Below are 271424 nucleotides of genomic sequence, written 5' to 3' on the forward strand. Positions count from 1 at the left end.
CTGCTGCACAGATTCACCCATCCCAACCTACGCTTATTTGGAGTTGCCTGCTATAAAAGAGACAGGATTCGCCCCCCTTCCTCATGTGATGTGGGTCTGGAACAAAAACCAAGAGCACTGAAGCCTCTGGAAGTTGTACACCAAAGGATTCTGTGATGTGCAACCTTTTCAGCATAATGCAAAAACTATTTCATATCTTGAATTCCCAAGGAAGTAAGTGTGTGTTTGTTAGGCGTTGGAGCAGTGGCGTTCAGGTGCAGGTTATTGGTGGAAATTTATCAGCCATTTTCATAGCCAGGACCTGTTGATCCCAACCCTCTGCTTGAGCAAACATTGCATAATGAAAGTGGACATTGGACTTCTCTGTTCTTGACAAGTGTGACTTCAAGTCCGGTCAGATCATGTTGGAGTATTGGTCCCTTAATTCCAGTTTCAATCCCCTCCTTTTAACACTTGGTTTCAATGCCACTTGAATCTTAGAAGTTCTTAGCGCTGCAGTGCACCTGCTCCCTGGTTGTGGCGCATTGAGGGCTACTGGATTGTGTAGGCTCGTTGGAGGGGTGGTTGGTGCCCTGCCTTGTGTCGGGGTGTGTGTGTGTGTGTGTGTGTGTGCGTGTGTGTGCGCGCGCGCTCTGGGTCCTTTCTGGCTCTGTGACTCAAGTTTCCTAATGTCATACAATCATGAGTTGGAATGATCTAACCCAATTACAGTCATACCTCTTGTTACGTTTGCTTCAGGTTGAGCATTTTTCAGGTTGCGTCCCGCGGCGACCCGGAAGTACCAGAAAGGGTTACGTCTGGGTTTCGCAGCTCGCGCATGTGCAGACACGCAAACTGACGTCATGCGCATGCACAGAAGCGGAGAATCGCAACCCGCAGACGCGCAGACATGCGTTGCGTTCCTTTCATGTTGTGAACAGTGCTCTGGAACAGATCCTGTTCGCAACCAGAGGTACCACTGTACCTGCAAGGCAGAAATTATAGCTGAAGAATCCCACCCTCTGCTTAAAAACCTGCAATGAAGGAGAAGCCACACCTTCTGAGGATCATTTAGTCCAGGGGTCAGCAAACTTTTTCAGCAGGGGGCCGGTCCACTGTCCCTCAGACCTTGTGGGGGGCCAGACTATATTTTTGGGGGGAAATATATGAATGAATTCCTCTGCCCCTCAAATAACCCAGAGATGCATTTTAAATAAAAGCACACATTCTACTCATGTAAAAACACACTGATTCCTGGACCATCCATTGGGCGGATTGAGGTGGTGATTGGGACGGATCCAGCCCCCGGGCCTTAGTTTTCCTACCCATGATTTAGTCCAGACCCCCTGCAATGCAGGACTGTCCCTTACAGGGACTAAAGCTGCAACCTTGGCATTCCCATGCTCTAACCAACTGAGCTATCCAGCTGAACAGCTGCTTCACAATTCAGGGCAGTTGCAAGTGAGTTTTGCTGCTGCTTCTGGGATGCCAGATGACATCAAAGCCCATTCACCCACACTCTCAGGGGTGAACCAACCCAATTGCTAAAAGAGAATGGAAGATTTGAGTTGCTCGGTTTCATCCAAGCTGCCGTATGTTCCCCCGCCGCCCCCCGCCCTGCCTTCTCTCACCAGAGAGTGAGCATCACCTGTATTGTTGTATTTTGCAAAGGTTAGTTTGGAGAGAGAGAAAATAACTGCAGTGGAATGAGTTCTCCTGGTGATAAGGAAATTACAGTTTTCATTTTCAGCTCCGCACATCCTCTCCAGTGACTTGGCATTAAATTACATGCTCTGGTAATCAGCATGGCGCATTATCGGTCCCCTTGTTATTCTGCACCAGAGTAGTGCATTGTAAAAAGCAGGGGGGAAAGGAAGAATTGGGTGTGACATCGGCTTGTCTCCCAAGGGATGGCCGAGTCTACTTTGGGGGGGGGGGGCTTCTGTAACATAAAGCTAAGGCATTAGAGACTACATCAGATAGGAGGGAGATCCCTGCTTCTGCATCAGGGGAAATACAAAGCCCAGATGAATCCAACAAATAGAGAATGCAGACAGCCCGTGCCACTTACTGTATTTTTCGCTCTATAGGACGCACTTTCCCCCCTCCAAAAATGAAGGGGGAAAGTGTGTGCGTCCTATGGAGAGAATGCAGGCTTCAGGCAGCTATCCGCAAGCCTGCGGAGCCTGGCGGGAACTCCATCCGCAAGCCTCCATCCACCCAGCAGCTTGCGGATAGCTGCCTGCAGCCCAAAGCCCGGGGAGCGCGGTGTTGTGCACCCCGGGCTTCGGGCAGCTCTCCGGAAGCCTGCGGAGCCTGGCGGGAGTTCCCACCGGGCTCCCAATGCTTTCAGATAGCAGCCTGCTGTCCCCGAAGCCAAAACAGCGAGATGGGGCACTGCACAGCCCTCCGTCTCGCTGTTTCAGGTTCGGGAGGGCTGCGCAAAGCCTCCGCAGCCCTGCGGAGGCTACAAAGGATGTCCCCGAAGCCTCAAGCCTTGGGAGTGCAGCTGCGCTCCAAAGGCTTCAGGGATCTTTGAGGCTGGTGGTGGGGGAAAGTAGCGCTTCCCCCCACCGCCAGCCCCACAAGCTCGGGGGGCAGCGACAAGGCCTGCTCTTGAACGCACCTTGAACGCACCTTGTTTTTGAGGGGGAGAACAAGAAAAAAAATGTTTTTTTTCCTATTCTCCCCCTCCTCCTCCTATGGTCCGGTGTGTCCAATAGAGCAAAAAATACGGTAAATGTGCAATCCAAATTAATGGGAGAATGATTGTCCACTCAGATGTAAATCCCTTTAGTTCACTGAGAGTGTACAGAGGGATGCAGCCTTGGACATTTGTGCAAACGTGGAAGGGTCTTAAACTCACTAGGTTGTCTTCTTGCCCAGCCCCAAAGGCGCATGATGCAGAAACATGAGAGCCAGTGTAGCAGAGAGGCCAAGATCGCAGGCAGGGAGAGCCCTTCTGTTGCCTTCGGGTTGTTCTTTAGGCTTCCGTTTGGGGCATCCGGTAGATACTGTGAGAGCAGGAGGCTGGACTAGATGGGCTGCTTCTGGTCTGATCCAGCAGCTGGCCTCTTTTGCAGGAGGGATAATGCAAGGGTAAAGGTAAAGGGACCCCTGACCATTAGGTCCAGTCGCGGCCGACTCTGGGGTTGCAGTGCTCATCTCGCTTTATCGGCCGAGGGAGCCGGTGTACAGCTTCCAGATCATGTGGCCAGCAGGACTAAGCCGCTTCTGGCGAACCAGAGCAGTGCACGGAAATGCCGTTTACCTTCCTGCCAGAGTGGTACCTATTTATCTACTTGTACTTCGTGCTTTCAAACTGCTAGGTTGGCAGGAGCTGGGACTGAGCAATGGGAGCTCACCCTGTCGCGGGGATTCGAACTGCCAGCCTTCTGATCGGCAAGTCCTAGGCTCTGTGGTTTAACCCACAGCGCCACCCGCGTCCCTTTATGCAAGGGTAGACCAAGCCAAATTTAGGACTTTTCCACACCTCACCGCTTTCCCCCAGGAAAATCCACAGTTCAGCACTAACTTGGAACAAATGGCAATTGGGATTTCTGCAGCTTGCTGTTTGTTCCAATTTGGCTCTAAAGTGCAGGTTGGTGAATACTGTTTAGGGTATAAAAGAACTGTGACAAAGTTGTTTGGCAATGTGTGTGCAACTCTGCACATCTGAACTTGTTCTTAGTGCCGAAGCATGAAGGGGAAGGCAGCCAGACGATATAAGAGAAATGTCAGTCACGTATTAAAATACAAACATTGGCAAAGGTAGTTTAAAACATGGCGCACAGCTGGTTGCGATCAGACTTTTAATTCCCAGAAAGATGTGCTGGTGGCGTTTGGGGAGCGAAATAAAACCAAGACGATTCTCTGAGTTTATTGTCGCATCAGGAGAGGCTAGAGTTCTGGAGAGGAACTGCACAGGCCGTCTGGCAGCCCTCGGAGCAAATTCCCTGAGACGATTGTCTCCAGTTACATCTCTGCATAGAAATGGGCTTTCCGCTCGGCTGCCTGGCATGGCAGAGTGTTTCTGAGCATTTTGCAGCATCCATCCAAAGGGACCATAAGGCATGAGCATCCTTCGAGGATCTTACTGTGCGGACAAAGAGATATGCTTGGAAGTGGCTCAGGAGCTTCTCCTGGGCTTGATGCTCGACGTCAGGTGAATCTGCCATGGTGGGGCAGCCTCCTTTTCCATGCTTGCCTGAGGAAGAACCTAGGCTAGCCTGTGGAGCCTGAGAGCTCCTACTCTCCTAGGCTGGAGGAGCACAACTGAGGAAGGACCGTAGCTCAGGACCAGTCCATCTGCTCTGCATGCAGAAAGTCCCAGGTTCAAACCTGCTTAGCATCTCCAGGTAGAACAGGGAGAGAACCTTCCCTGAAATCCAGGTGTGCTATTGCCAGTCAGTGCAAACAATTCTGAGATAGATTTACCAGTATAGAGGGATGCGGGTGGTGCTGTGGGTTAAACCACAGAGCCTAGGACTTCTTGATCATAAGGTCGGCAGTTCGAATCCCTGCGACAGCATGAGCTTCCGTTGCTCAGTCCCTGCTCCTGCCAACCAGCAGTTCAAAAGCACATCAAAGTGCAAGTAGATAAATAGGGAAGGTAAACGGCGTTTCCGTGCGCTGCTCTGGTTCGCCAGAAGCGGCTTAGTCATGCTGGCCGCATGACCCGGAAGCTGTACGCTGGCTCCCTCGGCCAATAAAGTGAGATGAGCGCTGCAACTCCAGAGTCGGCCACGACTGGACCTAATGGTCAGAGGTCCCTTTACCTTACCTTTATCTCAGTATAAGGTGGCTTCCTAGCTTACTATCTTCCTGAAAAGTTTCTTAAGAAACCAGTGAGAGGTGAGAAGCGAAGTGACTCCCTCTACAGAAAGGCTTGCTGCCATCAGTGGTTTTTGTTTTTCACCTTCAACAAGAACGTAAGAAGAGCCTAGCTTCTGGCTGGCTGAAGGCCGGTCTCATCTAGCACCCTGTTCTCCAAGTGCCCAGCCAGATGCCCAAATGAGAAGCCCACATTCTCCCCTCCTGAGGGCTCAGGCAACTGGTATTCGGGAGGTAAAACACAGCCACCGTGACTAACGGCTAATGAGAGCCTTATCTTCCGTGCATTTGCCCAATCCTTTTATGGGAGCAAATCCCAACTGTGCGCTGCGAGGAGTTCCTTTGGTTGGTCTCGAAGCTTCTAACATTCAGCTTCTAGGATAGCCTTCAGTTTGGGCATTACGAGAGAGGCAAAAGGGAATTTCCTTATCACTTTAAAAGCATTATCTGCCTCCTCCTAGCTCACAGCATGCTCTGTTTTTCATCAGCTCTTTTGAAAATGCAGGTTCTCCGAGAACAACTTGTCCCTTAACCCCAAGGACTGGCCTCGTAGAACGTTCTCGCATTCCTTCCGCAAAGTCATCCGATTCAGGCCACCTCCGGGGGGGGGGGGGGAGTGTCCTAAGGATGGGGAGCTGCCTCTGTGCTCTTCACAGCCCTATTGCAGCAAAGCGATTCCCCTCCAAAGTGCATTCCTGACTGGACGTGGCTGAGACGGATGACTTGACCCGGGCTGAGCAGTGAAATAAAGCTTTACTCACAACCTGTCATAAGAGAACTTTGAATCCGCGCAAAGAGAGAGACTTCTCCGGTTCATCTGCATTCATTCACTCATTGCTCTGCTGCTCCTCCACTAAGGAAACATACGAAGGGAATCAAAGTTGCTATTTATATATATATATTTTTACATGACTAATCTGCTTCTGCACAGCACACTGCTCTAGGCAGAGGAAAGGAGGCTTCTAATTAAAACGCAGAAGCCCCTGAAATTGTGTACAGCATTTGAACGCCGGATGCGTTTGCATTTAAATTAGGACTTGCCTGGAAATGGCATCTCCTGCAGACTGAGACTCTGAAAACAGAAACTAATAGGAAGAGAAGGTGTGTGTGTGTGTAAAATAAAGCACAGCACTTCTACGTAAAACGAACGCCCAAACCGAGAAATCCTTCATTATTTGCATCTCACATGACATGACACAGACCTCACCTTCTCACGGCCACTAGCAATATGGGGATAATGGACTGTCATAGAGGGTTGTCATAAAGAGTTCTGAAAGAATGTATGTGAAATGCTTTGAGAATCTCAGTCTGGAAAATCATCGTGGGAAAGCTGCTGTTCCTCCGCAAATAACTCCACTCAGCCACCTCATGCAAATAAATGCTGGTCATCGTGGAGCGTACCATTTGTCTTTGGCTGTGTACACGTTGCGCCTTTAAATAGCCTTTGAAGCACAGTCTTCCCCTCATATAATTTTGGGCACTGTAGTTTGCTAAGGCTGCTGGGAATTACAGCTCTGTGAGGAGTGGGGCTTTTCAGCTGGTACTCACAGGAACTCAGTTCCAGCACCTCTCAGGTAGGTGCCGTTGCCATTACAAGAGAACAAGGGAGGTGTTCATGGTGAGTTCTGGCACCTTCTTTTCTAGAAAAACAGTATTGGTGAGGAATAAACTACCTGATCATTTTGGTGGCCCTTTGCTGAACCTTTCCCAGATCTACAGTATCCTTTTTGAGCCCTGAAAGGAGACAGAGACTTTGAAGAGAGGGTCAAAGCCAATTTTCTTGTTCTGTATGGGACAATGACAATAAAGATTATCGTATCGTATCGTATCAGGGGCTCTTATGCTGCTAAGAGTGTGGACCTCAGGAGCAGGGGTGCCAACTTGAATAAAATATTGGGGGGCAGGTAAGCCCCACCCCACATAATTGATCACATGATGGGCCTCACCCATACCATTTGAATGGCAACGCCCATCAACCTTGGGGGCCCCAGCCCCCTCAAATATTTTATCGGGGAGGGCAAAGGGACCTCAGCCTCTAGGAGCTGGCGCCAAATTTCAGGCAAACTCCTCTCTTTGTCTGTCTGACTCTCCTCTCTTGGTCCTGCCACTTCCTTTCTTGCACAGTCCGAGCTGTTGTTGTTGTTGTTGAGTCATTTAGTTGTGTCCGACTCTTCGTGACCCCCTGGACCAGAGCACGCCAGGCACTCCTGTCTTCCACTGCCTCCCGCTGTTTGGTCAAACTCATGTTTGTAGCTTCGAGAACACTGTCCAACCATCTCGTCCTCTGACGTCCCCTTCTCCTTGGGCCCTCCATCTTTCCCAACATCAGGGTCTTTTCCTGGGAGTCTTCTCTTCTCATGAGGTGGCCAAAGTCTTGGAGCCTCAGCTTCAGGATCTGCCCTTCCAGTGAGCACTCAGGGCTGGTTTCCTTCAGAATGGAGAGGTTTGATCTTCTTGCAGTCCATGGGACTCTCAAGAGTCTCCTCCAGCACCATAATTCAAAAGCATCCATTCTTTGGCGATCAGCCTTCTTTATGGTCCAGCTCTCACTTCCATACATCACTACTGGGAAAACCATAGCTTTTACTATACAGACGTTAACTATACAATCCGAGCTGAGCAGCTCCCAAAATGCTCACAGAAGTTAAAAGAAACCCATATGAGCAGCATGCATTCATTCAGGACAATGGCTGAAAGAGTAGCCGTCTGAAAAGGGAGGGAGGGAGGGGGGTCTGCAGCAGTAAAATGTTCCCTTTGATAGCAAGACCCCCTCTGCAACTGAGAACTGACCCACTTCCATTTATCAGCCAGGCGCCATTTAAAACAAAGAATGCAGAGAGTTTCAGGGCTCTGGAAGGGACTTCGCCGTGCTGGGTCCACTTGGGCACAGAATCTTTTAGAAAGTCAAGGACCCTGTGGAAATGGCACCCGAGCCTCAGCTCAGATTGCTACCAGAATTGTGGACGGGGAGTAAAGCCAGCTTCTCAGAGCCTCTTCTCCAGCCTCTGTTGCATCGACAGTGTGCAAGTCTGTAGGCTTCTCATTTGCAATTATTCCTCGGATCCCGGTGAAATGGCTCGCTTTGCCACACATCGCAGCCTCGCTTTGCTCCAGGCTTTGGCCCTCATTTGCCCGATTCCAAGGCTGATGTGAACTGAGTCCGCCCCCCGCACCAGCACCAGGGGCCTCTGGACCAGCACTGCAGGATAAGCAAGCGCAGAAACAGCAGGCTGTCCATTTGAGAGATGCAGAGGCAAGCCGGCCCAAGAATTTCCTGCTCACAAGTTGCCATAAACAATGAATGAGGCTGCCTGTCTCATTTTTGCATCTCTCTCTTAAGCGGCCTTTGGGCCTGAATCGAACTCCTTCTCATGTGCAGGGATGCAGCAAAAAAGAAAAATAGAAGCACAGGTCCTGATGGGACAAAGCTTTACAGCTGGATCTGTGCATGCATGCAAAGGAGGACTGATTCCTACCAATGCGTTCAGCGTTCGTTGATTTGTATGTGATGACCAGCTTGTCTGAATGAGCCATTGCTGCCTCACCACAGATGGAGATTTTACATTGCCTAGCATGCTCTTCAACACAACGCTTTTTCAACTGAGACAGTTCCTACATTTAGCTGAGCTCTCCACCATCAAGGAATCCAGAGGTGATGCATCAAGTGGCATTATCTGCACAAGTGGACCATTGCTGAGGACCACAAGGACCTCTCTGTTCAGGGACAAGGCTATCAAGCTGCCTTCCCACACTGGTACCAGCACCAGCAGTTGGTCCCACCAGCCTTGATCAGAAACACTCTGATGGAGGCATCTCACACAAGACCAAAGCCCATCTAGTCCAGCATCCTGTTCTCCTGGTGGCCAACCAGATGTCTCAATGAGAAGCCCTCAAACAGGACCTGGGCACAAGAGCACTCTATCTACTCGCAGTTCCCAGTAACCAGCATCCAGAGGCATTTGACCTCTGAGTCTGGAAACAGGACACAGGTGTGATGGCCTGGGACTTGGGCTCGGACTCAGAACCAGAGGAGTCTCAGTCTGCACCGGATCCTTTGCCTCAGGCATCATCTGAACCAAGTCTGGGGCCTGATCCTGGAGAGTCCCAGTCTGCACAGGTTCCCCTGCAACAAGCACCAGCTGGGCCGAGTCAGAGGCCTGAGCCTGCCCTGGCTCCAGATGGGGGGATGACCTCGTTGCTTCCAGCTGGGCCATCACTTACAGCTGCTCCACTACTGGTTGGGTCAGGGCAGGCTGAGGTGGCCCCTGGGTCTAGTCACCCACCGACGTCTCCCCAGCTGCAGAGACTCAGGTCTGAGAGAAGGAGAGACCTGAGTACTTGCAGGAGGAGTGCTCGCCTTCGGGAGAAACAGGGAGGTGAGTCGCCGGGGGATCAGGACCGGCCGTTACCCCGGCAAAGATAAAAGGCTGTCGGTCCCACCCCAGGTTGCGGGAGCAACATTGCTGTATGCCAGATCCTGCCTGAGATCCTGTACCCGTCCTTGCCTGGTTCCCTGCCTCATGTCCTGCCTTGGCCCCGTCAGACTGACTCCTAGCGGAACCTTCAGATTCTGGACTGGTCCTGGACCACGTTTCACAGGTTACCCCCGGGCCCAGCACAACAGTGATCAATAGCAGTGGCCACTGACAGCATTATGCTCCATCAATTTGTTTGCTTTTTGCCTTTAAAAGTGCACACTTAAAATGTAAATGTAACCAACATGTTTGTAAATCCACACTCTCTAGGGAGCTACACTGTATAGCAATCTCCAGTTCATCTTATACCCAAATTTGCTTCCGTGTAAGTTGTGAAATGCCTCTGTCATTTTTGTCTACAAGAGAAGTCTACCAGCGCCACCTCCCTTGAAGCTTCCTTGCCTCTCCCGTGTGGGCCAGGTGGCCTCTCTTAATCCCCAAGGTCTCTAAACTGAGGTTGCAGACGAGTAATCCAGCACTAATCCTATCAAATGCTATGAGAGCAAATGCTATCTGCCTTATCCGTTTGGGTGGGGTAGACAGGGAGCCACTTCCTCCCCAAAGGTGCTGCCGCCATCCAGACTAACCTTTTAGCACCATTCCTCTCTGCTACCCCATTCACTTTTCTCTCTCTCCGCTCAGAAGTGCTAATGCACAACCATCTGCCCGTTGGTTCAGTTACAGCGCAGGCTCCTGCAGAACTGCCATTGCAGAGAATTGCTTGCAATGGTGTGTAGCCCTCATTTGTTCCGTGAGTCAGCTGGAATCCATGATGCTCGATTGGGGGACGGCAGATTAGCTGCACTCCTGGCCATGTGCCCTAGGCAAGCAAAACAAACCTCTCCTAATTGAATTGCACTCTTCGCCATGCTTTACTGCCAGCTTTGTGCAAACTTGAGTGTCGCCTCGCAAACCTTTGTAAATGCGAAAGCCCACACTGCTGCTGCTTCTGTCCTGTTGCCGTAGACCCTAAGAACATGTAGGGACTGGACCAGTAGATGGAAAAGTTGAGGTTTGGCTGTTTGGAGGCAAGGGGAAGGGGAAGCGTATCCCTGAAATCCTGGCCCCTTCCCCTGATTAGAGTCAGCTTCACATGCACCCTTGCCTGTCCCAGGGACAAGGTGGCCCAACTGCATAAGGTGTCCAGGAGAAATATTTGTAGGGGCCCCACAGATGCAAGGAACAACCTGTCCCCCTCTCCTCCCCACTCAGCGGCTCTTCTCCCGCTTTGCTGTTTCAAAGCAAGCCACGGAGGAGGGAAGGAAGGGGAACCATGGATCCTCTGTTCACGACTGCTGCAGATCCTCACCACCACCCGTAAGCATTCGCTCTATAACACGCACAGACATTTCCCCTTATTTTCTAGGAGGAAAAAAGTGAGTGTTATGGTGCAAAAAATACGGTAGTTACAGAAGTGCTTTTAGCTCAACCCTTTCTGTGGCTGGCTGGCCTCCATCCCGCTGAGACATCCTGGCTGCCCCACACCAGCTGTGCCGGCTGCATTAAACACCCCTCCCTTCCCTGTTGTAGTGGCAGAAAGGCACTCCTTGCTTTCTAGAGCAGTGTTTCCCAACCGGTGTTCCGCGGCACACTAGTGTGCCGCGAGATGTTGCCTGGTGTGCCGTGGGAGTCTAACGGTTCTCAGCACCCTTAACAAAATACAGTTCCTAGGATTCCTTGGGGGGGGTAAGTCGCCGCTCTTTAAAGTGGTAGGAGATACCGCTTGAAATGTGAAGGGCTGTTGTAAGAGAGGGAGAGCCGCAGCTGGCGCGGAAGGTGTTAAGGGGAGTCGGAGGCTCCTCCTCCTCACGGGAGTTCGAGTGTCGCTCTTTCTCCGGCTGTACCATTCGTCCTGGAAGCGGGGGGGAGGAGGAGGGGAGGAACCATTAAGCCTTCGCTGACGGAGAGCCATCCCGAGCTTCCAGCGAGTGGCAGCAGCAGCAGCAAGCGCCCGCCTCGTCTCTAGAGGAGGAGGAGCTGCAGTTGCTGCCGCCTTTTGCACGTAAGAACGGGTGCATAAGCGTGCGGGAAGGAGGCGCGTGCAAAAGGTGGAGGGATGGGGTGCCTGGGTGAAGCGAAGGCCTGGTCGTGGAGGCGGCGGGGCGAAATCCTCCCTCGTAGCCGCCGGAAGGCCGCCCCTCCGACTCGCGTCTTGAGCAGCCTCCCTCCCTCCCTTGAGACTGAAAGCCGGGCAAATCCCAGCAATGGGAAGCGCGGCGGGGGAGGCCTGGCTGGGCGCGCATTCGCACGACTGAGGTGACCCGGGTTACGACATGCGCGTCAAGGTGGTCCAGGGGAGTGCGTGCCTCCGTCTCTCCGGGGCAGGCCTCCAGATGACCGACAACGTCAGCCCCGCCCCACGCCCCTTCTCCAGCCCTGCTCTAAGCATACAGTCAGACAGCAACCAGGTCTGCTCCTCTGCCCTTGCTTTCCATCTTTGGGTAGGCCAGGCATCCAGATACCCAAGGCTGAAACCTCCAATCTGTCCCCTGCTTTCACAACTGTGCCCGCTGACTCCAATTTCCTGAAAAGGCCAATGCACTAGGATAACACAGGACTACGCTGCTGGACTGTAACTCCTTCCTACTCAGCTAAACAGGTATTAGCAAAGCAGAGCTATTTTGCACTGCTGGCAATAAGCGGTGCACCCTCAGCTGCATAGCCCAGTGTTTCCCATCCTTTTTAAAAGTTGCATGTGGGATTGTGGCATTGTGCAAAATGCATGAATAAATCTTTCATGGAAATGGGCAGTGACACAAATCCGTAGTCTCTATATATACTTTATATATAGTCTATATATATATAGTCTATATATATATAGTCTATATATATATAGTCTATATATATATATAGATATATATATATATATATATATATATATATATATATATATATATATATGTGCTTTCGTAGATTTTCACGGGTACAGGAATGTAGGTTTTGGTGTCTTCGGGTGTCTTCCCGTGTAAGAGTTGGGGTGTCTAGGCGACGTTTCGACGAGGTCTCACTCGTCATCTTCAGGCTGGTGCTTTCGGCTTCTTGTTACTAGAACAGAGCAGGATCTCAGTGTTTGAGTTCCTATAAATACTGTTGAGGGGGTGTGGTGTATAGCCTCCAACGTTCTGGGCAGAGAGGAAGTTCCTAGGTTAATGTGCCTTTTCTTCTTTTGTTCATTAATTACTTGAGGGATATCTTGAGTGATTACTTGAGTGATATTCTGAGTACCACTTAGGAGGGTCATTAGGTGTGGATTAGTTGCTAAAGCCTTCGTGTCTTGACCTCTTGACCTTGTAAAGAGTTTTTCTGAGAAGATGGCTGTACTGCACTTAGTTGTGCTCTGGCTTGGCTTCGTGTATAGGGGCGAGCTGTGGTTTTGTGCCCTGTGCCAGCCAGATCTGTGTAGGGATTGCAGGGGGGTGCAGCATCCGGAGGTGCCACTATGGTTTGGCTACTGGATGGTGTCTGTAATTTATCTGTGGAGAGGGTCTGGGTTTGGGTCTGGTGTGGTTGATTGGAGATGGCGTTCTGTGTGCCTCTGGTTCTGGTGTCGGTTTTTGTGGGGAGGGCTAATTTCCAGATGTCTGGCAGGCGGGACGTGTCGTCACGCTTGTTCATGTTGTGAGGGTGTTTCTCTATCTCGATGGCTTCCATGATTATTCTCTTGTGGTGATGTTCCATGTTAAAGAGCAATTTGGAATCTGCAAAATTAATTTCGTGTCCTGTTTCTTTCATGTGTTGGTAAAGAGAGGAAGTTTTTTCTTCTTTTTTGACGGCATTCTTGTGTTCTGCGATACGTGCATTTATTCGTCTGTTTTTTTGTCCAATGTACGTGGCTGGGCAGACTTTGCAGGGTATTTCATAGACCCCTTGGTTTTCTAACTGGATTTTATCTTTGGGGTTTCTGAGGATATTGGCTATTTTTTGGTTGGTGCAAAAGGCTGTTTTGATATTGTGTTTATGGAGGATTTTGCTAATTTTATCTGTAGTGCCCTTGATATAAGGAAGGAGGGCCATGCCATTGTTTTCTTCTGTGTCTTGGTTTTTGGGGGGTGTTTCTTTTTGGATTAGCTTCGTAACCCTGTTTTGCTGGTATCCGTTGGCGATTAACACATTTGAGAGATTCTGTAACTCAGTTGTCAAGTGGTCTTTGTCAGCCAGGCGTTTGGTTCTGGAGATGAGAGTCTTGGCTACGGAGTTTATTTGTGCAGGGTGGTGGTGTAATTGTGCATGTAAGTAGCGGTTGGTGTGTGTTTTTTTCCGGTAGATAGTGTGTCCTAGGGAGCCATCAGGTTTTTTGTAGATTAGGACGTCAAGGAAGGGAAGTTGGTTGTTGGCTTCTATTTCCATAGTGAATTGTATTTTGGGGTGTAGGCTGTTGAGATGTGTGAGGAAGCTATCTAGTTTTTCCTTCCCGTGTGGCCAAATTACAAAGGTGTCGTCAACATATCTGAGCCAAAGTTTGGGTTTGTGTTCTGACTTGTCTAAAGCATTGGTTTCAAAGTGTTCCATGTACAGATTTGCGATGACCGGTGAGAGGGGTGATCCCATAGGTGCTCCTTCTATCTGTTTGTATCTTTGTCCATTGTGGATGAAGTACGTGTTGGTTAGGCAGTGGTTGGTCAGGTCCAGGATGTATTCCTGTACGTTGGAGGCTATACACCACACCCCCTCAACAGTATTTATAGGAACTCAAACACTGAGATCCTGCTCTGTTCTAGTAACAAGAAGCCGAAAGCACCAGCCTGAAGATGACGAGTGAGACCTCGTCGAAACGTCGCCTAGACACCCCAACTCTTACACGGGAAGACACCCGAAGACACCAAAACCTACATATATATATATATATATATATATATACTTTATATATAGTCAATATAGGCACAGAGTTAATTTTTTAAACATTTTCTAATGGTGGTGTGCCTCGAGATTTTTTTCATGAAACAAGTGTGCCTTTGCCCAAAAAAGGTTGGGAAACACTGTTCTAGAGGAATCCTAAGTGTAGCACATGGACAGGAGTCAAGATTCTCAGCAAGGACACAGCTGATGAACCCATTCAGAAAACGTTTGATGAGGCTGGCAGGGGGCTTGTCTAGTGCTTCTTGTGAGCTTGGATGGCAACAGAGCCAAAGTACGTGCATTACAGTCCCTGTGCAGCAGGCAGGCAGGCAGGCAGGCAAACACCCCACATTTTGCACCGACTCGGGGTTTCAAACTGTGCCCCCTGAAGCAAGCAGGAAGGCAGCCTCTCCTCTGACCACTTGTCTCTCCTGTCTCCCTTAGGAGAAGAAAGGCCAGGAGGTCCAGAAAGGCCCAGAAGTGGAGATTGCAAAGCTGGACAAGCTGCTGAATCTGGTGAGGGAACCGGTGGCCAAAACCAGCAAGTGAAGCCTGGCCAGTGTGCCCCCCCTCCCTGCCTCCGCTCTCCCACCCTGCGTGCAACTTGGAAGCTCTGCACTCCAGGAACAAGCACCCCTTTGTAAGGGCCCTGGACCCGCACAGACAGCTGCACCGAAGACCTTTTTGTTCTGGCACAAAAGAAGATTTGGTTTTGGTTTTGCATACAGAAAAATAAAAGCCGAGGCTCGACAGCTGTGCAGTGTGAGCATGCAGGACGACTCTCGTCCTGCCGCACATCAGGAGGGGGGGGGAGAAAGTGTGTGTGTGTGTGTGTGTGTGTGTGTGCATGCAAAGCTGTCTCTCCAGCTGATCACGAGGAAGAGGCCCAGTCCTGCCCTCTGCAGAAGATGCCACTTGCTGGCTTGGAGTAAGAAAATGTCTACCATTAAAAAAGATTATTCTCCAGAGAAACCCTACTGAGAATCCCACAAAGGGCCAAACGGGGATGTGTGATATCTGCCACGCAGTTTGGTGCTGACTAGCTGATCTTTGGGACACGGGTGGTGCTGTGGGTTAAATCACAGAGCCTAGGACTTGCCGATCAGAAGGTCGGCGGTTTGAATCCCCGCGACGGGGTGAGCTCCCGTTGCTCAGTCCCTGCTCCTGCCAACCTAGCAGTTTGAAAGCATGTCAAAGTGCAAGTAGATAAACATGTACCGCTCCGGCGGGAAGGTAAACGGTGTTTCTGTGCGCTGCTCTGGTTCGCCAGAAGCAGCTTAGTCATGCTGGCCACATGACCCGGAAGCTGTACGCCGGCTCCCTCGGCCAGTAAAGCGAGATGAGCGCTGCAACCCCAGAGTCGGCCACGACTAGACCTAATGGTCAGGGGTCCCTTTGCCTTTTAGCTGACCTTTGCAAAACGGCATGTGCCCACCCCCACGCCAAATTGGGACCCATAGCGCTGGGGCAGAGGGAGTTCTTTTTAACCCTTTGCCCCCTGTGTCAACTATAATCTTCCTCTCCCAGGCCTGCTTTCAACCAGGGGAGGAAAGTTGAGATGCTCTCTGAGCACCAGCTTCATCCTGTCCCTTCTGGTACAGACGTGATTTCAATAAAACTGTGTGCTTCCAGTCTAACCCTCGCTCCTCCTGTTGTCGTGCATGCCTCCATGCCCACCCCAGAGCAGAGCAAAGGACCTTTGCTCCCCCGCTGCCATGCGTTGACACAGAACTGTCTGGTGCAGTTAAGCTCCTGCGTGATGAAGGGCTGAGGCAGAAAGCCAAGCGGTGCTGTCCTCACAGCCAGGATGAGGAAGCCGGTTGCCTCGCGGCTGCCTCCATCAAACCCACCCAACTCTGGCCTCTCTCCCTCCAAAAGGGGGCTGAGCACTTTTCAGGGGTACACGGCCCCTTCACCCCCCCCCCCCGGAAGCCCAGCAGGTTCCTTTGGCGACAGGAAACAGAAGCGGAACACAAAAGGTTTTCTGTCTGCTAGAAACTAGGCAAGTTTTTTTTTATTATCATTATTCCAGTAAAATCACAGTCAGGAAAGGACGTGTTAAGCCCAGTGGAGAGTCATTAGCATGAGAAGGGAACAAGCAGCTCTCTGCCTCTTAGCAACACAAGGAAGCGGAGAGACCCCCAGAGACCCCCACCATGCAAACATAACACACTCCCTGGGAATCCTGCTGCGCCAGGCACTGAACCCCCACTTCCCCCTTCTTTATTGCAACAGCTCTGCTTTGGGGTGCCAGACCCACCCCAGTTCTGGCCCGACATGCACTCTGCTTAGTTCGCCTGCCTTGCTCCTGCCTCTTGGGGCAAGACTGCTGGGAAATTGCTTCACTTAGAGAAGGTGGCTGGGGTGGGACGGGGGAGAAAGGCCGAGACACCCAGGAGGAGGAGGAGGAGAAGGGAGGTGCCCTCACAGACCCCAAGACTCGGCCGCAAAGATGGACGAATGCAGGAGGGAGTGCAACAGAACACTGCCTGCCTGACCAGATCCCCAAAGTTTCTGGATCATCCAAGCCCTCATCCTGTGGCCATGGGAGCAGGCAGGTCACTTCCCAAGAGGCACTTCATCATGATCCATCTATATTCTCAACCCAGCCCCCTTCCTCCACTTCTACCAGTACTGCCGTATGTGGTACCAGCCTTTACCCAAACCCTGCACACTTGTCATAAGCCCCAACCTGTCTCTCTTGAGGCCTAGATCCCTACTTCCATCACTGAGATGGTGGTGGTGGGGCAAGCTCTGGAGAATGGGCAGGAAAGCAACTACTTGACCCAGGACCGGACTCTCGCCCAACGGCACCCCAGTTGGCCAAAGCCTGCAAGCACCAAGCTGGTTTGTCTGCCCCCTCAGGTTTCGACACCAGCTGCTGGAAAGAGGGAGCCCAATTCATTCATCGGAGAAGGGGGTGCCCCCCAAACCCTCACGCTTCATCTGTGCCCAGTGGCCCGCTGGAGACGGCTTCCAAAAAGGCACTGATCTGTGAACATGGCTCGGTTGCTCCCCTTCCGCCGCTAGGCTGCCTTGAGGCCCCCGAAGAGACGGAGGCGACGCCCCTCCACAAGAGGAAAACAGGAATCTCCCTCAAGGGGACCCTGAACCACCCGAGGTTTTACTGAAGCCTGGCTGGCGGGGCAGAACGTTCCGGAAGATCCCGGGCAAAGCTGCCTTTGTGCCGCCACGCCGGCCGCCATCTTGACAGGGCCAGCCTCTGAGTTTGGCGCAGGCAAGTCCCCCGCAAGGCAATCCTGAATAATACGGCGGAACCAAGCCCAGCTTGTTCGTCCGTCTGCTGCGCCTCAGCTGCGAACGCCACTCAGCCTCCTCCGGGCTCCTGCAAGGGCGTCCTTCCTCCATGGCCCAGAGACCCCTGCCCTCGCCGTGGCCAGCGTCCCGTGTCCTTACGTCGCCTGGCGATGAGGCCGTGGTTCTCTCAGGTTTTCCAGGACCGTTGGACCGAACTGGGTTCTAGAGGGGGAGGCTGAAATCCCCGTTCCGGGGGCTTTTGCCAGACAGACAGGGTCATGGATGCAGCAGGTACTTTTCCTCGTTCCCCCTGTCGTCCGTCTCAGAAGAAGGGCTCTGGTCAGGGCAAGATGGCGTCCGGCAGGCCTTGCAGAGGATCAGGAAGAGGATGAGGATAAGGAAAGCGATGACGCAGTTGAAGACGATAGCGATGACTGCCCCAGTGGAGAGGCCTGCCCCCATCCTGGGTCCCCGGGGTGTGGAGGTGGCAGTCAGGGCACAGCGAAGAGAGGCAGGTCTTGCTGCTGCCTACGCGGCCGACAGGCTCTCTCCGAAGACGGGCCTGCGCCGTCGCTTCTGCTTCTCTCCTTCTCCCTCCCTTGAACCATGAAACGCTCCTTGCTACCCCAGGGCTGTGCTGCCAAAGGCCCACATGGCTTTGCCCCCGGTGGAAAAACCGCAGCCCCACTTTCTAAGTGAGTGCCATCAACGCGCCACATGCCGCTCCTCTTTGTGCGACAAGGCTGGCTTCAAATCCGCCAAGGTCATCCTGTGAAACTGCGGCAAGTCGCTCTCCCTGTTAGACGGATTCTGCAGACGCTGTCCCGAAATGCAAAGGTCCTGTTTGATGGCGGTGCTTGAGAAGGGGCCCCCGAGGCAGGGAGCAGGGGCCAAAGGAGGTTACGGCTGCTTCTGTGCCCTCACCAGTCTTCTGGGGTGAAAGTGCATCCCTGCAAGAACAGAAAAGGCCGTGACATCATTAGGAGATGATAGAGTTTCTTCCACACCAACACCGATCCCAGGAGCAGGCGCAGGTTCTCCCACACTGTGTCAGAGAAGCTGCATTTGACAAAAATCTCACCTCCCTAGTCTCACATAGAACCCAGAACGGCTTGTGCCCCCATTGCACACTCTCGCCTGCCCCTCTGGGATCTCACACGCCTGCTGCCTCCCTGCCCCAAACACGCACCCTTCAGATGCATGTCTTCCTTGCCTCCTCCCTTGAAAACCCCACCACTCCCTCTAAGCCAGCGGTTCTCAACCTGTGGGTCCCCAGATGTTGTTGGACTACAACTCCCATCATCCCTGACCACTGGCCATGCTGGCTAGGAATGATGGGGGTTGTAGTCCAACAACATCTGGGGACCACAGGTTGAGAAACACTGCTCTAAGCAGTCTCCCTCAACCCTCTTTGTCTCCCGCCACATTTAAGCCACAGTGCGGTCCTCTACTTTCTCCTGTGGCCCCCAGGAGCCACCCACTTGCTCAGAGGCGGCTCCGGGGTCCTGCTGCCCTTTCTCCACAACATCTCCCTTCTCGACGATTCACACAAGGCCAAAATGTGGGCCATTTGGAGTCTGCTGACTTTCTTTCCTTGGGCAAATCCCTGTGGAACGCCCTCCCATCAGATGTCAAGGAGATAAAGAACGACACAACTTTCAGAAGACATCTGAAGGCAGCCCTGTATTGGGAAGTTTTTAATGTCTGATGTTATGAAACATGAAATTTATTACGGTCAGAGACCAGCTTGAGAAACACAAATGGAACTACAATCCCAATAGCAAAACAAACATTTAAAGGTGAGTGCCTGAGGGCCCCGCTCTTGCCACTTACCATCTGGCTTGGGGCGGGGCCTGGGGCCTCACAAGGACTGCTCTGCTGCCCAGGAAGACTCCCCTGTGGTGAGTGCCTGAGGGCCCCGCTCTTGCCACTTACCATCTGGCTTGGGGCGGGGCCTGGGGCCTCACAAGGACTGCTCTGCTGCCCAGGAAGACTCCCCTGTGGTGAGTGCCTGAGGGCCCTGCTCTTGCCACTTACCATCTGGCCTGGGGCGGGGCCTGAAGCCTCACAAGGACTGCGTGCTGCTTGCTGCCTGCTGCCCAGGAAGACTCTCCTGCGTGAGTGCCTGAGGGCCCTGCTCCTTCCTCCCTGCCACTCACCATCTGGCCTGGGGCGGGGCCTGAAGCCTCACAAGGACTGCGTGCTGCTTGCTGCCTGCTGCCCAGGAGGACTCTCCTGCGTGAGTGTCTGGGGGCCCTGCTCCTTCCTCCCTGCCACTCACCATCTGGCCTGGGGCGGGGCCTGAAGGACTCACAGGGACTGCTGCGCTCTGCTGCCCAGGAAGACTCTCCTGCATGAGTGCCTGAGGGCCCTGCTCCTTCTTGCCACTTACCACCTGGCCTAGGGAGGGCCTGACAGGCCTCACAAGGACTGCTCCTGCCACTTACTATCTGGCCCAGGGTGGGGCCTCACAAGGATGGTTGTTGCCATTGATGCTGCTACTGCCCAGGAGGACTCGGAGGAGTGCAGAGCTCTTTTTAACATGTTTTGTTTTGTTTTTGTTTTTTAATATTTCCCTTTCCCTTTCGATTCTATATATGGGGGTGGGATGGATGTTTGGGTGGGTTGGGGAATTTGTTAGATTTTGATGAATTTGTAATTTTTGCAGTTTTTGTTTGTTTTATTGTTTTCTGGGTTGTTTTTGTTTTTTGTTTTTATTGTTTTAAGGTTTTATTGTTCTAGGCTGCGAAAGAATAATATTAATTGCCATCAATGGAGGCCACTATGAGGCCTGGGATTGCTACCGTGGAGGGGCGAGGGAGGTATGGCGGTGGGGGCAGATGTTACAGGCGAAGGGGATCGAGATATGGATACGCTCGTACCCTTTCCAATCTGCGCCCCATCCCGAGGGACGAGGGTAGGGTGAGCAAGGATTACTCACCTCCGTCACTGGTGCTGTGCAATGCCAGGTCTATAGGCAATAAAACCGCCACCCTGCGAGATTTCTTTATCTCGCAGGGGGTCGACCTGGCTTGTGTGACGGAGACCTGGGTGCGCGAAGGGGCAACAGTTACCTTACGAGAGATGGCGCCCCCGGGTTTCTCTGTCCTCCACCAGTCGCGGACTGTGGGCCGGGGGGGAGGGGTGGCATTATTAATCCGGGAAGATTGTCCTTCCAGGGCTCTACCATCGCCATCGATCCCCGGCATCGAATGTGTTGGCCTAGTGTGGGGCTCCGAGGAGAGCTTGGCTGTCTGGCTGGTGTACCGGCCACCTAGCGCACCAGCAGCCACCCTGTCAGGCCTATTGGAGGCGGTGGCCGGCTGGGCCTTGGAGTTCCCTAACCTATTGGTATTGGGGGACTTCAACATCCATGCTGATGCCACTCCCTCCTCACAGGCTCTGGACCTGGTGTCTTCCATGGCGACACTAGGGCTCTCCCAGTTTGTTTCGGGCCCCACACATCAAGCAGGCCACACGCTGGATTTGATCTTTGGTGCCGGTATAGATGTGATCATGTCTCCTTCGATGAAGGTGCCATGGTCTGATCACTACGCTCTGAAAGCCAGGATTGACTTTCCACCCCCACCCTGCTTAGGTGGCGAGCCAATTTGGGCTCGCCCGCAGAGGCTGATGGACCCTGAGAGATTCCGCCAAGCCTTGCGGGACCTTGCTCCCCCTGGCGACTCATTGACTGAGCTTGTTGAGGGCTGGAATGCCCAGCTCCTGGCAGCCATCGATGAGATCGCACCTAAGCGCCCTCTGCGACCCCGCAGAAACCGGGCTCCCTGGTTTACCGAGGAGCTCCGGAAAATGAAGCGGGACCTCAGACGGCTAGAGCGAGTATGGCGGGGTGCCCGTGACGGAGCCTCAAGAACTTCTTATAGGGCTTTTATGAAAACCTACGAGATGGCGGTGAAGGCTGCTAAGAAGTCATACTTCTCGGCCTCCATTGCATCCGCTAGCTCTCGCCCAGCGCAATTATTTAGTATAATCAGGTCTTTAACGTCCCTTGAGGGACAGCCAAATTTAAATAACAAATTGACACACGGCTGTGAGGCATTTGCGAGCTTTTTTGCGGAGAAGGTCTTGTCGCTCCGCCATGACCTTCCTGCCAATTTGGATACAATAAAGGAACTGGAGGCCCCTCGACTGTCCTCGGGTCCAGTATTGGACCACTTCGACCAGATATCCCCAGCCGATGTGGACAGACTCCTCCGAGCTGGAAAGCCCACCACCTGTCCTCTCGACCCGTGCCCGTCTTGGCTGATTAGAGCGTGTCCAGACGAGGTGCGGGCCCTCCTGGGGGATATCATCAATTTGTCCCTTGGCACGGGGACATTCCCAGGGGAACTGAAGGAGGCAGTGGTGCGCCCGCTCTTAAAGAAAACATCATTAGATCCTTTAGATCTATCCAATTACCGCCCGGTTTCGAATCTTCCGTTCCTGGGTAAGGTGATTGAGAGAGCGGTTGCTGAACAGCTTGGTGGGTTTCTGGATGAAACATCGGCTCTGGATCCATTCCAGTCCGGCTTCCGCGCTGGTCATGGGACCGAGACGGCTCTGGTCGCCCTAACAGATGACCTTCGTAGACAGCGGGATCGAGGCGGGTCGGGGCTGCTGATTCTTCTAGATCTATCAGCAGCTTTCGACATGGTCGATCACGAACTTCTGGACCACCGCCTTGCCGACGTGGGGATCCAGGGCACAGTCCTTCAATGGCTGCGCTCGTTTCTCTCTGGTCGGGGACAGAGGGTGGCGCTTGGGGGGGGAATTGTCATCGCGCCACTCCTTGGTGTGTGGAGTACCTCAGGGTGCGATACTCTCCCCGATGCTTTTCAACATCTTTATGCGCCCCCCTCGCCCAGCTTGTTCGGAGTTTTGGGCTGGGTTGTCATCAGTATGCCGATGACACCCAACTCTATCTGTTGATGGATGGCCATCCTGACTCGGCCCCAGACACACTGACCAGATGTTTGGAAGCTGTGGCTGGATGGTTACGTGGGAGCCAGTTGAAGCTAAATCCTTCGAAGACAGAGGTCCTGTGGCTGGGACGGGGCGATATGGGATTGGGGGGGCAACTCCCATCTCTTGCGGGGGCGCAATTAGTGCCAGCACCGTCCGTTAAGAGTTTGGGTGTAATCTTCGACACCTCCCTTTCCATGGAGGCGCAGATTGCAGCTATAACAAAGGCGGCATTTTTCCATCTCCGCCAAGCTAAGCAGTTGGCTCCTTACCTCTCTCGCCCTGACCTAGCCACTGTGATCCACGCGACGGTCACCTCCAGACTGGATTATTGTAACTCGCTCTACGTGGGGCTGCCCTTGAGACTGACCCAGAAACTCCAGCGGGTGCAGAATGCTGCAGCGAGACTCCTTACGAGGTCTTCGCTGCGAGATCACATTCACCCGGTGCTATACCAGCTGCACTGGCTCCCGGTGGAGTACAGGATCAGGTTTAAGGTGCTGGTTTTAACCTTTAAAGCCCTATATGGCCTAGGACCCTCGTACCTACGGGACCGCCTCTCCTGGTATGCCCCACAGAGAAACCTACGGTCTTCAAATAAAAACATCTTGAAGGTCCCAGGCCTCAGAGAGGTTAGGCTGGCCTCAACTAGAGCCAGGGCTTTTTCGGCTGTGGCTCCGATCTGGTGGAACGCTCTGTCACAAGAGACCAGGGCCTTGCGGGACTTGACATCTTTCCGCAGGGCCTGCAAGACAGAGCTGTTCCACCAGGCCTTTGGCCAGGGCACAGCCTGACTCCCTCCCTCGGCAATCTTCGCAGAGCTCTGGCCCAATGATTGCCAGTGGCTTGAATTAATTAATTTTTATAATGAATGATTTTAGAATGTTGTTTATGTTGTACTTTTGTACTGTTTTATTGTTGTTAGCCGCCCTGAGCCCGGCTTCGGCTGGGGAGGGCGGGATATAAATAAAATTTATTATTATTATTATTATTATTATTATTATTAAAGCAATATACAACAATTGATGTTAAGTTTAAAAGTGCGATAGGCATATAAACACATTAAAAAACTTTAAGACAGACTACCTTAGAGAAATGTTATATTTTTATATGTGCTGGAAGCTGCTCAGAGTGGCTGGGGCAATCTGGCCAGATGGTTGGGGTAATAATAATAATAATAGTAATAATAATATCTCAAGGTTGAGGAGGAAATGCTTAGAGCCTCTGGGCAGCATTGGATGAATGCCTGAAACCCCAAGAGAGCCCTGAGTTCGAGTCAGGACGGGCGTAGGAGCTTCAACCCCTGATTGCTTCCACACTCTTCCCTCCCCCCCTGCCCAGTGGCTCCCAGTGGACAGACAAACTGGACCCTCGCCTTTCCTCTTCCCCCAAACACCTGGAATCCATCAAACCTCAAAAATGCCAACTGAATTATGCAATTGAAACACCCATGGGAGTAACTTGGGGGGGGTGTCTCCTTGCTGCTGTTGCGACCTGTTTTCAAGGGGCTGGGTGCTGTGTTGCTGCTCACGTCAAGGCCGCCGGGGCCTCAGCTGGCACAGCAAGGCCAGAACTGCCAGATAGCTGAGAACACAAAGCCATCTCCTAGGAAATATCACCCCCGGCTACTCAGAGGAGGCCATTCATTCACCAGGGACAGCGCAGCCTTTGTTCTCCTTCAGATAGCCAGGGTCAGATTCTGCCAGGCGCTGAACCCCATGCATACTTCCCTTCCCAGCCTCCCGCCAGCTGGAAAACTTGCACCCAGGAAACCCTCCAGCCGGGAGCTCCTAGGATTTAACAGAATCATCACACTGGGAAGGAGAGTCAGAAACACAAGCCTCACTGCCGCCAAACAAAACTCTCCTTTCGGCAAAGGCAAGGCACTGAACAGGAACGTCTCTGTTTCAAAGGAACTTGCAAAACAGCTGAGGAATCGCGAACTTCCAAGAAGTTACAACCATCTCCATGGAGCTGAGCATCGTCGGCTAAGCATCCAACAGTGAATAAAAAACAAAGGGTGGCTTCTGAGCAAGTGCAGGTGCGCCCTGAATCCAGTTAGCAGAGCAGAATGTCCCTGCCAGGAGGGCCTTGTTATCTCCCGCTTGGACTACTGCCATGCGCTCTTCGTGGGGCTACCTTTGAAGGTGACCCAGAAACTACAACTAATCCAGAATGCGGCAGCTAGACTGGTGACTGGGAGCAGCCGCCAAGACCACATAACACCGATCTTGAAAGACCTACATTTGCTCCTAGTACGTTTCCAAGCACAATTCAAAGTGTTGGTGCTGACCTTGAAAGCCCTAAACGGCCTCGGTCCAGTATACCTGAAGGAGCGTCTCCACCTCCATCGTCCAGCCCGGACACTGAGGTCCAGCGCCAAGGGCCTTCTGGCGGTTCCCTCCCTGTGAGAAGCCATTACAGGGAACCAGGCAGAGGGCCTTCTTGGTAGTGGCGCCTGCCCTGTGGAACGCCCTCCCACCAGATGTCAAAGAGAAAAACAACTACCAGATTTTTAGAAGACATCTGAAGGCAGCCCTGTTTAGGGAAGTTTTTAATGTGTGACATTTTAGTGTATTTTTGGTCTTTGTTGGAAGCTGCCCAGAGTGGCTGGGGAAACCCAGCCAGATGGGCGGGGTACAAATAATAAATTGTTGTTGTTGTTGTTGTTGTTGTTGTTGTTGTTGTTATTGCCCTCCAGGGGCTTTGAGACTCCCTGCTCCCACCGGTCAGTGTGGCCAATGCCCTTGGGGATGATGGGAGTTGTAGTCTAACAACATCCTTGCCAAAATAGGGCAGCCCCAGATGGAGGCAGGTTGCTCACAAGGCTCTTGCTAAGCATTGGAAAGGCATATTAAACGTTCCATGGGCACGCTACCCATTTTCCCTTCTGGGGACACTGTGGGGCAATGTCATGGGCTCAGCTCACCCTGGTCCCCACCAGGGACAGAGCACAGAGGGGGGGCCCGACTCTCATCGGAGTGCCCCCGAAGCCTCAGTCCACAAGAACCGCACACCAGCCTCAGTTACATAAGCAGAAGCACGTCTCCAGGCTCGCCGCAAAGAGGAGATCCCCGCTTCGCAAGCACATCTTTGGCGGCCGAATCCCTTCCGAGCGGCTGAGTCTGCTTTTTGGAGCGGCCAACACTTTTGTTCCAGCCCCAGGGCTGCCACTGCAACAGAATCTTCCACCTCATTTTGTGTCTCGAGGGATCATTGCAGCGCCGGTGACCTTAAAGGAACCCAGACACACACACACACACACACACCCCAACCCAAATGGAAATCACAGGGCCTCCCTCTCGCATCCTCCTAACCTAGGAAGACGATGCCTTAAGTGAACAGTTTGCCAGCCTCTCTTGAAAGGGCGCAGCTTAGAAACCTCCAGAAGAGACGGTTTCGGACCAAACAACTCATGCAGTGGCCTTGGAGGGCAGTTTCCAAAGGGAGCAGAAAATCAGAAGCCAGGTGATCAGGGGGCTGGGACAGGGACCCCTAAGGGTCATCCAGCCCAATCCCTGGAGAAACGCAAGAGTCACACAACAACTCTCACAAGGGAACGTGACAAAGCTGCGAGTGTTTTAGCTTAGGAAAGAGGAAACTGAAGGAGAACATGGTGGAGGGGCACAAAATTATGCACAGCACAGTGGGGGAAAGTGGAAAGAGAAACATTTTTCTCCCTCCTAATACATACAAGAAATAATAATTTCCGCCAACTTGGATGGCTGCAAAGGGAGATTAGACAAACTTACGGAAGAGGAGGAAAAGACTTCCAGTGGGTACTAACTGTGATGGCTGAGCAATATGTCCGGCCACAGCGGCTGTGTGCCTCTGAAATAGCAGTTTCTGGGGGATTTAAGCATTAGAGTAGGACCTGTCTCATGTCCGGCTGCTGGGCTAGGCGGGCCTTTGGCCTGATCCAGGGTTTTCCTTACATTTCTACGGCCTTCCTCCTTCCGTCTCCTCCAAGAGGAGGGGGTGGGCCAAGTTTGCAAAGCAGAGCAGGGGAATCTGGGCCTGGAGAAACAAATCCGTCACTCTGGAAAACATTCCTCCCTCTCCATTAAAATAAAACACTCATTCCAGACCCAAACTTAGCCTGACAAACACACCCGCCACCAGCTCGCTGAAGCCAGAGGCCCTGCACCAGTTAGAAAGATTCCAGGGAAGATTTGGGCAGTTTCTGGATTTCATTACCCAAGCCCAGCTGGGTGTTTGCAACAGAGCAGGCAAGCTTGGAGGAGCAGGCTGGCCAAGATCCACAGTCTTCTCACCTCCATCCCATAATCCCCCTGGAGCCAGGGGCAGCAAGTGAGGCTCTGCTGCGCGTGCTTTTGCCGCAAGAGACAATTGTTGCTGCCCAAAGGGTACAAGCAGTTCCTGTGGTCCAAGGGAACAGACCTCAGGACTAGGGAAAGCTTGTTTCCAAAATCCAGCTCTGGAGCAAAACTCACTGTGTGGTCTCGGATGCCAGAACATCTCAACCTCGGTCCAGAAACAAGAATTAGTAGGACCAAGACCCTCCCTGGTCTTTGTCCCAAACCTCCACAAAGACAAACCCAGAAAAAACAGCTGTAGCTTGTTAGGTTTTGAAACCGAAGCGTGAAAAATGTTTTTTGAAGCCTGAGCATGTGGAAGTTGAATGGGAAAATGTTTTCTGAACTAGCAGTTGTTTCAGTCTTACTTGCACGGTTGTGGGTGGAGATGCCTGTTTTGGCGCCCGAAACAATGGAAGGCTGGAAAATCCCCTGGAGCTGTTGGCTGTGCGAAACGATAGTAAGGAAAAGAGTCTGGCCGAAGTCCTTCTGCACAAAAGTGCAGCAACAACACTAGCAGGCAGTGCCTTAGCCAGGCAGGAAACTCCCCAAGTGCCCTGTGTTGAAAAGCAGAGACGCAACACACTCCCCGACATTAGTCTGTTCCTCTGCAGGTGCCGGGACCAGAGACGGGGGTTTCCCAGGAAATTCTGAATTGGATAATTCCCTGGGGGGGAGCCTATGTAAATGAGGGTTATTTGCATCACCCTAGAGATACACACTTACATAATTTTAGCACTTGATTTTACTTATATTTAGAAGGTCTAGCCCATTTTTTGTACACTAGGCTTGGCTTTGGTTACTCATGGCTGAGGAATACGGGGCAAGGAGACCCGGCCAGCAATTTCCGAGAGAGGTTCCTCACTGCTGTTGCAAAACTTTGGAGTACAAAACACCTTGGAAATTTGGGTAATGTTCTGCCCTCACAACAGCTTTGTGCGGTCGATTACAACAACGTCCATTTTTGCAGATATGACTGCCTTATAGAGAATTAAATCTGTTGACCCATCTACATCCCAAACTTCTCCAACTTTCCAGGACTTCCTGCAGGAGATTGAATGGGGGCCTCACACCTGCGTGACACAAACCCAGACTTCCATGATCCTACCTTCTGCAGGTGTGGGGGACCATTTGGCTCCCCGATGCTGAGGTACTACAAATCCCACACCTGCTGATGGGAATTGTAGTCCGAAACAGGCTGGGGAAACTGGGTATCTTCTGATGGACAGCTGCTTCCTAAATACTCAGTCCAATGTAAGGAAGTGCAAAGGGAGCCCATGAGAAGAAAGCAACACCCCCCCCCCCTAATTTCTACAGTTTGGCTGGCCTAATAAAAAGATGACTTGGCCATAGATCAGGCTTCCTCAACCTCGGCCCTCCAGATGTTTTTGGCCTACAACTCCCATGATCCTTAGCTAGCAGGACTAGTGGTCAGGGATGATGGGAATTGTAGTCTCAAAACATCTGGAGGGCTGAGGTTGAGGAAGCCTGCCATAGATTTTGTAGAGGTTTAATGGGACGTGCCAGAAACTGGACTCGGGACCTTTCACACGCTAAGCAAGGACCAGCACATCCCTGTCTGTCAATTTCAAGTGAGATATTGCCGCCACCGTGCAAGACTATTTGACGTACCCTGCTATTTACCCCTCTCATTGGAAGGGGTCGGGCGCCATCATAGCTCACTGGCAGTGCCCCCAGATTTGCTTTGCCCCGCCAAATCCCTAGGATCCTCAGGTTTTGTAGCGCATTTGCTCCCAAAGGATCGGGCCCACGGACAGACCTCTTCCTCCTGGGACCACTGCCAGGTGAGCTGATGGAGCAGGTGGGCACCTGTCCTGACTTGGGATTCCTAGGGGGATTCCTACATTCCTGAAGCCCCCCCCCCCCCAGTCCAGAAGAAGAAGTTCAGAATTCACCTGTGCAGAGCCGGGTGAAAATTGGCAGGTGAGGTTGCCAGCGCCCCTCCCTTTCAGGAGCAAAGTCAAAAGGGCCAGGCGTGGAGGGGCAGAGCTTTGCACGTTAAGGGAGAGCCCCCCCCAAAAAAAAAACTTAGAGTGGCCTCAGCCAAAAACTGCATCACTGATGGAGAGCCGTTTAGTGGGAGAAGCAGGGAAGCTTCGTGGAGACGGGGTCCATAAAGGGCTGCATTCACACGATACCTTGGCAGCACCTTCCCGCCTCGGAGAATTCTGGGCACGCCCGTCGGTCCGGAGCGCCTGGGAAGCGGGGCAATGACGCGCGTCCAAAGTGCCGTGTGAACGCACTTCGAGACGCGGTCCCGGGGCAGAAGCGCGACCTGCAGGTCCAGGGGGGGCAGTCGACCCGCGAAGGCAAAAGCAGACACGGGAAAAGGCGGATCCGCGAGCTGCCTCTGGCCCCGGTCCCTCGGATAGGGGCCACCCCGCTTTCCCCGACTCGGAACCCGCGGCGTCCCGATCCGCTTCCTCGCGAGGAAGCCCCGCCGCCCTCCCTCTCCGGGCGCTCTGCACGCGCTCAGAAGCGCTCTCGCCGCCTCCATTCACCCCCAGGCACTCACCGGGCAGAGAGCAGTCCCCGCGGATACGAGGCTGGCTGGCTGGCCGGCCCTCCTTCCTTCCTTCCCTCCGTCCGTCCGCGGACTCCGGCCCCCGCCTGCCTCGCGCTCTCCTCCGCGGGCCGGGAGGGCTGCAGGACGACCCGCCCCCGCCCCGCCATTGGCTGCGCTCACGCTGGCGGGGAGCCCATTGGCCCGCCCAGGCCGCGCCCCCTCGGCCTCGCCGCACGTGAGCAGCAGCAGCAGCAGCAGCTGGGCGCGGGGAGGCGGAGCCGGGACGGGATCGCGGGACGGAGGCGAACCGCGGGAGGGTTCGCGCGGCGGCGTTTGGAGCAGGAAACGGAGGAGAAGCGGCCCCCAGGTGCCTGGTCGCCGCTCCCCGAGCTGAAAACACGGGCGCCCTTGGGCATGTGCAGAGTGGCTTCTTCATTTTTTATCGGAAAATAAAGCGAAAGGGGGAGAGATGCTCGAAACCGTGATATAATACGATATGTGGATATATATACAGTGGTACCTCAGGTTACAGACTCCACTAACACAGAAATAGTGCTTCAGATTAAGAACTTTGCTTCAGGATGAGAACAGAAATCGGGCTCCTGCGGCGCGGCGGCAGCGGGAGGCCCCATTAGTTAAAGTGGTGCTTCAGGTTAAGAACGGACTTCCGGAACTAATTAAGTACTTAACCCAAGATACCACTGTGTGTGTGTGTGTGTGTGTGTGTGTGTGTGTGTGTGTGTGACGTGGGTGACGCTGTGGGTTAAACCACAGAGCCTAGGACTTGCCAATCAGAAGGTCTGCGGTTCGAATCCCCACAATGGGGTGAGCTCCCGTTGCTCGGTCCCTGCTCCTGCCAACCTAGCAGTTCAAAAGCACGTCAAAGTGCAAGTAGAAAAATAGGTACCGCTCCGGCGGGAAGGTAAACGGCGTTTCCGTGCGCTGCTCTGTTTCGCCAGAAGCAGCTTAGTCCTGCTGGCCACATGACCCGGAAGCTGTACGCCGGCTCCCACGGCCAATAAAACGAGATGAGCGTCGCAACCCCAGAGTCGGCCACGACTGGACCTAATGGTCAGGGGTCCGTTTACCATATATATATATATATATATATATATACACACACACACACACACCAAACTGTGGGAGGCAGTGAAAGACAGGAGGGCCTGGCGTGCTCTGGTCAATGGGGTCACGAAGAGTTGGTATATATATATATATATATTTGCTTTCGTAGATTTTCACGGGTACAGGAATGTAGGTTTTGGTGTCTTCGGGTGTCTTCCCGTGTAAGAGTTGGGGTGTCTAGGCGACGTTTCGACGAGGTCTCACTCGTCATCTTCAGGCTGGTGCTTTCGGCTTCTTGTTACTGGAACAGAGCAGGATCTCAGTGTTTGAGTTCCTATAGTATTTATAGGAACTCAAACACTGAGATCCTGCTCTGTTCCAGTAACAAGAAGCCGAAAGCACCAGCCTGAAGATGACGAGTGAGACCTCGTTGAAACGTCGCCTAGACACCCCAACTCTTACACGGGAAGACACCCAAAGACACCAAAACCTACGAAAGCATATATATATATATATATATATATATATATGTATGTAATATGGTTATTCCAACTAGTGGCTTCTTCTCTCCACAGTACGATCAAAGTGAGAAGGCTGCAGGTGTTTGGGAGGGGGGCAGGGGGAGCTTTCATTTATCTTATTAGATATAAAGGATTTGGATGCCATTTCAGTACAATCGTGTATAAAAAGTCAAGAAGGATACAGTGGGGGAGGGGGAATCAGTTAATGATAATATTTATACCCCACCCATCTGGCTGGGTTTCCCTAACCACTCTGGGCAGCTCCCAGCACGTATAAAAACATAATAAAACATCAAACATTAAACACTTCCCTATACGGAGCTGCCTTCAGATGTCTTCTAAAAGTTGTGTACAGTAGTGGGTCGTGCAAACTGCCATTCTGGAAACTGAAGGCTAGGGAAGGGGCTGTAGCTCAGTCCATCCCATGGGAATCTCTAGAGAGGGCTGGGAGGGACCCCTGTCCGAAACCTTGGGGAGCCACTGCCAGTCTGCTGAGCTAGATGGACCCACAGTTCCATTCTGCATAATTAACCTATGGAACTTGCTGCCACAGGAGGCAGTGATGCCTGTCATCCTGGATAGCTTTAAAAGAGGATTGGCTAAATTCACAGAAGAGAGGGCTACCAATCTTTACTACAGGCCTAAACGGCCTCGGTCCAGTATACCTGAAGGAGCGTCTCCACCCCCATCGTTCTGCCCAGACACTGAGGTCCAGTGCCGAGGGCCTTCAGGTAGTTCCCTCCCTGTAAGAAGCCAAGTTACAGGGAACCAGGCAGAGGGCCTTCTCAGTAGTGGCACCTGCCCTGTGGAACGCCCTCCCACCAGATGTCAAAGAGAAAAACAACTACCAGGCTTTTAGAAGACATCGGAAGGCAGCCCTGTTTAGGGAAGCTTTTAATGTTTGATGCATTACTCTATTTTAATATTTTAATATTTTGTTGGAAGCCACCAAGAGTGGCTAGGGAAACCCAGCCAGATGGGCGGGGTATAAAGAATAAATTATTATTGTTGTTATTGTTATTATTAACTAGGAGGGCTCTGCTCTGCCTCCACAGCTGGAGCCAGCCATGCTTCTGAATCCCAGTTCCTGGAAACCGCAGGAAGGGAGAGGGGTCTTGTGCCCGGATCCTGCTTGCGGGTTTCTATTTGGGGCAGTTGGTTGGGCCATGTGAGAACAGGATGCCAAACTAGATCCAGGGTTCCAGTTGCAGATAGGTAGCCGTGTTGGTCTGCCATAGTCAAAATAAAAAAATTCCTTCCAGTAGCACCTTAAAGTCCAACTAAGTTAGTTCTTGGTATGAGCTTTCGTGTGCATGCACACTTCTTCAGATACACTGAAACAGAAGTTGCCAGACCCTTCTATATAGTGAGAATGTGGGGAGGAGTATTACTCAGAAGGGGGGTGGGAATGGGAGATTGGCAGATAGCTGAGATGAGCCTGTTGCCGACTCTTAACGACTGCAATAGGTCTTACAGGAAAAGGCAAGGGGTGAGAAGGTGAGAAATGGCTTAGTCATGTATAATGGGATAAGAATCCAATGTCTTTGTTCAAACCAGATCTCTCCATGGTTTTAAGTTTGGTAATGAGTTGCAATTCAGCAGTCTTTCCAGTCTATTCCAGATCCAGGGTAACAGAGTGGTTAGAGTACCAGACTAGGACCTAGAAGACCAGAGTTCAAATCCTGAACTTCAGCTCAGTGAGTCAACTTGTCACTGCCTCTTCGCCTAACCTACCTCACAGGGATGTTGTGGGGAAATCAAATGAGGAGGGAGAGAACCATGTAGGCCACCTTTGAGCTCCTTGGGGGTGAGATTTAAATGCAGTAAATCAGACATGTCCAACTTCCAAGAGACTGCAATCCACTATCAAAAAACTGTGATCTACCCATTGGATTTTTAGGGAGCAAAAGTTGTTGAGCTTTATTATTTTGGGGGGCGATCGACCACAATCTACCACGGACCCCCCACGATCGACCAGTAGATTGTGATTGACCTGTTGGACATCCCTCCCAGAGTAAATGAACGCTATCAATGGGCTCTTCTTCTGGTCTTAAGATGTGGCTGTGTTTTTACGGCTTCTTGTCGCCTTTTCTGTGGACGGACTGGTTGGGCAAGGGACGCTGTCCTCGTCTGTGCAGGACTCGGACTGGGTGGGGGCACATGGAAAGTTAGGCCACAGGAAGGAGTAGAGGTTGTCTAAGGCAGTGTTTTTCAACCACTGTTCCGCGGCACACTAGTGTGCCGCGAGATGTTGCCTGGTGTGCCGCGAGATGTTGCCTGGAGGGAGGCGGGCGAGTCGGGCGGCGAGAGGCGGGGCGGCGGCGGCGAGGAGAGGCCGCCCAGCGCGGGGCTCTCGCCGTCTGCCTGCCTGGCTGCCTGCGAGCTCGGCGGGCAGCGCCTCTGTCCGCAGCGCCCGCCTCGCGGCTCTCATTCCCTGCCCCTGCCAAAGCTCACCCAGCCAAGCCGCGCTCTCCTTCCTGCCTCGCTTTGCTGCCTCCTCCCCCCCCACCCCCAAAGCTTGGAGGTTCCCCGGCAAGGGGGAGGGAAAAAAATTGAAACTTACACTTTCGTGCGTCCCTCCCGGCGTGACGCTGCGCGCTGACGTCACGGGGCTGTAATGGTGGTGTGCCTCGAGATTTTTTTCATCAAACAAGTGTGCCTTTGCCCAAAAAAGGTTGGGAAACACTGGTCTAAGGACAGCCCTGTGTGCGCTTCAACATCCAGAGAAAGTAAGAGGAGTTGGGGAAGGAAAGGTTCAGGTCGCTGCCTTCAAGAGATGCCAGGAGCTTGCTTTTTCTTTCTAATTTAGGATAAACGACAAATTTGCACATGTGATTGATGGGGCCAATAATATGGGAAGCAGCCATTTTAATTGAAACAGCAGTACCAAGAAATGGGTAAAAAACATAAAGAACAGGAGAGGCAGGTTTGATCCCACGGAGGAAACAAGAGACAGAACCGTCACCTTGTGCTGATTGCCATCTTCAGAGAAATGTGTGTCGCTTTTAAGATGTTTTTTTTTATTTATTTCAAAGCTTTCTGTGCTGCTTTTCCGGCGAGGCTTCTGCAAGCGAACAAACCATATAACAATGAAACCTTCAGAACGCTTAAAATATCCAGTTACATCCATATATATAAAACCAGCGTGAGATAAAATAAGCCATTTATCACCCCAACAGGAGACTCTGGCTGAGAGTCTTGATTTAGAACCCCAAGAAAAAGCCGTCAGTGGAAATGGCAAAGCATTGGCAATGTACTGGCCAGCGAGGCTTAAATCATGTGGCTTTTTCGTATTTCTCGCACGTGTTTGCAATTTCGATCCCCACATTGTTTAGATTCTTCTGTTGGCTGGAATGAACATTCAGCTTTAATAGATTTGACTTCTGCACTCTGTCCTGCATTAGCTAATTTGTAGAATCATAGAGTTGGGGGCACCCCCAGAGGCCATCTAGTCCAGCCCCCGGCAACACAGGAATAACAGCTAAAGAATCCCCAGCAGATGGCCACCCAACCTCTCTTTAAAAATCTGATGGAAGGACCAAGAGCTTCCACTGCTGAACGGTTCCTGCCCTCAGAAAGGGATTCCTAATGTTTAGTCAGAATCCAACATTTGAAAAACCCAGCTGCTATAACAAAACAGGCCAATAATATCTGCAGTGCTTTTTTTCTAAAAAAAATAGTTTAGAGGTAATCTCATTTTCCTACTCATATTGAAATACTACCCCTCAATGGGGCCAAACTTAGATTCACAAAATGTTTAGGGGTATGCGTCCCCCTGCGTCCCGCCCCCAGGAAAAAAAGCACAAAATACCTGTGTCCATTAGAATGCAGATTGCGCCTGACCATTGGCTCTCAGAGCCAGAGGGGTCCCCCATCACCTATGATTTCTCCTCCTGACCCCTTTAAGGGACGCTGGTGGCACTATGGTCTAAACCACAGAGCCTAGGACTTGCCAATCAGAAGGTCGGCGGTTCGAATCCCCACAATGAGGTGAGCTCCCGTTGCTCGGTCCCTGCTCCTGCCAACCTAGCAGTTCGAAAGCACGTCAAAGTGCAAGTAGATAAATAGGTACCGCTCTGGCGGGAAGGTAAACGGCATCTCCATGCGCTGCGAAGCTGTACGCCAGCTCCCTCGGCCCAAAAAGTGAGATGAGCCCCGCAACCCCAGAGTTGTCCGCCACTGGACCTAAGGTCAGGGGTCCCTTTACCTTTACCCTTTACTGAAACCCTTTGTGGATTGTTGTGGAACCCAGGAGGGGAGAACTTTGCAAAGCTATCTATAATACTGGACATTGTGTCGCTTCTGCCATCTTCTGGGTGGAACCAAAACTGCATGACGGACAGGGCTGGTGGCATTTCTGTTCGGTGGACTGTCACTAATTTGGACAGCACTGGCAAAAGGAGATTGACTTGTGTTGGCAGGGCTCTGGGAACATGGCAGTTCTGAAACAATGCCAGGTCCTTTGTGCTTGCGACTAACCTGCCTCCGGCTGACTCCGTTATGCCAGCTGCAAAATTCGGCATTTGCGTATTCATCTATTTTGTTTCGAATTTTGCAGGGATGCTGTAGCCATGGATTTCCTGCATCAGCAGCAGGCTGAATCTGGCGAGTTTCCTTCCATCTCCACGTCTCTGTTGTTTCCTTGTCCTTAAACGCTGCCCTGTTTCAGAAGCTAAAAATAGCGGCAGCTGCTCCAAGGCTTGCTTTCCTCTTCCCTCCTCATTCCTTTTTTCTTTTGCGCCATGTACTAAATTGTACTAATAAAACTGGTATGTACTAAATTGTATTACCACACACTAATTGTACCATATTGTGTAGGAAGCTCTTTTAACACTGGGGGCTGCAGAAGTTGAATCAGGATCCGGTGGGGAGATCTCTGGCTGATCTGCTGTAGGATTTCTGACCTCAAAATTGTTTTAACAATGGCAGGAGCAAAGCAACATTCCCGAGTGAATCAGGCGGCTGAAATGAAGAGAAATGAACCGTATTAAGATGTTTGTGTGGGAGAAATGCAAACTCAGTTCCGTTCTGGTACTGAAAATAAACCCCTAGGCTAAGAATGTGTTCTGAGGTGTCCTGGCCTTCAGTTCTGACTGTAGGGCTTTTGCCGCTGGATCTCTCTGGTAGATCTTGGGTTCGCGTAAAAGAAACACACATAAAAAAGACAACATATTCCAGCTGTCTAGCCTGACATCCCATAAAACCAGTTCTTGTGTTCTGCAACCCTCCTGCCCTGCCTTCCCACGGTGGCCCTTTTGTGAGCTGTTCTCCTGCCCAGTCTGCAGGATCCTTCCCTCCAGGGCCTTCCCACTGCAGCAAAATTCCAGCAGCTTTTTTTTGCATGTTGAGCTCAAGTGAACTTCAAGGAAGCAAAGAACACTCATAATTGTTCAGTAGGAGCGTTCTGAGAGGCCTTGATCTCCCCTTAAAAGATTTTGATAACAGAGCGGGGAGATTGTTATCATGAAAAGGCACGCCACGCTTTCATCTTTATTCATCAAGGGGCCTTTGAAAATGGGGCGGGACATCGAGTTAGATTAATAAAGCCGCTAAATGTGGGTGGGAACTTGAAAAGGCTGCCCACGGAGCCTGTCCCAACCTGCCACTCTCTGAGTGCTTTTCAGTACAACTCTCACTAGCCCCAGGCAGCACGTCCCAGCCTAAGAGTCTTGAACTTTAAGGCTTCTTCAAATGGGATAAATTTCCTACAGGCGGCATAGCTCACTAGGAAAAGCTCAGGTTGCAACACACTCCTGTTTCGCAGGGATTTCATTTTTCAGAATGGGGTAATTATTCCTCCTGTAGACGCTGGTGATAGCTGGCCTGGAGCTGCAACAGCTACTTCGACTTCATCCAGCATGTCCAAGTAGTTTGTGTGGGTCTGTATATTATGCCTGTCTTCTGCTGCAGTTTTCTTAAAATTCTTTAGTTTCACTGGTAATTTTTTTTGCAACCTTAAGAAATGGTTTTATCCACTCTGCACATTCTGCAATACTGTCCCACTCCAAGCCTGAGACTCTCGTAACTACATGTACTGAGGTATAGCGACAGAGTGCAGCCACCGCCAATATTCTATACAGTGGTACCTCTGGTTATGTACTTAATTCGTTCCGGAAGTCCGTTCTTAACCTGAAACTGTTCTTAACCTGAAGCACCACTTTAGCTAATGGGGCCTCCTGCTGCTACTTCCGCGTCACCACCTCGCGATTTCTGTTCTCATCCTGAAGCAAAGTTCTTAACCCGAGGTACTATTTCTGGGTTAGTGGAGCCTGTAACCTGAAGTGTTTGTAACCTGTAGCTGGAAATCCAAAGAATTGACATCTAGAATATCCTAGAATTGACATCTGAAAAATGAAATCCCTGCACAACAGGAGTGTGTGCCAACCTGAAGAATATTGTAAGACTGTTGGAAAATACATCCTGGACTTTTTACACTAGGAAAAGCCGGCAAGCCAGTAAATTACCATGTGTGGCAATTGCATGCGTCTTCATTTACTGTGTGCATCCTGCGAAGCCTTAGACAACTGTGTTTCCTTGCGGCTTAGCTGATAGTGTAAGAACGTTAAGATCCCTGCAGGATCAGGCCCATGGCCCATCCACTCCAGCATCCTGTTCTCACAGTGGCTGACCGGATGCAAGCCGGATCCGAGAACAAAAGCCCTCTCTCTCCCCTCCTGCCGTTTCCAGTGATTGGTATTGAGAAACATTGCTGTCTCAAACGGTCACCCATCGACTGCCCTCTCCTCCATGAATTGGTCTGGTCATTTTTTAAAGCCATCCAGGTTGGTGGCCATCGCTGCCTCCTGTGGCAGGGAGTTCCGCAGTTTAAATATGTACTGTGTGAAGGAGGGTCAGGGCTCAGAGGAATGTGAGGAAGAGAAAAACACAAAAAGGATGGTGCCACAACCAGCAGCTGCAGAGGCGAAGGCTGATGTTTGCATACCAATATGAAATGGATAGAGGAATCTTCGATTTACAGGCTCTAATAATGATGATAATAATAATAATAATAAATTATTATTTAAAACCCGCCCATCTGGCTGGTTCTCCCCAGCCACCCCAGGCAGCTTCAAACAAAGTATTAAAATACAGTGGTCTGTTAAACATTAAAAGCTTCCCTAAACAGAGCTGCCTTCAGATGTCTTCTAAAAGTCTAGTAGTTGTTTATCGCTTTGACATCTGGTGGGAGGGCGTTCCACAGGGCGGGCGCCACTACCGAGAAGGCCCTCTGCCTGGTTCCCTGTAACTTGGCTTCTCACAGGGACGGAACCGCCAGAAGTCCCTTGGCGCTGGACCTCAGTGTCCGGGCTGAATGATGAGGGTGGAGACGCTCCTTCAGGTCTACTGGGCCAAGGCCGTTTAGGGCTTTAAAGGTCAGCACCAACACTTTGAATTGTTCTCGAAAATGTACTGGGAGCACATTTGAGTTAACATTTGAGAATTTCTCTCTCTCTATCTCACACACACACTCCAGAATAATGGTCCTAGAGCTCTCCTCCCAGGCTGTTTAATAAGATGCAGCAAGCAGAAAGCAGCTAATGCGATTTCACCAGGCTCTGTTGCTTTCTATTAGTGACTCTGACAGATGCACGCTCTGCCTGCCATCTGGATTCTATGTCCCATCCCTCTTCTTAAGAGAGCAGTGCAAGAGACCCCGGCACGGGAACCGAAGGTGGAGAGGTGCAAATCAGCCCTGGAGAGCTCAGAGAACGGGGCCCCAATGTAACAAGACACTGCGAAGCAAGCCTGACTTTGCCTGGTGTTGCTTTGCCTGCAACAGCAGGGGCACCAAGTTGGGGGATGCTGTTGTGGGTTCCAGCTCACTATTAACCTCTTGTATTCTGCTTCTTCTGTAAAGTGAGAAATAGCCTGGAGACCATTTTATCTTGCCGATCAAGAGATTTTTAAAGTACTACGCCGAATATAAATGCTTTTAAATAAACGAAAGGAACAAATCTGTTCTGTGCAATCTCAAGCATCTAGTCCTTACTGTTAAAGGTTTCCACCTCCATCTTAAGGTCCATAAATAGCAACACCCTAGAGGTCCCGGGCCCTAAGGAAGTCAGATTAGCCTCAACCAGAGCCAGGGCCTTTTCAACTCTGGCCCCGGCCTAGTGGAACACTTTGTCTCATGAGACCAGGGCCCTGCGGAATCTGATTTCTTTCCACAGGGCCTGTAAGACAGAGTTGTTCCGCCTGGCCTTTGGCTTGGAATCAACTTGATCCCCTTCCCTTTTTCCTTTCACCTTATGTGATGGAACTCCCTGGCTTTTTTTCTGGCCCACGTAGGTCCAGTTTGGATAGTTGGCCTTGCTGAAGATTTGACGTTTTCATCCCCAAAAAGTTTTTTGAGTTTCTACTGAAATGAGGCTGTATTTTAATATTGTATTTTAATCTTGTTTTTGAGTTGTATCAGTTGTTTTTATACCTGGTGTTAGCCGCCCTGAGCCCGGTCTTGGCTGGGGAGGGCGGGGTATAAATTTGTTTGTTTGTTTATTCATTCATTCATTCTTCCAGCGTGTCCTCAAGGGACTCCCCACTGCACCTTCCAGATAACCGAAAACCAGAAACCAGTTGCTGCTCCAGGGCTTTCCGTCCTTGGAAGTTAATAGGGCATGTTCTGTTCAATTTGGGGAACTCGTGCCATCTTGAGAGAGGTCAGCTCCAAGAGCAGCTGCTGAGCCATTCCATTAATCAGACTTTTAACCGCCAACATGCAATGGAATCTGCTTGGGTTTATATCAGGCCCATGATTGCTTAGGGAAAACAGGAGGTACATGAGTTCAGTTCTGAATGCTGCTCCCCACTTTAGGAACTTGATGTGCATTGCAAAGCAGATTTACAAATCCCAATCAGACAAAACAAACAAATGAATAATGGATTAATTCCTCCCTATAAAAGGATTACAGGGCAGACTTGTACACAGGAGATTAAAGAGAAGTAATCTGGTTTCCTTTGGGGAGATGCCTCAGCGTCTGAAGGAAGAAAAGCAATCAAGAATAGGACAATCTTATGGTATGCAAATATATATATATATAGCTCTGCAAATTTTTTGCAAATGCCTGAAACCTGCTGGCATTGTCTGGAAGAGGAGCTGCTACCAGATGTTCTTGAACACTCCCATAATCTTTGTCCACTGGTCCTTGTAGCTGCAGCTGGTGGGCGTTGTTAATTCCACATCCTCAAAGGGCACCAAGATGACGACCTGTTCCAAAGCGTAATCCTGATCTTTTCTAACTTTTGGTCCGCATTTCTGAGTCCACCATGTTTGCAAAGCTTTCTGGATCCTTGTGGGCAAACTGCACCCCACGCACAATCTCTTCCACCTCTCCCTCTTCGGCAAGCTGTGTTAAAGAGACTACTTTAGAGGTAGGAAACTTATGGCCCTCTGACCTGAGTCCAGAAATAGTTGGGGGCACAGGTTCTCCATTCCTCTCCTACCTGGGCCTTTCATAAGAAGAGCTTGCGGGATCAGGCCAATGGGCCATCTAGTGCAGCGTTCTCTTCTCACAGGAGCCAACCAGATACCCCAATGGGAAACCCGCAAGCAGGATTCGAACACAAGAGCCATCTTTCCACTTGAGTTTTACAGCAACTGGGATTCAGAACTATTGTTGCCTCCGACTGAGGAGGCAGAGTATAGCCATCGATGATGATGATAATAATAATAATAAATTTTATTTATACCCAGCCCTCCCCAGCCAAGACCGGGCTCAGGGCAGCTAACACCCAATATAAAGCAATTGAAATACAACTTTAAAAAAAAGATTAAAATACAACATTAAAACATTAAAATGCAGCTTCCTTTCGGTGGAAACTCAAATCAAAAACTTTTGGGGGGGATAAAAACGTCAAGTCTTCTTCACCAAAGCTAACTATCCAGAATGGTCCTACATGGGCCAGAAAAAAGCCAGGGAATTCCCGAAATAGGAGTTCCATCACAGAAGGAGAAAGGAAAAAGGAAAGAGGGGAAGGGGATCAAGTTGATTCCAAGCCAAAGGCCAGGCGGAACAACTGTCTTACAGGCCCTGCGGAAAGAAATTAGATCCTGCAGGGCCCTGGTCTCATGAGACACAGCGTTCCACCAGGCCGGAGCCAGTGTTGAAAAGACCCTTCCTCTGGCTGAGGCTAATCTGACTTCCTTAGGGCCAGGGACCTCTAGGGTGTTGCTATTTATGGACCTCAAGGTCCTCCGTGGGGCAGACCAGGAGAGGCGGTCCCATAGGTATGAGGGTCCCAGCCCTCTTCTCCTTGAATTTGACTAATCCTCTTGTAAAGTGATCCAGATTGGGGGCCATCTCTGCCTCCTGGATAAAGAAGTGGGTCGCCACAGGTTAATTAAAATTATTTCACCCATCTCCACACTTTTCAGCTAGAGCCAAACCTGGCCATTAGTGCTGTGGATGAAAACAGAGTGATCCAGTCTCCAGACTCATTTGAGGGTTCAGCATTTTAGCCTCCTTTGTGGAGTCTCCAGGGGGGAGAACCACGTCAGGAAGGGAGACAGGCCATTTCCAGTTTGGCCTGAGAGCTATTTGTTTTGTTTTGAATATACCAATCTCCACCTTGCCCCTCCTAAACCACCGGACACAGCCAAGCTCTGCCACCTGTACCACCAGGTGCCCTTTGCCCCCTTCCTCTGGGCCCTGCCAGTCTCAACGCTACTCCCCTGCCCCCCAAAGCTGCTTCCTCAACTGGTACACTTTAGGGGCTGCTTGTCCGATAGCAGACACCTCCTCCCTTATTCCACAGCCCAGCTGACATCTCTGCACTCCCAGGCTGTTCTAACCTGGGACTCATGCTGATTTCTGGCAGGACCTTTGACTCTGTAGGAAAATACTGTCCACAGATTATCTTCCTCTGCCCCAGGCCAAAGGATGAGGCTTACTTAAGATGCTGTCAAAAGACTGCTTTATTAAACCCATAGATCAGCCGTGGCAGTTTGCAAGGGAACTGGAGCAGAAATTAATCAAGGCTTACAGGCATTTTTTGCATGGAGAATGCCAGGCACCCCCTGGTGGGACATTGCAGCACAGCAAAGAGCTTCAGGCAAATCTCAATTTTCCTGGCAAATCTTCCTACAGCTATGGCTCTTTTAAAGTTATTCTACGTGAACCCATCCACTGCCCCAGGGCTTCAGCATCTTTTAAAGCTCACTGTTTGTGCATTCCATGCTGTGGTGGCTTGAAGGAAAGCGACTGTAATAGTGCCACTGTATTCTGCTCTGGTCAGACCTCACCTGGAGTACTGTGTCCAGTTCTGGGCACCACAATTCAAGAAGGACACTGACAAACTGGAACGTGTCCAGAGGAGGGCAACCAAAATGGTCAAAGGCCTGGAAACGATGCCTTATGCGGAACGGCTAAGGGAGCTGGGCATGTTTAGCCTGGAGAAGAGGAGGTTAAGGGGTGATATGATAGCCATGTTCAAATATATAAAAGGATGTCACATAGAGGAGGGAGAAAGGTTGTTTTCTGCTGCTCCAGAGAAGCGGACACGGAGCAATGGATCCAAACTACAAGAAAGAAGATTCCACCTAAACATTAGGAAGAACTTCCTGACAGTAAGAGCTGTTTGACAGTGGAATTTGCTGCCAAGGAGTGTGGTGGAGTCTCCTTCTTTGGAGGTCTTTAAGCAGAGGCTTGACAACCATATGTCAGGAGTGCTCTGATGGTGTTTCCTGCTTGGCAGGGGGTTGGACTCGATGGCCCTTGTGGTCTATTCCAACTCTTATGATTCTATGATTCTATGACTGAGGGCTAAACCCATCCAGAACATGCTACACTCCAATAACCGGTAATGTTCAAAGAGCTGCATTTAGTGTTTTAACCAGGCTTCCCCAACCTCAGCCCTCCAGATGTTTTTGGCCTACAACTCCCATGATCCCTAGCTAGCAGGACCAGTGGTCAGGGATGCTGGGAATTGTAGCCTCAAAACACCTGGAGGGCCGAGGTTGAGGAAGCCTGGTTAAAAGCATCGACAATATGCAAGGCACTCTCAGCTTCCCCTCTCTGGAATACTGGGAGTGGGGATAATAACTGTGCCCAACTATGAAGTCCACAGCAGAGGTGATTTTCAAGCCAGGGAGTGCCTGATGCGTGGCTTAATCTCTCAGCCATTATGACAAAATGGCGGTTTCTCTCATGCCAATGAGAAAAAGTTGTCATTGAGGCATTTGAGAGCTGGCTTGGTTGCTGGGTCCTCTGCAGCTTCTGGGGTGATGCATCTTATTTGGGGAAGACCTTGTCTTGGGTCTTAGTGCCTGCTTCAGATCTGTTGCCCCTACTGCTCCTGAGCAGCCAAGAGGAAGTCTTTAATGGCACAGTAATGACGTCTAGGTAGAACATCAGAGGCACAGATTCCTTCTCCAGGCTGGATTGCTTTCAGCAGGCAATCAACTGTCTAGGAGCAGCCAGAATGACCCAGAAGGAGAGTTCAGAGGCTGCCTTAGAAAATGGAACTCAGTTGCTTTGCCCCTCCTGACGTGGATAGGGACTTCTAGGTGGAAAAACAAGCATCAGGAACAAAGCACATTCCAGGCAGACACAGAGGATTAATAACCCTTGATCCCAGCAGCTCATGCAAGCTGAAGGGATCCATCATCTCTTCATTCCAGCAGAAACTGACTAGGGGACCATAAGCAACATTCTGCCTTCCTCTGCTTTGGTTTCTAGAGGGAATCCAGGCTGACCACCCAGCCCATATAATTGGCCCACATGCAATGCAACGCGGCAGTGCCAGCCTTCAGTATCAAAGGCAAGGTTTCCTTGGGCTTGAAGGGGGCTTTGTGAATATTTTAAGGGAACTGGCAGACACATCCCACCTCAAATTACACGCAGCAAACAGCATAAAAGATTAAGGAAAGCCACTTCAAAGGGAAAGATGAGTTTAGGAAACAGACCTGACAGGCAGGCGGCAACATTCAGACACAGTCACAGTCTGGAAGAAAGTGTTTCAAAGAGGCAGAGGACAGAATGAAGCGAGGGTGACAGCAATGATGGGCCCTGCAAAAGGAACAGCACCCAGATGTTATCAGGCGCAACTCAGTTCAGGCAGCGGCTGCAACATCACAAGGCTGATAACCTCAAGGACTCCCAAAGTCGCTATCATGCAAACACCACTTGTTCTCCAAGGAACAAGATCACAGGGTCTTTGGGACCAATACTTCAATTCTTAATTCCTTTTACCTTGCCTTATTCAAGATAAGATGGGACTTTCTCCCGGCAAAGGTAAATCAAGAGTCCTCAACTAAGGGCTGGTAATCTCAATTGAGTCTTTTGACAGCCCTCCTGAATGAATAATCAGCTGTCAAGTCCAGAGATAACGATAAATTTGAATCATTACCTTTACTGGCTTAACTGTCAGCCCCTTCCAGCACTTTTTGAAGCCAGGAGGACAGAAGAACCAAGTCCTCAATCTCCACCCCTCACCCCAAGGGAGGTCCTTGGAGTACCAGACCCTGACAGGTCCAGAGAAGAACTGAACAAGGTGTATTAAGACCACAGGAGAGCGGAAGCAGTGCAGTGCCTTAGATGGAATGGGAGTTGGGGGTTGATGTGTTCAGAGATGACAGAGCAACGTCAGGTATGTGGACGAGCAGCAAACCTTTTAATGGCCTGGTATCTTTTACTGGCAAGACTGCTTTGGAGACAAAAATAAAACTCGCTGAACAAAATTACATTGCATCCAACTCCTAGCTCTTAAGTTACAAACACCTGATGAGATGTTACTTTTTCATGTACAGATACATCAGGAAGTCCCTTGGCACAATCACACATGAGGCACTTGCCTCTCACCTTTGTGCTGTATCCCTTCCTTTGAATGCCCAGGACCTTAATGCAAAAGCAAGAAAATCTAAAAGCATGGAGGCCCTCAGGCCACAAGGAAACCAGCAATGTTTTCCGATGACAATGTGAAAATATATCCCGGGGTTGCAGTAATCTGCTGATCTTGTTCATATGAACGGAAGTGGGTTAGATGGCGAAGGGCTAGGCTCTCGCAGAATCAGGAGAAGAGACAGGTAACGGGAGGCAGCAGGGCACCAGCAAAGGAATCATCTAAGACTTCCTCCCTGTTTTCATTATCCGTCCCACGAAGAAAGATTCTGCACATTGCCATTTCAAGCACCCAAATCCTGAACGTGCCGGGCACAAACCAGTGACGCATTTCCTGTTTGCCCCCTGTTCAAACGAGGGGAAAAGCCACAACACAAGACTCCCATGCTCAGTCTGCCAAACGCCAGGTGACTTCTGAATTCAGACAGACTCTCCTTTCCTCTCCTCCAGATGCAGCCAGTGTTCCTAACGCCTCCCACTTTATTCTGATAACCAGCCGGCTTTCCTTGTCTCGGGGAGCAGTTGCTGCCGTTCTGAAGCTGGGCTTGCTCAGGGCTTTTTGTAAGAGTCCTCCCGTCTACCAGAGCGGGGAAGCTTCCGAGCGTGAGCGGCCCCTCTGCCTCCCCCCTGCTTCCTCTTGGCCTGGCCCTGGGACTCTGATGATTTCAGCGTTTCTAACCAGAAGGCATCAAAAGACCCGGGAGCCTGGTAACCTGGCTCTTGAGCGTCCAGCGGATCTTTGCTCAGCAAGACACAAATGGCAGGAATATTCCGCTTCACAGTCAAAGAATCAAGGCCGGCCTCTGGCACGATGGGCTCCCAGATCTCCTCCGTTTGCCTAAAGAACACTTTGGTGACCTGGTGGAGGTTTTGGAGCCTTCTCTTCATGATCTCCACGCAGGTGATGGTCTTGCTGATGGCCTTGCCGGCGCCACTGAAGAGGACCTGCCGCACGGCCTCCGACTCCATCTTGCCAATGGCGTAGCCCATCAGGTTCCGGATTTTGCTGCCGTCCTTCACTTTCATTTCAATTATATCGGAGGGCAAGTTGGTGAAGGGAAGAGGCGACGGCTTCTCCACAGTCTTGGACTTCTGATAGTTCTCCATGATCCCCACTGCCGGCACCAGGGTTGAGCTGGATGGACGGGGGAAAGGGAAAGACACAACAGTCACAAATAAATCCAGGGACTCAATTAAGGCTAGGAAAATAAAATACCATGAATACGTAACAAAGCAATTGCTTCACTAATCAGGGTTTCATGCACTCCACCCTTCCATCTCCTAACAGTGACCAAAAAGGGGAGGAAAGTGAGGGGAGCTAAACTCTAAATAGAAAGCCAAGAGGGGGTCATTGGTTGTTTCTTTCTTTGTACAGTAGTACCCCGGGTTACAGACGCTTCAGGTTACAGATGCTTCAGGTTACAGACTCTTCTAACCCAGAAATAGTACCTTGGGTTAAGAACTTTGCTTCAGGATGAGAACAGAAATTGTGCAGCGGCAGTGGGAGGCCCCATTAACTAAAGTGGTGCTTCAGGTTAAGAACAGTTTCAAGTTAAGAACGGACCTCCAGAATGAATTAAGTTCTTAACCCGAGGTACCACTGTACTTGTTAAATGTTTTTTTTGTTTTTATCTTGTATTTTTATGCTGTGAACCGTCCCGAAATCTTTGGATGAAGCGTTGCTGCCGCGGACGGTGGAGTCAAAAAGCAGAGCCCCGCAACTTTTGAGCTGGTGTCAGAAAAAAGATTTGCCCCATATGCCAACTCTGGACCGAATGCCATGTTACCCAACCACAGGCGGTTTATGCATTTCAGGGGGTCACAAGTCAGGCCTCTGCCTCTCAGCAGATTACAATGAAAGAGGAGGGAGGGAGACCTCAAAAAGGATGGAGGCAGATGCAGACACGCTTAAGGCTGGGGATCTGACGGGGCAGCCTCCTTCAACTCTGTCGCTTCCAGAGGTCTCGGGGGCTCCCCAATACTGTGCTGCCAGGATGGCTGAGGTGAGCATGTGCTTCATAGGGGATGGATGGGGGGTGCTCAGGGGCCACCCCCAAAGCTGAGTGCTGAGGGCGCTGGACTAGCACCGGGGGGGGGGGGGGAGACCAGGGCCCAGATCCTCCTACTCAGTTGTGACCTTGGAAGACACTCACACACGGCCTGCCTCGTCCCTGTCCTACCTCGCGGGGTGGTTGTGCGCATGCATGCAGGGAGGAGAGGGAGACAAACGATGCAGTACAAGTACACAAAGAAGTACACATCTCTCTATACACAAAAGACTGCATGCATACACACACACACACACACACACACATATATATATGCGCACACACACAGAAACACACAGAGACACATATACATACACACAAATATATACACACTCACAGAGACACATACACACACACGCATACATATACACACACAAAAATACATACATACATATACATATACATATACATATATATGTATATGTATGTATACACACAAACACAAATACATACACACGCACACACACACACATATATGCACACACACACAGACACATACACACACATATATACACATACATACATACATACATACAGTGGTACCTCGGGTTACACACTTAATTCGTTCTGGAGGTCCATTCTTAACCTGAAACTGTTCTTAACCTGAAGCACCACTTTAGCTAATGGGGCCTCCTGCTGCTGCTGCGCCACCAGAACACGATTTCTGTTCTCATCCTGAAGCAAAGTTCTTAACCTGAAGCACTATTTCTGGGTTAGCGGAGTCTGTAACCTGAAGCATCTGTAACCACTGTACACACACACACACACACACACACACACACACACACACATATACACACACACACACACCACACACACACAGTGAGACGCACACACACACACACACACACACACACAAAATACATATATATATATATATGCGCGCACACACAAACACACACACACATACATTCACACACATACACACACAATATATATATATATATATATGCGCGCGCACGCACGCACACACATACAAAATACATATATATATATATGCGCGCACACACACACATTCACACACACACACACAAAATACATATATATATATATATATATATGCGCGCGCACACAAACACACATACATTCACACACATACACACACACACAAATATATATACTCACAGACACACACACACACACAGACACACACACACACAACATAATATATACACGCGCTCACACAGAACACCCCACCCCACCCGGAGGTACCGCAGCTCTTTTAGGCCAAGCCGGCAGAGGACTCCCCTGAGTATGCGCAGAGTGTTTTCCTGCCGGGGGGGGGAGGCGGCTCTCTGCACGCGCCCAGAGGCTCCCTCGTCTGCCCCCGCGGCCTCCCCGTTCCACGCCCCCCTCTCCGGCATTCCAGGCAGAGACCAAAGGGACCATACCTGCCGGAGGACGGACAGACGGAGCGGCCGCCTCGCTCGCTCTCTCGCTCTCTCGCCTTCTTGGCCCCTCGGGGAGCGGAAGCGACGAGAGGGCGGCGCTCTCCCGCACTGCGCACGCGCGGCGGGGCCGCCATCTTGCGGCGAGCCGGAAGGAGGCGGGGCGAAAGAGAGAGAGACAGGCAGCGAAGGGAAGCCCCGCCTCCCCCGACGAGCGATTGGGCGAGGGCGCGGCGGGCCCCTCCCCCTGCCGCAGACGGGCGGGCCGCGCAGGGCGGGTTGGCCGCCTGCAGGGGGCGCTGCGGGAGATGGAGATCCCAGCCGCGGAAGATGCGCGGGGTCCTTGCAAATAAGATTTTCCCCCTGGGGGGGGCGTTGGGGGGGTTTCCGCGGGAGGAGGAGGAAGGCTCTCAGCGCGTCGCTCTTTTTCCAAAATGAAAATTCTTCATTTCAGAGTTTTTTCTTTTTTAAATAATAATAAAAAAATTATTAGATTGTCCACAATAATAACAAAAGTCACAAAGCAAAATGATACACAAAAACAGAAAAAAAGAAAAATACATCAATGAACGAAAAAAGGGGGGGGAATGGGGAAAAAAGGAACAATAAACAGATAAACATTAACAACAAACTTGTTGTTGTTTAGTCGTGTCCGATTCTTCGTGACCCCCTGGACCAGAGCATGCCAGGCACTCTGTCTTCCACTGCCTCCCGCAGTTTGTTTTTTTAAAAATAATATTTATTAAAATTTTACAAACAATAAGAGTTTCAAAGTTTAAACCTAAAAAATAAAAACAAAGAATTACCCTAATAAAAGAAAAATGAGCCACAAATATACAAAAACAAAACACATGAAAAATGCAAAATAGAAAACAGTTAAAAAGAAGAAAAAAAAGAAAGAAATCAATATTTTCATATCTTATACTTCATTTACTAGTTTCCTGACCTCCTCACACCTCCCTTTTTGTATTCCAGTTCAGATATTTAATTCAGCAAGTTCTTACTCTCTGTCATTTGTCCTTGCTCAACATCTTAACCTATTATAAATATATTTTCCACCATTATCAATCTATATTTACATACTCTTGTTAATCTTTTTACCAATACCGCATTGTTTTCAATCCAACATCTCTTTAACATTCATTAATTTTACAGTATTTCTGCAAGTAGTCTTAAAATTTTTTCCAACTGCCTCCCGCAGTTTGGTCAAACTCATGCTGGTAGCTTCGAGAACACTGTCCAACCATCTCGTCCTCTGTTGTCCCCTTCTCCTTGTGCCCTCCATCTTTCCCAACATCAGGGTCTTTTCCAGGGAGTCTTCTCTTCTCATGAGGTGGCCAAAGTCTTGGAGTCTCAGCTTCAGGATCTGTCCTTCCAGTGGGCACTCAGGGCTGATTTCCTTCAGAATGGAGAGGTTTGATCTTCTTGCAGTCACTGGAGGTGGCCCTGATGCCCTCCACCACTACCGAGGCTGTCATCCGGGTGCTGTGAGGCCCGTTTGCGACGCATGGGTGTCCTGATGTCCTTGTCTCCGACAACGGACCGCAGTTCTGTTCTGTTCCAGCTTACAAAATAAAGAGCTGCTTTGGAGAAATCATTGTGTCGTCTGCCATGTCTACCCACTATTCAACACTGGCACTCCTGTCTTCCACTGCCTCCCTCATGCTGGTAGCTTCGAGAACACTATCCAACCCTCTCGTCCTCTGTCGTCCCCTTCTCCTTGTGCCCTCCATCTTTCCCAACATCAGGGTCTTTTCCAGGGAGTCTTCTCTTCTCAGGAGGTGGCCACAGTCTTGGAGCCTCAGCTTCAGGATCTGCCTACAGAGGGTGGTGAATACAGCACAAGAAATTATGGGCTGTCCCGTGAATCTGCTGGATGACATTGCGGAAGAACGTTGCCTCAGGAGAGTGAGGGAAATTCTCAGGGATGATTCACACCCTGGCCGGCACTTTCTTGATCTCCTGCCCTCGGGCAGAAGATATAGAAGCATGATTCGTCGTACCAACAGGGTAAAGAACAGCTTCTATCCATGGGCTGTAAGGCTGCTGAATGAAAAGATAACAACAGGGCAACGGACTTTCAGGTTAGGCCATAGTAGGACCAACTTGGCCAGTTAGCCCTGGTGATCATTTGATGTCTACTGGCTGGGGTTTGTTTGTTTCCCCCCAAAGAATTACCCCTGAATTTTTGAATTTTATTGATATTGATGCTGCATTTTATATTGTGTTTTATGCTGTTTTTAAGTCGTATTTTAATCAATGTTTTATATTTGCTGTTAGCCGCCCTGAGCCTGGTTCTTTAACCAGGAAGGGTGGGGTATAAATAAACATTTATTATTATTATTATTATTATTATTATTATTATTATTATTATTATGGGATTGGACAAATTGATGGTGGAGAGTGTTATCGATGGCTGCTATCCCCAGTTGGAGGCAGCCGTGCTTCTGCGTCCCAGTTGCTAGAAGGCTCTTGAGCTCAGATCCTTATTGTGGGTTTTCCCACTGGGGCAAATGGTTGGCTGCCCTAGATGGATCCCTTTTGGCCGGATCCAGCAGACCTTTCTTACGTTCAACGATGATGCAATAAAGGTGTTTTCCGCCTGCACGGAAACGTTTGTGATGCGCTCCAGAATGCTCCCGGCATTCGGCTCAGAAGCAAATCCAGCATTGGCCAGGAACGCAATGCCGTGGATTTTTGTTTCGACTTTGGAGATGGTTTCCTACAAAAGCATCGCTTTCCTTTGGAAATTGCTCTCCTCCCTGAGCAGGAATGCCGTCTTGGTGCTGGTCCTCTATATCATGTGGAAACTTCTGGGAGGTTTCCCTATGTTGGCCAGCGCTTACTCCTGGCTGCGGAAAAACTGCAGACGTCCTTCGTTCTGCCCTGAAATTTCACCAAAGCTCTTTTCTTTCACAGAACCGGTAAGTAAGTCTCCTTGGTTGGCCCACCGAGTCTTTGCAAAAAGCCATAGTCCAAGGGTTCTGTCTGCTGGAAATCAGTAAGGAAATATTTGTTCCTCTGCTTTCGGCAGGATGCTCATGAATGTGGCGCCTTCTGGCGCCTCGTAAGACTGTGCAGTTATCGTCTGCTAGGGAAAGCGGGAGAGGAACCAAATCCCCTGGTTAGGATGCCAAAATTAGAAAAGGGGTGAGGAAGTGAAAATATAATTTGTGCTGATTTTGCTGTATAAAACGGGGTGTGGGAATGAGGCATTGCCAACCTTTTCAATCAAACTTTACTCAAAGTTGTCATGAGAACTAGAAACTTGGAAGATTTAAAAATGCATCAGGTTTGATTGCTTGCTCAGTACTGGGTGGTGTGTTAGCGTGGGAGTTCATGGCTGTGCGGGTTGTGTGCAGCCTTCGGTCAAAAGGAACGCTGACAGGTGGGTTTGATCAGAGAGCTGGGGTGTGCGGGGGTTTTAACTCCTAGACATGCTGTGTGCGCACGCCGAGATGTGCAAAGCCCTGACATGTTGCTATTTTTCTGTGGGGTTCCGTCTCATGCTAGCATATTGCAGTTGCACAATTAACGCGGATTTGGAACCCTTGTGCAGCAAATCCCACTTCCCCCGAAAGATTGTGTACCTTTTGCATGAAGGAAAGTGATTGGGAAACATATTGGAAATGTAGGATGAGACTTGCCTGATGAAACCTGATTTAACCTCCCCAAATCAGGACGAATGCTTATTAAACTGGTGATCTGGAAGCGCTCTGTTTCTGTTTGCGGGGGAGGGAGACAATGAATGATGTAGGTCAGAGTCCACGGCTCCCTCGACCAACTAGTATTTTTCGCTCTATAAGACGCACCAGACCACAAGACGCACCTAGTTTTTGGAGGAGGAAAACAAGAAAAAAAATATTCTGAATCTCAGAAGCCAGAACAGCAAGAGGGATCGCTGCGCAGTGAAAGCAGCAGTCCGTCTTGCTGTTCTGGCTTCTGTGATAGCTGCGCAGCCTGCATTCGCTCCATAAGATGCACACACATTTCTCCTTACTTTTTAGGAGGGAGAAGGTGAGTCTTAGCGAGCAAAAAATACAGTACATTCTTTCTGGCAGTGGCAGTGGCAGTGAGCAGCTCCTGAAGCCACCCAGAGCCAACTGCAGTACCAGGCTGGCTCCAGGCTGCTGAGGCTGCCGCTGCCACGTTTCCCGGGGACAGATTTGCAAATCTGGGGACGGAATTTGTCCGGGGACAGAGTTGAAAATCCGGGGACTGTCCCCAGGAACCGGGGACATCTGGTAACCCTAACCCAGCACCGCCTGGCCAGCTCCAGTCACACCATTCGCCTGGGGAGCTTGTAGCCAGGGCTGCTGCAACAAACAGCTGTGCAAGCCTTTGGGATCACAGATGCAAGAGGGCATCAGAGGAGAGAGGGAAGGGAAAGGAAGAGGGACTGAGGCCAGTGCTGCCCGCGGCACCCTTGACCACCATTCAAGGCACCCCAGGGTGCCATGGCACCCTGCTTGAAAACCACTGATGTAGGTTAAGAAGTCTTTTGGGATGGGGAGGGCTGTGGGGAGAAATAAAGGCAGAGGCCTCCTGTTCCCTTGTTCCCTGCCAAGACAGACACCTCTCTCTGCTTGTGTTTTTTCCTTCGTTGCAGTTTTTTCGGAAGGTCACAGACTGGCGGAAGAAGATCGAGGAAGGTAAGAGGTCTCCTTCCAGGCCCCCAGCTTCTTCGCCGCAGCTCTTTTCCTCGGGTGCAGACCTTTGATAAGATAAACGTTATTCACATTAGCCAACGGCCATAGCGACATAAAACAAGCGATATACAAATAAAATATATACAAATTAAAAAGTCAGCAATGGGTAAAAAGGGCAATCAAATGACCAAGATTATCATTCAAATAGTGGCCCTTAATCTCACTGCACCCTCGATGAACCTAGCAACCTCTGATAATTTTGATCTGATAAAAGAAAGAACAATGTGGCCTCAGGTGGGTGGCCTGGGATGGAAAGTAAGCGTGGGGTGATGATCTCATTCCTCAGATCTTTATAACGGGGACAGGACAGGAGAACATGAGCCACGGTTTCCAGATTGCCATCTCCACAGGGGCAGAGTCGTTTGGTGTCTTTTGGTATCTGCCCTCAAGTACGGCAGAGGGCATCACATCCAGTCTGGCCAGTGTGAAGAAGGCACGTCTGTATTTTGGGATGGTTAATTTATACAAATATGGTGCCAGGGAATCAAACTGAGAAGGGGGGAAAAGGCATGCCAAGGACAGAATTTCTTTATAATGGCCAGATTGTTCTGTTGCTCTAAGTCCTTCAGACGCTGTCCAATTAGCCTTTTTGCTTTAATGAAGCCCGTCATGAGAAGCTGATGTGGGTGGAGTCCACAGGAGAGGAGTTTTTGGTGCACAATTTTAAACCACGCACTTTTATGGGGGTCTTGTGTCATTAAGGGCAGTAGGAACCAAAATGGATAGATTTGCCCATTGCTGTTTACCAGCCAAGAGAAGGCTGGGAGATGGTGCTTTGCGGTGGATCTTGTTATTTTTTAGGGGGCAACTGCCCCACTTCATGAACACGGATTGATGGCAGGGGTAGAGAAGGGCCAGACATTTCCTCCCCCCACTGCTCAATAAGGCATCAGTTCTTTCTTTCTTTCTTTCTTTCTTTCTTTCTTTCTTTCTTTCTTTCTTTCTTTCTTTCTTTCCTTCCTTCCTTCCTTCTTTCCTTCCTTCCTTCCTTCCTTCCTTCCTTCCTTTAAGATTTTTTATTAAGCTTTCCCCATAACTCAGTAAAATCGCAATGACAGAAGTTACAGATGGAATAAGTAAAAAAGCAGAAGAAAGAAATGAAGCGAGGCTAGAAATAAAGGAAAGAGGGAGGGAGGGAAAAACAAGTGTTTGTGTTTCCTATGGGTGTTTCACGAGGCACCACCAATCCGATGGACTGAGGGCTGGCACATCCCCACCAAATTTGGTCTTATTTGGTACTGGTTACATACCAATCTCCATTACAGCTAGTCCTCTTTGTTCCTGCAGGGGAACAAGAATCCTTATTTTTATTTTTCATTTTGTTTGGCTTTTGATCAAACCTCTTCACATCCTGAGGTCGTATCCAACCATTTCCTATGGAACTATAACAGGAAGTTGCCACCTGATTCTTTGCTTTGTTGTGAACTCTCTTGATTACTTATTAAAGTTCGAAAGAAAGAAGATAAATTCACCATGACGAAACTCCAGAAGGGCGCCATTAACTGGGAGCAGGAGCCCCAGGGTGGCGTAATGGTTAGAGTTTTGGGCTTTGACCTGGGAGAGCAGGGTTCGAATCCCCACTCAGCCACAAAACTCACTGGGTGACCTTGGGCCAGTCACTATCTCTTAGCTTAACCTACCTCCAGAGCTGGGCAATATATCAATGTATCATCCAAAACCACTTTGAGGTCCATATCATGATATTGGTTTTTGACCTATGTTATGTACTGAGTTGAATAGGTAGCAATATATTGTGAATTGTGATTTGTGTGTGTGTGTTTGCTATGCAAAAAGGACAATGTGGGAAAAACCATGAAGCCAACCATTGTTGCTCTCAATTCCTACAGCCTATTAACTCTGCTGCCTCAGCACGATGCAAGGAAAACCATGAAGCCATCCTTATTTCAGACATAGTGTTAAACCAGAATATCACTGATGTTTAGCTTGTCATCTATCACAATGTTGATCTATCACAGCGGGTGGTGCTGTGGTCTAAACCACTGAGCCGCTTGGGCTTGCTGATCAGAAGGATGGCAGTTCAAATCCCCACAACAGAGTGAACTCCCATTGCTCTGTCCCAGCTCCTGCCAACCTAGCAGTTCAAAAGCACACCAGTGCGAGTAGATAAATAGGTACCACTGTGGCAGGAAGGTAAACGGTGTTTCTGTGCGCTCTGGCTTCCATCACGGTGTTCCATTGCTTCAGAAGCGGTTTAGTCCTGCTGGCCACATGACCTGGAAAGCTGTCTGTGGACAAACACTGGCTCCCTCGGCCCAAAAGCGAGAAGAGCACTACAACCACAGTGTCACCTTTGACTGGTCTTAACCGTCCAGGGGTCCTTTACCTTTACCTATCACAATGTTGGGAACCAGCCTTACCTACCTCAGTGGGTTGTGGCGAGGATGAAATGGGGAGGAGAATCATGAACATCACCTTGAGATCCTTGGAAGATAACGGTGGCCTACAAATCTAATAAAGCCTTTTCTTCCCATCGCAGGTATCAGGCACAAGGTGTTTTGCAGGCTACCAGACGGCATCGCCCAGAGGGCTCCTGGGAGCTCTGTCCGCCAACTGCTGTGTGATGACGTGGCCTGCAAGGTGTGTGAGCAAGCAGCTCAGGAGGCCTCGCAGCTGATGAGCGGCAGCAGAGCAGGCGGCTACAATTTCCCCAGCATCCGGGCCCCGCTCTCCCATGGGCCTTGTGTGGGGCGCCCACTCCAGCTTGACACACCTGATTCCTTCCCACAGAGTGCCAGCGCTCCTGACCCCATCTCTAGAGATCCTCCCGTCACCCCGACAAGACCGGCGTCGTGCGGCAGGCCTCTACATCCCTCCAACTTCCCGGCGGACAGTAGGGAGCAAACCTTCTCCATCGCAGAGCGTGTTTCCGAGGGCTCAAGGGGAAGCAGCCACCGTTCTGGCGGCCTAATCGGACAGGAGCAAGAAGTCCTCTTCTCATCCACTACGCAAGAGATGTCACAGATGAGCTGGACGGCGTCTGCTTCCAACCTGTCCGAGTTGTCTTTCAGCAGCTTGGAGGGCGGCAAATCTTGCAGGTGCGGCCAGGTTCCCCGTAAACCGCGCAAGCGCCGTAGGGACTCCGGCTGGGTCAAGAGCTCTGCGGCGTCCCAGACGAGCGGCAGAGACACAGAGAGTTTCTTTCTCCGGATGAGAATGTACTCGCAGAGCTCGCCCAGTGAGGCCAGCCATGGCCGGGGACGCAAGACGCCGTCACCTCGAGAGGGAAGGAGCAAAGCCCCCTGTAGCGCGACGGACCCATCTTCCAGCAGGGCCCAGCCATTCGTGTTTACAGCAGCTGACATCTCCTTTCTGGACCAGGCCGTGGTAGCAAACTTGGAATCGCACCTGCTGGGGAAGAGGGTGCAGCACCTTCTGGGGCTGCCATCGGCCCTCCTCAGGTCCCTCCAAGGCTTTGTGCCCTCTGCTCCACGTCCTGCGCCCCAGCGGGGCCCTGTGGGTGTTACTGTGGTGACGGGTCCTCAAGCCCTCTCCTTTGTGGCTGAGAGAGCAAAGAAGAGGCTGGAGCTCCACCTGAAGAAAATGGTCCAGATGAAGCATTGGCAGCTGCCCCAGAGGGTGCAGGAGGCCCTAAGACAAATGAAGCCTCCTTCACAGCCTAGAGAGACGCCTACATTCCCTCAGAAGAAGACACCGAGCTCCTCCAAGAAGCTTGCAAAGGAGAGCTGCTCAGCGCTGAGCTGTGCCCTGAAGCAGCAGCCGTTGCAGAGGAATTTGGCCAAGAGAGCCCTTGAGATGCAACTGGGTGTGTCTGCTCCTAAATTCCAGCAGTTTCGGAAAGCCTCCCCTCAAGCTCCGAAGCCTGCGCTCCCCAAAGTCATCCCGCCCGGGTTGAGACCTCCAGAGCAGAGATCCCAGCAGATCCATTTTCTGGACCTGCAAGCTCTCGGTCACATCCAGCTCAACATTACCCACAAGAAGTTGACCTATCGCTTGGGGCTGCCCTCACTGTACCATAGGTCCCTTGCCCAGATGTTCCCGGGTGCTGTGTTTTCAGTGCCCGCCTTCTCCTTGCCCAGAAGATCTGCAGCGTTCGGCTTCACCTTAACACACATTCGGTTCCTCTGTCCGAAGGCCCGAGAGGAGCTGGAGTGGCATGTCAGAAGGAAGACTCTGCAACACACCTGGGGGATCCCGGGGCTCGTTCAAAGGTCCCTCCGGATCCTCCTATCAACCTGCCATCAGGTTCACCCCAGGAACGCCAGGGCTAGCGAGGTGTCCATTTCCATACCCGAGCTCTCCTTCCTCAGCAGGGCCACCCAGAGGGAGCTGGAGAAGAATGTGCAGAAAAGGATTGTCAACCAGCGTTGGAGGCTGCCCCAGAGGGTCCTTGACTCCATGAAGCTCCTCTACCCACAGGGTCAGCTTGACAACATAACGGGCTCCAAGCTGAGCTCCTCCAAGAAGCTTGCAAAGGAGAGTTGCTCAGCGCTGAGCTGTGCCCGGAAGCAGCAGGCGTTGCAGAAGAATTTGGCCAAGAGAGCCCTTGAGAAGCAGCTGGGTGTGTCCGCTCCTAAAATCCAGCAGTTTCGGAAAGCCTCCCCTCAAGCTCCGAAGCCTGCGCTCCCCAAAGTCATCCCGCCCGGGTTGAGACCTCCAGAGCAGAGATCCCAGCAGATCCATTTTCTGGACCTGCAAGCTCTCGGTCACATCCAGCTCAACATTACCCACAAGAAGTTGACCTATCGCTTGGGGCTGCCTTCGCTGTACCATAGGTCCCTTGCCCAGATGTTCCCGGGTGCTGTGTTTCAAGCGCCCACCTTCCCCTTGCCCAGAAGATCTGCAGCGTTTGGCTTCACCTCAACACACATTCGGTTCCTCTGTCCGAAGGCCCGAGAGGAGCTGGAGTGGCATGTCAGAAGGAAGACTCTGCAACACGCCTGGGGGATCCCGGGGCTCGTTCAAAGGTCCCTCCGGATCCTCCTATCAACCTGCCATCAGGTTCGCCCCAGGAACGCCAGGGCTAGCGAGGTGTCCATTTCCATACCCGAGCTCTCCTTCCTCAGCAGGGCCACCCAGAGGGAGCTGGAGAAGAATGTGCAGAAAAGGATTGTCAACCAGCGTTGGAGGCTGCCCCAGAGGGTCCTTGACTCCATGAAGCTCCTCTACCCACAGGGTCAGCTTGACAACATAACGGGCCCCAAGCCCTGTGCTGTCGGTCGGCAGAGAAGGCAGAAGGCCCAGAGGATGGTTGTTCCAGCCCCACCGCTGCTCCCGCCCACTCAGCTGGCCAAGACTCAAGTGGTCCTGCGGCCCCACCTTGCAAAGAAGAGCCTGGAGATGAACTTGGAGGTCTTCCCTGCTGCCGTCAGAGTCTCCTGGAGATGCAGGCTCCTCGTTCTGAGGAGGCCTCTCCCCAAGGTGATCCGCCCGGGCCACAAGCCGTTGCTGCCGCGCAGACCCTTGCCTCTCTCGGTGTTCGCAGAGCAGGTGAGCCGGATCGAAGTGGCGGTGAAATGCAACCACCTGGCATCCTTGTGGGGGCTGGGCACCCGCTACGCGGAGACACTTAGGGCAATGAGGTCCCCTGGACCTTCCAGGCGGAAGAGGACAGCCTTCACCTTCAGCGGAGTGCAAGTGACGATCCTTCCACGAACGGAAGCAGAAGCTCTGGAGCGCCACGTCAGCAGGAAGAGGCTCCAGCACGAGTGGGGCTTCCCAGTCCTTGTCCAGAGGTCGCTCAGGTACCTCGTTTGTGAGCCGCCCCCTCTGCTTCCCCTGAGGCAGCCGGGGGTCTCTGCCCGTGTCCTGGTGCAGGACATGTGCCTTCCGCAGAGCTTCCGCAACCGCCTCGAATTGCATGTGCAGAAGATGAAGCTGCAGCGCCTTTGGGGGCTGCCAAGGAGGGTGGTGGAGTCTCTGAGGTCGCTCTTTCCGGAGCTCAAGGCTGCTGCCCACCGGCAGAAATCACCTGCTGAACGGGGGGCGAAAAGCACGCGCAGGAAAGTTGGGCCTGAAAGCCTCCCTGTCACCCCCATCGTGGGCACCCTCTGCGCCGTCTGCCTTAAGAGGAAAGCAGACGCAGTGTCCCAGGGGTTCCCCAGTGTGGGACGCCAGAACCTGGAGAAGATCAGGGTCCACTCGGCCAAGAAGTCCATGGAGGTGCATTGGGAGATTTTCCCGGCCGTTGCTGTGAGCTCTTGGAGACGGGTGGTTTTGACATCCAGGCAGCCTCTGCCCAAGCGGATTCTCCGTGGCGTCAAGCCCTTGCAGCCCCGGAAGCTCGTCCTGACCTTTGTACTGGCCGAGGACTTCAAGAAGATTGAGGTGTCTGTGCAGCGTTACCACCTGAGCTCCCTCTGGGGGCTAGGCCAGCGGTACGTGGAGGCCCTGAGCGCAATGGCCCCTGCGCCGCACCCACAACCTCCCAGGTCCAGGAAGGCTTCTCTTGGGTTCTCCCAGGCCCAGACTCTGTTTCTCCCACAAGAGGACCGAGAGTCCTTGGAGCAGCATGTGAGAAAGAAGAAGCTCCAGCACGAGTGGGGCTTCCCCGTCTCTGTCCAGAGCTCTCTTAGGGCTTTCATGCAAGGTCCCCCCCTCCCAGGACAGGTGCCGCTTCCAGGGGCTTCCCGCAGAACCAAGATCTGGGTCCAGGCGCTGCACGGGGAGCTCTTGTTTCTTCCTCGCAGCACCCGCGTGCGCCTGGAGCACCACATCCAGCGGCTGAAGCTCCAGAGGCAGTGGGCGTTGCCCAGGAGGATCCTCGAATCGCTGCAGTTGCTGTTCCCGGGGGAGAAGATGCTGCCGGCAGGAAGCACTTCGCGGGAGTCCAGCTTTGGGGCTTGTGCCAAACCGTGGACAGCTGGTGCCAAGGGTGCTGAGCCGGTCAGGGAGAAGGGCAGAAGGATGGTGGGTGCGGCCGCGCATTCCGCCAAGCTGTGTCTCCCACTGGAGGGCATGTCTCTGGAGAAGCTGCAGCTTCACGTGACTAAGAAGAGTTTGGAGGTGCACCTAGGAGCCTTCCCTGCTGTGCCCAGACACTCTAGGCAAAGGGCATCGCTGTCCCTGAGCCAGACTCTCCCCAGGCTGATCCGTCCCGGCTTGGCAACCTTGAGACCCCGTAGCTCTTGCCTCTTGTTCAGTGTAGATCAAATGGGTCAGATTGAACTGGCCGTGCAGCACAACTATCTGGCTTCCCTGTGGGGGCTGGGGACACGCTACGTGGAGGCGGTGGCTGCAATGGCTCCCCGGCCGCCCTTCCGAACTCCGGCCAGGCGCAGAGGGGCCGCCTTCGAGTTTTTGGCAGTGGAGACGCTGTTCTTCCAGAGGTTGTCCAGAGAGGAATTGGAGCTGCACGTCAGGAGGAAAAGGATGCAGCACATGTGGGAGTTTCCTGCCCTCGTGCAGAGGTCGCTCTGGGGCTTTATGCAGGGACCACCCAGGCTGCCCGGCCTTCCCAAGACCAGCATTCAGATCTGCGTGCTGCATCAAGAGCTGCTCTTCCTTCCTCGGGCCATGTGCCACCTCCTGGAATTTCACATTCAGAGGAGGAAGCTGCAGCGGAGGTGGGGTTTGCCACGGAAGGTCCTGGACTCCCTGCAGCAATTTCTCCCCACTCCTCCCCCAGGAAGGGCTCCGCTTCCTCAGAGTGGCAAGGAAAAGAAACTGACAAAGGCCACGGGATCCCGGGCGGCTGATGCGAGGCGGAGGAAGACCTGCAATGTTCCCCCAGTGAAGAATCAATGCTTGGAGAGCTCCACCAAAGCTACTCTGGATACCCATCTCAAGAAGAAGGCTCTGGAGAGAAAATTCCAGTTGATGAAGGCACCTGCCGGCCCCATCAGACGAGCCCCTCTCCCTAAACCTCCTTCCCTCCCCTCTGGGGTGAGACCCAGAAGGCCCCTCCTGCTTTTTGTCGAGCAAGAGGCTCTGTTGAAGATCCAGCTGAACATCAAGCAGAAGCATCTCATGTGTCTTTGGGGCCTACCCAGTTTGCAAATCAAATCCTTGACCAAGATGTACGGAAAAATTCCTGGGCCGCCGCTGCCAGGAAAAGTCGCCACAGTCAGAAGCTCGGCGAAGGTCCTGGGGAGAGAAACACCCAAGGGCCCTGGAGCAACAGGCCTTAAACCCTGGAAGTGGGGGGCATCTTTCCTCACACAGGACGCCTTAGATCTTCTGGAGATGCACGTTCTGCGGAAGAAGCTGCAGCACACGTGGGGCCTGCCAGCCACAATTCAGAAATCCCTCTCTGCTTTCCTGCGGCCCCCCTCTAAATTTCAAAGGTCTCCAACCCGTGCAGTAAAAGTTAGGGTCGTGACAACCCAGCGCCTGGTCTTCCTGGATCCCGTCACAGCGGGGAGCCTGGAGGCACATTTGAAGAGCCGGATTGCGGCACACCGATGGGGCCTTCCCAAACTGGTCCAGGAGTCGGTCAAGGTGTTCCTGCCTCCTGGGTCTGCTCCCCAAGCTGATCAGGCACAAACCCCACTATGTACCTGCAGCAAAGACCTCCAAACCCCTCTGGGCACTCGTGGCCAGCACCTCCGGGCAGCTGCATCGCCTTCCCAAGCTGACCAAATTCCACTAGAAACCCCCAAGGGCCCTGGAGCAACAGGCCTTAAACCCTGGAAGTGGGGGGCATCTTTCCTCACACAGGACGCCTTGGATCTTCTGGAGATGCACGTTCTGCGGAAGAAGCTGCAGCACACGTGGGGCCTGCCAGCCACAATTCAGAAATCCCTCTCTGCTTTCCTGCGGCCCCCCTCTAAATTTCAAAGGTCTCCAACCCGTGCAGTAAAAGTAAGGGTCGTGACAACCCAGCGCCTGGTCTTCCTGGATCCCGTCACAGCGGGGAGCCTGGAGGCCCATTTGAAGAGCCGGATTGCGGCACACCGATGGGGCCTTCCCAAACTGGTCCAGGAGTCGGTCAAGGTGTTCCTGCCTCCTGGGTCTGCTCCCCAAGCTGATCAGGCACAAACCCCACTATGCACCTGCAGCAAAGACCTCCAAACCCCTCTGGGCACTCGTGGCCAGCGCCTCTGGGCAGCTGCATCGCCTTCCCAAGCTGACCAAATTCCACTATACACCTGCAGCAAAGACCTCCAAATGCCACTGGGCACAGGTGGCCAGGGCCTCCAGGCAGCTGGAGGAGAAACCCAGAGCCCGCTGGAGAAGCAGGTGGAAAGTGAACGGCAGCAACTACCCAGAACAGGAGGGCAACCTTCAGAGCTATCTCCAGGAGGGAGGCACCTGGAAACCTCACGGCATGGAAGAGAGACTCCAAAGAGAGAATTAGACCTGTTGCCAGTGGTAACAACATGCCTTACAGATGAGGCCAGGGAATATCTTGAATTCCATGTAAAGCGCAAGAGGGTCCAGCATGACTGGAGCCTGCCGTCCGCTGTGCAGAAATCGCTACGGGCCTTTGCCCCACCTCCCCCTGAGCTGCAAGGGCCGGCAAAGGCTAGAGCAGTAGTACTCGTCAGCCCTGAGAAATCGGGGGGCCAAGGGAAAGGGGGCGCAGCTGCCCACCCACCACAGTCCGTGACGGAGGCAATGATTCCTCGACGGATCCTGCGTTTTCTGTGTCCAAATGTAAAGGATTGCCTGGAAACCCACGTGAAGAGGTGGGCCACAGAGCACAGGTGGGGGCTGCCCCAGATGGTTCGGCGTTCAGTGAGGGCGGCTCTCCCTGCTCAACAGAAGTCCAGTGCGGGAGAAAAAAAGCACCCCATGCGACTCTCAAAACGTCACCACGACTCACCCCGGAGGCAGGAAATCCATTCCCATTCTGAGGCAGAAGAGTCACCAGGGCTTCTCCATGCTGGAGAAAGCATGCGTCCTGTACAACTCTCAAAATATCATCATGACTCCCCCCGGCAGCAGGAAATCCATTCCCATTCTGAGGGAGAAGAGTCACCAGGGCTTCTCCATGCTGGAGAAAGCATGCGTCCTGTACAACTCTCAAAATATCATCATGACTCCCCCCGGCAGCAGGAAATCCATTCCCATTCTGAGGGAGAAGAGTCACCAGGGCTTCTCCATGCTGGAGAAAGGAGGTATCCTGTACAAGTCTCCAAACATCATCGCAACTCCTCTCAGCAGTGTGGAATCCATTCCCATTCTGAGGGAGAAGAGTCAATGGGGCTTCTCCATGGTGGAGAAAGGAGGTCTCCTGTACAAGTCTCCAAACACTATCGTGACTCCTCTCAGCAGCGTGGAATCCATTCCCATTCTGAGGGAGAAGAGTCGATGGGGCTTCTCCATGGTGGAGAAAGGAGGTCTCCTGTACAAGTCTCCAAACACCATCGTGACTCCTCTCAGCAGTGTGGAATCCATTCCCATTCTGAGGGAGAAGAGTCAATGGGGCTTCTCCATGGTGGAGAAATGAAGACTCCTGTACAAGTCTCCAAACACCATCGTGATTCCTCTCAGCAGTGTGGAATCCATTCCCATTCTGAGGATGAAGAGTTGATGGGGCTTCTCCATGGTGGAGAAAGGAGGTCTCCTGTACAAGTCTCCAAACACCATCGCGTCTCGTCCCAGCGGCAAGAAATCTATTCCTATTCTGAGGGCAAAGAGTCCCTGGCACTGCAGCTGTCCAAAAAAGCATCCCCTCAAAAGCCAAAGGGTCATCAGAGGAAACAACGGCCGGCCAGAAACGTGGGCACGACTGCCGAGATATCGCCCACGCTGCAGCCACCTTTCCTCACGGATGAGGCCTTTCAGCTGCTTGAGTTCCACATCATACACAAGAGAATCCAACATGCGTGGGCCACTCCGTCTGTTTTGCAGAAGTCCCTCGATGCCCTGGCCCCGTTTGCCCTCCACTGGGGAGAGGACGCCCCCAAGACGCATCGTTGGGATGGAGAAGAAGTGAGGGTCATCGCCAACGACCTCTCGTTCCTTAAGCCAGACACCAAAGAGCGCCTGGAGGCCCACATTACGACCTTGACCACCAGACACAGGTGGGAGATCCCGAAACGCGTTCAGCAATCCCTGAAGACCTTTCTGGCCTCCAGGCCCCCCTCCCGATCTGAAGTGGGTCTCTTGCCTTGCCAGTGCAAATCCTGGCAGGCGGCCAGAGACGATTATCAGACGAGTGACGACGACAACAAAGGCTCTCCTCAAGGAACAGAGGGCAGGAGGAGAGCAACCAAGAAGCAAAAGGTCCTCTCGCAAGGCCAGCGGGGAACAGCGACACGTGTGGGGCATGAAGCGGGTGTTTTCTTATTTCCCGGGGTGAGGCTGCCGTTCCTCCAGCACGAGGCCCAGAATGTTCTGGAACTCCACATCCAACGCAAGAAGCTCCAGCATTCCTGGGGCGTGCCCTCCGCTGTGCTCAGGTCCCTGCAGGCATTCGCCCCTCCTCCCCTTGAGTCGCACAAGAAAAGGCCACCAAGAAAGATTGTGGCCGGTCGGATTCCATGGGAGGAAGGAGACATGCAGAGTGTTAGTCGGAGCCTCTCCTTCCTCAGCCCAGAAAGGAAGGAGCATCTGAATGGCCACTTGAGGCGTATGATTGAGAAACGTAGGTGGGGCCTTCCAGAACGCGTCCAGCAGTCGCTGAGGGCCTTCATGACTTCCAGGCCTGCTTCCCAACCTGAACTGGGTCGGTCACGGCAGCCCTGGCCTCCTCCCTTAAAATCCCCCCAGGATGCGGCTGATTCAGAGACTGAAGGCGACAACCAGTTGGCTTCTGGGACGGAAGGAGACAATCAAGACGACTCCAGCAGAGAGGCAACGGAGAAGCTCCACCACAAGAGAGAAGCAGCTGCTGCAGCTGCCCATGTTGATGTGTCAACTTTCTTCTTTCCTGAGGTGACGTCTCCTTTCCTGCCGCATGAGGCCCAGGATGCTCTGGAGTTCCACATCCAACGCAAGAAGCTCCAGCATTCCTGGAGCCTGCCCTCCGCCGTGCTGAAGTCCCTGCAGGCATTCGCCCCTCCTCCCCTCGAGTCGCACAAGAAAAGGCCACCAAGAAAGAGCGTAGCGCATCCGTTTCCTTGGGATGAGGGAGACGTCAAAATTACGACTCGGGGGCTCTTGTTCATCAACTCGGAGGTGAAGGAGCGTCTGGAAGCGCACGTGAGGAGTCTGACTGCAGGACACAGGTGGGACCTCCAAAAACACGCTCAGGAAGCCGTGAGAGCGTTTCGGCTTCCCAGGCCCCCTTCTGTTGTAGAAATGGGGCCGGAAACTCAGCCCTGTGACTATCAAGAGGCCTTTCGTATCCGCTCCCCGTTTGAGCTGGGAAGCTCTGTGCGGAAACGGCAGGACAGGGAGAACGTGTCAGGGGAGCTGGAGGAGGAAACGCTGTTGGCAGCGACCCCGTCTGCCACTTCTACAACAAGCATAAGCTGTGAAAGAGAGCTGCCTTTCCTTGCTGGCCATCTCCAGGACTTTCTGGAGTTCCACATTCAACGCAAGAAGATCCAGCATGACTGGGGCCTGCCAGCCACCGTCCAGAGGTCGCTACGTGCATTTGCTCCAGTTCCCCGGGGACTACAGGAGAGTCCTTTGACCGGCACAGGAGCAAGAATCGCTGCAGCAAGAGCAAAGGGCGTTGCCGCAGGAACAAGAGCAGGCACCAAGAAAGGACGCAAAGGCAAGGAGGTCCAAGTTGGTGCCAAACAGCTGCATTTCTTGCATGTAGGCACAAAGGAACATCTGGAGAAGCACATCCGGGGCCTGAAAGTGGAGCACCGATGGCACGTTCCCAAAGTGGTCCAGGAGTCGGCGAGGGCATTTATTTTTCATGCTCATGGACCAGAGGAGGAAGAGGAACAGCCGTCCACGTATGAGCAGACCCTCGACACATCAGACACCCCATTTAAGATGGAAACGGAACAAGAATCCAGCTCGAGTTGGGAAGATCCACGCATCTACCACGCAGAGCTTTTTCCTGAACTAGGGCAAGACAGTGGAGAGGCGTCGTGGGTGGAAACAGAAGAGCCGTCCCTCTGCCTCTGTGGGAAAACGCGGAACCACACAGCTGCCCAGGAGGCAAGGGGTGGCTGGGGGCCCCCGAGAGAAGCTCCCCGCAGGCGCCGATTGCAGGAGAAACCTTTGCAGGGGTCTTGGTTGAATAAGCCCAGGCAAGTGCAGCGCTCAAGTATTCCTGACAGGATGCAGGATCCTGGGGTCCCCCCTCTCTCGCAGCCCACTCGCAGACCCCCAAAGTACGTACACAATGCCAGCCATCGGCCGGAGAGGAATCCCAGCTCCCAGAGGGTGAGATATACCTGCGGAAGAATCACTCACCTGGCAGCACGCTCTTCAAATACATCCCTTGGGAAGAGGAAGAAGAAGACGACGAGGAGGGTTCCATGGCAGCCAGAGGGTAGCTTTGAAGGGATGGTAGACGACAGCCACCTTCCACGTGGGCAGCTTCCGCAGTTGCCAAAGGGCTCTGAAGCTGGCTGGGAGCACAGGAAGGTTTTCAAGCTACCCAACTGCTCTTCTCCGTCCCATTTTTCGAGGAAGGCCACTGCTGCCACCTCCTCCTCCTCACAGCTGGCAGTAGAGCAGAGATGGCAGCAGCAGGAGCAAGAGGAAGGTGCAGAAAATGGCAGAGAGGGAGGCTCCTCTTCTCTGCTCTCAGAGGATATTGAGCAAGTTCCTGGTCCATCGTCTGGAGAAAGCATCAGGGATGCTTCTCTGCCAGAGCAAGAAGCCACTGAGGCAGACCTCAGGCCTCTGCAGGGGACAGAGAGTGTGCAGCAAGCTAGCCTTTTTGCCCCCCAACAGGCCTTCCTGGAGCAGGCGTATGCCGTCGAACCCCAGGCGTCCTATGAGGAGGTAGTGGCCAGAACCTACAGGATGGCCGGCAGCATTCGCCAGGTGAAGTCAAGGAGCGGCCTGCGGACAGGAGGCAGGAAGGTGGGCTGGGGCAGGGAGAAGAGGATGGACTCGCCCAGCCAGACCATGAGAGATGCTGACTGGGCCACCGACACAGGGCGCCAAGCATCTTCCGCCACCAAGGAGCTGGGAAGATGGTCCTCGGAGTCCCTGTGCCAGGAATGCCTCAGCCTGAAATCTCCTTCCTGGAAGGAAGGGAGCGAGGAGGACTCTGTGGTGGCCCCGCTCCATCAAGGAGCCCGAGGCCTGGAGGAGGCCTTGAGCGACAGCCCCAAAGACTCCAAGTGGCAAGCGCTCCCTGCGTCTCCAAAGGAAGGCTTCCTGGGTGCAGAGGGAGGGTTCCAGAGGCACTCGGCCCCGGACAACGAAGCGGCGGTGGAAGGACAGGAGGAGCAGGGCACCTCCTCGGGCTCTGAGGAGCAACGCCCCGTGTCGGTGGAGAGCATGTCGCAGTTCAGCACCGAGTGGGAGTGGGAGCAGGTCGGGGACTGGGACAGCAAGGAGGAAGGGTTCGCAAGAAGCGACTGGATGGTAAAAGAGGAGGAGGAGGAGGAAGGAGGAGGAGGCAGCAGTGGTGGCAATTGGCCAGGTGCAGGCCGAGAAGCAACGGGGAGCCGCAGGCGTGAAAATTCACCAACCAGCAGCCATTCCCTGGCGTCCCTGAAGAAGGCAAAATCTTCCCAAACGGCCTTGCTTTGGGAAGCAAGATTCGTCCTGAGTAATATGGCAACGGAATCGGCTTCTGAGCCACAGCGGGCAATAGCAGAAGAGGTAACGGGAGGGATGGTGGCCCTTGGTCAAAGGGGAGCATCTGGGGAGCAAAGCCGCTGCTCGCAGTTCGCAGGCACTACTCCTTCTGATGAGAAAGTGACCCTCCTTAGTAAGATCTTAGAGAGGAAACTGTCCTTGGATCAAGGGTTGCGGGTCCTCAGACATGTTGGCGAGAGGCGAAGCAAGTAAGAGAATTCTGGGTTTTAAACGGGAAGGTTGCATATTGTAATATTCACCAATAAATGCCTAGCTCATTAGCGCTGTGTTCTGGGGGCTCCCATGTTTGCAGTGCACCTGTTCTTGGCATGCCACTTTCTCAACAGTTAGTTCTTCATTTCTAAAAAAATCAATCTCTTAGTGGCAGCGCCTACACTTTGAAACTCCCTGCCAATAGATACCAGGCAGGCACCTTCATAGTACTCTTTCCGGCGCCTGATAAAAACATTTTTGTTCACACAAGCGTGCCCAGATGTTTAAAAAGTTGATGTGAGTTTTAATCTCTTTTTAGTCTGTTGTTAGTTTCAATTCTGGAAAACTTGATGTCAGCTTGCCAGCTGCATGCGTTGCTGCACTTAGCAGAAAAACACTCCCAGCAGCCAGCCATAAATTCCTTTCTTTATTTTCTTCAGACAAGATTACATGCCAAATAAACAAAGCGACCCATCTCTCATGACGCGCATTGCTCTAACTACTTTCTCTTTTCCCTCTCCCTCGAGACCAACAGAGCCAATGGCTCAGCCCCTTCCGTTTTCCCCTGTGACGTGGATCCCCTTCTCTCCGAAGCACCCCTTCCTCCCCAGACTCACTATCCTCTTCTCTGTCTTCTGAGGAGGACTCAGTACTGATCAGTGGGGATCGTTCCCTGTATCCTCTAATTCTTTCCTGCCTCGCTGCCTGCGGTTCCCTGACACTTGAGTTATTTTTTTCTTATTGAGAATTATAATTTTATCTGTTTTTCGTAAGCCGGTTTGAGCTTTTGGGTTGTTTTTGCTTTTTTACAATCAAGCAGTGTATAAATTTTATGAAATAAATAAAAACGAACTCTTCAGGGCTGCTGACGGACACGAAGGTCACAAACTGTTGGGATACTGCCAGGGAGATAAAGTCCATCATGGCCCCAAGCCGTGTGCCGGACGATCCATCGATCTCTGGTAGGCACGCAGTATCATCGATTAGCGACATGAGTTTCTAGAAGTTATCTTGCCACATTCTAGAGCTCATGCACACTCTATCAGCTGATAAAGTACAGCAGAAGTCACACGCAGGAGAGCATTATTTACAAGCTTTATTCACCGTTGATCAGAACAAAGAAAGACATGACTGTCTGCGTCAGTGTCTCCGACAGAGAGAGAAAAAAACGAAAGCAATAGAAACATAAACATCCTGTGAACAGGACATGCACAGACTCTCTGACTCACAAAGCCTGCTCCCTTTTAAGGTGGAACGGAAATATCCTAACACAAGCCACTCACAGGTGACCCTATAGCAGCCTTCTCCAACCTAATGCCCCCCAGATGTATGGGAACACAATTCCCATCATGCCAGCTACCATCAACTCACAGTTCCCATCTCAGAGCCAATGTTTTCCAGGGCAGCTGTGCTGCAAAACATGAATATGTGGTTTGTTTGTTTTTACAAGGGATCTTCTACCATCACAGGTAATCATGGGTCACCTCTGTCTCCACAGGTGTGTTTTGATGGCGCTTTTATTCTCCTGTGTAAGCATCATGCAGACCAATGCTTCTTGTGGTGCTCACAAGCCCATAAATGACATTTAGTAATGAGGACAGATTCAGGACAGATAAAAGAAAGTCACAGCTCATAGTTTAACTCTGGAACTCCCTGCCACAGGAGCACTGATGGCCACCAACTTAGGTGGCTTTAAAAGAGATCCAGAGAAATTCATGGAGAAGGCCTTGCACATGGCCTGGTATCAGAGGCACTATTTCTAGGGAAGATGCGTGGGAAGAACATACCATAGTTGCCTCTGGGATGACCACCAGCAGGACACGAGTGCATCTACTTGGCCGGTGGGGTTAGGGTGTGTGGCATGTGTTGCCTATGCTCTGGCAACCTCTACGCTAGATACGACAATGCTGTCTCTGAAGACGGTTCAGCTGGTGCAGAATCCAGCTGCCAAGGTTGCTCAATGGTGCAGGACGGTTTGAGCAGGTTGCTGTCAGGAGTTCAGCCTATACTTGAGTAGCACCCTGGCAGAGACACATGCCCGGCTGGCATGTTCTCTCCCTCCTGGTCGTTCGTTCGGGAGTTTCATAAGCTTTCTTCAGCCCGAACATCACAGCGACCAATGCTAACTGACACCAGCACACCTAGGGATCCGCAGAGTGTTCGCAGTTTGCGTAACAGACCTCAGCAACTCAGCATTTTGGCTAATCTACTTTATTTACAGATAAACACACGGAGCACTGCAACATGGCTCCCTCTCTCTCTAGCATCAGACAGCAAAGAGCAAAGGACAATAGTCCCACTTCACAGAACACGGCAACACAAACATCCTGTCTTCGCCACTTCTCACTCTGTGGAGTCAAAACATATATCATCATGTGATAGACAAAAATTCCATGACTGCAATCATGGAGCAGGAATGCTAACAGTTGCACCGATTCTGGCCCAACTGCATTGGCCGCCCGTTAGTTTCTGGGCCCAGTTCAAAGTGCTGGGTTGGACCTCTAAAGCCTTAAATGGCTGAGCACTGCAAGACCTCAAGGACCGTCTCTCCCCATATGAAGCCACCCGGACTCTGCATTCATCATCTGAGGCCCTTCTTTGTGTGTCTCCTCCACGAGAAGTCCGGAGGGCGGCAACACAAGAGCAGGCCTTTTCTACGGTGACTCCCTGCTTGTGGCAAGCTGTCCCCAGGGAGGTTTGGCTGGAGACTTCATTCCATATCTTCAGGTGCCAGTCAAAAATATTCCCCTTCTCCCAGGCCTTTGGGCTAATTAAACAATCCATGGCCTTTTAAACTGTGTATTGGGGTCCTCAGATGAAGAGGTGTATGGAAATGTAATAAATAAAACAGGATGATGGACTAGAGAGGCCTGTGGCCTCATCCGGCATGGCTCTTCTTACATTTTTCTGAAAATTATTGTAATAGGTATGAGTTACTCGTGCGTAAACTGGTGCCTTTCTCGGTTAATTTGCCTTGTTAAACCTTTCTGACTGCACAGCCCCTTCTCATGGTGGCTGCCTCAGTCATTGGCAGAATCCGTCAGTGGGCGTTTCTTGAACCTCTTCCAACATAAAAGTTGTTTGACACCCAGTCTCCTCCTCCTCTCACTGCGCGGGAGTCTTCTGCGCCGGGAAGGTGTGGGTAGCGGAGGACCTAGGCTCTCCTCACTGATGTCCAGTGAAGAGTCCTGGAGCCCTCTCTCCACTTCCCCCGTCTGCCTCCCTTTATCCCTGGTGTTGCGCTGATTGGCTTCCCCCTCTACTGAGCTGTTTCTCCGCCTGCTGCTGGGTCCTTCGCCAGCATCATCTGGGAGCCTCCCCTTCACCTCTCGCTCCAATGTCAGTTCCCTGACAATTATGTACACAAGGAATTGGTTTCCTTGGAATGAAGCTCAGTAGAGATAGTGCTGTCTTTAGGATATATGGTTTTATTGGAACAACCTGAGCATAAGCTAGGAGGGGCTCGCAGCCTGAACAACTTCTGTCTTAGTCGCAGCACAGAGCAAGCAGGTCTCTGTGTCTCCACCTTCCAGCCTGCTCCTAGCTCAGCGCTCTCACGTGATTCTTGGTTATTGTCCTACCTAGCACATGGCTGAGAGCTCACTCATTTGTTCTATGGCACAGAGCAGCTTCTTTGGGTATGCCCATCGCGGTGCTTAACTGGTCAGCCAAAAACCCTGTCAGCTAGACCAGTGTTGTCAAAGTCCGGTTTAATCTGGCCCATGTGGCAGTTTATTTACTGGGGTAAAATCCTAATAAAACCTTCAACAACTTCAACCCTAAAAAGAGTTCAACAACTTTGGGGTAAAATCATAAAAGAAGCTCAACAACTTCAATCCTAAAAAAATTGTTAACAATTTTGGTCAGCCCCCATGGCCCTTCACTTCATCAAATCTGGCCCTCTTTGAAAAAAGTTTGGACACCACTGACCTAGACAAAGGGACTGCATTGGAAAAGTTTCCCTTACACATTCCACCCCTTGCAAAACAGGATCCCAAGAACTGGAAGGGACTTGGGGTGTCATCTAGACTGAGCCCCCAAATTCCTAACAATACTATGCTGTTGCCCTTAGAAGGGCTTCCCTTATAAATCACAAGTTTGAATGTGGCACTGACTTTAATAATAATAATAATAATAATAATAATAATAATAATAATAATAATAATAATAATATATTATTTGTACCCCGCCCATCTGGCTGGGTTTCCCCAGCCACTCGGGCGGCTTCCAACAAAGATTAAAAATACATTAAAATGTCACACATTAAAAACTTCCCTGAACAGGGCTGCCTTCAGATGTCTTCTAAATGTCAGGTAGTTGTTTTTCTCTTTGACATCTGATGGCAGGGCGTTCCACAGGGCAGGTGCCACTACCGAGAAGGCCCTCTGCCTGGTTCCTTGTAGCTTTGCTTCTCGCAATGAGGGAACCGCCAGAAGGCCCTTGGTGCTGGACCTCAGCGTCCGGGCAGAAAGCCAAAAGCCCAATAGCTGCCAAAAATAAGCCACGTTTGCCTCGCTCCCTGGAGGCACCACACCTGATTTTGGAAAATCCAGGTCATTGGGTATCATAGAATCATAGAGTTGGAAGAGACCACAAGGGCCATCGAGTCCAACCCCCTGCCAAGCAGGAAACACCATCAGAGCACTCCTGACATATGGTTGTCAAGCCTCTGCTTAAAGACCTCCAAAGAAGGAGACTCCACCACACTCCTTGGCAGCAAATTCCACTGTCGAACAGCTCTTACTGTCAGGAAGTTCTTCCTAATGTTTAGGTGGAATCTTCTTTCTTGTAGTTTGGATCCATTGCTCCGTGTCTGCTTCTCTGGAGCAGCAGAAAACAACCTTTCTTCCTCCTCTATATGACATCCTTTTATATATTTGAACATGGCTTGGAAGGTTGGAAGTAGCTTGGAAGGTTTTGTTTCTCGTCTGTGTAGGTCAGACATTTCGATGGCCTGCTGCTCTCCATTTAAGGCTGGAGGGGCTGTTACCTGGCAGGGTCACCAGCCACAATGAAGTACTGCTGAAGCCTTGGGCCAATTCACACATGCATGTAAGCAGTGCAATGTTCAAGTGGCTGTTTGCAGCTCAACACCTGGTGGGCGGCAATCATCGGTGGTGCTTGGCTCTGGTTTCACACAATCTGCAAGCAATCTGCTGGTGCTCGAGTGGTAAGTCGTGTGACTATCCCATTACTCGTCCCCTGGGAAGGCGGCACAGCCGGGTGGATAATAGGAGGTCAGGATCAGCTGAGGGCGTGCAGCCTGAGCTGCCTGCAGTTTTTTCTGGGTGATGCGATTTAGGGTCCACATTGTAAGTCTGGAAGGAGGAAGGAGAAAAACCGCATCATCAGAAAGGAGGCTCCCCCAAGAGGGAAAAGTCTGCTTGCAAATCTCTAGTGGGGTCATCCACTTGGCGAAGCTTTCAGGCAAAGAGGCTCATGGCTGCCAAAGCTGATGCCAACTGGCTAGTTTGACTGAGACCTGGAAGCCTCTAAGCTGACGCCAGAAACAGGGATGTCAACAGAAACGTTGACAGTTATGGTCCTAACTCTCTCCCATAACCACTCCAGCTGTAGGACTGCTCTATATAGTGCTGAGGGACGTGGGTGGCACTGTGGGTTAAACCACAGAGCCTAGGACTTGCTGATCAGAAGGTCGGAGGTTCGAATCCCCGCGACGGGGTGAGTTCCCGTTGTTTGGTCCCTGCTCCTGCCAACCTAGCAGTTTGAAAGCACGTCAAAGTGCAAGTAGATAAATAGGTACCACTCTGGCAGAAAGGTAAATGGCATTTCCATGCACTGCTCTGGTTCGCCAGAAGTGGCTGAGTCATGCTGGCCACATGACCCAGAAGCTGTAAGCCGGCTCCCTCGGCCAGGAAACCGAGATGAGTGCCGCAACCCAAGAGTCGTCCGCGACTGGACCTAATGATCAGGGGTCCCTTTACCTTTACCTTTATATAGTGGTACCTTGGTTCTCAAAATTAATCCATTCTGGAAGTCCGTTCCAAAACCAAAGCATTCCAAAACCAAGTCATGCTTTCCCATAGAAAGTAATGCAAAATGGATTAATCTGTTCCAGACTTTTAAAAGCAACCCCTAAAACAGCAATTTAACATGAATTTTACTCTCTAACAAGACCACTGATCCATAAAATGAAAGCAATAAACTATATTGCAGTCACACAATCAATCATCAGTAGTTGAACTGGGCTCCACACAGTCACAAAAACAGAACAAAAGAGTCGCATAAACAAAAACGCAAAATAAATAGCAAAAACAATCAGACCTCAGTGTAACACTCAAAACGGAAGCGTGGCACTCAAAACGGAGCACGTTCAGCTTCCGGAAAAAGTTCGCAAACTAGAACACTTCCGGGTTTGCAGCATTCTGGTTCCAAGTTGTTCAAGTACCAAGGTGTTTGAGAACCAAGGTACCACTGTAATTCTCTTGGCTTCCTATCAGGGTGGTCAAGTTAGCAATTCCTAGCTATTCCAAATTAATCTTCCCAATTAGTTCTATATTGTTAGGATTCCGGTTCTACTTCCACGATTAAGTTGTCAAACGGTCATCCTCTGCCCTGCCTCCTCGCAGGGGGCTCCTTCCATGATTAGATTGTGCATCGTTCATGCGTCTTCCTGCTAATCATTTGTTCGCCCTACACTTTGCAGTGCATTTCCCTGTCTCACAGTGCTTTCATCCATTTTAATTGTGCAGACCTAAATTTCTGGTATGTGCTTGAAGACCCCCGCCCCCAATAATAATACTGACAACCTGGAGGAACCAGGGTGTGTCGATGATGAGAAGGGCAGGAGAGACAACTGACTTGAGTGACATCACAAACTGAGGGGGAAATTTGGAGAACTTAAGATTGTCCTTTTGAACATGAATGACTATGAACTCCAAAGGTAAAGGTACTCATGACCACTAGGTCCAGTCTCGGACAACTTTGGGGTTGCGGCGCTCATCTCACTTTATTGGCTGAGGGAGTCGGTGTACAGCTTCTGAGTCATGTGGCCAGCATGACTAAGCCGCTTCTGGCGAACCAGAGCAGCGCACGGAAACGCCGTTTACCTTCCCGCCGGAGCGGTACCTATTTATCTACTTGCACTTTGAGGTGCTTTCGAACTGCTAGGTTGGCAGGAGCAGAGACCGAGCAACGGGAGCTCACCCCGTCGCGGGGATTCGAACCGCCGACCTTCTGATTGGCAAGCCCTAGGCTCTGTGGTTTAACCCACAGTGCCACCCGCGTCCCTTATGAACTCTAAACAACATGCAGAAAAGCTGAAGATGGGAGAGGTCGGGCAGGGGAATACTTACGCCAGCCTCTGGAGTCTGCAGTGCTGCTTTGCCAGTGAGGCACACAGGTGTCTGACGCCCACGTCTCCTAGGCTGTTCCCCCCTAAGCCCAGCTCCGCCAGGCTCTCGTGGGATTCCAGGACGGAGGCCAGATCCTCACACGCCCCGGCTGTGAGACCGCAAAGGTGCAACCTGCAAAGGAAGACAAAGGGGATTTGCGACACCTGGAAAGATGAAACTGAATGAAGAGAAAATATGTCCCACAGGCAAAATAACAAACTGGGACCTGAACGTCCCAAATGCCACACACAAGAAGAGTTTGGTTTAGTTATATTTTGGCTGATCTTTTTCAAATGTATACATGAAGGTTACGCCCGTTTTAATTTGTTCAAATAGCTCAGTTGCTAGGGCATGAGACTTAATCTCAGGGTTGTGGCTTTGAGCCCCAGGTTGGGCAAACGATTCCTGCATTGCAGGGGGCTGGATCAGGCATGTCCACACGTCAATCACGATCGACCTGTCAATCACAGGATTAGTTTTGGTCGATTTATTGAAGCCCAGCACGCTCCAAATGGCTCCTCAGAGAGAGAAAGGGCTGGTGGGGGGGGGGGGGAAAGGAGAGAGAGAGAAAGAAGCCGAGCGCTCCAACTGGCCTCTTAGATCTGTGTAAGCTAATATAAAAATATAGTTTAACTTTTCTCACTTGTTTAGCTACTTGTCCATCTAGTAACTATTTGGATCTGTCATGATGATATCCAAACAGAACTACTGTCTCTGTGAAATAAATATCCCTTAATTAATTAATTAACTAACTAACTAATTAAACAAACTTAAATGACTTTGGAGGGGTGGGAGAAGGGAACACTTGGTGAATAATGAGAATGGGAGAGTGTGGTAGATCACTGCCAGTTTTTGATACTGGGTAGTAGATCACAACCTACTTGAAGTTGGACTTGCCTGCGCTAGATGGTCCTTGTAGTCGCTTAGGTAAAGGTAAAAGGACCCCTGACCATAAGGTCCAGTCATGGCCGACTCTGGGGTTGCGACGCTCATCTCGCTTTATTGGCTGAGGGAGCCGGTGTTCAGCTTCTGGGTCATGTGGCCAGCATGACTAAGCCGCTTCTGGTGAACCAGAGCACACATGGAAACGCCGTTTACCTTCCCACCAGAGGGGTACCTATTTATCTACTTGCACTTTGACATGCTTTTGAACTGCTAGGTCGGCAGGAGCAGGGACTGAGCAACGGGAGCTCACCCTGTCACGGGGATTCGAACTGCAGACCTTCTGATCGGCAAGCCCAAGAGGCTCAGTGGTTTAGACCACAGCGCCACCCACGTCCCTCCTTTGTGGTCCCTTACAACTCTACAATTCTATGAAATTTGTTACATGCAGATCGGATTTTTGCAGGGCACAGTTGTGGAATGATGAGAAGAGCTCTTGGAGGTGGGGGAATAAGCAGAGATGATGAAGAAGCCACTTACGTGAGTCTTTGCAACCTGGACTGTGGGTGCTTCAGCCCATCGCACAGCGTCCTGATCCCCTCATTGCCCAGGTTGTTCTCTCCCAGATCCAGCTCAGAGAGAGACGGCTTGGATGCCAGGACCTCTGAAAGGGGCTCACATGCGCCAGCCGTCAGGTTGCAGCAATGTAGCCTGCAGGAGATGGAGGTGGAAATGAGCTCCAGAAAGGGGCTTTGCAGCTGGGATAGGCGCTCACAGCGCGGGGCTGGGATGTGACCGTAACCTTTTCCTCCCATCGTTCAGGAAGCACAAAGCTAATGAGACGCTTGTGGGTCTCATGGTATGTGATCTCCTCTACCCTGAATATCCATGGGGCAGTTTTGGATATTGGCATTGAGTCTCACGAAGATGGCCAGCCACGTGCCACAGATAAATTCACAGGCAGCCATGTGATGCTAACATCCACATAACCATTGAAATTGTTTCTACATATGAAAGTGCTTTGGATGGGTTTTTTCAAATAACAAATGATCATGGTTTTCATCAACGAAATGGTGTCATTGTTTTTATTGCTGGTTGTTTCTGTTGTGAAATTGCATTGCGATATTTTATGGGGAGCAATTCATAAACGGAATAAAATAAACGAAATAAGATTAACAGCGGAATGTGGATATCTCCGTCACAGGGCTACTTCCCCGACATCTGGTAACCAGAGACATACTGTTTGCAGCAGCAGATGCCGCAATTTTGGTGATCAGAGCAATGTGCTCGTGAAAGCTACAAGTGGTTATGATCATTTGCTGTGAGCAGAGGAATCCTCAGTCCAAATTTCACTACCAAGTGTGAACTTACTGAGTATCTTGGCAGAAACTGAACACACTCTCAGTCTCTTCATCTATAATATGGGGCTAATCATACCAAGCTCCCTGTCAGGGAATGGTCTGAAGACGAGGACTGGGGAATACATTCCATGGCAGACCAGCTTCTATCTGATGGAGAGCTGGCGGGGAAATAGTCACGCGCACCCCTTGTCCGTAGCATGTTCAGATGCAGAGGAAGAGACAGGAGCTGAACAGCTTGGGGAGGAGTTACCCAGTTACAAGATAATGACAACAGAACCAGAAGGGAGGGGGCAGATAGTTGTCTTGTTCTATTTTGTTAATTTTTGAGGAGGCTTGTTTTTTTAAGGAATGCTTTCTTGAAGTAGTTTTGTACAGTTTTTGTGAGACTCTCTCTAATTTGTTTGTTTGTAGTTAGGATGGGGCTGAAGGACCATGATGGGGTGGTTTGTGTTCCCTCTCCGATTTTAACAGTGACTACAACTGGGGCATGATCTGTGATTTTAATGTTACCTATGCTTGTTGATTCCGCTAAGGGGATGGGGGGCAGATAGTTGAGACGTCACCTTTAAAGCCCTAAACGGCCTTGGTCCTATATACCTGAGGGAGAATCTCCACCCCCATCATCCAGCCCAGACACTGAGGTCCAGCGCCAAGGGAATGGCGGTTCTCTCATTGCGAGAAGTGAGGTTACAGGGAACCAGGCAGAGGGCCTTCTCGGTGGTGGTGCCTGCCCTGTGGAATGCCCTCCCTTCAGATGTCAAGGCAATAAGCAACTATTTTACTTTTAAAAGACACCTGAAGGCGGCCCTGTTTAGGGAAGTTTTTAATGTCTGACACTGTATTGTTTTTGATATTTGGTTGGAAGCTGCCCAGAGTGGCTGGGGAGACCCAGTCAGGTGGGCAGGGTATAAATAATAAATTATTATTAAATTATTATTGAGCACCTGCTAGATCTGTATCCCATGTATTTATTATACCACATGTTGTTGTTTAGTCATTTAGTTGTGTCTGACTCTTCATGACGCCATGGACCAGAGCACGCCAGGTTACAAACGTTACACACCCATATATACAAAGAGCCATATATACAAACAGCCACAAGATCCTGTGGCAATGAGTTCTATAGGACACAATGTAAGAGTGAGCACTTCCTTCTTGTTATTGCGGGCGAGGCAGGCAGAGGCACTGCAAAAACGTTCATTCTTTTGCGTTTCACATTCATCGTTACCAGGAAGAGGTGCAACGATGGCTGCCAAGTTGGCTTTAAAAGGGGATGAAATAAATTCATAAAGCGTAAGGCTACTCATAAAGCGTAAGGCTAGGAATGATGCTATGTGCAGCCTCCAGCATCAAAGGAAGGACGTGTCTGGGGTGTCTCTATTTTAATGCTGGGGAAGAGGGAGCCACGTACCGGAGCCTCTGTAGTTGACAGTGTGGATCGAGAAGCCCCTGGCATAAGTGGCTCACGCCCAAATCTCCCAGTGGATTTTCACCCAGATCCAGACTGGTCAGACACTGATTAGCCGCTACGACAGAGGAAAGATCTTGGCCTGCAGCAGATAGGAGCCCACAGCGGTTCAGCCTGGAGAAAACCGAAAGCAGGAGGATTAGGACAAAGGACAAACGGTATCAGTATACATCTGTAAAATGTTCCCATTTAGTGATCCACAAGTCAATATAAACCTTTGGAAGTGGTCTTTAGTTTTCTGGTTTGATGGAGCAGGGACCCTCTCTCCTCGCAAGGGCCTCTGTTTTGGGGCAGCCAGCCATAGAATCATATGTTTGTAGAGTTGGAAGGGACCCTGAGGAAAATCTAGCCGAGACCCCTGTGATGCAGGAATATGCACCTGACCCATACAGGGATCAAACCTGCAACCTTGGCGTTATCAGCACCACGCTCTAACCTAGGGTTACCAGGCGTCCCCGTTTCCTGGGGACAGTCCCCGGATTTGCAAATAAGTCCCCGGACAAATTCCATTCCCGGAATGTCCCTGGGTTTCATCTAATGTCCCCGGGAAATACAGCAACGGCAGTCTCAGGAGCCCGGAGCAGTTGGCTCTGGCTGGCTTCAGGAGCTGCTCGGAGGTCCCCATGTGATGGTGGTGCAGGGGCTCAAAGATGCAGCTTCCGGGCTGCCTCCACCTTCCTGACCCCAGCTACCAAGCTGTGAAGGGAGGCTTCACACTGCCTATCAGAGCCTGCGTGCCAGCAGGAGGGGGCAGGGATCTCTCAGTTAGGCAACAGGAAGCCTCGCTTCCCAGCTGAGAGATCCCCGCCCCCTCCTGCTTGCACGCAAGTAGGAATGGAATTGGGGCTGCTCCAATGAAAAGGGAGGCATTGCGCTGCTTGAGCCTCTCCTCTGCCGCCACTCCAAGCCCTCCTTCTCCGCATTCCATGCCTGACCCACCACACACTGCTTCCACACCACCACCACCGAAGAACCAACTACTCAGGGGCTGCCCAGGTTCATGGAGAAAGGAGATAGAAGCCTCGGAGGAAGGGGAAACGTGGCGATTGAGGTCAAGGCGGTGGCGCCCCTCTGCCACCGCCATCACTGCAGCATCAACATCCTGAACATGTAGATTGATTGATTGATTGATTTATAGTGTCCGTGGATTTATTGAAAAAAATATGGTTACCTTACTCTAACCAACTCAACTATCCAGTCATGGTTCAGTTGTGAAGGGCAAAGGCTGCTAACGGAAACCGCAAGCACCATCTCTGACTCCCTGCAACTTCAGCCGAAATAGTGGCCCACTGTAGCCTTGTAAAACAGTAGCCGTTGCTTCCTGTCTCCCAAGCTTCTGCCACCTGAAGCAGTTGCCTCACTCTGCTCAATGGTAGGGCCGTCCCTCTGATTTGAGCCCTGGGTGGCTAAACTCACTGAGCCACGAGGTGAGCCCCTATTCTGGACAGAGGGCCACCCTACTTAAGTCCCATTGACCCAACAAGGATCACTGGTGGGTCTTTCAGATGCACTTACTGGATCTCCAAGGGCTTCAGCAGTCCTGGCAAGAGCTGGCGGAATGCTGTGGGCCCCAACCCGTAGCCAGAGAGCCGAAGCGAGCAGAGAGACGGAGAAGCTGTTAGGCAAAACGAAAGAGCAGCAAAATCCAGCTTGGAGAAGAGCAAGTCTCGGAGGTCCAAATCATGGACGTGCCTCAGGATGCTCTCGGCAAACTGAGGGTCCTCCGTCTCGTAGACGCAGTGGCAGAGCTCCAGGAGTTGCTCCCCTCTCCCAAAGGACTGGCGTGTTGCTTCCTGGTCCACCCATCTCAGCATCTCCTGCCAGAGCCTGGTCCTGGACATCTGGCAGCCCCATGCTTCTTGCAGGAGGTCCATCCTCTTTGCGTTGGAGAGGCCAAAGAGGAAACGGACCAGCGTGGAATAGTTGCCTCTGCCCTCTTTCTTGTTTCCCAGTCGCTCGTTCAGGATCCTGAATGATGAGTCCCCATCTGTGTCCAGCAGGTAGAACAAGGCTGCAAATAATTCCTGGAAACTTAAGTGAACAAAGCTGTAAGTTATTGCCGCATGGACATCTTTCCGGAGGACAGAAAGGGTTTCTGAGTCCAAACAGCCCACACAATGTTCTTTCAACTCTTCTTCGCCAAAGCTCGCCTTCTTATGGAGAACACCATCCTTGGCTAAGGAGCAGAGACCTTTCAAGTTGCTCTGCTTTGGGTTGCAACCCAAGAAGCTAAAGAGGAGATGCAGGTGGATTTCCGTGACGGTCGCAGTCTCCGGGATAGCATTAAGGAGATCCTTTTGGGGTTTCCGCCTGAAGGCGGTGCAGAAAATCCAGCACAGAGCAGGGAGGAAGCATAAGCTGAACAGAGTTTCATTCCTTCTCACGATTTCAAAGGCACGAGTGGCGTCTTCCTTGGCCTCAAAGAAGCGTTGGAAATATTCCTCCCTCTGAGCCGGTCGAAATCCAAACACTTCCACCAACCATGGAGACCTCAGGCATGGCAGTAGTGCCCCCAAAGCCACGGGCCTCGTGGCCACAATGAGATGGCACTTGGGAAGGAGCCTCCTCCTGAGTAGACCCATCATCAAAGACACGGCGGCCTGCTTTTTGTGGGGGTCGCTACACGTAATGTCACCTGGAAGCCTGCTGGTCTCCAGCTCATCAAAGCCGTCAATGAGGATGAGGATGCTGTCTTGGTTCATGAAGGCATCCTCTGCTAGGAGAGTTCCTGGAGGGCAGCTGCTGAGTACCAGCTCAGCTACGGTCATGGGTCCCTTGCCATAGTTCACTGCTTTGCAGGAGATGTAAAAGACATGCTCGAACCTCTCCTGACAGAACTTGCCAGATGCCCAGTCCAGCATTATCTTCCGCAGGGCTGTGGTCTTCCCCACCCCAGCGGGACCAAGCAGCACAACGGTTCTGGAGCGTTCCCCCTGAGCGTCTGGACCAAACAAATTCTCCATGCTGACTTCTTCTGGCCCGTCTCCTTGGTGAACCTCTAACTCTCGTTGCTTCCTCTCCATGGATGCAACCTCCTGGGTTCTCTGTTGAGGATCCCGTTTCCTGCAGAAGAGCAACTCTGTGTATCTTTGGGGGAGGCTCACCACTTGGCCGGAAGAAGGGGAGTCACATTCAAGAATGCCCCCGAAGTTCTCTTGGATACAGCTTTTATATTTCTTCCTGCGATCTAATGTAATCACACAATGAGAGGGGTGTCAGGGGAGGGGCCACAGCATGGGGAAATAAGTTGTTTTATTAGCAAGTGCCATATTTTTCTATTTATTTATTTATTGGTTTTCACCTATTACATTACAATACAGATGTACCAAAGCCTACACCATTTCCTCCCCATCCCCCCATACATTAACATTTATATTTCCTCAATCCATCGTATTATTCTTTTTTCCTTCCTCCCACTTCCCTCCGCCCCCACTCAATTTCCTCCACATTATACAATTTACAATAACCTTTGCATGCTACAATCTTCTCAAATCATCTACATGTTCTTATTATCTTTCCTTGCTAATTTTTCTTCAATCCAGTACTTCACATTTTAAACTAGGCATATAAGCGTGTCTTTTTTTTTTGAGCAATATTTTGCCATATAGTCATCAAAACATTTCCACTCCTTTTTTAATTTTTGATTCAACTGGTTTCTTATTACAGCAGTTAATTTTGCCAAAATTAAATGTTCATTTAGTTTACAAATCCATTCCTCCTTTGTGGGTATAGTTTGTGATTTCCATCTAGCAGCAATCACTATTCTAGTGGCTGTACTTGCATATAGAAAAATCCCCACCCCCCGTGGTATCTCTTCGTCTATCAATCCAAGGAGATATGTCTCTGGTTTCTTTGTTATTGATATTTTCAACATCTTCTTTAGTTCTTCATGTACTACTACCCAAAATTTCTTAATTTTCCCACACCTCCACCACATATGTATGGTTGTTCCTATTTCTCCACTCTTTCTCTATTTCTGTCTATAAGACGCTCCCATGTATAAGATCCCCCCTATTTTGGGAGGCTCAATTTTAAGAAAATGAGGGGAGATGGCCCAAAGTTGTTGAACTTTTCACCCCATGCAACCTTAGTAAGCAGAGTGCAAGTCTCTTACCGTTCCGTTTCCATTTCTGGAGCCTGGTGGCCGAATCTCGCAAGCTGACCGCCTTGAGGACGGCCACGGCCACTTCCCAGGCCCCATCCTGGCCATAGGCATCCAAGAGGAGCCAGACAGTATCCATTGTGTCTGCGCTTTCTAGCTTGTTCCGGGGGATTTTAGCTCTGCCCTCCATCTTCAGGAAGCAGAGCTTGTTCTTGAACCTCTTGAAGTTCTCCGCAGAGAGGTTGTCCAGGGCAAAGAGGAGGGCATCTTCCAGGGGTTCTCCCGAATCTTCCATTTCAAGTCAAGAGGTGTCTGTAAATGGGAAGCGGGGAGGGGGGAGAGACTGAGTTAGACTGCCTCTGCTCCTGGGCTTGGTATCTCACTGCACAAACACAAAAAGCAAAAAGCTTATCCAGGAATGGAAACCTCCTTGTGGCAACTTTCGTTTTTCATTCTGCTAATCATCAACTAAAGGAACAGGCCACCGTTAAACATTAAAACAGCCACAAGAGGCTCCCGCAATGTAACTATGAATCGAGACCCAACACTGAACAAAGTACAAAAAAGGCTTTATCAATTAGCTTTTGAAGTTTCAGATATATTTAACTTATTTATTCTTTTATTACATTTCTATCCTGCCTTTCCTGTGAAATAAAATATTTAAGGTCTTTTATATATATATATATGTATAATAAATGTTCATAACTGCATATATAAACCACATGTCTGAAACCCCACAGAAAAAGTCCTGAAACCATATTGTCCCTCCCAAATTGACCTCAAATATTTCTCTGCAAGGTCGAAGGAAAATGGAAAAGCCTCCCCATTGTCTTTTTGTTCACAAATCCTGTCTTAAGGGTATGTCTGTCTGTGTTTGAATAGGGTGAGCCTGTGACCTGGCTCAGGAACTAAGTATTTATCATTACAAAAGATTGGCCAGGCCCCCCAGGCAATCCAATCAAGTGACCATTAAACAGGTAACCTGGCAGACAGGAGATAAACAACGCACTCAGATTTCTGTTGTAGACTGCCCTTTCTGTGATGTTAGGTATGATGTATCTGGGGGTGGCTTTGAGCTACACCCCTTTCTGTGATGTAGGTATGATGTTTCTGGGGGGTGGTCTTAGACTCCAGGGCGGGCAATTTAAAATGTCTATATAAGGGCGGGCACACCTTGGTTCTGGGTCCTCCTCCTTTCCTGCATGTGAGGGGAGCACCCTGTTGCAACAGATCAATAAAGATCAGGCTTACGAGCTGCTTTGCTTCTCAGCATTCTGTTTGGCCTGTTATTTTCTCCGACCGATGGAGAACCTACAACGGACTCTATAAGGGCTCTTGTGTCCCTCATAAGGGAATAAGGGCAGATTTTTATTACACCTGCAAGGAGCTGAAGGTACATGCATGGGTCTCTCCCTCTCTCCCTCCTTATTTACCCTCCCTAAATTTTGTGAAGTAGGTCAGGATGAAAGGAGGTGAACGGCCTAAGATCATCCACTGGACTTAATGGATGAGTGGGGATTTGATCCCATATCCACCAGGCCCTTGATTCCTTACCACATATTAAAACCACCTGTGTACAGTTCTTAAGAAAATATATAATTTGTTGCCTTCAGATAATAACTTCAGCCCCCTGTTTATGTGAGCAGATGATGCAATTAACAGAGGTCTCTGCAGGCTCTTTTGGGTTTTGAGTAAGTATCTGCAAGCTTATATGCAACCTGTATACAATCAGTTTAGTTTGTTTTCAAATGTTGAATATTCATATGATGTCTGGTCTTTGTTTTTATAGCTCCCAAAGAAGGCCTTTAAATAACAGTTGGACAAAATGTGTAAGGCTGCTTTGAAAATGAAATTTGTTTTTCTTTATGATTTAGTCTCATAATAAAATCCACGAGAGGGTTGGGCTTAGAGGAAAACACCAAATAAAAATAAATGTATTCAAACCCAGTTACAATGTATTTATAGGTCACTTTGTGGGCTTGCTCCATTTTTAAAAAGGCATTTGATTCCAGAACTTTAAAGATCTGTGTTTTCTGGTATGTTTTGTATGGAATTGTTTCAACTGAGCTGTTTTTTTCTGATCACCACCAATTGTGAAAACGGCAAAGCGGTGAAAAACGGCTGCCTGAGCCCAACTTATTTTTATATAATATGTATTTCTGAAACCTGAAACCCACATTCTACTCATGTAAAAACACCAGGCAAGCCCCACAAATAACCCAGAGAGGCATTTTAAATAAAAGGGCACATTCTACTTATGTAAAAACACAGTGATTCCCGGACCGCCCCAAGGCCGGATTTAGAAGGCGAGTGGGCCGGATCTGGCCCCCAGGCCTTAGTTTGCCTACCCATGCTCTAAAGGCTCTGAGGACTCAAACTCCCTTGAAACAAGGAAGGCATTGGTGATGGAGGAAGGCTTCTCCTCACTGATGGCACTGGATCCCACAAATCACTGGCCCCATCCCCCAAGTCATCTCCCCCTTCCTCTGCTCACACCTCCCCACTCGCTCCTCAGGCTCCTTGATGCCTAGAAATCATCACCTCCTTTCCCCCACAGAAGCATTGCGGCGCAAAAACATGTGGTTTCTTTCGGAGGCCAAACGGGGATTTCCCCTTAAAACAAGTCTGCATTCCTGTTCTTGTCGTTCCTCTTCTCTGCGCACTCTCTCTTCTGCCGTTATGAGCCGTCCCCAAAACATTTGCCAAGTCCAAAATGAGAAGCGCACTTGCCCACGGTTCACATGGCACGGCACATGGCTCAAGCCTTGCTAAGGTGAATGGGAGTTGCACCCCAAGGTGTCCTCGCACACCTCTGGGTGAGGGTTAAGCAGGGGGAAAAGCTCCTGTCACAGAGATCAGATCTTCTCCTGTGCCACCCTTAGCAGCACCCAAATCCACTGACTGATGAGTCACCTTTATGCAATACCATTAATAAGAAAGCCAGCCCATCCCTTGTGGTTAAAAAAAACCACACTGACCTTGTTTTTTGAGGAAGGAAGGCCACACAGAGTTTTAACAATGCACAGCGATGGAAGTTCCTCATGGAGCTCAGAGCAGACTGTCTGGCAGCTCTCACTGGACGAAGCGAAAGCAAAATGCAACCCTCCACTCCCCCTCCATGGCCCCAAGCTCTGGCAGCGTCGCTTATGACGCAAGAGTCACGCGAAAGGCTTGCTGCAGAAAGACCCACACGCAACCCTTTCCCCTCCTCTGTCAGCAACGCCCCAATGTTTTTCCTTGGAGTTTTTTAAAGGCTGGATAGCCATCCGTCATGTAGATTATAGCTGAGATTCCAGCATTGCAGCAGGTTGGACTAGAGCAGGGGTCTGCAACCCGCGGCTCCGGAGCCGCATGTGGCTCTTTTACACCTTTGCCGCGGCTCCGGGGCGGATACTAGCAAGGGGAGGAGGCGCATTGTGCGCCCCGACACTCCCCACTGTGGCGGGCGCTGTACTGGCTGTGACGTCGCATGGGGGTGGTGCGTGCGTTAGTCACGCACCGTCCCGACGTCACCTTCCCGCCCGCTGTCAGATCGGACATTAAGGTAAGGAACAATATATGCAGTGTTATATTTGTTTTAAATGTCACAATGGTTTTGCGGCTCCCAGTTTTTTTTTCTTCGGAAACGGGTCCAAGTGGCTCTTTTTGTCTTAAAGGTTGCAGACCCCTGGACTAGAGTGTCAGTACGCCTTTCAACCGATGTGAGCGACTGGGCTCAATAACTGGTTCTGCCCCAACTGGGCTAGGCGACTGGAGCACTTTCAGAGACTTTCCAATCCTGGAACGCAGGTCTCATTGAACTGGACTCACAACTGTGCATTGTGAGCACCAGACTCACGAAGAGTATAAATAACGCGGAAGCTAGCTGCGAAGCATAACTCCTTTTATTTCTAATAGCTGCTACAAGCTAAAGAACTACTGGCTTGCATGAGTGTCACAGCTCCCACTCAGCCATCTAGTCACTACATAGATAAGACTCTCTCCACACACAGAGTCAGGAGCGGAAGAATAGAAGTTTCCGCCCCCTCCTTTCTCAAAACACCAGATCAGGAGATTCTCGCAATGGGAGGGGGTGAAAATATCAACACAGAGGACCTTCAACCCAGCAATTCTAAGATTCTATGCAATGTTCCCATGAGGGGAAGTTGCAGTGTTTAGGATGGTTTAATTTAGAGGAAAGGCGAGGAAGGGGAGACGCGATAGAAGTTTCCAAGAGGATGTATGCCCTGGAGAAATGTTGGAGATCAGGAGAGATCAAAGCAAGGGCTTATTCACGCAGCACATAGTTGAACTTATGGAACTCACACCCACAAGAGGCAGCAATGGCTATCAATGGCTTTAAAAGAGGATTGGACAAATGCATGGAGAGGACTATCGATGGCTGTTAGACAGGCTGTCTGTGTTCTGTCTCCACTGTCAGAAACTTTATGCCTCTGAATACCAGTGGCTGGGAATCGCTGTTGCGCTCTAGTACAATTTGCAATTTCTCCCATCTGGTGGCCACTGTGAGAACAGGACCCTGGACTCGAAGGTCCACTGGCCTGATCCAGCAGGTTCTTCTGATGTCAGAAGTTATCAAAGCTTTATGGAGGAGCCGGTAACACAGCAGAACCAGGGGGCTGTGTTTTATTCTAAGTGCCTTTAGCAGCAGAACAAGAATACTATCATAAAAACGGCATACAGTGGTACCTTGGGTTAAGTACTTAATTCGTTCTGGAGGTCCATTCTTAACCTGAAACTGTTCTTAACCTGAAGCACTACTTTAGCTAATGGGGCCTCCCGCTGCCGCTGCGCCACCGGAGCACGATTTCTGTTCTCATCCTGAAGCAAAGTTCTTAACCTGAAGCACTATTTCTGGGTTAGCGGAGTCTGTAACCTGAAGCGTATGTAACCTGAGGTACCACTGTAGTCCAATTGTTGGGAAATCCCATCCCAATCCCTAGATGCCCCATCAGAGTCACAATTTTATTTGTAAAACAGCAACATTAAGAAAAAAATATTGCAACGAACAGCACTGAACCAACAATAAAATTACATTCAAAAATTTAATACAAAATACGTAACAAATCAGCAGATCAGATTAGTAAAGCAATGAGGACTGTGATCTTCCTCCACTGTTGTGAGGCAGTAATGCTTCTGAATACAGGTTGATGGGAATCATACTGGGACAAATTGCTGTTGAGTTTGCTCCCAGACTCTGAAAACTGGGTAAGATTGACTTGCTCTTGGGCTCAGGCGCTGCCTTTTCCCCAGGAGTACATCGTAAGTAAACAAAGTGGGGGCATGGGGTCAGTTTTTGTTTCGAAGGAAAGCTAAGCTACTAACCCTCATTGTGGCTATTGCAAGTATGGAGACTGTTGGGAAGCGTCAGCTGTGAAACACCGTTGTTCTCCTCTGGCAGCTAGTTAAAGAAACCCCTGACCATTAGGTCCCGTCGTGGCCGACTCTGGGGTTGCGGCGCTCATCTCACTTTATTGGCTGAGGGAGCCAGCGTACATATGGCTGAATCGATCAGAAGGCATTTCAAACCAACTTGAAAATTATGCCTGGCAAGTCTTGGGAGTTTGCAACACCATCCTCCTTCACAGGTCCCACACAACTCAGCTTATCTTGGTCAATGAGGGTTCCAACCTTGGGATACTGGTCACTCTCTTGCTGTGCCTAGAAATCTGAGCCAGGACCAACTCCGCCTGGAAAGAAGGCTGTTATGCCAGATCACAAGACCAGCATCCAGGCTTTCCTAGACTAAAGGCTCCTGAAAAGCACCCTGAGTGGGTTTTTTATTTATGTATTTATTCATAGAATCATAGAGTTGAAAGAGACCACAAGAGCCATCGAGTCCAACCCCCTGCCAAGCAGGAAACACCATCAGAGCACTCCTGACATATGGTTGTCAAGCCTCTGCTTACAGACCTCCAAAGTAGGAGACTCCACCACACTCCTTGGCAGCAAATTCCACTGGCAAACAGCTCTTACTGTCAGGAAGTTCTTCCTAATGTTTAGGTGGAATCTTCTTTCTTGTAGTTTGGATCCATTGCTCCGTGTCTGCTTCTCTGGAGCAGCAGAAAACAACCTTTCTCCCTCCTCTATGTGACATCCTTTTATATATTTGAACATGGCTATCATATCACCCCTTAACCTCCTCTTCTCCAGGCTAAACATGCCCAGCTCCCTTAGCCGTTCCTCAAAAGGCATCGTTTCCAGGCCTTTGACCATTTTGGTTGCCCTCCTCTGGACACGTTCCAGTTTGTCAGTGTCCTTCTTGAACTGTGGTGCCCAGAACTGGACACAGTACTCCAGGTGAGGTCTGACCAGAGCAGAATACAGTGGCACTATTACACAGTTAAAATTCGTTAAATTTGTATGCCGCCCTTCATCCAAAGATCTCATGGTGGTTCACAACATAAAAATACAGAAAGAGTTTACAAACTCTTGAGCATTGTTCAAAAGCTTCGACCAGGGCATAGCAGAGGCTTCTTTGGCAAAAGAGCTGGTCACCGGAAACAGATTATGCCACAGTTCTACGTTCAAGCTGCTCCATCTGGACTCAAATTGAAGTGTCAGTTCTTAAAGGAAGTGGGTCCAACCCATCTGAGACCTGCAATCCCCACACATTCTCCAAGAGCTACCAAGAGCTCCCTCTCCATCTTCTTGTGCATGTATCACATTTGCATGTAGAGTCAACCTTGCTGGCTCCCTCTTACTCACAGAATTCTCCCCTCTTGACAATTTCCAGAAGTGAAGGGAACCACCTTCTAGAAGCTGTGGATAATATTTTGGGTAGCTCAGGATGCTGTAGGGTGGAGTTCCAACACACTAGGTTTTACTTTAATGAGGTTTTTTAAATTTAACATATAACAGTGTGTTCCTTAATGCAATTGCCGTGTGCACCGAGAACAGTGAACTATTAATTTTTATAAACAAATACGAATGAAATGCAAACGCTGAGCTGAATTGCCTCATTTCTCTACACAACAGCCACATCAGCACTGGGGGTTGTTAGGATTTTATTGTTGTCCACAGTGTGACAGAACATGCTCCTTCAACCTACTGGTTGAGTAAAATAAATAAAAGAGGAAATAAGCTGGAAAAGAAATATATACAGACATTGAGCCCCACAGTAAGGCCAGGAAAGGAGAAAATGTGGCTTACAGATGAATACCCATGATATCATTTCTAAGAACCACCAGCAGAGCCTCTGCGAGATTCAAGGAGAATATGAATGGAGGATACTAGAAAGCCACAGGTGCCAGCTGATACCCAGCTGCCACTTTGCCCTCACTCGGGCACAGGCTTGACTTGCTTTGCTGCTTCAAGCTGGGTCAGCATTTCGTCCCACTGGACAAACTGTTTAGAAAGAAGAAGTGTCTGGGGCAATCTTTTAAGGAAAAGAAGTTGGAAGTCTGACAAACACAATCAGCAAAAAAAGAAGAGAGCACCAAAAGGGAAGGACTTTAAAGGGAAGACCGGAAATAGTCCGAGATGGAAGTATTGCAGCAGGTAGTGGAAAGCTGAGCTGACACTGCTGGGGCAGATGTCCCTCAACATGGCAGCCAGCAAAGGCACACCCTGCGGGATGATGTACACAGAGGCACTGCGGCAAAAAGGATACCATTTTGTTGTAATCTTCTAGGAGAAACCGGACGTTCTCAGTCACTGCTTCGCATTGATCCTGCAACAGCGAAAGGGTTCAGTCAGACAGGGTTTTATGATGTTGCCAATTTGGTGTTTCAGTGCTAAGATATAAGTCTAACAAGGGTTGTTTCTTCCCACAGAAGAGCTGCCACATGGGCAGACATTCTTAAGTGTGGATGGCAACGTTTCCTGATGCACTGCTAAAAGGGGGGAGGGAATCAATACAGCTGGGGACTTTGAGGCTCCTGCTGTGCGGCATCAGAACATCTGAGTCCAGATTTTAGAAAACTCAACTATGCAGCTGTGTAAAAGAAGAGTTTGGATTTGATATCCCGCTTTATCACTACCTGGAGTCTCAAAGCGGCTAACATTCTCCTTTCCCTTCCTCCCTCACAACAAACACTCTGTGAGGTGAGTGGGGCTGAGAGGCTTCAAAGAAGTGTGACTAGCCCAAGGTCACCCAGCAGCTGCATGTGGAGGAGCGGAGACGCGAACCTGGTTCACCAGATTAGGAGTCCACCACGCTTAACCACTACACCACACTGGCTCTGGTGTAAGAAGGAGCACCTCAAAATACCAGAGTGCTTGGCCTAGAATGCCGAGTAAGCAGGGGGCCATTTGTCCAGGGCATATGGAGAATTTCTTCATATGCTTTGCTTATGAGTGACAGAAGATAAAGCTAGAGGATAACTGTGTCAGCTCCTGCCAAGTTTTTCGACTGGAGAAGAGCGGAGGAAACCAAACAATGATTCTCTGCTTTTGTTCAGCTTACCTGCTGCTGAATGTGGATCTGTGAAAGCCTCTGCAGCTTGGTAGCGTGGTCAGGAGCAGCTGCAAGAGACCACAGAATGAGTGTCGGGCTCTTGATTCTCAGGAATGGTACTCCATACTATTAGGTGTTCTGATGTAATGTCCTTGAAACAGGCTTCCATATGGGATATGTATATAGACAACTAAGGGGCTAGTTTTAGGAAGAAAGGTGGCAAGCAGCTCAGCTATAAATGTCTATGAATACGTCCTCTCTTCTTGGTGGGAATAATAGCCTGCTGAATTAGGCCAATGATCCAGCCCCCCCCCCCCATTTAATGGCAGGGAGCAATTCTTCTGGGCTAGCTTGGCATTCTGTTTTTAAAGACATATAACCTGGGCTTGTACATAACAATATTACAAAACAAGAAGATGGAATTATTATGCAATGATTTTCACAAAAATGCCTGTAAATGCATAAAAACATAATGTGAGTCAGAATGAACCAGCCGCAACAGATGTGTATCTTAGCTCTTGGTACTTTGATCAGGGACAAGACTTGCCTTTGATATGTGCACTGTCCAAATATGGCTGCAGGTTGTTGACTTGCTCCAGAAGTGCTGCCTGAGCCAGGATGGACTGCTCTTCTGTTGGAGAAGTACAGAATGACATACATCAGTGGAGGGAAGAGTAGTCGACTTTGTCATTCAATGGCAACAGAGCAAATCGCACAGCAGATGAACGAATGAAAGGAGCTGGCTCTTTAGTTGGGCTGAAGCAAAACAGAATGCTTAAAGAACAGATTAACGTATCTAGAATATGACATTAAGAGTGCAAGTATTCTTCTTCAAGTAAGTGCCACTGAATTCAGTGGTGCTTACTTCTAGACAGATATGTTTAGGAATGCACTGCACATTGAATAACCCAAAACAAAACAACAACCCCCAAAACTATTTCATGTTGTGAATTACCTGCTAAAATGAATTGCAGCTTCATAGCATCTGGAATAGCCATTCGATCAATGTACTGGGGATCTAAATATTTTATGACATCTTCAACTTGAATCAGAAAGAAGAGAAAATCAGAAATTTAGAACATAGCAATGACAGAAAAAGTATTGTCTGATTAGGCAGAATACTTGGAAACAGATCAGAGCCAGTTATGACTTTCAATAATTTTTCTAGGACTTCTAGCCATGAATTTGCCATGAGGGTCAAGGGACATTCACAATAAGCCCTGCTGCCATTCTCTAGAGTTCTGCAATCTCTGACAATCATGAGACCTCCTTTATTTCAGCTGCTCCTAAGCCTATTGCAGATTGATTTGTTTTGAAAAATATAAACGGTACTTACTTTTCTTGAAAAGAATTTTAACTCGCTCTCTTTTGCTTGCAATGTTCCCCAAAGCCACCTGGACTTTAACCAAGCCATCTGCTATCTACAAGAGAAAAGACATTGTTAACAACTTATAAGACAAATTACATACAGCAGGAGTGGCTAAGCACCGAGCTGGATCTGGTCAAGTAAACCAGATACAGTGAGTGACCCGCCACACCTACAGCTTCATCTCCAGTTGGGAAATAAAACCCCTATGCCTCCTCTTTGAGAGTAAAAGGCAGTGTTTCTGCCACCCTCACCCCAATGCTGGAGAGGGGAGGGCTGCAAATACCGAATGTGTGCTTGGGTGTTTGTATGCAATAGTTTATGCATGACGGCATGACTGCATGCATGTGTGTGAGGGAGTGCTGTCCATGGTGGGAATACCTGGGAGTAGAGTGTTGTGCAAACAGCTATTCTGAACAATGCTTTTTAATAGGGTAGGGGCCACTGGGGATGATTGGCTATGGATATGATTTGCTTGTGTACTCGAAGCCATTGCCAAAAAAAGAAGCAGCATAAATGCATTGAAAAGCAGCAATTATATGACACGGTTTAAAAATCATTATTAAAACTGGGCATTCCGTCAGCTTGAGAGTTTTCTTCCTTGGAGAATGGGGGCAGAAACGAGCTTAAGGAACCAAGGGGAGCCACCAACAAAGGCCATGCTGAGCTGGACAAGCCACGGGTCTGAGAACTCTGGGTTTATAAATTCAATAAATCATCTTCTTCTTTAGCGATCCCTCCTAGACGAGTAAGATTGTCTTCCATAAACACGGTTTTAACAATGAGTCTGTGACTGTGGAGGCCAGTTCTGGACCCACAAGTCCTTCCACAGTGGGGACATTGGTTTCCAGGCGGGAGTTGATAACGGTGTGGATTTGCCAAGCGTGCCTTCCTCTTGGCACATTTCTCCCTTGCGTCCTGAGTTTGAGTGTTGTCAAAGCCCATGACACCTTTGGTCAAGGCTTTTCTCCAACTGGAGAGCTGGCAGGCCAGTGTTTCCCAATTCTTGGTGTTTATACTACATTTTTTAGATTCGCCTTGAAACAGTCTTTAAACCTCTTTTGTTGACCACCAGCATTACGCTTTCCATTTTTAAGTTCGGAATAGAGTAGTTGCTTTGGAAAACGATAAACAAGGGTCTGGCCCAGAACGAGGCGGTTGCTTCTGTCACCGGCAGCGCTTCCATGTAGGAACTGGGGAATCGCCCGGAGAGGGGCTGCCAGCCAGTTCTAGCCCCGAGGCCGGAGATATAGGCCTGGTCCCGGAGCCAGGCCCGAAGATGACCCGCTTTCGGCTCTTCTGACTTTTTTTTTTTAAAATGCTATTTATTAAAGTTTCATAGAAAAACAGTAAGTTCAAAATTTAAACATAAAATACAAAAGCCAATAGAAATAACAAAAATAGAAAAATCACAAAACAAAATACATACAAAATACACAATAAAAAGAGTTAACATAATAACAGAAAAAAGAGCAAAAGAGTAAAAAAGATTAGTATTTTCTTATCTTATCTTATCTTTCAATCACTAGTTTCTTGACCTCCTCACACCTCCCTTTTTGTATTCCAGTTGAGATATTTAGTTCAGCAAATCCTTACCCTCTATCACTTAACCTTACTCAACATCTTAACCTGTATTAAAAATACATTTTCCATTATTATCAATCCATATTTACATATTCTTATTAATCTTTTTACCAACACCACTTGTTTTCAATCCAACATCCCTTTAACATTCGTTAATTTTACAGTATTTCTGTAGATAGCCTTTAAATTTTTTCCAATCTTCTTCCACCGCCTCTTCTCCCTGGTCTCGGATTCTGCCAGCGGCTCTTCTGACTTTTAATCTGCAAGCCGCCCGAGTCCCTGACAGGGGAAAAAGGCGGCCTACCAATAAATAAATATGGCTATAGCTAGAAATAAACACGGCCGCAGAAATACCTTTCGGGCCCCCGCCGCGCCTTCACTCCCCGCGGGCGCCCCGAAGACGCGCCCCTCCAAGGCGTCGAGCCGGCCCTGAAGCTGCTGCACCTCCACAGCCGCCGCCGCCGCCATCTTGGCAACACCCGAAGCGCCGGCGGATGCCGGGCGGGAAGGGAGCCAATCAGAAGCGACGCCCGCCGGAAGTTAGGGCTGGGCCTCGGAGGGGGAACGTGATGGCGTCATATTCCTTAACGGCGCTGCCCTATCTCTTCAAGCTTCTCTATGCGTAGCCCCGGAAGTTGTCCCTCTCGCGACCCGGAAGCGGCTTTCAGCGTTGCCATGGAGACGTCGAGGCCTAGTTCTCCGCTGCGAGGCCCCGGGTAAGAGAACTTTAGCCAGGGCGGGGGAGGCCGGGCTGCTGCCCTGGGATTCCGGATCCGTCGCGGAAAGCCTTGCCGCCTCCCGAGGTCGAGGACTAGTGATCAGTTAGTGATCAGACTAGTGATCAACTCCCATCAGCTGCGGCTGCCGCGGCGCTGGGAATGCTGGGAAATGGAGTCCGGAAGCGACGGAGGGCACCTAGTTGAGGGAGGCAGAGCATCTCTCTCGCCGCTTGCCAGTGCCATTTAAAGTTTGGGAACTGAAGATAGAGCCCCGGGGTGGGATGAGGCCTTTAATGGGACAAGCCATAAGCCGGATCCGGAGGCTTCGCTGCCTCCATGAATTTGGGTGGCCATCCCTGCCTCTTGTGGCAGGGAGTTCCATAGTTTAACTATGCGCTGCATGAAAAAAAAAAGACATTCCTTTTATCCGTCCTGAATCTCCCAACCTTCAGCTTCAGGGGTTGTCCATAAGCCCTAGTGTTTGAGAGAGGGAGGAAAACTTTTCTCTATCCATTGCTGCCTCCAGCAAGGGAGAACATAGCCACTGTGGCTAGGTAAAGGTAAAGGGACCCCTGACCATGAGGTCCAGTCGTGGCCGACTCTGGGGTTGTGGCGCTCATCTCGCTTTATTGGCCGAGGGAGCTGGCGTACAGCTTCCGGGTCATGCGGCCAGCAGGACTAAGCCGCTTCTGGCGAACCAGAGCAGCGCACGGAAACGCCATTTACCTTACCGCCAGAGCGGTACCTATTTATCTACTTGCACTGGTGTGCTTTCAAACTGCTAGGTTGGCAGGAGCTGGGACCGAGCAACGGGAGCTCACCCCGTCGCGGGGATTCGAACTGCCGACCTTCTGATCAGCAAATCCTAGGCTCTGTGGTTTAACCCACAGTGCCACCCACGTCCCAGCCACCATGGCTAGTAACCATTGATACCCTTGTTCTCCATGAATTTGCCCTTAGTGAGTTTACAGGTGGGTCTGGGTGGGGAATTAGATGGGTCACAGGTAGAACTCTGTGTGTATCAATTGGCACAGTTTTTTCTACATCCCCTTGCACCTCTCTGTTGTCATCCTAAAGCTCTTCCTTCTAGCTTCCCTGTGTTGTTCATTTATTCTCAGCAACTCTTGTAGATGTGCTTTCATTTCTGGTAAAAATAACTGCAGATTGCAGCTGCTGGGTGACTGGAACCATAGCACAGAAGAATATGGGCTTAGGATCACAATGCAAAAATAAAAAATTTATGTGCATAATGCACAGAGCAACCGGGAGTCGTCTTGTCTCGATGCTGCTTGGTCCTGCTAGTTGTTCAAGTTGCAATACAACGCTTGGGTAATTATCCGCAAACACACAGATATTCTTGTATTTTATAGTCCACTGTGTTTCACAGAACATTGACATAGTAGGTACTAGATGTTGTCTTTGGATGCTCTCACAGAAAATTGATACATCAACTCACCTCCCTCACTCCGTTTCTGAGAGCCAATTTTCTACTTTTCAAAACAGTGTTGCTTTTTAAAATAACCTAAAACCGTTAAATTGGATAAGCTTAATTTCCCCTCACAGTTTCACTTTGCGGACATCTTCTTTTAAAAACATATTCCCAGGTGTATGCTGGGAACAATGGGATTAATTATTGCAGAGCCATTTCTGTGAACAGAATCCTGCAGAAACCTCAGATCCTCAAAGATTAGGAGTCAACTGAGAGACAGTTCATATACTTCAGGGGAGGGGAATCTGAAACTCATCAGACCCAGGAAGCAAGCCCAGTGGATAATGGGAGTTCAGCAACATCTGGAAGGCCAAAAGTTTTAATTTTTACTATTATTATTATCATTATTATTAATTACATTTCTATACCGTCCTTCACACTGTCTGGAAAAATGTTTTTAAAGGTGTGGAAAATCATCTGTCATGGGCTTCCAGAAGGCATTACAGCATGTACAGTAGTACAATACAGTACAATAAGTATTTTTAAAAAATCAATGCAGAATAGCAGTCTTTACTTGTTTACAAAGCATTTGAGCTTCACTTTCTGTTAGGAAGGGAAGGCTAGTATTGACTGAAAAAATCCACTAGTTTCTGAAAACGTCAGCATTGGGGCTCATGCCTAGACGCCCCGATCCCACCCTCGGGGCAAAGAAGACCCCTGTTGCCTGGTTTCACATCATCATCAACATTTATTACTTTTACCCCACCCATCTGGCTGGGTAGCCCAGTCATGGGTGCAGGATATTTGCAAAGATTCAATGTGGAAAGACAGTGGTGAGGCAAAGGCACTTGGCACCCCTCTTCTCAGGGGCATGCCGGGGTTTCAAGAACTAATAGTCAGGGCTGGCCCACACTTCTGCTTGTCCCATGCCTAGAAAGCATTGTCCTGCTACTTTCCCCCTGGGAAGACCACTCTTTAGTGCTCAGTTGAACCAAATGGGTTTCCCCAGATTGCTGTTTGTCCTGATCTATCACTAAAGAGTGGGGCGTCCCATGGAAAGGAGCGGGAGAAGGGGGAAGCTGCTTTCTAGGCATGTCACAAGCAGGAGTGTGGACGAGCCCTCAGCCTCTGCAGCCCTAAAGGTAAAGGTAAAGGGACCCCTGACCATTAGGTCCAGTCGTGGCCGACTCTGGGGTTGCGGTGCTCATCTCGCTTTATTGGCCGAGGGAGCCGGCATACAGCTTTCGGGTCGTGTGGCCAGCATGACTAAGCCACTTCTGGCGAACCAGAGCAGCGCATGGAAACGCCGTTTACCTTCCCGCCGGAGCGGTACCTATTGATCTACTTGCACTTTGACGTGCCTTCAAATTACTAGGTTGGCAGGAGCAGGGACCGAGCAACAGGAGCTCACCCCGTCGCGGGGATTCGAACCGCCGACCTTCTGATCGGCAAACCCCAGGCTCTGTGGTTTAACCCACAGCGCCACCCGCGTCCCTCTGCAGCCCTGGTTCACCTTAAGTCCTCTGATGGATCTGAATGGAAGCCCTGAATTCTCAAGGGGTGCGTGAGGAACCATTTCCAGCTCAAGGGCAACCGTCCATGGGTTGTATTTCAGTGGCGGGCAAGGTCAGAGGCAGAAGGAAGCAGAGCAACAGAAGCAACACAAACTTTACGCAGCATGCTGTATTCCAGCCGCATGAAAGTGTCTCCATATGTACATCTCTTAAGGGGTGTGGCCTGTGGAGAGGGGTGTGGCCTGTAGAGGGTCTTGAGGACTGGAATCTTGAGGTTCTTGATTCCTGCAGTACCCCATCCAAGAACAGGTGGGCTCCTAGCCTTCTGTGTTTCTACTGATGAAAAGCATTTCTGTGTTGCCTGGGTAAAGCTTTGGTAACCCCATCAAGTCCATTCAGTCCATCAAGACACTGACTCAACTGTCTCTAGCTTGATGTCCTCCATATGTTGGGAACACCACAGTCATCATAAATGTCCATTGTGGTCTTGTTCAGCAGCATCCCAGGGCCATTTGGATGGCTGCCATGGGGAACAGGAGGCAGATTTATTTTCTTGCCATACTTCTGCTTTGCTGTCTTACAAAACTTACAACCAAAGTGGCTAATCAAATGAACACAACAGTGAATTTTAACACATTTAAAGTAACTGCTAAACGTATCACAGAGCAATTCTAGTCAAGCGCAGAGCGGCAGAAACAATCCAACACAGCCTTCAGCTGGGATTAAAATGGGAAAACTAAGTCTGTGGCAACCATTTTGGCTGTGCATTTCAAAGCAGATAAGGGAGGTCTGGTGGATTGTCCCAGGAAAAGCACCCTACAGTCTAGGACAGTGTTTCCCAACCGGTGTTCCGCGGCACACTAGTGTGCCGCGAGACGTTGACTGGTGTGCCGTGGGAGGGAGGCGGGCGAGTCGGGCGGCAAGCACACGCGGGGCGGCGAGCGAGCGAGCTCCCACATCCCATCGCCGCTCGCTTCGGCCGGCCTACTGGAGGAAGGCGCGAAAACCTCGCGCATGCGCAGGCCTTCCGCCTGCGACAGCCCAGTAGGCCGGCCGAAGCGAGCGGCGATGGGATGTGGGAGGGAGCTCGCTCGCCGCCCCGCGTGTGCTCGCCGCCCGACTCGCCCGCCTCCCTCCCACGGCACACCAGCCTACCTCCCTGCTTTTTCCAATTAAGGCAACCTCCACTCTCCTGCCCCTCCGCATTTCTCACCCCAAAGCCTTGTGGGCAGCAGGAAGTGGGGCCGCCCTGCCTCTACCCCACGCCGGGTGGCTGCTGACACGTCCCTTGGGCAGGAGAGGCATCCGGCTGGATGAAGGCAGCGACGCCGGGGGAACGAAACAGCATGGCAGGTCTGAGCTGGCGCCTGGAAGGACACAGATTGCTTCATGTCGCTGCATTCCACAGCTCCGAGGCTGGCAGGTGAATGCGTGCACTTCTCTCTCTCGTTTTATTTAATGTGCATTTTAGAAGCATGTGGAAATATCCTGCGTCATCAACCACTTTGGGGAAAGTGTGCGTGTGTGTGTTTGGGGCTAGATTTCATGCATGCCTTTTTTTTAAGTTCTCTTCCTGCTTCATCCACATTCACCCCCCAAAAGGCCATTTTCTGCGTGCTGAATAAATTCTGCAACTTACTATTTCATAATAAAGTAATTATAAAATACTTTCTTTGTGTTTATTTGATTCCTATTAAAGAGAGTTACTTTATATATAGTCAATATAGGCACAGAGTTAATTTTTTAAACATTTTCTAATGGTGGTGTGCCGCGAGATTTTTTTCATGAAACAAGTGTGCCTTTGCCCAAAAAAGGTTGGGAAACACTGGTCTAGGACACAGAAAGTCCTGCCTTTGATGCCCCTATTCTGATGAAGTAAGGCAGTTGGATGGACTCTGCCTGATCCAACAAGGAAATTCTTATGTTTATTCCTGCTCACAGACTCCCCCTTTCCCCTGTTTTCCTCCTTCTGCTGCAGTTTATACTGAACAAAGACTGTTGACCTCTAAGCAGAGTTCCTGCTACCCTGCTCAAATGCCTTCCTCTGTGTCCCATACTCCTGGACACTCATAACTAGAGGCTCCACCTTCGTCCCAGGAAAGGTCTGTAGCTCAGAGGAGGAGCCTCTCCCTTGCAAGCAGAAGGTCCCATGTTCAAACCTTGGGATCTCCAAGTAGGGCTGAAAACCTGGGGAGACATTTCCAGTCAGCACAGACAACCATGAGCTAGGAGCAGTGGTCGGACTCAGTAAAAGGCTCTTTCCTATGCTCCTAAAAAGGCGTTCTCTTCAACATCATACAGGAAGCCATGGAAAACATGTATGGTTCTTTGGGCTGGTGTACACACCCATGACCATGTATGTTAAAAACTTTACGTGCTTCCAAATAACTGCACAACCATTACGTGCCCAGTCATTTAGCACACTGCCGTGTCACTGAATATGAGTAATTTTTAATTTGTGCCCTCGGGAAGCCAGCTGAAGTCAGCATCTCCTATCAATACCGGTCCACTTACAGCGCAAGCTGGTGTAATGAAAATCCGATCGGAGGGCTGGCGGGAGTAAATAAGTATGCCATTAAAATGAGAAAATCAAACCCCCAGACAGGTCTTTTCTCTCCCCCATTGATTCCTTTTATTACGGAAGTATTGCAGCTAAATAACATTAGTGTGAACCATCTCGATAGTGTTTTCCGCAGATTGTGTGTCAATAACCCAATTGCAGGCAGTCTCTCTGCGCGTTTGGGGGCCACTCTGCTCAACACGCCGTTAACGGGAAGGGTCGGTCCTTTGCGGTGACCTTCCCTGCCATCACGGTGACCCGCAGAAGCAAGATCATGTTGCCTCTCTCAGTCGGATTGCTGCTGGATGGGTTTTCTAACTCTTGGGAGCAGACATTGTGCCGTCCCTTTCGGGGTCAGGCCCAGCCAGCAGGGGAAAAGCAAAGTGGGAATACTGGCAGGGGGTCAACTCTTGAGAAGTCAGGTGATGCTTCAGCTGTCAAGGGTCAAACAATCCCATTCAAGGCTGTAAGTCGTTCACACAGCCCAGAAGCTTCAAGCACAACTTCCTATCTGCAGGGAGACAGTTCCCGCTACTGCCACTAGCTCATGGCTTCATAGAGTTGCAGAGTTGGAAGAGACCAGAGGCTCGTCCATTTGAACCCCTGCCATGCTTATTTCTGGAAGTGCAGGACATGAATCTGCGCTGGCTGGGAGTTGTAGTTCAAAACATCTGGAGGGCAGCAGTTTGGGGGAAGACTGTTGTGTTAACATAGTCTCCTACTTGCCTCTCTCTACTTGCATTGGAAAACATGGGATAACACTTGCTTGACACAACATCGTCTAAACTACCTGCAAGGAAATCAGAATAAATAGTTGACATCGTCTAATCTCCCTGCAAATGCATCAGGATGAACGGCTCAATAAACAGGCCACCTCTGGCTTGATCTCTGAGCAGACCTCATGAGTGTAACATCCAGCCTAATTATTTCACTTCTTTCATTGCTATTTTTCCTCGTCCCGCTGTGAAACGTCTTGCTTGATGAAGAGCTCTGGTGAACTCAAAATGCTTGTCACATTTTGTGACTTTTGGGTTCCTCCTAGTCGTGTTCTTACCCAGCTGTGGACTAGGGATGGAATTGGAGATATCATCTCGCTTCCTTCATTTTTCGTGAATTGTTCAGCCCATCCTGTTTCGCAGTTCTTTCCCTTTCGTAATTTTGACGCTCTTTCATCTCTTCATGCTTAACCTGTGTAAGATTTCGTAATCGTTTCCGAAAACTTTGATGTTTGTTTTGTAACATGAATTGCAACCATGTAACCGATACTACATTTTGGTTTGCACAATTTTATTATGCCCCACTCCCTTCCAGAAAATCTAGGGCTATTTAACAGAAGGGGGAATGAGACCATTAACACATAGTACAATCATGAACACATGCCATACTCACAACCTGGGAAAAGAAGGAAATGGTGTGCAGACAGTTCATTAGAGCTAGTCAATTATTGAAACGAGATTTCCTATGTAAAGTGAAACAAACATAGCTGGATTTACTATTACGAAAAAGGTGTTTTGTATTTTTTAAAAAAATATATATTAAGTTTTTAATTTTACAATTCCAAATAAACATTTTACAAACTTTAAAATATCCAGTGGCTTCCCTTCTCTTTCCATGGTTCATGTTACATATCATATATTCCTGCATATTTTACTAAACCATTCAAATCAGTTTTAAAACTTTTACATCCATCAAAAATTATTTATTCTGTTGAATTTATCTTAATGCCTCCAGTGTTTTTAGCTGTATACAGTTATTTTCCATATATTCAATAAATGTTTTCCACTCTTCTTCAACTATATGTTCTTCTTGCTCTCTTATTCTTTGTGTTAAATCTGCAAGTTCTGGATATTCTGTCAACTTAAGTTGCCAATCCTCTTTAGTTGGGACCTCGCTCACTTTCCATTTTGGGGCTAACAAAACACGGGCTGCAGTTGTTACATACATAAATAACCTTTTTTGACACCTAGGAATTTCTGTCTGGGTTATTCCCAACAAAAAGGACTCTGGTTTTTTGGGGGAAAGTAGTTTTAAACATTTTTTTTTATTCATTATAAATCATTTCAGTATACTTTTACCTTTTTACAAGTTTTTCAAAACAATTATTTTGAAAATATTTATTGAAATTTCAGGGACAGAAGTGCCAGCATATCGTAATCCCATGAATGTTCAATGATAGTACAATGGCATTTTGGTTTTCCTGTGAATGTCCCGGTCCTTAAACACTTCAATCAGGAGAAAGCCACACTCGCACAGCTCAGGTGATGCTGGATTTTGGCATTGATGTTGGCCCTTGTGGAAAGATAACTGCCCGGGTAGGAAAAGCTGTCAACATTTTCCAACGTCACACCATTGAGTTGGATTTGTGGCGCTGCAGAGGGGTTATTTTGTGCTTGTTGGTGCAGCACCTTGGGTTTTGGGATATTGAGCGATAAGCTATGGTTTCCGTAAGCTTCTGCAAAGATATTTAGGATGGTTTGGAGGTCATCCTCTGAGTGTGCACACACTATATTGTCATCAGCAAACTGAAGCTCTATGACGGAAGTTACAGTAACCTTACTCTTTGCTTTCAGCCTGCTCAGATTGAAGAGCTTTCCATCTGTTCGATATATGATTTCTACTCCGGTGGGGAGTTTCCCTTCGACAAAGTGTGGGATTATGGCGATGAAGATAATAAATAGAGTTGGGGCGATAACTCATCACTGTTTAACGCCTGATCCCACTGTGAATGGTTCCGTACGAGAGCCACTGTTATCCGCAATTGTTGCCACCATGTTACTGTGGAGGAGCTGAATTTACCTGGGCAGCCGATTTTCAAAAGGACAGTCCACAGGGCAGTGCAATTTAAAGTGTTGAAGGCCTTAGTCAGGTCAATAAATGCCATATACAGGGTTGGGTTTGCTCTCTGCATTTTTCTTAAAGCTGCCAAGCTCATTACTCACCTGATGATTGCTTTATATACGTAGCTTACTGTGGCAAGGTATTGGAAGGCTCTAAATGCCTTTGAGATCTGGATCTCACAACTTTGGGACCGAATAACAAGGGACAAACTGACGACCTATGTCCAAGAGAGCTGAATGGACCCAAAAACCACCACTTTTCCTGACCTAGTTTTATTACATACGCAATTTCTATAAAACAAGGCTATAGGCTTCTGAGAACACACAGCAACTTGTGGAATGAAACATTTGCTTAAAAACTGAACTGACTCTAAAACTAAGTGTAACTAGACATTGGGTGCTTCTGTGGGGTTGGCTGGGCTTGTTGAATATTTCTGGTTGTAGTGGAAACAATAAACTATATTTTTTTTCCAGGAGAGATTTTGCAAACTGCTGTAATTCTCCAGTATGAGATAGAACCCCCCTCCTAAAAAAGTAGCAAGACTTTGGAAGCCCCCATAGTTCCAACCTGCTGAAGGGGAAATTTCAGGTCCACACTTTGCTGCTTCCAATCTGTGTGACATGTACAAATGTGGTCCCTTGCTCCTCAAAACCTATTCTTCCTGCCTCTTGCTTTGTCTTGCTCTCCTTCTGTGTACAGTAGCCATTGATTTGCTTACAGGGCTATCTGTCTAGCAGAGCTCTGCCCGGATTCTCCATGAAGTGTCTATATATCTCCTGTATCCCTTAGTCTACAGTTATCTGGATATCTGCTGCAGCTATCTGTCTGTCTGCAGCAGCTGTCTAGCCGTTTACCTCCGGCATCCATCAGCACGTAGGGTTGGCCCAGAATATTTATCGACAGCCTTCTCATTTGCTTCTCTCTTTACGGCGGCAGGTAGGGGAAGCAGCCCATATTTGGGGGGATTTAAATAAACAAATAAGAGCAATCCCTCTGCGTTTGTGGCCAGCTCAAAAGAATTCATCATTAAAACCCATTAGCAGTGTGTAAAAGGCATGAACCACCAGGTGAAAACCCGTGGAGTGGATTTATTTCTGCAACTGGGGAAGAGGGGTATGCATGGAAATGGAAGAGGAGATGTAATAATTAAAAGCTTTCCTTTTTTTCTAGAAAAGAAAGCTAGAGGGCAAGAGCGCCTCTCTGGACAGAAATAATGCAGGAACATTGCAGGAACCTGCAGCACTGCCCCTTGCAGTCTGATCCTCTTTGCATCTTTCTTCAGAAGTAAAAACCCCACTGGGTTACACCCAGCTAAACTCTACAAAGAGCCCCTCAAAGCACCCTTTTTATGGCACGTACATGATGATTTGTGCCCACGATGCTATCAGAGCAGTCACATGTGGATCCCACTTTCAATACAGCTTGCACCTGTGGAAGTTTTGGGATGGGGACTTGATAAAGGGTAACAGAATATTGGGAAATGATATATAATAAATTGTTAAAAAAGTTTAAAAGTACCTTTCCAACACTGCTTATCTCCAGGCAGTACACACATTCCTGCCGAAATCCTGTAAATTTTTACGCCACAAATGTTCTCTTTTATTTTGTCTCGCTTTTGCTTCGCTGTTTCATTTATTTATTTTCCATTGCTTTTATATCCCGCTTTTTTCTCCATGGAGCTCCACGTGGAGTACATAGTTCTCCCCACTGCTCATTTAATCGACACAACAACCCTGAGAGGTAGTTTAGGTTGAGAGGCAGTGACTTTCATGAGTGAGTCTGGATTCGAACCCTGGTCTCTCCCGGGTCCCAGCCCAACACTCCAACCACTGCACGACACTGGCTCTCAAAACCGCAGCTCAAAGCTCTCTCATGAAAACATTTATAGCCAGCTCAACGTTTAAAGGCACTGCGGCGGCATATGAGACTATGAAACAAAATTAGACAGAACAAATTAAGAAACTCATTTTGTATCGACTGAAGTTGTGCAGCCCAGTTTACTCAGATCTCCCACTGATGGGGCTTACTCCCAGGAAAGTACAGCCACGGTATGAGACTCCTGGTTCTCATTTTGCAAATTCAGTCCAAATTGCAGTTAGCCCATCTGCTCACTAGATGGCATGTTTTCCTCTCTGTAGCCCCTGAAAATCTGCTTTGGAGATGGATAAAACCTGGAGGGGTCTGGATTGAGCCCCTGATCGTTTCCATTCCTGCATCTGGGCACCAAGTTTTAGTTTTATTTAATCAGCAGAGGCTTAGTCCTCCTCCTCCATTACAGAATGCCCATTTCAACAAATCTTTCTGGCGAGGACAATGATCCCCTGCAGAAGATCACAACTAGGCAAGAAGGGAAATCACCCCACCTTTTTCTTTCCCCTCTCTCTCTTGCCAAAGCAGGAGATCCATGACACCAGCAACACACAGGAGGTGATGTTGGAAGGAACACGGCATATCACTTCTTTCTCCCACCTCCTTCAAGGTCCTATCCTTAGCAAGTGTGCCAGCACACAGGTGAGCAGGTGGTTGAAGACACAGAGGAAGCCACAACTGCCATCAGTTTTCTCCCTCACTCCCATTCAAACGCCCTAGCTCGGGACAGCAAAATATGTGATCTGCCACCATCACTCCTTTGCTGCCTTTCGCCCCCAAAGCACCCTTCTCCAAACCCACAAAAGGAATGTCAAGGACCGACCCGTGGCTGCCGAAAACTACCTGCCGCGCAAGCTCTCAGAGATCCCTGCAAGAGAAGGGGAGAGGTTGACTTCACAGCCAAACAGAGTTGAAGGACAGAGGCCCTTCCGATGTCTGGAGTTTCTCTGCAGGGCAATATGAATCCCGCATCCCTGACTTCAGGAAAACCTCGTCTCCAGTCTGGCTGGTGCCCTGCACATTTTGATTCCTAACTTTCCTTCCTGAAGAGCTAGAGACTTAGGCCTCATCTGCACTTTTGCTTGCCGGGCATTTGGACCATATGGTGGACCAATTAATTTCCCTGGGTCCGTTGTTCCTTGCAAAAATCTGATATTAGCCACTGAATCAAAGCAAAATTCTTTTTTGGATTTTTCTGTGCATCTGATAAGTTCTGATTCAGTGGATAAGACCAGATTTTCACAAGGAACAGCCGCAGAATGACGAGCAAAAGTTCTCAGACCCTGGGGGATTAATCGGTACACAATATGATCAAATATATATTATAAAATAATTGAAAGCTCTCAAACTCTGGGGTCCCTTGCAAGCATGAGCCCTGATGCAATTGCTCCAAGGATGATTTGGCTTCAGAGTTCAGCATCCTGTTTTCAAAGATGCCTATGGGAACTAGAATTAGTTACTCAGCCCACACTGCCTGCTTAACCACCACTGTGACCCACAATGGATATTGTTGGTGAGGCTCATTTAACAGCAACAAGAGACTGAGCCTTTAGCATCGTCAACCCAGTTCTGTGGAACTCTTTGCCACTAGAGATCCAGTGCGTGCCTTCTTTAAAGGAAAACCGGCAAAAACAACAGTGCTGACATGGGTTGCCATACGTCCAGGTTTTCCAGGGCATTTTTTTACAGATTTCTGCAGTCTGCTTCAGACTGCAGTATTCTGTGTATGTCTGGGGAATTGTTATCTAAATTTCTGATTTTAACTTTTTTCAAATGGTTTTTTTAAAAAATAGTGCATGGATTTATGTGCAGTTGTTGTTAACCACTTTGATGTTTTCTTTATTCATGAGCTGTATATAAATATTTCTTTAAAAATAAATATGCCTCCCTGCTCTATTTTGTGACTTTTTTTGATTAAGTGCTGATTGTATTTTATTGAGAATACAATGTAGCGTTTTAGCTTACATTGCAAACTGCCAGGAGGTAGAATAAAATATTTAAAACGAGTAACTTAAAAGCAAACAAGAGGTAGGAAAAAACACGCTGGTTGACAGGGGGTGTCATGCTGTACTTGGGTCCTGGGTTCAAGTCTCGCTTCCACCTGGGACCCACTGTGTGATCTAGGGTAAGTTGGTTTCTCCACACTGTAGGTGCAAAATGGGAGAGGACTGGGCAGAATGCAAGCATTACTGGAGACTGAAGGGCAGTTTGCCAAATAACAGGTATCATGGTGGTTATTATTCGTCATTCATTTCAAGGATTTATAGCCGCCTTCAAATCTTGAGATAAAAGCTTAAATCTGGAATCCATAAAAAGTGATTGAAACAAACTGCATTAAAAATATGCATGCAAATAATAACCGAATCATAGCAATAAACAGATGAACCAGCAGTGTCACTTGATAAAATGACAGATAAAATTGGAAATAGACAACTGCTGTGAAAAAAAAAATCAGGCTGAGATCAGTTTGCATTGTTCATTAAAAGTCTGGGAAGTTTAAAAAAAGGAAGGCGCTAAAAAGATGTCTCTGGGGGGGTGTATTCTAAAAGTGGGCACCACCAGCAATAAGGGGGTCCTCTCTCTGGTCACCACCCACCTCACAGGGGCCCTCAGATAATTACCTCTGCTCAGGATCATAATCCCCCCTTTAAGATTGATAGACTGCCCATTAATTGCATCCTCTGGATGGTTCACAATTTTAAAAAGACAAAAAACAAAAAGATGTGATCTGTTAGACTTATTCAGCTATTCACATAAGACTAACCCCAAACAAAACCATTCTCAAACAGCACTAGAACCCTGTTCAAAATATATAGCCAGGCCCTTAATCCTTAGGCAGGTTTGCATGGGGGTAGCTGCAGGATTTATATAAACGATGTAAACAAACAATAAATATCACTGTTAGGTGACAACATCCTAGCAACAGGCGTGATTGTTGCTGCAATGAAGACTTCCCTGAGTTTCCCCAGAACACACATGGCAGGGTAATAATATTTACCTCTCGGATGTGCTTTAAACCAGCGCCTCTAATCCCAGAGCATCTATCCCTGGCATGTCCTAATGGCCTTCCTGGACAGGCCCAGTCATGCGCCGAATAACTTTAGTCAAATGCCTGGCCCTTTTCAAGGGGAGGGAAGGGGCCAGAATGAATCTCTCTCTCTCTTTCTCCTTTTCTCTCTCTCTTACCTTTTGCAGGAACACAGCAGCACCCATGCCAAGAGAAATGTGAAATAAACACACGTTTAATCTAAGTGTTTAAAAACCGTTTCTGCTCAAAGGTGGAAAACATCACTTGGAGGGGGGAAATCCCAACAGCTTGTGGCTGTTTCTCCTGGGATGCTTGATAGTAGAAGGCAGTTCTCCAGGCAGCAGCCAGATGACAACATTCCCCCTGCAGGCAAAACCAGCTAAAGAATATAAGAAGATCAGAAGAGCCTGTGGCTGGATCAGGCCAATGGCCCATCTAGTCTGGCATCCTCGTCTCACAGTGGCCAACCCGATGCCCCAATTGTAAGCCCCAAAGCAGGACTCTTACGATATGATAATCTTTATTATCATTGTCCCATACAGAACAACGAAATTGAAAATCTACATCAGACATTCAAAAACCCACAAGCCTGCTATCCCAGCCTGGTTATCCCCTAAAAACTCTGATACCCCATAATAAAATACAATATACTCCCACAGAGACTCCTTACACTGCATTTAAAACCAAAATCGCATCTGGATAGAAACTGTTTCTCAGGCGGCTAGTCCTAGTCTTTATAACCCTGGACCTTCTTCCAGAAGGCAGAAGTTGAAAGAGATCATTTCCGGGGTGTGCTATCTCTGCAGCTTTCTTCTGACACCTGGAAGCATAGATTTGATCCAAGGTGGGAAGAGTGCACCAAATTATTCTCTCCGCATTCTTTACAACCCTGGACAGCATTGTTTTTCCCCTGACCGTGCAGCTCCCAAACCACACACACAGACCATAAGTTAATACACTCTCAACAGTATAATGGTAAAATGCCATCAACAGGTCCTTTGAGAGATAGTTTTTCCGGAGGATTTTCAGAAAATATAACCTCTGCTGTGCTCTCTTCATCAGGTCTTTACTGTTTTCTCCCCAGGTTAGGTCATCTCTCAACTCCATTCCCAGAAATCGAAACACCGAGACCTGTTCCACGCACTTCCCCTCAATAATGAGTGGCTGAATATTCAGTTTACATTTCCTAAAGTCCACAGTAATCTCTTTTGTTTTCAGAACAGCAGGCTCTGCAACTGTCCCTGTATTCCAGGGATGTCCTGGATTTAGAGAAGCCACCCCAGTTTCGGATTTGATCCCAGAATGTCCTACTTTTCTGTATAGGTAAAGGGACCTCTGACCGTTAGGTCCAGTCACGGACGACTCTGGGGTTGCGGTGCTCACCTCGCTTTACTGGCCGAGGGAGCCGGCGTACAGCTTCTGGGTCATGTGGCCACCATGACTAATCCTCTTCTGGCGAACCAGAGCAGCTCACATTTTCATCGAAGAAATGTTGGAGGGTATGGAGTTATCCGACCCCTGAGCCGTCTGAAAGCAATCCTGTACAGTGGTACCTCTGGTTGCAAACAGGATCCATTCCGGAGGCCTGTTTGCAACATGAAAACAATGCAACCTGCAGCAGCACGTCTGCACATGTGTGGGTTGCGATTTGCCGCCTCTGCACATGCGCGTTACGTCATTTCGCGCTTCTGCGCATGCGCAAGTGGCGAAACCCGGAAGTAACCCTTTCCAGTACTTCTGGGTCGCCGCAGGACGTAACCTGAAAGAACGTAACATGAAGCGGACGTAACATGAGGTATGACTGTTATAGGGAAGTGTTTTTAATGTTTTTATATGTGTCAGAAGCTTCCCAGAGTGGCTGGGGCAACCCAGTAAAAGATAAATAGTAAAATATTACCATTATGGAATTGGATGTCCCTATTTTCATTGGAGGAATGTTGGAGGGTATGGAAGAGTGCTGGATTTCGGTCAGCGTGGGCAGTTCACCTGCACTGGGTGGTGAGCTGAGGGGGCTCGAAATCATCATCATCAATCTATATTTATGGAGATACCTACCTAGAAGATACATTAAATCACCTGTACCAGAAAGGAATTATTGTAGCTATTAAGAGTTTACCTGGTTTCTCACCTGGGGCTGATGGGAGTTGTCATCCAAAACATCAGATGGGCGCCACATTGACAAATCCTGAACTATGGGATAGCCAGTATGTTTATCCAATTAGCAATGGGTTAGCAGTGGCCCGAGTAGAGAGGAACGGCGGAAATGTTCGCTGCGGTTCCAAGCATGTTTTCTCAGGAGTTAGCCTCACTTTTTCAATGGGCCACACCCCCATGAAAGTGTGCCGGAATACAGCCTTCATCTGTCACAGAAATGGCAGTGTGTAGTGAACCCTACAGAAGAGAGAGTGTTTATTTCTGAAGATATCCATCTGCTAGAGCAGACATTTGCCTCCTTAACAAATTAGAGGTTGAAGAGGGTTTGAGGGTTGTTTGGGGTTTAATAAGAGAGAATTTCTCATAAAAGTGTGGTACTGCAAGGGCTTTTCCACACCAGAATTCACAGTGCATTCCTACTTAATTTGCATAGTGTACATGGCATTACCCTCAAAAAACACCAGTCTTGATGCCTTCCCCCAGTAAATTCAAGTTTGCCCCATACAGGGACAATCCCAAAAATGGGAGAGCTCCGAATTGCTCCGTGTGAGGTTGCAAAGGATTTGTTTTGGTGTTGTTTGGTCTTGCCACTTCCTCCTGTTCCCCTTTCTGTGCCTGATGCTTCCCAGTGCTTTCATTTCTTCTCAGAAATGCCCTGAGTTTTTATTTTCTTTTGAAGCCTCAGATTCGTGCAAACAGATAAACTGTGCAAGCAAACATTTTAAATTTTGACTCCAGGTTTATTGGGAAGCAATCTGAAAAGCATGTGCTGCTGAAAATTTACAATTGCTTTCTTTTCCTTTCCAGTACGCTAGTAAAGGTGTGTCAGGAATTTAACCATCTCTCCCTCTCTTTCTCTCCATATGTATGTGCATATCCATTTTTCTTTTGATGCCTGTGATTTGAACAAAACTGGAAAACTGCACGAGCAAAAAGCCCTAGCCATAGATATTCTTTCCAACCCCCAGATTTTCATAAAACCAGAAAATTGCACAAGCAAATTTACAGTTGTCTGACTCTGTGCTTTTGCACACTTTGTGGGTCAGGATATTTAGGGGTTTTTTTAGAAGGTGCAAGTGCACCTATCTGCATGCATGCTGTCTGAATTTTATTAGCAGAACAGACTCGACAAATCAGAAGGTGGGGAAACACAGAAGGGAGTGCCTACTGGCATGAGTGGGAAAAACCTACGTTGTTCCTCATATACAGTACAAATTCAAATGCGTGCAGGTGTGGACTCCTCTGGTCTGATTCAAATGGGGAAAGAGTGGATAAACAGCAAAATAAGGCTCAAGTGTGGTCAAGCCCTTGGATCAAATTGATGCATTTAAAATTTTTATTTAAGATATTGATTAGCTGCTCTTCCGTCAACGCTTCCAGAGAAAAGAATAAAGCAACCACACACATTTAATTGCTTTGTATTATTGTAACAGACCACTGCAGATAAAACGTGTTGTGCACAGACATGTGAGCTTCGGGGTAACACAGAACGCTTGGACGAAATGTTGTGAGATGAACATAAGGAAATCAACTGCCCCGTATGCTTTGCTCTGCTGTTACTCCTCCTCTCCCTGCAGTTCTGAGTATTTCTGTCCGAAATCGATGCCCCCTTTTGACTGCCTTTGGGCTGTTGCTGCAGGGCAGGATTTCACCTTTGAGGATCAGGGTGGGGGTGCAGAGCGAGATTCCCAAGGATGCCTGGAGAGCAGCGATCCTACAAGGCTGACCTGAGATACTTCCAGGGCAAGACCACCTGCTCTGCAACTCTCCCTGCCTCTTTCTGCTTGCTTATCTCCCACATAAACATGCTGGTGGATGCTGGGATGTTAATGGAGTTTATTAGCCACCACCCGTCTTTGCAAGAGCTCTCCTTTTGCAGCTTAACCCACAACAAAGTCAGCTGTGCGAAGGGGAGGAGGAAGAGGAAAGGGCAGGACAAATATGTCCTGTTTATGTCTTGGGAACTCTGGGTTTCTCTTGACTGCCCAGGGTCACGGCATGCTCTCTCTCTCAAATACTGCTCAGTGTGAAATACAGTGGTACCTCAGGTTACATACGCTTCAGGTTACAGACTCCGCTAACCCAGAAATAGTACCTCGGGTTAAGAACTTTGCTTCAGGATGAGAACAGAAATCACGCAGCGGCAGTGGGAGGCCCCATTAGCTAAAGTGGTGCTTCAGGTTAAGAACAGTTTCAGGTTAAGAACAGACCTCCAGAACGAATTAAGTACTTAACCCGAGGTACCACAGTATCGTTTGAGGGCAACTCTCAAATGCAAACTGTACGTCTATCAGGCACTTTGAAGGACCAGCTATGGAGGAGGATGAAGGAGCCTGCAGAAACACTTGTGGATGTGGGCCAATATTTGAGCATTCAGTGAATAAATATCTAGACTAGCCTCCCCCAACATGGTATTTTGCAGATGCTCCGGTCTACAATTCCCATTGGGAGTTGTCGTTCAAAACAACTGGAGGGTACTAGGTCAGGGAAAGGGAAAGGGAAAGGGAAAGGGACCCCTGACCATTAGGTCCAGTCATGGCCGACTCTGGGGTTGTGACGCTCATCTCGCTTTATTGGCCAAGGGAGCCGGCATACAGCTTCCGGGTCATGTGGCCAGCAGGACTAAGCCGCTTCTAGCAAACCAGAGCAGCGCACGGAAACGCCGTTTACTTTCCCACCAGAGTGGTACCTATTTATCTACTTGCACATTGACGTGCTTTCGAACTGCTAGGTTGGCAGGAGCAGGGACCAAGCAACGGGAGCTCACCCCTTCGTGGGGATCCGAACCGCTGACCTTCTGATCAGCAAGTCCTAGGCTCTGTGGTTTAACCCACAGCGCCACCTGCGTCCTAGGAAACATCATAAGTCATGGAGGAGAATTTGGGGAGCAAATTTCAGTTCAGCTGCAGCGCCCACCTTCCTTTGTGAGTAAACACTGAGCAATGAGAAGCTGCAATGTGGTTTATTTACTCAGAAATATATCCTGTAGGACTTGCTTTCAGGGAAATATGCATAGGATTGGACCCAAAGGGAGTGAGGGGGCCTACAAAATGGAAATGCTCCTTTGACCATAGCCCACCTGAGTAACAGTGACCTAGAGCAGTGGCTAAAGGACTGTGTGCCTTTGAATAAGACGGTCCTGAGTTCAAAACTTAATTCTGCCATGAGCTCAGAGACAGACCATAGATAGGCTGCTCCTCTGTCAGTCTAAGTTCCCACCTACAAGATTGCAATGTTAATACTAGATTCCAAGCCAATAACGTGATTTCTTTAACGGGCATTTGGTATATAGTAAAGGTAAAGGGACCCCTAACCATTAGGTCCAGTCGTGGCCAACTCTGGGGTTGCGGCGCTCATCTCGCTTTACTGGCCGAGGGAGCCGGCGTACAGCTTCCGGATCATGTGGCCAGCATGACTAAGCCGCTTCTGGCAAACCAGAGCAGCGCACGGAAACGCCGTTTTCTTTCCCACCGGAGTGGTACCTATTTATCTACTTGCACTTTGACGTGTTTTCGAACTGCTAGGTTGGCAGGAGCAGGGACCGAACAACGGGAGCTCACCCAGTTGCGGGGATTCAAACTGCCGACCTTCTGATCAACAAGTCCTAGGCTCTGTGGTTTAACCCACAGCGCCATCTGCGTCCCTATTTGGTATATAATAGGGTGATAATTGGCTGGTTTGCTAGGATCACCCTTCTTAAAGATAGGAATGACTATGCTAATATTCCACTGAGAAAGAAAGTGACCAATATTTATGTAAATAGAGTTGCAAGGATAGATACCCATCAATTTCAGGCTGCCTTATACACTTCTCCAATGATTCCACCTTCCCATTTTTTAGAGTAGAGATTATTTCACAGGTTTCACTAGGAGTCACAGGGTCCCACACTGGAAGGCTTCCCTCTATATTAATGGGGGGGGGGGCTATTTGAATATTGTTTCATAACAGGATCTTAGGCAATGTGTTCATTGAACAGCTCTCAGAAATGTGTCTCCCAGGGACGTAAGGGGATAAAGGCTGTTAATACTGCCCTACCTTGCCAGGCTGTTGTGTGGATCATTGAACTAATGGCATAGGAAGTCCTTTAAAGGCTCTAACATATCATGCAAAGCCTGTGAAATGCTATGCTGTTGTTTCAACGAACGTCTGAGCCACTTCCAAGCTACAGATAAAGTGAAGTTTGTGATGAACGTCATCTATTACCCGAGTGGTTTTATTTCTCTGGGCTCAACACCCCCTGACGATGGACGTGCCACAGATTCCTCGTGACAAACTGTGGCTTCACCGAAAACCTCCTGCTGCTTCCAGACCCTCTTCAGATTATTATTTGCTCACAACGAATGTCCATGTCAGTGCAAGTTAAATAATAGACTCCAGTTGCTGAGATCCTTGGACAACCAACACTCTATAAATATAGATTACCTTATAGATTATGTGCCACTGGATAAGAAGAGGCCAAGCCGTTTCCCTACAAAGTGTCAGAAGGGAGAATTATCCACAGAAGGCGCTTTTAGGGTGGCTGGGTTAATCCACTGTCCCCTCTTTCCATCCTTGCGACTCTTAACATCCAGTTTCTAAGGCTTTGCCGATGCATTTGCAGCCCTGAATTTAGCTTCCAGCTAAACAGATTGGCTTTACGCACAGGCGTAGCATGGGATGTGTTGGTTTAGGGCAGGGGTCTGCAACCTTTAAGACAAAAAGAGCCACTTGGACCCGTTTCCAAAGAAAAAAAAAAAGGGAGCCGCAAAACTCATCATTATAAAAATAACTTTTTTGTCACTTTTTTAAATTATTTCTTTGTTTGACCCCTCAGAATTACTACTCCTCATAGAAATAAATGTTAAATTAACAAGTTACCTTTTTGTGTGTGTGTGTTCTTCACTCCCCTTCAAAACAGTGACCAGCGTACATGCCCCTTACAATGTAGCGGGCGGGCGGGCGGGAAGGTGACGTCGGGACGGTGCTTGACTAACGCACGCACCGCCCCCATGCGACGTCACAGCCAGTACAGCGCCCGCCACAGTGGGGAGTGTCGGGGCGCACAATGTGCCTCCTCCCCTCGCTAGTATCTGCCCCGGAGCCGCGGCAAAGGTGTAAAAGAGCCACATGCGGCTCCGGAGCCACGGGTTGCCGACCCCTGGTTTAGGGCCTTAGGATTTTTTGGTTTTCATTTTTGGTAACTTTGCTGTGTTAAATGTGCATTCCATGGTCGTAATTCTCCTTTGTCTTTTTTTTATTTGGAAAACTTTAAGAAAACGTTTTAGTTTCCTGCTAATTTTGTTGCTTTGAATGTATACTTTATGTTTGACTTTCTTCAGTAATGTTTTATTCTGGATTCTTTCATTTGGATTTTATGTTTTAATGTATTATATACTATGATGTTAGCTGCCCTGAGCCTGGTTTGGCTGGGGAGGGCGGGATATAAATAAAATATTCTTATTCTTATTCTTATGGACAGGTAGTAAATGAGATATTTTGAGAGGCATAATTTTATCCCAGCACGGGAGATGGTAGGAAGTCTCTCGCGCAGCACAAAGTTACACTGTGGAACTCCCTCCCACAGGAGGCTGCTAACCCAGATGGCTTTAAAAGAGGATGGGACAAATTTGTGGAGGACAAGAGGGCTATCAATGGCTACTAGCCAGCATAGCTCTGCTCTGTCTCCACGGCTGCAGGCAGCATAGCTTCTGAATACCCGTTGCTGGAAACCGCAGGAGGGAAGAGCGCACCTGTGTTCGAATCCTGCTCGCTGGTCTCACACAGGCATCTAGTTGGCCCCTGTGAGAACAGGATGCAAGACTCCGTGGGCCACGGGCCTCATCCAGCGGGCTCTTCCTTTCTTCTGCATGCCAAGCAGATGTTCCACCACCAAGCCAGGGCCCTCTACATGCCGCCAGACTACAGCTCCCATCACCCTTGACCACTGACTCTGCCAGCCTGGACTGATGGGGTTTGGAATGCAAGAGCTAACTGCCACAGGTCCCCCACATGAAAAGGTAAAGGGACCCCTGACCATTAGGTCCAGTCGCGGCCGACTCTGGGGTTGCGGCGCTCATCTCACTTTACTGGCCGAGGGAGCCAGCGTACAGCTTCCGGGTCATGTGGCCAGCATGACTAAGCCGCTTCTCGCGAACCAGAGCAGCCTATGGAAACACCGTTTACCTTCCCGCCAGAGCGGTACCTATTTATCTACTTGCACTTTGACGTGCTTTCGAACTGCTAGGTTGGCAGGAGCAGGGACCGAGCAACGGGAGCTCACCCCGTCGCGGGGATTCGAACCGCCGACCTTCTGATCGGCAAGTCCTAGGCTCTGTGGTTTAACCCACAGCGCCACCCGCGTCCCTCCCCCACATGTACCAAGAGTTTAAAAAGTGGAGGGCAGAGGTCCTTTGCTACTGGACTCCACTTCGCTTGGAAAGGGTTGCTTGTTGTTCCACCTTTCTAGGAGAAAATCAAACTCAAGCGGCTTATGATGCAAGTGACTGCTTTGAAATAAAATTAGGGGACTATCAGCTTTCACAGAGTTGGCTCTGGTTTTTTTGGGAAGAGTCAGAAAGCCCACCCGGGATTGTCAGTCTTTGCATGTTGATGGAAGGAGCGAAGGAAGCTTCTTCCGCCCAGGTATTAGGTGCGCCCAGGGAGTCTCGGCCGGCTGGTCCGTCGGTGATCTTCTCTCTGGAGCAATTTCCCCCTCGGGCGATCCGCCAGCTCAGCCCAGCCGGCCCCCTGCCATTTATCACTCCCTTTGACGTGTTGTTAGCAAATGGGGATCTCTCGGCTGCTGGGGGTGGGGAAGAGGAGGAGGAGGAGGAAGGGGTCAGTCTTGCTTCTACTGCCACTTGTTGCAAAGTGGGGGGGGGGAGGAGTAGGAGGAAGAGGAGGGCGAAAAACAGGACCCCCCCCCTCCGCCCGCCTCTCCGATCTCGCCCACAAGGCGCAGGATCCGAACCCAGAGAAATATTTCGGACGCATCTGACACATGCCTCGAGGGGGGTGGGAGGAGGGGGAGGGGCAGACCCCCAACAACCCTCCCCGGACCAACCCCGAACGCCAGCGCGGAGGTCTCGATTAAAATTACATTCAGGCGGCCAGGCGGTCGCCCTCCCTCCCTCGCTTCCCACACACACGCCACCCCCCCCCCGTCGAGTTTGAGTCCATTTTTTCGCCCAGCGCGGCCAGGTGCGCAACGGAGAGGCGAAGGATGGGCGAAAACACCCGCGTCGCCACCAAATCCGCCCTGGTAAGCGGCGCCGGGTCAGCACCCCTCGTACCCCCCCCGGGGGGGCGGGCGGCGATTCGGTCCCGGACTCCCCACCGCGCGGGTGGAGTTTGGAAGGAGTTTGTTTGCTTGTTTTAACGGGTGGGAGGGGGAAGTCAGCGTCGGGTTACTGGGAAAGCCAACTTCTGGAGGGCTTCACGTGTGTGTGCCCCCCCCCCCGTCTCCAGCCTCTCCCGTCCAGTTTAATTCTTTTGATGGGGGGGGAGGGAAGGTTCTCCCCCGCTTTCCTTGTGAAGTTTCCGCGCGCGCGCTTCTCGACAGCACCGTGGGTGGGTCCCCAAGCGGACGCTCCCGGGCGGCTTCCTTCCTTCCTGACCCCCCCCCCGGTCAGTCCCACGCCCTGGGCTCCTTCCCCTTCCCACCCCGGCGCCCTTCGGGGACCATCTTCCCTTTCCTCCGCCCTCCCTTCTCCCCCCCTCCCGCCCCGTCTCCTTTTCTTCCTCCTCGGCTCCTTCGTCCTTTCTTCCTTCTGACGCCCCCCCTCTCCGTTTATTTCTTTCTTTCTCTCTCTCTCTTTCCAGGCTGCCGCCGCCTTCTCCTCGCCGTCGGCGTCGTCGGCTCCGTCGTGCTCGCCGGGGCGCGGCGCGGGCGCCGCCGGGGGGCTCCGACTGGAGGCGGTGATGGAGAACCTGCAGCGGGCGCAGGCGGCGCGCCTCGAGGAGAAGCTGCGCCGCGCCCAGGCAGCCCCGGCCCGGAGTAGCCCCGGCGGCGGCGGCCCCCACCCCCAGGCGCTCCCGGCCGGGCAGCCGCCTCCGTTGCGCGCCTCGCAGCCGCCGCCTCCGCACCCCGCCGCCGCCGGAGCCTGCCCGACGGCCACCCCGCTGGCGCTGCGCCCCTTCCCGGCCGCCGGGCGCTGCGCGGGGCTGCTGCCCTCGGGGCGAGCGCTCCCTCTCCCTCCGCCGCGCCCCGCGCCGGATCCGGCCGCCGCCCGCCGCCGCCCCGAGGAAGAGGAGGAGGAGGAGGGCGGTGGCGGCGGCGAGGACGACGACGACGAGGAGGAAGACGACGAGGAGGAAGCGGAGGACGACGAGCCGGACGACGAGGACCGAGGCGCCGCCGCCACCGCGCCCCGACACGCGCCGCGCCTCGCCTCGCCGCCGCTGCCCCCGGCGCCGCAGCAGCCCCACGAGTGGACCTACGAAGAGCAGTTCAAGCAGGTAGGCAACAGGAACCCCAAATCTCGGTGTTATTAACCCCCCCATCCAAGTGTGCGCCCCTCGACGGGACCCCTCAGGCTGCTCTAAAAAGGACTCCTCCCTCGCATCCCAGTTGCGCCCCCAGATCTCCTCCTTGCCCAGCTGCGCCCTCGGAGCTGCCAGAGGGAAAACTTTGGCGCTGACGTCTCTTTCTCCAGAGGCTTAGAGATCTTTTGCATCCTCCACGAAAGGGCAAACGAGCCCCAACTTCTTCCTCTCCGACTCTCAGGCCTGCCTCACAAACTGGCCGTCAACCTCTCAGTTCTTTTTAATTCTTTCAAAGATACTTAATCTTTCGCCATTAGCTACTTCCCCCACCACACTCTGACAACAGTTCCCTTTATTTCCAGTGCCCCGGGTCATGTGGCCGGAAAAACAACGAATAACCCCCATGAGGACTAGCCTCCTTAGGGGCTGTGGTCTTGTGACAGTTGTAGGTGGGACAGTGGAAATGGGGAAACTGGGTGGGTGGAAGGAATGCAATGGAGTATGCTGGAAAAGAGCGTGGCTGAAAGGGACGCTCTTAGGTTGTCAGTCCTGTTTGTATGTATTGTTACCAAATGATCGACTAGGCAGGGTTTCCTAGGTGCTGGTGTGCAAGAATCCTGACCTCCCCTCCAGTTATTAAAGTTTGTAGGTCTGGAGAAATATTCTGAAATGTCAAGACAACATTCTTAAGAGCCCGTGCTCTAATTCTGGGGTGCCAAAAATTCTAGGCTGCTTCCAACCTGTATCTCAAACCCATTAGGAAGGATCCAGGAGCGCCAATCTGCCAGTCTCTGAAAATATAGTTTGGTTCATTTGCAAGCCTCTTGAGAGCTGACCCCAAATTCCTCCTTTTGCCCCTGTTCATTCCATCTTCTTTCCAAACCTTTGCATTAGCTTCCCAAATAGCCCCCAGTGCCTGCCAGAATCCTTCAAATGCCGCCGATTTATTCTCAAATCAATTTTCTTTCCCCTCGGTATTCTACCCCCTGTATATACCCTCTCCATGGATGTTTCAAGTTTTGCAATGTCTCCTTGTTGCCTTAAATGTGCCATTTCTCATATATAGAACCAGGGCATCAAATAAAGTTCTCTTTGAGACAGGACCGCTTGTACCTCCGCAGGTAGCTGTTAGGGCCTTTTCCCTGAAAAAAAAAACAATTCCTCTCACAGTTTTATGTCAAGGCTGAGCTACAGCTAAATTTGTTTTTAGGGTGGTGGAATCTTGGGTTTTTAACCAACTATTTCAGTTGGTGTGGTGTAGCATTTAGAGTGTCTGCCATGAACCCGGGAGACCAGGGTTCAAATTCCCAATCAGCCATAAAATTCACCAGGTAACTTTGGGGCAGTCCCTCACGCTTGGCCTAACTTACCTCACAGGGTTGTTGTGGAGATAAATTAGGAGGGAGGTAGAACCATGTACCATGAACCTTGAGCTCCTTGGAGGAGAAAAAGTGGAACAGAAATGCCATAAATGAATTTTGGGCAGTTTAAAACCACCGTATCCAATGCTGCTCATGGGGAGTTTTGCCTGTATAGCAAACTCCCCCCTCCTCTTCTTCCCTTGCGCACCCTCAAAATCTGTTTCGGAGGATCCCCCAAACCCCTGGAACAGATTTTGGGGGTGCACAAGAGGTTTCAGGAGAGAGGGAAGGAAAGTTCTGTTGGCCAAGTGAGTCTCCGGCACAAGTAGAACAGCAGCGTTCGCGATGACCCTTCGCTTCTTGTCTCTCCTTCTGCAGACAGTGGCATGTTTGATTCTGAAAACAACTGCTGTTTCTACTCCCTCTTTGCACCTTTTCCAGGGTTCCTAGAGCCTCCTTTCAGGAGGGATGTTTTGCCCCCGAGAACGTCCCAATTCCCAAAGGGCTCTTGTTCTCCTTTACCCTTCCTCCGCCAGAAGGATTGGGTACTATAACTGTTGAGTCGGAAGGGGTCTCCAAGGGTCATCCAGTCCAACCCCCTGCAATGCAGGAATTGCAGTGAAAACATCCCTGACAGATGGCCTCCCAACCTGTGTTTGAAAACCTCTGTCTCACGTGCTCCTTCCAGACCTGGTCCATGTTGCTCTGTCCCGACTGGGCGGCTGCAGGAATTCTATAGCAGCCTCCAGATGTTTCCAGCTGCTGATGCATGCTGTACCCCAAAATCTCTGCAGGGCAGCAGGTTGGGGAAGGCTGTCCTATAAAGTAGGGGAGAGGAATTAACATGCAACCAGGGGAAGGGACATGGGACCTCCCCTATCACACTTTTCCCACTGCAAAGGAAATTGCCTTCTCTTGGTCCATCTACCTTCGTGCTGTCTGCGCTGACTTCGCAGTGGCTCTCTTCAGCCTTCCCCACTTCCTTCTTGGAGGTGCCAGACTCGAACCTGGGACCTTCTGCATGCAAAGCAGAGGCTTTGCCGCTGAGCCACGCAGCACTTGCCCACAATGGCAAGCTGGTTTCTCCTGGTTTCTTGCTGCCTCCATCTGTGGAGGGCAGAGCGTAGTGATTGCGGCTACTGGCCATTGAGAGTCCTCTCCTCCATGAATTTGTCCATTGCTTTTTAAAAGGACTGGGCAACTTTGCCTCTTGTGGCAGTGAGTTCCATAGTTTAACTATGCGCCGTGTGAAGGTACTTTTCTCTCAGCCAGGTTGACTTGTGGCACTGGAACTGTCTCGAGGGTGAAGTGATGCCAGGGGGGCAGAGTGCGCTTGTCACCATTCCTCTCCCCCACCCAAATGCTAAATTTACACTTTAAATCAGGTCTTCCCCATGCATGCATTTTATTTTTATTTTTTTTAAAAAATATTCCATTTTAACAATGCAACAATTTCACAATGTCCGGCATCTATCTATCTGTCTAATCTTTCTATCTCAATTTGGAAAATTCATAGCAAATAAGGAACATTTCTGATCGAGATACACATGCATTTTTATACATGGTTGCGACGTGCCTGTATTTAAAGAGTCAGCCCTGCGGCCATCACGCCTGGTTTTTTTGCCCCATCGTTTGGGAAGAAACGATTGCCCAGAGGACCTCTACAGTCACTCAGGAGCTTTCCAGAGCATAGCTGTCAACTTTCCCCTTTTCTTGCGAGGAATCCTATTCGGAATAAGGGAATTTCCCTTAAAAAAAGGGAAACGTTGACAGCTGTGTTCCAGAGTTAGAGCTGGAAGGTAGTTTATGCCAGGGATGAGCAGACTTCAGGCTTGAGGGGTCAACTTTGTTTTCCCCCCATTAGAACCCCCAAGTCTACTAGCCAGATCCTGTTGCAAATGTCTCACACTTAGAATGAAAGAATTCTGAACTTGGGGACTTGTTTTGTGCATGGGAACAGAACCGAGCTATCAGTTCTTTCACACATAAATCCATTTCTGGATATTTCAAGCGTCCTTCGTTTCACCAGCATAATTTGGTTGGGAGGTGGTCATTTTGTTGTTACTATTGTTGAACAGCTGGAAGTCAGAATTCCTTGCCGATCTACTGTATATCACTCGGAGAGCTATCAGTAGAGAGGGAGAGAGATTATCTTTTGCTCATCACTAAACTGCACCCATTGCCTTCTTGCTCCTATCTGAATTCACGGAATGTGAATTTTAGACTTGCTTTGTTTGGGGAAGACTGCGTCCCTCCATATCCCGAATCTGCCAGATCTGTAATTACGATTACTTTTTCCTGGAGCTGCTTCCGCAGACCCCTTTCTCATGGTGGGATGAAGGAGGAAGGAGCTGGCTTTCGGTGAGAATTTAGGATTTGTCAAAACCTGCGATGCACCAAGAGGGAAGAAGCTGGCTTGATTCCTGGTTTGGGAGAGCTTGGGAACAGTACTGGAATCGCTTGGCGGTTCTGCCAAACGATTGCAACTCTGCCCTCGGAAGACCTGTTTCAAATGATTCCTTTATCCTAGAAACACACACACACAAACTGCCTTTTTAGCTGGGTTGGCACCATGATCCGGGACACGCTCGAGAGAATCCACAGCACTTAACTTCCATTGCAATTCAGATCTTAAGGGTGGTAAAAAATTACAAACCACTTGGGTTTTCTAGCCTTAGAACAGTGTGCAGGGATGGCTGTCCCAGGACATCACAGAGATGGACTCTCTGGACCCATCTGGTTGAGTTCATCCACGCATGGGCAAGGATGACGGGCACACCCTTCATGTAAAATAACAACAACAACAACAACAATAATAATAATAATAATAATAATTATTCATTGGTGTTGCAAATTGTGTTCACTGTATTTTTAGTGCTTTGTCCATCAAGGTGTGTGTGTCCTCCTTATATTTAGCTCTTCCTTCCCATGTTTAACGTTTGTTTTCGGGTGAAACTAAGCCCTTTTGTGACTGCCTTTTTCTTCCTCCTCCCCATCGCATGCATCTGATGAAGTAGACTGTTGCCTGCGAAGAAGAAAGGAACCAGTTTGGGCTGCTTCAGATGTTGCATGTTTTCTTTGTCGGAAAGACGACGCGGTGTGCAGATTGTCTGTCGCTTGTTACAAAGCGTTGGTTTCCAGCTCCTTCATACGTGGCGACACTTTAAACAAAGCGCAAGCCAAGGGGCTCTTACTTTCTAAGGGATCGGGGTGCTTTCTGTCTGCCTTGTATGAAATACTTAAGGATCAAGACACTGGAGAATTGCAGGGTTAGTTCTCTCTCGCTGCAAAATGAATCTGTGTGCCTGCTTAACTTTGCTGAGGAAGTTCAACAGGGCCTGCAGAATGTTTTGAGTGTAAATCTTTTCTGAACCAGCATGCTAGCATTTGTCAGATCAGCCCGGTGGCCGGCTGATTGATGGTCCAGCCCCAAACGCCTTCTGCTTTCTTGTGCCAAGAATAGGCTGGACGTTCTCTTCCTGGATGCAGCGACCGGACTTCAGAGCTCTAGCCACGAGGAGCACAGTGTGTGGCCTCTTGTTGGGAGCTTCAGTTGGAGTAGGGAGAAGTTATTTATAAAGCCTTTCCTAAATGGAAACTTGTGAAATGTTGGCACGTTTATCCATAAATTTGTCATAAGACACAAGCCGCTGTGCCTCAGTTTTCCTAACGGAAACACAACCCTGGGTGAGCACTTGGAGCCCCCGAAATCTTGCTACCACTTGGAAGAGGGACCAGTTTTAGAAACTCAGATATCTAAGATAGGCGCCAGATGGCACCTTAAATCTAGGTTATGGTCACCACAACGGAATGTCTGTTTGGGGGTCCCTTCCAATTCTATGATCTCAACTACAGTCATACCTCGGGTTACACACGCTTCAGGTTGCGTTTTTTTGGGTTAAAAGGTAAAGGGACCCCTGACCATTAGGTCCAGTCGTGACCGACTCTAGGGTTGCGGTGCTCATCTCGCTTTATTGGCCGAGGGAGCCGGCGTACAGCTTCCAGGTCATGTGGCCAGCAGGACTAAGCCGCTTCTGGCGTACCAGAGCAGCGCACAGAAACACCATTTACCTTCCCGCCACAGCGGTACCTATTTATCTACTTGCACTTTGAGGTGCTTTCGAACTGCTAGGTTGGCAGGAGCAGGGACCGAGCAATGGGAGCTCACCCCATCGCGGGGATTCGAACCGCCGACCTTCTGATCAGCAAGTCCTAGGCTCTGTGGTTTAACCCACAGCGCCAACCGCGTCCCTTTTTGGGGTTACAGACTGCCAAAACCCGGAAGTACCGCAATGGGTTACTTCCGGGTTTCGGCGGTCGCGCATGCGCAGAAGCGGTAAATCGTGCTTTGCGCATGCGCAGAAGTGCCAAATCGCAACCCGTGTGCGCGCAGATGTGCCGCTGTGGGTTGTGAACGCTGCAGGTTGCAAACATGCCATCCTGCACAGATCACGTTCGCAACCTGAGCATCTACTGTACATCGCTTGCTTTTACAACAATTCACTTGTCCCGAGGAGAAAAACACACAGTGGAAATGGAAAAAAGGTATTAACTATGGACTAAAGCAGAGGATTTCAAACTGTGGTCACCAACCTGGTGCTCAGAAATCTCCCATGTAGTCGCAACTGGGCTCATGCCAGGAGCAAAATACGGCTGGGGAATTTTGAGCAACCTTCCTAACAATAGGATTTCACAGAGGAGGAGAGTGCTATCATGGCTAGCAGCCTCAATGGCTCTGCACTGCTCTCCACAGCTGGAGGCAGCATTTTCTGGAAACCACCGGAGGGGAGAAGACTCTTGTGCTGAAATCACGAGAAACCAATGATCTACACCTGTCAGTATAGATCAGAGGTGGGCCATCATCCAGAGACAGTGGTGAGGGATGATGGGAGCTGTAGTTCAGCAACATCTGGAGGACCACAATTCACTGTGCCAGTGCAGGCAGAGCTGTGTGCTACATGAAACAGTGATGCGATTCAGGACAAGGTGGCTTCCGATGTCTGTAAGAGATCTTACAGCATCAGATCTGCTAGCAAAGCTTTAGCGTTGGTTTATTGCCGTACCCTCTCCATGCCAGCGTTAGAAATTAGCCAGGCGTGTTTTGCAACTGGTGCGGGTCCATTTGTGACCACGTGGAGATCTCTGGATGCCAGGATGGCGACTGGGGAAAGCAAAATGTCACGTAGAGAAGGATCTGAAATAGTTTCCTTGAAGCCTGAATTGCTTCTATTCTGGATTGTTTTATTTCATGTACAGTGGTACCTCGGTGTCAGGGAACTGACATCGGAGCCAGAGGCGGAGGAAAGGCTCTCAAATGATGCTGGAGAAGGACCCAGCAGGGAGAGAGGCAGCTCATCAGCTGGGGAAGGAAATCAGCGTAACACCAGGGATAAAGGGGGGCTGATGGGGGAATCGGCGAGAGGGCTCCAGGACTCTTCACGGACACCAGCGGGGAGAGCACGGGTCCTCCGCTACCCACGCCCACCCTGCGCAGAAGACTTCCGCGCAGAGAGAGTAGGAGGAGACTGGGTGTCAAACAACTTTTATGTTGGAAAAGATTTAAGAAACACCCACTGATGGATTCTGCTAGCGACTGAGGCAGCCACAAAGTGAAGGGCTGCCCAGACTGAAAGGTTTAGCAAGGCAACATAGCCAGGAGAGGCGGCAACTTACGCACGAGCAACCCCATACCCATTACACTCGGGTTAAGTACTTAATTCGTTCCGGAGGTCCGTTTTTAACCTGAAACTGTTCTTAACCTGAAGCAGCACTTTAGCTAATGGAGCCTCTTAGCCTGAAGCGCTATTTCTGGGTTAGCGGAGTCTGTAACCTGAAGCGTATGTAACCTGAAGCGTATGTAACCCGAGGTACCACTGTATTAATGCATTGTAAACTGCTGTGAGATTTATTTCTTCAAAATATAAAGTGGTATAGGAATGATAATAATAATAGTAGTACGGTCGTACCTTGGATCTTGAACGCCTTGGCTCCCGAACGATCGAAACCCAGAAGTGACTGTTCTGGTTTTTGAATGATTTTCGGAAGCTGAACGTCTGATGGGACTTCCGATTGGCTGCAGGAGCTTCCTGCAGCCAATCAGAAGCCACACTTTGGTTTCCGAATGTTTTGTAAGTTGAACGGACTTCCGGAATGGATTCCATTCGACTTCCAAGGTAGTAGTAGTAGTAGTAATAATACTACCAAGGTAGTAGTAGTAGTAGTAATAATAATAATACTACGTAGTAATAATTAATACTACGACTGTAGTAGTAGTAATAATAAATCCATTTTTTTAAAAAAAGTCCCTAGACATTCTATTGTAGATACAGTAACCTACCGTATTTTTCGCCCCATAAGACGCACCGGCCCATAAGACGCACCTAGATTTTAGGGGGGGAAATAAAGGAAAAAATTTTTATTTCCCCCCCAGGTGCGCTGCGCTACACCAGGAGCTTGGGGCGTGCGGAGCTCAGCGCGCCCCAAGCTTCTGCGTGCCGGCAAGGTCTCCGCTAGCGTGGGAGAGCCGGGCGCCTCTCCCAGGGCTAGCGGACCCCTGCGCTAATCCAGAAGCTTGGGGCAAGCTGAGGTCAGCGCGCCCCAAGCTTCTGCGTGCCGGCAAGCAGTCCGCTGCCGCCCCAAGTCTCCCGCACCCGGCAGGAGGTCCCGCTGGGTGCGCGAGGCTTGGGGCGGCAGCGGACTGCTTGCGCGCACCTAGAAGCTTGGGGCTTGCTGAGCTCAGCGCGCGCCAAGCTTCTGCATGCCGGCAAGCAGTCCGCTGCTGCCCCCAGCCTCCCGCACCCGGCAGGAGGTCCCGCTGGGTGCGCGAGGCTTGGGGCGGCAGCGGACTGCTTGCGCGCACCTAGAAGCTTGGGGCTTGCTGAGCTCAGCGCGCGCCAAGCTTCTGCATGCCGGCAAGCAGTCCGCTGCCGCCCCCAGCCTCGCGCACCCGGCAGGAGGTCCCGCCGGGTGCGCAAGGCTTGGGGCGGCAGCGGACTGCTTGCGCGCCCCTAGAAGCTTGGGGCGTGCTGAGCTCAGCGCGCGCCAAGCTTCTGCATCCCGGCAAGCAGTCCGCTGCCGCCCCAAGCCTCCCGCACCCGGCAGGAGGTCCTGCTGGGTGCGCAAGGCTTGGGGCGGCAGCGGACTGCTTGCGCGCCCCTAGAAGCTTGGGGCGTGCTGAGCTCAGCGCGCGCCAAGCTTCTGCATCCCGGCAAGCAGTCCGCTGCCGCCCCAAGCCTCCCGCACCCGGCAGGAGGTCCCGCCGGGTGCGCAAGGCTTGGGGCGGCAGCGGACTGCTTGCGCGCCCCTAGAAGCTTGGGGCGTGCTGAGCTCAGCGCGCGCCAAGCTTCTGCATCCCGGCAAGCAGTCCGCTGCCGCCCCAAGCCTCCCGCACCCGGCAGGAGGTCCCGCTGGGTGCGCAAGGCTTGGGGCGGCAGCGGACTGCTTGCGCGCACCTAGAAGCTTGGGGCGTGCTGAGCTCAGCGCGCCCCAAGCTTCTAGGTGCGGGCAAGCAGTCCGCTGCCGCCCCAAGCCTCGCGCACCCGGTGGGACCTCCTGCCGGGTGCGCGAGGCTTGCAGACACTCGCCGGAAGCAGGGGGAGCCCTCCAGAGGGCTCCCCGTGCTTCGGGCGACAGGCTGCCGCCCCAAGCCTCGCGCACCCGATGGGACCTCCTGCCGGGCGCGCGAGGCTTGCAGGCATTCGCCCCATAAGACGCACCCCGATTTCCCCTTCATTTTTGGAGGGGAAAAAGTGTGTCTTATGGGGCGAAAAATACGGTAGGTTTAAGGAGCCATTTGGCAATTAGATTGTATGAGTTTCTAACACTGCTGCAAACAGGCAAATCATGCAGCTGTTGTTTGGCTTCAGTCATTCACAACACAGGAAGAAAACACAGTTAAAAGGTTGTAGGATCTGCTTCAGCTCCCCAATATGGACGCTGGGAGCTCAAGAAGCCTTCTAAGGATGTTAAGAGGCAGCGAAGGTGACAATTCCCAGACACCCCTTTTGCCTTCCACTAAAATTCCTGGTAGGAAACAAGTGCCCTTTGGAATTAAGGGATGGAGGCGAGGATCCCTGCCTTGTTTACTCAAGGGAGAGAGAAGCTGAGCTGTTTGACGTGCTTGGGGGGAGATAAGGAGATGGAAGGGGCAGATAAGGGAATGGGGCTACCAGGCAGACACTGCCCCCCTCCCAGAACAAGCTACCATTCCCCCTTCTCTCTCTATTCTCACCCCACCCACATATTTCACGATTTGCATGTGCAGCAGGAAGCCGTTGGAGTAATCCTAGATTGTGCCATTGGAGTTGGCCAACACCATGGGGTGTTGGCCGGGCACCCATGGGATGAAGCTTTGGGGTGCTGCCGCTCAGATGAATCAGAAGTGCTTTTGGCAGGTGGTGGCAGCGGGGGCACACCTGTTGTGGCCCATTTTCAGGAGTAGAAGAATCGGCAGGCACAGGAGGGGTTAAGCACCCGTTGACGTGGGCTGTGGCTGAAATTTCCTGGGTGCTTCGTTTAGGAAGGTGCTTCCGTTAGGAAGGGCACTGGGTTGGGTTGCGGCAGCCCGGGTGTGCGCTTCATGTGTACCCCCAAAGGAAGCAAAGCTTTTGGAAGCCTTTGCCTTAAACAGCTGTTGTGAGGGGTACTCCTGCTTGGACTACTGCAATGCGCTCTACGTGGGGCTACCTTTGAAGGGGACCCAGAAACTACAACTAATCCAGAATGTGGCAGCTTGACTGGTGATTGGGAGCGGCCGCCAAGACCACATAACACCAGTCTTGAAAGACCTAGTACATTGGCTCCCAGTACGTTTGCGAGCACAATTCAAAGTGTTGGTGTTGACCTTTAAAGCCCTAATCGGCCTCGGTCCAGTATACCTGAAGGAGCGTCTCCACCTCCATCGTTCTGCCTGGACGCTGAGGTCCAGCGCCGAGGGCCTTCTGGCGGTTCCCTCGCTGCGAGAAGCAAAGCTACAGGGAACCAGGCAGAGGGCCTTCTCGGTAGTGGCACCCGCCCTGTGGAACGCCCTCCCACCAGATGTCAAAGAGAAGAACAACTACCAGACTTTTAGAAGACATCTGAAGGCAGCCCTGTTCAGGGAAGTTTTTAATGTGTGACATTTTAATGTATTTTTAATCTTTGTTGGAAGCCGCCCAGAGTGGCTGGGGAAACACAGCCAGTTGGGCGGTGTAGAAATAATAAATTGTTGTTGTTGTTGTTGCTGGGCTCAAGCGAGAGTTTGTTTCATGTTCCTTTCACTTTTTAATTTGTACACCGCCTTTCTGCATCACTACACACAAGGCAGCAGCTGAAAAGCCGCCAAAAAGGAACCAAGAAATACAGCAAAAGATCACACATCGGTGACGAAGCATAGCTGGCTGCTTTAGTCTTTAGGAGTGCTGGGAACAGGGGGGAAAAAAAGTTATTCCTCTCCTTTTAAATCCCTAGAAACAATCCTGGGTCATTTTTCCCCGCTAGGAAGGGGAGGGCCTGTGGAATTGCATGCAAACAAATGTCTCTGTGAGATGGGCTGCGTGGGTGGCCGTTGCTGTCCCAGTTTACTGCATTATTTGTGGCTTCGAAGGAATTTTCTCCCAGATCGGATACTAACGCACAGAGTGGCTGGCTGGCAGACTTGCTTGCTTGGGTTACCTGGGGCCATTTGCCGCAGTTTGTGGATCCCACGTAAGTCAGTAGATGGGGGTGGACCAGGGCCGAATTTAGGTTTGATGAGGTCCTCAGCTACTGAAGGTAATTGGGCCCTTTATATGTCCAGCTGTCCTTTGTCAACAACAAATTGCCACCGTTTTTTGTGTTGAATATATGCTATATGGTAATTTATGGACCTAATAGGTATCTAAAGCCTTAATGGGATAAAAATAAATAAATAATATATTGCATGAAATCAGTCAGTAGGCATAAGACTCATACCCTTAGTCTACGCTGCCTGATCATCAGTCGACAAGCACTCTTTAGTATTAGATAACAGGTACAACAGCTTGAGGGGATGCGAGTGGCGCTGTGGTCTAAACCACAGAGTCTAGGGCTTGCCGATCAGAAGGTTGGTGGTTCAAATCCCCGCGATGGGGTGAGCTCCCATTGCTCGGTCCCTGCTCCTGCCCACCTAGCAGTTCAAAAGCACGTCAAAGTGCAAGTAGATAAACAGCGGGAAGGTAAACGGCGTTTCCATGCGCTGCTCTGGTTCACCAGAAGCGGCTTAGTCATGTTGGCCACATGACCCGGAAGCTGTACGCTGGCTCCCTTGGCCAGTAAAGCAAGATGAGCGTCGCAACCCCAGAGTCGGCCATGACTGGACCTAATGGTCAGGGGTCCTTTTGCCTTTACCTTTTTACAACAGCTTGACCTACATTCATCTGTGCTGCACTGTAGTCTGCAGCTACATGCTTCATGTTGCCATGCAACCAGTCCATGCAGAACCAGTCCATATAAGCACCCTATATATAGAAAGGAGCGAACCAGTGATATTTTAAGGAGCAGGCTAGCAGGCGGGGCCCATGACTTACATCATAGGAGCCTACACAACACAAAGCACAGGTGCTGTATGTAGGTTTTATTTCATTTGTTTTTTTATCTTATATTTTGGAAATGTGCATCCAGGTTTTTTTTCCCCTTTAATTTTTTTGGGGGGGCCCAAGAGTGTGGGACCCTAAACTATAGCTTGTTTTGTTGTTGTTTAGTTGTTTAGTCGTGTCCGACTCTTCGTGACCCCCTGGACCAGAGCATGCCAGGCCCTCCTGTCTTCCACTGCCTCCCGCAGTTTGGTCAAACTCAAGCTGGTAGCTTCGCGAACACTGTCCAACCATCTTGTCCTCTGTCGTCCCCTTCCCCTCTGGATCTCAGCCCCATGGTGAGGACCACCCCCCTCGCTGAAAATCAGCGTTGGGAAGCAGAGGGAGATTTTCCGTGGAGATCTTGCAGTCCTTTCCTTAACGCCACCTGCTGCGTCTCTTCTCAAAAGCCACCCTCCCCTCAGGTCTGCTTTTTATCAATGAATCAGGGCCCGTGTGTGTGTGTGGTCACTTTCGCTCACCATTCGCTGTCGCTCATCATTTCTGCCTGTCATTCTCACCTCGGACCTCCTGGTTTTCTCCCCTCGTATTCGGTGCAGCCTGAATTTCTGGCTCAGTTGAAATAACTCCTTGGGATCCGCCTTCGCAGCCCGGTGCCCTCTGGGTGTTCTGAACTGCAACCTACGTTGGCTGTGTGTGTGTGTGTGTGCCGGGAGTTGTAGCGCAGAGCGCCCGGTGGACGCAAGGTTGTGGAATGCTGCTTTGGACGATGGAGAAAATGTTGGCGCGGTAAATTAGTGCCAAAGGCTCAGAACTGTTGAGTGGACCCGAGTGATGGTATCTGGGGTTTGGGCGAGTTGGCGCATGGAAGGAACCTCCAGAGCTCTCTCTTCACCTCATGTGCAGCTGTGCCATGTTCCCGGGGGTGGGGAGGCTCTGGTTTTTTTATGCCCCCTCTTCTTCTTTTTTTAAACAACACAGGTTATTGCTAAATTGTAGTTCAAAGTTTAAAACTTTGCATTACAGTTCATTTCTCTTTTGCCATTTTTTAAACTGGTAAGCTGTGTTGGACACAGGCTTTTGCTCAGAAAAAATGCCCATTATTATTATTATTATTATTAGCATCGTTTTATTTTTTGTTTGTTACATGCTTGTTGATTTTTTTTTTAAATCAAGCGCTGTGTAAATTTCTATGAAATTAAACAAACAAACAAGATAAACGAAACGGCGAAAGCCGTTTTCATTCTCTCGTTACAGCAGGCAATTGAAAGCAGCGTTTGGTTTCAGGATAATTCAGGTTGTTTTTTTTGTGTGTCCCCATTTGCGTGGGTTGTTTTGGGGGGAAATCCTTTTCTGCTTCCGGCCTTTTGATTCTCTGCGCGTGTCTTTTCCTATGCGATTTTATTTGGCTTCGAGGATGTTCCCACAAGCGTTCTCCTCTTTGCAACCCGCCCAGGGATTGAATTTAAGGAAAGAGCCAGCGAAAAGGGGCACAGACTGATTTAACAATCACCCCCCTCTCTGCCCCCCATCCCGTCCAGGTTTGATTTCCACCCCCAGGTAAGGGAGCATCCTTAACCCAGCCATCTCCAGCTCCTTCGCCCTGGCGGGGATCAGTGCAGTTGCCCCCTGGCTCTCCCCACCCCCACCCCCACCCCCTTTGTTGCATCGGAGGCCTTCCAGCCCTCCAAGCTGGGTAAATATTTGATAAGGAGGGAAGTGGCTTTTCCATTTGCCTCCCCTTCCCCCTTTCTCTCCCTGACCTTTGACCCCCTGACCTCAGCACATAAATCAGCTCTCCACCCCCCCTTCCCTCTGGCCCACTCCTCTTTATCCAGATCTACTGTCAGGAAGTGTCTGATGGAGGCAGCTCCCCTTGGAATCTCGATGTGGGGCAGGGCGTGTTTGCATGTGGGTGCAGTCGTAGGACTGTGTTAATTTCTTCTCCTGCAGCCTTGCACTTAGGAAGTGTCAGTCGGAGAGAGAAGGAGAGAGGAGGACAGCTGATCTTCTGGTTTCATTATGGGATATTTCTCCCCACCCCCACCCAAAAAAAGAAACCGTGGGAAGTCTTTGGAAAGCGGAGCTTTGCAATGGGAAATTATAATTACGATTATGCATTTATTTATACAGTCATACCTCGGGTTACGGACGCAGGTGGCGCTGTGGGTTAAACCACAGAGCCTAGGGCTTGCCGATCAGAAGGTCAGCAGTTTGAATCCCCGCGACGGGGTGAGCTCCCATTGCCCAGTCCCTGCTTCTGCCAACCTAGCAGTTCAAAAGCAGGTCAAAGTGCAAGTAGATAAATAGGTACCGCTCTGGAGGGAAGGTAAACGGCGTTTCCGTGCGCTGCTCTGGTTTGCCAGAAGCGGCTTAGTTATGCTGGCCACATGACCTGGAAGCTGTATGCTGGCTCCCTCGGCCAGTAAAGCGAAATGAGCACCACAACCTCAGAGTCGGTCATGACTGGACATAATGGTCAGGGGTCCCTTTACCTTTACCTTTACCTCGGGTTACAGACACTTCAGGTTGCACATTTTCAGGTTACGGACACACCGAAACCCGGAAGTACTGGAATGGCTTACTTCCAGGTTTTGGCGCATGCGCAGAAGCACTAAATCGCACTTTGTGCATGCTCAGAAGCGCCGAATCGCAACCCGTGCATGTGTAGACGCGGCGCTGCGCGCCTCCCGCACGGATCACATTTGCAACCCGAGCGTCCACTGTACCCCAATTTTTCCCGATGGGATTTGAAATAAAACATTTCCTCCGAAGAGCAAACAAAAATATTTCCTGGATTTGAAAGCTAAAGCGTTCAACATTCACCTATGACCCACAGTGGAGAAATGGATGGTGGCACAGAGAAAGGCAAACAGCTTAAGAACAACACGGCTGCATGCCATGGAACGTGCAATGTTAGGAATAACTGATACAGTGGTACCTTGGTTCTCCAATGCCTTAGTACTCAACAACTTGGAACCCAAACACTACAAACTAGGAAGTTAAGTGTTCTGGTTTGTGAACTTTTTTTGGAAGCCGAACGTGCTCTGTTCTGAGTGCCACACTTCCATTTTGAGTGTTACTCTCAGGTCTTGTCTGTTTTTGCTGTTTATTTTGCGTTCTTGCATCTGTGGCTCTTTTTGTGTGTTTTTGTGTGTGTGGAACCCAGTTCAGCTACTGATTGATTGATTGTGTGACTGCAGTACACTGTTTATTTCTTTCATTTTATGGATCAGTGGTCTCATTAGATTGTAAAATTCATGTTCAATTGCTTTTTAGAGGTTGTTTTTAAAGGTCTGGAACGGATTAATCCATTTTGCATTACTTCCTATGGGAACGCGCACCTTGGTTTTGGAACGCTTTGGTTTTGTAACGGACTTCCGGAACGGATTAAGTTTGAGAACCAAGGTACCACTGTAACTGGAGATATTGTGGAAAAGGCTGTGAAGCTACAATGGACAAATGTTGCGAGAGACGACTCAGGCTGATGGGATGAGGTCTTAGCGTGGAGACCCTGCAACCTCAAAAGACCAAGTGGACAAGTCTTTCCATTCGGTGGGTGGATGGCATTAAAACGAACAGCAGAGTCTGTGTGGATGCAGGAAGCAAACAAGAGAACTGTGCGAGAGAACTTGGAAGAGGCGTCTATCCAAAGAGGGATTGGGAGGCGCTGTGGAAGGAAGGAAGAAAAGGAAAAGTCTTGCCCCAAGTCGGAATACAGCCCAAGCTGCCCCTGGTCCTGTGGGGTGGCAGGGTTTATAACTTTTAAATAGGACCCCTGTGCCTGCCATCCTGGGGTCTGCAGTTGTGGGGGTGGGAGAAATGTATGGCTGGGTCCTCTGGCCCTCCCCCTAACCTCCACCTATTGAACAGTACTGCCCATTGGCTGGGCCCTCTAATGCTGAAGGTTGGGCAAAGAGGGGCTGCAGATAGGGCCGGGAGAAGCAAAGCTGCTCTCCTTTCTGCAAGTGGACTGCACACTTGCACCTTCGCCGCATCAAGCAGTTGGTCCCTTACCTTTCTGGCCCCGACCTGGCCACAGGGATCCATGCGACGGTCACCTCCAGGCTTGACTACTGTAATTCGCTCTATGTGGGGCTGCCCTTGAAACTGTCTCACAAACTCCAGTGGGTGCAGAATGCTGCAGTGAGGCTCCTCACGGGGTCCCTGCCATGGGAGCATATTCACCCAGTGCTTTTCCAGCTGCACTGGCTCCCGGTGGAGTATCGGGTCAGGTTTAAGGTGCTGGTTTTGTGGCTTAGGGCCCTCGTATTTACGGGACCACCTCTCCTGGTCTGCCCCACGGAGGACCTTAAGGTCCATGAATAACCGTAGTTTAGAGGTCCCGGGCCCTAAGGAAGTCAACTATCCTCCACCAGGGCCAGGGCCTTTTCAGTGATGGCTCCGACCTGGTGGAATGCTCTGTCCCATGAGACCAGGGCCCTTCAGGATTTAACCTCCTTCTGTCGGGCCTGTAAGACAGAGCTATTCCGCCTGGCCTTTAATCTGAATTCAGCCTGATCTTTTATTCCCCTTCCTTCCCTCCCTCCCCCTCCCCTTTTTATGAAGATTACCTGCTCTGGGATCCCACAGCTAATTCTCCCCTGGTCTCCTCGCTGGCCCAAATAGGACTAATTTAGCCAGCTAGCCCTGGTGATCATCTAATGTTTATTGGATGGATTTCCCCCCTAAATTGATTTTTTAAATTCTGAATTTATTGTTACTCATGTTTTATACTGTATTTTATGCTGTTTTTTGTTGCATTAATTGTTTTAAATTTGTTGTTAGCCACCCTGAGCCCGGTTTTCTGAACTGGGAAGAGCCGGGTATAAATAAAAAAATATTATTTATTATTAAAACCACACTGTCTGTTAGTTAAATTAAAATAATTCTGAGAGGCGCAGCTTCTTTCTGCAAAAAGAGAGAGCTAATTTCTGCAGCCTGTCTTAAGCAAGATATGCATATTATTTGCATATATTTGTTCTGCTTCTCCACCAGGCTGCACGAGGCGTTACACACCCCTTGAGGTCATTGTAAATGACAGCTTGCAAGAATAGAATCGCAGAGTTGGCAGGGACTCTGAGGTCATCCAGTCCAACCCCCTGCAATGCAGCAATAGGCAGCTGTCCCTTACGGGGCTCGAACCTGCAACCTTGGCATTTCAGCACCGTGCTCTATCCCACCGACCTTCCATTACACGCTCCTTTTCGAGCCTTTTCAGCCACAGGAACTAGGAACTTGTTTTTATTAGGAAGAAATTTAGAATATCAGGATGCAACATGCCATGCCCCATATGAAATTCAGCGTAAAACGTGCATAAAATATTGTGGTTTCAGCCTCCAGTGGTTGAATGAGCAGTATGGACTTTTCACTTCCACTCTTTGTCTTCTAGCCTCCCCCCCCCCCCCCGCTTTTTAAAACAGAGGAAGATGAACATTCTTGTTTCATAGAGTTAACCCTTCCCTCTGTAGCTTCACCCCTCCTGCAAATCTTCAACGAGGCATGGAAAAGTTTCCCGTGGGAGTGGGAGACAGTCTTCCAGCCTTATTGCTGCACAGGGTGGGGTGAACAGGGGGCGACCCCTCCTTGGGCCCCCTTGGGATAGCTCAGTCGGTAGAGCATGAGTCTTTTAATCTCAGGGCTGTGGGTTCGAACTCCACTTTGGGCAAAAGATTCCTGCATTGCAGGCTGTGGCGATCACACGGGGTCCCCGGACGTTTAACAGTTTATTGATCCCTGTGCTGCCACTGTGCTTGCTTCCCTGCTGCCACCAACCAGTTAAAAGGTAAAGGGACCCCTGACCATTAGGTCCAGTCAAGGCTGACTCTGGGGTTGCGGCGCTCATCTCGCTGTACTGGCCGAGGGAGCCGGCGTTCAGCTTCTGGGTCATGTGGCCAGCATGACTAAGCCGCTTCTGGCGAACCAGAGCAGCGCACGCAAACGCCATTTACCTTCCCACCGGAGCGGTACCTATTTATCTACTTGCACTGGTGTGCTTTCGAACTTATAGGTTGGCAGTAGCAGGGACCGAGCAATGGGAGCTCCCCCTGTCACGGGGATTCGAACTGCTGACCCTCTGTTCGGCAAGTCCTAGGCTCTGTGGTTTAACCCACAGCGCCACCCGTGTCCCTTGTACAGTATAGGTAAGTATTATACAGTATAGGTATTATACAGTATAGTATATTATGTACAGTATAGGTAGGTATTATATAGAGTAATGTAGGTATGTTTTATGTTATGAAAATAAGGTAGTGTGTTGTGTATTGTGTAAACGTATATGTATGTGTTTTATATGTTAATAAAATTTAAATATTTTTTTTTAAAAAATGAAAACTTTGAAAATCTGGAGGGACAGGACTTGCAAAATGACTAGAGAGCTGTGTGGTTTTTTGCATGTGCAGGCATATGTTTGGTTGCACCTCCGAACCATTGTTTTACGTCCAAATATCCTTCCCCAAACGGGTTGGAGGTGTTCAAGTGCAACATTGCTGACCTTTCTGTTTGCGTCTTGCGCAAGGACCGGCTAGTTTGCCCAGATTTGGGGCTTGATAACTGGCCAAACAAGAACTGGATTACCTCAGCAGGTACCTATCATGTGTGAAGCATGCAAGGGGAGGGGGCATTCCCAGCCTCCAACCTTGCTGCTCAACCAGCCCCCACCCCCTTCACTGCTTTTGGCCTGTGGCTATTTGTGGATGAAAGCTTATAATTACAGAGCAAGGAGTTCGGAGAATGGACTGGACTGGCAGGCGGGCCCTGGATTGCATTTGATTTCAGGAATGGAGGGTGGTTTGTGTGCAAAAACTCCAAATCTCCTCGTACGCTGCAAAGGACCAGCTCTCTGATTCACCCGGTGTGGTATGCGTGTCAGAAACTTGTGTTTTATTTCTTGCTGCATCAATTGTTAAGTTGTGGGTGAACATATCAGACAACACAGCGATTCTTCAGACAGCTCTTGTTTATTCACAGGCCAGAACAGAACTGGGCTGAAGGGTTCAGCCAACCTGCCTACCGTATTTTTCGCTCTATAGGACGCACCGGACTGTAGGACGCACCTTGTTTTAGAGGGGGAGAACAAGAAAAAAAATTCTCCCCCTCTCTGCTCAGCGCCCCTTCAGTGAAGCGGCAGGAGAAACGGAGCCCCTTCCAATTCTCCTCCCGCTTCGCTGAAGGGGCGCTGCGCAGCTCTCCCTCTCTGCTGAAGCCAGGAGAGTCTTACTCTCCTGGCTTCAGCAAAAGGAACCCGAAGCCTTCGGAGCACAGCGCGAGTTCCCGCTGCGCTCCAAAGGCTTCAGGCGGCTATCCCTGAAGCCTGGAGAGCGAGGGGGGTCAGTGCGCACCAACGCCTCTCACTCTCCAGGCTTCAGCGAAAGCAACGCAAAGCCTTTGGAGCACGGAGGGAGTGCTCCCTCTGCGGTTCGGAGGCTTTGCATTGCTATCGCTGAAGCCAAGGAGCCTGCATTCGCTCCATAGGACGCACAAACATTTCCCCTTAGTTTTTGGAGGGGGAAAAGTGTGTCCTATAGAGCGAAAAATACGGTATATAAAGCTCAACTACAAAGCAACAGTAACAACTTTCTCTAACTATCCAATCACTGAACGTCACTTTCAATTCCTTATTTGCATATGCGGACCTGAGTGAAAACTATCTACAGTATCCCCCTGCTGGCCCAGGGTGAGAACTAGTATTCCACCTTTTATAGCCTCCAATGAGCTCAAGGTGGCATACATTGTTCTCCTCATTTTATCCTCACAACAACCCTGTGAGGGAGGTTGGACCGAGAGGGAGTGGGGGCCCCAAATTCACCCAGTGAGCTTTATGGACAAGTGGATTTGAACGCTGGTTCTCCAAGGTCCTAAATTCGACACTTGAGTAGCCTCAGAGTGTGTCTACTCAAAAGACAATTCAATATGACTGTACTTCCAAGTAAGTGTGTGAGGGATTGCAACCGTCAGCATTTGAAGTTCTGCATTTGTAGGAACATGTTTTCTTTACTGGACTTGAATTGTTTTTATTTCAGTTTATATAAGTGATTGGCCATTTCCAATGCCTATGTGGAGAAGAGGTGGGTCTTCTCTTGCTCTGCTGTTTGAGAGATGGAGGCCGGCACAGCCTCCCTCAACATATGGGTGCCCTCTGTAAGTTTTGGACTCCAATTCCCATCACAACAATTATGTCTGCTGGGAGTTGTAGTTCGCAGCTTCTGGAGGCAGCAGTGCTTTCGAATACCAATTCCTGGTTTTCTTGTGCTGGGATCCTGCTTCTGTGAGAACAGGATGCCATTGGACTGATCCAGCAAACTCTTATTTGAGCTTGGGGAAGGCTGGGCTAGTAATCTGCCCCAAGCAGAAAGGTCCTTGAGATGTTGTTGTGCTGTTCAGCTTCAGCCACACCCATCCATTAAAAACTGAGATATTCGTAGCTGCAATCCATGTGCATAGCAGCTCTAGCAACTCATTCACCTACTGCAAGGTCTCTCTCTCCTGAACCCCAGAATATGATTTTTTAAAATAGAAATCATCATTTTATTATTTGTCCCCTCCCCATCTGACTTGGTTACCCCAGCCAATCTGAGTGTCTTCTAACAATATAAAATAGCACAACAAAACATGAGGCATTAAAAGCTTCCCCCTGCAAGGCTGCCTTCAGATGTCTACAGAATATCGTATAATTATTTATCCCCCTAACTTCTGATGGGAGGGCATTCCACAGGGAGAGTGCCACTACCGAGAAGGCCCTCTGCCCGGTTCTCTGTAGCTTCACTTTTCGCAGTGAGGGAACTGCCAGAAGGCCCTCGGAGCTGGATTTTAGTGTCCAGGCTGGGCGATGAGGGTGGAGACGCTCCTTCAGATATATGGGGCCATTTAGGGTTTTAAAGATCAGTAACAACACTTTGAATTGTGCTCGGAAACATACTGAGAGCCAATGCAAGTCTTTCAAGACCGGTGTTATGTGGTCCCAGTCACCAGTCTAGCTGCCACATTCTGGATTAGTTGCTGTTTCCGAGTCATCTTCAAAGGTAGCCCCACATAGAGAGCATTGCAGTAGTGTAGTGTTTCCTTGCTGCGCTGCATCTGATTCCCCCACTCTTTCCTTTTCTACCCTGATTGGTGTCAGAAACTCAGAGATATAAGCTTAGGTGACAAATGGCTCCTTAAACCAGGGCTGCAGCTGCCAAAACGGAAAGCCTAGTTGTCATTTGGGGGCCAGTCGGCTCAAAGGTTGCCTTCGTTTTCAGGTTCCTGAAATCCATTCTGATTGTGCAGGTGAAATAGAATGGGTAGAGTTCTACAGGGTGTGTAGCTAAATAGTCCTTCTATAGGATGTGTGTGAAAGTAGTCACTATCCGAGGTTCCCTACGCATGCATCTCCCGATTGTGGAGACGTCGGGCACCATACTGGTGCCCGGCCACCTTTAAAGGTAAAGGGACCCCTGACCGTTAGGCCCAGTCGTGGCCGACTTCTGGGGTTGCGGCACTCATCTCGCTCTATTGGCTGAGGGAGCCGGCTTACAGCTTCCAGGTCATGTGGCTAGCATGACTAAGCCGCTTCTGGTGAACCAGAGCAGTGTACGTAAACACCATTTACCTTCCCGCCGGAGTGGTACCTATTTATCTACTTGCACTTTGATGTGCTTTTGAACTACTAGGTTGGCAGGAGCAGGGACTGAGCTACAGGAGCTCACCCCGTCACGGGGATTTGAACCACCAACCTTCTGATCGGCAAACCTAGGCTCTGTGGTTTAACCCATGGCGCCACCCACGTCCCCCAGCCATCTTTACTTGGTTGCACATGGCCCACAGCCAGGTGGAAAACACGCCTGGTGAATATTGAACACTGACTCTTATCCACCCTCTGCTTGCTCAACAAAGCTCAACAAAGCCAATGCAATTCTGGGCTGCATCAATAGGAGTATAGCATCTAGATCAAGGGAAGTAATAGTGCCACTGTACTCTGCTCTGGTCAGACCTCACCTGGAGTACTGTGTCCAGTTCTGGGCGCCACAATTCAAGAAGGACACTGACAAACTGGAACGTGTCCAGAGGAGGGCAACCAAAATGGTCCAAGGCCTGGAAACGATGCCTTATGAAGAACGGCTAAGGGAGCTGGGCATGTTTAGCCTGGAGAAGAGGAGGTTAAGGGGTGATATGATAGCCATGTTCAAATATATAAAAGGATGTCACATAGAGGAGGGAGAAAGGTTGTTTTCTGCTGCTCCAGAGAAGCGGACACGGAGCAATGGATCCAAACTACAAGAAAGAAGATTCCACCTAAACATTAGGAAGAACTTCCTGACAGTAAGAGCTGTTTGACAGTGGAATTTGCTGCAAAGGAGTGTGGTGGAGTCTCCTACTTTGGAGGTCTTTAAGCAGAGGCTTGACAACCATATGTCAGGAGTGCTCTGATGGTGTTTCCTGCTTGGCAGGGGGTTGGACTCGATGGCCCTTGAGGTCTCTTCCAACTCTATGATTCTATGAACAATGCCCCCCCAAACCCCACAATATGCAAGCATGCCTCTTCAGGCTTCCTTGCCCCTTCCACCCAGCCTTGTGAGATCTGGTGGGAGTTGGAAACCCAGAGAGAGAGGCAGAGGCGAGGCTCTTCTCTTCCTTTGGCCCACCTCTCACCTTTAAACCAGGTGCGCTGACCCATCTCCTCAGCTCTTAAGGAAAGACTGGGGGCTGCATTCCAGGGCTGGGCAGCTGCCCCCTCCAGGTGGAAGAAGCCCCCCTGCAGGAAGCATTCCCTGCCTCACACCCCTGCCCCTAATTTCTTTAGACCCTCCCTGTTTGGGGGGCTTGCTGCAGCTAGAGGCAGAGGTGGGGCGCTGGGACCATCCCATGGCATCCTCGAAGGGCGTTTGGGCCAGGTCAGTGGGGCAGCCATGTAATTTCAGGCCCTCGGTTTAATGCTCTGGACTGGGGCATCCACCTCAGTTGTGAAGCACACAATTAACACAATTTGCTGTTCCGCCCTGCCATTCCATGCTCCAGAAGGACTCCTTGGCTCCTGAAATTTTAGAGCAAGAAAAATGGGGGGGGGGGGGAGAGAGGAAGAGCAAGGTGTGCCTGCTGATTTAAAAAGAGCCTGTGCAGGCCTTGAGGGGCTGGGAGCTGGGGGCACTGTTATACAGTGGTTCCGCTCCTTCCTCCTGCGCCATGTTCAGAAAGTGGTGGTGGGGGATGAGTGTTCAGACCCCTGGGCTCTCACTTGTGGGGTGCCTCAGGGTTCTGTCCTCTCCCCCATGCTTTTCAACTTCTACATGCAGCCACTGGGAGAGATCATTAGGGGACTTGGGCTAGGTGTTCATCACTATGCAGATGATACCCAGTTCTCTCTCTCTTTCAAATCAGAACCAGTGAAGGCGGTGAAGGTCCTGTGTGAGTGTCTGGAGGCGGTTGGAGGATGGATGACAGGTAGCAGGTTGAGGTTGAATCCTGACAAGACAGAAGTACTGTTTTTGGGGGGACAGGGGGCGGGCAGATGTGGAGGACTCCGTGGTCCTGAATGGGGCAACTGTGCCGCTGAAGGACCAGGTGTGCAGCCTGGGAGTCATTCTGGACTCACAGTTGTCCATGGAGGCGCAGGTCAATTCTGTGTCCAGGGCAGCTGTCTACCAGCTCCATCTGGTACGCAGGCTGAGACCCTACCTGCCCACAGACTGTCTCACCAGAGTGATGCATGCTCTATATATTTGAACATGGCTATCATATCACCCCTTAACCTCCTCTTCTCCAGGCTAAACATGCCCAGCTCCCTTAGCCGTTCCTCATAAGGCATCGTTTCCAGGCCTTTGACCATTTTGGTTGCCCTCCTCTGGACACGTTCCAGTTTGTCAGTGTCCTTCTTGAACTGTGGTGCCCAGAACTGGACACAGTACTCCAGGTGAGGTCTGACCAGAGCAGAATACAGTGGCACTATTACTTCCCTTGATCTAGATGCTATACTCCTATTGATGCAGCCCAGAATTGCATTGGCTTTTTTAGCTGCCGCGTCTAGTTATCTCCCACTTGGACTACTGCCATGCGCTCTACGTGGGGCTACCTTTGAAGGTGACCCAGAAACTACAACTAATCCAGAATGCGGCAGCTAGACTGGTGACTGGGAGCGGCAGAAAGAACTACACTGGCTCCCAGTACATTTCCGAGCACAATTCAAAGTGTTGGTGCTGACCTTTAAAGCCCTAAACAGCCTCAGTCCAGTATACCTGAAGTAGCATCTCCACCCCCATCGTTCTGCAGGGACACTGAGGTCCACTTCCGGGGGTCTTCTGGCAGTTCCTTCACTGCGAGAAGCAAATTACAGAGAACCAGGCAGAGGGCCTTCTCGGTAGTGGCACCCGCCCTGTGGAATGCCCTCCCACCAGATGTCAAAGGGAACAACAACTACCAGACTTTTAGAAGACATCTGAAGGCAGCCCTGTTTAGGGAAGCTTTTAATGTTTAATAGACTATTGTATTTTAATATTTTGTTGGAAGCTGCCCAGAGTGGCTGGGGAAGCCCAGCCAGGTGGGCGGGGTATAAATAATAAATTATTATTATTGTTGGTTTTTGTAGCCAGATACAAGCAATATGCAACACAGAGCTGAGGCCCAAAAACATAGCAGATGATTGTGATGAAAGGAAAGGGTCTTGTCACTGCGTTCTTGTTGAAATCTGCCTGCCGCTTTGCATTTTAAATTCACATTTTAAAACAGAGCGCCGTCACGACTTGATCCACCCAGCTCCATATTGTCAGCTCTGACTGGCAGCTGCTGTCCAGGAAAGGGGGATCTTCCCAGCCCTTACCTGGAGATGCCTTTGGGGACAGAACCTGGAAGAAAAACTCTGGCCCCAAGCTGTGGTGCTCGATTCGTGGCAGACTCCAACATACCAGATTTTCCAAATCGATTTCGTTTTTGGATTGATGTGGTGACGACGACTAATTTTCTGTATTTCACAAGAGTTACACAGCACTTGATTGTGAAAAAGCGCCTCAGAGCAGTTTACAAAGAGGATGAAACAATTGGATGACCAGTAAAAACACTGGTCTTGAAGACCTACATTGGCTCCCAGTATGTTTCCGAGCACAATTCAAAGTGTTGGTGCTGACCTTTAAACCCCTAAACGGCCTCGGTCCAGTATACCTGAAGGAGCGTCTCCACCCCCATCGTTCTGCCCGGACACTGAGGTCCAGCTCCGAGGGCCTTCTGGCGGTTCCCTCACTGCGAGAGGCCAAGTTACAGGGAACCAGGCAGAGGGCCTTCTCGGTGGTGGCGCCCACCCTGTGGAACGCCCTCAAACCAGATGTCAAAGAGAAGAACAACTATCTGACGTTTAGAAGACATCTGAAGGCAGCCCTGTTCAGGGAAGTTTTTAAGATGTGACATTTTAGTGTATTTTTCATCTTTGTTGGAAGCCGCCCAGAGTGGCTGGGGAAACCCAGCCAGATGGGCGGGGTACAAATAATAAATTATTATTATTATTATTATTATTATTATTAGGAAGATAAAAATGGATTAGAAACCACAGGAGCATTCCACATTTCTGGGCAGGCTCCTCTACCAACAGGGGACGCGGGTGACGCTGTGGGTAAAACCTCAGCGCCTAGGACTTGCCGATCGTCAGGTCGGCGGTTCGAATCCCCGCGGCGGGGTGCGCTCCCGTCGTTCGGTCCCAGCACCTACCAACCTAGCAGTTCGAAAGCACCTCAAAGTGCAAGTAGATAAATAGGGACCGCTTACCAGTGGGAAGGTAAATGGCGTTCCCTTTGCTGCGCTGGCTCACCAGATGCAGCTTCGTCACGCTGGCCACGTGACCCGGAAGTGTCTGCGGACAGCGCTGGCTCCCGGCCTATAGAGTGAGATGAGCGCACAACCCTAGATTCTGTCAAGACTGGCCCGTGCGGGCAGTGGTACCTTTACTTTACCTCCTCTAACAACATTTTTAGCAGGTGCAGATGATACAACCTTGATGGCAGAAAGTGAGGACCAATAAAGAACCTTTTAATGAGGGTGAAAGAGGAGAGCGCAAAATATGGTCTGAAGCTCAACATCAAAAAAACGAAGATCATGGCCACTGGGCCCATCACCTCCTGGCAAATAGAAGGGGAAGAAATGGAGGCAGTGAGAGATTTTACTTTCTTGGGCTCCATGATCACTGCAGATGGTGACAGCAGTCACGAAATTAAAAGACGCCTGCTTCTTGGGAGAAAAGCGATGACAAACCTAGACAGCATCTTAAAAAGCAGAGACATCACCTTGCCAACAAAGGTCCGTATAGTTAAAGCTATGGTTCTCCCAGTAGGGATGGATGGAAGTGAGAGCTGGACCATAAAGAAGGCTGATCGCCAAAGAATGGATGCTTTTGAATTATGGTGCTGGAGGAGACTCTTGAGAGTCCCATGGACTGCAAGAAGATCAAACCTCTCCATTCTGAAGGAAATCAGCCCTGAGTGCTCACTGGAAGGACAGATTGTGAAGCTGAGGCTCCAAAACTTTGGCCATCTCATGAGAAGAGAAGACTCCCTGGAAAAGACCCTGATGTTGGGAAAGATTGAGGGCACAAGGAGAAGGGGACGACAGAGGACGAGATGGTGGGACAGTGTTCTCGAAGCTACCAGCATGAGTTTGACCAAACTGCGGGAGGCAGTGGAAGACAGGAGGGCCTGGTGTGCTCTGGTCCAGGGGGTCACGAAGAGTCGGACACGACTAAATGGCTAAACAACAACAAAAGGAGAGCAGTGAAGGCGCCTGCCTGATCTCAAGTGGCAGGGAGTTCCAGAGTCTTGAGTTCTTGCAAATGCAAAACGGTTGTCATGCATCGCCCATAACGTCCTTCCCTTCCTCCTTCTTTTTTTTTTATTTAATAAAATATTAATTGAGGGTTTTAAACAATACAACAAACTTCCCATTCACAATCCAAAACAAGAAAAACACCATAAACCAAAAACAAAAAAACCCCAAAAAATACAGAGCATACAAAAAAAACCAAGCAAAAAAGACATAAAAAGACATAAAAAAGAAAATGATTTAGTTTCTTAAATATTATTTCCCTAGCCCTCTTTCATGACTCCCTCGCATCTCCCTTTTCTGTGTTCCTGTTTACAAAATCTTATTCAGCAATACTTCACCTTCTTTCAAATCTTATTTTAAAATTATACACTTCAGCTATTACGTCTCCAATTTTTACTTTTTCTTATCAGTTATTTGAGCTTAACATAATAATGTTCGAATCTCACCTTTGTTCTTATAAACCAATTTTTACATACTCCTTTCAAATTTATCACTAATGCCACGTTATCTTTGTATCCTGCATCATTCTAACATTCATACAGTTTACAATACTTTTGCAAATAAACCTTAAATTTCTTCCAGTCCTCTTCCACTATCTCTTCTCCCAGGTCTCGGATTCGGCCAGTCATTTCTGCCAGTTCCATGTAGTCTATCAGTTGCATCTGCCATTCTTCCAGAGTGGGCAAATCTTGAGTCTTCCAGTGCTTTGCAATAAGTATTCTTGCTGCTGTTGTCGCATACATAAAGAAAGTTCGGTCCTTCTTTGGCACCATTTGGCCGACAATGCCCAAAAGGAAGGCCTCTGGTTTCTTAAGGAAGGTATATTTGAATACCTTTTTTAGTTCATTATAGATCATTTCCCAGAAAGCCTTAACCTTTGGGCACGTCCACCAAAGATGAAAGAACGTTCCTTCAGTTTCTTTACATTTCCAACACTTATTGTCTGGCAAATGGTATATTTTTGCAAGCTTGACTGGGGTCATGTACCACCTCTATATCATTTTCATAATATTCTCTTTCAAGGCATTACATGCCGTGAATTTCACACCGGTGGTCCATAACCGTTCCCAGTCAGCAAACATAATATTGTCTTGCGCCCATTTTATCATAGCTGATTTAACCGTTTCATCCTGAGTGTTCCATTTTAACAGCAAGTTATACATTTTTGAGAGTACCTTAATTTTTGGTTCTAACAGTTCTGTTTCTAGTTTCGATTTTTCCACCTGGAAGCCTTTTTTTTTGTCCATATTAAAGGCCTCCCTGATCTGAGCATAATGTAACCAATCTCGCACTTTATCCTTTAATTTCTCAAAACTCTGCATTCTCCATGTGTCTCCATCTTTTTCTACTATTTCCCAATATTTTGGCCACTTGGCCTCCATATTAAGTCTTTTCTGAGCCTTAGCTTCCATTGGTGACAACCACCTTGGGGTCTTATTTTCTAATAAATCTTTATATCTTGTCCAGAAATTGAATACTGACTTCCTGACAAAATGGTTCTTGCAAGCTTTGTGAGCTTTAACCTTGTCGTACCACAAATATGCATGCCACCCCTTCCTCCTTCTTTTATCTTCACAACAGCCTTGTGAGGTAGGTTGGGCTGAGGGACTGTGGCCCAGGGTCATCCAACGGGCTTCCTGTGGCTGATGCAGGACTCGAACCCTGGTCTCCCAGTTCCTAGCCGAGCACTCTAACCACTAGCCACATTTGTGAGTTGGAGAAGCAGCAGCGCAGGAACGTTTGGGCAAATAGAATCAACCCACCACCTTCCTAATTTTATGTACGAAGCCTCCGAAAACATACTCACTTTTCTTGGCACCTGCCCCTTCATCGGTGGGTCAGCGTGGATGTCTCTCTCCCCTCCAAGCCACAATAAATCCCTTGGTGTCCTTTGGGAGAGGGGCAGGGAAGGAAGTGTAAAAAGCAACCAAAAGAGTGTGAAAAACAGCAACTTTTTTGGGGCGGCGGGGGGGGGGGGGACGGACGGGACTCCATGGTCCTGAAAGCTTTCTCCTCTTGGAGAAGACTCTGATATTATTATTATTTTAAATAATTTTTATTAAGTACAAATTAGAAAACATACCGTATTTTTCGCTCTATAACACGCACCCGACCATAACACGCACGTAGTTTTTAGAGGAGGAAAATCTGTAGGCATGCCACCCGTAGGCATTCCCTCCATAACACGCACAGACATTTCCCCTTACTTTCTAGGAGGAAAAAAGTGAGTGTTATGGTGCAAAAAATACGGTACATATTTACAACCAAAGAAAATACAAAGGAAAAAGAAAATGCATATAACCAAGAAAAAAAAAAAATAGAGAATACTTTGCCTCTTTTCATATTTAGTTATTTATACCTCTATAAAATGCTATTTACAACAAAGGATTGAAATGAAAGATAAGATATCAGAAAAAGGAAAAAAAGAACAAAGAAAAAATAAGTAAAAGAAAAGGATCATAGGTGAAAATTTTTTAAAGTAGGTAAGTATTCACTATACATAGCCGTTTCCCATCTATATTTATATTCAATTGTACAATTTCATCTTGTCCTTATCTACCTTAAAAGGTGTTGTTTTTTAAAAGACTTCCACCGTTTGCCTCACACGTTTTTAATAATCCGTTCGTCAGAACCTCTGTTCTTCATATTTTCCCTCTGGATTTCCTTAATGTCTCACTTTGTATTTTTTATATTACGCACAAGATTATTCTAAACACAACCAGATTTTTATAGTCGAGCCCTGGTTTTGTAAATAATCATTTAAGAACTCCTATTGCTCCATAACCATGGTTTTGGATTCTCTCCTTATTATATCCATTTGTTTTGCTAGTTCCAGGTACTCGCAAAGTTTTCCCAACCATTCTCTTTTAGTTGGGATGCTGTCTTGTTTCCAATAGCTAGCAATCAAAATTCTTGCCGCTGTTGCCGCGTATAGAAATAAAACTCTGATATTATTGCGACTTCGGAAAGCTTTTACAGAGTTACGATTAAATACAATAAGCTCTGCTTGTAGAGATGGGAGACACAGAGGCATTCACGGTAGAGGAACATGAGGTGAGACAGGTTTTGAGGATGGCGAATCCGAGGAAGGCGGCTGGACCTGATGGCATCACTGGAAAGGTGTTGAAGGGCTGTGCGGATCAGCTGGCGAGGGTCTTTACTAAGATCTTCAATAAGTCCTTACACCAGTCTATTGTCCCACCCTGCCTGAAGTCGTCAACTATTGTCCCTCTGCCTAAAAAATCCACAATCAGTAGTTTGAATGACTATAGACCAGTTGCACTGACTCCAATCATCATGAAGTGTTTTGAGAAACTGGTGCGCCGTCACATTATTTCCTGTCTTCCATCAACTTTTGACAACTACCAGTTTGCATACAGAGCAAATAGATCCACAGAAGACGCCATCAATACCACTCTCCATGCTGCTCTGTCCCATCTGGAGCAGCCGGGGAGTTATGTGAGGCTGCTGTTTGTGGATTTTAGCTCTGCTTTTAACACTATCCTCCCCCATAGACTGGTGTCCAAGCTAGAGGCGATTGGACTCTCCAACTCCACCTGTCTCTGGGTTTTGGATTTTTTGTCAGAACGTTCTCAGAGGGTTAGAGTAGGGTCACACATGTCCACAGCCCTTAGCCTTAACACCGGCTCACCACAGGGTTGTGTGTTGAGTCCCCTGCTCTACACTCTCTATACGTATGACTGTACAGCCTTCTATTCCAGCAACAAAATCATCAAGTTTGCTGATGACACTACGGTGGTGGGGCTCATTTCAGGAGGGGATGAGTCCGCCTATCGGGACGAGGTGGAGCGGCTCTGTGTTTGGTGTGGAGAGAACAATCTGGCTCTTAATACGGCTAAGACCAAGGAATTGGTGGTGGATTACAGGAAAAAAAAGGCGGACATTCAGCCCTTGTATATCAACGGGGAACGGGTGGAGAGGGTGGCGGAATTCAGGTTTTTGGGAGTAGCTATCGATCAGGGCATGACTTGGAGCGCACATACCACTGCTCTGGTGAAGAAGGCCCAGCAGAGAATTTATTTCCTCAGACTTTTAAAGAAGAACAATCTGAGTGAGAGACTGCTGGTGTGCTTCTACCGAGGCTCCATAGAGAGCATTCTTACATACTGTATTTGTGCTTGGTTCTCCGGTTGTACAGCTAGGGAGAGGAAGGTGCTCCAGAAGGTCATAACCACAGCCCAAAGGATTATTGGTCATCCTCTCCCATCTTTGGAAGAACTGTACGGTTCCCGTTGTCTTAGGAAGGCAAATAACATCCTGCAGGATTCATCTCACCCGGGACACGGTCTGTTTGCACTACTGCCTTCTGGCAGGAGATATAGAAACATCAAGTCAAAGACAAATAGACTGAAAAACAGTTTCTATCCAAGAGCTGTGGCCTTTTTGAATGCTGTAACTCGATAGTGTGACCTGGGAGTTTGATGGGTGTGGTGTGGGTGTGGCTGGAATGTGGTTTGTTTGGTTGTTGTTGTTGTTTTGCTTTTGATGTTTTAAGGGATGGCATCCAATTTCGTTGCACTTTGTACAATGTTGCACTTGTGTAATGACAATAAAGAATCTATTCTATTCTATTAGGGGATGTCCTGAAGTAGAGGACCTTATGCATTATATCTGGCGCTGCCCCTTATATAATGAAGCAAGAGAACGATTTTTAGCACCTATAATGACAAGGTCCCCTGGCCAGAACCCCTCTGACGTGATTAAAACAACACAGATAAGATGCAAGAAGCTAGAAACGCAAACGAGATGGTTGTTGAAAAGTAACAAATAGAATTTTAAAAAAGAACCTTTTAATAGACAGATAAGAAAAGCAGTTTCTCTGCCATCGATTCCAAACCATGTTATGGCACCTGGAGCTCTGTGGAGGAAAGGTGGATATTAATGTAATGAATAAACAAGTCGTTCTGAAAGGTGCATCAGTTGACCTAAAGGCTCCTTCATGTTCAAAAGAAATTACCAGGCCACACCAGAAGGCAACAACCCTTCTACCTGACTGACAAGTTTCTTGTTTTGTTCTAAATGTACTGGAAATTTTTCTTTAATTTTGTGTTCCCCCGCTCCCCAGGCGCAATCTGAATGTTTTAACCTTCTGTTGGAAGCCACCCAGAGTGGCTGGGGAAACCCGGCCAGATGGGTGGGGTAGAAATAAGTGTTGTTGTTGTTGTTGTTGTTGTTGTTGTTGTTGTTGTTTAGTCATTTAGTCGTGTCCTCCTCTTTGTGACCCCCTGGACCAGAGCACGCCAGGCACTCCTCTCTTCCACTGCCTCCCGCAGTTTGGTCAAACTCATGCTGCTAGCTTCAAGAACACTGCCCAACCATCTCGTCCTCTGTCATCCCCTTCTCCTTGTGCCCTCCATCTTTCCCAACATCAGGGTCTTTTCCAGGGAGTCTTCTCTTCTCATGAGGTGGCCAAAGTCTTGGAGCCTCAGCTTCATGATCTGTCCTTCCAGTGAGCACTCAGGGCCGATTTCCTTCAGAATGGAGAGGTTTGATCTTCTTGCAGTCCATGGGACTCTCAAGAGTCTCCTCCAGCACCAGAATTCAAAAGCATCTATTCTTTGGCGATCAGCCTTCTTTATGGTCCAGCTCTCACTTCCATACATCACTACTGGGGAAACCATAGCTTTAACTATACGGACCTTTGTCAGCAAGGTGATGCCTCTGCTTTATAATATATTATTATATTATAAAGTAGAGACATAAATATAATATGTTATTATGATTATTATTATTATTAGGGGTGTTCAGTCCAGGTGCGGGTTCAGCCACTCGCTGTTTGTGAGAACTGGGCCATAAACTTCCCCGCAACGATATTCTGCCCAGGGAATTGCATTCTACCCATTTCATGGATGGTAAAACTGAGAGACAGAGAGAATGAATTAGGGAAACTAGCCCTGTGCAAGGGGATGGATGGCCTAGGCTTGTGAGAGAGCCTTCCCCCCATTTCACCCCTCCCCCAGAAAGCCAGGGACCTCAGCTGAGCCCCCCTTTCATCCCCCCCAAGCAGGAAATTGGGGGAAGGTGATGTGGGAAGGGAAAGGTTTGATGGAAGCAGGAGCTGTCTTGCTCTGCCCTCACAGCTGCCCTTCATTAATAATAATAATAATAATAATAATAATAATAATAATAATAATAATAATAATTTATTTGTACACCGCCATTCTGGCTGTTGTTTCCCCAGCCACTCTGGGTGGCTGCCAACAAAGACCAAAAATACACTAAAATGTCGTACATTAAAAGCTTCCCTAAACAGAGCTGCCTTCAGATGTCTTCTGAATGCCGAGTAGTTGTTGTTCTCTTTGACATCTGGTGGGAGGGCGTACCACAGGGCGGGTGCCACCACCAAGAAGGCTCTCTGTCTGGTTCCCTGTAATTTGGCTTCTCGCAATCTGAATGTTTTAACCTTCTGTTGGAAGCCACCCAGAGTGGCTGGGGAAACCCGGCCAGATGGGTGGGGTAGAAATAAGTGTTGTTGTTGTTGTTGTTTAGTCATTTAGTCGTGTCCTCCTCTTTGTGACCCCCTGGACCAGAGCACGCCAGGCACTCCTGTCTTCCACTGCCTCCCGCAGTTTGGTCAAACTCATGCTGGTCACTTCGAGAACACTGTCCCACCATCTTGTCCTCTGTCGTCCCCTTCTCCTTGTGCCCTCCATCTTTCCCAACATCAGGGTCTTTTCCAGGGAGTCTTCTCTTCTCATGAGGTGGATAAAGTATTGGAGCCTCAGCTTCAGGATCTGTCCTTCCAGTGAACACTCAGGGCCGATTTCCTTCAGAATGGAGAGGTTGGATCTTCTTGCAGTCCATGGGACTCTCAAGAGTCTCCTCCAGCACCAGAATTCAAAAGCATCTATTCTTTGGCGACCAGCCTTCTTTATGGTTCAGCTCTCACTTCCATACATCACTACTGGGGAAACCATAGCTTTAACTATACGGACCTTTGTCAGCAAGGTGATGCCTCTGCTTTATAATATATTATTATATTATAAAGTAGAGACATAAATATAATATGTTATTATGATTATTATTATTATTAGGGGTGTTCAGTCCAGGTGCGGGTTCAGCCACTCGCTGTTTGTGAGAACTGGGCCATAAACTTCCCCGCAACGATATTCTGCCCAGGGAATTGCATTCTACCCATTTCATGGATGGTAAAACTGAGAGACAGAGAGAATGAATTAGGGAAACTAGCCCTGTGCAAGGGGATGGATGGCCTAGGCTTGTGAGAGAGCCTTCCCCCCATTTCACCCCTCCCCCAGAAAGCCAGGGACCTCAGCTGAGCCCCCCTTTCATCCCCCCCAAGCAGGAAATTGGGGGAAGGTGATGTGGGAAGGGAAAGGTTTGATGGAAGCAGGAGCTGTCTTGCTCTGCCCTCACAGCTGCCCTTCATTAATAATAATAATAATAATAATAATAATAATAATAATAATAATAATTTATTTGTACACCGCCATTCTGGCTGTTGTTTCCCCAGCCACTCTGGGTGGCTGCCAACAAAGACCAAAAATACACTAAAATGTCGTACATTAAAAGCTTCCCTAAACAGAGCTGCCTTCAGATGTCTTCTGAATGCCGAGTAGTTGTTGTTCTCTTTGACATCTGGTGGGAGGGCGTACCACAGGGCGGGTGCCACCACCAAGAAGGCTCTCTGTCTGGTTCCCTGTAATTTGGCTTCTCGCAGCGAGGGAACTGCCAGAAGGCCCTCGGATCTGGACCTCAGTGTCCGGGTGAACGATGGGGGTGGAGACGCTCCTTCAGGTCTACTGGGCCGAGGCCATTTTGGGCTTTCAAGGTCAGCACCAACACTTTGAATTAATTGAATGCCTTGCAAGAACTAAGCTGGGGTGTGTGGATTCCTGACTATCTCTCCCCCCCCCCCCCAATACAGTACAGTGGACGCTCGGGTTGCAAATGTGATCGGTGTGGGATGCACGTTCGCAACCCGCAGCAGTGCGTGTACGCACGCGTGTGTTGCGATTCGGCACTTTGGTGCATGCACAAAGCACAATTTAGCGCTTCTCGGCATGTTCAGGTACTTCCGAGTTTCAGCAGATGCGTAACCCGAAAAAACGCAACCTGAAGCAGCTGTAACCCGAGGTATGACTGTACAGTGGTACCTCGGGTTAAGTACTTAATTCGTTCCAGAGATCCGTACTTAACCTGAAACTGTTCTTAACCTGAAGCACCACTTTAGCTAAGGGGGCCTCCTGCTGCCGTTGTGCTGCCAGAGCACAATTTCTGTTCTTATCCTGGAGCAAAGTTCTTAACCTGAAGCACTATTTCTGGGTTAGCGGAGTCTGTAACCTGAAGCGTATGTAACCCAAGGTACCACTATACTTGCTTTAATTATGAAAGGCCTGGTTTTTCTGCTGATAATAAGGAGGGTGTGTGTGTCTCTTGACTGTTGTCCAGATGGGGGATTGGGGTGGGTAAGGGGTTTTTTTTGGTGGGGGGAGCAGTTAATATAAAAGCAGCCGTGAAGTGGTGGCTTAGAGGATCCACACCTCTAATTCTGGCCATTGAATTTCCTCTCCAGCAACTCTTGAGCCAAAGAGGATGCAATGGATCGGCTGCCAGAGAGCCTCTCTTTCCAACTCCTTGGGGCTTAATTTCAGTCGCAACCCCTTTGCCCTAGGACAGTGTTGGCCAAACTTGGTCCTCCAGCTGTTTTGGGACTACAGTTCCCATCATCCATGACTACTGGGCCTGTTAGCTAGGAATGATGGGAGTTGTAGTCCAAAAACGGCTGGAGGGCCAAGTTTGGCCAACACTGCCCTAGAATATGCAGGGCGGTGACAGCAGATGCCTCTGAACATGTGCAAAGTGCCTTTCCAGGTACGACCCTTAGAGGGGCAAAAAAATGGGGTTCAATAGCCATGCAAAAGTACCGGAGGAGGACAACAGGGATGGCACGATTATGCTACTAATAATTGCTTCCCGGAAATGTGGTGGAGAAATAGGAACAACAATACATATGTGGTGGAGGTTTGAGGAAATTAAGAAATTTTGGATAGTAGTACATGAAGAACTAAAGAAATGTTGAAAATATCAATAACAAAGAAACCAGAGACATGTCTCCTTGGATTGATAGATGAAGAGATATTTTTCTATATGCAAGTACAGCTGCTAGAATAGTGATTGCTGCCAGGTGGAAGTCACAAACTATACCCACAAAGGAGGAATGGACTTGTAAACTAACTGAATATTTAATTTTGGCAAAATTAACTGCTGTAATAAGAAACCAGACGAATAAAAAATTGAAAAAGGAGTGGAAATGTTTTGATGAATTATGGCAAAATATTGCTCAAAAAAAGATACGCTAATATGTCTAGATTAAAATGTGAAGTACTGGATGGAAGAAAAATTAGTAAGGGAAGATAATAAGACTAGACAGATGATTTGAAAAGATTGTAGAATGCAAAGATTATTGTAAATTGTATAATGTGGAGGAAATCGAGTGGGGCGGAGGGAAGTGGGAGGAAGGAGAAAATAATACGATGGATTGAGGAAATATAAATGTAAATGTATGAGGGGATGGGGAGGAAATTGTGTTGGCTTTGGTACATCTGCATTGTAATGTAATAGGTGAAAACCAATAATAATAATAATAAAGAAGAAATAATAATTGCTTCCCGGTGCTTTTTGAACCACAGTCTTCTTCCTTGATGGAGAAATTGCTTCTCAAATAATAAGTATAGAAATTGGATTGACTGGAGTAGCTTCTGTCTGACTCTGAAGAAGAGTCTTGGCACCTCTTAATCATCACTCTCCCCACTCTTTTTTGGGACGGAGGATGCTATTATTTGGGACTGCCCACAGATTTAAATCACGATTTAAATCACTAGTCAGTAAGACTTGATTTAAACCATTATTATTTCTGAACAGACAAACTCATTCTGGCTGGTATAATCTTAATATTTACAACCAGATGAAGGTTTCGTCTTTGGAATAATAAAATTTCAGAGCAGTTTTTACAGTTATATCAAACATTACTGATTTTTTTTGTACTATTAGAGGTACATAGACCGATAATTATGAAATTATTGTGAGGTTTAATAAGTTAACTGCTTATATTCAGACAACTTTTCTGCTATACAGTCATACCTCAGGTTACAGACGTTTCGGATTGTGCGATTTCGGGTTGTGCACTGCGCCAAACCCAGAAGTACTGGAACGGGTTACTTCCTGGTTTCGGCGCTTGCGCATGCGCCAAATTGCGACCTGCGCGTGTGCAGATGCGGCGCTGCGGGTTGCGAACGTTGTGGGTTGCGAATGCGCTTCCCACATGGAACACATTCGCAACCCAACCGTCCACTGTACTTTATTGGAAGGAGAAAAATAACAATTTCCTTAATAACAATTTAAACAATTTGTTTAACTAAAACAGTAACATTATAGCATATGTATCCATATTTGTTAACCGATGTGGTTAAACAATTAAAAACAAAACCTTAGACTGAGTTTTAGCACTCATGAAAAACTTAAACAAATCCTTATTTTCTGATGGCATATAATGTAACTTAAATAGAAAACTTATCTTTAGAATCCCCCCCCCCTCCAAAAGCATTTTATTTGAAAAATCCAATTTAAAAAAACTGATTTAAATTTTTAAAAATCCGATTTATTTATTTTAATCATTAATTTTTATCTACCCTGGTCCACCTCCCTTTCAAGTCCCTTTGGGCTGCTGTGGGACTCCCAAATTGTTCTCAATCTACTAGTCCTCTTGAAAAAGTCATCTGTGTTACATTTTTATATATATATATATATATATATATATATATATATATATATATATATATATATATATATATATATATATTTGCTTTCGTAGATTTTCACGGGTACAGGAATGCAGGTTTTGGTGTCTTCGGGTGTCTTCCCGTGTAAGAGTTGGGGTGTCTAGGCGACGTTTCGACGAGGTCTCACTCGTCATCTTCAGGCTGGTGCTTTCGGCTTCTTGTTACTGGAACAGAGCAGGATCTCAGTGTTTGAGTTCCTATAAATACTGTTGAGGGGGTGTGGTGTATAGCCTCCAACGTTCTGGGCAGAGAGGAAGGCACACTAACCTGGGAACTTCCTCTCTGCCCAGAACGTTGGAGGCTATACACCACACCCCCTCAACAGTATTTATAGGAACTCAAACACTGAGATCCTGCTCTGTTCCAGTAACAAGAAGCCGAAAGCACCAGCCTGAAGATGACGAGTGAGACCTCGTCGAAACGTCGCCTAGACACCCCAACTCTTACACAGGAAGACACCCGAAGACACCAAAACCTGCATATATATATATATATATATATATGTTATATATATGTTTTTTAACATATCATTTTCAACAATTATACAACATACTTTTATATCTTATACAATTTTTTTCACTTCCGTCAATCACACCTGAAAATTTTCCAATCTTTTCCACTTAGTTTACATTTCTTACTTTCACTATTACTTTTAAGTATCATTGTAGGACCTGTTCCATATCTGCTATTTAATATCTCTCTTCCTTATCTTCTTTGCAATATTTCATATATTCCTCCTTACAAAACTTCTTGTAGTTCTACTAGCATAATTTGTTAGGTGGCAGTCACTAGATTTATGTAGATCCCATCTCACCCCACCACAAAAAAGTCTGTCGCTTCTATGGGAACTGAGCATGTGCTGCTGGAAATTCCAGCAGGGCGAGGAACCATCCTGGTAGTTAAAGTCTACTTTTTGCAATTGGTGCGCACTTAGTGTGTCTCGGACGTCTGCCTGCCCTGTAATCCATTTTTTTGCTTAGGGCCAAACTTGATTTTATGGCATGGAATGCAGAAAACATTTAAGCTTTTCAAAAAACCAAATAGCAGCTGAGAGAGACAGTTAAGTGACCAGCTTTGTGGAAAGGGCAGAGGAAGAATGAAGACCTCCTTTCCTTCTCCATGTCACTGTCTTGTTAAAAATAGCTCCTTCCACCATAAAACTGCTTTTTGCCACAGGAGAGACATTTCTGTTGATACCACTAGAAGACTCTCCTGGGAGAAAAACCGGCTTTTCGGAAAGGTGATTTAAAAAAATCTTTATTTAATCTTTGCATCCTGCTTTTCCAACAACAACCGTTCAGCTCAAAGTGGCTCAGAATACAACAACAGTAGCGTTAAAAACGAACAAACGCGACAACTGCTAATTGTAATGACTAACGACAGGTGGATAGTTCAGTTGGTTAGAGCATGGTGCTGATAAGTCCCACGGTTGTGGGTTCGATTCCCCGTATGCGACGGCATTTTCCTTCATTGCAGGGGGTTGGGCTAGATCATCAGGGTCCTTTACAACTTTACAATTCTATGATTCCTTTTTTAAAAAAGAAAATCTTTATTAATTTTCACATGGACAAATATAAACGAGTTTCATAACATATAAAACAGAAAACGATACAAATGAATAGAAACGATGAAATAAGAAAAGATAAAGAAACAAAACATAAACAAATACAATATATTACACTTGCATGACAGATTAAAATATATAACTTCCAATAATTCTCATTATACTACTTACGGTATATTATCTGTATTCCTTGCACAGATTCATATTATTTTGTTTTGTGTGTGTGTGTGTGTGTGTGTGTGTGTGTGTGTATATATATATATATATATATATATATATATATATATATAAAATCCACTATTACATTTTATGTAATCCATGGTTACCAGTATCACTCTATTTCTGCAAGTATCTTATTGCTCATGCAGTACGTTTTTAAGTATTCTTTAAATATTTTCCATTCCCTATATACCTTCCGGTTTGACACTCCTCTAATTTTTCCAGTCAATTTTGCTAGCTGCAGGTATTCTATCATAAGAATTTTCCACTCTGTAATCGTTGGTTAAGATTTCATTCTTCCAATTTCTTGCCACTATTATTCTGGCTGCCGTAATTGCGTACATAAACAATGGTCTGATATATATATTTATTTCCTTTGGTAATATATCTATAATGATATATAAAAATGTAGTATTAATTAAATTCATCAAGTAAATAATACAATTCAGTGCAAACTCTTTGGGTTTACTTTGTATGGTGTGGTTCTGATCCTGATTGGGCCTTTCTGGCTACATTCATGCAGACCAGTTTTCGGTATATTTGGTTTGCATACCTGGGATGAAGTCCCATTGAATTTAGGGAGGCTGAGTTCTTGAGTAAGAGATTGTGCTTTGGGTTTGGCAATTGACCTGCTAATCCTATCTGCTCTGATGAAAAGGCACAGGCTGCCTTTAGCTGGGGTTTGGATTGAAGAACATCGAATCTAATGGGCCTATTCTCTCCTTAAATTCCATTTCGGTATGGTAGACAAGGGCAGATTTCAACTTGGGACATTGAACTCTGCAAAGAAAGTCCTGCTTGGAAAGAAGAATGCGTTTTGAAGTTGACTGTTTTCAAATCATGGCTGGGCATGCTTCTAGACCACATCGAGGAAGCACGGCTTCATTGCTGCGGGTCCGTTTTCATGGAGGAAAGTTGATGAAAGTTGTGCAGGAAATCACTGGAGTTGTGTGTGTGTGTGTGTGTGTGTGTGTGTGTGTGTGTGTGTGTGTACTTAAAGGTAAAGGGACCCTGACCATTAGGTCCAGTCATGACTGACTCTGGGGTTGTGGCGCTCATCTCGCTTTATTGGCCGAGGGAGCCGGCATACAGCTTCTGGGTCATGCGGCCAGCATGACTAAGCCGCTTCTGGCGAACCAGAGCAGCGCACGGAAACACCATTTACCTTCCCACTGGAGAGGTACCTATTTATCTACTTGCACTTTGACGTGCTTTTGAACTGCTAAGTGGGCAGGAGCAGGGACCGAGCAATGGGAGCTCACCCCGTCGCGGGGATTCGAACTGCTAACCTTCTGATCGGCAAGCCCAAGAGGCTTGGTGGTTTAACCCACAGAGCCACCCGCGTCCCTGTGTGTGTGCTTATTTACAGATGAAAACTTAAAACAGAGAAGAAAAGCTGCAGACCCAGAGGGGCACTGCTGGGCTGCATCTGTTGCAAGTGGGATTCAGCTGCACACCAGACAAACTCGGCTTGCACAATTAAAGTGGATTTAGTGCTCTTGCGCAACAAACCCGCTCCTCCCTCTGCCATTTGACTTTTGTGATAAGGAAATTGCCCCTGTTTGCATGATGCTAAGGCTGTGATTTAAACGTTTTACTGGATGCATGCAAGTTAGAACAGAAGCAGAGCCTGCAGGATCAGGCCAGGGGCGCTTCTGGTCCAGCAATCCTGCTCTCACCGTGGCCGGCAAGAGCGACTCTCCCTTCTTATGGTTTCCAGAAACGGGCATTCAGAAGTATTTCTGCCTCCGAGTTTGGAGACAGAGAGGACCTAGCCATCCTGGCTGGTAACAGTCTCTTCTTCCCTGAATATGTCCAAACCTCTTTTAAAACCATCCCTGCCTCCTGGGGGAGGGAGTGTCCTAGTTTAACCCTGTGTTGTGTGAAGAAGTCCTTTCTTTTATCTTTCTCGAATACAGTCATACCTCGGGTTACAGATGCTTCAGATTGCATTTTTTCGGGTTGCGGACGTGCCGAAGCCCAGAAGTACCGGAACGGGTTACTTCCAGGTTTCGGTGGTCACGCATGCGCAGAAGCGCTAAATCACGCTTTGTGCATGCGCAGAAGTGCCGAATTGCAACCCGCACGTGCGCAGACGCGGGTTGCGAACACTGCGGGTTGCGAACGTGCATCCCGCACGGATCACGTTCGCAACCCGAGCATCCACTGTACTCCAACATTCAGTTTTAATGGGGTTTCCATGAGTTTTGGGGGGAAAGCCCAACGTTTCTACATCCATTTTCTCCATGCCAGGCATACTTTTTCCATTTTCCCCCATTTTATTTTGGCAAAGTGATAATCACAAATAAATAAGAATAAAAACGTGCACCCCACCATCAAGACCATTCCATTGTAACCATCCAACCTCCCAAAATTTCAACACCTCTTGTGATGGTTTGACCCCTTTTCGTTTGAACAGTACAAATTCTACAAACATCTCCTCAAAATCATTTCTCCTGCATATTCCCCGTCTTACCTTAATGGCATGTGTTAATTTATCATTAATAGCTTATATCCCACACCTCTTCATACCACTCTTTCATTTTATACTCTGCTTGCCCCTTCCACTTTCTAGCTATCATAATTTGTGCGGCTGTCAATCAATTTGTGAGCAAGTCCTTCAAAGCCTGCGAACCTTCCACCCCGTCGTAAATCGATAATAAGGATACCTCTGGACTTTTGGTCAGCTTTAACCCCGTGGTTTCTGCTATCTCCTTAAACACCCTTTGCCAGAAAAAATGTACATATTTACACCCCCACCATGTTGTTGTTCTTTAGTCATTTAGTCATGTCCGACTCTTCGTGACCCCCTGGACCAGAGCACGCCAGGCACTTCTGTCTTCCACTCCCTCCCACAGTTTGGTCAAACTCATGCTGGTAGCTTCGAGAACACTGTCCCACCATCTCGTCCTCCGTCGTCCCCTTCTCCTTGTGCCCTCCAACTTTCCCAACATCAGGGTCTTTTCCAGGGAGTCTTCTATTCCAATGAGGTGGCCAAAGTCTGGGAGCCTCAGCTTCAGGATCTGTCCTTCCAGTGAGCACTCAGGGCTGATTTCCTTCAGAATGGATAGGTTTGATCTTCTTGCAGTCCATGGGACTCTCCAGAGTCTCCTCCAGCACCATAATTCAAAAGCATCAATTCTTCGGCGATCAGCCTTCTTTATGGTCCAGCTCTCACTTCCATACATCACTACTGGGAAATACATCACCCCCACCATATGTGAACATAATTCCCGGTTTCCTGGCACCCCCTCCAACATAACACCGAATATCCCTTGTTTATTCGATTCCATTTGACTGGTGTTATATACCAGGGGTGCCCAACAGGTCAATCGCGATCTACATGTCTATCACAGGATCTACCTAGTCGCAGGACCTACCTAGAAGTAGATCCCAGTGTCTTGAAAGTTGGACACCCCTGTTATATACCATCTCCAAACTAATTTATAACATTTTCTTTTATTCGTCTAGACAACATTTTCAACATGCAATTCTCCCCTTTTCCCCTTCCCCCCTGTTTTGACTATCTGTCTGGCCTGTTGTCTCCTTTCCCCACAACTCTTTTAATTGAGGCATAATTTTGGAAACATCTATCACAGGGGTAGGGAACCTAAGGCCCGGGGGCCAGATGCGGCCAAATCGCCTTCTCAATCTGGGCCATGGATGGTCCGGGAATCATCGTGTTTTTAAATAATAATAATAATAATAATAATAATAATAATAATAATAATAATAATAATAATTTATTATTTATACACCTCCCATCTGGCTGGGTTTCCCCAGCCACTCTGGGTGGGTCCAACCGAATATTAAAAACAATACAGCGGCAGACATTAAAAACTTCCCTAAACAGGGCCGCCTTCAGTTGTCTTTTAAAAGTAAAATAGTTGTTTATTGCCTTGAGTAATTCTACATGAGTAGAATGTGTGCTTTTATTTAAAATGCATCTCTGGGTTATTTCTGGGGCAGAGGAATTCGTTCATATTTTTTTTCCAAAATATAATCCGGCCCCCCACAAGGTTTGTAGGACAGTGGACCGGCCGCCGGCTGAAAAAGCTTTCTGACCCCTGATCTATCATGTCTCCCCTTCCTTGCCCTTTCTCTAAGCTGAAAAGCCTCCCACCGCTGCTACTTTCCCTGCTAGGGGACTCTCTCCACCCCCTCAATCATTTTGCTTTCCCGAACTATTCAGTTAGCCTGAAATGGCAAGACGCTTTTCCCGTGCCCGATCGCCCCATTTCCCCACCCGGCCAACCATTTTTTGCCCAGCCTTCTCTGCAAGTTTTCCTGCGCTTACCATCCTGCCCTCCAAGGGATAAAAACCGAGCGTGGTTGCTTTTTTTTTTTTTTGGCATCACACAGGGGAGCCCCCAGCTGCACCCCGTCAGTCATGCCCTTGGAGAGGGGTGAGGGGGGGAAAGAGGAAGGTAACATATGCTGTGATCACACAGGAAGGAAACCCTAGAAGCTTGTTGTCGGGAGGGAGGCGGATGCTTTGGCTGCTGGATTTATGGCTGCGAGGGAGAAGAGGCTCTGGGGAGAGGTGTTTCCTCGCCTCCCCCAAAGCATCACAGCAGGTCACTTCACTTGAGTGCCTGTTCTGGGACAGGACAATAAACCCTGTTAGCATCTTGTTAGAAGCTTGGAGGACGGAAGTCGTGGACCCTGAAGGTTTGAGGAGGACTCTGGCGACTTTAGCCCCACAGCAGGCTAAGGAGAAGGGTTATAGATTTGGGGAAGAGTCCCTGCTCGAAGGGGACGCGGGTGGCACTGTGGGTTAAACTACAGAACCTAGGACTTGCCGATCAGAAGGTCAGCTGTTCGAATCCCCGCGACGGGGTGAGCTCCCGTTGCTCGGTCCCTGCTCCTGCCAACATAGAAGTTCGAGAGCACGCTCTGGCGGGAAGGTAAACGGCGTTTCCGTGTGCTGCTCTGGTTCGCTAGAAGCGGCTTAGTCATGCTGGCCACATGACCTGGAAGCTGTACACCAGCTCCCTTGGCCAATAAAGTGAGATGAGCGCTGTCAAAGTGCAAGTAGATAAATAGGTACTGCTTAATCGGGAAGGTAAACGGCGTTTCCGTGCGCTGCTCTGGTTCGCCAGAAGCGGCTTAGTTATGCTGGCCACATGACCCGGAAGCTGTACACCGGCTCCCTCGGCCAATAAAGTGAGATGAGCGCCGCAACCCCAGAGTCGGCCACAACCGGACCTAATGGTCAGGGGTCCCTTTACCTTTACCCTGCTTGAAGTGCAGAAATCTCCACGTACGACTGGGAGAGACTTGTGTCCAAAACCCTGCAGAACAACTGCCAGCCAGTGTTGGCAGTACAGAGGAAGCTAGGTGGACCAGGGGTTTCACTCAGCTTGGTGGGGACATGGGAGAGGGCCTTCTCGGTGGTGGCTCCCTCCCTAGAGAAGCTAGACCAGCTCCCCCCTTGCTGTCCTTCCTCCTGCAGGTGAAGTCTTCCATCTGGTATTTCCAGGTCTTTGGAAAGGCTAGCGTGGCAGCAATTGAGGAATTCCCACTCTGTGGTCCTCAGTGCTGTAAAATGCAAAGCCCATCTAAGAGCGGTTCTGTGTGCAGGAGGGACTTTGCCCCAGATTTTATGTTGTGAACTATCCTGAGATATTTTGATGAAGGGTGGTAGATAATAAGAATAAGAATAAGAATAGTAGTAGAAGTTCCAGCAGGCTTTGGAAAACTGGCTGTTTTTAAGGACAACAGGCAGTTTTTCATTGGAACGATCTGTACGTTTTACTAGATCTTATATGTACCGTATTTTTCCTTGTGTAACATGTCCCTGTGTATAAGACGCCCCTCTTTTTGGGACCCCTGATTGAGAGAATGGGGGGGGGGAGATTGCCCACAGTTGCTGAGCTTTTTTTGGGGGGGTTGTTGCCGAAAATCGCTCACCTGCAGGGCCGAACAGCCAATTGCACGCACATTGAGGAAGCCACCAATCGCCTGCACGCTCGCCAAAACCAATCGCCCACCCAACTGCCACAGCACCCAATAGCCAGCGGACCTTGCTGCACCCACCAATCACCTGCAAAAATGCTGCTGACAATCTCCTGCTTGCGGCAGCCAGCAATCGCCCATCCCACCTTCCACTATCCGTGTATAAGATGACCCCCAATTTTTAGCATAATTTCTTAATAAAATTACCTCGTCTTATACACGGAAAATCCTCTTGATGTTTAATTGTTTTTGAAATTATTGCTTCTTCCCCCATATGTTTTTAGCTGTTTCTATTGGATATGTAGGGACATGGGTGGCACTGTGGGTTAAACCACAGAGCCTAGCACTTGCCGATCAGAAGGTCGGCGGTTCGAATCCCCGCGACGGGGTGAGCTCCCGTTGCTCGGTCCCTGCTCCTGCCAACCTAGCAGTTTGAAAGCACGTCAAAGTGCAAGTAGATAAATAGGTACCGCTCTGGCGGGAAGGTAAACGGCGTTTCCGTGCGCTGCTCTGGTTCACCAGAAGCGGCTTAGTCCTGCTGGCCACATGACCCGGAAGCTGTACGCCGGCTCCCTCGGCCAATAAAGCAAGATGAGCGCCGCAACCCCAGAGTCGGCCACGACTGGACCTAATGATCAGGGGTCCCTTTACCTTTACCTATTGGATATGTAAGCTACCTTGAGTCTTTGTCGGGGAAAAAGGTGGGATATCAAATATAATAATGATAATAATGATGATAATAATAATAATACAAGGTAGCTTTCTGTGCTCCTATGCAAGGACTTGACTGTCTGTTTGCACCTGTGGTGAGCAGGGAGCGGGGTCTTTTTGCTTCCTGGACTTCCTGCCTGATCTGCTGCTGCGGCTGCTGCGGCTGCGCTTGCATGGCTTTGCAGCACTGCCGCAGGCCCGCATCCCAGCTCTCGTGGCGCAGCAGCGAGTCAGCTGTTTGGGCCGCTCACATGTTAATGCCCTGTGGCTTTTATGGGCCCTGAAGCAGCCAGGAATGTTGACGCTGACCGTGGATGGACAGGATGGGGCCAGCTGGAGAAATTTTATCAGTCGGCCCTGGAGGCGGCCCCCAAATTCCCATCGAAGGTGCGGCAGCAACAGCAGAGGCCCTTTTCACACACTCCTTTGGCACTGATAACCAACACTGATTGATCCAGTACAGCATGGGATTTTTGGAGACCTTTACCCTGTAAAATGCTTTGGTCCATTGCAGGGATCCAGATTAAGAATACAGAGCCTGCTTCCCACCGAAGCGGTACCTATTTATCTACTTGCACTTTTTGGGGTGCTTTCTGGTATTCAGAAACATAGCCTCTGATTGTGGCTGCAGAAGCATAGCCATCGTGGTTAGTAGCCTTAGATAGCCCTCTCCTCCATGAATTTGTGAAATCATCTTCTAAAGTCGTTTACAATTATTATACCGTATTTTTCGTCCCATAGGACGCTCCGTCCCATAGGACGCACCTAGTTTTTTGGGGGGGAAATAAAGGAAAAAAATTTATTTCCCCCCCCAAAAGCAGGTCGGGGAAACCGAACCAGGTTGAGGAACAGCGGGATGGCGGCACTGCGCCTCCCTGCTGTCCCCCGAGCTTGTGGGGCTGGCCCATGTCTGCCCGGCGCGGGGGGCGCTCTGCTTCAGGGCACCCCGCCTGCCGGGCAGCAGGCTGCTATCCGCAGAGTGGGGAGCCCTGCGGGGAACTCCTGCAGGGCTCCCCACGCTGCGGATGTCTGCCCGGCGCGTGGGGCGCTCTGCTTCAGGGTGCCCCGCCCGCCGGGCAGCAGGCTGCTATCCGCAGCATGGGGAGCCCTGCGGGGGCCTCCCGCAGGGCTCCCCACGCTGCAGATGTGTTCCCGAAGCGCCGGGCACTCTGCTTTCAGGGCGCCCGGCGCTCCAGGAAGCAGGCTGCTATCTGCAGCCTAGACAGCCCTGCGGGAACTCCCGCAGGGCTGCCTAGGCTGCTGATGTCTTCCTGAAGCCTGGAGAGCGAGAGGGGTCGATGCGCACCGACCCCTCTCGCTTTCCAAGCTTCAGCGAAAGCCTGCATTCACCCCATAGGACGCACCCAGATTTCCCCTTCATTTTTGGAGGAGAAAAAGTGCGTCCTATAGGGCGAAAAATACGGTATTTATTTCTATCCCACCTTTTCCCAAGACTGGGACTCAAGGCGGCTTACAAAAATTAAAACACAGATGAAACAGAGAAAGCGTAGATTATATCAAAGATCATTTTAAAGTAATTAGACTCCAGTGGTATTAAAACCTTATCACAAACCATCTATTAAAATACAGTTAAAAGCAGCACAGCACTATTTAAAAGCCCTTTCCTTAAAAAAAACCCCAGTCAGTTCCCAAAGGCCTGTTGGAATGAAACAGTCTGTGGCTGCCAGTTGAAGGTCAAGGAGGGAGCTAGTCTGGCTTCTCTAGGGAGGGAGTTCTGAAGGCTGGGAGCCACCACCGAGAAGGCCCTCTCCCGCGTCTGCTACAAACTTGTCTGGGAAGGTGGCAGGACTGAGAGAAGGGCCTCCTCTGAAGATCTCGGAGCCCAGGCAGATCTCTCAGGGAGGATTAGCTGTGATAGTAGGAGGAGATCCTCCATGCGCAAGGCCAGCAAACAGTGCAACACACCTACACCTCTCACACCCTCACTATGCCCTGGTTCCTGAAGGCTTCTGATCGCATTTGGGGACAGGATACTGGACTCAGACGGTCCCCTCCTAGTCTGCTCTTAAACTCTTGCACTTGATTCCCTGTTGCTCAAACCATTGTCCGATTCTCTTTGTTGTTAAGACCCTTCCTGCATGAAGTCTGGGCTGAGCTATTTGCGACTCGGCTTGTTTTGCCCTCCCAGAATTAAGCTGTCTTGTTCCCGCCTCCTCCTCCCATTTCCACCTGAAAGGGAGAAAGGGTGTCTTGCTTTTGTCTCTTCCGCTTGCAAAAAGCTCTTGTTGCCTGCCCCTTTTGCAGACTCCGCACTGGGGCTGTCCTGTCCGAGACTGGAGTTCCAAGCCTGCCAAGGCTGTGATCTCGATGGCAGGCTTGTCTGGGCTGCAGTTGCCCTGGAAGGAAAGCTTTCCCGGCTTCTTGGCACTGCCCGCTGCACTCAGCTGCAGAGAGATTTGGCTGCCGTTCAGCAGCAGAAGCTGGCAGGAGGAGAGCCACGGATCCAGGACAGAGGTTCTCCTGTGAGGTCACCAGGACATGGCACAGCTTCTGACCTGCCTTGTTTCCCATTTCAACTGCAGCTTGGCAGAGAGCCGGGCGTAAATATAAAACCTTTGTGGGATTAGTGCCAGCCGTATGTAAGCACAGACAGACATCACACCCCCTGATAGGCTCTTGCCAAGTCTCAGATGTCTCTTGTTGATTTTGGACTGTTTGCACCAAGCCACGTGCTGAGTGCTGCCCAGAGCGTAATAATCTTCAATTATTGTGCTTTCCAAAGGGCCCCGTTCTCTTTGCAAGCCGGTAAGGCAGAGCCAGTATTTTATTATTCAATTATCGTTAATTAAACTTACTAAACTACAACTAATCCAGAACGCGGCAGCCAGACTGGTGACTGGTGGCAGCCGCCGAGACCACATAACATGGTCTTGAAAGGCCTACATTGGCTCCCAGCATGTTTCCAAGCACAATTCAAAGTGTTGGTGCTGACCTTTAAAGCCCTAAACAACCTCGGTCCAGTATACCTGAAGGAGCATCTCCACCATCATTCTGCCTGGACGCTGAGGTCCAGCGCCAAGGGCCTTCTGGCGGTTCCCACAGTGTGAGAAGCCAAGTTACAGGGAACCAGGCAGAGGGCCTTCTCGTGGTGGCCCCTGCCTTGTGGAACGCCCTCCCATCAGATGTCAAAGAGAAAAACAACTACCTGACATTTAGAAGACATCTGAAGGCAGCCCTGTTCAGGGAAGATTTTAATGTGTGACATTTTAATGTAATTTTAAACTTTATTGGAAGCCGCCCAGAGTGCCTGAGTAAACCCAGCCAGAAGGGCGGGGTACATATAAATAATAATAATAATAATAATAATAATAATAATAATAATAATAATAATAATTTGTTGCCATAGCAACTCAAAGCGACTTGCAAGAAACAAAGCCATCAAAAAACCACATGCATATATTAAAACCAAGGGAGAAAATACATTTAAAAACACCCTACCCCCCTCTAAAAGACCATAGATATTTAAAAGTCCAAAGGCCTGTTCTTTTGACTCTGATAGGTTGATGGGGTCCACTCCTTCCTCCTGCCCTCCAGCCTCCCAGGAATTTGACCACTGGCTTCATGGACAAGAGTAGCCTCCACAGTTGGAGTTGCTGAGAACTGCAGCATATCATATAATGCACACAGTATGTAAGAATCAATCCTATTTTTAGCAGCACTGATAAACAACTTGCTTGCCGTTGATATTAAGGAGCAAGAAGGGAATTGGGGAGGGGAAAAAACACTTTATGCAGATAAGATCAGCATTGTGATGTTCAGAAAATTCTGTCCAGAGAAAAATTTGGTGCACTCTTCCCACCTTGGATCAGATCTATGCTGTCAGGTGCCATAAGAAAGCTGCAGAGATAGCGCAGGATAGTGCGCACCCCGGAAATGATCTCTTTCAGCTTCTGCCTTCTGGAAGAAGGTACAGGGTTATAAAGACGAGGACCAGCCGCCTGAGAAACAGTTTCTACGCAAATGCAATTCTGGTTCTAAATGCAGCATAAGGAGTCTCTTTAGTATACAGTGGTGCCTCGCAAGACGAACGCCTCGCAAAACGAAAAACTCGCAAGACGAAAGAGTTTTCCGTTTTTGAGTCGTTCCGCAAGACGAATTTCCCTATGGGCTTGTTTCGCAAGAAGAAAGCCCATAGGGAAATCTCCGGGGACCTCTTTTAAAATGCTGGCGGTCGGGAGCAAAGACTTTCGCCCACCGCCGGCCTTCAGGAGAGGTCCTGGACCTCTTCTGAAGGCCGGCGGGGGGCAAAAGTCTTTGCTCCCCCCGCCTGCCTTCCCGGGACAGCGGAGACTTCTCCGCTGTCCCGGGCGATCTTAAAATGCTGGCGGGTGGCAGCGAAGCCTTCGCTGCCGCCCGCCAGCATTTTAAAATCGCCCCGGGACAGCGGAGGCTTCGCTGCCACCCGCCAGCATTTTAAAATCGTCCCGGGACAGCGGAGGCTTTTAAAATGCTGGCGGTCGGCAGCAAAGCGCTCCTGTCCCCGGAGCTTGCAGGGCGGGAGGTGGGGAGAAGGGCTTTTATTCCCACCGCCAGCCTTCAGAACAGCCTTCTGAAGGCTGGCGGTGGGAAGAAAAGCCCTTGTCCCCCCCCCAGCCTTCAGAAGAGGTCGGGGGACAGACTGTCCCCGGACCTGGTCTGAAGGCGGTTTCCATAGGAACGCATTGATTGATTTTCAATGCATTCCTATGGGAAACCGTGCTTCGCAAGACGAAAAACTCGCAAGAAGAAAAAACTTGCGGAATGAATTAATTTCGTCTTGCGAGGCACCACTGTATTGTATTTTAAAATGGGCCTCTGTCAGGGATGCTTTAACGGAGATTCCTGCAATTGCAAGGGACTGGACTAGATGACATTGGGGTCCCTTCCAACTCTACAGTTCTTTGATGTGAGCTAGCCAGTGGCGTAGCGTGGGGGGTGCAGGGGGGGCCGGCCGCACCGGGCGCAACATCTGGGGTTAGGGCAAATCCACAGGTTAGGGGGCACAAATCCACGGGTTAGGGGGCGCAAATTACTTGCCTTGCCCCGGGTGCTGACAACCCACGCTACGCCACTGGAGCTAGCTAGGGTCAACCACTCCCTACGGCCAGCCGGCAACACTGAACTTCACCGCTGAAAACACGTTTGTTGCAGGTGTAACCTGTTCAAACTAGGATAGACTCAAGCTAGACAGAAACATTTTTGCCCCGGGTATTGACGACTTGGGGGCTACATTTGGAGTTAGCTAGGAAAACCATCTCGAATCTCCCTTGCTTGTGTTCATGCAAGAATTCAGCTTTGCCTCGCTTCCCCTATTCTTGGCGTTGGCTCCCCCCCACGCCACAACCTCTAGGCTACAATTCATGTCCACACTCTCATTTCCTGTTGGCAAGACCCAGCTGTTTGTTGCATGGGGCGCTTTTTCCTTTGCAATATGGGGTGTTGGCTCTCCAAGCTGATTCACTGGGGTGGGGGAGGGAGACGCAGCCCTGTGACCCAGAGATGCTGATGGAAGGAAGAGCATCAAAATTTGGGCAGCGAGAAAGTGGTAAATCCATCAGTGGTTACATGAGACGGGAATTTAGGAAGCACAGGCAGGTTTTGTTTCGGTTCAGTAAGGATCAAGAAGGCTGGGGGTCAGGGAGAGAGAGAGAGAGAGAGAGAGAGAGAGAGAGAGAGAGAGAGAGAGGAGTTTGCTCTTACTGGGGTCACAAAGTTTTGGCCCCTCTCTGCATCCAGCAAGGATGCTGAATATCCTGGGGAGATGCCGGGATGTGTGTTTGTGTTCATGCCATTTTTGTCCGCAGAACTTTGTAATTGCAAAGTTTTTCCTCCTCGCAGCAACCTTTTGAGCTTGCTCGCTCTCATTCCCGTTTTATTCAGGTGGGGGCTGTGTCTGAAATATTCTGCTTGGTTCTGTTCTTGGAAGAGACCTCGGGTTAAGTACTTAATTCGTTACAGAGGTCCATTCTTAACCTGAAACTGTTCTTAACCTGAAGCACCACTTTAGCTAAGGGGCCTCCTGCTGCCGCTGCGCCCCCGGACCATGATTTCTGTTCTCAACCTGAAGCAACGTTCTTAACCTGAGGTTCTATTTCTGGGCTAGCGGAGTCTGTAACCTGAAGCGTATGTAACCTGAAGCATATGTAACCCGAGGTACCACTGTATGGGCAGGAGATGGGTACGGGGACACAAAACCGGGGATCTGTGGCTTGTGCACAGGCATTAATGTCTTCTGTGGTGAGCCTAGCCGGGATCCATACTCAGCCCTTTGGGCCAGATAGGACACTTGCCTCAGTTCTGTTGGTTTCCGGTACAAGCCAGATGTGTTGAGTGCTGATTGGCCAGCTTTTGTGCCAGTCTGAAGCCCCCTCCCTCCCCTTTCCTAGCCCGCTATGCAAATGATGACTGGCTAGTCCAGGAACAGGCAAACTCGGCCCTCCAGATGTTTTGGGACTACAGTTCCCATCGTCCCTGACCACTGGTCCTGTTTGCTAGGCATCATGGGAGTTGTAGTCCCAAAACACCTGGAGGGCCGAGTTTGCCTATGCCTGGGCTAGTCACTCCCAATCCCCTCCACTCGCTTAAACACATAGAGACTGGATTTGCTTTAATTTGCTATAATTTGGAGTCTGTAACCTGAAGCGTATGTAACCTGAAGCGTATGTAACCCGAGGTACCACTGTACAAGTAAATGCATAAAAGGAAACATACGCATGCATGGGCTGTACAGTGGTACCTCGGGTTACATACGCTTCAGGTTACAGACTCCACTAACCCAGAAATAGTGCTTCAGGTTAAGAACTTTGCTTCAGGATGAGAACAGAAATCGTGCTCCGGCGGCGCGGCGGCGGCAGGAGGCCCCATTAGCTCAGGTACCTCAGGTTAAGAACAGTTTCAGGTTAAGAATGGACCTCCGGAACGAATTAAGTACTTAACCCGAGGTACCACTGTAATAAATAAAAATTGTTTCTGACCAACCCTCTGAAAGGTGACTAGACATTCTGTTTTGGCGCCCACAACCCAGAAGGCATTTGGCTCCTAGCTTTTCTATCCCAGTTTCTAACTGCACCCGAAACCTGCAAAACCTACTAAATCTGAGGCAGAAAGAGTGTATGTGCACATCATAAACTTTTTTGGGTGTGGGAAGTGCTGTCTCCAATCATGCAATGATAAACATTGGAGGTTTCTGTCTGTACGTTCGTTCAGCTTTTGCGTCGAACATTCATGTTCCGTAACGACAGGGTTTTATCTATCCCTTTGCAGCCACAAGAAAATGTCTTTTTTTAAAAAAAGAAAGAAGGAGAAAAAGCCCCGAAGGAAACCCGCAGCAGGGAGGCAAGGGCAGGCTGGGCAGGGAGGAGCGAGAGGAGGTCAAGGAGGTTAACTTGGACAAATCCCTTCATTGACTTCCTGTCGACTCTGGGCTGAGCTAATAGCAGGAGCCGGGCTCTTGTGTTTTGCGGAAGGGCGGGGGGAGACAGCAGCCCAGAGCAGACTCCCTTTGCAAGGGATTTCTCCTTGGATGGCGAGTTTGAGCAAAGGGCCAAGCGAGGGAAAACGAGGCTGTAGTTTAGGGAAAAGGCAAGTGAGCGGCGGGACGGCAGAAACGTAAAGAACAATCCATGGCCTGGATAGGGGAAAACGTTTTTCCTCCATCTCTCATAACGCTAGACCTCAATGGGGACACTCGGGGAATCTGAATGTTGGGGGTTATTCAGGACAGACCAATGGAAGGTCTTCTTCATGTAGCACATAGTTAAATTGTGGAACTCCCTGCCACTGGCCTAAAGGGACCCCTAACCATTAGGTCCAGTCGTGGCCGACTCTGGGGTTGCGGCGCTCATCTCGCTTTATTGGCCGAGGAAGCTGGTGTACAGCTTCCGGGTCATGTGCCCAGCATGACTAAGCCACTTCTGGCGAACCAGAGCAGCGCACGGAAACGCCATTTACCTTCCCACCATTTACCTATTTATCTACTTGCACTTTGACGTGCTTTCGAACTGCTAGGTTGGCAGGAGGAGGGACTGAGCAACGGGAGCTCACCCCGTTGTGGGGATTTGAACCACCGACCTTCTGATCGGCAAGTCCTAGGCTCTGTGGTTTAACCCACAGCACCATCCGCGTCCCACGGCCACCGGCTTAGATGACTTTAAAAGAGGATTAGTCGAATTCATAGAGGGACAGGGCTGCTAACCACAATGGCTCTGCTCTGCTTCCATGGTCATGGAATGATAGAATTGTAGAGTATGTATGTACCACATCTTTTCATGTGTAAGACTAGGTTTCCACCCCCCAAAAAATATAATGTCAAAAATTAGGGGGAGTCTTATACACGGATACATCTCCCCCCATTTTCTTAAATCTGAATCCCCCAAAATAGGGGGCGTCTTATACATGGGGAGTGTGGTGGAGTCTCCTACTTTGGAGGTCTTTAAGCAGAGGCTTGACAACCATATGTCAGGAGTGCTCTGATGGTGTTTCCTGCTTGGCAGGGGGTTGGACTCGATGGCCCTTGTGGTCTCTTCCAACTCTAGGATTCTATGATTCTATGGGGGCTTCTTATAGACGGGAAAATACGGTATGTATGTACGTATGTATGTTTTTATTTATTTAATTTGTATACTGACTCGGAACCTGCAGGACTCAGGCGGTTTTATCATAAAATCACCAATTTACAAATAGGGGGTTATACTCTGAGCAACAGTCAATAATAACGAAGGAATTGAGGAGGAAGAAATGCGGTGGGATACCTCAGAAAAGGTTATTTAAGTATGCAACAACTGCAGCCTGTGTTTTGTTAGCCCTCAAATAGAAAACGAGTGAGGTCCCGACCAAAGAAGAATGGCAACTTGAGTTGACAGAATATGCACAACTTGCAGACTTAACATATAGAATAAGAGAACAAGAAGAGCATATGTTTAGAGAAGATTGGAAAACGTTTATTGAATATATGGGAAATAATTGTGTACTGCTGAAAATGCTGGCAGCATTAAGATAAATTCAACAGTGTAAATAAGTTTTGATGGATGCAATAATGGAATACTGAATGGTATAGTTTTTGTAAAATATGCAGGGATTTGTGATATGTAAAATGAACCATGGAAAGAGAAGAAGGGAAGTCATTGATATTTTAAGGATGTAAAAATGAGTATTTTAATTGTAAAACAGAAAATTTAATAAAAATTATATATATATATAGAATAAAATCTATTGGATATGCAGCAAAACAAAGCTTATTGAGAATGTCACTGAGTAATAGGTTGGGAAGTCTGTAGAAAAACAATGTATGATTAAAATAAGGTTATCCGATTTTTTTCAATTAATCCGGGGACATTTTTTCAACTTCAGTGGATTTTGTATGGGGAATGATTTGCAAATCCGGGGACTGTCCCCAGGAAACAGGGACATCTGGTAACCTTAGATTAAAAAAGCAACTCATAATGAGTAAACAGAAAACTGGAAAATGAATAAACAAACAAACAACCAACAGCATAAAATCACAATATGAAATCACAAAGTACATTATAAAAACAAAAACGTAAACAACCCAATAAACACCCACAAGGGACCCCAAGGGTCATCTAATCCAACCCCCTGTGGTGCAGGAAACTTTGGCCCCAGGTAGGGCTCGAACCCACAACCCTGTGATTAAATTTACTAAAAATTAAAATTAATGCACCCGCAAGAGAAAGAGACATTGATGCATGTGAATGCAGTGCCCAGTTTTGCCCAAAGGCCTCCAAGATCCCAGCAAAAAGCTCCTTTGAAATCCTTGCTCTGAGTTTCCCCAAAGGCTTCTGAGCCACCAAGTAAATCTCTGCAGACCTGGGCTTGATCTTGTGGGTCGCTCCCCCTGTCCCCCCACCCCCTAGATTGTTGGGGGCAAAGGGAGCTTGAGGGAGGAGGTTGATTCCAAGGTCAGACTCCCACCCCACATCTTTTCCCAAAGCTGGGTTAATGTTTGCAAGTGGAGGCCCTCGTTCTCTCTCTCTCTCCCCCCTCCGGTTTAATGACCTGCCTGATTGGCTGCATTATCAGCGCTTATTAAACGGGCAGCCCTATAAAATGATGTTAAATATTAATCGCAGATTAAAGGTTCTGTTTGGATGCCGGAGGGGGAGAGGTCACCTTCAGTTTGGGAAAAGGCAAGGAGGGCTGGGAGGGAATGGCGGTGGGGCGAGAATTGGTGGGGTGTTTGTGTGCGAGGTGCATTTGTGGGAGAAAGGTCTCCCCAAAGGGAAGGGATTGGCAGCCCCCAGACTCCCCCCTCTCTTTTTGGCCATGCCAGTAAGTTGATGTTTCAGCACTTGAAGCCAGAGCCGTGTTCATCCTTTATTACTGTGCTTTGCTTTCTTCAAGTTGCGCTTTGTCTAAAACGTGCCATTTAGGTTTTCAAACCCCTTTTTTGTAAATTCAGTATTGCGTGTTGAGGACCCCTAAGACACCCCTGAATGAAAACATGTTCACACATCATTTTTGTTTTGGCTTTTGGCATAATTTTGGCCACAACTTTATTGAATTGCAGTAAGTGAGTGGTTGCTTAGGCATTGGTTCGCGACTATCTGTTCCCACTTGGAGGTAGGAACAGAACTGACAACCACACCTATGCGGAAGTCAGTAAGGGTAAGCAATTTTGGGGAGAGAAAAAGCTGGGTGCCAGGCTCACACCTCTCCCCAAATGCTCCCTGGGACTCTTGCGTGGCCCTAGCCCTTTGTCATGGACACAGACAAAAGCATGGCAAGCCCCTGGATTCCTTTAACGGAATACCCTTGCAGCAGCAGCATTGGAGGGGCAGGCACAGCCAACCACATCCCCTCCACCAACCAAAAAATTAACCAATGCCTAACCGCAACTTACAAGTTGTGACAATTTGCTACGCAGCAGGCAAAACTGAAATGGCACCAGCGAATCAGCCAAATGGACAAAATTCCTACCAGGCCCCTGCTCCAAAGCAAACGACCCCATGACAAAATAAAAAAATTCCTTCCAGTAGCACCTTAAAGACCAACTAAGTTAGTTCTTGGTATGAGCTTTCGTGTGCATGCACACTTCTTCAGATACACTGAAACAGAAGTTGCCAGATAGCTGCCAATCTCCCATTCCCACCACCCTTCTGAGTAATACCCCTCCCCACCTTCTCACTATATAGAAGGATCTGGCAACTTCTGTTTCAGTGTATCTGAAGAAGTGTGCATGCACACGAAAGCTCATACCAAGAACTAACTTAGTTGGTCTTTAAGGTGCTACTGGAAGGAATTTTTTTATTTTGACTATGGCAGACCAACACGGCTACCTATCTGTGACTGACCCCATGACAGGCATAGCAAGGTCAATGCGAACAACCCTAAATATAGGGAGGGTGATCTGATGCGCCTAACCCTAAATTCTCCCCAGTGACAAAGAGGAGCCCAATTGCAATGGTGGCTAACTACAGTTACCCACCCAGCAATAGTGGGATGTCTTGTTAGACCTCACCGCAACACGTGCCCTACATGAAGGAGAACACACCTTGTCATCTGGGCAGCCCAGGACCTCCAGAAACACAGCCCAAGCGTGTGCCGTGGAGGGGTCACTTCGGTGCTGCTAGCGTAGTTGTTTGACTTCGAGAGGAGCGGGCGGCACTGTGGACTAAACCACTGAGCCTCTTGGACTTGCTGATCAGAAGGTCAGCGGTTTGAAACTGTGCAACAGGCTGAGCTCCTCCATCTTTCCCAACATCAGGGTCTTTTCCAGGGAGTCTTCTCTTCTCATGAGGTGGCCAAAGTCTTGGAGCCTCGGCTTCAGGATCTGTCCTTCCAGTGAGCACTCAGGGCTGATTTCCTTCAGAGTTGATAGGTTTGATCTCCTTGCAGTCCATGGGACTCTCAAGAGTCTCCTCCAGCACTATAATTCAAAAGCATCAACTCTTTGGCGATCAGCCTTCTTTATGGTCCAGCTCTTACTTCCATACATCACTACTGGGAAAACCATAGCTTGAACTATATGGACCTTTGTTGGCAAGGTGATGTCTCTGCTTTTTAAGATGCTGTCTAGGTTTGTCATTGCTTTTCTCCCAAGAAGCAGGCGTCTTTTAATTTCATGACTGCTGTCACCATCTGCAGTGATCATGGAGCCCAAGAAAGTAAAATCTGTCACTGCCTCCATTTCTTCCCCTTCTATTTGCCAGGAGGTGATGGGACCACTGGCCATGGTCTTCGTTTTTTTGATGTTGAGCTTTAATAGCCAGGTGCAAAATGCACCTGGTGCCTGGCTAATTTCAAACACTGAGTAAACAAACAAACCCCTGTGTTGCAGAATACATGTTACAGTTTATAATTTCTACGCTATTTGAAGTTGTTGTTATGCATGTGCAGGTCATCATTGAAATATTTTATTTTCAGTTAATGAAGAAATTACGTATCTTTCTACTTATGAGTAGTGTTGAACTAATTGGCTGATGAAGAATTCAGCGAAACGGTAGTTGTTATCCGGAAACATCAGAATTGGACATTTGCTGATTATACAAAGCTTCACAGCTTGCTCTCTGCCGGGGAAAGTCTGGCACCGTGATTCATTTAAGGACTTTCAGAGACTTCAGTTTGTTAGTTCTGATGTTTTGAATTATTCCATAAAGTTTTTCGCAGTGTAATTGTTTCTGGCCACCGTGTTGCTTTTGATATTGCTGATTTCAAGCGCTGCCAGGTTTCTACAGGTGCTCTTCGTGGGTGCAAGGAATCCAAACATTTTGCACTCTCCGCTGAGGCTTGCACTGTGTGATCCTAGACGTGCACCCCAGGATCCTTAATGAACCTGGAATTGCACCTCTGCAGTCAGCCGCTCTCTTTCATGGCCAGGCTAGAAAAATGTGTTTGCATGGGTGTTGTGCGACTCCCTGGGTGGGTCATGCTAGTGAGCTAGGCAGCCCCCCCCTCTCCAATGAGCTGAGCTCTCCCCACCTCTGTGCAAACTTCAATTCCACGAGTGTTAATAAAAATCAAACTGTTTCATAAACATTAACTTATTAACGGCTCCATCTGGCCCTTTGGCCATTAAATGGTAATTGGGGGAGATTTGGATTTTGGCACTCGGCTTCGAGACCAGAGCCCCCACCCCCCCAGCAAAGGTCAGGTGGCGGGGGCTGCATCCTTGCTAGCTGCGCATGAAGCAGGAGTGTGTGTGTGCGCGCGTGTGCGTGATTGTTTGTAGGGTGCGTCCACAAGCACTTGAGGTCAGGAGGAAGGCGGTTTTAGGTCTATCCTACGCAGATGGCGCTTCAGGAAGCAAAGCTCAGCACTGACCCTCCCATGAGGCAAAATGGGACGACCGCCTCAGGTGGCAAGATCTGTAAGGGTTGCGGATCTTGGCCTGCAAGGAATCCATTGCTTGCCAGCTGGATCTGCTGTCTTCTTGGGAGCACCCCCAACAGGCCCAGATTTAGTTTTGATGAGGCCCTCAGCTCCTGAAGGTAATGGGTCCCTTTATATGTCCAGCTGTCCTTTGTCAACAACAAATTCTTGCTGTTTTTTGTGTTGAATATATGCTCTATGGTAATTTATGGACCTAATGGGTATCTCAAGCCCTTTGCACATGTTGCCATGCAGCCAGTCCATGCAGAATGTAGTGGTATCTCAGGTTACAGATGCTTCAGGTTACAGACTCCACTAACCCAGAAATAGTACCTCGGTTAAGAACTTTGCTTCAGGATGAGAACAGAAATTGCATGGCAGCTGCACAGCGGCAGGCCCCATTAGCTTAAGTGGTGCTTCAGGTTAAGAACAGTTTCAGGTTAAGAACGGACCTCCAGAACGAATTAAGTTCTTAACCTGAGGTACCACTGTATATAGAAAGCAGCAAAGCAGTGATATGTTAGGGAGCAGGCGGGGCCCATGGCTTACATCACAGGAGCCTACAGAACACAAAACACGGTTGCTGGATGTAGGTCTTTATTTGTTCTTTATCTTATATTTTGGAAATGTACATCCAGGTTTTGTTTCCTTTAAATTTTTTTGGGGGCCCCCAAGAGTGTGGGGCCCTAATCTATAGCTTGTTTTGTTGTTGTTGTTTAGTCATTTAGTTGTGTCCGACTCTTCATGACCCCATGGACCAGAGCTATAGCTTGTTTAGCTTATACGTAAATCCGGCACTGGGAATGGGATGCAGGGGTGTTAGCAGCTGCCAGCCAGTGCAGGAGACAAGGAGCTAGATGGAGCAACAGCCTGATTCAGTATAATGCAGGGTTGCCATCCACTGGCAAAATGTCCAGATGCCTGCACAGGATGCGAGGGCCAGATTTAGGTTTGATGAGGCCCTCAGCTCCTGAAGGGAATGGGGCCCTTTCTATGTCCAGCTGTCCTTTGTCAACAACAAATTCTCACTGTTTTTTGTGTTGAATATACGCTATATGGTAATTTATGGACCTAATAGGTATCTCAAGCCATTTGCACCTGTTGCCCTGCAGCCAGTCCATGCAGAATGGAGGCACCCTATATATAGAAAGGAGCAAACCAGGAATATTTTAGCGAGCAGGCTAGCAGGCGGGGGCCCATTATTTACATCATAGGAGCCTACACAACACAAAACACTGTTGCTGTATGTAGGTTTTATTTTATTTGTTTTTTATCTTATATTTTGGAAATGTACATCCAGTTTCCCCCCCTTTAAATTTTTTTGGGGCCCCCAAGAGAGTGGGGTCCTAAGCTGTAGCTTGTTTAGCTTCTATGTAAATCCAAGACTGGCCCCCACCCCCAGTGCCGACTCTGCAGATGGGAGGCGCTGCTGCTCTCCTCTTCCTCAAGGGATGAAATAGGGGGGCTATTCTTTGGGGTCTCCTGGGCTTTTACCTGCCCGGCGTGATTCACAGCAGGCCTTCCCACCCCCAGCAGCTTTTGATTCGACTATTGGGTGAGGTAGATTTGAGTCGTCCCCCCCCCCCCGTATTCTTAATGTAGATCTTCACCCACTTCTTTCCTGGCTTGGGGGGCACTGTTTTGTGGGTCACCTCAGGTGCCTAAATGCCTCTGGCAGCCCCCCCCCCCGTGGGCACACTCAGCTCCTTCGATTGGCAGACCTGACACTGTTATAGGTACCACACCATATCATACCTGCATTTTAAGAACTCAGTATTTTAGTGTGGCAGCAGCTACACTTTGGAACTCCCTGCCGATTGACCTTCTCTGTACTCTTTTCGGTGCCTGCGAAAATCATTTTATTTTTTTTCTTAGACGAAGCTTACCAAGGTGTTCAGAAAGTTGATGTGGATTTTAATCTGCTTTGAGTTTGTATTATGCTAACTTTTCAAAAGTATTAAGTTATTGCTGTCGATTCTCCTTATTGATAAATTTATTGTTTATCTTTGCCATAAACCACTTGGAGGTTTTTTGTTTTTTGTATGCTTATAATCAAGCATAGATTTCTTGAAAGCATCTCATAGAATCATAGAGTTGGAAGGGAGCCTGAGATCATCTAGTCCAACCCCCCTGCGATGCAGGAATATGCAGCTGTTCCATACGGGGATTGAACCTGCAACCTTGGTGTTATCAGCACCATGTGCTAACCATCGGAGCTATCTAGCTATGGGGGAGTAATGATGATGATGGTGATGATGATGATGATTAATAATAATAATAATAATAATAATAATAATAATAATAATAATAATTATTATTTATACCCCGCCCATCTGGCTGGGTTTCCCCAGCCACTCTGGGCGGCTTCCAACTGAACATTAAAAACAGTACAGCATCAAACATTAAAAACTTCCCTAAAGAGGGCTGCCTTCAGATGACTTTTAAAAGTAAAATAGTTGCTTATTGCCTTGACATCTGCTGGGAGGGCGTTCCACAGGGAGGGCGCCACTACCGAGAAGGCCCTCTGCCTGGTTCCCTGTAGCTTGGCTTCTCGCAGTGAGGGAACCGCCAGAAGGCCCTCAGCGCTGGACCTCAGTGTCTGGGCAGAACGATGGGGGTGGAGACGCTCCTTCAGGTATACTGGACCGAGGCCGTTTAGGGCTTTAAAGGTCAGCACCAACACTTTGAATTGTGCTCGGGAACGTACTGGGAGCCAATGCAGATCTCTCATAATGATAATAATAATAATAATCGTAATAAAAGGACAGGTCACTGCCCCAAGAAGCCTCCATTCTGACCCAGCTTTCCCTAACATGGTGCCCTCCAGATGTTTTGGACTGTATAACCCACGTGAGCCTTTTGTTGCAACAACTGTGTTGTCTGATGAGAGTTTTAGACCAAACGATCTGGAGGGCGCCGGGTTGGGAGAGGCTGCTGTGAATCAAACTGCAGGGCAAGTGCAAAGTACCTTTCTCTCTGGCTAGAGCCTTTAACTCACCCACCTTAATGGACCTGGATGAGGGCTTCCAGGGCGCAAGATGGGATGTAGCGGTGCGACCTCATGAGGTCTAGCAACATGCCCAGCCAAAGGAGTTTTGAAATAGCAGCGTCTTTAAATACAGCGTCTTTAATTGTGGTGTTGGCTGTGTCCTGGGTGCTGAGAGGTAAGCTCCATAGAATCATACAGTGGAACCCTGGTTCCTGAACGGCTTAGCTGTCGAACAAATCGGCTCCCGGACGCCACAAACCCGGAAGTGAGTGTTCTGGTTTGCGAACGTTTTTCGGAAGCCGAACGTCCGACGCGGCTTCCGATAGGAGTGCAGGAAGCTCCTGCAACCAATCGGTGGTTTTCAAACAGTTTCAGGAGTTGAAGGGACTCCCGGAACGGTTTACGTTCAAGAACCAAGGTACCACTGTACAATCATAGAATCGTACAGTTGGAAGGGACCCTAAGGGTCATCTAGCACAACCCTCTGCAATGCAAGAATCTCAGCGAAAGCATCCCTGACAGATGGCCACCCATCCTTTAAAACAGGGGTCAGCAAACTTTTTCAGCAGGGGGCCGGTCCACTGTCATAGAATCATAGAATCATAGAGTTGGAAGAGACCACAAGGGCCATCGAGTCCAACCCCCTGCCAAGCAGGAAACACCATCAGAGCACTCCTGACATATGGTTGTCAAGCCTCTGCTTAAAGACCTCCAAAGAAGGAGACTCCACCACACTCCTTGGCAGCAAATTCCACTGTCGAACAGCTCTTACTCTCAGGAAGTTCTGTCCCTCAGAGCTTGTCGGGGGCCGGAGTATATTTGGAGGGGGGGGGAATGAACGAATTCCTATGCCCCACAAATAACCCAGAGATGCATTTTAAATAAAAGGACACATTCTACTCATGTAAAAACACGCTGATTCCTGGACCGCCCGCGGGCCGTTTTTAGAAGGCGATTGGGCCGGATCCGGCCCCCGGGTCTTAGTTTGCCTACCCATGCTTTAAAACCTTCAAGGAAGGAGGAACTTGGTTGTGGAGCAGTTGACAACTTTTGCAGGAAATGGAAAAAAGCGTGTGTGTGTGTGTTTTTTTAATGTGGGCTAGCAGTGGTCAAGTTTGGCTCGACAGTGTGGACAGGGCACTGCTTGCCTTGCGGGGCAGGAGGTGTGAAGGGAAGGGGCTCGACCCATTTGCTTTTGTAGCACATCAAGTGAGCCAGAGTCAATATTCTTTTTCTCTAAGAAGTAATTGGAAGAGAGAAAGCTGCCGAACGAGTCTTCATACCAGGCCTTTAACAAACAGCGCCAACAGGGTGACCTTTGCCCCCACCCCCTCAGGCTAAGCCCCAGTTAGCCACAGACCTGACCAATAACATCTCCATGACAATAAGTGGGGTGGGGTGTTTGTTGGGCTATAACCCCCCCTCCTGCGCAAGAGGGGCACGTCAGGAGAGAAAAGCAAGCCATGAACGAGGCAGAGGAGAACTCTTTGCCACGGGAAGCAAGGTTTCGGATAACACAGAATTCCTCTTCACATGCTTATTATTGTTATTATTATTATTAATAATAATAATAATAATAATAATAATACACTGGTACCTCGGGTTACAAACACTTCAGGTTACAGACGCTTCAGGTTACAGACTCTGCTAACCCACAAATAGTACCTCGGGTTAAGAACTTTGCTTCAGCATGAGAACAGAAATTGCGTGGCGGCAGTGGGAGGCCCATTAGCTAAAGTGGTGCTTCAGGTTAAGAACAGTTTCAGGTTAAGAACCTCCAGAATGAATTAAGTTCTTAACCTGAGGTACCACTGTATTGGTGCAGGGCTTAGTAGATGGCAGCTCCTTCGCTTTTGGTGCATTTTAGAACAATGAATCAGGAATTAATAGGATCAGGCGCTGAATTTAAAATGTTTTGGAGACTTTGTAAAGGGCAAAGGGACCCTTTACTGTTAAGTCCAGTTGCAAATGACTCTGGGGTTGCAGCGCTCATCTCGCTTTATTGGCCGAGGGAGCTGCCGTACAGCTTCCAGCATGACCAAGCCGCTTCTGGCGAACCAGAGCAGCGCACGGAAACGCCGTTTACCTTCCCACCGGAGTGGTACCTATTTATCTACTTGCACTCTGACGTGCTTTCAAACTGCTAGGTTGGCAGGAGCAGGGACCGAGTAAAGGGAGCTCAACCACCGACCTTTTGATCGGCAAGCCCAAGAGGCTCAGTGGTTTAGACCACAGCGCCACCAGTGTCCCTTGGAGACTTAGGACACTGCTTACACCAGTCTCAGAGGTGATAGGAGGGTGGTCTTCAAATATCTGAAGGGTTGTCTCATGGATGATGGCCCAGGCTGGTTTTCTGCAGCTCCAGAGGGCAGGATCCAAACCAATGGACTCAAATGGCAAGAAATAAGATTTGAACTAAACCTTAGGAAGAGCTTTCTGATGCTTCAACAAGGGAACAGATTACACCCTTGGAAGGCTCTCCTTTGTCGGTGATTTTGAGGTTGAGTGGCCACTTGTCAGGGATGCTTTCGCTGTGCTTCCTGCATGACAGTGGGTTGGTCTAGAGGTCCTTTGGGGACCCCTTATGACTCGGCAGTTCTACGATTCCATGGCCCTCCTGTCAAACCATTTACAGTGGACGCGTGGACGCTCGGGTTGCGAATGTGATCCATGCAAGAGGCACATTCGCAACCCGTGTCTGCACATTTGCGCATGCGCGGGTTGCAATTTAGTTCTTCTGCACATGCGCAAAGTGCGATTTAGCGCTTCTGCGCATGCGCGACTGCCGAAACCCGGAAGTAACCCGTTCCGGTACTTCCGGGTTTTGGCGGTCCGTAACCCAAAAAAATGTAACCTGAAGCAGCTGTAACCCGAGGTATGACAGTATTTTGAAGTTGGTATTGTGGAGGGGAGAATAACATGTGCTTCTGAGGCCAAAGTCAAGGAGACAGTGGAAAACCTGTGGCCTTTTTCTGGTTTAATTCAAAACATCTCTTTGGGTGTATGTGGTGGTGGTGGTGGGGGGGACAGAATCAGATCAGGGGGCTGGAGAGGAAGTGAATAATCCTTTCTCTGTTTCTTCTGTCTATAAATGTTGCCCCCTCCCCCAGCTGCTATTTGTTTGTGAAGATTCAGGAAAGAGTGCTGTGTTGGCGCACGACCCCCTCCCCATCCATCCCCCCTCCCGTGCCCTCTGGTTTGGGGAGGGAGGACAGCCAAGACCTCTTCTCAGCCGGCATATCGATTCCAAGGCTTGACAGTTTAATTCTTCTGTTTATAGAGGAATATAGCTCTATCGATGGTGTTAAATGAGTTACTAATTATATCAATACAAACATGATTAAAAAAAGGGGGCTTTTTTGCTCGGAGGTTGCTATCAAGGAAAGGGAACGGTGGGGTTGCACAATTGCTCTGTCGGCCGGGGGTGGGTTGGTGCACATTCCATCTGAGCAAAGTGCAAAGTTCTGGATATTTGTTGCGGAGAAACGGGAACCAAAATCTAAGGCGCGGGATCCTCAGAATGGCAAATCCCAATTTGCAGCTGAGTTGCTCTTTGCTGTTTGAGTGATTGTCCCACCCCCACACTCCGCAATTGCTAATTCATCGATTACTTTTGACTTGTGAGCTACTAAACTGGAGGAAGGAATGGGAGCCAATAAAACATGGCTTCCTCATACCTGCGAAAGTCTCCCCTGGGTAGATTCCTTCTATGCAGAAGCGAAGGGCTTTGCTCCCCAAGGTAGGTTGGGCCATCTGTCAGGGAGCCTTGAGCTGAGATTCCTGCATTGCAGGGGGTTGGACTAGATGATCTCTGGGGGGTCCCTTCCGACTCTACATTGCTGTGTTTCTGTGCTTCCCCCACAAGTTATGACAATTGCACGGGCCTCCGGTGATTAAGGATCCAGTTAATGTTCAAGTTAGCTGGAACATTAACATACCCAGTGGACCACAAACAACATACTCAGGGTCTCTTTATGATATAGACAGTAAATGTTTTATGCAAATAATTAATCTGGGGTAAGAGCAGTCAGTGCTTTTTTCTGGGGGTATGCAGACCACTAAACATTTTGTGAATCTTAAGTTTGCCTCATTGAGGGGCAGTATTTCAATATGAGTAGGAAAAGGAGAGTACCCCAAAACATTTTTTTTTAGAAAGAGGCACTGGGTAAGAGCCCCAGAATTAATTCCTGACCTGTATTTGTTTTCATGCTCATGGTTCAGGGGCTGGGGGGCTGGGGGGGATGTCTTGTGAGATCACATTCTCCCTTTGCTTTTGAGCGTGGCTGGGAAGAGAAGAGGTGGGGTTTTTATCCCTGTCGAAATGTCCGCACTACGGATCCTAAACTAGCTTGACCGTTTCTTCTTCCCAGGGAATTGTGGGAATTGTAGTCCTGGGACAGGAGCTAGGGTTGGAGATTCTGCGTATCATCTTTGGTGGGAAGTATCAGTCAAAGCGGTCTCTTTGAGAGACTTTGGAATATCCCTCCAGATGTTTTCGTCCAAATCGCAACAGTTTGGCCAATGTGAGATTAGGATGCTGAGCTTAGGCGGGCCTTGGCCTGATCCACCTGCAGGGCTCTTGTTACGTCCCACATGCTTGTGGCGGGGAGTCCCACAGGCCACTTGTGCCCCAATTAGAACAGTCAACCCATTTGCAAGCCGAGACCTTTGATTCTCATTGGCAGCATGCCTGGGGGAGGTTAGGAGGTCTGCAATCTGCTATTTCTCCTTATTTTATAGACCCCGGTCACATCCCGCCTTATCAGTCTCCTCTCCACAGCAAACAGTCCCCGTCTAATCTTGCCTGTCTGTCCAAGGACCTTGGCCTTCATGCCTTGAACCTTCCGCCACCGAAATCTGTGTCAGCTTTTGTGCTGCTGCCTCCTGGACAATTTCCAGCTCTGTTGGCTCACGCTTCGGCGTTATTCCTCTGGTAATCCTGCCAAGATGGGGCATTCCTCTCTCCCCGTTTCATCACAAGGAGCTTCTGTGTGGTCTTGGCAGGCTGCTCTGACACGTCTTCATTCATGCCTGACAACTCCCGAAAAGCCCAATGTGAGAAAGGCATGCCTCAGGTCTAGGGACACTTACACGGGAGAAAGCTGCATTGAAATCAAAGAGACCGATGTCCGAGTAAATTGGTTTGTGTCAGGATTGCTACCTGCAAATCCCTGGTTGAATAATTATATGTTGCAAGGTTTCCATGCTTCGTTTTGGAATTTCCATCATTTCATCTTTTGTTGGTAAAGGGACCCCTGACCATTAGGTCCAGTCATGGCCGACTCTGGGGTTGCGGCGCTCATCTCGCTTTATTGGCCGAGGGAGCCGGCGTACAGCTTCTGGGTCATGTGGCCAGCATGACTAAGCCGCTTCTGGCGAACCAGAGCAGCGCACGGAAACGCCGTTTACATTCCCGCCAGAGCAGAACCTATTTATCTACTTGCACTTTGACGTGCTTTCAAACTGGGACCGAGCAACGGGAGCTCACCCTGTTGCGGGGATTCGAACCACCGACCTTCTGATCGGCAAGTCCTAGGCTCTGTGGTTTAACCCACAGTGCCACCCGCGTCCCCCTCTTTTGTTGGTAGTCCTTTCCAACTCTGATTCTGTGAAATGAATAAATATTGGCAACGTAACTCATATCTGGGGTCTTGCAAGAGCTCTGTGAAGCCTCAGGATTTTGCTGTGTAGCAGCTGAGGTTTAGCAACGTGATCCTATGGAAATCAAGATGTATAAGGAATGGTTGAGGAAGAAGCTGGGAATGTTTAGCCTGGGAAAGATGAAATTGAGAGGAGATATGAGAGCCATGTAAAGAGTTTTAAGCTCCCTACCTTGCTTGGTCCAGCTGGACCATAAAGAAGGCTGATCGCTGAAGAATTGATGCTTTTGAATTATGGTGCTGGAGGAGACTCTTGAGAGTCCCATGGACTGCAAGAAGATCAAACCTCTCCATTCACTGGAAGGACAGATCCTGAAGCTGAGGCTCCAAGACTTTGGCCACCTCAGGAGAAGAGAAGACTCCCTGGAAAAGACCCTGATGTTGGGAAAGATGGAGGGCGCAAGGAGACGGGGACGACAGAGGACAAGGTGGTTGGACAGTGTTCTCGAAGCTACCAGCATGAGTTTGACCAAACTGAGGGGGGCAGTGGAAGACAGGAGGGCCTGGCGTGCTCTGGTCCAGGGGGTCACCAAGAGTCGGACACGACTAAATGACTAAACAACAACAACAACAACTTTGCTTGGGGGGCAAGGCTTTCTCTTCTGAGATGCTGTCGTGACATTTCGAGGGGCTTTCTATGAATTCCTGCGAGATTTTGCACAAACATCCCTAGGCTTTCAGAGCCAGTCTTGCCTGATCCGGCAAGGCAGAGAGCTCAAAAGCGCTTTCCGCGCCAGGAAAACTCAGCACAGAAAGAGCCTCGCTTGCATTTAACTTGCAGAATTTCAACCAGCTGGCCCTCAAGCCCTTACGACTGAAATCGCACAACTTGAAGGAGCATCATGAGATGATATTGCGTTGTATAATATTTCTCCCAACTGCCAAGCCTAGGAAATGGTTTTAAAAGAGAAAAAAGCAATCGGATTTTCAGATTCTTTGTGGCATCACATGCAATGGGTGAGGGGTTAATACAGATACAGTAAACCTTACTGTATGCTTGTGAAACATGGACCGCTTATAAACGCCATCTCCAACTCCTCGAAAGATTCCATCAAAGGTGTCTCTGAAAAGTTTTACACATCACTTGGGAAGACAGGCGAACTAATGCCAGTGTACTGGAAGAAGCAAAGATCACCAGTGTTGAAGCAATGATTCTTCAACATCAACTTCGTTGGACTGGTCATGTTGTGTGGATGCCTGACTATCATCTTCCAAAGCAACTACTCTACTCCGAACTTAAAAATGGAAAGCGTAATGCTGGTGGTCACCAAAAGAGGTTTAAAGACTCTCTCAAGGTAAATCTTTAAAAAATGTACAGTAGTACCTCGGGTTACAGACGCTTCAGGTTACAGATGCTTCAGGTTACAGACTCCGCTAACCCAGAAATAGTACCTCAGGTTAAGAACTTTGCTTCAGGATGAGAACAGAAATCATGCGGTGGCAGTGGGAGGCCCCATTAGCTAAAGTGGTACCTCAGGTTAAGAACAGTTTCAGGTTAAGAATGGACCTCCAGAACGAATTAAGTTCTTAACCTGAGGTACCACTGTAGTATAAACACCAGCAATTGGGAAACACTGGCCTGCGAGCGCTCCAGTTGGAGAACAACCTTTACCAAAGGTGCCATGGGCTTTGAAGACACTCGAACTCAGGACGCAAGGGAGAAATGTGCTAAGAGGAAGGCACGCTTGGCAAATCCACACCGTGATCAACTCCTGCCTGGAAACCAATGTCCCCACTGTGGAAGGACGTGTGGATCCAGAATTGGCCTCCACAGTCACTTAGAGACTCATTGTTGAGTCTGTGTTCATGGAAGACAATCTTACTCGGCTACGAGGGATCGCCGAGGAAGAAGAAGAAGAAGAAGAAGAAGAAGAAGAAGAAGACAGATACTTCTGATGGGATTGAAAAATCGGTCTTTGAGACGGCACCCGAATTTGGTGCTGCAGCCCTGCTCCTGTTCCCACCTGTTCCTTTTGGAAGCAGAAGGAGTGGAATGGTTAATCCAGCCCACCCCAGCCCATCTGCTTGTGGCAACATGCGGGAAAGCCTCCTTCTCCACCCCCCCAGGGAGGCCACCCCCTAACTTTCCCCCATTAAAGGCCGGGATGACATTATCAAAGGGGTTTGGGAGCCTGCTGATCAATGCATTTAATGAAGGCCTGAAACCCTCCACGCCCCAAACCCTCTGCCATTCCGCTCTGCAATTGTCTCCGCTTAAAAGGTGACCTTTGGCCCGGGTTTGATGAAACATGTTTATGCATCTCCAGGCGCCCCCCAGATAAAAGGTTAGAGGTTAATAAATGGTGGAAAAATAGATACCAAAGCTTTGAGGTCACACCTGTTTTCGCTTCCTCAAGTTCCACGGCTGCAAAAAAAAAAAACCAAAAAAAAAAACCCGGCAGGCGGGAGAGGAGGGTAATTGCGCCCGCTTGGAGTGCAGGATCATTCCTGCCTTTATGCGCCGTAATTGGGGTGGTGCGGCCCCCCGAGGGTGTGGAGAGACGAGAGAGGCCAGATGCCAGAGAGAGAGAGAGAGAGAGAGAGACACAGAGAGACAGAGAGAGACAGAGAGGTGCGTCTCCAGCTCACATTCGTCCAGAACACAGATCAGCTTATTATTATTATTAATTTCATTTCTATACAGCTTTACATTTTTAAGAAAAACCTCAAAGCAGTTTACAGAATATTAAAACATCAAGGAAACAATCTGAAGAAAGCCAAATGTAGCGTATACAATCAAAGCAACGTACTAAACCGAAAACCAAAATATTATCCTAAAGATTTCAAAATGAAACATTACAAAGGAGGTCAGCTGCAGAATACATATTTAACACAAAGTTAACAAAAAAATATTAAACTTTTTTAAAAAAATTGCTAAGGGAAGTCAAATATAAAATGGAACATTTAAAACAAACAGCATAACTAACAAGAAAATAAACCATTGTCGTAAGCACAACGTGGCTGTTTTGCAGGCACAAAAAGATGGGTGAAAAGAATCCGAGAGTTAGGGTTTGTTTTCAGGTATTAGCTGTTTACCCAAAATTTATCTTTTATCCCATGAAAATAAATAAAATCCAGAAATAAGTAAGTAAATAAGAAAGAGCTCTGCTGGCTCAGGACATTTGCCCTTCTAGACCACTGTCCTGGGAAACCAGCAAGCCATGGGCAGTTCTGGTTGCCTTGCCACAAGAGAGGATATTGCAGAGGTCCAGAAATTGGGCAGCCAAAATGTCCAAGAGGATGGAAAGGCTCCTTGCAGCGTTTGGGACTTTTTCGTTTAGAGAAAAGGTGAGTAGGAAGAGACGCGATAGAGGTGCATAAAATCATTACTATGATTACTATTTCATATTCATTATTGAAGAATAAAAAAGTAATCTTATGCCTGGTGTAAAATTGTCAGTGCACAAGGTATAATAATAATAATAATAATAATAATAATAATAATAATAATAATTTATTTATTTATTCATACCCCGCCCATCTGGATGGGTTTCCCCAGCCACTCTGGGTGGCTCCCAATCGAGTGTTAAAAACAATACAGCATTAAATATTAAAAACTTCCCTAAAATAAGACGTGAAAAGAATGACAATTGATATGATAAACCCAAGTAAAAGGGGGGAAATCCAAAAGGAAAAATCCCCTTATAAACTTGTTAAGGTTGTTACTGTTCTTTTCCTAAACTTAACTGAATACAGCGTTTATGAAAATGATTTCCAACTATCATTAAATTTGCACATGGTGACTCTACGTTTGTACGCAACTTGTTCATGTGTTGCAAGATTATACATATCTTCTGTCCATTTGTTGTTGTTGATTATTATATTTATTTATACCCCAGCTTTTCCCCTGGGAGGTCTCAGAGCTGCTTACTGAATAAAATAACAATAATTAATGACACAGGAAAAAAACTCTTTAGAAAACAATTGAACATTGATAGAAAATTACGCATGGAGATGGTGAGAGTGCAAACCTTTTCTGCCTCAATAGCACTACAACTTGTGGACACCCAATAAGCCGAATGCTGGGAGATCCGTGAAGGATAAAAGAAAGGCCTTCTTTAGGCAGCGCTCAGTTGAGCTGTGGAACTCACTGACACAGGAGGCAGGGATGGCTTAAAAGTGGATTAGGCAAATTCCTGAAGAAGCAGAAGGCTAGGGATAGCTGCTAGCCTCAGTGGCTCTGCCCTCCCCCCAGGGTCGGAGGCAGCAGCAGTGCTTCTGAATACCATTTGCTAGAATTGCAGGAAGGGGGGAGGGTCTTGAGTTCGAGTTCTGATTGTGGGTTTCTCACAGGCATTTGGTTGGCCGTGTGTGTGTGTGTGTGTGTGTGTGTGTGTGTGTACAGTCGTACCTCGGGTTGAAGTTGCTTCAGGTTGAGCGCTTTTGGGTTGTGCTCTGCGGCGACCCAGAAGTAAAGGAACGTGTTACTTCCAGGTTTCACTGCTCGCGCATGCGCAGATGGTCAAAATGACGTCATTTGCATGCGCGGAAGCGGCGAATCGCGACCCGCGCGTGCACAGGGATCTGAAATGGATCCCTTTCGTATCCAGAGGTACCACTGTGTGTGTGTGTGTGTGTGTGTGTGTGTTTGTGTCTGTGTGTACACACACAGACACACACACACTGGTATCTTGGTTCTCAAACGCCGTGGTACAACCCAAACACTGCAAACCCAGATGTAAGTGTTCCAGTTTGCGAACTTTTTTCAGAAGCCAAACGTGCTCCATTTTGAGCGTTACGCTTCTGTTTTTAGTGCCGCACTTCCGTTTTGAGTGTTACGCTGAGGTCTGTTTTTGCGGCTTTTTTGTTTTGTTTTTGTGACTGTGTGGAACCCAGTTCAGCCGCTGATTGATTGATTGTGTGACTGCAGTACAGAACATTGTTTATTGCTTTCATTTTATGGATCAATGGTCTCGTTAGATGGTAAAATTCATGTTAAATTAGGGGTTGTTTTTAAAAGTCTGGCACGGATCGATCCATTTCACATTACTTCCTATGGGAAAGCATGCCTTGGTTTTGGAACGCTTTGGTTTTGGAATGGACTTCTGGAATGGATTAAGTCTCCAGTGGCAGCCCCACATGCAGTACGTTGTAGTAAAGGTAAAGGGATCCCTGACCATTAGGTCCAGTCATGGCCGACTCTGGGGTTGCGGCGCTCATCTCGCTTTACTGGCCGAGGGAGCCGGCGTACAGCTTCCGGGTCATGTGGCCAGCATGACTAAGCCGCTTCTGGCGAACCAGAGCAGCGCACGGAAACGCCATTTACCTTCCCTCCAGAGCGCTACCTATTTATCTACTTGCACTTTGTTCTACATTGTAGTAGTCTAGTCTTAACCATACAAGGGAGGTGGGGGTTGCCAACGCTGGGCTAGACTACTACAAGGGGCTGTTTGCAGACTGCCCTTGAAGACTACCACCTTCCTCATTTACCATAGAAATGAAGGAAAAATAAAAATGTTGCACCTAAGCTGAAAGTAACCCCCCCACACACCTATTAAACTCTTGTCTACCTTTGAGGGTCCCTCTTTCTTCCTAGGCCTGGGGTCCAGTCCTGTGGAGAGAATGGATTTCTGTGGGCTCCTTTCTCATTTGTTCCCTTGAGTATATGGCTAGGAAGGGTGATGATCTGGAGACGGCCTGGGGGTTGCCCGGACCACTGGCCAGGACAGGAGACCTCCTGCGTTCCAGCCTTGGCTCCTTTAGAAGTGGTGAGAACCCAGAGTCAAGACTCCTCAGAAGGCTTTGCATCCGCAAGGTGGCTCACTCCTGACAGCACCCATCGCTTCGGCGCTGCAGGGGATTGCTTGGCCAAGCAACACAAAGAACCTTGTGTGCGTCTGTGGCTCTAGATCAGCAGTTCTCAACCCATGGGTCCCCAGATGTTGTTGGACTACAACTCCCATCATCCCTGAGCTCTGGCCTTGCTAGCTAGGGGTGATGGGAACTGTAGTTCAACAACATCTGGAGACCCACAGGTTGAGAAAGGCTGCTCTAGAGCAGTGTTTTTCAACCACTGTTCCGCGGCACACTAGTTGCCTGGTGTGCCGTGGGAAAAATAGAAAAATTCGTAAGATTTAAAAAATAAAATAAAAATTTCACATTTTTGCCCACTAGGCGGGCGCTGGACTGTGTCCTGGGTATGGGTTTTTTTTTGACCCCCACCCTTGGCCAGCAGGGGCGCCGATTGGCGCTCCTCAGGGGGACACCCTCCACTTTTCTGATGTCCGGGCTGTGATTGGTCCAGACTCCAGCCTGGACCTATCACAGTAGGACATCATCTTCCGACTTCCTTCCCTCCCGAGCACAGTGTGCGCAGCAGCGGAGAGAAGAAGACGTCGCGACTCGAGTCACCAGGAGGACCGGAGAAGTTGTCATTTTATTTCTCTTCAGTCTCCACTGAAATGCAAACAGGGGACACAGAAAGGGCTGAACTCCTCAATGCCTTCTTTGCCTCAGTCTTCTCTGATAAAGAAAACAATGCCCGACCTGAAGAATTTGGAGCAAATGATTCAGCAAAGGAAACACAGCCCAGAATAACTAAGGAGATAGTACAAGAATATTTGGCTAGTTTAGATGTATTCAAGTCTCCAGGGCCAGATGAACTGCATCCAAGAGTATTAAAAGAACTGGCAGATGTGATCTCAGAACCACTGGCAGTCATCTTTGAGAATTCCTGGAGAACAGGCGAAGTCCCGGCAGACTGGAGGAGGGCAAATGTTGTCCCTATTTTCAAAAAGGGGGAAAGAGAGGACCCAAATAATTACCGCCCAGTCAGTCTGACATCAATAGCAGGGAAGATTCTGGAGCAGATCATTAAGCAAACAGTCTGTGAGCACCTAGAAAGGAATGCTGTGATCACCAATAGTCAGCATGGATTTCTGAAAAATAAGTCATGTCAGACTAACCTGATCTCGTTTTTTGACAGAATTACAAGCCTGGTAGATGAAGGGAACGCAGTGGATGTAGCCTACCTTGATTTCAGCAAGGCATTTGACAAGGTGCCCCATGATATTCTTGTAAAGAAGCTGGTAAAATGCGGTCTTGACTATGCTACCACTCAGTGGATTTGTAACTGGCTGACTGACCGAACCCAAAGGGTGCTCATCAATGGTTCCTCTTCATCCTGGAGAAGAGTGACTAGTGGGGTGCCACAGGGTTCTGTCTTGGGCCCAGTCTTATTCAACATCTTTATCAATGACTTGGGTGATGGACTCAAGGGCATCCTGATCAAATTTGCAGATGACACCAAACTGGGAGGGGTGGCTAACACCCCAGAGGACAGGATCACACTTCAAAACGACCTTGACAGATTAGAGAACTGGGCAAAAACAAACAAGATGAATTTTAACAGGGAGAAATGTAAAGTATTACACTTGGGCAAAAAAAATGAGAGGCACAAATACAAGATGGGGGACACCTGGCTTGAGAGCAGTACATGTGAAAAGGATCTAGGAGTCTTGGTTGACCACAAACTTGACATGAGCCAACAGTGTGACGCGGCAGCTAAAAAAGCCAATGCAATTCTGGGCTGCATCAATAGGAGTATAGCATCTAGATCAAGGGAAGTAATAGTGCCACTGTATTCTGCTCTGGTCAGACCACACCTGGAGTACTGTGTCCAGTTCTGGGCACCACAATTCAAGAAGGACACTGACAAACTGGAACGTGTCCAGAGGAGGGCAACCAAAATGGTCAAAGGCCTGGAAACGATGCCTTATGAGGAATGGCTAAGGGAGCTGGGCATGTTTAGCCTGGAGAAGAGGAGGCTAAGGGGTGATATGATAGCCATGTTCAAATATATAAAAGGATGTCACATAGAGGAGGGAGAAAGGTTGTTTTCTGCTGCTCCAGAGAAGTGGACACGGAGCAATGGATCCAAACTACAAGAAAGAAGATTCCACCTAAACATTAGGAAGAACTTCCTGACAGTAAGAGCTGTTCGACAGTGGAATTTGCTGCCAAGGAGTGTGGTGGAGTCTCCTACTTTGGAGGTCTTTAAGCAGAGGCTTGACAACCATATGTCAGGAGTGCTCTGATGGTGTTTCCTGCTTGGCAGGGGGTTGGACTCGATGGCCCTTGTGGTCTCTTCCAACTCTAGGATTCTATGATTCTATGATTCTATGAATGCCTTGACTGGGTTAGGGATCCTTATAGCTCAGCATCAGTTGGTGGAAAGGACATGACTTTACAGGAGCAGGAGGAACTAACTGAACTGAGACAAAATCGTGGTTTCAGGCTAAGATTTGCTGATCTACCTTTGGACAGTTTTTGGTTGGATACTGCCAAGGAGTTCCCCCTTCTGGCAAACAAAGCTATTTTGACATTGCTCCCATTTTCCACTACATATCTGTGTGAGATGAGCTTTTCAAGCATGATTGCTATAAAAACTAAATACAGAGAGAGACTGAGAGCTGTTGACGAAGAGCTACGTGTGTGTCTTTCTTCGATTCCAGCCAGAATATCAGCTTTGTGTTCAGCCAAACAGGCCCAGGTTGCACACTGAATAAAGTATTTTATAATTTTTCATATTTCTGTTTACTTACTATTTCATAATAAAGTAATCATAAAATACTTTCTTTGTGTTTATTTGATTCCTATTCAAGAGAATTACTTTATATATAGTCAATATAGGCACAGAGTTAATTTTTTTAACATTTTCTAATGGTGGTGTGCCTCATGATTTTTTTCATGAAACAAGTGTGCCTTTGCCCAAAAAAGATTGAAAAACATTGCTCTAGAGTATCTCGGTGGATCGTCAGCATGCAGGTATCCTGAGGGCTGGAGCTGTTTTCTTGGCCATTGTTGCAGACACAAAACTTGCTTAATTACTCCGACTGCCTATTAAAAACCAGAGAACCTTCCAGAGGAGTTTTGCCTAAATCACTCCGAGCCTGCCTGTCTCGGCTACTGTATATCACTAACACCCCCTCCAGTTGCGACTTCCTCGCACGCCGGCCTTAACCGCCTCTCGGAGCGCAATTGTTTCTTTAAATGATTCTGTTTTGTCCTCGGCTCTGTTGTGGAGGCTGGATTCCTTTGTGTGCCTTTTGGAAATCCATTCTGGATTGCTGAGTTTTGTTTCTTTTCAGCCGGCTTTAAATTCTCGCCCCGGTTTCCTGGGAGGAATTGGTGTCTATAGTGCTTTCGATTAGCACTAATTTTTCCTTCATGTGCCCTGACTTTTATGGCGGGAGCATTGATCTCCTAGCCTGCAGTTTGTCACAGTCAACGGAGCATCGGTTAGCGGAAAAGGCGGCCTCTTTGGAGCTGCAAACTGGGAGCGCTGCCCTGCCTTTGGGGCGCAGCCAGGGAACCTTTGGCCACCCCAGATGTTGCAAAACTACAACTCCCAACATCCTTGGCTACTGGCCATTCTGGTTGGGGCTGACAAGAGCCTCCCCCCATCTTGGAGGGCCAAGGGCTCCCCCTTCCTCCATTAGGGGCTGCCCTGCTCCCTTGCTCATTTCTCCCACTTCCTTTTGGGCACGCCTGTACAAACCCTTTATTTGCATTTCAGCGCTCCATCTTTCTTGTCGTCACAACAGCCCTGTAAGGTCGGCCGCTGCTGTCCCTATTAGATTTGTTTGAGGCTTCTTCTTCCCAGGACACCTTCCACTCGGCCAGGCTGCGAAGCTGACCCTCTGGGCCACCAGTCTGAATATACCGCCGGGTCTTTTTCGGCTTCTGTCTTGGCGCTGCCTCCGACCTCTCTGCTGGATTGCTTTGAGCCGCTTTGTCTCTGCTGCGTCCGTCTCCTTTGACGGCACAGGCAGGCCACGCTTATCGTGTCATCAATAGGTCCTCTCTTGGGTCAAGGCCCCCACTCCGCCCCCCCCCCAGCTTCCGGCTTGTGCTGCCTTGAAGATGCAAGACCGGCTACAAGGGACAAGCCCTGCCCTCTGACCTCCAGGGCGCAGAGTGAACCTTCCCAGGGGACGGAGCCAATTCAGGCTTCAGGGACCTTGGCGAGAGGATAAGGAGCCATTTCCCGTTCCCCGAAGTCTCCTTTGCTCCCTTCCCTGCACTGGCAGCAGCTCGGATGACCTTGTAGCCTTCACTGTTTTGCTTTTTTTAAAAAAATATATTTAATCATTTTTTCAATACAAACAACAACTGCAAAAAACACATACAACAAAAACCGCAGTAACACTAATAACACAATTTAACATTTCAGATTTGAGTACTGATATACCTTTTGATCAATATTTCCCCACCTCTCCTCCCCGTACTTCCCACCACCATCTTAAATATTCCTTCCAGATTTCTGCATATTTATCCACTCTTAATTTGCGTCGACTTGCAATTTGTTTGTATGTAGCTAGTCTGTCCATATTATCAATCCATGTGCTCAATGGAATCTTTCTGTGGCTCTTCCAGTTCATCAGAACAAGTTTTTTTGCTTCTAATATGGCACGGTACATCCATATTTCTTTTGACCTCTTGTAATCTCCCACGTTTCTGGTATATAATTTAGAATTAAATTCAATTCCCCTAAATAACAATTTCTTTTTATTACTCTTGCTATATATATCTTCACCTCGCACCAAAATGATCTTATCTTCGGGCAGTTAATCATCATATGTACTAAGTTCGCATTTTTATTTCCACATCTCCAGCAGTTGTCTGCACTTGTTATTTTCTTCTGGTAAAGTTTTGCTGGAGTCCAATGGACTGTAGCCTTCACTTTAAAATACACACACACACACACACACACACACACACACACACACACACACTTTTATTGGTTTTTTATCATATCATTTCCAACAGTCATATAACATAACTTCTTATCTTATACAATATTTTGGACTTCCATCAACACCTCTGATGATTTTTCGTTCTTTACTACTTATTCTGCATTTCTTAATTTCTCTATTACTCTTTGTTGTCACTAACTAATAATTCTCCTCGTAGGCTTTCTAGCAATATTTCCAATAATCCTCCTTACAAAACTAGCGTAATCTGTGCATTACAATTACTCTTCAAATAGTTCATATATTTGCTCCAGTCTTCCAAGAATCTCCGATCCTGCCGGTTTCGAATCCTTCCTGTTATTTTGTCTAATTCTGCATAGTCCATCAACTTCACCCTCCATTCTTCTTTAGTTGGTAATTCTTCTCGCTTCCATTTTTGTGCCAATAATATTCTTGCCGTTGGGACGCGGGTGGCGCTGTGGGTTAAACCACAGAGCCTAGGACTTGTCGATCAGAAGGTCAGCGGTTTGAATCCCCACGACGGGGTGAGCTCCTGTTGCTCGGTCCCTGCTCCTGCCAACCTAGCAGTTCAAAAGCACGTCAACGTGCAAGTAGATAAATAGGTACCGCTCCGGCGGGAAGGTAAACGGCATTTCCGTGCGCTGCTCTGGTTTGCCAGAAGCGGCTTAGTCATGCTGGACACATGACCCGGAAGTTGTACGCCGGCTCCCTCGGCCAATAAAGAGAGATGAGCGCCGCAACCCCAGAGTCGGCCACGACTGGACCTATCGGTCAGGGGTCCCTTTACCTGATATTCTTGCTGCTGTCATTGCATATGAAAACAACTCATTTGTTAGCGGCTGTTGATGTTGTTACCATGATGGCCCTGCAGTGCCGACGGGGATGGAGAACATGCAACCCCCAGATGCTGCCCTGGAAGGGGCTGATGGGAGCTGTAGTCCAAAGCATCTGGAGGGCACTGGTTTGGCCAAGTCTGCTCATCACTTAGACAACAGTCGCCCTGTTGGCCCTGAAAGGCAAGCCATGTGAGTAGGTGAAACGAGAGCTGCAGAGATGGCTCCAGCAAGTGAGCCCAGCCTTGTGTTACAGAATCAAGAGGGTATTTGTAGGCGTTTAATAATACGAGGAACCCCCAAATGAATTGGATGCCTTTGGCCCCAAAGCAGAGGGAGGTGGGAAATTCTGGCAGTTTCAAACATGCATCGTAGCCGCAATCTCCCTAAGAATCCGATGAAAATCTGTCTGGTTGCCAGGACAGAACTTAACTGCATCTCTCCCCCCAAAAAACATCTAAGAAGAATCTTTTGATTTGCTCATCCTTTGGGTTGTGGAGAACGCTCGGCCTTTCCTATCACGCTTCCCAACAAATGGAAGCAAAAATCCTGCCTGACCCCATTTCTTTAACTCTCTATTCTAGTGACCTAGTATGGCATACTATGTATGGGACGTGGGTGGCGCTGTGGCTGCTCTGGTTCGCCAGAAGCGGCTTAGTCATGCTGGCCACAGGACCCGGAAGCTGTACGCTGGCTCCCTCTGCGACTGGACCTAATGGTCAGGGGTCCCTTTACCTTTTTATGGTATAACATCTGAGCTAAGAATCAGGAACCCACAAAGCCACACACTTTCAGACTCGGCAGCTGCAATCGGCAATATCGGGGATATAATATTAATATTAAATTAATTGCCCTCCTTTCTCCAGTAGCTCCCAGGGTGGGTGACAACAAATTAAATGGGAGTTCTCAAGGAGTTATATACGGGCCCAGTGATGTTGGTTTCTGGGAGACCTCTCGGGGGGGGGGGTTATTTCAACCTGCTTTGCAATGATTCCTCTGTCCTGGTGCCGTATTCCTGCTCATTTTAAGGCATGGATGGCAACCCCTACTGTTGAGACGTGCCACGTTCCAATTTCAGGCATGGATGGCAACCCCTACTGTTGAGACGTGCCACGTTCCAATTTCAGTTGCAGTCATTCTTCCTCAACGTGCACCTGCACTTCAAAATCAATGCAGGCAAATCTCTTGCAAAGCTGAGCCTCTTTTTTCTGTGCTGCGTCTTCGCATCTTTGTCCTGCTTTCTGGGGCATTTCCTCTGCCCCCTCCCAGCTGATAAAACTGCATGCAAAGCAGCAATAACCGAATAATGCCAAACGGGGAAGTTAATCTGTATCCAGGGTCGTTTGATGAATTTTGTGCTGAGGAGCAGGATTCCACTCGCTCGCCCTCCCTCTTTCTGGAATCCAGACTGATCCAGTTGCCTCTGCCTCGGAGGTCCAGGTGCACAGCCCTAACAGGTGCTTCGGCTCGGATCCTGCCTTGCACAGAGCCTGGCAGGGCTGCCACATCCAGACCCCAATGGGACACCTGTGCATTTAGAAATATGCAGCCTGGCACCACTTTCCCCCATCTGGTTGCCCCGTGTGAGAACAGGATGCTGGACAATGCAGGTCCTTGGGCCTGATCCAGCACCCTCTTACTCATTGTTCATTGCAATGCTGCAGAGAGCATGCGGCTCCTTCAAGGTGCAAGATCTCTCCCAGGATCCTGATATGAAGGCACCACGGATGTGTCTCTGAGACTTTGTCCTCCAGGCTTTTACGTAGGTCCCTTTGAGGGGTCTTAGTAGACCACAAAGAGACGACTCTACACAGATGATGCTGTCAAGGTGCTACCCTCAATATGCCAGCAAATTTGGAAAACTCAGCAGTGGCCAGAGGATTGGAGAAGATCAGTCTACATCCCAATCCCAAAGAAGGGCAGTGCCAAAGAATGCTCCAACTACCGCACACTTGCACTCATTTCACACGCTAGCAAGATCATACTTAAAATTCTACAAGGCAGGCTCAAGCAGTATGCGGACCGAGAACTCCCAGAAGTGCAAGCTGGATTTTGAAGGGGCAAAGGAACCAGAGACCAAATTGCAAACATGCGCTGGATTATGGAGAAAGCTAGAGAGTTCCAGAAAGACATCTACTTCTGCTTCATTGACTATGCAAAAGCCTTTGACTGTGTCGACCACAGCAAACTATGGCAAGTTCTTAAAGAAATGGCCTGATCACCTCATCTGTCTCCTGAGAAATCTCTATGTGGGACAAGAAGCTACAGTTAGAACTGGATATGGAACAACTGATTGGTTCAAAATTGGGAAAGGAGTACAGCAAGCCTGTATATTGTCTCCCTGCTTATTTAACTTATATGCAGAATTCATCATGCGAAAGGCTAGGCTGGATGAATCCCAAGCCGGAATTAAGATTGCCGGAAGAAATATCAACAACCTCATATATGCAGGTGACACAACCTTGATGGCAGAAAGTGAGGAGGAATTAAATAACCTTTTAATGAGGATGAAAGAGGAGAGCGCAAAATATGGTCTGAAGCTCAACATCAAAAAAACAAAGATCATGACAACTGGTCCCATCACCTCCTGGCAAATAGAAGGGGAAGAAATGAAGGCAGTGAGAGATTTGACTTTCTTGGGCTCCATGATCACTGCAGATGGTGACAGCAGTCATGAAATTAAAAGATGCCTGCTTCTTGGGAGAAAAGCAATGAGAAACCTAGACAGCATCTTAAAAAGCAGAGACATCACCTTGCCAACAAAGGTCCTTATAGTTCAAGCTATGATTTTCCCAGTAGATGGAAGTGAGAGCTGGACCACAAAGAAGGCTGATAACGGGAGAATGGATGCTTTTGAATTGTGATGCTGGAGGAGACTCTTGAGAATCCCATGGACTGCAAGAAGATCAAACCTATCCATTCTTAAGGAAATCAGCCCTGAGTGCTCACTGGAAGGACAGATCCTGAAGCTGAGGCTCCAAGACTTTGGCCATCTCCTGAGAAGAGAAGACTCCCTGGAAAAGACCCTGATGTTGGGAAAGATGGAGGGCACAAGGAGAAGGGGACGTCAGAGGACGAGATGGTGGGACAGTGTTCTCGAAGCTACAAACATGAGTTTGACCAAACAGCGGGAGGCAGTGGAAGACAGGAGTGCCTGGCGTGCTCTGGTCCAGGGGGTCGTGAAGAGTCGGACACAACTAAACGACTAAACAGTAGACCACAAGCTTAACATGAGTCAAGTGTGATGCAGCCGGGGGTTGGGCTGAATGGCCCCTGGGTGCCCTTCCAACTCTCCAGTTCTGTGATTCTTTGAAATTGGACCAGAAGCTTTCACCAGTTGAATGGTCAGGTGAATAAACAACAGTCCATTTTGATCAATTGGCCGGGAGCCCATTTGGCTGAGCCACAGCACATTTTGACACTCCGTGGTGGACAATTTAGGAATGCACTGGTTTTCTTTATTAGTAGACCCTCTTTCAATTCTGGTGTGGTTTCCTGCTGCCAAATGGGACGGCGGAGAAAGCGCTTCAGATGGGTCTCCTTCTTTTACAAACACTTGCACCTCTCATTTGTGAAATAACACCATCCTTCGAAGGGCCGTCGTTTTGGTTCCGCCTGTTGATTGATGCCTTTTATAGGGCGGATGATTCAGCGACTAAATATCCTCTCTAATCAGCCTCTGAGGAAACTCTGTAGGGGTTTCTGTGGCTGAGAGTGTGTGTGGTTTTGTGGTGGTGGTGGGGGCCTCAAAACGGCCCGTCAGCATATCTAATATTGGGCAGAGTGCCGGGAATCAGCAACGCCATGAGGGAAGTTGCAGGTTCTGCTTTTATCTGGGCAGTTTGGCGCCCCCTCCCTTTCCTCCCCTTCTCCTGGGTGCAGAGTCTGCAAATCCAGTTTTTTTTTGGGGGGGGGGTGTCATCGTGCAAGCGTCTGATGGGCTCGTGCTGCACAGTTGACCCCGGATTATGTAATCGCCTGGAATTGGCGAAGCGGCTTTCCCTCGCAGCTGGATCCCTTCCAGGCCGAAGAGGGAGGGAGCTGGCCAGTCTCCTGGCACATCGGTTATCCTCCATGGTGCAAAGTGGCTTTTACCAAATGCAAAAGGTACAATAGGTGCAACGAGAGAAGCCTGGCTGCCATAGCTGGTTCCTCCTGCAATGCGCTCGATTCAGACGCTGCAGTTGGCGCAGAATGCTGCTGCCCGATTGCTGACGGGAGTCAGGCCTTGTCAATGTATCACCCCTGTGCTCAGAGGTCTGAACTGTTTGCCCGTCTGCGACCACACCTGGTGTTGCCATTAGTATATTATTATTTATTATTATTTCTTCGATTTGAATGCCGCCCTTTATTCAAAGATCCCAACCTTAAAAACACATCGCAGAGCACCAATCATAAAAACATAATAAAAAGTGTAGTAGCAGAGAACATAATTGTAAAATAATCATAATATCAACGGTGGCCTCCAACAAGCTTTAACAGGCCGTGGATTCTTTAATGTCCAAAGGTGGAATATTTTTGCCTAAAGACAGGTAATAAGGCCTTTAACAACTCGGGGCCAGTTTGCCTACAAGATGTGTCCATGCAACCACTTTGACCACCAAAACTTGCATTACGATAGGAGTTATGTTATACCCGTTCTGTATTTATAAGAACTCAGTGGTTTAGTGTGCCAGCGGCTACCCTTTGGAACTCCCTGCCACTTGACACCAGGCAGGCCACTTCACTTCACCGCTTGCTAAAAGCACCCTTGTTTAGGTGAGTCTGCCCAGATGCTTAGAAAACTACTGTGAATTTTAATCTGCTTTTAGTGTTTTAACTTTTTTGCTTGTCTTAAAAGTGCTGTGTTTTCCCCCCTTGTTTTCTTGTTTCATCTTAACGTAAACTGCTTTGAGGGTGTCTTTCCCAATTAAATGTATATAGTCTTTCTGAACAAATAAGTAAATAATAAAATAATCTAGGAGCACAAGTCAAGAGTCCTGCGGATGGATCAAGCCAAAATAGCCCCTTCTACTTCACCATCCTGTTCTCACAGTTGCCAGCCTAATGCCTGTGGGAAACCTGAAAGCAGAACCTTGACAGGCAGTGCGGTGTAGTGGTTAGTGTGTTGGACCAGGACCTGGGAGATGAGGGTTTGAATCGCCACCTGGCCCTGAAGCTCACAGGGTGAGACCTTAGGAGCCAGTCCCTGCCTCTCAGCCTAACCTATCTCACAGGGTTGTTGCGGAGATTAAGTGGGAGAACCACGTGTAGGTGGGGTTGGGATCCTAGAGGGCTGCTGCCAGTCAGAGTGGACAGTACCAATCTAGATAGACTCTTAGTGCTGGGCCTTGCAAATCTTCCCTAGAACCTCATTTGTGGGTGGGCGGGTTGCTGAGTCTGCAACCCAGAAGCTCACCTCTTCTTTCCTTTTTCCATCCTGGAACTGACTCTAGAATAGTAGAGTTCGAAGGGATCTCCAAAGGTCCTGTAGTCCAGCCCCCTGCATCTCAGGAATCGCAGAATCCCTTTCTTTTGTGCATGCTGCCTGTGAATGCAGCCGTCGCGCAGGACATGCCAAGACCTTCCCTGCCCACTTCCGGATACCTGGCCACATGCTGCAAAATGCTAGTCCTATTTTCCCTGGCCACGCTACAAATTGCACCGGGGAGCCCGCTGTGCCAGCGGAAGGATTGCAACGGAGCTGTGGCTAAGCAGGCTCTAAGCACGTCGGCTGGGGCAGCTGCCAGCTCAATGCTTACGATACAATAATCTTTATTGTTATTGTCCCATGCAGAACAACGAAATTGAAAAAATCTACATCAGACATTCAAAAACCCACAAGCCTGCTATCCCAGCCTGGTTAGCCCCCTAAAAACTGATACCCCATAATTAAATACAATATACTCCCATAGAGACTACCTTAAAGGTAAAGGGACTCCTGACCATTAGGTGCAGTTGTGGCCGACTCTGGGGTTGCAGCGCTCATCTCACTTTAATGGCCAAGGGAGCAGGCGTGCAGCTTCCAGGTCATGTGGCCAGCAGGACTAAGCCACTTCTGGCGAACCAGAGCAGTGCATGGAAACGCTGTTTACCTTCCCGCTGGAGGGGTGCCTATTTATCTACTTGCACTTTGACGTGCTTTCAAACTGCTAGGTTGGCAGGAGCAGGGACCAAGCAACGGGAGCTCACCCCGTCGCAGGGATTTGAAGCGCCGACCTACTGATTGGCAAGCCCTAGGCTCTGTGGTTTAACCCACAGTGCCACGCGCATCCCTAGAGACTACCTTACACTGTGTTTAAAACCAAAATCACATTTGGATAGAAACCGTTTCTCAGGCGGCTAGTCCTAGTCTTTATAACCCTGTACCTTCTTCCAGAAGGCAGAAGCTGAAAGTGCGCTTATCTGAACAGGGGCCATGGATTGACGGTGTCGCAATCTGCATTGTCCGGGAGGACAGAGGGGGCTGATCTTGGGAGGAAGCCAAGAATGGGAGGGCAGGAGAGTTTGCGGCTGCCTCCCAGTGTGAGCAACTAGGCTGGCAGAAGAGGCTGGCTGTATGCCCTCTAGCCCAGGGAGGTCTCGAAACCCAGAGGAGCAGGCTCAAGCCAGAGTCGGCCATGGAATTGGAGAGGGGAGATGACGCCATATGTAGCGTTATGGATAGCCATGGGAGCTGTTCTCGGTTCTTGGGGGAGGTGGTTTGCAGTGCAATAATATAATTATAATAATTTATTATTTATACCGCGCTCATCTGGCTGGGTTTCCCCAGCCACTCTGGGCGCCTTCCAACAAAACACTAAAATACAATAACCTATTAAACATTAAAAATTTCCCTAAACAGGGCTGCCTTCAGATGTCTCCTGAATGTCAAGTAGTTGTTCTTCTCTTTGACATCTGGTGGGAGGGCGTTCCACAGGGCGGGCGCCACCACCGAGAAGGCCCTCTGCCTGGTTCCCTGTAACTTGGCTTCTTGCATTGAGGGAACCGCCAGAAGGCCCTCGGAGCTGGACCTCAGTGTCTGGGCAGAACGATGGGGGTGGAGACGCTCCTTCAGATATACAGTGATACCTTGGGTTAAGTAGTTAATTCGTTCCGGAGGTCTGTTCTTAACCTGAAACTGTTCTTAACCTGAAGCACCACTTTAGCTAATGGGGCCTCCTGCTGCTGCCATGCCACCGGAGCACAATCTCTGTTCTCATCCTGAAGCAAAGTTCTTAACCCGAGGTACTATTTCTGGGTTAGCGGAGTCTGTAATCTGAAGTGTATGTAACTTGAAGTGTATGTAACCTGAGGTACCACTGTACTGGACCGTGCAAAGGTCTAAGCCTCCAGACAGCTGGGCAGTTCGTGGGTTAATCATGAAGCAGCAATCTGTGCAAATGGCCCTTCTCCAGCTGGCATGGTGCCCGTTCTCCGCGAGGCGTGCCAAGCCACTGTGTGACAGGCCGCAGATTCTGATCTAATGGGATGTGCTCAGTTACCGGAGCGGCTGCCCCTCTTGGCCGTTTTCCTTGGAGCTTGGGAATGTGGCAGTTTCAAAGGTCCGGGCCAGGAGAGGAGTCGTGCCAGCCTGGACTTGCGATGAGTGCCCAGCGCCCAGCAGGACACTCCTGGCTGAGCAAAGGGGTTTCCCCTTCGCTTTGGGGAAGAATCCTAAGGTCTCCCTCCCCACTGCGTCTTACTTTGCTGTTTAGGAATATCAGAATCACCTCCTGGATTCAGGTCCATGTGCTAATGGTGTACGTAGGTCACACTATAACTGCTGGCCAGAGGACATGTGGAGCAGAATTGATGGGGAAAGGGCTGGGGGTTATGACTGGGGCTGGGCAAAGTGGCCTTGGAGAAGCAGGTGGGGTGCACAGGTGCACAAAGAGGTGCTGTGGCAACTAGCCAGTGTTGTTGTTTAGTCGTTTAGTCATGTCTGGCTTTTCGTGACCCCCTGGACCAGAGCACACCAGGCACTCCTGTCTTCCACTGCCTCCCGCAGTTTGGTCAAACTCATGCTGGTAGCTTTGAGAACACTGTCCCACCATCTCGTCCTCTATCGTCCCCTTCTCCTTGTGCCCTCCATCTTTCCCAACATCAGGGTCTTTTCCAGGGAGTCTTCTCTTCTCATGAGGTGGCCAAAGTCTTGGAGCCTCAGCTTCAGGATCTGTCCTTCCAGTGAGCACTCAGGGCTGATTTCCTTCAGAATGGCTACGTTTGATCTTCTTGCAGTCCATGGGACTCTCAAGAGTCTCCTCCAGCACCAGAATTCAAAAACTAGCCAGAGGTAATAATAATAATAATTTATTATTTATACCCCGCTCATCTGGCTGGGTTTCCCCATCCACTCTGGGCAGCTTCCAACAAAATATTAAAATACCGTAATACATCAAACATTAAGAGCTTCCCTAAACAGGGCTGCCTTCAGATGTCTTCCAAAAGTCTGGTAGTTGTTGTTCTCTTTGTCATCTGGTGGGAGGGCGTTCCACAGGGCGGGGGCCACTACCGAGAAGGCCCTCTGCCTGGTTCCCTGTAACTTGGCTTCTCGCAGCGAGAAGGTAATTGGTGCTTTTTGGAGGCACCCAGAGAGATGCTCCCCCAAGACAAGCTCCCAGCAGTGTGGCCCCACCCTCCACATAAGAAAGGGTGCAAATCCATGTGGGAATGTTGGGCAAATGGATGTTTCCTGAGCTGGGCATCTGTGCACTTTGCCTACCCAGTAATCACAAGGCAGATCTGTTTAGAGAGAAGGTATCTGAGGTGTAGAGAATCATATAACCAGAACCCAGTTTCTCATTTGAAAAGGGGAAAAAAAGAGAGAGTTCCTGTTCCACGTCCACTCAAATTCTATGTTCCCAAAGCCTCAATCTCGTTTTTAATGTGGATGTTATGTAGATCCAGAAAATTCTTACTTCCTTTCCATAATTTACTTCGCTTTCTCTCCCCGGATCCTCGGGCACAGCCCACACATTTCCTAGGCTCCTTTTGCAGTCTTAAGGACTAGAAACTTGGCTTTGGTTTAAAAACGAAACGTGGGCTTCTCCAGCTGCTAAACATCTGGGCTCACCTGGTGCAGTTGCAGAGGGTGTTGTGATCACTGCCACATCGCATCGCAGCCGCTTCAGTTTGTGGCTACAAAACCACTAAACTGTACATGCAGAAAACAATTCTTTTTAAAGCCTTATCCTGGCAGCGGTCAGTTTTGATGCCCATGTTTGCACGTGCGATCAAAAGAACGATTGTTTCTGGAATATTTGAGGGGGGGGGGAAAGGCAACATTTAAAAAAAGCTACCGAGTCTCTAGTCTGGAATCAGAACGTCGCCGGATTTCATTGCGGGAAGAAGGGACAGGTACTCAGCGCAGCGGCTCCCCTCCCCATCAATTTCACTGCTGGAGCCCGGATAATAGAGGTCAGAGGTCAGTAGGGGGCTGCCCCCATCCTGCTAATTGCCCTGATGTAAGGGAGGAGGCGGCCAGGGAGATGGAGGCAGTCCCTACAGGTGTCAAGGAAGGCTCAACAGCGATCGCCCGAGCACCATCAAATATTTATTTCTTCCACCCGCGCAAAGGTCAAAGGTCGCCGCTGCGGAAGACCAAGAGGGGTGGCGATGGCTCCCTTGGGGGAGGACGGCTCTCGGCTCTCGGCCTCTTCTCTGGTTGCAAAGAGGGCCCTTTTGGCTCTCACCACCTTCTGGTGTGAGTGGGAGAAATTAGGTACCCATTTGGTGGCAGAAGCACAAGCTACCCCCCCAATCGGCTTTTGTGGGGAGCAGATTCCCACCCCCCGCTCTCGGAGGAAGGGGAGGACCTGCAAATGGGAAGAGTAGGACTTGCAGCATCTTCTCCTGGTTCATCCACAAAGTGAGGCAGCGTTGTGTAGTGGTTAGGGTGTCGCACCTGGGAGACCAGGGTTCAAATCTCCACTTGGCCGTGAAGCTTGCTGGATGTAACCTTGGGGGGCCAGTCCCTGCTTTTTGGTCAGGCCTACCTTACAGGGTGGTGGTTGTGGCGATTGTAGGGCAGAATAATAATAATAATAATAATAATAATAATAATAATAATAATAATACATTTTATTTATACCCCGCCCTCTCCCGCCAAGATCGGGCTCAGGGCGGCTAACACCAAATATAAAAACAATTGATTGAAATACAGCTTAAAAACAAGATTAAAATACAACATTATAACATTAAAATGCAACCTCATTTCAGTGGAAACTCAATCAAAAACTTTCTGGGGGATGAAAACGTCAAGTCTTCACCAAGGCCAACTATCCAGACTGGTCCTACATGGGCCAGAAAAAAGCCAGGGAAGTCCCCAAATAGGAGTTCCAACACAGAAGGAGAAAGGAAAGAGGGGGAGGGAATCAAATTGAGACAATAAACCAACGATTTGAATTTGCACGATGGGCAGAGGGGGCCAGAGCTTCATCATAAGAGAGCTTGCTGTGGCATAGTGGTTAGAGTGCCAGAGGAGGATCTGGGAGACCTGGGTTCGAATCCCCACTCGGCCGTGAAGCACACTGCGTGTGACTTTGGGGGCCAGTCACTGCGTCTCAACCTGACCGACCTCACAGGGTTGTTGTGGGGGTTCAATGAGGAGGGAGAGCAAAACCACGCACCTCCTTGGAGGAAAAGGTGGGGAATAAATGATGTCCTGGAGTCCACAGTACATTTTTGGGGAGACCTAATGGGGTTCAAGTTAGTGCAAATCTCTTCCCCTCCCCATGTCTATTCCCTGAAGACCTGCAGTTAATTGTTCTTGTTCAACGTTCAACCTGGACACTGAGGTCCAGCTCCGAGGGCCTTCTGGCGGTTCCCTCCCTGCGAAAAGTGAGGTTACAGGGAACCAGGCAGAGGGCCTTCTCTGTGGTGGCACCCGCCCTGTGGAACACCCTCCCATCAGCTGTCAAGGAAATAAACTACCTGACTTTGAGAAGACATCTGAAGGCAGCCCAGTTTAGGGAAGTTTTTAAGGACTGATATTTTAATGTATTTTTAATCTTTTGTTGGAAGCCACCCAGAGTGGATGGGGAAACCCAGCCAGATGGGCGGGGTATAAATAATAAATTATTATTACCTCTGGCTAGTTTTTGAATTCTGGTGCTGGAGGAGACTCTTGAGAGTCCCATGGACTGCAAGAAGATCAAACCTCTCCATTCTGAAGGAAATCAGCCCTGAGTGCTCACTGGAAGGACAGATCCTGAAGCTGAGGCTCCAATACTTTGGCCACCTCATGAGAAGAGAAGACTCCCTGGAAAAGACCCTGATGTTGGGAAAGATGGAGGGCACAAGGAGAAGGGGGCGACAGAGGACGAGAGGGTGGGAAATAATAAATAATAGAAATAATAAATAATAATAGTTGTTGTTGTTGTTGACCTTTGTGGGGGCTCTGGCCTCTAGGGAAGGGGGCCTAAACCCTTTCCTGCCCTGCCCTAATCTCTTGCCTTCCTTTCTCCCCCATTTGCAGCTCTACGAACTGGACACTGACCCCAAACGCAAAGAGTTCTTGGACGATTTGTTTGGCTTCATGCAAAAGAGAGGTGAGTCGGACGTTCTCCGGGGTTGTGGAGAAGGGAGAAGCTGGAATTAACGGCCCCCCCTAATGCACCGTCATTGCATCAACATAATAATATTGCTATCATTGCGGTTTTTAAATGAGAGGTTGGATAGCCAGCTTTAGCTGAGATTCCTGGGTTGGACTACATGGCCTTTGGGGGTCCCAACTCTGGCAGTTCTGTGATTCTATTATCACGCTTCCTCCCCAGCCGAAAGGGGAACTTTCATTTTTTTAAAAAATAAAATTTTTATTGGTTTTTCACAATTTTTATAAACAGAAACAATACACAATACAAACAAACACATAAACAAACATGTATAATTTTGAATCCTTTTTTCTTAAACCTTACTTCACCGACTTCCCCATACCTCCCCTTTCTGCATCCCAATTTCCAAATTTGTTTCAGCAAATCCTGCCCCTTGGTTTTATCAAATTTTCTTATTCTTTTCTTTTACTTAATCTTTTACAGCTGTAATCCCCTTTTTCTAAAACCTCAACATTTTAGAATTCATTAATTTTACAATATTTCTTAAGATAAATTTTAAATTTCTTCCAATCTTCTTCCGCCGTCTCTTTCCCCTGGTCTTGGATTCTGCCAGTCATCTCGGCCAGTCCCATATAGTCTATCACCTTCATCTGCCATTCTTCCAGAGTGGGTAGATCCTGTGTCTTCCAATACTTTGCGATGAGAATTCTTGCTGCCGTAGTAGCATACATAAAATTGGCCGACAATGCCCAAGAGAAAGGCTTCTGGTTTCTTAAGAAAAGTACATTTAAGTACCTTTTTCATTTCATTGTATATCATTTCCCAGAAAGCCTTAATCTTCGGGCACGTCCACCAAAGGTGATAAAAGGTACCTTCAGTTTCTTTACATTTCCAGCACTTATTATCAGGCAAATGGTAGATTTTTGCTAGCTTGACTGGGGTCATGTACCACCTGTAAATCATTTTCATAATATTCTCTCTTCCCAGCTGACGGGAACCAAGTGCCTCCCCCTTGCTCTTTGCTTTCAGAGCAGGGAAGTGGGGAGAGGAAATTTTGTCTGTCTCCTTCGTCTTCTTATCCTGCCTAGCTGCAGCCTGGGCAGCAGGCGGATGGAGCCCCCCATGAACCCCACTCCTCCCAAATCGCCGGAGGCGGTTAGAGGATGGATGGCGGCTAACAGATTGAGGTTAAATCCTGACAAGAGAGAAGTACTGTTTTGGGGGGACAGGAGGCGGTTGGGTGGGGAGGACTCCCTGGTCCTGAATGGGGTAACTGTGCCCCTGAAGGACCAGGTGCGCAGCCTGGGAGTCATTTTGGACTCACAGCTGTCCATGGAGGTGCAGGTCAGTCCTGTGTCCAGGGCAGCTGTTTATCAGCTCCACCTGGTACGCAGGATGAGACCCTCCCTGCCCGCAGACTGTCTCGCCAGAGTGGTGCATGCTCTGGTTATCTCCCGCTTGGACTACTGCCATGCGCTCTTTGTGGGGCTACCTTTGAAGGTGACTCGGAAACTACAACTAATCCAGAATGCGGCAGCTAGACTGGCAACTGGGAGCGACCGCCGAGACCACATAACACCGGTCTTGAAAGATCTACACTGGCTCCCAGTACATTTCTGAGCACATTTCAAAGTGTTGGTGCTGACCTTTAAAGCCCTAAACGGCCTCGGTCCAGTATACCTGACGGAGCGTCTCCACCCCCATCGTTCTGCCCAGACACTGAGGTCCAGCTCCAAGGGCCTTCTCAGTGGTGGCGCCCGCCCTGTGGAACACCCTCCCACCAGATGTCAAAGAGAAAAACAACTACCAGACTTTTAGAAGACATCTGAAGGCAGCCCTGTTTAGGGAAGCTTTTAATGTTTGATGTATTACGGTATTTTAATATTTTGTTGGAGGCCGCCCAGAGTGGCCGGGGAAACCCAGCCAGATGGGAGGGGTATAAATAATACATTATTATTATTATTATTATTATTATTATTATTATTATTATTATTATTATTATTATTATTATATTACTCTGCTATCACTTCAGGCCCAGGGGGGGGGGGGGAGCAGGACAGCAACAGCAAACAACACCAGCCAAGCAAGGATGCTTTGCAAGATGGGACCTGAGGGGGTCGTCTCACGCAAAAATATGCAGGGGTTTTCGTCTGGTTTCCGCAAATTTGTATTTTGACATTGTACTGTTCCCCTTGCGCCCCAATGTGAAGTGAAATAGCTACCGCCTTATTCTGGAGACTTCCTTTGGAAGGCGGTGGGTTCTCCTTCCTTGGAGGTTTCTAAGCAGAGGTTGGACGGCCATCTGTCCTGGATGCTTTAGTTGAGATCCCTGCATTGCAGGGGGTTGGACTAGATGACCTTTGGGGGGCCTCTTCCAGCTCTACAATTCTAGATTTCAAAAGGAAGTTATAGAAGGAAAAGTGAAGTTGCTGAAGGGTGCATATAGTATCCTGCTAGAATGGGAAACAAAAGATGAGGAGGTAAAATCGGCCATGATCAAATGGGCACAAGATATAGGACATAATATACAATTTGAGGATTGGGGAAAACTGTGGAAAACAGATTTAAAATTTACAGACTGTGCTCTTTTGAAAGAAAATTATATGAAAATGATGTGTAGATGATATATAACACCAGTACAGATAGCAAAAAATGTATAAAGCCAAGTCAAACATATGTTGGAAATGTAAAGAAAAGGAAGGGACTTTTTATCATATGTGGTGGGGATGTAGAGAAATTAAATTTTTCTGGGAAATGATATACAGTGAATTGAAGAAAATGTTTAAAATGACATTTGTTAAAAAACCAGAAGCATTTCTGTTAGGGATTGTTGGGCAAGACCTGCCAAGGAAAATATCCTGCCACCTTACAATGGGAATAACACATACACACACCTGAAGAAATAACGATTAACGTCAACAATCTTTTTTAAAAAGAAAAAGCTTAAAAGAATAAAAAGGTGGTAAGAGCACAAAACAAGAAATAGAACTTTGGTTCTCAAACACCTTGGTACTCGAACAAATCGGCTCCCGAATGCTGTAACCCTGAAAGTGAGTTTTCCGATTTGTGAACGTTTTTGGGAAGTCGGACGCGGCTTCCGACTGAGTGCAGGAAGCTTCGGAAGCCGCGCCTTGGTTTCCGAACGGTTTCGGGAGTCGAGGGGAACGGATTAAGTTCGAGAACCAAGGTACCACTGTATCATATAAAGGTCCACTTTCATGTACGAATGTGACCTGCAATGGTGTTGAGTCACCAGTATAAATAAGATCAATGCAATATGGCCTGATCAGTGTTGTGAACTGCCCCGTGATCTTCGGATGGACGGTATACAAATTTAATAAATAATAATAATCCAACACCTGCGGCAGAGACTCTGGCAACTACATTTTGAACCGATGGAAGCTTCCGGATTGTCTCCCAAGGGAGCCCGACAAAGAGCACATAGAGAGGCAGAATGAAGTCCGGACAGCCACAGGGTCAAATCTCCATTCTGGCCTGGATTCCTTTGGTGACTGGGAGATAAATCCATCTTCCGCCTCCATCCCATGATTCTCTCTGGGATGCCAAGCCAAGCCTGCAAAGCATCTTTCTCCAAAATTTTCTTTCTTTAAACAATTCCTGCCTTGTGTGCGTGTCCGTTTTTTCCTCTCTCCTCCCCCCCATTCCCAGCCTCCCCCTCCCAGTTAATTAGCGCAACATTAACCTCTGCCTGGGGTTTTATTTCCTATCGAGCGGCATGTTCATTAATCCAGATTCTGGCAAAGGGCTCTAATTGATGGCAGCCTCCGGACGGCGTGGGCTGCGGCCGGGGAGCCTTTTGAAAATGGCTCCGCGGCTCGATGGGGGATTGGGAGGACGGGGTCAGAGGTTAAAGCATTTATCGAATCGCCTCAATTGCTGGAGCTTCCTATTTATCCCGCCTGACCCCCATAACAAAACCCGGCACCGATTTCCAATGCGGGAGCCGCTGTCTGTCAAGCGCCTCCAGAACCCCGCGCTCGGCTCCAAGGCTGGGGGAAACGCCGTGGTCTGAAGCCAGCCCTGTGTCCCGCCCTCTTCTGCTTCCAGGGTCCTGCCCTGAAAATCGGGAATCGTCTTTAAAAGCAAGAGTGTTCCTGAGCATAAATAACTTGCTCTTCGTTGAGATCAAGGAGCAAGATGGAAAGGTGAAAAACTTGGGCGGACAGATAAGCTGGACATTGCGATGCTCAGAAAATTCTATCCCTGCCATGAATGGCTTAGTTGAAGATTCCAGCATCTTCAGCTAAGATGACTCTTAGGTCTCTTCCAACTTTGCAATTCCATAATTCTATGGGCAGAGGGCTTGGAAACCAAGCCTGATGAGGAACGGTTGAAGGAGCTGGTTCTGTTTAGCCTGGAGAAGAGGAGACTGAGACAAGATTTGAAAGCTGTATTCAAATATCTGAAGGGCTGTCCTATGGAAGAGAGAATAAACTTGTTTTCTCCTGCTTTGTGTGCTGGGCCCAGGGGTAACCCGAGTAACGCGGTCCAGGGCCTGTCCAGATTCTGAAGGTTCTGCTAGGAGTCAGTCCGACAGGGCCAAGGCAGGACACGAGGCAGGAAACCAGGCAAGGTCAGGCACAGGATCTCAGGCAGGATCTCGCAAACAGCAATGTTGATCCCCCAACCTGGGGTGGGATCTGACAGCCTTTTATTTTTGTCGGGGTAACGGCCGGTCCTGATCCCCTGGCGACTCACCTCCCTGTTTCGCCCGAAGGCGAGCACTCCTCCTGTGAGTACTCAGGTCTCTCCTTCTCTCAGACCTCAGTCTCTGCAGCTCGGGAGACGTCGGTGGGTGACTAGACCCAGGGGCCGCCTCAGCCTCCCCTGACCCAACCGGTAGTGGAGCAGCTGTAAGCGATGGCCCAGCTGGAGGCAACAAGGTCATTTCCACATCTAGAGCCAGGGCAGGCTCAGGCCCCTGACTCGGCCCAGCTGGTGCTTGTTGCAGGGGAACCTGTGCAGACTGGGACTCTTCAGGATCAGGCCCCAGATTTGGTTCAGATGATGCCTGAGGCAAAGGATCCGGTGCAGACTGAGACTCCTCTGGTTCTGAGTCTGAGCCCGAGTCCCATCACACTCTGGAAGGTAGGACTTGAACCCATGACTTTCAGTTCCAAGGCAGGCAATTCCAACTCAACATCAGGAATAACTTTCTGACAATAAGAGCTGTTTGACTCTGTGAGGGAAGGTGGTGGACTCTCCTTCCTTGGAGGTTTCTAAGCAGAGGTTGGATGGCCCTCTGTCATGGATGTTTTAGCTGGGATTCCTGCATTGCAGGGGGTCAGACTAGATGACCCTAGGGTCCCTTCCAGCTCTATAATTATATGAATACAGGGCAGCGCATACCTAGATGTTCTCCTGCCCATAGGATGCAGCCTTCACCTGAGTCAGAGCATTGATCCATCTCACTCAGCGCTGTCATAAGGCAGTTTTGCCTCCATATTACAACCTGTTCTCTCCACTCCTTCCATTCAAGGCAGTGACAGCAAGCCAGAGCTGGACTCACCCCTATTTGCATGCCTCCAGCTCCAACATTATCACAGTGGCCACGACTCTTTTCAATTCCCTTTTGGAGTCTGCAGGAAATCCAACCTGATTGCCTCCCTGCCCCCGTCTCAAGAGCGTCCCTCATCCCTGCCTTCCTGAGGTCTCACGCAGCTGCCAGCCTCGAATGCCGAGCACACAAAATTTCATACAGGTGGCTCAAAGAAGTGAGCCATGTTGCGCGCTGCGAGGAAAAGACGCTGCAGCTTCCTCCCATTTAAAAAACACACGACGAAAACAGGAAAATCCTAGATGTTTCTCGACTTGGGGGTGGATGGGGCTTTTTCCAAGCCTTAAACTGGATCGGTTAGACCCCAAGTGAGACCCACCTGCTGCCTCTTTCGAAGAAGGAACATGGTCCTCCCGCCAGCCAGGAAGGGAGGTGCTGCCAGCCCCCCCCCCGGTAATGGTGACAAAGTCCCTCCACCCCGGACCCCCCCCCCATTCCATCTGACACGAGATTCATGGCGCCTCCGCTGAGCGCCGGCCTCATTATTCTCTCCCAGCTAATTAACTGGCTCTCTCCTGGCTGAGATAAGGGTGCTAATTAACAGCCATTCTCCCCTGGCTATACATCTGTATCAGGGTCCTTTGTGAGGCTCCTGCCATCGGGGCTGCGGAATCGAATCCCGCGGAGGGTGGCGGCTTCTCTAGGGCGGGGTGGTCGATGCCCATAAATCCACAGTGGGGAGATAAGAGCCCAGGAGTCTGAGCTCCCCCCGCTCTGCCCACACGGCATCGATCCCGGGGGTGTGGGGCATAAATAATGCGCGTCTTGTGGCTTCCCGGTTGGCATTAATCTGCCGGCCGGTCCCTTGGACGAGGGGGCTAATCTCCCCGAGCGATCTGCGTCTCCATTAGGGCCTCGCAAAAGGGGACAGAGGCAGGAGTGATGAGGCCCATTGAGCCACCGGTTGCGCCTGCCAAAGGAGGAAGACTCGCAGTTGAATTTGGGATTAAGTACAGTGGACAGAGCCTAGGACTTGCAGATCAGAAGGTCAGCGGTTTGAACCCCATGACGGGGTGAGCTCCCGTTGCTCTGTCCCTGCTCCTGCCCACCTAGCAGTTCGAAAGCACATCAAAGTGCAAGTAGATCAATAGGTACCCCTCCAGCAGGAAGGTAAACGGCGTTTCCGTGCGCTGCTCTGCTTCGCCAGAAGTGGCTCAGTCATACTGGCCACATGACCCGGAAGCTGTACGCCGGCTCCCTCGGCCAATAAATTGAGATGAGTGCCGCAACCCCAGAGTTGGCCATGACTGGACCTAACGGTCAGGGGTCCCTTTACCTTTACCTTACAGTGGATGCTCTTGTTGCGAACGTGATCCATGCAGGACACACATTTGCAACCAGCAGCGCCACGTCTGTGTACGCGCAGGTCGTGATTCGGCGCTTCTGCGCATGCGCAAAGCACGATTTAGCGCTTCTGTACATGCACATCCGTCGAAACCCAAAAATAACCCATTCCGGTACTTCCGGGTTCGGCGCAGTGCGTAAGCTGAAATCGCGCAACCCGAAGCATCTGTAATCCAAGGTATGACTGTATGTCTATTTTGGCTTCTTATTTGAGGGCAGTGACCACGTAATGCCTTCAAGATGTTGTTGGACTCGGACTCCCATCAGCCCCAGGCAGCATGGAGAGTGCGGAGGGCTGATGGGAGCTGGAGTCTCAAGATCCAGAGAGCAGCGTGTTGACTAAACCCTGCTCTGTGCGAGGAGATGATGGCTAAACATCAGGAAGCTTCTGAGCTGGGACAGCGGCATGGACTGGACAAGAGGAGACTGAGAGGATATATATATGGGGGCCACATGGAAGAGGGAACAAGCTTGTTTTCTCCTGCTCTGGAGGGCAGGACTCGAACCCATGGCTTTGAGTCAGAAGCAAGGAGATTCCGACTCAACATCGGGAAGAACTTCCTGGCAAGAAGAGCTCGTTCAACGGTGGTGGACTCTCCTTTTAAAACAGAGTTTGGGTGACCACTTGCCATGGATGGTTCTAAAAGAGGACAAATTCAAGGCTATCAGTGCCTACCAACCAGGATGGCAGTGATACTTCTGAATACCAGTTGCTGGAAGCCAAGGGCTCTTCTGCTCAGATCACCTGCTTGCTGGTTTCCCTTTGGGGCAGCTGTTCAGCCACTGTGAGAACAGGACGCTGCGCCAGATGGGACCATTGGCCTGATCCAGCTCAGGGCTCTTCCACGTTTTGCCTTGTGTTTTCTAGGCACAGAAAGCACATTGAGGCGTCGCTCCTGGTGGTTGCCCATGACTCAGTTCCATAAACCAGCGAGCTCAGCACACAAGCCTGGTAGACCTCTATCTTGGTATTGGCCGTTAGCATCCCCTTCTCCCAACCCTTTTGGAGAGGAGAGGCATTGCCGCAGCTGCCTTGCCAACACGCTTGTCCAGCTCAAGGTCGATGGAGAGGTTGCCGGATAGGGTGGTACCCAGGTAGACAAAATTGTCTGCCACCTCAAGGATGTGGTCACCCCTGCCAAAGCACAGCAAAAATGGGGGAAACCCCACCGAGGGCTTGTAGAGTGAAAAGTTTCAGGACTTCAGCAGGAAATGACAGGACTTAGGACGACAGGAAACAAAGCAGGGTGGGGCCTTTGGGGGCTGATCTGGCAGGGCCTTCTGAAGTTGGCCTGTGATTTGCGTCTTCACATACACTTGCCTCTTCCCCATCTGATTCTTCTGATGGATTCTGATGAACTTCCCTAAACTGGGCTGCCTTCAGATGTCTTCTAAAAGTCAGATAGTGGTTTATTCCCTTGACATCTGATGGGAGAGCGTTCCACAGGGCAGCCACTACCAAGAAGGCCCTCTGCCTGGTTCCCTGCAACCGCACTTCTTTCAGGGAGGGAACCCCCAGAAGGCGCTTGGAGCTGGACCTCAGTATCTGGGCTGAACGATGGGGGTGGAGACGCTCCTTCAGGTATACTGGGCTGAGGCCGTTTAGGGGTTTTAAGTTCAGCACCATCAGAAGCTTGCCCTATTCATCATTGTCTTTCCCCCCCTTTCCTTGTAATAATTTTGTTCATAAATATATGTCCAAACTAACAAACAACCATGCAAACAATAACCAGGCTCTGTGCAGATTCAGTATAAGAAAACAAATTACAGAGATGCTGTAGCATATAGCCAGGATTTTAAGCGGCCTGTGTATAGCCCATGGGTATTCAAACTAAGGCCCAGGGGCTGGATCCGGCCCAATCGCCTTCTAAATCCAGCCCACGGGTGGTCCGGGAATCAGCGTGCTTTTGCATGAGTAGAATGTGTCCTTTTATTTAAAATGCATCTCTGGGTTAATTGTGGGGCATAGGAATTCGTTCATTTTTATTTTTCAAAATATAGTCCGGTCCCCCACGAGGTCTGAGGGGCAGTGAACCAGCCTCCTGCTGAAAAGGTTTGCTGAATCCTGGTACAATGGCACCTCAGGTTAAGTTCTTAATTCGTTCCGGAGGTCCATTCTTAACCTGAAACTGCTCTTAACCTGAAGCACCGCTTTAGTTAATGGGGCCTCCTGCTGCCACTGCGCTGCTGGAGCACGATTTCTGTTCTCATCCTGAAACAAAGTTCTTAACCTGAAGCACTATTTCTGGGTTAGCAGAGTCTGTAACCTGAAGCGTATGTAACCCAAGGTACCCCTGCATAGCCCAACTAGAAGGAGAAGTGAGTCATGGGAGGAATGCTTAAATATAAGACTCTCCCTATTTATAGAATAAAAAAATGGAGACCAGTTTGTCCATTTAGCTCAGTATTGTCTACCCTGACTTGCAGAAGCTCTCCTGCGTTTGAGATGCTTCTGTGTTTTCAGAAAGTTCCGGGAGTCGGGTTATTGCACAGGGAGATAACTTGCCTTGCAGAAGGACGGAAGGCAGAAGGAAGAATCGCACCGCTCCCCCCCCTACACACACACACTCCCCCTCCCCTCCTGACCAAGGAGAGACGAAACAAGTGAAATGATCTGGTTGAAAAGAATGGAGGCGCCAGGCTTTTCAGGCTTATGAGGAGCAGCCCAGCCAATATCAGGGTCATAAATTAAGGGGGCGAGGAAGCGGCGCTGAGTGACGGACGCGTTTGAGTTGAGCGGCGATACCCTGGCGGCCTCTCGGCTGCAAATGGATGGCTTTTCGATAGCTCCCATTCACGGCCACCCAGAAGAAAGGAAGGGCATAAATAAAGAGCTTTTCTCTGCCTGTGTGTCAAGGGCTGGCAGCTGCTTCCATGGTGCCCTGCCCAACAGGACCCCACTGCCTGCGCAGGGAATGCCAGGCGGATCTCTGCTTGTTGGGCTTATGGGGGGGACAACTGATGCTGGGGGCAGAGGAGCCACCCCAGTCTCTCTCTCCCTCCCTCCATCTTGCCTCAAGTCCAATTAGGAAAAGGTAACTGATAAGCAAAGTATGCCCCATCGAATGCTTTTCTGAAGCTATTTTTGCTTCTGCTTTTGGAACATCTTATAGTTAAAGCTATGGTTTTCCGCAGTCATGATGTATGGAAGTGAGAGCTGGACCATAAGGAAGGCTGATTGCAGAAGAATGGATGCTTTTGAATTCTGGTGCTGGAGGAGACTCTGGAGAGTCCCATGGACTGCAAGAAGATCCAAACTCTCCATTCTGAAGGAAATCAGCCCTGAGTGCTCACTGGGAGGACAGATCCTGAAGCTGAGGCTCCAAGACTTTGGCCACCTCATGAGAAGAGAAGACTCCCTGGAAAAGACCCTGATGTTGGGAAAGATGGAGGGCCCAAGGAGAAGGGGACGACAGAGGACGAGATGGTTGGACAGTGTTCTCGAAGCGACCAGCATGAGTTTGACCAAACTGCGGGAGGCAGTGGAAGACAGGAGTGTCTGGCGTGCTCTGGTCCAGGGGGTCACGAAGAGTCGGACACGACCGAACGACTAAACAACAACAGAATCTCAGAACTGTATGGTTGGGAGGGATCCCAAAGGCCATCTAGTCCAACCCCTGCAATGCAGGAGAAATCCTGTGGCAATGAGTCCCACTGGCCAGATGGGGTTGTTATTCAAAGTGCCTCCTCCACCCCTCCTGTTTTCCTTTGTTCTGCTGCCTACTTGAGCCTCTCTTCCTACTAACAGCCTGGGGGCTATGTGACACCCCCTCCTGTGTGCAATGCCCTCCCTCACCCCCACTAAGGCTGCCCCACATTTCTGAGAGTAGATAGACTCTCCCCCCATAGACCCTCACATGCTCCAAAATTTCCAGGTGAGAGGAAGATTGCAAAATGTTTCTCCGCCCCTCGTTCTAATCCATAGGCATTGGACTGCAAAGACTTATTTTGAGCAAGTCCAGCTAATGAATTAAGCTGACTTCCTCTTCCTTATGCCTCTTAACAAAGAAGTAAGTTCAAAAATTAGATTTGCTTACAGTGGTGCCCCGCAAGACGAATGCCTCGCAAGAAGGAAAACTCGCTAGATGAAAGAGTTTTCTGTTTTGGAGGTGCTTCGCAAAACGAATCTCCTATGGGCTTGCTTCGCAAGACGACAATGTCTTGCGAGTTCCTGCTGGTTCCCCCCTCCCCCTTTTTCTAAGCCACTAAGCCGCTTATCAGCTGATCCGATCAGCAGATAAGCCGCTAAAAGCCGCTAAAAGCTGCTAATAGCGCTAATCCGCTAATCCGTCAATGGGCTTGCTTCGTAAGACGAAAAAACCGCTAGACGAAGAGAATCACAGAACGGATTCTTTTCGTCTTGCGAGGCACCACTGTACTTTATAATCGTGCATTGGTTCGCAGCACTGGCAACAGTAAAAACTATGCAGGCAAAATACTTACATTTACGGTAGCAACAGCTTCCGTTATGTGCCAGGAGCAAACCCAGGGCATATGTCCCTTCATGGCTGGCCACGAGAAGAGAAAGAGAGAAACAGGAAGTCGTCTATGCTCCTTCCTCTCCAGGAGAGGAGGGGAAATGACATCACACAAAGCCCTCTCTGCAAATTGTGTTTCTATGGTCTGGGTGTCAACAACACAGCTCTGCAGACCTAGCGCCTTCTCATGCTGATTTGCAAGAATATGCATTTGTTAGTTTGGCTGCCAATCTCCCACACTTACTGTTCCCCTAAAGGGAAGACACCAAAGGGCACTTGGAGTTGCCCACCTGCAATTGCCCTGCTGGCACCTGGTCTGTGGGCTGTGAGGCGGCTCAGTTGGCCACAGCTGTTTCCACTCTCCATCTCCTCCTGCTCTGGATTTGACTGACTCCGCCACAGTGTCCTGGTTGGCCATGGCGAACAGAGTGGGCAGATAGATGGAACAAGACTTTCCACCCATCCTGGGGCAACGGAGCTTTGCCTCAGTTTCTTCTCCTCTGCAGCCTGTTAGAAGCTCTTGGTTATTACTATGGCCCCCCCATCCTTTGGAACATCATGTAAAACCATAGAATTGTAGAGTTTCAGTTCAGAAGTTGCAATACGAAAGATCCTTCAGATGCTGGGGGCTGTAATAATGATGATGGTGATGATGATAATAACAATAACAATAATTTATTACCGTATTTTTCAGTGTATAAGACGCCCCCATGTATAAGATGACCCCTACTTTTGGGGAGCCTAAATTTAGAAAATGGGCATATGCACTATCTGTGTATAAGATGCCCCCAGATTTTTAACCGTAATTTAAAGTAAAAAACCCCAGTCTTATACATGGAAAAGTACAGTCATACCTCGTGTTGCGTTTGCTTCATGATACATTTTTTCAGGTTGCGTCCCGCGGCGACCCGGAAGTACCGGAAAGGGGTACTTCCGGGTTTCACCGCTTGCGCATGCGCAGACGCGCAAAATGAAGTCACGTGCATGCGCAGACGCGGCAAATCATGACCTGCACACACGCAGACACGGGTTGTGTTCTACTCATGTTGTACTCGGGAACGGATCCCGTTCGCAACCAGAGGTACCACTGTAGTTATACCCCACCCATCTGGCTGGGTTTCCCCAGCTGCTCTGAGCGGCTTCCAACAAAATATTAAAAATACAATACAACATGGAACGGGCTGTTCCCCCCCCCAGAAAGCATTTCCTTAGTCCTCAGTCCCTTCTCCCTTTTCTGTACCATGTTCAGCTCTGCCACTGTCCTTTTTGAGATGCGTTTGCTAAATCTGCAGGAGCCTGCATTTCTTTGCAGCAGGGATACCTTGCTGTGCGTTCTTCCTCTAATACAGAGCCACACTGGGCACAGCCCCATATATAACACCGCCCCCCCCCCCCCAGTGAGAGGGGTCGGGTTGCATTGCACTCAACCCTCCCAGCCTCTCGCCCACTCGGATCCCGAAGAGCCCCCAGACGCTCGTTTCGGCGCTGGGCTCCCTCTGCAAACCACAGCAGCTGCACAAAGCCGCTGAGGTCAGTGAGGGAAGGTCACGGCGAGGAGAGATTGCGGCCCATCGGCCAGCAATGGAGGAGCCCCTCCTGACCATGGGGTTGGGGACTCCCCTGCTCTTTTGTGGGGGGCAATGGGAAGCAGTCACGGCGGGACTGCCTCGTCTGCAAGGCCCTGCGGAATGCCCCCCTCTCCACCCACCCTTCCCACTTTATGGGCAGGAGGTGCTGGAGGAGACGCTGTGCCGCCGCGCCCTCTGGTCCGGGTGACCCAAAAGGCTGTTAATTAGACCTGGACGTGCTGTGAAGGGCTGTCAATGCCTCAGGGTTATTGGAATTGATTTCAGTTTAGATGGTGAGCCAGGCCTGCGGGCAGGGAGCATGCTGGGTAACTCGCGTGTGGCTCACTGGCCGAAGCCGCTTACGGTCCTGCTTTCAGGACCCTGGGCAAGTTTGGGGAGCCTCCTCCATTTTCTCTTGGGTGATGATGAACCCTTGGTGAGGGCTTGCAGCTCAGTGGCAGAGCAGAAACTCTACCATAGGAAGGAAGGAAGGAGCCCAGTTCAGTCCCTGACTCCCCACTTGGCAAAGGGCAAAGACCACTTTTGACTTGGCTGCCAACCTGAGAAGTCCATCCTGGCACCAGCCCCTCATTCGGGAACTTGAAGCCCAATAAGAGCACAAGAAGGGAGCCCAATTTGCCCACCACCCTTTTGTCGCAGTGGCTTGTTCATATAGTTTCTGTTCAAGACATGTTTGCCGTAAGGTAAAGGTAAAGGTACCCCTGCCCGTACGGGCCAGTCTTGACAGACTCTAGGGTTGTGCGCTCATCTCACTCTAAAGGCCGGGAGCCAGCGCTGTCCACAGACACTTCCGGGTCACGTGGCCAGCATGACGAAGCTGCTCTGGTGAGCCAGAGCCGCACACGGAAACGCTGTTTACCTTCCCGCTAGTAAGCGGTCCCTATTTATCTACTCGCACCCGGGGATGCTTTCGAACTGCTAGGTTGGCAGGCGCTGGGACCGAGCAGCGGGAGCGCACCCCGCCGCGGGGATTCGAACCGCCGACCATTCGATCGGCAAGTCCTAGGCGCTGAGGTTTTACCCACAGCGCCACCTGCGTCCCTATGTTTGCCGTACCCTTTGTCTAAAGGCCGGTTTGTGGTGCAGGATCATGAACAACCGAGTGCCCATGCAAAATATAATGCCCATCCAATGCAAGAAGCTAAAGCAGGCCTATAAATGTGGTTCATTATAATAAGCAATGCATAATAAGGTAAAATCAAGGGACACGGGTGGCGCTGTGGGTTAAATCACAGAGCCTAGGACTTGCTGATCAGAAGGTCAGCGGTTCAAATCCCCGCGACAGGGTGAGCTCCTGTCGCTCGGTCCCTGCTCCTGCCAACCTAGCAAGTAGATAAATAGGTACCACTCCGGAGGGAAGGTAAACGGTGTTTCCGTGCGCTGCTCTGGTTCGCCAGAAGTGGCTTAGTTATACTGGCCACATGACCTGGAAGCTGTACGCCAGCTCCGTCAGCCAATAAAGCGAGATGAGCGTCGCAACCCCAGAGTCGGCCATGACTGGACCTAATTGTCAGGGGTCCCTTTACCTTTAATAAGGTTAAAAGGTAAAGGACCGAGGGAGCCGGCGTTTTTCCGCCAACAGCTTTCCAGGTTGTGTGGCCAGCAGAACTAAACCACTTCTGGCAAAACGGAACACCGTGACGGAAACCAGAACACACGGAAACGCTGTTTACCTTCCCGCCACAGTGGTACCTATTTATCTACTTGCACCGGTGTGCTTTCGAACTGCGAGGTTGGCAGGAGCTGGTGAAATTCTGTAACTCTTTATACCACAGATGTTCTGGGCTTTTGTTGCTGATCCAGCTTTTGCTGCGCTGTAGTGCAGGAACACCCCTCCAGATGGCAATGATGCGCACAGGGCAAGCAACACAGAACGACTAATAAAGACAGCTGATGCGCAGACTAAGGTACCCCTGCCCGTACCGTTTCCGACTCTAGGGTTGCACGCCCATCTCACGTTACAGGCCGGGGGCCAGCGCTGTCCGGAGACACTTCCGGGTCACATGGCCAGCGTGACGAAGCTTCTCTGGCGAGCCAGCGCCAGCACAGCGCACAGAAACGCGCAGACAGTCCAGTATAAATTCACCGCAGGTGCATGATCACTACATCAGTGACATGTTGCAGGAAAACACCCATTAAAACCACCAGTCTGGAGAGTCCCTGTAATTTGGGCTTCTAGCTAAACGGTGCAGTCCAGCGACTGGCTCAAAATCCAGGGGTTTGGGGACCGGTCAGGTTGGAGTGCAAAGACCCTCCTGTCCAGAAGCTCCTTTCTCCGTCCGTGGTGCCCCCTTTTCCTCTGGGACGCTGGCTGCGTCTTGCCGCCGGTGCCCCTTAATAGAAACCGCTCTGTCAAGAACGGAAGCGATTATCGTAAAACATTTCCAGAGGGAGACGGAACGAGATTAACAAGCTTTCTGACAAGCTGACAATTTTATAAGCTGATAATGCAGCATGTAGCTTGGGCCGCAGAGGGCAGGTGAGTAATTAGCAAAGTAGACCAGGAGGAGGAGGAGGAGGAGGAGGAGACAAAAGAAGCAGCCTTCATGCCAGAGCAAGAGAGCAAGTGCCTCTTTGTGGAGGAAAACTGGTGAAGAAGGCCCTGGGACATTTGTTTGGGCACTCACCCCCCATCTCTGCTTGGTCTAGGTCTAGCTCTGCATTCAAATCCTGCCACAAAACACTGTCCTGTCAAGATAGCGGGCAGCCACCTAATCTAATCAAAGCACACCCGCACTGGAATGTGGGCACTCTTGCAGAAGTCATTTTCTGGGAATGGGGGACATTTTCCCATCTCCGCCGTATTAAGCAGTTGGTCCCTTACCCTTTCTCGCCCTGATCTGGCCACAGTGATCCATGCTACAGTCACCTCTAGGCTTGATTATTGTAATTTGCTCCATGCGGGGCTGCCCTTGAAGCTGACCCAGAAACTCCAGCGGGTGCAGAATGCTGCGGTGAGACTCCTTACGGGGTCCTTGCCGCGGGATCACATTCATCCAGTGCTTTGCCAACTGCACTGGCTCCAGGTGGAATCATAGAATCATAGAGTTGGAAGAGACCACAAGGGCCATCGAGGTTTAAGGATCAGGTTTAAGGTGCTGGTCTTGACCTTTAAAGTCCTATGCGGCCCAGGACTCTCGTACCTACGGGACCGCCTCTCCTGGTATGCCCCACGGAGGACCTTAAGGTCCACAAATGGCAACATTTTGGAGGTCCCATGTCACAAGGTGGTTAAATTGGTCTCAAATAGGGCCAGGGCCTTTTCAGTTCTGGCCCCTACGTGGTGGAACGCTCTGTCACAAGAGGCCAGGGCCCTGCGGGACTTGACATCTTTCCGCAGGGCCTGCAAGACAGAGCTGTTCCACCTGGCCTCTGGTTTGGACTCAGTCTGACCCTTATGTTTCCCTCCCCTTATGGTTTTGATCTATGGGCTACTTTTAAAATGAGGCTGCATTTTAAATTGCATTTTAACCTGTATCTTAAATTGGTTCCCCCCCCTATTATGTTTTTACTGTAATTTTACTGGTGTTAGCCTCCCTGAGCCCGGCTCTGGCTGGGGAGGGCAGGGTATAAATAAACTTTATTATTATTATTATTATTATTATTATTATTATTATTATTACTTGAAGATGCTTTCCGTGGCTCAGTGGCAGAGCATGTGCCTTGTGGGTGAGAGGTCCTGAGTTCAAGTCCTGTCATCACTGTGGGCGATAATGGGGCTAGATCAGTGGTTTTTTGGGCCACCTTCCCCTTGATTCCTTAAATTCATACCCTACCGTATCAAAAGCATTAATGAATGGATGAGCACAAGGACACCACACTGCTAAATAAAGCATGCAAAACGATTTTTAAAAAGGAGCAAAGTTAGGCATATCAACGGAAATTGTCGGGGAACAGAATCCAGCTTTTCTTGCCACAGAATGCGTGGGGACAGATTTTTTTTCTTTAAGAATCCTAGAATTGTGGCGTTGGGGGGTCACCAAAGGTCATCTAGCTCAACCCCCTTGCAATGCAGGAATCACAGCTAAAGAATTGCTGCTGTCCCTGTTGCAGACAGCCGTAAAAGCTGTCTAGATCCATAAGAATTTTTTTTACATGTTTTCCTGAATGCAGGTAAAGAATGGAACCACATGCAGGTAAATTTGTTTTTTTAAAAATAATATTTTATTAGGTTTTATCAATAGAAAAGTTTAGAAAAATACAAAAAACGAAAAGATACAAAATTACAAAAAACAAAACTACAGACATTAGGCACAAAAAAAGAAAAGAAAAAAGCACATATAAAAAGACAAAAATTCCCTCTTTCTTAATTTCTCCTCTTTGATTAACTTATTTTCCTGACTCCCTCGCGTCTCCCATTTTTGTATCCCTTTTAAAAATTAGTTCAGCAAATTCATGTCCTGTTAGTCTATCTATTTATTAATCCAATCTTGCATTTTACCTTGTTGCTAAAACCCCTGCAATTCATTTCAATGTCCTCAACATTCAAAAATTTTACAATATTTCTGCAAATACATTTTAAATTTCCTCCAGTCTTCTTCCACCAACTCTTCTCCCTGATCTCGGATTCTGCCAGTCATTTCCGCCATCTCCATATACACATGCAGGTAAATTTGGGGGGGTGAGATGAGCTGTCTGTTTTAATGCAGTTCACACAAGACTCTCTATTATATCCATCACAACTGGCTGCACGGAAATGGTTACTCCGCTCTGGGATGGATCCGCGAAGCCCAGAGTCAAGTAATGGACGTCGAAGCAGGAATAGGGCTCCACTCCAGGTTTTTGCTATTTCAGCCTCATCAATCTGTGTTTTATCTTCAGTTTTCCTTTGGAAGCGCCCTCATTCCTGACCAGCTGACCTCTTTGCTAGGCAGTTTATCTCAAAGGTTAATCTGCGTTTTTCTAAATCCTGCATTTCTAACCCGAACTCTGATGTTTTAAAATTTGTATAGCCTTTTCCCTCTGGTTTTGTCTCCCTCTGCTGGAGAGAATCAATCCTTCGTCACAAAAGATTTCTTTGCCACAGAACCAAGTGGGCTCAATAAAACAGGACCGCCTTTTCTAAGTTCTTAATTTATAGCGTGACCTTTATCTGGGGGTTTTACATAAACTTGGGCATGTACTGCGGTAGCCAAAAATATTTAATAAGAAATGTTACGTTCTTCAGCCTGCATTGATCGTGGAAAAGGAAGACATTTTTGCATGAGCTGAAACCTTGCCTCCTTCCGTCATTCATAGATATAATCCTGCACAATTTATTCTGATTAGCCGAATGGGAAAAGGGTTGTGTTGAGCACTGAAGACCCAGCCCAAACCACTGATATCTTCATAAAACCATAGAATTGTAGAGTCAGAAGGGACCCTGATTGTGATCTAGTCTGACACCTTTAATGCCAAACTCACAGCTGAGCCATCCGGCCTCTGTTTAAAAAATCTCCAATGAAGGAGAGTAAAACCCCTTTCGAGGGAGTCGGTCCCACTCAGGGCCGGATTTAGGTTTGATGAGGCCCTCAGCTGCTGAAGGTAATGGGGCCCTTAATTGTAAGTGATTACTCAAAACCTGCAAATGAGTCCATTTCTTTGCATTGTTTCTTGTTATGTACCGAGTTGAATAGGCTCAAAAAAGCAGCAGTCTGATTGGTCCTAGAACAATAGGATTCAGAATGCAGCAGTCTGATTGGTCCTAGAACAATGCAGCAGTATGATTGGTCCGCAGGAGCCACCCAATCCAGCTCCAGGTGGAAGTAAATCCGCAACCTGATTGGCCTAAAGGAGAATCCCGGAACTAGCCAATCACGTGGGTCCCATTGTGTAAATAAGGTATACAGTGGTGCCTCACAAGACGAAAATAATCCGTTCTGTGATTCTCTTCGTCTAGCGGTTTTTTCGTCTTGCGAAGCAAGCCCATTGAAGGATTAGCGGATTAGCGCTATTAGTGGCTTTTAGCGACTTTTAGCGGCTTATCTGCTGATCGGATCAGCTGATAAGTGGCTTAGCGGCTTAGAAAAAGGGGGGGGGAGGAAAAAAACCCAGCAGGAACTCGCAAGACATTGTCGTCTTGCGAAGCAAGCCCATAGGAAATTCGTTTTGCGAAGCACCTCCAAAACGGAAAACTCTTTCGTCTAGCGAGTTTTCCATCTTGCGAGGCATTCGTCTTGCGGGGCACCACTGTATAAGGCAGACATTCTGGGGGAACTTTCATTCCTCACTACTATGAGCTGAATAAAGAGCATGAAATCCACACTTGACTCCGAGTATATTTCATTTCTGTAGGTAAGCCGTAAATGGTTCCCAATCTTCCTTGAATGATTTTTTTTGTCCTTAAGTCAAAGATTTTCAGTTAGTTTTGCCATTTCGGTGTATTCCATAAGCATTTCTTGCCTTTCTTCCTCAGTTGGTGTTTTATTGCTTTTCCATCTTTGTGCCAAAAGCATCCTTGCCGTGGATGCATAGCTGTTAACGTTTCCCTTTTTTAAAGGGAAATTCCCTTATTGCGAATAGGATTCCTCGCAAGAAAAGGGAAATGTTGACAGCTATGCATGGATGTAGCATACATTAAAAGTTTTTGTTTTCCCTTTGGCAGATCTTGAGACCTAAAATTCCTAACCAAAAAGCTTCTGTGCTTTTAACAAAGGCTATCTTAAACATATTTTTTCCCATTTCATTATATATCATTTCCCAGTAATTTTATTTTATTTTATTTATTGAATATTTTTATTAGACATTTCAGCATAACAATTTATCAAAAACATATCATCCACATTCCCCCCCCCCCGATTTTCCCTCTCCCCTCCCCAAGAAAAACCTAGGACTTCCTTCAGCTCCTCTCTCTGGTTTTGCAGCACATGTTATTCTCTGCATATTATAAAATGGTAATGTTCCTTAAATTATCTGTCAATATGTTACCAATAATAAATTTGTGTTTGTTTATTCAAAGCCGGCCAGGGAGTCCAACTCATTTTGTTGTTTCTTTAAATACTTTATAAAAGGTTCCCATTCTTCTTCGAAGTCACAGTTGTCCTTTTTGCGAATTTTGTGCGTCAATTTCGCCAGTTCCACATAGTCCATCAACTTCCCTTGCCGCAGTTCTTTTGTTGGGATTTGTTCGATTTCCCAGTACAGTGGTACCTCGGGGTGCGAACGGGGCTCCGGAACAGAGCCCCGTTCGCATCCTGAAGCAAATGCAACCCACATTTGTGCGTGCGCAGGTTGTGTTTGGCCGCTTCCGCGCATGCGCTGACGTCATTTTGACCGTCTGCGCATGGGCACGCTCCGTTACTTCTGGGTTGCTGTGGAACACAACCCGAAAATACTTAACTTGAAGCACATTTATTCCGAGCTTTGACTGTGATTTTAAACTACTGTATTTTTTGCTCCGTACGACGCACCCAACCATAAGACGCACCTAGTTTTAGAGGAGGAGAACAAGAAAAAAATATTCTCTCCCTCTCTGCGCAGCGCCTCTCCAGCGAAGCGAAGTCAGAACAGCTAGAGGGATCGCTGCACAGAACAGCTAGAGGGATCGTGTGCACTGATCCTTCTTGCTATTCTGGCTTCAGCGATAGCTGCGCAGCCTGCATTCGCTCCATAAGACACACACACATTCCCCCTTACTTTTTAGGAGGGGAAAAGTGTGTCTTATAGAACGAAAAATACGGTATTTTACAATTCCACCATAAGCACCTGTTGTATATCTGCCAACCTTGAATTTCCTCTCTCCCCAGGGACTCCCGTGAACCGGATCCCCATCATGGCCAAGCAGGTCTTGGACCTCTACACCCTCTACCGGCTGGTGACCGAGAAAGGGGGCCTGGTGGAAGTCATCAACAAGAAGATCTGGCGCGAGATCACCAAAGGCCTCAACCTGCCCACCTCCATCACCAGCGCTGCTTTCACCCTCCGTACGCAGTGAGTGGCTTGTTCTCCCGCGAAGAGGCGAGGGGGCTCTGGAGGTGCAAATGACTCTGAAAAGCTGGTATCGCTAAATCAAAATCCATCCGTTTGCTTGAATTAATTAAACGGAACAGCTTTAATTGGATGTTGAAGAAACCTCTGCTTTGCACTCTATGGTGTTATTTAGCGGGTCATGCAAACCGCTGTTCTGAACAATTCTGAATAGGGTAATAATAATAATAATAATAATAATAATAATAATAATAATAATAATTTTTTATTATTTATACCCCGGCCTTCCCGGTTCAGAAAACCGGGCTCAGGGCGGCTAACAACAAATTTAAAACACTTAATTGATGCTACAAAAAAACCAGCATAAAATACGGTATAAAACGTGAATAACAATAAAATCAAAAATCAGTTTAGGGGGGAAATCCATCCAATAAACATTAGATGGTCACCAGGGCTAGCTGGCTAAATGAGTCCTATTTGGGCCAGCGAGGAGACATGGGGAGAATTAGCTGTGGGATCCCAGAGCGGGTGATCTTCATAAAAAGTGGAGAGGGAGGGAATGAAGGGGAATAAAAGATCAGGCTGAATTCAAATTTAAGGCCAGGCGGAATAGCTCTGTCTTACAGGCCCAACAGAAGGAGGTTAAATCCTGCAGGGCCCTGGTCTCCTGGGACAGAGCATTCCACCAGGTTGGAGGATAGTCTGACTTCCTTAGTGGGTAGTGGGTGAGTTTCTGAAACCGAGGGGAGGGGGTTGCCCGGAGAAAGTTTGGGAACCGCTACCCTGGCACTCTAACCACTACCCCACGCTTCCTCTCTCCCTTTCTGCCTCCCTCCGCATGCCAGGTACATGAAATACCTCTATCCCTATGAGTGCGAGAAGCGGGCGCTCAGCTCCCCCGGCGAACTGCAGGCCGCCATTGACAGCAACCGGAGGGAAGGGAGACGGCAAGCCTTTGGGACCACGCTCTTCAACTACTCTCCGGTGGGGACGCCGGGGGTCCTGGCCTCGCCCAAGATACCGCTGCCCTCCCTCACCATCTCTGCGCACAACTGCAGCCAGATCAACCAAGTGCACGCCATCAAGAAAGGTGAGGCAGTTGGGCATAACTCAGACTGAAATTCCCAGGTGTCAAAAAAGGTGATTTGCCGTATTTTAATAATAATAATAATTTATTATTTATACCCTGCCCATCTGGCTGGGTTTCCCCAGCCACTCTGGGCGGCTTCCAACAGAACACTAAAATACAATAACCTATTAAACATTAAAATCTTCCCTAAACAGGGCTGCCTTCAGATGTCTTCTAAAAGTCTGGGAGTTATTGTTCTCTTTGACATCTGGTGGGAGGGCGTTCCACAGGGCGGGGGCCACTACTGAGAAGGCCCTCTGCCTGGTTCCCTGTAACTTGGCCTCTCGCAGCGAGGGAACCGCCAGAAGGCTCTCGGCACTGGACCTCAGTGTTTGGGCTGAACGATGGGGGTGGAGACGCTCCTTCAGGTCTACTGGACCAAGGCCGTTTAGGGCTTTCAAGGTCAACATCAACACTTTGAATTGTGCTCGGAAACGTACTGGGAGCCTGTGTAGGTCTTTCAAGACCGGTGTTATATGGTCTCAGTGGCCGCTCCCAGTCACCAGTCTAGCTGCCGCATTCTGGATTAGTTGTAGTTTCTGGGTCACCATCAAAGGTAGCCTCACGTAGAGCGCATGGCAGTAGTCCAAGCGGGAGATAACCAGAGCATGCACCACTCTGGCCAGTCAGTCTGTGGGCAGGGAGGGTCTCAGCCTGCGTACCAGATGGAGCTGGTAGACAGCTGCCCGGGACACAGAATTGACCTGCGCCTCCATGGACAGCTGTGAGTTCAGAATGGCTCCCAGGCTGCGCACCTGGTCCTTCAGGGCCACAGTTGCCCCATTCAGGACCAGGGAGTCCCCCATACCTGCCCGCCTCCTGTCCCCCAGAAACAGTACTTCTGTCTTGTCAGGATTCAACCTCAATCTGTTAGCCACCATCCATCCTCCAACCGCCTCCAGACACTCACACAGGACCTTCACCAGCTTCAGAGAGGTATAGCTGGGTATCATCTGCATATTGATGGACACCCAGCCCAAACCCCCGATGATCTCTCCCAGCGGCTGCATGTAGATGTTGAAAAGCATGGGGGAGAGGACAGAACCCTGAGGCACCCCACAAGTGAGAGCCCAGGGGTCTGAACACTCATCCCCCAACACCACTTTCTGAACACAGCCCAGGAGGAAGGAGCGGAAGCACTCTGGTACCCCATAATTAAATACAATATACTCCCAAAGAGACTACCTTAAACTGCGTTTAAAACCAAAATCGCATTTGGATAGAAACTGTTTCTCAGACGGCTAGTCCTAGTCTTTATAACCCTGGACCTTCTTCCAGAAGGCAGAAGCTGAAAGAGATCATTTCCGGGGTGCGCACTATTCTGCGCTATCTCTGCAGCTTTCTTATGACACCTGGAAGCATAGATTTGATCCAAGGTGGGAAGAGCGCACCCAATTATTCTCTCCGCAGTCTTTACAACCCTGGACAGCATTGTTTTTACCCTGACCGTGCAGCTCCCAAACCACACACACAGACCAGAAGTTAATGCACTCTCCAAAGTACAATGGTAAAATGCCATCAACAGGTCCTTGGAGAGATTGTTTTTCCGGAGGATTCTCAGAAAATATAACCTCTGCTGTGCTCAGGTCTTTGCTGTTTTCTCCCCAGGTTAGGTCATCCTTGTATTGCAGGGGGTTGGACTGGATGCCCTTTGGGGGTCCCTCGCAATTCTTACGCTCTGCAATTCCTCCCCCTCTCTTTTCTCCCCTCCAGAGGAGAGCATCCTTTCCTCCGCGGTCCCCGGCCGCCTGGCCATCCCCGTCAGCTTAGCCGGACACCACTTGGTGGCTGCGCAAGCGGCCGCGTCTCAGGCGGCCGCCCTGGAGCAGCTGCGGGAGAAGCTGGAGGGGGGTGAGCCCCCCGAGAAGAAGATGGCCCTGGTGGCCGAGGAGCAGCAGCGCCTGGTGCAGCAGGCACTCCAGCAGAACCTCCTGGCCATGGCGTCGCAGTTCCCGGTCAACATCAAGATCAACAACCGCGGAGGTGAGAGCCGTCCGGGTCGCAAAGGGTGTCCGCAAACCCCTGGTCTTCCCAGGGAACTCTGGGAAGTGTAGTTTTGTGCCAGGAGGATGACATGTCTCGGGAACCTCTCCCCAAACTACAGTTCCCAGGATTCTCTGGGGCAGCGCAGCCAGAGAGGGCAGTGTCCGGAGCATAGCTGTCAACTTTCAGATTTGGAAATAAGGGATCAGCAGCCTCACCTGTCCCAGGGAAAGTCTACGGGATATCTAACAATCCGGGATAGCAGCAGGAAGCAGCGGGAAACGGCGTTGGAATAAGGGAATTTCCCGCAAAAAAAGGGAAGTTTGACAGCTAAGGTCCAGAGGTGACTGGGATCTGTAGCTGTGATCATCCATTGGATTACTGCTCTCCAGCAGCACGTTCCAGGGATGGTTGCAAGAATTGGAAAAGCAGATTGCTGTCACCAGAGCAAGCCCTGAATAATAATAATAATAATAATAATAATAATAATAATAATAATAATAATAATAAATTATTTATACCCCGCCCTCCCCAGTCAAGACCGGGCTCAGGGCGGCTGACACCAGGTATAAAACAATTGATTGAAATACAACTTAAATACAGGATTAAGATACAGCATTAAAATGCAGCCTTGTTTCAGTAGGAACTCAAATCAAAAACATTTTGGGGATGAAAACATCAAATCTTCACCAAGGCCAACTATGCAGACCGGTCCTACGTGGGCCAGAAAAAAGCCAGGGAAGTCCCCAAATAGGAGTTCCATCACAGAAGGAGAAAGGAAAGAGGGGAAGGGGATCAAGTTGATTCCAAGCCAAAGGCCAGGCGGAACAACTCTGTCTTACAGGCCCTGTGGAAAGAAATCAGATCCTGCAGGGCCCTGGTCTCATGAGACAGAGCGTTCCACCAAGTTGGGGCCAGTACTGAAAAGGCCCTGCCTCTGGTTGAGGCTTAGGGCCTGGGACCTCTCGGGTGTTGCTATTTATGGACCTTAAGGTCCTCCACTGCGCATACCGGGAGAGGGGATCCCGTAGGTACGAGGGTCCTAGGCCTGTACACTTTCCCACACCTCTTGGGGGTCAAGGGGCAAGGCAGAGGGGTTGCGTCTTCAGCATTTGTGGAAAACTGTACAGAAACACACGCCTCTGGTGTTCCACAGTTCCACAGCTTAGGGGCTGTCACAGAAAAGGCCCCTCCACAAGCAAAAAAATAAGATTAAAAATACTTCGGCAGAACTATCAAGAAAGGCTTCTTCTTTCTGATCTTGCAGTATCATAGAGTTGTAGAGTTTGAAGGGACCCCGGGACATCTAGTTCTTGAGCTGAGATTCCTGCTTGAAGCGGGTTGGACTAGATGACCTTTGGGGGTTCCTCGCAACTCTGCAATTCTAGGATTCTTGGACTTTGGAGAAGCACTTTTGCACCCCAGTGAATGTGTCTGGGTAGGAAAGGGTGTGGAGAAATTAGTAAGTTAAGAAAGCAGGTGAAAGTGTGCAGGGAGGGAACTTGCACACTTTTTTTTGCAAGTAATTTCGATAGCGGGGAAGTGAACTGTGCTTCCGGAGAGCAGGGCCATCACTGACAGTGCTGGGGAGGTTATTCTGGGGTCTGTTCATCCAAGAAACAACTCCTTTCAGCAAGGATCTGTAAAACAGAGCACACATGCTAGAATCAACTTTGCAAAAATGATTCCAAGCGTTTCTCGGGGATTCACAGCTCCCGTTGTTAAGTTACCTTTTGCATTGCACTTCAAGCCTCTTCAAAGTGCTTCATATCCATTACTGTGCAAGGTGGATCAGTATTACCCCCATATGGTAGGTGAAGCAAGATTACTTCCTTATTTACCTATATCACAAAATTTACCCACCGCTTGCTTGTGGAAACCTCCTGCCCAAAGCGGTTTACCAAAATGACAAAACTATAAAATTATTGCAGAGAAAAATGAACAACAACTATTTAAAACTTCTGAGATGAGGCAGGAACCTTTCTACATATGTGGTGGGAGTGCAAAGAGATAGTGGGATTCTGGGGAAATATCTACAACAAACTGAAAAAGATGTTTAGATTTTCATTTGAAAAAAACACCAGAACCCTTTCTCCTAAGTATCATGTCAGAGGAAATAAAAAGAACGGTCAGAGCAACATTTATGTATGCAACTACAGCGGAAAGGTTATTGATTGCCAAAAACTGGAAAATGCAGCAGCGTCCCCAACTAAAACAGGTTATCTAAAATGATGGAATGCTTCCATATTGCCGAACTAACAGGGAGGATAAGAGGAGATATGGTACAAAAAGTTAATAAGGAGTGGGCTATCTTTAAGGATGTGGGTGGCACTGTGGTCTAAACCACAGAGCCTAGGACTTGCTGATCAGAAGGTCGGCGGTTCGAATCCCAGCGACGGGGTGAGCTCCCGTTGCTCAGTCCCTGCTCCTGCCAACCTAGCAGTTCGAAAGCACGTCAAAGTGCAAGTAGATAAATAGGTACCGTTCCAGCGGGAAGGTGAACGGCATTTCTGTGTGCTGCTCTGGTTCGCCAGAAGCGGCTTAGTCATGCTGGCCACATAATAATAATAATAATAATAATAATAATAATAATAATAATAATAATAATAATTTATTATTTGTACCCCGCCCATCTGGCTGGGTTTCCCCAGCCACTCTGGGCGGCTTCCATAGAAACCAAAAAAACACTAAAATATCATACATTAAAAACTTCCCTGAACAGGGCTGCCTTAAGATGTCTTCTGAATGTCAGGTAGTTGTTTATCGTTTTGACATCTGATGGGAGGGCGTTCCACAGGGCGGGCGCCACTACCGAAAAGGCCCTCTGCCTGGTTCCCTGTAGCTTTACTTCTCACAATGAGGGAACCGCCAGAAGGCCCTCGGCGCGGGACCTCAGCGTCCGGGCAGAATGATGGGGGTGGAGCCGCTCCTTCATGACCCGGAAGCTGTACGCCGGCTCCCTCGGCCAGTAAAGCGAGATGAGCGCCACAACCCCAGAGTCAGCCACGACTGAACCTTATGGTCAGGGGTCCCTTTACCTTTATCTTTAAGGAATACATAAAAATTTATGTGGAAAAAGTAGAATTTCTGACAGATACTGTCCAGAGTGAATCCAGAAAATGACGAGAGTGAAAGCAGAGTAAAGTCAAGATAGAAGAAGAGATTAAAGAAATAATGAAATGCGTTTAAGCTAGCTGGAAAAATAAAGTAGCGTAACAAGAATGGCTGGAAGTCAGGTCACTTGGTGGGTGTCTGTGTGGGGTAGGTGTGTAGGTACAGTGGTGCCTCGCAAGACGAAATTAATTCGTTCTGCGAGTTTTTTCATCTTGCGAGTTTTTTCGTCTTGCGAAGCACGGTTTCCCATAGGGTATTAACGGTTTTAAGAAAAAGGAAACAAACTTGCAAGACGTTTTCATTTTTCATCTTGCAAAGCAAGCTCATAGGGAAATTCGTCTTGTGAAGCAACTCAAAAAACGAAAAACTCTTTCGTCTTGCACGTTTTTCGTCTTGCGAGGCATTCGTCTTGCGAGGTACCACTGTATGTTGATATGTACAGTATAGGTAGGTTTTATATAGAGTAATGTAGGTATGTTGTATGTTATGAAAATAAGGTAGTGTGTTGTGTGTGTGTACTGTGTAAATGTTTATGTATGTGTTTTATATGTTCATTAAAAAATTAAGGAAAACAACTTTGAGATGGGGGAGTGAGGCTGACTTACTGGCAGAGGTGAGATTTGAACCCAAGGCTTCTGGGTTTACAGAAGAGTCTCTGAGCCGCTTTGCCGCAGGGACTTGAGCTGTGAGCTGCCGTCCCATCTCACTTTGATGAGCAGCTGCCTATCAAACGGCGGGCTTGGGTTGTGCAAAGTGGTACTGGACTGGCTCTGGGCTCCATCCTCCCTGCCTCTCCCTTCCGAAATCCCTCTATCGGCATTTTCTTCTCCCCTTCCAGATGACAGACAGGAGGCTGCATTGAACCTGTCCAGCAATGGCATTAGCAGTATCAACATGTCAATAGAAATAAATGGAGTTGTCTACACAGGTAAATAGAAAGGGGGGGCTGCTTCACCCGTGTAATTGCAGCCGGGAAATCCAATAAGTTATAGCTGCGGCCCGGCTGACGACCTTTCCCTCCGACCCTGATGTCTTTGCTACGATAAAATCCATCATCGTGAAGTCGCGGGGCCTGCAGTGTGCAAGAGACTGTCCTTTGCCCAGGTAGGGGCAAGAATGCATGCCAGGAATGCCAGGCAACCAGGTGGCAATTTTGGACAGCTCGTACCTGAATGCTCCTCTGATTCGGATGCCCTGGCATGCCTCTGTGTTACGCTCACCTGGCGTCCTCCTGGGCTCGCCTGCTTGTCCGGCCTCTCTGGCAGAAACCTGCCTTTCTCCGTTTCGTAAATAATACGAGAAGTCAAGTTTCTAGCCCTTATGGCTTGCAGAGACAAAGCTGAGAACAAGGGCAGCGCAGGAGCCTTCTGGGCAGCGACTGGGCACCAATGTGCCCTAGATTCTTTATATAGATTCTCTTTTCTGCTGTGATCTCTTAGGTAGAAGCCTAATGTTGGCAGATTCAGGGCAGATAAAAGGGCTTTTTCGTGCAGCGTTTAAACTATGGAACTCACTGCCACAAGAGGCAATCATGGCCATCAACCCAGACGGCTTTAAAAGGCGATTAGGCAAATTTGTGGAGGAAAATGCTATCTATGGTTGCTAGCCAAGATGGGTATTCTCTGCCGTCTCCTCCTGTGGTTTCCAGCTGGTGGCATTCAGAAGCTTTGCTGTGTGGCCTGCAGTTTCCCTCCTCTACGAATTTGCCTAAATCCTCTTTTAAAGCCATCCCAATTCCAGATCTGGAGTTAGCCAAATTGACGGACATAATAAGGCATAAATCTAAAACTATGGTACAGAAACAATGGGAATGCTCAAATGAAGATTTACACAAACAGGGCTCAAATACGAAAGTTTGGTTGTGCTTAGACTAACCTTGTGAAGAATATAGAGAACACAAAGAATTGATGGATTACGAATGAACTTAAAGAAAGGAAGTGATGGAAGAACAGATGTTGAGGTGAACTAGATAACCAAGAGATGTGTGGTGAAGGCTGTGGAAGTCTTTTATAATATTTCAACTAGGATTTACATATTGAAAATGTTTGAAATATGAATTTGGTATTATTTGATTGTGGAAAGTATTTTTTCTCTTCTTTCTTTTTCTTGTTTCTTTTCATCTATCTTTCATCTCCTTTCTTTTCTAATCTACATTTTGAAAAATGTGTAGATAAATGTTTTTATGTATTGTTCAGTATTGGTCCTATTTCTTGCTTTTTTATTTTCTTGTAATATTTAATAAAATTTGATAATGATGTATAAAAAAAATTAAAATAAAGCCATCCCAATTGGTGGCCTTCGCTGCCTCATGTGGCAGTGGGTTCCATAGTCTATACACTGCATTAAGAGGTATAGAGAGGCAGGCTTTGGGCAGCCCCTGCAAGGGGCGAAGGAGGCCGGCCCTCTCAGAGCCGGAATTGGGCAGCCCCCGGCCCCCTCCTGAATTGCCAGGGGAGGGCCAAGGACCTCTGTGAAAAAAAGACAGCCATGGAACCAAGAAATCACACAAAACAAAAGACTTGCCATGAAAATCCCTGAAACGAGAAGTAATCGACTATAGAATTGAATTAAATAACAAAAATCAAAAAAATTAAGGAAAAATTAACCTAGAATTAAACAAAGACTTAACGAGATGCCGCCTACAAAACTCATTTCACTGAACTAATCAGTTTCCTCAGAAGAAAATAAAGAAATTATAAACCTTAAATGATTTTAAGTGATATCAAACAAATTCAAGAGCAGAGCTGAAACGCTTCCTTGAGTTTACAAAAACGGTATAAAAACCTCAATGACAAGTTTTAAACACAGCCCTATTTAAGAGAAGATTATAAACCTTAAATGATTTTAAATGATTTCCAGCAAACTCAAAATGTTTTAGCCCTGCTTTTGAGTTTGCTGGAAATCATTTAAGGTTTATAATTTCTTTATTTCCTTCTGAGGAAACGGATGAGTTCAGTGAAACGAGTTTTGTAGCCGGCACCTTGTTAAGTCTTTGTTGAATTCTAGGTTAATTTTCCTCACATTTTTTGATTTTTGTTATTTAATTCAGTTCTATAGTCGATGACTTCTTGTTTCAGGGATTTTCACGGCAAGTCTTTTGTTTTGTGTAAGGACCTCCTCTGTGGCAGATGGGAACCGCTGTAACCTTGGCCTCTCTTCTCCCGCCAGGTGTGCTGTTTGCCCGCAGGTCTGGCGTCGCTGGCAGCACCGGGGGTGCCCACAGCCACACCAGCCCCGTGACCTCGCAGAGCCAGCTGCTGTCCACGGCGCCACGGGGCCACACTCCGGCCAGCACTTCGCCGTGAGGGGACACGTCCGGGGAGCCTCCTGCCTCCATCCCTCAACCTGGCGACCTCGGGCGGCGGAGACAACGCCACGGTTGCCCTGTGCCAGGGCCCAGCAGAGGGCACCCAGGGTTGCGGCTGAGGGGGGCTGGGTGCTGCAGCCCCATCCTTTCCTGGGGGGTGGGATTTCCGGGCAGGATGGAACGAGACGCTTGAGCAGAGAGCTTTGGAGAGGACTTGAGGGGACTTGGAGGAGGAGGAGGAGGTTGGGGAGACCTCGAGGCCGGACTCTGGACTCTGGAGAAGACTCAGCGGCGGGTACGGGTGCTTCCTGCATCTGCTCCCCTCCCCTGTCAAACACGCACAGTTGTATACCCAGCACAAGCATGCTGTTCGCACACACAACACCTCACATCTTCGACGGGACATCGCTCAGGGCTTGGCAGCCCTCGTGGGACTGAGGCCTCGCTCTCGCCTGCCCCATGCCAGGTTGGGGGATGCCAGGGGCAGAGGTGGGTAGGGCCTCAGCGCTGGCAGGCGTCATTCCAGGCACACAGGTGCCAGAGGTCTCTGCGCCCACGTGCGGGCGAGAAAAGAGGCATCGCCAGGCACGCAAGGAGGGCATGGAGCAAAACTGGCAAGGGGAGAGTCTCAGGGGCCAGGGAGAGAGGCCCGGGAGGGTGGATTTGGCCCCCAAGGCCTGGCCCACCTCACCCCGGACATTCTCTCTCTCACACACAGTGGCCCTCCTCTCCCTTCCATTGATGGGGTCTCTTGCCCTTTGCAAACCGCAGCTGTGGGGCATCAAAAGCACTTGGAGGAGATGCGAGGTGCGCAGAACCCCAAGCCTGGCGTTGAGTTTAGAAGGGAAGAGGGTGGATGTGGGAGGGGAAGCCAAAGGGGAAAGATGGAGGCCGAGGTGGCAGGGAATCAAAGAACGGGCAGGCGAGGCGGGTGATGGAAGTGGTCCTTTTCGGGAATAAGACAGCAGCTTCCGGGGTTGGGGCTGTAGATCAGTTGCACTTGATTGTAGAAATTGCTTTTTCTCACCCCCCACCGCTGTGGTACCCAACGCCTCCCCAAATGCTGTACGCTCTGCAAGGTGCCTTGGTGATGCCCGCTGGTCACTTCCATCCCTTCCCCTCCTTGCTTTGCCAGCCCAACATGGGTGCCTCTCCTTTCCCCTCGTGCAACGCGCCCTCGTGCAAGCGCATATGGACCGACGGATAGCTGACCTTGGCGCGCTTTCCTCATCGCCACCCTTGGGGAGCCAGTTGGGGACAGGCTGGGTTTGCCTCCCCCCCTGGTTAGGCTGCCATTGGGGGTGGGGAGCAGGGGTGGGTTGGGTTGGGGGGGCAATCCTTTGGAATCACTGGAGGGGTGGGGTGTCGGGGAATCTCTTTTTGCGCCCGTGCAAGGTTTATAGAGACGTACCAAAGAAGGGACCGAGTTCATCTACCTCATGTTCTTTTGAAAAATGTGCCAAGGGGGGGGGGAGTGGGGGTGGGTTTGGGGAGAGGCAGGCCAGACAAGCTGGCGACTCGGCCTGCTTCCGCTGCCGCTGATTCTGCAGCCGACGGGAGCTTGGCTTTTGGGTTTGTTTTGAAACAATCCTGTGCTTTTGACCAAAGAAACTCTCCTCTTTCCTGCTGAGCCACTTGCTGCACAAGATTTCATCTTCCCAGACGGACGCTGCCTCCGGAAAAGGACGTTTCAGGACTCTCTGGGAAATGCGGACATGGGCAGAGGACGGGACTGCGGGTGGCGTGACTGTTCTTAAGCTCTTCTACCAAAGATGGGATGCATTGGGCACTTGGTTCTTCCGCCGCGGGAATGGAGGCGGCCGGCGAGCTCATCTCTTGTCTCTCATTTTCTGTCCTCCTTTTCCCGGCAGCTCCAGACAACCCCTTTGCTCCTTGTGTCTAGGTGCTGCTTTCCCGGCCCTTCCTGCTGCTACCGCTCCCTCCTGCTTCCCCCGCTCTCCCTTTCCCCCTTCCTTGTCTGTTTTTGGAGTCGATCCAGCGCACTGAGTCGGGAGCTGGGTCCTGGCGCTCAGGGGAATGAATGCAAGTACTGATGAGATGGAAATAAAAGCAGAAATACTTTTAAAAGATGCATCGGAGACGAGTGATGTTTCACAGCAACAACCGCGCCCTACTCCCCGGTTGCTCTGAGGGTCTCCCCCCCCTCTCCGCCTGATCCCTTTAAACGGGGGGGGGGGGGGTGATCAAGAACCGAGAGCCTGTAACCTTTGACCAGCAAAGGAGGTTCTCTACTGCCCAGCCCATGTTCTATAAATAAAAACATAAATGCTTGTAATGCCATTTATTGATAGAATATGTCCCAACATTTCATGCCTGGACACCTTGGGGCAGCTCAGAGTCAGGTAGCCGACGAACCTTAATGATGGGATGGAACAGAAGAGCACTTGGAAATAAAAAGGGGGGATATAAACAGCAGTGGAACTTCAGGATCCGGCCCGTGCTAGAAAAACGAGTCTTTCCACACATTGACTATCGCACACACTATGGAATTGGCCCCCGCAAAGACACGAGTTTGGGTGACTTTGAAAGAGAATGTGGTGTAACACAGTGTCAGACTAGGAACTGGGAGACCAGGGTTCAAATATGAGGCTCACTAGGCCAGCCACAGTCTCTAAGCCAAGCCTACCTCACGGGGTGGTTGCTGTGGAGATTAGAGGAGGAAGAGGAGAACTGCTTGTGCCATCTTGAGCTTGGAGGAAAGGTGGTCTATACATGTGATTTTAAAAAGGCTTGAGGCAAATTCATGGAGGCAGCCAAGGCTACTGGCCACAACGGATCTGCCCCCTTTCTTAGTGCCTGCTAGACTATCACAATTAAATGTATGCAAAGAAACACAATGATACTTCCACACCATTGTCTTGGGATGTCATTTTCATTTATGGGTTTCCCCATCTTGTCTTGAGCATCAGAGGTGATTTACAGCAACATCATTACCCCTTTCCACAGCAAGTAAACAGAAAGAATGCTATTTCTCTGTATTTCGGAGGTGGCGTATGATCACCCTGAGACTTTGGCCGCAATTCAATTCCAGGGTGGGGGGCAATCCAGAGAAAGGGCCCTCTCCTTTTTATATCGTGCGTTCCTGATTATTTGTGCTCGCGATGGTATCAGGGCTGTTCTACACGATCCCCCGTTCCATTCTGTTTGCCCCTGCAAAATTTCAGAGTGGGGAAAAAACTTGCTGCCAAGTGCAAAAGCATTTCTCTGGACAGCAATAATGCAACAAACTGGGGGAGAACCACAATGAAAACAGACTGGTGTGTGGATGGCTCTGTGTAAACCCACCACAAATACACAATGGTTGCATGGATGACATCTCGCTTGGACTACTGCCATGCATTCCATGTGGGGCTACCTTTGAAGGTGACCCGGAAACTACAACTAATCCAGAATGCGGCAGCTAGACTGGTGACTGGGAGCGGCTGCCGAGACCACATAACACCAGTCTTGAAAGACCCACATTAGCTCCCAGTACGTATCTGAGCACAATTCAAAGTGTTGGTGCTGACCTTTAAAGCCCTAAACGGCCTCTGTCCTGTATACCTGAAGGAGCATCTCCCCGCCCCATTCTGCCCAGACACTGAGGTCCAGCTCCGAGGGCCTTCTGGCAGTTCCCTCATTGCGAGAAGCAAAGCTACAGGGAACCAGGCAGAGGGCCTTCTCGGTGGTGGCTCCCACCCTGTGGAACGCCCTCCCACCAGATGTCAAAGAGAAAAACAACTACCAAACTTTTTGAAGACATCGGAAGACAGCCCTGTTTAGGGAAGCTTTTAATGTTTAATAGCTTATTGTATTTTAATATTCTGTTGGAAGCCGCCCAGAGTGGCTGGGGAAACCCAGCCAGATGGGCAGGGTATAATAAAAAATTATCATCATCATCATCTTGCACAATACACTTGCAATAAAATGCTGGTATCTTCTGTTTGTCTTTCTGCGTTTCCCCACGGATTTAAGGTTTGTTCATATTGGCAACTTGGAATCATAGAATTGTAGATTTGGAAGGGACCCTGAGGAGCACTTAGTCCAACCCCCTGGAAAGGCGAGAATACACAGCTGTCCCTTATGGTGATCAAACCTGCAACCTTGGCGTTTTATCAACTGAACTATTGCTGGAAGGTTCCTATGATCCACATCAGGGTCAAACTAGACATTCTGAGAACTCATACAAGATTTGGCACTCTTGGTGTGACACTGCTCTAGAATCACAAGATGGGTGATCACACCACTTACTATATACTGACTTTGTACGTTCTGCATCTTGGGAAGAAAGGGAAAGCTGCCTTATGGGGGGGGGCAGCCCAGTGTTTCACCAAGCTCAGTATTGTCGACACTGACTGACAGCGACTCTCCAGGGCATGGGTAGGCAACCTAAGGCCTGGGGGCCGGATGTGGCCCAATCGCTTTCTAAATCTGTCCCATGGACGGTCCAGGAATCAGTGTGTTTTTACATGAGTAGAATGTGTCCTTTTATTTAAAATGCATCTCTGGGTTATTTGTGGGGCATAGGAATTCGTTCATTTTCCCCCTTCAAAATATAGTCTGGCCCCCCACAAGGTCTGAGGAAAAGTGGACCGGCCCCCTGCTGGAAAAGTTTGCTGACCCCTGCTTCAGGAAGAGTTCTCTTCCCACCCCCAACATCAGGGTCTTTTCCAGGGAGTCTTCTCATGAGGTGGCCAAAGTCTTGGAGCCTCAGCTTCAGGATCTGTCCTTCCAGTAAGCACTCAGGGCTGATTTCCTTAAGAATGGAGAGGTTGGATCTTCTTGCAATCCATGGGACTCTCAAGAGTCTCCTCCAGCACCAGAATTCAAAAGCATCCATTCTTTGGCAATCAGCCTTCTTTATGGTCCAGCTCTCACTTCCATAACATACATCACTACTGGGAAAACCATGGCTTTAACTATATGGACCTTTGTTGGCAAGATGATATCTCTGCTTTTTAAGATGCTGCTCTGAAACTGAGCTACGTCTAATAATACAAATTTTATTATTTGTACCCCACCCATCTCACTGTGTTGCCCCAGCCGTTCTGGGTGGCTTACAACAAAAATAGATAAGCATAATAAAATATCAAATTTTTTTTTTTTAAAAACGAACCACCTTGCCTGGGACTGCTGTTTATTGCACTGCCTCTCAGCTGGGAGCATCGCTAAGCACAGGCAATCAGAGATGAGCAAGTGCTTGCTTTTAAAATAAACCAGGGGACAATAATAATAAATTTTTATTTATACGCCGCCCTTCCTGGTTCAGAAAACCGGGCTCAAGGCGGCTAACAACAAATTAAAAACACTTAATTGATGCAACAAAAAACAGCATAAAATACAGCATAAAACGTGAATAACAATAAATTCAGAAATCAGAAATCAATTTAGGGGGGAAATCCATCCAATAAACATTAGATGGTCACCAGGGCTAGCTGGCTAAATTAGTCCTATTTGGGCCAGCGAGGAGACCAGGGGAGAATTAGCTGTGGGATCCCAGAGTGGGTAATCTTCATAAAAAGGGGAGGGAGAGGGAAGGAAGGGGAATAAAAGATCAGGCTAAGTTCAAACTGAGTTACCTGCCTCCTCTCTGGTCTGCCCCCTTACCTTGTTCTAGCTGCATTTCTCTGTGCTGGGCCAGTCCTGCTCACTTTTTTGGGGTGGGGGCAGAAGTGCAGAAGCCCAGGCCTCCATTTCTCAAGTGGGAAAGCTCTGAGAGTGGGGAATTGGTACATCAAAGCCGTACCATATGATGAAACGGCAGCAGAGGCAGATTGCTCCATTTAGGGCCAGCCGTGGTGCTAGGGAGATGGGGCCAGGTGCTGGGGGGGGTGTCAGTGTCAGCAGCACCCCCCCCAAGTTTCCTCTTGAGCCATCCCCATCCTCCTAGACAGGCAGCCTGCTGGCAGCAGAACTTGCCTATCGCTGCGTGGTCCGCTCATCTCGTTTCATCACCTTCCATCATGTCCTTGGCAGCACTGCTGGAAACAAAGGGTGCGGCCTAAGAGACAGCCAGACCATTGGTCCACCTTTTATTAATTAATTTTATTAATTTTAATTAATTTATTAATTAGTTAATTATGGTTTTACTATTTATATCCCATCCATCTGACTGGGGTGGAATCTAGACACATTTTTTTTTCCAATGCTGTGAAACTGCTTTTTTAAAGAAAGTTTTTAAAAAATATATTGAATTTGCCCATAAGCTCACTATTGCCATCTAGTGTCACATTTGTATAATGCACTTAAAACATAATAATCATATTATAATTATGATAATATTCTCCCAACAGAGTATTAAAAACACGATAAAAGCTCAAACATTAAAAACTTCTCGAAACAGGACTGCCTTCAGCTGTCTTCTAAAAGTCAGATAGTTGTTTATTTCCTTGACATCTGATGAGAGGGCTGGTGCCACCACTGAGAAGGCCCTCTACCTGGTTCCCTGTAACCTCACTTCTCGCAGTGAGGGAACCGCCAGAAGGCCCTTGGAGCTGGACCTCAGTGTCCAGGGTAGAGACGCTCCTTCAGGTATACTGGGCCGAGGCCATTTAGGACTTTCAATATCAGCACCAACACTTTGAATTGTGGCCAGAAACGTGCTGGGAGCCAATGTAGGTCTTTCAGGACCGGTGTTATATGGTCTTGGCAGCCACGTTATTTTTGCAGCTGTATAGCTGAGTCCTTGGTTGCCCCAGCCACTCTGGGTGGCTTCCAGCATATATAAGAACATAATAAAATATCAAACATTAAAAGGCTTCCCTATCCAGCCACAGTCCTTGAAAACACTCACTCAACCCACGATTTATACCGTATGTGTGGAGCCCTCCTTGCATCTCACCTGGAGCTCTTTTTCACTCTAGTGGTCAGTTAGGTTCATCCATAACAGCTTCTTACCCATTTTTTGAGTGGTCAGGCTGCCATCTTACGTACAGTGCGCTGGCCTTATTGATAATGAGTTTTGCAGAATTTCTACCTGAAAGCTTCCCACCTGTCTTACACGCAGAGAAGTGAGGGGAGGAAGCAGGGTCAGGGACCAGAAGGAGAGCGCGGTTTGCACAGACCTCTGTAGGGAGGATGAATGGTGGCTAACGGATTGAGGTTGAATCCTGACAAGACAGAAGTACTGTTTTGGGGGGACAGGAGGCGGGCAGGTGTGGAGGACTCCCTGGTCCTGAATGGGGTAACTGTGCCCCTGAAGGACCAGGTGCGCAGCCTGGGAGTTATTTTGGACTCACAGCTGTCCATGGAGGCGCAGGCCAGTTCTTTGTCCAGGGCAGCTGTTTACCAGCTCCATCTGGTACGCAGGATGAGACCCTCCCTGCCCGCAAACTGTCTCGCCAGAGTGGTGCATGCTCTGGTTATCTCCCGCTTGGACTACTGCAACACGCTCTACGTGGGGCTACCTTTGAAGGTGACCCGGAAACTACAACTAATCCAGAATGTGGCAGCTAGACTGCTGACTGGGAGCTGCTGCCGAGACCACATAACACCAGTCTTGAAAGACCTACACTGGTTCCCAGTACGTTTCCGAGCACAATTCAGTTGGTGCTGACTTTTAAAGCCCTAAACGGCCTTGGTTCAGTATACCTGAAGGAGCGTCTCCACCCCCATTGCTCTACCTGGACACTGAGGTCCAGCTCCAAGGGCCTTCTGGCGGTTCCCTCCCTACGAGAAGCCAAGTTACAGGGAACCAGGCAGAGGGCCTTCTTGGTAGTGGCGCCCTCCCTGTGGAACGCCATCCCACCAGATGTCAAAGAGAAAAACAAGTACCAGACTTTTAGAAGACATCTGAAGGCAGCCCTGTTTAGGGAAGCTTTTAGTGTTTAATAGATTATTGTATTTTAATATTCTGTTGGAAGCCGCCCAGAGTGGCACAAGACACATCATATGGGGACTTCCGGCGAGGAAAAATGGCGGGTGCCATGGCAGCGAGCAGCTCCTGAAGCCAGCCAGAGCCAACTGCGCTACCAGGCTGGCTCTGGGCTGTTGAGGCTGCCGCTGTCACGTTTCCCAGGGACAGATTTGCAAATCTGGGGACTGTCCCCATCAACTGGGGACGTCTGGTAACCCTAACCTAGAAGACCCTGTCCCACGTTCCCAGGAAACATTCCCAAGAGAGTGGCAGGAACAAGAGAAGGGCTTCCCCCAAAGATCTTGGAGCCTGGACAGGTTCGTATGGGAGGATACAGTCTTCAGATATCCTGGACCTAAGCTGTGTAGAGCTTTATAGGTCATAACCCTCATAGTAACAGCATCCGTTCCTGTAGTTCCAACTTGGCCAAGGCATTCTAATCTATAACAGCTGTCTGTCCCGTTGCTTTTGCTGTGTTTGCAGCATCAAAGTGACCTCTCTGGTCAGTATGCAGATCATACCCAGCTCTACCTCTCGTTCAAATCAGAACGAGTGAAGGCGGTGAAGGTCCTGTGTGAGTGCCTGGCGGCGGTTGGAGGATGGATGGCAGCCAACAGATGGAGGCTGAATCCTGACAAGAACAGAAGTACTGTTTTGGGGGGAAAGGAGGCAGGCGGATGTGGAGGACTCCCTGGTCCTGAATGGGGTCACTGTGCCCCCGAAGGACCAGGTGCGCAGCCTGGGAGTCATTCTGGACTCACAGCTGTCCATGGAGGACTAGTCTGTATCCAGGGCAGCTGTTTACCAGCTCCATCTGGTACGCAGGCTGAGACCCTACATGCCCGTGGACTGTCTTGCCAGAGTGGTGCAGGCAGAGGGCCTTCTTGGTAGTGGCGCCCTGCCTGTGGAACAACCTCCCTTCAGATGTCATGGAAAAAAATAACTATCTGACTTTTAGAAGACATCTGAAGGCAGCCCAGTTTAGGGAAGTCTTTAATGTTTGATGTTCTATTGTGCTTTTAATTCTCTTGGGAACCACCCAGAGTGGCTGGGGAAACCCAGCCAGATGGGAGGGGTATAAATAAATCACCATCATCATCTTTTATTATTATTATTATGAGGTTTTTTAACATAACATTTTCAACAATTATTAAACATACTTTTATATCTTATAGAATTTTTTTTTACTTCCATCAATCACATCTGAAAATTTTCCAATTTTCCACCTAATTTCCATTTCTTACTTTCACTATTACATTTAAATATCATAAGTAACATCTCTCTTCTTTCTCTTCTTTGCCATATTTCATATATTCCTCCTTACAAAACTTCTTGTAGTCCTACTAGCGTAATTTGTTGATTACAGTTGCTCTTCAAATAATTCGTATATTTCTTCCAATCTTCTGTAAATCTCTGGTGCCGTAGGTTTCGAATCTGTCCTGTCATTTTGCTCAATTCTGCGTAGTCCATTAATTTCGTCTGCCATTCTTCTTTCTCATCATCATCATCATCATCATCTGGGGTGCAAGGCTGGGCAGCGTGTATGGAGGTCCTGGGCTGCTCAGATGTCAAGACCTTCCCTCCTGGTCTCACTGATGGGTCCAAAGGAAGCAAATCTATACAGCAGACCACCAAATGTTTGGGGAACCTCTGGGCTTAGGCAAAAAAGGAAAGGGAACAAGGGGCATTTTTATGCACAAATGCATAATGTATCCTTTGATCTGCACTTCTCCATGTGTGAGTGAGACAGGTGCTCACATCTGCCTGGGAAAAATATCTCCGTCTTACAAGCACTGGGTTGATCTTTTAAACCAGAGATGGGGACCCTCTGCCGTCCAGCTGTTGTTGGGGTCTCACCTGCCCCAGTCAACACGGCCAACGGCCAAACATGAGGCAGAAACAGTTGAAAGCTTTAAAGTTGGTAAGAACACTGCCAAGGAAATTGAAAAACATCTTTATGTTCCCAACCAAAGAACTGTGGCAAGAGAAACTGATAGACTATGCGGAATTGGCAAAACTGACACCAAAAACTAGGCGATAAGGACAACTGTGACTTTAAAGAAGAATGGGAACCTTTCGCAAAGTACTTAAAGAAACAACAAAATGAATTGGACTCCTTGGCAGGTTTTGAACAAACACTCAGAAACTTTTTATTGGTAACATATAGATAGAGAAATGAAGGATCTTTACAATTTTGTAATATGCAGAGAATAACATGTGGGGAAAAACCAGAGAGAGGAGCGGAGGGAAGTCCGGGGGGGGGGGTTCTTTCTTTCTTGGGGAGGGAAAAATGGGGGGGGCGGGAAAATGAGAAAATGTGTTTTTGATGAATTGTTATGTTGAAATTTCTAATAAAAAATATTTTTAAAAAAATAAAGTTGGTAAGAACACGAGACTCTTAATCTCAAGGTTGTGAGTTTGAGCCCCGTTTTTGGGGGAAAGATTCCCGCATTGCAGAGGGTTGGAGAAGATGACCCTCGTGGTCTCTTCAAATCCATAGATTCTATGAATTGAAGACCTATCTATTCAAGCATGCATTTCCGGCCTCATAAGATTCACCACATTGTTGTGCTTTATTATTTACTGATATTTAACTGCATAAAAGGGACGCGGGTGGCGCTGTGGGTAAAAGCCTCAGCGCCTAGGGCTTGCCGATCGAAAGGTCGGCGGTTCGAATCCCCGCGGCGGGGTGCGCTCCCGCTGCTCGGTCCCAGCGCCTGCCAACCTAGCAGTTCGAAAGCACCCCCGGGTGCAAGTAGATAAATAGGGACCGCTTACCAGCGGGAAGGTAAACGGCGTTCCGTGTGCTGCGCTGGCTCGCCAGATGCAGCTTTGTCACGCTGGCCACGTGACCCGGAAGTGTCTCCGGACAGCGCTGGCCCATGCCCTATAGAGTGAGATGGGCGCACAAACCCCAGAGTCTGTCAAGACTGGCCCGTTCGGGCAGGGGTACCTTTACCTTTACCTTTAACTGCATAAAACTGATAGCTTCTCTGTTTTCACTAGTGTGTTTTTGGTTTAAATGCTGCATATACATTTCTTTTCCATTTTCCTAATTATCTTACTGCGTTTTACTTAAACTGCTTAGGGATTTTGAATGTTAAGCGGTATATAAATATTACTGACGATCACGGTGATGGTGATGCCTTTGCCCATCAGTGCAGAATGATTGGAGGACACGCTATTTAACTGGTGAGAAAAGCACTCTGCACTTGGCTCAGAAACATGCGGGGGGGGGGCTCTGCTGGGTGACACCCCCTCCAGCTCCGCTTAAGCTCTGCTGTCTGTGCCTGATGCGCAATGATTTTGTTTGAGAGGAGGAGGAAGGAAAAAAGATGACTTAATTAAAGGCTGAGCAGTTGTTTTAATTAGGACTAACAGAGATTTGTAGCCTTGGCGATAAATGCACGAGGGTGTTTTCTTGCCACAATTTGCAGCTAATGGACTTATTATTGGGTTGCAGGAGAGGACTCATTAACACCAAGAATAAACACAAACGAATTAGCGAAAAAACCCACCAACCCACCATTTTGCCCTGTCAGGTTCTGATGGATAAGCCTGCGATGTGGGCCAGGGAGGGGGCAGGAGCAGACCCCCTTTTTTGCTGCAGTGTTAATTTTACACCTCAGTAACCCAGTTTGTGGGAGCCAGGGGGAGGGGGATGGTGCGGGGCAGGATCAACTCAAGGACTGTGGAAGGAAGGAAGGAAGGAAGGAAGGAAGGAAGGAAGGAAGGAAGGAAGGGGAAAAGGAAAAAGGAAAAGGAAAGGAAAGGAAAGAAAGGAAAGAAAGGAAAGGGTAAGGGGAAAGAGAAAGGGAAGGGGAAGGGGAAGGCGAAGGCGAAGGCGAAGGGTGGTGCTGTGGGTTAAACCACAGAGCCTAGGGCTTGCTGATGGGAAGGTTGGCGTTCGAATCCCCGTGATGGGGTGAGCTCCCGTTTCTCGGTCCCAGCTCCTGCCAACCTAGCAGTTCGAAAGCATGTCAAAGTGCAAGTAGATAAATAGATACCGCTCTGGCGGGAAGGTAAACAGCGTTTCCGTGCGCTGCTCTGGTTCGCCAGAAGCGGCTTAGTCCTGCTGGCCACATGACCCAGAGGCTGTATGTCAGCTCCCTCGGCCAGTAACACAAGATGAGCGCCGCAACCCCAGAGTCGTCTGTGACTGGACCTAACCGTCAGGGGTCCCTTTACCTTTAAAAAGGTAAAGGACCCCTGGATGGTTATGCCCAGTCAAAGGGGACTATGGGATGTGGTGCTCATCTTGCTTCAGGCCGAGGGAGCCGGTGTACAGCTGTCCAGGTCATGTGGGTAGCAGGACTAAAGCACTTCTGGAACAACGTGACATTGTGTCAGAAATCAGAATGCACAGAAATGCTGTTTACCTTCCCGCTGCAGTAGTACCTATCTATCTACCTGCACTGACGTGCTTTTGAACTGTCAGGTTCGCAGGAGCTGGGACAGTGCAACAGGAGCTCACCCTGTCGCGGGGATTCAAACCGCTGACCTTCTGATCAGCAAGCCCTAGGCTCTGTGGTTTAGACCACAGCGCCACCCTTCCCCCTTTTCCTTTTCCTTTCTTTCCTTTTCCATTTTTCCCTTCTCCCCTTCCTTCCTTCCTTCCTTCCTTCCTTCCTTCCTTCCTTCCTTCCTTCCACAGAAAGGGGAAGGGAAGGGAAAGGAAAGGAAAGGAAAGGGCAAGGGAAGAGAAGAATAATTTCTAGGTGAAATCTTTTGCAGAAGCCAGTCAAATTACGGCCGAAAAGATTACACCAAACAATACACCAAAGCATTATTTGCCAGTTTTGATGGGGAAGGTTTCTTTTTACATTGTACACAATCATTCACTTTTATTTTCACTGCAGTTAGGCTGACCATTGCTAAATTTGAGGAAACAGCGTCTTGACAAATGAATGCCAATGGCTTTGGCCTCTAGCTTTGATGGAGGGACTTTCTGCAGAACTCTTCCATAATTGTCAGAAAGGGGATTTTGATGGCACAGTTCCCCACATGCGCTGTCAAAAAGCGAACACAATTATCAGCACCTCCACCGCATCCTCACAAGCTCCTTTACAAATAGGATCACAACTGGTTGGGCTCTGTGTTTATTTATTTTAACCGTTTCATAAGATTTATATTCTGCTTGATTGTAAAAACAAAACAAAACCCTCAAAAAGAATATAAAAGTATCAGTAAAAAACAGTTATGTAAAACATTCAAAAATAATTAAAACCAATGATACGCTGATAACAGATTAAAGCACATGCCAATATTGACTGAACCCATTAAGTTAAGAACTGATATTTTTAATAGGTGAATGATATTGGGATGAATAAAAATGAATGCAATATTAGAATTTCAGGAAATGAGTGTGATATCATACACGTGGGTGAAGGAAGTCAAATGGGTACCGTATTTGGGTATAGGGTTAGGTGTGGGGAATTGTAATTAAATACATCATATGCTATGTATAAGGTTGAAACCTTATGGTAACTAACATGTAATATGAATTTGATGAGAAAGAGAGAAAGAGAGAAAGAGAGAAAGAGAGAAAGAGAGAGAGAAAGAAAGAAAGAAAGAAAGAAAGAAAGAAAGAAAGAAAGAAAGAGGCACATGGCAAATGGCAAAAAAAAGTATCAGTAAAAAACAGTTATGTAAAACATTCAAAAATAATTAAAATCGATGATACGCTGATAACAGATTGAAACACATGCCAGTATTCTACATGTCTGGGTAGGCTTGCCTAAGGAAAAATGTTTTTAGCAGCTGCTCGAAAGAATACAGTGAAGGTGCTTCCATGATTTCAAGAGGCAAGAAGTTCCAAAGAGCAGGGGCTGCCACACTAAAAGTTTGATTTCTTACAAATGAAGAAGTTTGGGGTGGCACTTGTAACAGGACCAGTTCTGCAGATCGATGCAGCCCAGTGGGTGTTTGTGGGGTAAGGCAATCCTGGAGGTAAACTGGTCTCAAGTGATAAAGGCTTTATATCCATTCCGCTTGGCCTCTGGTTTGGACTCAGTCTGACCCTTATGTTTCCCTCCCCTTACGGTTTTGACCTATGGGCTACTTTTAAAATGAGGCTGCATTTTAAATTGCATTTTAACCTGTATTTTAAATTGCTTTATTTTATTTTTCCTGTTATGTTTTTATTGTAATTTTATTGGTGTTAGCCGCTCTGAGCCTGGCTATGGCCGGGGAGGACGGGGTATAAATTATTATTATTAGTATTAGTATTTTCCTTGAACTTGGCCTGGTGGAAAATGGGCAAGCAGTGCAGGTCTCTGGGCCCTGGTGTTCCATGCTGGCAGGGTCTCGCTCCTGTCAGTGTTGGGTTGGGATGCCACTGAAGAGGATGATGTGATCATGTTTGCTAATTTTGTAACGATTTCTTCTTTGATTCTGTAAAGCATGCAACTCAATAAAGGAATGAGCATGGTGCAAAGTCTGTTCAATTCTTGCATGCAGATGTGCACTAGCAAAGACTGATGTCATGAGAGACCCGGTAAGGCCATCCTAGCCAGCAGTGCTTTTGGGGTCCACACCCACCCCCCTGCAGGATTTCCCCCAAAGTCTCCCCTTCACACATCAGCAATTTCATCCACACTTCCACTTGTCCTGTGACTTCTAGTAACAAGTCTGAGAGGCTTTTTTAATCTTGCCCCACTGTTTTCCCTGGGAAAACCCATGGTTGACTGCTAAATCAGAACAAACGTCAAACCCGTGTCTAATTGATTATTATTATTATTATTATTATTATTATTATTATTATTATTAAATTATATTTTTAAAACTTTAAAAAATACAAAAACAAGACAAACACTATCACAAATTTAAACAAAAAATACATATATACCCTACAATAGAAGCACAAACCCTATACTCTCATGCCCGTGACTTCCCTCCACCACAACTCAACTTCCTTGTTATAAAATAAATATTATCATTGCATTCTTTGGATAGTACATCTCTCACCATTTCTAGTTATTATTATTTTCATTTATACTTTACATACTTAATCCATGCATATCAACATATTCTCTTTAGAACAGTGTTTTTCCATACAGTCCTCGAAGCATTGCCATTCTAATCTTAATTTTTGATTTGTCTGAAGCCTTATGACAGCTGTTAACTTTGCCAATTCTATAAATTCACTTAATTTACATATCCAGTCTTCTTTTGTAGGTATTATATCACCTTTCCATTTAGTGGCGAGGACTATTTTGGCGGCTGCTGTAGCATATAGAAAGATGATTTTCTTTTCCTGTGGGATACCCTTGCCTAATATACCTAATAAATATGCCTCTGCTCTCTTTTCTATAGAGATTTTAGGCATATTTTTTATTTCTGGTGTATGATACCCCAGAATTTCTTGATCTTTTTGCAGCCCCGCCAAACATCGGTCATTGTCCCTTCAACTTTATCACATTTCCAGCATAGATTGGACTTTAATATTATTTATTAAATTTGTATACTGTCCTCTACCTGCAGGGTTTCAGGGCGGTTGCAACATAAAATCAAAATACAAAAACATAAAATTCATAATAAAAACAAAAACAACCCAATAAAATCCCTCCAAATAGAGCTTTCCCTCCCTCTTTTCTCACTGTGTACCCCATAAACCTGTGTTGGAAATTCTCCCAGTGCTCCAGAGCAGATTTACGGGTTGTGGCAACACACAATGGGAGGAGAGAATCTTGTTCCATGAATGCAAAAACTCATTTGAAACTCGCCCAGAGCCAACCTAAGTTAATCTCCTGGATGGAAGATATCAAACTGGAAAGGACTGCATGGAAAACACTCTGTCCTGATTCAGACATAACACCTCTCTCTCTCTCTGCCTGGATCTAATAACCATGAGACAAATGGAAGAAATTGTGGAACAAAGGGAATTGTGGATGAGCCATTATTTTAAGACATTTCATCCTTTCCCGTGAAAGAAAGGAGCCCGGCCGCTTCTTCTGTTCTTGCTTGCCATGTGGGGAGCTGTCCAGAGTGCTGAAGTTGGAGCGGAACAACAGACGCTTCCTAACTTTTTCTGGGTTGACTCCAAAAACGTACTCAGAAACTGAAGCGTGCAAGAGGGCAAATGACGCTTTTGCTCCGTTACAGTTCAGGTTTTTTTGACAGACAGTTGACCTAACCTGGGGAGAAAACAGCAAAGATCTGATGAAGAGAGCACAGCAGAGGTTATATTTTCTGAGAATCCCCCAGAAAAACAATCTCTCAAAGGACCTGTTGATGGCATTGTACTGTTGAGAATGTATTAACTTATGGTCTGTGTGTGTGGTTTGGGAGCTGCACGGCCAGGGGAAAAACAATGCTGTCCAGGGTTGTAAAGACTGCGGAGAGAATAATTGGGTGTGCTCTTCCCACCTTGGATCAAATCTATGCTGCCAGGTGCCATAAGAAAGCAGCAGAGATAGCGCAGGATAATGCACACCCCAGAAATGATCTCTTTCAGCTTCTGCCTTCTGGAAGAAGGTCCAGGGTTATAAAGACTAGGACTAGCCGCCTGAGAAACAGTTTCTATCCAAATGCAATTTTGGTTTTAAACGCAGTGTAACGTAGTCTCTGTGGGATGCGGGTGGCACTGTGGGTTAAACCACAAAGCCTAGGACTTGCTGATCAGAAGGTTGGCGGTTAGAATCCCCGTGATGGGGTGAACTCCCATTGCTCGGTCCCTGCTCCTGCCAACCTAGCAGTTAGAAAGCACGTCAAAGTGCAAGTAGATAAATAGGTACCACTCCGGCGGAAAGTAAACAGCGTTTCCGTGCGCTGCTCTGGTTCACCAGAAGCAGCTTAGTCATGCTGGCCACATGACCCGGAAGCTGTACACCGGCTCCCTCGGCCAGTAAAGCGAGATGAGTGCCGCAACCCCAGAGTCGATCACGACTGGACCTAATGGTCAGGGGTCCCTTTACCTTTAAGGTAGTCTCTATGGGAGTATATTGTATTTAATTATGGGGTATCAGAGTTTTTAGGGGACTAACCAGGCTGGAATAGCAGATTTGTTGGGTTTTGAATGTCTGATGTAGATCCCCCCCCCCAATTTCGTTGTATTGTATGGGACAATGACAATAAGGAGTATCATATCGCTTGTGGTTGCTATAGGGAGTCAGCATCTTTGCTACAGATTGCGGTGGGATCAAGTCCTGATGCTTCCGGAAGAGGGAAAAGTGACTTAACTTAGCAAAAGTCAAAGAAAATGTGCCAATGCTCACCTGTTAAACCTCAAGCTGTCTGTAGAAGAACTGGAGTGTTATAGATCAAGCACTGCCATTTAGATCCTGTTTGTTTGTAGCGAGATGAGAGGGCTGTGATGTCTTGTTCTATTTTGCTAATTTTTGAGGAGGTTTGTTTTTTAAGGAATGCTTTCTCTTTTATGCAAGCTCCTCTGGGGACCGCTTTCATTGCATCCAACTAGGAACTCTTACAAGCTACTAAAAATGCTAAAAAAACAGGGGTCTCTACGACATTTGGGGTGAGCGAAACCCGGGAGACACCAGCCATACATTCCAATCTGGATGCCATGGTACAGTGTCCAGACTGGAAAGCATTCTGCTCACACAGGGTCTGATCCCCTCAGCGGAATCAACGAACATAGGTAACATTATAATCACAGATCACACCCCAATGGAAGTCACCGTTAAAATAGGAGAGAGAACACAAACCACCCCATCATGGTCCTTCAGTCCCATCCTAACTACAAACAAACAAATTAGAGTGAGTCTCACAAAAACTCTCCAAAACTACTTCAAGGAAAACGATGTAGACAATTGCTCCCACAAGGTGGCCAGTGACTTGGATGGCTCTAAAACACAATTAGAGAAAATCATGGAGGATCCGGCTATCAGTGGCTACTAGCCACAATGGCTATGTTCTGGAGGCAGTTGCCAAATGGAGGGAACATTGTTGCCCTGATGCCTTGCTTGTGGACTTCCCTTTGGGCATCTGGTGGACCACTGTGAGAACAGGACACTGGACTAGATGGACCATTGGCCTGATCCAGTAGGCTCTGCTTACGTTTCTCGACCCACTGAAATTAATGGCTCTGCTCTGAATATGACTTAGTTGGAAGTCAGTGCATTTCAAGAAATAGTTTCAGTCTGCATTTGGTTCGATCCATGCAACTCACCCCTTATTCAATCAGCAACTGGGGGTCCTGTTGGGAGATAACCACATAAGTTTGCGTTTTCGAGCTATCCAAGTGGCTCCAGAGGGTTTGAAGATGCTTTTTAGATTGCCTTTTGTGTGCAAGCTTGCTCTCATTTTTTGTCATGCTTCTTTACAAAGAAGCAGCGCCAAAGGCTGGAGGTCTCTAGGCTCGTCTCACAAGGAAATGATCCCTGCACTGGTTGCTCCTGGAAATGTCTGACTCGTACGACTGCCAGCATTTTGTTCCAGAGCTGTGCCTTTGAGTTCTGAACCCAGAGTTCATAGCATTGACCATGTTTTAGCTTGTTAATAAACAAAACAGATGGGGGAATTGCAGTGGTCTGGAGTTCACACACAAACAGCTAGTAAACCAACCCGATGAGGCAGTCTGGATCGGTGGGCAAAATGTTCAAGTACCACTTAGTAACCATCATTTTGACTTGACCTCAGTTCCCCATTTGTAAGAAGGCTTCGCTGTTAGAACTGAACAAATAGCAAGGGGAATTTATCATAAGAATTGGCAGTGCGCTCCCTAAATCAAAAGCGTGATAGGAAAAGTGAATTCATCATTGTGGCTCGGGAGACAATGCCCTATATACTCAATATCAAAGCACACCCTACGGGAATAATTGCTTTGGCTGTGAAGCTGAGTCCCTGAGAGTCTGAATCAATACAGACCATTTTGGTTTCCTGAATCTTCGCACTAGTCCACGAGCCCCTCTTCCAGTTTATAGACATTTTCCCACGGTTGGAAGAGATGGTCACTGTGATGGCCTGGGACTTGGGCTCGGACTCAGAACCAGAGGAGTCTCCATCTGCACTGGATCCTTTGCCTCAGGCATCATCTGAACCAAGTCTGGGGCCTGATCCTGAAGAGTCCCAGTCTGCACAGGTTCCCCTGCAACAAGCACCAGCTGGTCCGAGTCAGGGGCCTGATCCTGCCCTGGCTCCAGATGCGGGGATTCCCTCGTTGCCTCTGGCTGGGCCATTACTTACAGCTGCTCCACTACCGGTTGGGTCAGGGGAGGCTGAGGCGGCCCCTGGGTCTAGTAACCCACCGACATCTCCCGAGCTGCAGAGACTCAGGTCTGAGAGAAGGAGAGACCTGAGTACTCGCAGGAGGAGTGCTCACCTTTAGGCAAAACAGGGAGGTGAGTCACTGGGGGATCAGGACCGTCTGTTACCCCAAGATAAAAGGCTGTCGGACCCCACCCCAGGTTGCAGGAGCAACATTGCTATATGCCAGATCCTGCCTGAGATCCTGTACCTGTCCTTGCCTGGTTTCCTGCCTCGTGTCCTGCCTTGGCCCTGTCAGACTGACTCCTAGTGGGACCTTTGGATTCGGGACCGGTCCTGGACTGTGTTTCATGGGTTACCCCCAGGCCCAGCACAGTCACCAACCTAGATGGCTTTAAAAGAGGACTAGACAAATTCATGGAAGAGGAAAAGACTATCAGTGGCTAGAAGCCATCATGGCTCTGCTCTGCCTACAAAGTTGGAGGCAGCGGTGCTTCTGAATGCCAGTTGCTGGAAACCACAGGAATGGAGAGGGCTCTGGTGCTCAGATCCTGCTTGCTGGTTTCCTCCAGAGGCTTCTGGTTGGCCACTGTGAGAATAGGATGCTCCTCTTCCAAAGTTTGTAAGGACAATCCCATGCTTGCTTATTCAGAGGTCATGCCTCTCTCGTCTCTGCACTGAGGCTCTCAGCGGAGCTCAAATGTCACCCAGGTCTACCAGCTTTCCAGATATCAGGTGGCAGTGGAACCAACCCCCATGGCAGGTTGCCAGGAATGGATAAGACAAGGAAAAGGCCTTGCCATCTGCTTTTTATCCAATATTTACAGAGAGAGGCTTGGAACGCAGCCTCTTGGAATAATGGCGTTGTCCCCGAGTGACTCTCCACAATCCTTTTCTCCCACTTCCTCATTCTGTTTTTTTTTAATACTGTACAGCGCCCTGTGATCCTTGGAAGCAGGGTGTTGCATAAAGTTAATAATAAAATAAATCTGTAATTTGCTCTACAGGGGACTACCCTTGAAGCTGTCCTAGAAACTCCAGTGGGTGCAGAATGCTGCAGCGAGGCTCCTCACAGGGTCCCTGCCATGGGAGCATATTCACCCAGTGCTTTACCAGTTCCACTGGCTCCCGGTGGAGTATAGGGTCAGATTTAAGGTGCTGCTTTTGACCTTTAAAGCCCTTCACGGTCTAGGATCCTTGTACCTATGGGACTGCCTCTCCCGGCATGCCCCACAGAGGACATTTCCATAAACAGCAACACCCTAGAGGTCCCAGGCCCTAAGGAAATCAGATTAGCCTCAACCAGAGGCAGGGCCTTTTCAGTACTGGCCCCAACTTGGTGGAACGCCCTGTCTCATGAGACCAGGGCCCTGCAGGATATGATTTCTTTCTGCAGGGCCTGTAAGACAGAGCTGTTCCGCCTGGCCTTTGGCTTGGAATCAGCTTGATTCCTTTCCCCTCTTTCCTTTTTCCTTCTTCTGTGATGGAACTCCTATTTAGGGACTTCCCTGGCTTTTTTCCGGCCCACGTAGGACCAGTCTGGATAGTTGGCCTTGGTGAAGATTTGATGTTTTCATCCCCAAAAAAGTTTTTGAATTTCTGCTGAAACGAGACTGCATTTTTATCTTGATTTTTAAGTTGTATTTCAATCGTTTTTTATCTGGTGTTAGCCGCCCTGAGCCTGGTCTTGGCTGGGGAGGGTGGGGTATAAATAAAATTTATTATTATTCTTAGTTAGAATTAGCTTATATCTGATGGATGGAGCAAATGCCTGGAGGAACCTTCCCCGCTTTCCTTAAAAAGAACCAGAACTCTCTCCCTCCTTTAGCAGTACGTGAGCCTTCCCTCGGTGTGACACATGGATCAATAACCCCGTAATAAGCCATTGTCGCGTCGCACAGAAGACCTGGCCTCTGCTTCTTGGGGTTCTGTGCCTTCAGATTCCTCCCTTCCTAGAGAGAATCTGGGGAGCTAAACTAGGATAACAAGCCGGAGTGTCTGAGATGGGCAGCTCTCTTGCCCGCAGGGGGTCCAAGGAGGCAGCCATTGATCCAGGGGGATAATTGGGGGTCTCACCTTGGCCTCTTGCCGCCAATCAACTCCCAGCAGGGGGGACCAGTGTGCCGAGGGTCGCGGGCTGGACTGGCAAGCGTCACATGGGTGCAAGTGAGACTCAGCCTCTGGAGCATTCATTAGCGGGCTGGGGGCAGCAGGACCCCCTGGCGAGCCAGGCTGGATGGGAAGGGGCACCCGCCATCTCCCGAGCATTAATCAATGGCAATCTATGGGGCTCCAGCAGCGATCGTAATTGTCCACAGCACTGGTGTGGCAGGCAGGGGCGGGGGGAGGATGGAGTCCGGTTCAGGAGGGGAGGGGGCAGAATCTGCAGCTGCTCCAGGGAAAGGCCTTGGCAGTGCAGTATTCCCCCCCCCCCCATGCGCCGGAGAAAGCAAAGTGGTATTTTACCCCCAAATGGATAATCTTGTTGTGATTTCTGGAAGACCCGCTCCCTGCCTTTTCCATCTGGCCTGGACTGACTCCAGCTACAAAAGCTGTGGCTGCTGGACAGACTCTTGGGCTGGGGTGTTGTTTAGGTGTGTGTGTGTGTTTCTGTTATTGTTGTTTAAATTGTTTTTAACTGCTTTATAACTTGTGTGTTTTTCAGTTTGGGGTTTATGGGGGATGTGCCTGGGAGAGAGAAGCCGGGGAGAGCAACAAGGGCCAGTCGCAGTGGTTCAAGGCAGGGGGAGATAAGGGCAAAAAGGGGCACACTGTCACGGTCCGGTTCACGGGCAATCGAAGTCAGGAAGCAAGGAGTCACGAAGTCAGGGGTCTGAGGATCAAGAAGCAAGGAGTCAAGAAGTCAGGGGTCCGAGGGTCAAGGAGCAAGGAGTCATGAAGTCAGGGGTTTGAGGATCAAGAAGCAAGGAGTCACGAAGTCAGGGGTCTGAGGGTCAGGAAGCAAGGAGTCACAAAGTCAGGGGTCCGAGGGTCAAGGAGCAAGGAGTCACGAAGTCAGGGGTTTGAGGATCAAGAAGCAAGGAGTCAAGAAGTCAGGGGTTTGAGGATCAAGAAGCAAGGAGTCACAAAGTCAAGGGTCCGAGGGTCAGGAAGCAAGGAGTCACGAAGTCAGGGGTCCGAGGGTTGAGGAGCAAGGAGTCAAGGGTCTGAGGATCAAGAAGCAAGGAGTCAAGGAGCCAAACGCAGCAAGGCAGGAAACGTGTTGCTGTGGCAAAGAGCCGAAGGGAAATGCTGACCTTATATCCCTTCCCGGCTCTTGCCACCAGGTGCTGTGAGTTACCAGTCAGCCTCACCTGTGCGGCTGCACCTTGCCTCTCCAGAACAAACTTTGGAAGGTCCCAGTCCTGCAAAGTCCTATTGGTCACAGGGCCTGGCTCCTGCATGCACTCCTGACACACACGGCACAAGCAGTTAGTGACTGTGCTCTGTGCCAGCCCCTCTTTCAACATGGGAATTGTGGTTGTCCTGTCAGCCAGTGGATGCTGTTGTGAATGTCGGCTCAGTTCAGAGTACATCCTTCCTCATTCATGATCTGATTGTGAAGGCCAATCTGGTCTACAAACCTGGGTGGGTGAGGAGGGTGGAGTTGGTCTCCCCCAGCTATGCCCACCTGGGTGCTCAGTGGAGCAATAGGAAAGGGAGGCCCCATTAGCTAAAGTGGTACCTCAAGTTAAGAACAGTTTCAGGTTAAGAACGGACCTCCGGAACAAATTAAGTTCTTAACCTGAGGTACCACTATATTACTAAAATGAGGTTGCATTTTAAATTGTATTTTAACCCGTATTTTAATTAACTGTTTTTCCCCCCTTTCCTATTACTTTTTATTGTAATTTTATTGGTGTTAGCCACCCTGAGCCCGGTTCTGGCCGGGGAGGGTGAGGTATAAATAAAATTATCATCATCATCATCATTATCATTATTATTATCTTTGTCCCGACAGGCTTTCCCAGCTGTATAAATGGGACTTGCCACAACCAACCACTTGTTCAGCTTTTATTCCTGTTTTAAACGGTATTTGTTGTTCTTCTGCTTTTAACTGCTTTTAACTATCTTGTAAATTGCTGAGACAATAGCTTGAAAGGCGATGAATAAATTAATTGCAACAATAATGCAAGAATAGTCTGGTAACATTGGGGAAGCACCGCAGAACAACGGATAAAGAGGGAGACTGCTGGTCTAGGATGAGAGCCCATCCACACCTTGCCTTAACGTGGATCGGGACCCTTTGTGCCTGGGACTGATGGGAGTTGTAGTCCCAAACATCTTGATGTGCAGTCTGCCTCAGCCTCTCCGACACAACCTCCCATCTCCCGATCCTCTCGAACCCACAGCAGCCGCAGTCCTCTCTGATTAGACACAGATTAAGCGCCATTGATTTCCGTTGCTCATTAAATCTTCCGCTCGAGGCTTTGGAGGTCCCTGGCCCCAGGCACCGGCTAATCCCCCAAGGCCCGGCTCTTTTCTTCTCCTCCGCGTCGATAACTCCGCTGACAATGTCAGTTTTCTCTTTTTGCTGCTTCCAGCAGTATAATTCGCCAAACACAGGGGAAGAGGCCTGGGCAGGGCGGGGGTCAAATTGGCACAGCCTGCCACGGGCAGATGGCTTCCCCAGTGCCCAAGGGAGGCGATTTGAGAAAAAGAGGGCTATCGATGGACACTAGCCATGCTGGCTACGCTCTGCCCTCCATAGTTGGAGCCAGTGATGCTTCTCAATACTAGTTGCAGGAAACTACAGGAATGGAGATAGGGACGCGAGTGGTGCTGTGGGTTAAACCATAGAGCCTAGGACTTGCCGATCAGAAGGTCGGTGGTTCGAATTCCCACCACAGGGTGAGCTCCCATTGCTTGGTCCCTGTTCCTGCCAACCTAGCAGTTCAAAAGCACGTCAAAGTGCAAGTAGATAAATAGGTACCACTCTGGCGGGAAGGTAAACGGCGTTTCCGTGATTCCTGCATTGCAGAGGGTTGGACAAGATTACCCTAGTGGTCCATTCAAATTCATTGATTCTATGAACTGAAGACCTAACTATTTAAGCATGCATTCATAAGATTCACCACATTGTTTTATTATTTACTGATATTTAACTGGAGGGACGCGGGTGGCGCTGTGGGTTAAACCACAGAGCCTAGGGCTTGCCGATCAGAAGGTCGGCGGTTCGAATCCCCGCGACTGGGTGAGCTCCCGTTGCTCAGTCCCTGCTCCTGCCAACCTAGCAGTTCGAAAGCACGTCAATGTGCAAGTAGATAAATAGGTACCGCTCTGACGGGAAGGTAAACGGCGTTTCCATGCACTGCTCTGGTTCACCAGAAGTGGCTTAGTCATGCTGGCCATAAGCTGTATGCCGGCTCCCTCAGCCAATAAAGCGAGATGAGCGGCACAACCCCAGAGTCGGCTACGACTGGACCTAATGGTCAGAGGTCTCTTTACCTTTTTACAGAAATGGAGAGGCCTCCTGTGCTGACGTCCAGCTTGCGGGTTTCCCAGTAAAGGCATCTGGATGGCCACGGCGAGAACAGGATGCTGGACAAGATGGACCATTGGCCTCATCCAGCACACTCTTCTTACATTCTTATGATGCAGGGAAGGAAACGGCAAGAATCTCCATCATTTAAATGTTCCCCTTTTCAAGAGACTGTGTTGGTTTTGCCGATTATGGAGAGGGCAAATGCTTAGCTGAAGAACCGAGCTGTTTGGCAGGAGCTCTGCTTCTGGATAAGGAGGAGATTGGCAAGGTGTGAAGAGGAGAGCAGCCAAGATGGTCAAGGATCTGGAAAGCAAGACTTATGAGGAAAGGTTGAGGGAATAGGGGATGTTTAGCTTGGAGAAGAGGAGACTGAGATTTGATAGCCACCTTCAGATATCTGAAGGGTTGTCACATGAAAGATGGAGCTAGCTTGCTTTCTGCCGCTCCAGAGGTGGAGGGGAAATGGAACCATGAGATTCAAATTGCAAGAAAGGAGATTCCAACTAAACATCAGGAAGAACATTCTGACAGTAAGAAGTGTTTAACAGCGGAACAGACTCCCTTGGAATGTGGTGGACTGTGCTGGGCCCAGGGGTGAAATGCGGTCCAGGTCCAGTCCAGAATCTGAAGGTTCCTCTAGGAGTCAGTCCGACAGAGCCAAGGCAGGACACGAGGCAGGAAACCAGGCAAGGACAGGTACAGGATCTCAGGCAGGATCTGGCAAACAGCAATGTTTACTACCTGGGGCGGGGACTGACAGCCTTTTATCTTTGTCGGGGTAGTGGCCGGTCCTGTTCCCCTGGCGACTCACCTCCCTGTTTTGCCTGAAGGCGAGAACTCCTCCTGCGAGTACTCTGGTCTCTCCTTCTCTCAGACCTCAGTCTCTGCAGCTCAGTGGGTTACTCGACCCAGGGGCCGCCTCAGCCTCCCCTGACCCAACTGGTAGTGGAGCAGCTGTAAGCGATGGCCCAGCTGGAGGCAACGAGGTCATCCCTGCATCTGGAGCCAGGGCAGGCTCAGGCCCCTGACTCGGCCCAGCTGGTGCTTGGTGCAGGGGAACCTGTGCTTCTTCAGGATCAGGCCCCAGACTTGGTTCAGGTGATGCCTGAGGCAAAGGATCCGGTGCAGACTGAGTCTCCTCTGGTTCAGAGTCCGAGCCCGAGTCCCAGGCCATCACAGCACCTGCCTGAGGGATTTATGCAGGGGATTGGACTAGATGACATTTGAGGGTCCCTTTGACCTCTATAGTTCCATGACCAGAACTTTCAATGAGGCTTACTTCCAATCTGGTGGCTATCAGTACCTCCTGCCTTTTATCTGTCCTGAATCTTCTTGAATAGATAGAGCTACAAAGGCCAAGCAACTTACAGGCATAGACTGGGAGAATCTGTTGTGTCAGACTTGGTTGCCCCATCCAATTTACTGAACGGTTGTCCTCAGAGTTGAAGGACATGGATGGTGTCCTCTGGAAACCTCTCCCAGTTTCAGACCTTTTTGATGGGGGATGTTCCTGTCTTAAGAATCCCCTAACCCACCAACCCCCAAATATTACACCAGGCGCCTGCCTCGCCTATGCTAGGGGTTGCCAGTGCTGCATTTTATGGCGCATAGAAACTGTGACAATTGATCCTCCCAAGGTTATTCCCCCCTTATATCACAGCTCCTTTTGCAAGCCTTGCCATTTTTAATTGTCACTCTTTGTTGAACAAAGCTTTTATTTATCCTTCCTTTCTTTTTTGTGGTGGCGTCTCTTTCAATAAAACTATCGACTCAACAGAACAAAGGCGGCACAGACTCTATGCTCCTTTATCTCCCTCCCCATCTGATACTTCCTCGCCTCTCCACGCCCCCCCCAACCAGAATGGAACTTCTTCTCCACTAATTACAGTTGGGAGTTTGGGGAGGAGAGTTCACCCAGCGCTCCAAACTTTAGGGTACTTCGGAAGCATCCTCTTTCCGTGCTCATTTCCTGCAAAACATGGAAGAAGTAGAGAGAAGAAAGCTTTCCTCCCTCTCTAGTAACACCAGAACTCATGGGCATCCCCTGAAGCTGATGGCTAGAAGATTCAGGAGGAGATGAAAGATAGTCCTTTGTAACACAGCACATAGTTAAACTGTGGAACTCATGCCCACAGGAGGCAGTGATGACCACCAACTTAGACAGCTTTAAAGGAGGATTAGATGAATTCATGGAGGAGGAGAGGGCTGTTGAAATCGAAACTGAATTGAAAATTGAAATACTTTATTGTCACTTGTACAACTTGTATACAGTGAGATTACACCAGTACCCTGTACTCAGCTCTCTTAGCCTTAATTCCCCTCATTTACTGACGCACACCCACCAAACCCGAAAGTCAGTTGCCCTGTTGTTATCTTTTCATCCAGCAGCCTAACAGCCCACAGATAGAAGCTGTTCTTTACCCTGTTGGTGCGACTAATCATGCTTCTATATCTTCTGCCCGAGGGCAGGAGATCAAGAAAGTGCTGGCCAGGGTGTGAATCATCCCTGAGAATTTCCCTCACTCTCCTGAGGCAACGTTCTTCCGCTATTTCATCCGTGGGATTCACGGGACAGCCCATAATATCTTGTGTTGTATTCACCACCCTCTGTAGGCACTTCCTATCAGATGATGTCAAACCAGCGTACCACACCGTGATGCAGTATGAAAGGACACTTTCTATTGCGGACCGGTAGAAGGAGATCATCAAATGTTGATTGACATCGTTCTTCCACTATACTGTGAGGAAATGGAGTCTCTTTTGGGTTTTCTTAAGCACCTGGGTTGTATTGATTTTCCAAGTAAAGTCTTCACTGAGATAAACTCCTAGGAATTTAAAGGAAGAGACTCTCTCCCCGATATACAGCGGGGCTAGTTCTCCTCTCTTCCTCCGAAAGTCCAACACCATCTCCTTTGTCTTGCTGATATTAAGGTGCAAGTTGTTCCCTAGGCACCATGTAGATATTTTTTTGACCTTCCCTCTATATGCTGATTCGTCTCCACCTGTTATTAAACCCATTATGGTGGTGTCATCTGCAAACTTACTATTGATGGTGACTAGCTACAATGACCATGTTCTCCTACCACAATTGTAGGCAGCGACGCTTCTGAATATCAGTTGCTGGAAACCACAGAAGGGGAGGATAGGGATCATTCCCAGAAGTTTCCACCAGCCTCCAAACTACCTGGACTAGTTCAGCAGGATGGCATGTTGCAGATGCAATAATGGCAGAAGAGCAAGACTGCAAATAGCCATCCAGCCTGTATTCATTGGAGGTTTTTAAGCAGAGGTTGGGTGCCGTTTGTCTGGGATGCTTTAGCTGTGATTCTTGCATTCCGGGGACTCAACTAGATGACTCTTAGGGCCCCTTCCAATTTGATAATTCTATTATTCCACTTCACCACCAGCCCATCATGGACGATATTCAAAACTGGCTCTCTTGTAGTCAGTGGGATTCCTCTTGCATCTTCTGCTACTTCTGCTCTGTCATTCTGGTGGCTTCAACCCCATCAACTCCCAAGAAGACAAGAGGACAACTTAATTGTAGACCAGTGTTTCCCAGTGGGCTAAGTACTGCAGACCCTCTGTTTTTCAAAAGCCAAGCCAGACACCCAACAGTAGCTTTTCTTATGTGAATGGTGCCACAGATCCTCTGGGGTCCACAGACCACCAGCTGGAAACTACTGCTGTAGACCATTCTCCTCCAAGATGGTGCCCTCTGCCATGGCTGGCTGGAGTTGATGGGAGTTGTGGTCTGAAAACATCTGGAGGTCAGAATAATAGTAATAAATTTTATTTATACCCCGCCCTCCCCGGCCAGAGCCGGGCTCAGGGTGGCTAACACCAATAAAATCATAGTAAAAACATAATAGGGGGAAAAGAGTGGGAGGGGACAAACAAATTTAAAATGCAGGTTAAAATGCAATTTAAAATGCAGCCTCATTTTAAAATAGCCGATAAATCAAAACCGTAAGGGGAGGGAAGCATAAGGGTCAGACCGAGTCCAAACCAAAGGCCAGGCGGAACAGCTCTGTCTTGCAGGCCCCGTGGAAACATGTCAAGTCCCGCAGGGCCCTAGTCTCCTGTGACAGAGCGTTCCACCACATCGGGGCCAGGGCTGAAAAGGCCCTGGCCCTAGTTGAAACCAATCTAACCTCCTTGAGGCTCGGGACCTCCAAAGTGACAGAGCCTGGAGAACCCAGATTTTCAAACTCCAGCAGGGTTTCGACAAGAGAGCCTGCCAAGTCAAACGGAATCCCGCTAATAGGTCCCTTGTGTCTGCAGAGGGATGCCTTTCTAGTTGATTAAAAGGTGCTTTAATCAATTGATCCAGCACACTCATCAATGAAAGGTGGTAGCCCTGATTATTCCTCGGCCAAAGCAAAGTCATCAGGTCAAGAAATTAGGGATTTTATTGGTCTGAGTTAGACTAAGAACATAAGAAGAGAACTGCTGGATCACGCCAATGGCTCATCTCGTCCTCTTCTCACAGTGACCAACCAGATGCCCATTATGGGAAGCCTGTAAAAGGGATTTGAGCACAAATGGTTTCCAGCAACAGTTATTCAAAAGTATTTCAACCTCCAAATGTGGACAGAAAGTACAGATCTCATGGCTAGGAGCCATTGATCGCCTCCTCCTCCCTGAATTTGTCTCATCCTTTTTAAAAGCCACCCAACTCAGTGGCTTTGTTGATTTTTCGCAGGCTGCTCTGCGATCTACTGGGAAACCTGTACATTCTGAGAAGCTCCACAGCCCATTTCTCTGCACCTGCCTATGTGATTCCTGCAGTGGGTAGGACGTAGATGACCCAACTCTGTGAGTCCACGATTCTATGAAGCTTGCTTCCGGGTGTGTGTGCATGGGGTTTCAGCCTAACTTTAGCATTTTATCAGAGTCACTTCACCTCAGGGCGAGTGCTAATGTGGGACTGGACATGATCCAGTTTTCTGCTGTACACTGCTCCACCTGTGGAGGGGGAACATCAGGGCATCCTAGAATCATAGAATCATAGAGTTGGAAGAGACCACAAGGGCCATCGAGTCCAACCCCCTGCCAAGCAGGAAACACCATCAGAGCACTCCTGACATATGGTTGTCAAGCCTCTGCTTAAAGACCTCCAAAAAAGGAGACTCCACCACATTCCTTGGCAGCAAATTCCACTGTCAAACAGCTCTTACTGTCAGGAAGTTCTTCCTAATGTTTAGGTGGAATCTTCTTTCTTGTAGTTTGGATCCATTGCTCCGTGTCCGCTTCTCTGGAGCAGCAGAAAACAACCTTTCTCCCTCCTCTATGTGACATCCTTTTATATATTTGAACATGGCTATCATATCACCCCTTAACCTCCTCTTCTCCAGGCTAAACATGCCCAGCTCCCTTAGCCGTTCCTCATAAGGCATCGTTTCCAGGCCTTTGACCATTTTGTTTGCCCTCCTCTGGACACGTTAGCCCACCTTCCCCTGTGATACAAGCAGGGGGCTGGCCCTTATTCAGAGTGCTGGCTTTGACCTGTAAAGCCTTAGAAGGCTCAGGATTGCAGTACCTCAAGGACCGTCTCTCTCCATATGAACCAACCTGGACCCTGAGATCACCTTCTGAGGCCCTTCTTTGTGTGCCTCCTCCTTGAGAGGTCCAGAGGGTGGTAACACAAGAACGGGGCCTTTTCTGCAGTGGCTCCTCACTCTTCCCAAAGAGACTCGCCAGGCGCCTTCGTTGCATATATTTATGTACCAAGCAAAAAGGCAATTTATGGCATTTTAAACTGTGTGTGTGGCGGGTATGGTTTTTGTTTGTTATTATGGCATGTATTTTTGTGCTTGACGCCCGCTTCTTGGGAGAAAAGCAATGACAAACCTAGACAGCATCTTAAAAAGCAGAGACGCCACCTTGCCATATAGTTCAAGCTCTGGTTTTCCCAGTAGTGATGTATGGAAGTGAGAGCTGGGCCATAAAGAAGGCTAATCACCGAAGAATGAATGCTTTTGAATTCTGGTGCTGGAGAAGACTCTGGAGAGTCCCATGGACTGCAAGAAGATCAAACCTCTCCATTCGGAAGGAAATCAGCCCTGAGTGCTCACTGGAAGGACAGATCCTGAAGCTGAGGCTCCAGTGCTTTGGCCACCTCATGAGAAGAGAAGACTCCCTGGAAAAGACCCTGATGTTGGGAAAGATGGAGGGCACAAGGAGAAGGGATGACAGAGGACGAGATGGTGGGACAGTGTTCTCAAAGCTACCAGCATGAGTTTGACCAAACTGCGGGAGGCAGTGGAAGATAGAAATGCCTGGCGTGCTCTGGTCCATGGAGTCACGAGTAGGCGGACACAACTAAATGACTAAACAACAACAACAACATTGTAAACATCCCTGTGATCCTCAGGTGAAGGGTGATATAGAAATGTAAATAATAATACTAATAGAAAATAGTGTGAATTGAATTTCAGGGGGTGATGAGATCTCAAGTGCTGATGCACAGAAAGAAAAGAAGCAAGTCAAATCAACTGACCAATTTCAAAGAAGATGTTACGAATTCCACCACACTCCCTGCTGTCTCTCCAGAAACTCCCCGTCTTTGTTTGAACTATGAACCCAACCACTTTTCAGTACAGCCCTAAACGGATTGCCGGAGGCCTCAAAGTCCTGGGAGCCGTCCTGGAAGTGTTTTTAATTAATCTAACTGGATTCCTTCCACCAAGAAAACTTTGTAATTATGAGATACCAGTTGGAAGTGCCAACGGATGGCAGGGCAGCTGTCACATTCATTAGCTTCTCTGTTTATTAATTAGTGTCACCTATTACAATCAATAGGATAGATCGGGGCTCGTGTGGGGGCCTTGGAAGAGTTCCCAGCAGGCTTGGTGATGAGATTTCAAAA

At 48.9% G+C, this 271424-nt stretch overlaps 7 protein-coding genes and 2 long non-coding RNA genes across 9 annotated transcripts in view; 4 read left to right on the forward strand and 5 right to left on the reverse strand.

Moving 5' to 3' along the window:
• Nucleotides 1-14873, forward strand: part of DNAI1 (dynein axonemal intermediate chain 1) — a 158045-nt gene extending 143172 nt beyond the window's left edge. Inside the window, exon 20 of the mRNA XM_081212844.1 lies at nt 14568-14873. Coding sequence (XP_081068970.1) covers nt 14568-14672 — 105 coding nt within the window. The 3' untranslated portion in view covers nt 14673-14873. The remainder of the gene's footprint in view (nt 1-14567) is intronic.
• The window catches only part of LOC308597395, a 228871-nt gene extending 210129 nt beyond the window's left edge, over nt 1-18742 (reverse strand). Inside the window, exon 1 of the long non-coding RNA XR_014012929.1 lies at nt 18616-18742. This is a non-coding gene — a long non-coding RNA (uncharacterized lncRNA). The remainder of the gene's footprint in view (nt 1-18615) is intronic.
• On the reverse strand, nt 16104-29325 carry ENHO (energy homeostasis associated). The gene is made up of 2 exons (XM_081213292.1): nt 29199-29325; nt 16104-18331 (listed from the first exon to the last, which is right to left on the reverse strand). Exon 2 carries the CDS (start codon nt 17841-17843, stop codon nt 17658-17660), a length of 186 nt encoding a protein of 61 aa, XP_081069418.1. The 5' UTR covers nt 17844-18331; nt 29199-29325; the 3' UTR covers nt 16104-17657.
• On the forward strand, nt 18748-26092 carry LOC308597442. The gene is made up of 3 exons (XR_014012988.1): nt 18748-19180; nt 23356-25017; nt 25048-26092. It is a non-coding gene; the product is annotated as an uncharacterized lncRNA (long non-coding RNA).
• Nucleotides 29326-44362: 15037 nt separating the features above from the next.
• RPP25L (ribonuclease P/MRP subunit p25 like) lies at nt 44363-48198 on the reverse strand. The gene is made up of 2 exons (XM_081213387.1): nt 48050-48198; nt 44363-45745 (listed from the first exon to the last, which is right to left on the reverse strand). Exons 1-2 carry the CDS (start codon nt 48181-48183, stop codon nt 45160-45162), a joined length of 720 nt encoding a protein of 239 aa, XP_081069513.1. The 5' UTR covers nt 48184-48198; the 3' UTR covers nt 44363-45159.
• A 2493-nt stretch (nt 48199-50691) lies between these two features.
• LOC308597501 (uncharacterized protein) lies at nt 50692-67557 on the forward strand (the record flags this gene model as incomplete). The annotated part of the gene is made up of 5 exons (XM_081213332.1): nt 50692-50970; nt 52656-52698; nt 55253-55353; nt 55504-62795; nt 62907-67557. The coding sequence occupies exons 1-5, from the start codon at nt 50731-50733 to the stop codon at nt 67555-67557; spliced, it is 12327 nt and encodes a 4108-aa protein (XP_081069458.1). The 5' UTR covers nt 50692-50730.
• A 4908-nt stretch (nt 67558-72465) lies between these two features.
• LOC308597151 (NACHT, LRR and PYD domains-containing protein 3-like) lies at nt 72466-85835 on the reverse strand. Its single transcript, XM_081212753.1, has 7 exons — nt 85704-85835; nt 82738-83037; nt 80139-81810; nt 78567-78737; nt 76335-76505; nt 74874-75044; nt 72466-72875 (listed from the first exon to the last, which is right to left on the reverse strand). Exons 2-7 carry the CDS (start codon nt 83018-83020, stop codon nt 72749-72751), a joined length of 2595 nt encoding a protein of 864 aa, XP_081068879.1. The 5' UTR covers nt 83021-83037; nt 85704-85835; the 3' UTR covers nt 72466-72748.
• A 3880-nt stretch (nt 85836-89715) lies between these two features.
• On the reverse strand, nt 89716-94587 carry DCTN3 (dynactin subunit 3). Its single transcript, XM_081213255.1, has 7 exons — nt 94428-94587; nt 92460-92544; nt 92079-92165; nt 91671-91754; nt 91133-91191; nt 90338-90397; nt 89716-90093 (listed from the first exon to the last, which is right to left on the reverse strand). The coding sequence occupies exons 1-7, from the start codon at nt 94539-94541 to the stop codon at nt 90004-90006; spliced, it is 579 nt and encodes a 192-aa protein (XP_081069381.1). The 5' UTR covers nt 94542-94587; the 3' UTR covers nt 89716-90003.
• Nucleotides 94588-117099: 22512 nt separating this feature from the next.
• On the forward strand, nt 117100-241342 carry ARID3C (AT-rich interaction domain 3C). Its single transcript, XM_081212951.1, has 8 exons — nt 117100-117424; nt 117985-118620; nt 209545-209617; nt 230334-230517; nt 231360-231604; nt 233357-233626; nt 237579-237668; nt 239909-241342. Exons 1-8 carry the CDS (start codon nt 117386-117388, stop codon nt 240043-240045), a joined length of 1674 nt encoding a protein of 557 aa, XP_081069077.1. The 5' UTR covers nt 117100-117385; the 3' UTR covers nt 240046-241342.
• Nucleotides 241343-271424: the final 30082 nt, after the last annotated feature.

Source organism: Podarcis bocagei (assembly GCF_964188305.1).
Source record: "Podarcis bocagei genome assembly, chromosome: 11".
In the NCBI taxonomy this organism is placed as follows: domain Eukaryota; kingdom Metazoa; phylum Chordata; class Lepidosauria; order Squamata; family Lacertidae; genus Podarcis; species Podarcis bocagei.

Bases quoted from the DNA above. Each gene is read 5' to 3' on its own strand.
- ENHO (XM_081213292.1), bottom strand. From the start codon at position 17,843: ATGGGGGCAGGCCTCTCCACTGGGGCAGTCATCGCTATCGTCTTCAAC.
- RPP25L (XM_081213387.1), bottom strand. From the start codon at position 48,183: ATGGCGGCCCCGCCGCGCGTGCGCAGTGCGGGAGAGCGCCGCCCTCTC. The intron at 45,746-48,049 runs GTATGGTCCCTT...CCGTCCATCCAG, and splicing joins GTCTGTCCGTCCTCCGGCAG to CTCAACCCTGGTGCCGGCAG.
- LOC308597151 (XM_081212753.1), bottom strand. From the start codon at position 83,020: ATGGAAGATTCGGGAGAACCCCTGGAAGATGCCCTCCTCTTTGCCCTG. The intron at 78,738-80,138 runs GTAAGTGCATCT...GGTTTTCTCCAG, and splicing joins CTGAAGCCCTTGGAGATCCA to GCTGAACCGCTGTGGGCTCC. The intron at 75,045-76,334 runs GTAAGTGGCTTC...CTTCCTTTGCAG, and splicing joins TCCAGGTTGCAAAGACTCAC to GTTGCACCTTTGCGGTCTCA.
- DCTN3 (XM_081213255.1), bottom strand. From the start codon at position 94,541: ATGGCGGCGGCGGCGGCTGTGGAGGTGCAGCAGCTTCAGGGCCGGCTC. The intron at 92,545-94,427 runs GTATTTCTGCGG...TTTCTCTTGTAG, and splicing joins GCGCGGCGGGGGCCCGAAAG to ATAGCAGATGGCTTGGTTAA. The intron at 90,094-90,337 runs GTATCCTTTTTG...AGATTGCCCCAG, and splicing joins TAGAAGATTACAACAAAATG to ACACTTCTTCTTTCTAAACA.
- ARID3C (XM_081212951.1), top strand. From the start codon at position 117,386: ATGGGCGAAAACACCCGCGTCGCCACCAAATCCGCCCTG. The intron at 118,621-209,544 runs GTAGGCAACAGG...CCCCATTTGCAG, and splicing joins ACGAAGAGCAGTTCAAGCAG to CTCTACGAACTGGACACTGA. The intron at 237,669-239,908 runs GTAAATAGAAAG...TTCTCCCGCCAG, and splicing joins AAATGGAGTTGTCTACACAG to GTGTGCTGTTTGCCCGCAGG.